Here is a 252718-nt window from a genome sequence, read left to right as displayed (position 1 = left end):
CCCTAACCCTAACCCTAACCCTAACCCTAACCCTAACCCTAACCCTAACCCTAACCCTAACCCTAACCCTAACCCTAACCCTAACCCTAACCCTAACCCTAACCCTAACCCTAACCCTAACCCTAACCCTAACCCTAACCTCCTAACCCTAACCCTAACCCTAACCCTAACCCTAACCCTAACCCTAACCCTAACCCTAACCCTAACCCTAACCCTAACCCTAACCCTAACCCTAACCCTAACCCTAACCCTAACCCTAACCCTAACCCTAACCCTAACCCTAACCCTAACCCTAACCCTAACCCTAACCCTAACCCTAACCCTAACCCTAACCCTAACCCTAACCCTAACCCTAACCCTAACCCTAACCCTAACCCTAACCCTAACCCTAACCCTAACCCTAACCCTAACCCTAACCCTAACCCTAACCCTAACCCTAACCCTAACCCTAACCCTAACCCTAACCCTAACCCTAACCCTAACCCTAACCCTAACCCTAACCCTAACCCTAACCCTAACCCTAACCCTAACCCTAACCCTAACCCTAACCCTAACCCTAACCCTAACCCTAACCCTAACCCTAACCCTAACCCTAACCCTAACCCTAACCCTAACCCTAACCCTAACCCTAACCCTAACCCTAACCCTAACCCTAACCCTAACCCTAACCCTAACCCTAACCCTAACCCTAACCCTAACCCTAACCCTAACCCTAACCCTAACCCTAACCCTAACCCTAACCCTAACCCTAACCCTAACCCTAACCCTAACCCTAACCCTAACCCTAACCCTAACCCTAACCCTAACCCTAACCCTAACCCTAACCCTAACCCTAACCCTAACCCTAACCCTAACCCTAACCCTAACCCTAACCCTAACCCTAACCCTAACCCTAACCCTAACCCTAACCCTAACCCTAACCCTAACCCTAACCCTAACCCTAACCCTAACCCTAACCCTAACCCTAACCCTAACCCTAACCCTAACCCTAACCCTAACCCTAACCCTAACCCTAACCCTAACCCTAACCCTAACCCTAACCCTAACCCTAACCCTAACCCTAACCCTAACCCTAACCCTAACCCTAACCCTAACCCTAACCCTAACCCTAACCCTAACCCTAACCCTAACCCTAACCCTAACCCTAACCCTAACCCTAACCCTAACCCTAACCCTAACCCTAACCCTAACCCTAACCCTAACCCTAACCCTAACCCTAACCCTAACCCTAACCCTAACCCTAACCCTAACCCTAACCCTAACCCTAACCCTAACCCTAACCCTAACCCTAACCCTAACCCTAACCCTAACCCTAACCCTAACCCTAACCCTAACCCTAACCCTAACCCTAACCCTAACCCTAACCCTAACCCTAACCCTAACCCTAACCCTAACCCTAACCCTAACCCTAACCCTAACCCTAACCCTAACCCTAACCCTAACCCTAACCCTAACCCTAACCCTAACCCTAACCCTAACCCTAACCCTAACCCTAACCCTAACCCTAACCCTAACCCTAACCCTAACCCTAACCCTAACCCTAACCCTAACCCTAACCCTAACCCTAACCCTAACCCTAACCCTAACCCTAACCCTAACCCTAACCCTAACCCTAACCCTAACCCTAACCCTAACCCTAACCCTAACCCTAACCCTAACCCTAACCCTAACCCTAACCCTAACCCTAACCCTAACCCTAACCCTAACCCTAACCCTAACCCTAACCCTAACCCTAACCCTAACCCTAACCCTAACCCTAACCCTAACCCTAACCCTAACCCTAACCCTAACCCTAACCCTAACCCTAACCCTAACCCTAACCCTAACCCTAACCCTAACCCTAACCCTAACCCTAACCCTAACCCTAACCCTAACCCTAACCCTAACCCTAACCCTAACCCTAACCCTAACCCTAACCCTAACCCTAACCCTAACCCTAACCCTAACCCTAACCCTAACCCTAACCCTAACCCTAACCCTAACCCTAACCCTAACCCTAACCCTAACCCTAACCCTAACCCTAACCCTAACCCTAACCCTAACCCTAACCCTAACCCTAACCCTAACCCTAACCCTAACCCTAACCCTAACCCTAACCCTAACCCTAACCCTAACCCTAACCCTAACCCTAACCCTAACCCTAACCCTAACCCTAACCCTAACCCTAACCCTAACCCTAACCCTAACCCTAACCCTAACCCTAACCCTAACCCTAACCCTAACCCTAACCCTAACCCTAACCCTAACCCTAACCCTAACCCTAACCCTAACCCTAACCCTAACCCTAACCCTAACCCTAACCCTAACCCTAACCCTAACCCTAACCCTAACCCTAACCCTAACCCTAACCCTAACCCTAACCCTAACCCTAACCCTAACCCTAACCCTAACCCTAACCCTAACCCTAACCCTAACCCTAACCCTAACCCTAACCCTAACCCTAACCCTAACCCTAACCCTAACCCTAACCCTAACCCTAACCCTAACCCTAACCCTAACCCTAACCCTAACCCTAACCCTAACCCTAACCCTAACCCTAACCCTAACCCTAACCCTAACCCTAACCCTAACCCTAACCCTAACCCTAACCCTAACCCTAACCCTAACCCTAACCCTAACCCTAACCCTAACCCTAACCCTAACCCTAACCCTAACCCTAACCCTAACCCTAACCCTAACCCTAACCCTAACCCTAACCCTAACCCTAACCCTAACCCTAACCCTAACCCTAACCCTAACCCTAACCCTAACCCTAACCCTAACCCTAACCCTAACCCTAACCCTAACCCTAACCCTAACCCTAACCCTAACCCTAACCCTAACCCTAACCCTAACCCTAACCCTAACCCTAACCCTAACCCTAACCCTAACCCTAACCCTAACCCTAACCCTAACCCTAACCCTAACCCTAACCCTAACCCTAACCCTAACCCTAACCCTAACCCTAACCCTAACCCTAACCCTAACCCTAACCCTAACCCTAACCCTAACCCTAACCCTAACCCTAACCCTAACCCTAACCCTAACCCTAACCCTAACCCTAACCCTAACCCTAACCCTAACCCTAACCCTAACCCTAACCCTAACCCTAACCCTAACCCTAACCCTAACCCTAACCCTAACCCTAACCCTAACCCTAACCCTAACCCTAACCCTAACCCTAACCCTAACCCTAACCCTAACCCTAACCCTAACCCTAACCCTAACCCTAACCCTAACCCTAACCCTAACCCTAACCCTAACCCTAACCCTAACCCTAACCCTAACCCTAACCCTAACCCTAACCCTAACCCTAACCCTAACCCTAACCCTAACCCTAACCCTAACCCTAACCCTAACCCTAACCCTAACCCTAACCCTAACCCTAACCCTAACCCTAACCCTAACCCTAACCCTAACCCTAACCCTAACCCTAACCCTAACCCTAACCCTAACCCTAACCCTAACCCTAACCCTAACCCTAACCCTAACCCTAACCCTAACCCTAACCCTAACCCTAACCCTAACCCTAACCCTAACCCTAACCCTAACCCTAACCCTAACCCTAACCCTAACCCTAACCCTAACCCTAACCCTAACCCTAACCCTAACCCTAACCCTAACCCTAACCCTAACCCTAACCCTAACCCTAACCCTAACCCTAACCCTAACCCTAACCCTAACCCTAACCCTAACCCTAACCCTAACCCTAACCCTAACCCTAACCCTAACCCTAACCCTAACCCTAACCCTAACCCTAACCCTAACCCTAACCCTAACCCTAACCCTAACCCTAACCCTAACCCTAACCCTAACCCTAACCCTAACCCTAACCCTAACCCTAACCCTAACCCTAACCCTAACCCTAACCCTAACCCTAACCCTAACCCTAACCCTAACCCTAACCCTAACCCTAACCCTAACCCTAACCCTAACCCTAACCCTAACCCTAACCCTAACCCTAACCCTAACCCTAACCCTAACCCTAACCCTAACCCTAACCCTAACCCTAACCCTAACCCTAACCCTAACCCTAACCCTAACCCTAACCCTAACCCTAACCCTAACCCTAACCCTAACCCTAACCCTAACCCTAACCCTAACCCTAACCCTAACCCTAACCCTAACCCTAACCCTAACCCTAACCCTAACCCTAACCCTAACCCTAACCCTAACCCTAACCCTAACCCTAACCCTAACCCTAACCCTAACCCTAACCCTAACCCTAACCCTAACCCTAACCCTAACCCTAACCCTAACCCTAACCCTAACCCTAACCCTAACCCTAACCCTAACCCTAACCCTAACCCTAACCCTAACCCTAACCCTAACCCTAACCCTAACCCTAACCCTAACCCTAACCCTAACCCTAACCCTAACCCTAACCCTAACCCTAACCCTAACCCTAACCCTAACCCTAACCCTAACCCTAACCCTAACCCTAACCCTAACCCTAACCCTAACCCTAACCCTAACCCTAACCCTAACCCTAACCCTAACCCTAACCCTAACCCTAACCCTAACCCTAACCCTAACCCTAACCCTAACCCTAACCCTAACCCTAACCCTAACCCTAACCCTAACCCTAACCCTAACCCTAACCCTAACCCTAACCCTAACCCTAACCCTAACCCTAACCCTAACCCTAACCCTAACCCTAACCCTAACCCTAACCCTAACCCTAACCCTAACCCTAACCCTAACCCTAACCCTAACCCTAACCCTAACCCTAACCCTAACCCTAACCCTAACCCTAACCCTAACCCTAACCCTAACCCTAACCCTAACCCTAACCCTAACCCTAACCCTAACCCTAACCCTAACCCTAACCCTAACCCTAACCCTAACCCTAACCCTAACCCTAACCCTAACCCTAACCCTAACCCTAACCCTAACCCTAACCCTAACCCTAACCCTAACCCTAACCCTAACCCTAACCCTAACCCTAACCCTAACCCTAACCCTAACCCTAACCCTAACCCTAACCCTAACCCTAACCCTAACCCTAACCCTAACCCTAACCCTAACCCTAACCCTAACCCTAACCCTAACCCTAACCCTAACCCTAACCCTAACCCTAACCCTAACCCTAACCCTAACCCTAACCCTAACCCTAACCCTAACCCTAACCCTAACCCTAACCCTAACCCTAACCCTAACCCTAACCCTAACCCTAACCCTAACCCTAACCCTAACCCTAACCCTAACCCTAACCCTAACCCTAACCCTAACCCTAACCCTAACCCTAACCCTAACCCTAACCCTAACCCTAACCCTAACCCTAACCCTAACCCTAACCCTAACCCTAACCCTAACCCTAACCCTAACCCTAACCCTAACCCTAACCCTAACCCTAACCCTAACCCTAACCCTAACCCTAACCCTAACCCTAACCCTAACCCTAACCCTAACCCTAACCCTAACCCTAACCCTAACCCTAACCCTAACCCTAACCCTAACCCTAACCCTAACCCTAACCCTAACCCTAACCCTAACCCTAACCCTAACCCTAACCCTAACCCTAACCCTAACCCTAACCCTAACCCTAACCCTAACCCTAACCCTAACCCTAACCCTAACCCTAACCCTAACCCTAACCCTAACCCTAACCCTAACCCTAACCCTAACCCTAACCCTAACCCTAACCCTAACCCTAACCCTAACCCTAACCCTAACCCTAACCCTAACCCTAACCCTAACCCTAACCCTAACCCTAACCCTAACCCTAACCCTAACCCTAACCCTAACCCTAACCCTAACCCTAACCCTAACCCTAACCCTAACCCTAACCCTAACCCTAACCCTAACCCTAACCCTAACCCTAACCCTAACCCTAACCCTAACCCTAACCCTAACCCTAACCCTAACCCTAACCCTAACCCTAACCCTAACCCTAACCCTAACCCTAACCCTAACCCTAACCCTAACCCTAACCCTAACCCTAACCCTAACCCTAACCCTAACCCTAACCCTAACCCTAACCCTAACCCTAACCCTAACCCTAACCCTAACCCTAACCCTAACCCTAACCCTAACCCTAACCCTAACCCTAACCCTAACCCTAACCCTAACCCTAACCCTAACCCTAACCCTAACCCTAACCCTAACCCTAACCCTAACCCTAACCCTAACCCTAACCCTAACCCTAACCCTAACCCTAACCCTAACCCTAACCCTAACCCTAACCCTAACCCTAACCCTAACCCTAACCCTAACCCTAACCCTAACCCTAACCCTAACCCTAACCCTAACCCTAACCCTAACCCTAACCCTAACCCTAACCCTAACCCTAACCCTAACCCTAACCCTAACCCTAACCCTAACCCTAACCCTAACCCTAACCCTAACCCTAACCCTAACCCTAACCCTAACCCTAACCCTAACCCTAACCCTAACCCTAACCCTAACCCTAACCCTAACCCTAACCCTAACCCTAACCCTAACCCTAACCCTAACCCTAACCCTAACCCTAACCCTAACCCTAACCCTAACCCTAACCCTAACCCTAACCCTAACCCTAACCCTAACCCTAACCCTAACCCTAACCCTAACCCTAACCCTAACCCTAACCCTAACCCTAACCCTAACCCTAACCCTAACCCTAACCCTAACCCTAACCCTAACCCTAACCCTAACCCTAACCCTAACCCTAACCCTAACCCTAACCCTAACCCTAACCCTAACCCTAACCCTAACCCTAACCCTAACCCTAACCCTAACCCTAACCCTAACCCTAACCCTAACCCTAACCCTAACCCTAACCCTAACCCTAACCCTAACCCTAACCCTAACCCTAACCCTAACCCTAACCCTAACCCTAACCCTAACCCTAACCCTAACCCTAACCCTAACCCTAACCCTAACCCTAACCCTAACCCTAACCCTAACCCTAACCCTAACCCTAACCCTAACCCTAACCCTAACCCTAACCCTAACCCTAACCCTAACCCTAACCCTAACCCTAACCCTAACCCTAACCCTAACCCTAACCCTAACCCTAACCCTAACCCTAACCCTAACCCTAACCCTAACCCTAACCCTAACCCTAACCCTAACCCTAACCCTAACCCTAACCCTAACCCTAACCCTAACCCTAACCCTAACCCTAACCCTAACCCTAACCCTAACCCTAACCCTAACCCTAACCCTAACCCTAACCCTAACCCTAACCCTAACCCTAACCCTAACCCTAACCCTAACCCTAACCCTAACCCTAACCCTAACCCTAACCCTAACCCTAACCCTAACCCTAACCCTAACCCTAACCCTAACCCTAACCCTAACCCTAACCCTAACCCTAACCCTAACCCTAACCCTAACCCTAACCCTAACCCTAACCCTAACCCTAACCCTAACCCTAACCCTAACCCTAACCCTAACCCTAACCCTAACCCTAACCCTAACCCTAACCCTAACCCTAACCCTAACCCTAACCCTAACCCTAACCCTAACCCTAACCCTAACCCTAACCCTAACCCTAACCCTAACCCTAACCCTAACCCTAACCCTAACCCTAACCCTAACCCTAACCCTAACCCTAACCCTAACCCTAACCCTAACCCTAACCCTAACCCTAACCCTAACCCTAACCCTAACCCTAACCCTAACCCTAACCCTAACCCTAACCCTAACCCTAACCCTAACCCTAACCCTAACCCTAACCCTAACCCTAACCCTAACCCTAACCCTAACCCTAACCCTAACCCTAACCCTAACCCTAACCCTAACCCTAACCCTAACCCTAACCCTAACCCTAACCCTAACCCTAACCCTAACCCTAACCCTAACCCTAACCCTAACCCTAACCCTAACCCTAACCCTAACCCTAACCCTAACCCTAACCCTAACCCTAACCCTAACCCTAACCCTAACCCTAACCCTAACCCTAACCCTAACCCTAACCCTAACCCTAACCCTAACCCTAACCCTAACCCTAACCCTAACCCTAACCCTAACCCTAACCCTAACCCTAACCCTAACCCTAACCCTAACCCTAACCCTAACCCTAACCCTAACCCTAACCCTAACCCTAACCCTAACCCTAACCCTAACCCTAACCCTAACCCTAACCCTAACCCTAACCCTAACCCTAACCCTAACCCTAACCCTAACCCTAACCCTAACCCTAACCCTAACCCTAACCCTAACCCTAACCCTAACCCTAACCCTAACCCTAACCCTAACCCTAACCCTAACCCTAACCCTAACCCTAACCCTAACCCTAACCCTAACCCTAACCCTAACCCTAACCCTAACCCTAACCCTAACCCTAACCCTAACCCTAACCCTAACCCTAACCCTAACCCTAACCCTAACCCTAACCCTAACCCTAACCCTAACCCTAACCCTAACCCTAACCCTAACCCTAACCCTAACCCTAACCCTAACCCTAACCCTAACCCTAACCCTAACCCTAACCCTAACCCTAACCCTAACCCTAACCCTAACCCTAACCCTAACCCTAACCCTAACCCTAACCCTAACCCTAACCCTAACCCTAACCCTAACCCTAACCCTAACCCTAACCCTAACCCTAACCCTAACCCTAACCCTAACCCTAACCCTAACCCTAACCCTAACCCTAACCCTAACCCTAACCCTAACCCTAACCCTAACCCTAACCCTAACCCTAACCCTAACCCTAACCCTAACCCTAACCCTAACCCTAACCCTAACCCTAACCCTAACCCTAACCCTAACCCTAACCCTAACCCTAACCCTAACCCTAACCCTAACCCTAACCCTAACCCTAACCCTAACCCTAACCCTAACCCTAACCCTAACCCTAACCCTAACCCTAACCCTAACCCTAACCCTAACCCTAACCCTAACCCTAACCCTAACCCTAACCCTAACCCTAACCCTAACCCTAACCCTAACCCTAACCCTAACCCTAACCCTAACCCTAACCCTAACCCTAACCCTAACCCTAACCCTAACCCTAACCCTAACCCTAACCCTAACCCTAACCCTAACCCTAACCCTAACCCTAACCCTAACCCTAACCCTAACCCTAACCCTAACCCTAACCCTAACCCTAACCCTAACCCTAACCCTAACCCTAACCCTAACCCTAACCCTAACCCTAACCCTAACCCTAACCCTAACCCTAACCCTAACCCTAACCCTAACCCTAACCCTAACCCTAACCCTAACCCTAACCCTAACCCTAACCCTAACCCTAACCCTAACCCTAACCCTAACCCTAACCCTAACCCTAACCCTAACCCTAACCCTAACCCTAACCCTAACCCTAACCCTAACCCTAACCCTAACCCTAACCCTAACCCTAACCCTAACCCTAACCCTAACCCTAACCCTAACCCTAACCCTAACCCTAACCCTAACCCTAACCCTAACCCTAACCCTAACCCTAACCCTAACCCTAACCCTAACCCTAACCCTAACCCTAACCCTAACCCTAACCCTAACCCTAACCCTAACCCTAACCCTAACCCTAACCCTAACCCTAACCCTAACCCTAACCCTAACCCTAACCCTAACCCTAACCCTAACCCTAACCCTAACCCTAACCCTAACCCTAACCCTAACCCTAACCCTAACCCTAACCCTAACCCTAACCCTAACCCTAACCCTAACCCTAACCCTAACCCTAACCCTAACCCTAACCCTAACCCTAACCCTAACCCTAACCCTAACCCTAACCCTAACCCTAACCCTAACCCTAACCCTAACCCTAACCCTAACCCTAACCCTAACCCTAACCCTAACCCTAACCCTAACCCTAACCCTAACCCTAACCCTAACCCTAACCCTAACCCTAACCCTAACCCTAACCCTAACCCTAACCCTAACCCTAACCCTAACCCCCACCCCCTAACCCTCACCCCCCCCTAACCCTCACCCTCACCCTAACCCTCACCCCCCCCTAACCCTCACCCTCACCCTAACCCTCACCCCCCCCCCAAACCTCACCCTCACCCTCACCCTCACCCTCGATTTTTTGCTGATTTTTTGAAATAATTATTAAAAACCAAATCTGGAATTTAAACTTTTTTCGGCCGATTTTACAGAGAGCTAAAACTTATCGTAGCTGCAAATCAGTTTTATAGTTGCCGAGTAAAGTGTGATGTCACAATGCAAATCACTATAGTGATACTGAAAATTGACTTACGATGGATTTCATTGAAAAAATGAGCCCTGATAATATATATGGATTCTTGAAGTTAAAACATTGCAAACAAGTTTTTTTATTAGTGGCATTATTTTTATACCGCGTACAGTTCAGTGAAAAGAATTCTACCCGTTAGCCCGCCCTCTGTTGTCACGGAACAGCAAACTGAAAATAAGCCGCGGGTACCAGCGCGCTGGTGCACGATTAAAAACTAAATAATTATTCAGAGCGTATGTGCGTCTGGAACAGCGGTGGTGTATGTCAGTTGGATCATGGACGAGAAAGTCCATTTGTGACGAGTGACAATGTGTATCGCCAACCAAACTGATTTGTCGTTTTTTAAGTACAAAAAACGGACAGAATGTGAGTAGCAGTGATCTACCTTAGGTAGTGAAAAGAAGGATGATTTTAAACATTGTTTGTGGATAGTTCTTCGACACGTCTCACCTCATGATTGATTAACCGTGTAAGTTGTTGCACGGCTTGTCTGGCATTTTGGTAAGTGAGTTTCATTTTGAATGTTGTTGTCCATCCAATCAATACCATGGAGAAAGAACCTCCATGTCAATACCACCTAAACATCATACTCATCCACCAGTATTATAGCTATAAAAGCACCATCATGTAATACCACTGAATAACATGAATGTTGTTTCTATTGAATTGAGTGGTATGTACTATGTAGGTAGTCGAGATACCCCAAAGATATTGCCAACTGTACAGAACTAGCAAAATATAATGTGTAGTCATTATTATGACGATGTTAGCAACCCTCACTCAAATGTTTTCAAACCACAACTTGATTCGCTTAGTTATGGGTCAACTCGGTCCCAGTCAACTCGGTCCCAGTCAACTCGGTCCCAGTCAACTCTGTCCCAGTCAACTCGGTCCCAGTCAACTCGGTCCCAGTCAACTCGGTCCCAGTCAACTCGGTCCCAGTCAACTCGGTCCCAGTCAACTCGGTCCCAGTCAACTCGGTCCCAGTCAACTCGGTCCCAGTCAACTCCGTCCCAAGTTAACTCGGTCCCAGGTCAACTCGGTCCCAAGTCAACTCGATCCCAAGTCGACTCAGTCCGTATGGTTGACGGAAAGTTCTTTGAATTGGAAAAAAAGATAACTAATGACCTTTGACTTTTTGGGATGAGTGTGCAGATCTTCAGGGTATAAAAAAAATAAACGATCCTTGAGCGTCCCATTTGTTTCTAGATTCAACTTGTGTTTGTTTTACTTTTAAATATTACCATAATTGTGTTGGGCGATTAAGTTATGAAGTGTAACAATTATGAGTTCAAATGTTTCTTTGCTTTCAACCAGATTGTTTTTTTGTCTGGCCATGCTGGCTGTCACTCAACAATTACCATTAAAATTGACAAACATTAACAATTGAATCCGCTTTGATTACAGATGTTTATATTATCAACAAATTTTATCAGAAAACACCTAAATAATATAATATAAAGTACAATTTCTGAGAATTAAAAAAAAATAATTGACAAAATCAAAACACTTGGCCGACCAATTAAATAAAGGGTTGTTCTAAAACCCCCTCGACCCACGACCCCTCGACGTCCGCCCCGTGTTCGAAGAATGTCCCAATTCCGAATTCATAAAATGTCGCTTTACGACCGAGTAAGAATTAAGTCCCCGATTTAGAATTCACAGTGTGTGATCCGCGACGCAACTTTCTTCCACGACTAGACTTGATTTCAAGTCTGAGACTGCGGTTATATTTATCTGCATCAGCCACACAGAATTGGGAGTATTTACTCTCCGCTTCCGCACGTCACGTGCACACCGATTGGGGACCCCAAACACGTCCGTGTGGCCATTTGGTCGGTTGGGTCTACAACCTTGAGCTCCGCTTAGAGTAACTAGTAGTACCTTAGAGAAAGGACGGTAGTACCATAGTAGTACACAGGACGGGAGGTATTTTTTTTTCTTCCAAGGACGAACGTGGGCAATTCACATAAAATGGGCGTGTTTTTGCCCGAAAAACACTCTCGCGCATGCACGAGCTTTACAGCCATTCCGTGGTATTTGCGCTTCATAGTAAAAAAATTAAAATGCTTATTGTTGAAGTTTTTACATTTATTTTGAAACAAGAACACCTCGTGCTTCTTCTTTTAAAAAGACTTTATAAAAATATTCTTTATTGTTTTTGCGACGGCCTTGGGAGTAATGGGTCAAAAAGTGTACCCAAAAGTCTGAAAAATCCTTAAAAATCAGGTTTTGAAAAAAAAATCATGAAACAATAGGTGTTCGAATTTAATCATTATGTATAAACAACAAAGAGTCATTAGTAAGGACAGCCAAAATTGAATATGCCTTTTTGAACTATTAACTTTTGAAAAATGGGAGTTAATTTTTACCCTCGTTTTACTGTCACGCGAGTCACAAAAAAAATGATTATAGTATTTTTTATATTAAATACCCTCAAATTTTTTTTTCTTCTCTCTCATAATAGTGGTCTTTTCAAAAGGTCTTTCAAGAGTTAATTAGTTTTCAGCCCAGATAATTCGGCTTTTAAGGGGCACGGCAGTTTTGCCTTGACTTTTTGTAAAAATTTAGGGCACCAAGGCAATTTTCAAAAATTTGGAAGGGCATCGCGGCAATCATAAAAAGTTGCGATGGGCAAGACGGCAGTTCGAGAAAAAAAACCTGAGTTGCCTGTAAAAAATAGTTCTTCAAATTTTTGTATTTTCTAACTGTTACCCAATGAAAAAGAAAGCATTCATCTAACCATGGAGGAATAAAAACTCAACCAAATAAAGAACAACTACTTACAATACACAATAAATAATTTTTGTTCATACGTAATCCTACTACTGGTCATGCACGTTGTGTAGTTTTTCGTAGAGACTCTAAAATTTCCACGTAACTGCTCCATTTTGACACGATGTTGACAGAATAAATGCATGCGGTGCGCTACGACTATGCTATACATGATGGTACATCACATGTACCATGCATGGGAAAAACCACTATCCCAGCATGCACAGCACGTCAAGTCTTTGTCTCAAGGCGCTTAGCGTTGCTTTGCTGTTTAGTGATGACCGCAAGGGTCCTTGGGCCACTGGTGGTGGTATGTCAATGTGGAATGAAAATAGTTGTGGTAAATAAATGGGGACCACACAACCTGCTTTTCTTCTACTATCGCTTCACACAATCATGTACAGGTTGTGATGAACCAGTCTACCCCCTATTTCTTCCTCCATGGTCTAACCATGGAGATATACCATCCATGGTCTATTTTTAAACTGGGCACATTTGGTAATTATTGTCGAAGACCAGTATTTTCACTTGATTTGGTAATTAATGTCGAGGACCAGTATTTTCACTTGATGTATCCCAACATGCATTTAAGATAACAAACCTGTGGAAAAAAATATTATTTTTGTTGCATAATTTTGTGTGCTCCAGATGCATAAGTGCTGTTTGTAATGCAGTGTACTATTAAATTTCATCAAAAAACATTAGGGACCACAACCCTAACCCTATTTCCACAACTATTATTACGTCGAAGTACGCATGTACATGGGAAAATGTATAGTTAACTACGCCCATTTATGTAAATTGTCCACGTTCGTCCTAGGAAAAAAACATACGCGGATGGGAGCGATCGGCAGGAAATTGGTCTGCCTGATCATCACGTAACGAGTTGGCCGTAATCGTAATCGGGCGGTACACGCAGGTTTCCAGTTGGGATAATAATCTTGGATCGGTCAGGAGATACACGTGGAAATACCGTGGTTTTTTATTTGTACATCACAATTGCCACAGGCCCGATCTCAGCAGGCAATCACGCGAAGTTTGCTTCGTGTATACTACGTGTGTATGGTCTGTCTCGTACGCTGTGTTGTTGTGATGTGCGAGGCATGGTAGTCGACCGTGCATACAAAATTGTGTGCGTGATTGGCTGAGGTTGTGAACTGTGGCAATTTCGGTGTACAGAAAGAAAAATGACACAAAAGTCGACGGGGTCGTGGGGGCCGAGGGGGTTTTAAAACAACCCTTAAATAAAATAATTTAAATAAAATAAAAAGGTTGGTTGAAAACAAAAAGTAAGTAAACGTACACAAACATTATCAAGTAACTTACACGAAACAGTACAAACAAAATATTTTGGTCAAAGGACCGAGTTGACTTGGGACCGAGTTGACTTGGCTTGGGACCGAGTTGACTTGGGATCGAGTTGACTTGGGACCGAGTTTACTTGGGACCGAGTTTACTTGGGTTCGAGTTGACTGGGACCAAGTTTACTTGGGTTTGAGTTGACTGGGACCAAGTTGGCTTGTGACTGAGTTGACCGGTACCCCTTGATTTCCGTTTACCGCAAGACTGTGCAAGCTCCACTGGTGACAGAAGCTCTGCAGTTTACTCACGGTCTCTATTTTCGTTAGGCTTAATCATGCTGAGAATAAAGTTACTTGTCGTAGGTTGTGCTCAAACAAATATTTATTAAATGATGATTTTGTTTTGTATGTCACGTGCATTGTTGTATCATATGCCAACAATCAAATGAGCCAAAGAAACAACATCCGAATTTCCAACCTTGAAAATTCAAAACGAAATTATCATCTGCTAGACTGAGTTTCACTCTCCTTCAGTCACACATTTACATAGATTACTTGATGTGGTTGCTATTTGGGATTCTATGGCATGCCAAGATCGTGATTTTTTAATTATTTTTTTATTTGATAAGAAGTTGGAGAGGGAGGTCCTTGTCATTTGTTCTTTTCAAATTGTTTGTTAATTTTTTTTCAAGATGGCCACCATGTCTTAAATGCAGTGCATGGGATTGGTAACTACTCAAAATAATTATTGCCATAAAACCTTTGGACTTACATGTACGTGTAATGAGTAATGGGGAGCTGTTGATACATGTAGATGAAAGAAGTGAAAAACAGCTCCCTCTGAAGTGACGTATCCTGGTGTCATGGGTTTTTAGTAGGATAACGGGAAAAAATTTAAACGTCTATCCAACCTTTTTACAATGACACTTGCTCTTCATCGTGCAGGCCTGGAATTACAATTTTTTTAGGGCAAGGGCTCGGGCCTTTATCACACGGCAATTCCACCCTGCAGGCTTTAAACGGCCGTGTAAGAAGCAAGAACTTGTCGCTACCTTTTTATTCCCTTATTTAAGAACAGGTCACTACTCTTTTAAATGCCCTTTTGTTAAAAAACACTTAAAAAAAGAATACAATTATAGACACTTTGACATTTGAAAATTCCAGCCTGTTTGAAATGTTTTTTTTTTTAAACTTTATGAAAAATCTGTTTAATGCATGTGGGTTGTGTGTACACATGTACATGTGTTTAGATATAGATTTTGTGCTGCTACTGATAGCTATGAATTGCGTTCCACGTAATAAAATTGGCGTACATAAGGTCGCGCGCTCGGCGCATGACACCCAGAAGCCAGCTGGTTATAAACAGCTCCAGCTGGTCATTATCAACCTTTTAAACACCCCCACATGATGCGCTCTCGTCTCCACCAATAAAATAGTGAAACTTTCTGGGGTATTTATGAATGAAATATTAATCAGTGTTAATCTGCGCCTTGAACACCCAGCAGGGTGGATACGTGCGCATTACAAGTCTTATTATTATTATTTTATTATTAGTGTGGGTCTTCATACATTTTTGTCATACGCGTGCCCTCTATACTTGTATTTCTTGTTGTAGTGCGGTTCTTCCATGTTAGAGAAGATTGGAGTCGTACTTTACATGTGTACATGGTCACATGACCAGAGTTTGCCCTTAATTTGTTTAATGACTAGCTAGCACAACCAGTTAAAATCTTGTCATTTCACTAAATCTGCCAATTTTTTCAGTGTTCCATATTTCATATAAAATATAGTGAACACAGAAAGCCAGCTGCAGCTGGACCACTTTGAGAGAATTCTGACTGGTCCTCGGGTAGTTTTAAAACAACCCAGTATTTTGCCAACGGACAACCCTTCTGACATCATTTAAACTGCATACAACTTTTTCTAAATTCTCTTTTTTTATTAGCTACCATGTTTGATGAGCACATGTGTAGAGTGGATCAACCATAGACCTAAATAGAATTGTGCCTTTAAAGGCAGTGGACACTGTTGGTAATTACTCAAAATAATTATTATCACAAAACCTTACACGGTACCGAGTAATGGTGAGAGGTTGATAGTAAAAAACATTGTTGGACACGGCTTCCTCTGAAGTGAAGTAGTTTTCGAGAAAGACGTAATTTTCCACGAATTTGATTTCGAGACCTCAGATTTAGGACTTGAGGTCTCGAAATCAAGCATCTTAATGCACACAACTCCGTGTGACAAGGGTGTTTTTTCTTTCATTGTTATCTCGCAACTTTGTCGACCAATTGAGTTCAAATTTTCACAGGTTTGATACTTTATGCATACATGTTGAGAATACAGCAAGTGGGAAGACTGGTCTTTGACAATTACCAATAGTGTCCAGTGTCTTTAAGCTACACAAAGTCCAAGGAATAAAGAGCAAGTGATTTGTTGGGGAAAATAGTACATTTGTGTGTACGTTGATGTGAGTTCAGACACAGAACTTGGAATGTATGAAATACATACGTACATACATGTAGTGCCATATCCTGCAAAATATAAAAAATTAATTGTTCTGTTCTCTTTTTCTACTTAAAGGTACACACCAAGAAGACACAATGCATCTCAACAGGCGTAGTAAGTCTAAATTACAAGAGACTAGGTTTTCAAACCTGAAAACAGTGGAAGTTGGACGTGGTCGAAATGGTTATGGCTTCACGATGACTGGACAACATCCATGTGTTCTAAGTTGTATCTTACCGGGTAGCCCTTCCGATGCCTGTGGATTGAAAGCTGGAGATTGTGTCATGGCTATAAATGGAGAGAATGTCACACGCATAGGTCATGAACAGATTATTAAATTGATTGGATCTACTTTGGGAGTACTGAGGCTTACAGTTGCTGAAATACAGGAATCAGAATCTTCAGATGAAGAGGACTTTGTACCAGTTCCAAGAGTCCGATATATGAAATCAAAAAGTGTGACACCTTCTAGTAAAAGTAAAACTGATTTGAGCCGAGAAGATCAGCAGACCATAATGTACAAGCAACATCAATTGCAGTCAAATGTAGGTGCCAATGTTGCCAGTAAGTTTGCACCAGGACACCTTAGTCCATACAATCAATCAGGTCGTGCTGCAGTTATGCTTAAGAACAGTGCAAGCAACCACGATTACACATACTGGAATGGGAAAGAGTTTGAACAAATCAGGGGTGCTCAAAAACCCAGGAACGTGAAACGTAATTCAGAAAACAAACACTACAGACGTAGACCATACTCAGCACAAAGCCATTCTAGCTTTCATCCTGAAAAGGAAGAAGATGAAGGTGAACTTCCTGACCCCGGGTTACGACCTCTGACTCCAGTGGAAGTGTCCAATATTATGTATCCTTCACTTCGTTCCCAACCAAGGTCTGGAGCTCAACAAAGGAGATTGTCAGCTACAAGTGGAGAACAAGGAGTGTTGATGCATGCTGTAGTTGGATATCTTGGATCTATTGATATTCCGGCATCTGCAAATTTACCAATGGCAAGTCTTCAAGCTATAAGAGGTTGTGTAAGACGTCTACACCTTGAGCAACGTATTCATTCCTTAATGCTGATGGAAATAAGAAACAAAGGTGTTTCTCTCATCAATGCCAATCACAAAGTTGCAGTTGTTTACCCAGCTGAAAGAATTACATTCTCAGGTATTTGTCCTGATGACAAGCGGTGCTTTGGAATTGTTACCTCACAAAATCCAGAAGACAACTTGGAATCTGCTGATAGTGATGATGAACCAATTGGAAGTTCCTGCCATGTTTTCATTGTGGATCCTTCCTTGTGTTCACATAATGTTCATCTTGAAATGGCTGCCAGGTTTGATGTCCAGTGTATTCATGATCCATCAACCAATACATGTCAACAGTTCCCAACATCATCTCGACCCTTGCTGACTTATATCGCCCAATTACACAGAGAGCATGGGGATAGCTTGCATTTTGCTGACTTCTATGGTCAGTCTCCATATCCAGTTGGTCCGCGAAGATCAAACAGCAACAGTAGTAATAGTGACAGTGGGTTTGGAAATGGTAAAGAAAACGAAACCAATGGTCATGGAGAGAGAGTAATGATAGTTGATGTTGCTGGACATATTCGTAATCAGAGAACAGCAGGCCAGGGTTTACATGATGGTTCACCAAATAGACATGTGGTACAAGCTGAAATAAACACATCCCAGTCATCCTACTCAATCTCTTCAACATCATCACCAGAACACTCTCCACAAAATGGCTTCAAAACAAGTTCATCAGCAGGGCGCCTTACACCCCGGGCCAGACCTGATCCTATCTTGAAGGATCTAAATGGACGTCTTACCCCTCTCTCTAGACCATCTTCTGTTGTTTTGAACACTGCATCTGGGCGGTTGACACCTCGAGCCAGACCTGATCCTATTGGTTTTCATAGCACGCAAGGTTTGGTAGGGTCAAATCAAGAGCAACAACAAACAATGTTTAAAGAAAGATCTCAAAGTGTTGATATCATGATACAACCTCAGTATCGACCTCCAAACACCAACAACACCATCCCAAGTCTTCGTTCTCATGTACGAGGCAATGACCAGGTTCAAGTACAAAGAAGGCATCCTACTTCAACCAGTGTTAAGGGGAGACCACCAACTGGAAGACATTCAATGTATGCTAAGATGGATACTGGTCGTACAAATAGTGAAGCAGAGGTACAAGTACGGAAGAAAATACCTGTCCTTCAAAGAGATGGAGCACCAGTCAAGGTACAAAAAAACCTATCAAATATTGGATGATGTGAGTGCATTGTCGCAGAATATAAAAAGGTCATATCTTTACTGACCATTTCATGAGGCACAGCTACAGCTACACAGTACATGTACACGTTAGTGAATGGTATGAATAATTATAATGTGACAATGCTTGATGAAATGCTTTAAATATTTGTTCTTAACAAAAGTAATCGCACACATAGATCATTGTCATTTAATATTGTTCACAATAAACACACACAAAAATGAGCCTACTGAACCACCCCAGCCCAAACTCCAGGGGTTTCCCTTAACTTCTTTTTTGTCCTATCCCCCGCCAAGGGAGTCAACCAAATTTTGGCAAGCTAGTGAAGGAACCTTTGTTTTGACTCGCCTGCCGCTGTTTTCATTTGCATTTGGTGACCGGGCACTCTGAACAATCTAAATACCTTCTAAACAAATATGGACGAGTTCATGTAGTTATGTGGACACCAACATTTTCAACATGACACAATCCTTGCCTTGTTTGAGTACTTTGGTTACACGATATAACATAAAATGGTTTAGTCTCATTGTTCAACCAATCAAATAATAAAGATGAGAAGTTGTAATGTTCTCTTGTTTGCATTTATATTTTGGCAGCCTCTACAGAACCTGTATTTGGCAAGGCGAAATAGTGATTGTTCGGAATACAGTTCTTCTGATGTTATAAAGACTTCAATGCACAAAGCACTTCAAGCTAAGCGGGTACTACTGATGCAAGGAAGAGGCAGAGATGTAAGTACATGTAGCTATAGTATAAAGAAAAGGTCAAGGTCAGGCTGTGTCAAATCATAGCAACTGAAACATTGAAGGGCTGTAGAACCATAAAAGATCGACCAAACATTTTGACAACAGTGAGCAAGTTGTGAGTGAGGCACTATAGTCAACCATTAGTTGATTTTGCGTGGTACCCAGGATGTATTGAATGCATCAGTAACCAGGCAAAATCAACCAATCACTTGAATTTGCTCAGTGTAGTCAGGAGCTCATCACTGTTGGTCGACAAACTGAGCAAGAAGTTTGGAAACAAGACTTTTCGGGGATGTGTGGTGTTGCAATTGGATGTTTTAGTACAAATTCAACACTATGTAATTCGTTTTTAAGGTATCGGACTGTTCAGTGGTAAACGAACTAAGCGCTGTACTGTGGTGTGCCACAAGGTACCAACGCATCACTCCCTCGTACCGCCGGACTTGTTTGGAATAAAGTTTGGTGGAAACGCATCACTCCCTCTTACCGCCAGACTTGTTTGGAATAAAGTTTGGTGGAAACGAAGCTAAAATCACTGGCCTTGTGCCTGCCGTCCAGCATGAATTTTGATCCATGCTGCTTAGGTGCATATTTTGTTTTACAACCCATAATTTAATGGCTTTCGTGCCTATTCTATTTCACATTTTGGCCTTGGTGCTCTTGCTACTGGCTAAGTTTTCAATTTGGGGGTCTTAATTATCAGTAGCAGCAGTGAAATGGTGATGTTCCAAGCAGGCAAATGTTGCATTACTGTTCGTCATGTACTATCAATTTGGTCTAGAAAACTTGTTTTCCCAATTTTGTCAGTGTGTTCTTGGCCCTCACATACATTTAGTAAGACATGTATTTGATAAGACTGCTTTTCCATTGAACAACGGTCAATAAACAACAAATCCTTTCAGACCAGAGAGTGAACTGTTCTTCACACAATTTGATTGCAATGGTTTTTTTTTAACGTCATGGCCTTCAACAAAGTTTTGTGTTTTTGCAAACATATGACAAAGATGTAGGACATGTGAAAAGATACATCCCTACTGTCCTTCATACAAAACTCATTTTGTACTATTTCACACAAACTTTGACAATTTATTTATTTATTTTTATCATGTAAACAGAGATGTTCCTGCCAACTGTGTTTAATGCCTTAAACATGTCTACAGATTTACACTAAACTTACACAGTTTGAAGATAATGATAGTAGAAAGCTTCCCTGAAAATATTAGTTGCTGAGGTGCTGTAGTTTTTGAGAAATTAGTGAAACAATGTCAAGAAAAATAATTTTTGTCTCAGTGATCATCAGAAAAAAATTATTTTAGCATGTAAAAACGTATTTTCATGACATTGTTTTACTCATTTCTCAAAAACTACAGCACTTCAGCAACTAATATTTTAAGGGAAGCTTTCTACTATCATTATCTTCAAATGGTGTAAGTTTAATGTAAATCTGTGAACATTGTGTTGTTTGTTACAAGTACCCAAATCCTTTAAAAATGAGTTACAAGTCATGACTTCACTGGCTCTTGATACCTTCCAAACCCTTGGTTGTTACAGTGTACTTGTATTCTCTTCATCACATACACTGCTTATCCATGAAAGAAGAGTATTAACAAAGACATGGATTTACTTAGTTGTGGGCCTACTTCTTGACAAAGTAAACATCTTCACAATAGAGTTGAATAGGACAACTGATCTGGCCCCTTTATCAGAAGAGGTATTGATTGTGCCTTTTCTATGAATGGTGACCCATAAATTATTAATGGTCAAGATACAACTGAATATAACTGATAGATAAACCCATAATTGCACCTGTAGCAAGACTCCATTTGTTGAAGGGACAGTTGATGGTTGTTTAAAATAATATATCTAGATACACTTGACGAAAACTGAATGGACTAAGTAAAACTTGTACAAAATACAAAAATTGCACACTTGTTTACATTTAAACATGATGAACACGCAAAACAAAGGTCATTATTGGGTTGAATAATATACATGATTGCATGTAAGGTTGTGATGGAAACCCGGGTACCCCTCTGAAATAAGTTTGTATGGTCATTTATGTTTGGAGTTGCACCGTACATGGTCCCTATGCTTCCTTTCATTCATTCATGAACTCCATGTGCACAGCAGTATAGACCATTTGTTTACGTGTGACATGTGACATTGCCACTTTTTACCATGTACCAGGCAACAAACTGCACTGGTCATGGCAAAGTATACATTTTCAGGGCTTGGGATATCCACAAGATTGAAGGGCTTGTAGCTTACAATTTGTACTGGACCAAAATCAAGATGAGCTGAACAAACACCAAGAGACAAATCTATTTCATTTGTCATTGTGAGTACATGTACTTTGATACTCAACATAATTTAAAGATGTCTATCAGACCCTATTAGTGTTATCCACACGACAGCATTTTAACTGGGGTCCCTTGATTAATTTTAGCGGGGTTGTAAAATGTAGCAATGTTTCACAATATTCCAACTCTTTGGAATCAATTATCCATTCATTTGAGGACTATCACCAACTTTGATATCTTTAAAACTCATCTCAAAACATTTTATTTTTATAAGACATTAGGGCTATCTTTGAGTTATTGCATATTTTTATTGCCATTTCTGTGGGATGATTTTGTTGATTGTCTCGTATTGGCGAATTATTCGAATATCCGGTTAATGGCGAATAGGTTTTTCTATCCGTAACCGCGAATGCCTTTTTTTTCTTAACCGCATAGGGCGCGAATACCTATTTACAAACCGGATAATTCTGTAATTACAACCGAGTAACCGGATATTCTTTAATATCCGAATATCCGCGGACGTCGGGCGACAACTGATATGAATGTTTTGTCTGAATCCTTATGAAACTTCTATTAAGACAGCATAAAACAGCATATTAAGTATTTAACTATGCTCACCTCCGTGAATATTTAAAACAATGACATTTCTGACGTAATTTGTTCAAAGATTACAAAAGTTTTCCTTCACGTAGAGTCAATCACGATCAAAACAAAAAGCAAATCGCCATCTTTAAATTAGATCTGGTCATTTTTATGAATGAACCGAGTGACACTGTCTAAAACTAATATTAATCCGCCCATAAGATCTCATTCACAAACGAACAGCGCCCTTTAGCGGCAAAAAAACTATTCGAATATCCGGTTAATTTCAGATAGTTGGCCAGCGGTATCCGAATAACAAAATTTCACTATTCGCCCAGCACTAGTATTGGTGTATCTCATTGTTTGTTTTTTATCGTTCTTATTGTGTTCTGTAATTTTGCTGTATTTTGCTTATCTCTTGTATGTAAAAAATACTGTACAGCGTTTTGAGATTTTTTTTTATGTAAGACGCTATATCAAAAATAAATTATTATTATAATTGATATTATTATTATTATTATTAGCTGTTCCAACCTACCGTCGGAACAGGTGTTGTTTTCGTCGAGACTTTTATTATTTTTATTATTATTATTATTATTCTTTGTTTCCGCCTAAAACCCCATAGCGTCTGTACAGCGATTTTGTTCAGGCCCCGTCTCCTAAAGTATGAGGATAAAATACTTAAATCATATCAAATTGAAGCTTAGAACATAAGCTTTACTCTAACAAAAAAAGTTTTAAGATTCTTAATTAATTAACCATGTGGTCTTCATTTGAATTTTTAATTTGTAAACTTGATGCAGTCACTTTCATGTTATTGTGAAATATTCTCTTTGGTAATACAACACAGTATGTACCTCTATGAGTTGTTGACTTCTTGAGAGGAGTCTATACTATTTTGTTTCCTACCCGCGTTCTGGACACATTACTCTGTACACGCACAACGTACGGAGGTGTAGGATTTTCGTTAGAACGTACGTTAAATTTGTCCTTGTTTTTCTAACCGCGTTCTGGACCAATTACTCTGTGCATGGGCTTTCGTTAAAACGATTGTGCGTAATTAGATAGGGGTTTTTGACAACATCGGCGTTGTCGTAAAAAAAAAACGAAAGGCATCTAATACTACATTTCAACCCTACTTACATGTAATAGTTATAAGCGTTAGCAGTTCATATTTAGTGACAATGGTCGCAAAATCATGAAACGAGTGGTCATCAGTCGCGACTACACATCTGAGAATTGCGAGTTCGAATCTCCGTCCAATTATTATTTTTTTTTATCCCCCAAAACTAAACACATATTTCTTTTTGTAATATTTAAGTTTGATTCTTTTCTTTTTCTCAATTGTTAGCCATAACCTGTGTGCATGCATGACATGATGATGTTTAAAAACACAGTAAGCCATAAATGGTGATCATAACCGCAGAGTTTGGTGGTTAAGAGTTCTGTGAAATCAACTTGTACTATATCAAACATCAAACCACCGACCAAAAAAATGTTAAAATTCGTAATTAATTAACCACATGACCCATATTTGCATATTTAATTGGGAAATCTTTGTAGCACCATATCTCAAGAAGTACACGGCCGTTTAACAGACTGTTTGTAGATAGACTCCTTGGGGATTGGAGATTAGATTAATTTTGAAAAACCGTGACCTCAAGTTGACCTCTACTTCCGGGTCAACCGAAAGTGGGACCATATCTCAAGTACTGTACAACTGATTTTCAAACTTTTTTAAGTTTTAGACCCCTAAGGCGTTAAAAATAAACGTTGAAAAACCGTGACCTCAAGTTGACCTATACTTCTGGGTCAACCGGAAGTGGGACCATATCTCAAGAAGTACACGGCCGCTTTTTAGACTGTTGGTAGTTATAGACTCCTTGGGGATTGGAGATAAATTGCAAAAAACCGTGACCTCAACTTGACCTCTACTTCCGGGTCAACCCAAAGTGGGACAATATTGATTTTCAAACTTTTTTCAGTTAGAGACTCCTTTGGCATTGGAGATTAGCATTATTTTACCATTACCCCATGTCGACCTCTACTTCCGGGTCAACCGGAAGTGGCACCATAACTCAAGACACTATTCAACATGTTCAAACTTGTTTTCAGTTATAGACTCCTTGGTCATTTTAGCACATAATCCAAGCAAAAGAACTTGGAACAGCTTTGTGTTTGTTCACAAACACCTAATGCATGTAATGTCTAGTTATTATTATTGTTACCATTATTATTATTATTTTACAAGAGAACTTGGAAAGTCAGACAGCAGAACACAATAACATTGTTGTCCTTTCACATCAGGTACATTTCGTAACTTTACAACCATGTTACAATAGAGCATTGGGGCTTGCTAAATTGCTCTTGTGTAGAGCCTTTTTAGTTAATTATCTTTTTAAAAAGATATTTCACATTGCGGAAGAGTTATAAAAGTAATCCATCCACCCCCCCCCCCACCCCCAGTTTAAAAACTTTTGAGATGTGCCCCCTTTCATCATATCAAAAGTTGTCAAAAATTAGACAGTGCAATTTCTATGAAGTAGTTTTAGTTTAGTTTATTATTACACTTTACACGGTAAAAAAATATACAAATAGCCTAGATATAAAGATCAAAGAAACAAAATAGATTAAAATAAAATACCAAGCCAGTGAGTGACAAGGAGGAGGTTACCAGCACCCCTACAAAGTTGTTCTGCAACAAAGAATGTCCACTTACATACATCATGGAGGAAGGAGGAAGAAATTCTTCCTCCATGCATACATGTACCTACCCCTCAGATTAAAACCACCAAACCCTCATTTTAAAAACCACCAATCTCTCAGATAAACACAAATCATGCCTGCAGGAAGTCTAGGCTCAGTGGCTCTTTTGTAAACATGTGATGTCACAGGTTATAGAAAGTATCGTCCATAAAAAGTACAAAATACTACTGTTGTGGTACTTTAAAGCTTTGTACACTGTTTGCACAAACACTTTGCACCAGGCATTCATGACAGGATGTAGTCACTTCTCATGGATGACCCTGATTTGTTGCACAATAATTGTTGATATTATTTCTTGTTTACAACCATACATACAAAGTCACAGATGTATTACAGTACAAAACTTGAATTTGAATCCTATGTATGTACCCTACACATTACGTTTTGTGCCCTGTGCATGTGCATGCCTGACCTTGAAGACCATGGATGTACACAATTCATACTAGGTACTGTACCAGTAGGCCTGACATTAAACAAACAATTTATTGTAATGGCTGTTGTGATGAATTCTTCAACCGTAAAGTGGGCTGAAAAGGGAAATTTACCTTTCTCTTCAAGTTTTGCCCAAGTGTATTGCGCATGTAAGCAAGGTGAAAGAAAAAATATTAAAAAAACAAATAAATCGTCCGTGCATTTAAACAAACTCTTTTGATGTACATAGAAAGTGTTGCCTACATAAAAGAGGCATACATACATGTACACCCATACATTACATGTTTCAGGTACATGTAGCTAGATAATGCTTGCATTGTCCTTTTCTTTGTGTTGACCTTTTCTGCTGTATCAGGAAGTGAAACACATGTAAGTTCCTGTCTGCGCAGTTGTTACTTGCTATTCAGTTGACTTTTCCTGTTGGTGGGTTAGTACTGGCAAAGGGAAGCTCTTGCAATACACAAGTACTGCTTATTCTCAATCCTTCTTGTATTATTTCTCAACATTTTGTTATCTTGCAAATGGCCCGTTCTTGTGGGTTTCTACACATACCCCATTAATATTTCTTATGGTGGAGCATCAAATTGTTGAGCTGAGGTAAAAAGTAAAACAGTGCCCATGAGTGCTTTTCAGAGATTTGCTAGAGCTAGGGCTTCACAGTCAAACAGTGGAACAAGGCTTCTCGCGGTCCGAGTAAGTATATTATGCATACACTGAGTATGATGGTTGGTGGAAGGTTGTCACTCATTGAGTACAACTACCTAAAGTGTCATTTTATGCTAACTTTAAACCATGTCATGTAATACTGTATTATGGCAGTCTTCCAGTTGTTGAAAAAGTTACACTGGTACATGGCACTTTACAGTTACACTAATGTCAACATGTACATCTATTCGTCAAGTAAGTGTTCACTTTTAAAAGACAAGACAGTTAACCTGTGATGTTGTACAATACATTGTATCTTGAAAACCTAATACTACATTGTATGTGATCAATAAAAAAATGTAATTTGTATTATAATTGTTGGCTTATATACATTCATGAAATGCTGATGTTGGGAAAAGCAAAACTGTATCGACAACACATTTTTAATAATTAACAATGTACGTATGTATTGTTCTCTGTTACTCTGTTAATTATTTGTTTGTTTGTTTGTTTGTTTGTTTGTTTGTTTGTTTGTTTGTTTGTTTGTTTTTTTGTTTGTTTGTTTGTTTGTTTGTTTGTTTGTTTGTTTGTTTGTTTGTTTGTTTTTTTGTTTGTTTGTTTGCTGTTTGTTTGTTTGTTTGTTTGTTTGTTTGTTTGTTTGTTTGTTTGTTTTTAGGTTTTTAGGTTTTTTCCTGTATGAAGCACTGTATACTCCGTGCTTTCCTAAATCTTACACAATGTACATGTTAGAAATCAATTCAACTCTCTATTAGGCATATTACATGGATGAGATTCAAATTTACATACTTCATGGGAAGGGTCTATTGTTCAGGTGGAAAACAAGGAAGTTGTCTTAATTATAGTTTGCAATCATACATGTACATTATGCTCATCATAAACTTCTCTAAACATTTCATTGACTCATTATTGTATTGTATTTTTGTCTCAACAGTCACTGGCGGCTTCAGATGGAGGTAAGTTGTTCTCTTTTTTTGCCTCATGCGCATTGTGCGGCGCATTGAAACTTGTGGATTAGTGATTTTCTGTCCATTTTCTACGACAGTAACCTTTTTGCACTTGGTAAACAATTTGTGTTCTTTGTTTGTTTGATGTGAAGCAAGCATCAGACAAACATTGGAAGAAAATGGGAACTTTTTCAGTTCAACCAAACCTGTGCAATTCAAACTGCTTTGGGACTGAAAGGTACAGCAATTAAAAGATTACATGAGTAATATTATGTGAATACAATGTGAGGTCCTTGATTTATGACTTACATTTTCATCATTGTTTTAACTATGATTTCCACAATAAAAGGGTACATTTAAGTGTGTTTTAATTCTTGTATTTATTATTTAATAAATTAATTGTGGCTTCTTTATATAGCGCACATGTTTGTCACCCACTGACGCTCCTGCGCTGTAACATACAGTATTTCCTGCAAGATGTGGGACTACGTTTGAATTATGAGACCTAATTGTGATGTTTTACAAGGTGCTGTCGTGCAATTTGCTGCCGATCAGACCAGGAACATGGGAGCGAACCCCTTCTCTTATCGATAAGTGCACTGGGTTCTTTTACATGCGTTACATAACACATGGGACCAACGGCTTAACGTCCCATCCGAAGGACGAAGCAATTGTTAAGTTTCTTGCTTAAGGAGACAAGTGTCAAGGCTGGAGACTCAAACCCACACTCTTCCACAATAAAATCTTTTAGAACGTTAAGTAGTGTTTATGCACAAACATAAAGCACATTTTACAGCTTGCATCCAACTATTTATTTGTACCCAGTCATAATGAAACATTTCTTTGTATTCTGTCAACAGAACTGGATTCACCAGAAGCAGATGTATCAGTCAAGAGCGATGGAAATCGGTCCAATCCAAACCTACTTCAGATTAATGATGGACAAGAAGTTGGTAGAGTTTCAAGTTGGGCTGTCGGCTTTGAGCGTCTGTTACAGGATGAGCTTGGTCTGGACTGCTTCACGGTAAATTATGCACAGGATATGATATTATATTATATAACACCTTAAGCAAATTGTCTCTAGGTTAGTCAAGATTGCTTCACATGGTGCTATTTTACTGTTGCACAACTTAAAAATATATTAGCACCACAAAAATCATTAGTAATCAAAGAATTGTCATTTTGCTCCATTGCAATCAATGCAGTTGTGGCTATGTGGCTGAACTGTATTGCTACTTTATTGCTCTGTCATGTTCATTAGCCTGTTGGACTATGTGCAACTGTGCTACATTTCCCCCCACCATAAGGCCACATGCGTTGTATACTTTTACCAGGTTATAGATAATCTAGGATACATGCACTTTGTATTTATTGTAGTGACAAAAAAACTGATTTTATCATAAACAAAATATAACATTTTCATGAACATAGACATTGTGAGAATAGTGAGTGGTTAGAGGTTGCTTGCATACAATTTGTGTGATTTAAATCACAAATCTTATTTGTAAATTTGTCTTTTTGTTCACACCCTAAAGCCTTCAATTAAAATTTGACCAAAAACATATGATTTGTATCTCAAGATTGTGCCTTATAAACCTGTTGTCAAAGGACATGGCATTATCTACTTCAAAGTTGGTGTGTTCATTGCTCCGGGATCCCCAAGTAGCCCATATTCATGCCATTGTATCAGACCACCTTGGTCAAATGTCAGGGTCATTGTGGCTACAAAAAAAAATGTTGTCCAAGTCATAACTAAGGAACGACTTTGAATAACAACTCCAAACTTGGTGTGTGGATTTGCCTTGGAATCCCCATATAGCCTATTGTTTTGGACCACCCATGTCATATGTCAAGAAACAGACTGGCTTGCAGTGAATTTTTGTGTACCAAACACAACTTTTCTTGTTATTTAACAGTCAGTTGCATCTCTGCTGAATTGATGTGTATTTGGGAAAATGATATGTTCAAATGATTATAACTGTTTGTTCTTCTCTTACACATTCCCTTTACATTTTATAACAGAAATTTCTCAAGAGGGAATTCAGTGAAGAAAACATAATGTTTTGGATTGCTTGTGAGACAATGAGTAAGATGACAAGTACATCAGAGGTAAGTCACTTGTCTTTGTCCCTCAAAAGAAACATTTACTTCAACTGTACAAAGGAAAAGAAAATCCCCACCAATGATGATAGTTTGTCAAGTTTTCAACAATAGTTGTTGATCCTTTTGTTTGTATTTGCATGCAGTTAAAGCGTATGGCTGATCACATCTACAGTAAACACCTGGCTGATGAAGCCTCCATGCCAGTCAATTTAGACAGCAGCTGTCGATTGAAAGTAGTCCAAGCCCTCAAGAGTCCAACACCAGAGATGTTTAAAGTTCAGCAGCAACAGGTTAGTTATCATAAATACAATGTGAGTAATATTTATTGAATAACATGCGCCTTTTTCTGGACACTTGGTACATGGTGATTCATCAGAAAGAACAGCCTTGTGTTGTACCAGCTTTTCAAGGCTTGCTAATAGTTTATACCAAATTGGCAGTTCTCACAAGTATTTATTTTTTGACCAGAAAATGCTTTTTCTTTTATCCAAAACAGATCTTCAAACTGATGAAATATGACAGTTATTCTCGCTTCCTGAAGAGCAAAGTTTATCAAGACTGTCTCTTGGCTGAAATGGCAGGAAACCCTCTCCCCATATCTATTAGCCGCGAACGGAGTGATGGAACTTCTACTGGAAGTGTTAGCAGTGTTGATGACACCTCTGAAGATAGTAAGAAAGGGGCACAACAAGGTCAAAAGGGAAATAAGAAAAAGGTGAGACAATCTATGGGTGCTGAGGAATGCTTTCCATCTTAAGTGACTTCCATCTCCCCCTCATGCTATTTTGCTCACTTTCTGACATACATGTCTCTCACTTTCTGACATGAAATGATTTATGCTCCATTGATAATCATATCTTTCACTTTTGGACATAGACTGATTGTCTCTCACTTTCTGACATGAAATGATTTATGCTCCATTGATAATCATATCTTTCACTTTCTGACATAGACTGATGTGTGCTTCATTAAAAATCATGTCTCTCACTTTCTGATATGAAATGATTTATGCTCTATTGAAAATCATATCTCTCACTTTCTGACATAGACTAATGTGTGCTCCGTTGAAACTCTCAGTTGTATGTACTAAATCAAATGTAAGTGCTTGGCAAACTGGTGGTTGTTCATAATCATAGTGATTGTTTTGCTTTCAGTTTGTTCTTGTGAAACATGTACTTCTTGTCGTGGTAATGTAATTTGTAGCATATTTCTTGGGTACATGTGCATGGGTGACTGCAGTGTTTCTCTTATGTATAGTGACCTTTGCATACATGCATGTAGTAAGAACATCTACAGCATTTCATTGGCACATGGCGCTCATCTTTAAACAAAATCATTTTAGTCTGTTTCACATGTTACATTTCATAAAGGGGTAGTTTATGATCCAAAGAAAATACAGAAAAAGTAGGTGAAATATTGCACTTAAAAATGATACAAACAATTATTGGGAATATACATCTTTCTTTGTCAACATTAACTGTCAGCATTTTCCATATGGTGTGTAAAGGTATCTTGGTATATCTAACATTATAACAATCTGAATTCTTTACTTATTCATTGTTGTGTAAAGGAATAAATATATATGCATGAGTGACTGCATACAACCCTTGCATATTGCGCAACACTGCTGTTATGCTTACGTTACATCCATGATTTTACGCACCAACATTTGCTTCTGTCAATTGATCTGCCTGCCTCTTTTTAACTCGGCGAGGGCACTGTTTGTTAGTGTGACAACATAATGCAAGGGGTCGTTTGTTTTACTCATGTATAGTTACACAGTTATCTTTGGATCTTTGCATTTTATAGTACCTGTACGTTTCAGCATTTCATTGGCATAACTATTTTATTTCACATAAACACTAAAATGGCAAAACTTTTTGTTTTAAATGTTGCCCTATTAGGTTAGTTTTCTATAAAAAGGAACTACAGTAAATGTAGGGCAAATGTTGCACTTAATATTGTACCAAAAATACATAGTTGGTACCATAAATCTTTCTTTTTCAGCATTAACTGTGAGCCTTTACCATGGTGTTGTGATAAGAAATAACGATATCTAACATGTCTAACAAGCTGACATTTTTACTAAAATTCATTCTTGTGTAATGGTAAATAGATAAAGAAAATACCCAGACATTAACAAAATGTAACTTTTAGTCTAATACATTTAAGTGGTGTGTACATAAGATGAGCGGTGATTTCTTTTTGTGGCTTGTTAGCAGGGGAAAATTAAAGTATAAATATTGTTTTGTCATGAAACTTAATCAAACCTTAACACAATGTTTCTTTTTCCTTGATACATTCTGGCATAAAGATTTTGTGAAATTATTTGTTTAAAACTGAGCAAATTAGTACTAACTCTTGAGATTTGTTTGAGTACCACCCACCTGTTGAAACAAAATTAAATGAAATTACCTGTCTGGTTATGGTCTGGTCTTAAGCTGTTATTTGTCTGCAGCTGCTATCAACCTCTCATACCTAAAACTCTGACATGGTTTCTTTCTGGTTATGGTCTGGTCTGGTCTTAAGTTTACATTGGTCTGCAGCTGCTATTGACCTCTTTAACTGACCTCTGACCTGGTTTCTTTCTGGTTATGGTCTGATCTTAAGCTGACATTGATCTGCAGCTGCTAGTGACCTCTTGTACTGAATTTAGACACAGCTTCTGTCTGGCTATGGTGTGGTCAATTTGAAAGGAGACTTGTAAAAACGTATGTGCGACACCTACATTTGTAAATTGCACACTTAGTATAATACACTGGTAAAATTGATGGTAGGTGAATCAGGTGGCAGACAGTAATGCCATGATTTTCAAGCATGTACACCATGCATTGTTACTAATACTTCAACATTCTTCATGAGGTCATTTTAGTCATGATTCTTAAATATATAAGAAATAAAGGTCAATCTTTAAGCAGGAATATTTAAAGTACATGAAATGTACATTGAACATGTGTTGTTGTCTGTTGTTTTCAGCGTTTGGGTCTGCGAAAATCCTCTTCAAAATTTTACGTTTGATGATCATCCTGCCCAGATCAACACAATTAAACATTATTTTGTTTGCTGGATTTGCTTAACACTTGTTTGGTAGAAGGGAGCCTATAGTATGTTCACAGTTCACATATAATAACTATACTTGTCCTTGCCTGGTTCTGTACTTAAATTTGTCCACTTCTCGATTGAAGTGACAAGGTATATTTTGGTCTTGTGATTTTTCTCATTAATAATTGGAGTAATAAAAAGCTTTTATATAGTGCCAAAATCCGCCTAAAAAGACATTCAAAATACATGTAGTTTGTATGGTTGAAACATTGTAGAGCCAGAAGCATGTCAATGAAAGGCACTATTAATTGTAAAAATGTCCAGCTACCTGTACAAATCTAGATTTTATCAGTTCATCCTACAATTTAAAGTAGTTTTTTCCTTTTAAAATTTGTTGTGAATTATATTGTTCATGTAGTGTCCTACCATATTGGTGTTTATTTTGCTTTAAATAATTTAAAGGACATGTAGGTACAATACATATGAGCATGCACATAATATACAGTTGTAGATAAAGTAAAATTTAAAAAATAAATTGGGAAGTGATTATTATAAATTACCTTTCGTACCAAATGAGGTGATATTGAATAATGTCAAAATGTGCAAAATTAATATCATGATAAATAGTTGTGAATTTCTTGAATTTGTAATTATGCTTTATGTAATTAATCTCTAATTGTTGGTTTAACATTGTCCTTTCACATGGAATGTTGTTTCTACATTGAGTGTGCCTGATAATTAATATTTGTAAATCTGAACTCGTCTACTCTTTTACCTTAGTTGTGTGTGTTCATTTTACCACAAATCGTTTATGAATAAAGTATATGTTTGTATACACTTCCTGTCTTTTTTCAGTATTTTATGGTATGTATTTTAGGTTTTTGTTTTTTCAAGATTCATTAACTAAATTCACTGAATTCGTCTCGTTAAATGTTTGTTTTTGTTTTTATTATCTTAAATTTATAACTTACTCATGCTTGTTCATGCACCTTGTACAATTTTCAAATACCAGTATCCCTAACCCCTGTAGTATCCTTTGTCTACACCCTCATCTATCCACCATGACTGAATTAAATTTGAACATGTAGACCAACTTCTATAGAAACCACAGCCTCTCTACAATACAACTCTCTCTTTTTACTTTCTTTTCTGTATGTTTTCATTCTAGTCTCTTTATTCAGTCAGTTTAGTTTTGTCTTCCTTGTTTATGTGTGATGGATCTCAGGGTACCAGATAAGCAGCCAAATAAATAGTATCAAAGTGTAAAACAGTACATGTTGAATATATGACAAAAATCACCTTTAAGCTTCCGTTCAGCAACTCCAGGAATATCAATGCAAAATAAAATGACCTTGAACTTTGTACTGAGTCCATTAAGCACAGTATGTACACTTGTATGTCCAGATATTGCTCTTTAATTCTATTGGTTGTTTGTAAAGGAAACTATTAGGTTCCGTATTCTTGAAACTGAAACCTCTGGAAAATAGTTTAGTTGATACATTGGAGTAATGACTCCAAGTATTGAGGGGTGGTACTGCCAACAGATCGTTATCATGGGGATTTCCTGTCATTTAAGGAAGTTGTGCATTGTAATTCTTGTCATCTAGCTAAAATCATTATGGTTTCATCACTTTTTGGAGAGTTTACCTTGTCAACTTTAAAACACAGGAAATGCTCCAGGTAATCATTGGTTAGCTGTGGAAGGTTGTGAGCCATGTCGGTACATGTAGAATAGTTCAAGGAGTTGTGGTGACCAGTTAAACAGGAAATGCTCCAGATAACCGCTGGCCATATGAACATATGAAGATGTATTAAGTTTATAAATAGGGATTACTCCAGATACACATTGGTTCATGACTTGCACGCAAGTATAACACATTTTCAGTTATGTAGGAAATGCTCCAGACTGCGATTGGCTAAATAACAATTGGTATCTAATAAAGTTAAGAGGTACTCTATGGGGCTTTTAGTTTATTTTGACAAACTTATTTTGGTCTGGCTGTGTAATAGTTTTATTACTATCTATTAGTTAGTACATTTGCTTTATAGAGAAAGTTTTGATTTTGTATTAGATTCTTTAACACAAATACCCCAAGTTCATTATGTCTGATGAAAAATTTGTTTTTTTAAACCAATACTTCTCAGTATTTGTATTCTTCCGTATGATGCCTTGTAAACCAATTCAATTTTTAGAAACCCCAATATCAGTTCATTGCTGCAGTAAGCAGCATGCACACATTGACGGCGCCAACTATACTAGCTATGGCAACCATGATCAACAACTATACCAAATGGTTTCCAATAGCATGACACCGGGAAAGAGGTTAACACAAACTAAAGATTGACATACTACATGTTGCGATTTTAACAATCAAAGAGAGTGGCAAACACAACCTACAACTTTAACAACTCAAGAAAGAGGAAAACACAAACCGAAGCTTGCATCAAAAGTGATGACATTGTGAGCAAGTCATCCAACTACATCCTACAATGTTAGCCCTTCAAGAGAGAGGCAAACACAAACTGAAGCTTGATCAGAAGTTATCACATTGTGAGCAAGTCATCCAACTACATCCAACAACTTTAACAACTTAAGAAAGAGGAAAACACAAACTGAAGCTTGCATCAAAAGTGATGACATTGTGAGCAAGTCATCCAACTACATCCAACAACGTTAACAACTCAAGAGAGAGGAAAACACAAACTGAAGCTTGCATCAAAAGTGATGACATTGTGAGCAAGTCCATCAACTACATCCTACAATGTTGGCCTTTCAAGAGAGAGGCAACCACAAACTGCAGCTTGATCAGAAGTTATCACATTGTGAGCAAGTCATCCAACTACATCCAACAACTTTAACAACTCAAGAAAGAGGAAAACACAAACTGAAGCTTGATCAGAAGTGATCACATTGTGAGCAAGTCATCCAACTACATCCAACAACTTTAACAACTCAAGAAAGAGGAAAACACAAACTATAGCTTGATCAGAAGTTATCACATTGTGAGCAAGTCATCCAACTACATCCTACAACTTTAACATTTCAAGAAAGAGGAAAACACAAACTATAGCTTGATCAGAAGTTATCACATTGTGAGCAAGTCATCCAACTACATCCTACAACTTTAATAACTCAAGAAAGAGGAAAACACAAACTGAAGCTTGATCTGAAGTTATCACATTGTGAGCAAGTCATCCAACTACATCCAATAACTTTAACAACTCAAGAAAGAGGAAAACACAAACTGAAGCTTGCATCAAAAGTGATGACATTGTGAGCAAGTCATCCAACTACATCCAACAACTTTAACAACTCAAGAAAGAGGAAAACACAAACTGAAGCTTGCATCAGAAGTGATGACATTGTGAGCAAGTCATCCAACTACGTCCTACAACGTTAACAACTCAAGAAAGAGGAAAACACAAACTGAAGCTTGCATCAGAAGTGATGACATTGTGAGCAAGTCATCCAACTACATCAAACAACTTTAACAACTCAAGAAAGAGGAAAACACAAACTGAAGCTTGCATCAGAAGTGATGACATTGTGAGCAAGTCATCCAACTACATCCAACAACGTTAACCACTCAAGAAAGAGGAAAACACAAACTGAAGCTTGCATCAGAAGTGATCACATTGTGAGCAAGTCATCCAACTACATCCAACAACTCAAGAAAGAGGAAAACACAAACTGAAGCTTGATCAGAAGTTATCACATTGTGAGCAAGTCATCCAACTACATCCTACAACTTTAACAACTCAAGAAAGAGGAAAACACAAACTGAAGCTTGATCAGAAGTTATCACATTGTGAGCAAGTCATCCAACTACATCCAACAACTTTAACAACTCAAGAAAGAGGAAAACACAAACTGAAGCTTGATCAGAAGTTATCACATTGTGAGCAAGTCATCAAACTACATCCAACAACTTTAACAACTCAAGAAAGAGGAAAACACAAACTGAAGCTTGCATCAGAAGTCATCCCTTTGTGGAAGAGTCCACCAACTACATCCTACAACATTTAAACTCAAGAAAGAGGAAAAACTCATCTGAATCTTGCAACAGCAGCAATTATTACTTGGCCCAGATGAAGGTTAAACAATGTTTATTTACAACTATCACAAGTGATGATGAGTTGTTTTAACAGCAAGGCAGTTCAGGGAAGCAGACATGAAACTTATCTGGCCATTGAAAAGCTATTCACAAGAGAACATTAGCCAATAATGGTATTGCTCATTTTAACTTTTCTTGTGCATTAACGTGGTTTGTAAATGTATCACAAGCTTTTTCATTGTATATTTTACAGTATCAACTATGGAAGACAACAAAGTCATACAGCTTAGAAGTAAATGAAGAAAGCCCTGACAAGAAGCGTAAATCATTGCTACCGTGGATAAATCGAGGTAAAAACCAAAGCAGCTGAATGTGCTTACCCAAGTTGTAATATGCCTGTGATTATTTTCACAGAACTCGGCTAAGTACTGAGTATACAGTGCTTTAAACACACATCGGTGTATATGGGGAAAAACCAAAATGAATACTCATTATCCCCGATGCAAATTTAACATCTATTAAATCGTTGCGGTATCCGCAGCTAAACATAGGATTCGAACTGCCTCTATCTACCGAGCAATCTAGGTGGTCTAGTTGGTATGACACTGCTCTAGAATTGCAAGGGTCATGGGTTTGAATCCCACCTGAGTAATATGCCTGCTATTATTTTCACAGAACTCGGGTAAGTACTGAGTAAACAGTGCTAAACGCACATCGGTGTATATGGGTAAAAACCAAAATGAATATTCTTTATCCCCGATGCAACTTTAACATCTATAAAATTTATATTACACAGATCCATTTAATGATTTTAGGTTCATGATTGCATATTTCAGTTGATTTAAAAGATGACTTTTTCAATTAACATCAAGTCAAACAAAAACGTTCTACTTACTTGTTGGTGAGTTTTTTGTTTGTTAACTTTGAGGTTTGGGGTGTGTAACAGAATTGCATGAAAGCATCGCTCCTACTTAAAATATATACATGTATGTTATTTATTGCAGCTAAGGTGACAAAGAAAGTAAGCAGAGATATGGATACAGCAGCTAAAGAATCAGGTATTAAGTCATGACTGGGGGAGCTGTGTTATTTATTTGAATTTGTATCTATTCTGAAATCTGGGTAGGTTTTGAAAGTGCCAGGCTTGTGTTCGGAGACTATATCTTAAAACTCCAACAAAACTTTTATCATGTTCATTATAAAAGAAGTTTTGTTTTGTTTTTTTAATAAATTTTGTTTTGTTTTAACTCATTTCCAAGACACAAAGGGTAAAACATCAGTAGGCGATGAAGATCTGACAACGGCCACAAACATGAATGCAAAGGTAAAGTTACATTCCTTCATGTTGTTTTCCTGAGTGCACATTTTACTTTGAATTGATTTATAAAGGCCCTGCATTACTGTTGAATAAGAAAGGATAATGAGTTCACATATACATGAGGACATGACACTTTTAGGGGTCTACAATTGCTGGTCCCAATTGCTTCTACTTGTCGCATTTTAATATTACTATGTTAATTAGTTTTGCTCATTTTAGAAGTATGCATTGAAATATTTTAATGCATTGTAACCTTCAGAATATTACAAGCTATCATATAATGGATGTAACTGTACGTTATGGTGACTCTTCAAGTTTTTTTTTTCATAGTTTGAATCTTTGAACCTGCGTTTGTTGTTGCTAGGCTATACCTATTGAGGGGACGTGTCGTCTTGTTTTCCCAAACAATGATGTGGTAGTGCTACCAGCGAGGGCAGGCTTTACTGTGCGTGATATATTGTCACCTCATCTTCAAGTAAGACATCTGAGCTTCCAGTCAGTTGAGGCATTCCTTACTGATTCCAAAGAGGTAAGTGATTAGTGCTATTTCAACCAAGTGGGTGATCTGTGTTTACCAATTCAGTCTTGTAAGTAGGTTCAAAAAGATTAATCAAGTGATAAATACGAATATGATTTAATGTAATGATTGAGATTGTTGCTTTTGGTTGAAAACTAATTAAGTGTTTATTTCTTCTATCCTGTTTGATTGTTTGATGGGGTGGTTTTTGTTTGTTTATTTCCAAATATTACAATATACATGTATAACCTTAATACATTGTGTATTATTATTTATATCAAGCTTCCAGAGGCAAAAATATATCAGCGTATTGAATGCTTTCGTAAAAAGTACCCGGATTACAGCAATATTGTGTCAGTAAAAGTTTCCGGATGGTACAATATTGCTTCAATATTGCTCCATCCGGGCATTTTAACAAGTTTCGCTGGTTCCCATATAGTCAACAGCGCGCTCACTGTTGTTAACCAGTGAACGGAGCTGCAGATAATATTGAACAACAGTGGCTGCTTCTACTAGCGGCGCAAGATTCGGTTTCCGATTAGGATTTTGAAAAAGTTTCAAAGAAGTAGAAAACACCTCGAAGACTACAAAACAAGCAGTACATGTCCTGAGAGCTTACCTGTCGGAAAAAAAATCTTCAAACGAATTTTTAAAGAGTAGATAAGCTTACGCTTGCGCATGTTTTGTCAACATTTTATGTGGAAGTCAGAAAGACAGATGGCGAATCAGTTGAGCCAAAATAGTGTTGCTTAGATCAAGTCCTCAGCCTGATATAAATAATATTCATAAATACCTCGGACAGTTTCGCTATTCCTATTGGTGGAGAGCGCGTCACATGGGTGTGTATAAACCTGTTTATGACCAGTTAAAAGTGTTGAAACATGGGCGTGACACATGAGCTTGCACCTGTGCTCATTCATATTGGTCGAGAGCAACGGCCGGGCAGTTGTGCCACATCACGCGCGACGCGCACAGCATTCCCTTAAAAGAAGTTGTTTATCCGAGGGCGGCGGAGGGCCTTATCATTTCAGAGCTGGAGGGGTGTTGTGTTGAAAGAAATCATTGATCAATTATAATTTTTTCATTTATTTTACTTTTTGACCAAAAGTGTTTATCTTTTTGACCAAAAAGGTATTTATGAATGGGAATCAAAGTGTGTTGAATCGGTTTTCAACTAGTGGTTTACACCCGCCGATGCCTGGTTCTTGATAATTTACCTCGACTTCGTGTCGGTAAAATTATCAAGAACCAGGCCTTGTTGGGATTAAACCACTAGTTGAAAACCTCTTCACCATTCCCTTAATAATAATATTGGATGGTTTTTTTTCGGGGGATACAAGAATATATTGCACTCGCTATGACAATATTGCACTCGTCTACGACTCGTGCAATATTGTCATAGCTCGTGCAATATATTCTTGTACCCCCCTCAAAGCCATCCAATATTGTATAATTATATAGAATGTAATAATTGACAAAGGTATCACTTTTAGAAGATGGTAAACTTAAATGGAATAATGAACATTTTAGTGTACTTGGTATGTTAACAGTTTTATGAATTTCCATCATTTTTAACAGTCTTATCCCAAAGGAAGGAAAAAGGTATAATGATATTGTTGTGTTTGTCTTTTTCTTTTCTGGATTGATGCTTGGTGGCATGCTTATCAAAGGCATATTTGGCTTATATATTACAATTTCACACAGTAAAAATAAATTCAATGGCAAGTTTTCAATGCTGATAACTTGTAAAGAATTACTTGAGATCGAACTTGCTACATGATTGGATTTATCCAGGGTTCAAAGTTGCTGCTCTTTGCATATTTTTCTTGTATCCTTTTTGTTTTGTTTACACATTTAGTTGCATGCTTCAATATTTTCTGTTGTCTTTTGTTCCTTAGCTTGCTTTTAAGTTTGAATGTGCTCGCTTTTATTCTATGAAATGAACCCAAATGAAGTGTTGGTACATTGTTGGGTGAAATCATGCAATGGAAAAAATTATGGCAGTGAAGACCTACATATTGGGTTTGGCATGAATTAAAAAAAAATGAGTCAATTTAGTTTAGAGGTTACTTCACAATGAACCAATTCACATACAAACTCAATTTGTTTGTGAAAGTTTGAAGAACAAAAAAATTAATAGGAAAAATGCCTTTGGACAATTTGCTTGTGTATAGTATTTTAAACTTTTAAATGTAAAATGATTTGTTAATGTTATTACGATTTGATGAGTGGCAGTCACTGTTGTAGAAAACAACCTGTATCCTCTGTAAAAAATAGAACAGCACTAGCCAGTCAAGTTGTAACAATTTGAAATTGTAGAGCTATAATTATTTTAATCAGGTTTTTATTTTGAGACAGTGGTAGTCTCATGAATATAAAGCATGTTTTCAGATGGCATTGCATGTAAGCCATGCTGACAATGAGAACCCACTGATGGACTTGGCCTCATTGTCATTACAAATAATCTGTACCTTCCTAATAGTAGCGCAACACAATATGTTCATGTACCAATTAATGTTTCTACTGCTATTGTAATTTATTATACCATTGATGTTTTAACCAGTCAGTGTGACAGGAATGTATGCCTAAACTTTTACAGTTCACTTAAAAGGGAATTTAGTTACCTTAATCATCTCCACCACTGTACTTTATAGAATATCTGCTTATGAGTTTACAATTAACCACATTTCCATACATGATATATCAGGTAAATTATAAAGGTGTCATTTTATTGCAGTCAAACTTTATGTTTGTTATGTTGACAGATTGTTGACTTCAAGCAAGACATGAGTGACATGGCAGGAGCTGAAATCATTGTTGAGCAACGAGTGGTTTTCAAGTAAGTTTGTATACATTGAGTTATTCCAATTTTGATTTCTATTTTTGATGTGTATTTTAAGTCACCTTTTAAAGGAGCAGATGTAAACACGCTTTCCATGATCAAAAGTCGAACACTATACCCAGTCTCCAAAGTTACAGAACCACAAACCACAGTGTGGGGCACATCCCCTGTGTGTCAATGTAGTGTTTTCTGGTATTTGATAAAAATGTATGACAAATTGTAAGGGATTTATGCTAAGACGCATTCCGACCAACAAACTTTTCTATATTCTATATCACTGCACCAAGAATTAGATCTCAACTTGCTGAGAACTTCAGACAATCTCATTACTTTACTTAAATCCTACCTGTATTCAAGATCTTTCCATATGGTGCTAGGAGCAATGAATGTCAAATTGGTGCATTTTCATATCATGTTTAACGAATAATTGATTGACTAAGGTAGCAATTTAGGAAAATCTTAAAACACGTTCATAAATACCTCGGACAGTTTCGCTTTTCCTATTGGTGGAGAGCGCGTCACGTGGGTGTGTATAAACCTTTGTTTATGACCAGTAAAAAGTGTTGAAACATGGGCGTGACATGCGAGCTTGCATCTGTTCTTATAAGACAGTTTCTTCATTCCTTCCTATTGGTCAAGAGCAACGGCTGAAACAAATGTGCCACATCACGCGATACGCACGACGTGCACAGCATTCCCTTATAAGGAGTTGTTTACCCGAGGCGGAGGGCTTTACCATTTCATAGCTGGAGGGGTAGTGTGTTTAAAGAAATCATTGAACAATTATAATTTTTGTATTTATTTAACTTTTTGACTAAAAAGTGTTGATGTTTTTGACCGAAAAGGTATTTATTAATGGGAATCAAAGTGTGTTGAATCGGTTTTCAACTAGTGTTTTAAACCCGCCGATGCCTGGTTCTTGATAATTTACCTCGACTTCGTCTCAATAAAGTTATCAAGAACCAGGCCTCGTTGGGATTATACCACTAGTTGAAAACCTCTTCACCACACATTGTTTCCCTTATTTTAATCTAGGATGGATTTTCTTTTGTCCAAAAGGATTTGGGTACTTTTTGTAACACAAAACACAATGTCCACAGATTTACATTAAACTTACACTGTTTGAAGATAATGGTAGTAGAAAGCTTACCTTAAAATAATTATTACTTGCAAAACTATGTAAGTTTAATGGGTTAAATGTGTCCTACAAAAAGTACCGAGACCCTTTAAACAAAAAGACAATTAGGAAAGAAATTTAATCTTTGATAAAACACTGCTACAGTATACCGAGGTGCAGACAACTTACTTGATACATGTAGGTTGAAGTACTGAACTTATAAATTTACTTTATAAGCTAGCTATTACATGGAGATAGTAGAGTATGATAAAGCTAGTAATGTGGTCTTACACTTTGTGCCTAAATGATTAATTTCTGCTCTGTTTTACCAATCTAAAACTGCCTGTTTTTGCTTATGGATTAATTTTCACTAACAGGATTGAGCTGCCAAGTCACAGAGTAATTGGAGTGAAATCTAAACCATGTAAGAAGCTGATTGAGGTTTTACGGCCAGTTACCTACAAGTACAACCTTCAACTAGATACTCTAGTTGTACATCTGGTAACTACTTTCTCTTCAATGATTCATTGTTTGATATTATATAGGCCTAATGTAACATACACATGGTATCTACATCACACAATATTAAATCAGTTGATTATAATTTAAGATAAGTCAGGAAGATGTTTAAGTCACTTAATTTTCAAACATTATTACAGGATTGTAAGCGGCTCAGTAATGTTTGGGTCCAATTCACACTCATTGGTTACTTTAACATTATATGAATAATAATACATTCTAGAATGATACAAACAGTTTTTAATAAGCCAATAATAATATAAATTGAAACCAATAACTAACTTTCTAATGGGTGTTTTTTTTTTCAGAGTAACTCCCCAGTACCTTTTGACTTGGATATAACAGTGGCATCTTTGGATGGTCAGAGGATATTGATTGAGACTCTGGAACAGTACGGTGGTGAGTAAAGATCCAAATAATGGTCAATGTTCAAACACAAACTATACACAGAAAACAGCAACTTGAAATAACAAGTTAATATTATTCAACCACGATTTCAATAATAGAGAAATATTCAATCATTTAGAGATTCATCTTGTATTTTTATATCTCTCTTTTTTTAATTCCTATTTGCTATTAGTATACATTTGTTATTTGCTTATCTGCTTGTTGTAGGTTTTTATGTGTGTTTTCTCTTTGTATTATATTATGTAGCTGATTTTAATATATGTGTACACCACTTTGAGGCGTTGCATTAGGCCCTTTATAAATGTTATTTTATTCTAATTATTAATTGTTGCCAGACTATTGTCATTAGGAAAATGACCTTTCTGGCGAAATACTTACTTCATCAGATATTTATTTTATAATTAGCCATGAGGTAGTTGCTTCACTTCATTAGAACAGAGTATTCTAAAGTTTTATATTTTATTTGCAGCTGGACATTACAACGCCCAGGCCAGAGTGGACCCAAGTACAACAGATATTACTGCTCCTCCACTTCACAAATCAGCATCTGTAGAGAGCTTCATTCCAAACAGTCAAGCAAGAACATCACAAACTGTTCATCTGCAACGACGCTTATCAGAGGTGAGTTTATTTTCTAGAATTAGGCTTATGTGTTTCGTTGGTTGGTGATTGTTTTGCTTGGGTGTTTGTGGCCCATCACATACAAAGTTAACTCAAGGCATCTTTAAATCTTTGTAGGAATCTTACAAATTTCCATAATACATATATACATATTTTTTTTCCAGAATGGTGCAAATTTGAAAGAAGTTGGTTCCGCATGTGGAGTAGGAAATCAAGCAGTAACCTTGAGACCAAGTATTTCAGATACCTCTGTGTCCAGACGTTCCCAGAACAGGCAATACAGAATTACAAACCATGATGCTGAAGGTAAGGCAGACTGAAGACTCACAACACCATAAACTGGCTCTTTTCAGAGCCAACACTCACCCAAAGAGATTTACACGTGGCTGCACCCGCAAGTTTATCATTTTTTGTTTCTAGTTTCTTCTTATTTCTCCTCACCATGCAAAGCTTAACAAGTGTTCTGTTGATTTTTTCACATTGTGACTTTGTGCCCAGTACATACAATAACACAAGTAAGATTTGAAAAATATTATATGATTATTTGTTTGATATAATCAAAGTGCTTTATTGACTCTTGTAAATATTGTCATTGTTGACATTTGTTATTGAGATGTAGGTCAAACATTTTAAACATAAACTTTCATAATGGTCAATAATAATTATTCTTTGCACCAGTATCTTTGGTTGTACCTTTAACTTGTTTTTGTATTGTTTCTTAACAGAATTGTACACTATGCTGTCCAAGGCACAACGTCGTAGGATGGATGACCAACGTGGTCTTACTATTCGGAACTTGGAACTTCCAGACTTCTTGAAGAAACCAAACATAGAAACACAAAATCTTAGATCCAAGAGTTCCCTTGGTGTTCCTTATCAGTTCAGTACACCAGAATTCCTACACAGTTATGAGTCTTTACACTCTGCAGATAAAAAGCTAAGCTTTCAAGACAAAGCTGTGAGGTGTAAATCCACACCACCAACAACCAATCCCAATGACACTGGGTTTAGGGAAGGAATCATCCCAACACATTCACAAGCTGAGGAAGTATTTGGCTGTAGAGGGCGCTACAGTGACATTACACCACAGACTTTTAATGAGTCAATGACAGCAATGGCTAGTGATGCATATGGCTACGATGAAAGTGATATAGACATGATGGGCAGTAATTATGGTTTTAACCATTCATCATTATTATACAATGGTAATATGCAAAGAAACCAGAATGCTAAGCTAAGTCCACGTGCCTATCCAACTGATCCGTTTGTTAACCAATTGGATGTTGATAGTGCTAAAGCAAGAGGGTACTCTCATGAACTCTACGATGCTAATGTGAATGAAGACCTATGTGATGAACAAGTGTTTGATTTGGATCAAACATTAACCAAGTCAGTAGCAGAACATGACTCAATCCTTCCGCCTCCTCCAGATGAGTTAGACCGAACTCTACAGCTTGAAGAAGCCAATTATTCCCCTCCGCCATCTTTGACAAAGGATGAACTAAATCCAAAGAGTGATTTCAGTGACTTGATGTTTTCCTTACCAGATAGAACTGGTACCCTTCAAGGGAGCACACTTCCAGGCCATTATACAGACATGTCTCCTCAACCATTAACAGACATTGATTCTGTTGACTTTAGTAACAACCCACCATCCCCTGGACCTCCTTCACCTTCCACTCATGATCTTGTCATGACTCCAAATATTGAAGAAAACATCAATGAGCTTTCTGAAGGGCCTTTTGGTAACATGTCGTTCAAATTCCAAAAAGAGTCTTCAGTATTTGAAAGACCAGATGTTATTGAGTCATTGCACAAACCAGAGAACTTCAGCCCCTACGTACAACCGTTCATAAAACAAAATACCTCTACAAATAGCTCTTTGCCATTCAGTACCTTACAACATACATACGATAAGGTATTAAAGCATGGTACTTCAGAAACCAGTGTGTTAGGTTATGACTTTGCTCAACCAAATTTAATTCAGCAAGGTACCCCACAGTATACCTCTGAACATCCTTCTTCAAACTCTGCCATTTCACATGTAAGTCATGATGTTGATCAAGGCATCTCTCATCAACCAGTCCATCAGACCCCTGCTCTGCAGAGCAAGGAAACAATTTCCCAAGAAGACAACCCAAGCAGAATGGTTTCAAACCTTCATTGGAAGGATGGCAGTGGTGTACAACAACAGAAAATTGATCGTGAAAAGTGGGAGAAAGTTGTCAAGGATGGGCGCACAATGCGTGCAACCTTTGTATAAAATGTCTGCAGCCTTTGCAGGAATTATAGAAAATATGTATATTTTGCACAGCCCTTTATAATGCAACAAGTGCAGTTTAGATTATATTTTTGTACATAAAACTTTACTTTTTTTCTTTTACAGCTATCATTATTTATATTATAATGTATACATACACATGTGTGTTAGCTCTGTATACTCGGTACTTACCCGAGCTCTGTGAGAAAAAATCACAGGCACATTACTTGCTAGGTATTCAAACAATGCTAAAGCAGTTTCTTACCAACTAGACATACACATTGGTGTACATTGGTAAAACCTAAGCTTACCATGTATTCATGTAAAAAAAACATGCACTGAATTAAAAGTTGGTGCTGATGGTTTTATTAAAGCACAGTAGCACTTCATTTTTTTTAAACAGCCTTGATATTAAAAGGATTTAAAGGGTAGTTTTTAATCCATTTTATTTATTACAAGGGGAAAACAAAAATGTCACTTCATTGTTGACTTAGAATCATATTTATTTTGAAACGTCATTGTGACAAGTTTCTTGGAAAAGATTAAAACTACCAAAGTTCGATCACTAATTTGAGTCCAGTATTAGTGATCTGACTCTCTTTCTTTCAGTCTCAGCTGTCACCAATTACTATAACATACGTGTATTACAAATGTATGAACTTTTCATCTTTAAACACATGAGGGACCAAACTTGTCACCAAGATTCAGGGATATTACCCATCGATTCACTTTGCTTTATTTATAGATTGTAGTACATTTACTGAGATGATATAAACCATTGGGTTTAGTTACACACACAAACACACGCTCTACTTTCATGACTGATTGTAAAGCTAAAATGATACATCATTGCATTTATTCAATGTAACCCTGTATTTATTTATAGCACTGACTTCTGTGTAAAGAGAAAGATTTAATTCCATTTTATTCTTGCTATTTTTATGTGACTCCTTTTATCTCCAGCCACTTCGATTATGATGATTTATTCCATTACTTGAAGTTATTTTTGTATACAAAAAAATGGTTTCAAGACGTACCTTGAAAACACTTCAATAATCCAAGACTTTTAGCAGGATATGAAAATTTGTATTCATGAAATTTCCTCCACAATTCCATGTTTTCAAATTTCTTTGAATTCCCCCTTGTAAATTTGAACAGCTGGCAGTATTTGAAATCTGTAAAGTATGCTTCTTCTAACTAATTGGGTGGTGTTGGTTGACTAATCTCTAATGTAAAATAGGATGCAAAGTCGTATAGACAGTATAATGTATTCAGTAAACCATGTCAAGAACTTGAAAGTTTCTTATCATGGTGTGGAAAAGCAAATCGTATTCATTCAGAGTAATTCATTATCTAAATAATCAAGATTTATCTTAATGTTGGAACAAACAAATGTCAGACGAATACTACACGCTTCAGTGCAACACTTTGCAGACATGGCTGGTAGAACAGTTAAGATTGTGGCTTATTATATACAAAGACTATTACTTCTATTTATTTCTTCAGTTCTAAGTTTGACTTGCAAGTGAAATTCAACTTGTACAGGCATGATAGTCATGTATTCAATATTGCAGTGAAACAATAAAGAAAACAAATGTTTGTATTCTCATTCATTTTAAAGAAATAATAAATCAACATATGCAGTGTGATTAAAAGGTAGGCCTGAGGAATATCGATTGTAAAAAAAAATGTTTTACCAAAAATAAGTTTACTGCTAACCGTTATTGTACTAGTTTACTGAGGGATTTTTTTAAAAACAGATTTGGTATTATGAGGATTTGAAAATTTACATACATTGTGTAACTGTATAACGGGTGTACATTTGCTTGATACAAACATTTATCTACTTGTATGAGTTTCTATCCATTACATTCATAAGTTTTGTTTTTCTTATTGTATGATTCAAATATAAAAAATAGTGTGTATATTTTTAGGTGAGCTTAAGACAAAGTCAAACATGAAAATGGATATTGGCTTGTGCAAGGTTGTGGAGCATGTACATGCTAACTTCCAGTTTATATGGCATATTTATGTGATCAAACTTACCCATGTTTGGCTGTATGATTGCGGCATTAGGTTTTAAAACTAAGTTTATTCCCACCTTTCTGACAATCTCCCCAAAATGAGATAAGAAAAGTTATATGTGTATGTAGTTGCTTGGCTTAAGATTATTAAGAATGAGAGCTGTAGATTTTGTGTAAATAGCAAAAAGAACAATATTTAAACATAATCAGTCTAATATAACCAGCCAATGTATTTAATTGTTTTTAACCTTTAATATAGATCATGTACATAAACAGCTAGTTACCATATTGTATAGATGGCTTGGTGTATGCTAGCTTGGGCTTCAATGTTTCTGAGGTACATACAAATTATATTATTATTTCAATTGTGGGAGAAAACAAATGAGGTTAAGATCATTGTAATCCAGGTAGTCCATAGTTTCTTATTTTGGTATGATGTAGTTTGATAAAAAAAATATTAAGTTAAGTTTGTGTTAATCTCACTGAGGAACAAGTTATTTTTATAAGTTGCTAACCTCTCACCACTTGTACTAAATTATTTTACAGAATCATTGCTTCCAGTAACCTCACCGAGACATTTATAGTTAAAATAACTTGTATAAGCAAAGTACAAACAGATGACAGTCGGTTTATATCAAGATACTCAAGTCATATAATGTAGTTTAATAAATAATAATTTATTTAGACAACATGACAAAAACAAAATATAGCCAGGTTTAATTTCAATATTTAAACTACAAAAATAATCATTTATACCCAAAATTTAAACATTGGGAAACATAAACATTATAGGTTTTTCCCCAGTCATTTTCGGCAAATAAACAGCCAGTGTAACTACAAATTTAAAGAAAGTCACATCAGGCATGAGATTTCTCTTAATGTGTAAGCAATTGGTCTTTCAAGTGCTGTGCTCACAAAAGATAACCATTCAACCAGTTCTGCATGGCTTTATTGCAAGTTTAATTGCATGCCACAAAGTGAAATTGAAAGACAGTTTAAATTGTATAAAAGTGAAATAGACTGCTTGTGTTTGCCAAAAATTACGAGAAATCTTATCTTAAAAACTTATTTCCATACTCACTGATGGCACGATTGAACTTTTCTCATTGGTAAACAGACTAATTTCCCAAATTAGGTTCAAAAACCTTATTTTTTTTAATGTAAATACATTGGAAAGTATTTCATAGCATCCAAGTTTTGTCTCACTGAAATTTGTCACATTGGTGCAAACATAACATTCATTCCAGTATTTCAACATTATAATCAAAACAAACCAGTTTGAAAATGATAAGTTTTGTGTGTTCTGGGAATGTATATAAATCCATTTGTATACGTCTTACCAAAGGTCTTGAAATAAAAGTTAACAAAAATGAGATCGATCAAGTTTAATTTTGTTATACGGTCAATAACCTACAGGAAGTGTTTTGTCAGCTTTTGTAATTGTAAGGCATGTACATGTAGTCAAATTTATATGTGCTTCGAGGCATTTCATGGTGGAGTATTTATGTGACAAAGCTGCCAACTCCTATTTCTGCAGAAGGTTCTCTGAAAATTAACCAATCTTTCCATATTCTTATGAATAAATGTGACAATCTCTTTGATTACAAGATGCAAAGTTTAGCAGTCCTACTGTGGATTTTTTTTACACTCTTTGCGGCGAGTAGAAAATACTTCTGATTTAGCAAAGACTCTTATCAGTGATTTCCAACAATTTCTCACAAAAATATTTGAACCTGAGAAATGCCTAAAGCTTTTCTCAGTCATCAAGAAGCAAAGAAAAAATATGCAACAAGGGTTTTTTCTTATTATTATTTTCTTGAAACTTAATGACCAATTGAGCCACAATTTTCACAGGTTTGTTTCTGTACATGTATACATATTTTGAGATGATATGCTAAGTGGGTAAAACTGGTCTTTGCCAATTACTAAACGTGCTTTTAATAAAACTGAGGAGGGGTTGGTTAGCATATTTTCACCCCTTCTCAAACCAATAATTTAGAAAGTAGCAGGAAAGGGTTTCATGTCCCTCCCACCAAGCAACAGACCACACATTCCTTCCCTGGATCCCTAGGGATGAATATCGCTCCAAGTGAGACAAAGCATTACTTATCTATTACCGTATTCATTCAATTGTTCCATTGTCTTCTCTAAATCTTGTGTTTTTCTTGCAAGCATCTTAGCTACCAGCCTTTGATGAACCATACCACACATCCCTTCCCTGGATCCCTAGGGATGAATATCGCTCCAAGTTACACAAAAGCATTACTTATCTATTACTGTAATCATTCAATTGTTGCATTGTCTTCTCTAAATCTTGTGTTTTTCTTGCAAGCATCTTAGCTACCAGCCTTTGATGAACCAGAGCCTCCGTCTTGTCATTCAGCTAAAATAGAAATATTAATCAATCAGCAATATACCAGTTCTTGTACAGTTAATCTCCATGATCACAGTGGGGTGCAACAGAAGAAACTGAATCATTAAGATTGCGTATCAACTTCACTCCAGTGGGTTATGCTTAATGTAAAAGCACCTTTTAAGTGGTACACTTTTCACACATGCACACACCCTGCGTGTGTGCACAGGGCAGCGAGTGTGCAACACACACACATACCCTGCATGTGTGCACAGGGCAGCGAGTGTACAGCACATACCCTACACACCCTGCATGTGTGCACAGGGCGGCGAGTGTACAACACATGCACACACTCTGCATGTGTGCACAGGGCAGCGAGTGTACAACACATGCACGTACCCTGCATGTGTGCACAGGGTAGCGAGTGTGCAACACACGCACATACCCTGCATGTGTGCACAGGGTAGCGAGTGTACAGCACATACCCTACACACTCTGCATGTGTGAACAGGGCAGCGAGTGTACAACACATGCACGTACCCTGCATGTGTGAACAGGGCGGCGAGTGTACACATGCAAATACCCTGCATGTGTGCACAGGGCAGCGAGTGTACAACACATGCACGTACCCTGCATGTGTGAACAGGGCGGCGAGTGTACACATGCAAATACCCTGCATGTGTGCACAGGGCAGCGAGTGTACAACACATGCACGTACCCTGCATGTGTGCACAGGGCGGCGAGTGTACACATGCAAATACCCTGCATGTGTGCACAGGGCAGCGAGTGTACAAGACATGCACATACCCTGCATGTGTGCACAGGGCAGCGAGTGTACAACACATGCACATACCCTGCATGTGTGCACAGGGCAGCGAGTGTACAACACATGCACATACCCTGCATGTGTGCACAGGGCAGCGAGTGTACAACACATGCACATACCCTGCATGTGTGCACAGGGCAGCGAGTGTACAACACATGCACATACCCTGCATGTGTGCACAGGGCAGCGAGTGTACAACACATGCACATACCCTGCATGTGTGCACAGGGCAGCGAGTGTACAACACATGCACATACCCTGCATGTGTGCACAGGGCGGCGAGTGAACACATGCACATACCCTGCATATGTGCACAGGGCCAGACTGTTTGAATGTTGTTGGCCATTTTAAGTTACGATTGGACAATGCATGAAGGGACTAAGATAATGAATAATGTCTTTGTGAGAAAGGTTTTAAAATTCAACCAAGTTATCAATGGTTGCATCACAGAAGTTTGTAACTTACCAAGTCTGCCAAGGTACTAATCAAATCTGGTAGTGGCTGCGATGCTTGAACAGCAATGCTTCTAAACCCTTCACCATCATTGTGAATAGTGCTTTGTTGATCATCTTCAACATACTCGTTTGAAACTCTTGATTCCTGGGGACCATTGCTTTCTGCCAGTATAAATAAAATCAACAATACATTATAAACAAACTTACCATAATTGATACATCCTTATAAATCTAATAAAAAACTGTAGCATTTGTTGCTACTGTTGCCTCTGAAGGACTAACCATTTTGTGTCTCATCAACCCTAGACTAGAACCCTAGTCCCTTTGCATTTATTTACGTACGTTTTGATAGACCTCATACTTCAGCAAATGTTACATCATTTGTATAATACACCACAGTGATGCAGAATGTCATCATGACAGATCAGTTAACCGTTGCCAAAATCCACCTGTTGCCTAAGATTGACTGATATAGCAAATTACCCCCTAAGTCACTTGTACTTTTACCATAGTACATGCATCACAAATACATCACATTAAGCTTTATGTTAATGGATTCTGAACAGAGTCTTGCCACACCTTTGTGTTGAGACTGAAATCAACAGTGCTTATAGAGACCCTAAATGGACACAGTGTTAAATGTAAGATCTTATAATTATTGTCTTACGATTCCCAGATGGACCATCTCCTCTTCTCTCATCCTGGCAAAGTGATGTTATCTTCTCACATAGTAAAATATTCTGGTCCAATTGATGATCAAAAGCTGTCCGGAAGGAATCTGCCATTAGTCGTGTAGCATCTAAGTTTTGCCGGAGTTGATCCATCTACAAGAAGTAAAAACTAACATTAACTGCATGCAAAACAACTGCTCAACTCTTACATTCATTGGGTGTTTAGTTTGACGTATTTGTTCTTGTACTTGTTGCGCCTGTGTGGGTTTTTATTGCCTTTAGATTATTCGTCAGGCTTTTGTGCTGCCTGGAAATAAATAAATAAATAAGCATACTACAAGTGCACCTCAAGGGCAGAACATAAGGGGTAAAGCCCCAAATGTTGAGAAATGAGAATCATCTCATTTGCCTGCCCATAGACATGATAGACAATGTTGCAGACTGTAGGGAAAAGCTCTGTCATTGTTTCTGTCAACCAGTACTTATTGTGCAATTGTACCATGTGTGTACTCTGTGTGTACTGAGATTGTCTGGACAAGTCTATTTTATTTGAGGGTGGTTAATATTTTCAAAAATTGTAAATACACTAAATGTTTACAAAGGAAAAATTCTTATCACCATTCTTCAGAGACAGTGATAATATAACATACAACAGCACTAGAATCAATTATTGCTGGAGTTAACACCAGAGAATCTCACCTCATACTTAAGGATGTAATTTTCTTTCTTGAGCCCAGCAGCTACTCTAGCACATCCGCAAGGATCAGGTCTTGTACCTCGACACAAACATGCACCAAGCACAGCTAGTTCCTATAAAATTAATATAATATACAGTACACATATGAGACAAGTAATAGGTCTGCCTACTTAAAGGAATGTGTTGCCTTGGATCGGTCGTGTTGGTCTATAAAAAGCGTTTGTAACCGTTTGTTATAAAATGCATATGGTTAGAAAGCTTTTTTAAAAGTAGAATACAATGATCCACACAAATTTGCTTCGAAATTGCGTGGTTTTCCTTTTACTTTGCGAACTAACACGGTCGGCCATTTATGGGAGTCAAAAATTTGACTCCCATAATTGGCCGACCATGTTAGTCGACGAGGTAAAAGGAAAACCGTACAATTTCGAGGCATGTTTGTGTGGATCATTGTATTCTACTTTTAAAACATCTGTCTACCCATATGCATTTTATAACAAACGGTTACAAATGCTTTTCAAAGACCAACTCGACCGACCCAAAAGGCAACGTGTTCCTTTAACTGCCCATCAGCATTTATTTTGATATGGGATGGACACGTGCATGTCTGTTTGTGTGACCTTATTAGAGCTAAGTGCATCACACCAAGCACAAAATACACAACACAGCAATCCATAATCCATATGCCCCAGCTTGTTGAGTAGCAAAAATGGCCAATGAGGTCAATTGTGCGACCTGCAAGTATTAGCAGATTACAACAACAATGGACATAAACAACAGAACCATGACATTGTTTCACAGGAATTGTCCCAAACCACAATTCATGCCAACATCTTTTTACTAGAAGAGGATAACTCAAACAAGAAGTTTGGGTTTTCTAATTTCCACTGATTGACAACGAGTATACTCGAGTAACTGACCTGTGCCGTGCAATGAGTTTCAGTATCAAATAGATTACATGACTTGTTGCGATTGTATCCTAACCGCTCCTTGACATCCATCATGGCGAGTAGCTCATCTCGTTCACGCTTTAGACCTGGAATGACAAACTGATTTTAGAAAACTCATATTGAAAAATGACACATCTTATATTTAAGGAGATTCTGTGAGGATTTCCTTACCTAAATTGTCTAGCTGTGCCATCCGAAGTTGTTCTTCATATTCTTGTAGATTTGTTTCAAGAGTTCTATTTTCCAAACAAACTCTAAAAAAAGAAAAGAAAAAAAGAAGAAAAAAAAGGCCAACAGTTTGTTTATTAAATACTTATATCGAATCGCTAATTCATAATAAAACAATTATTATTTTTCCTTTTGAAGGCTTATATCAAAATGCAATAACTTAGACAACCAAAAAAGAACTAAATGTGCAAGACGACTGTTAAAGCAAGCACTTGAGAATGTCCTTCTTCCTTGGATGGCATTGGATGGTGATAACCATGTACAAACTAAAAAAAAGAACTTTGTCATGAAAAAATGAAGACAAAACAATGCATCACATTATGATAGTGTGCTCATCTGAACTTTAATTCTTTTATACATGTATACAATTGTAACATGTTTTTGTATATGGCCATAGACTACAGACCCTACCTGTCATATCGTTCTGCCCATGTCTGCTGAGTCATCATTGAACAATCTCTTGTGGCACTTAGATCAAACTGAAGACCATTAACCTCCTGTACAACAGCCAATTGAACAAAAACTCCATTTCAAAATTTCAATATAAATTTTAAATTGTGTCTTTCATTTCAGATTACCAATTTGTTGTGTACTGTATGTTTTGTTGTCATTCAAACAATGCATTCATTATATTTAATTAGACCCAAATGATGTTACCTTCTCCAGTGATGTCTTCATACATTTAGCTTCTTGGATTGACTTGGAATGTTCTTTGTTAATCATGACAGCCTGCAACAAAATCAAACTTAAATCTTGAATTATCAAGAAGCAATTCCATAGAATACTTAGAGGTTAAACTTAAGAGGTGATATAAAGCAGGTCAATAAATGTTGCAGATGTGGATAGGTTTACAAAGAGCAAAGTTTTGATACATTATTATTGGTATTATTTATTTATTTGCTCATTTTCGTTTTGTTTTCATGCAAGCAAGAACAGGAGAAAGATGGATAAATAATTCATGATTTGTTGTTCACATGCTGAATTATGAATGCACTGCAAGTAAATAAATGTAATGATTAATAAACAATAAATTGATGCAATGTACATGTACTTACATGTGCAAACTATGTGCAGCAACACCATTCATGACATGGTCACAAGTGCAGGGTCATGGCAAAGGGAATGAAATGTACACATATTTTTAGTAAGTAACATTTTGTGTCAGTTATTGTAGGAAATGATTGCAGTGCTAGAGAACATACAGTGTACAAGGGCAGATACATGTATGCAGAGTTTACAGATTGTTGTAAAACGTAACAGCTGTTTTTCACTGTTTCTTTATTGATTTGTTGCAGATCACCAAATTCATCCATGATGCAGAATACAATGGTCATATACACTACACTATGCACACACATGCATAGATTCTCAAAAACAAAATACAGATGGACTGTATGTGCCCTAATAATTGGAATGCAAATCTTATGGTCCATGCTAAACAGTACTCAACATGCCCCCTACATTATAATGTAGATGCACAATTAATACACTTTGTTTTCTTTGTATATTTTCCCCCAAACATGCAAAACAATTGTATCACAATAAGGCGTGTTAGTACATTCCAGTGTAACTTGAGTCACAATGTGTAGTGTCCATTCACAGTCAAGACTTCAAGCCAAGGACATCAAAATTGTAATTAATTCAAAAACAAGATTTATTCACCTGACTTTTAAGTATTTGAATGGCTCGATATTTACTGTTTAACTGCCTCTTAGTTGCTTCAAGATCACTCTGTAGCTCTATCACTTCCTGTTCATAAAAGGAAAAGAAAGATCTTAGTTGACAATAAACTAAAATTAAGACAAAAGAGAAGACATTCATGTATATCTCAAGAGCCAATGCCGTTTTAGTAGTTAGTATTTCCAGTTAAATTTAGTTTACAATTGAATTGCAAGGACCACTTTTCACCTTTTGTGATACAAACTTGATTTAAATTTGTTCATTCTTTTTTCTTAGTTAAACTATGTTTATCATTTTTTGTTTATACTTTTAATTTTTTGAAAACTTGTATTCGAAATGCAATGTGGTCGTTGAAGAACACACAGGCTAAACTAGTGACTAATTAAACACTACAGTAGCTGGTTCTTTTTTACTGAAGATAGTAGTTTTTCATTACATCATACATTTACCTGTGATGCCAATTCTAACCCAAAGATTACTTGTTCATCAGAGCTACAGGGGTCAACCTTGTTGTCACCAGAACCTTAATTAAATATAGAGATAATGTGTTGGTTCAGAAATTACAATTTCCTTAAAATATTTGTAGGATATACTTGTTAATATTCTTACATATTAAATATTGAAATTTGAAGTGTTAATAAGAGCAAACAGTCAGAACCTTTTGTAACAAATTTTCATTTCAAAACTTACTTCAAATTCAAATACACAGTGACCTGTCAGGTTTAAATTGAACAGATTATAATTGTTTGCACCATTCCTAAATACTTACCACTGACCTTCCTTTGATTCATAAGAGCTTTTCTTACTACAGATCTAAGTCTTGGCATCAAATCAGAGCCCTCAACTCTCTCTGATTCAGAATCATGATCTCCAAAATAACTCTTTGGTTGCAGTCCAGATTCACAACAACAACAAAGTCTGCTTTCTGTATCACTGTCATTTGGTTCTACATTACATCTTAAACATTTGGGGTTGTTGTTTCTTACAAACACTTCATCTTCATCAAACAATTTGGTTCTGCTTCCGTGATGACAAGTACTAATACTATGCTCCCTGCAATGTCTGTGTGAACTATTGCTGGTACTTGTCGGCTTAACAACAACAGCTCCTGGCAGCAGTCCTAACCCAAAACCAAGGTCTCCTTTCGTCATCTTTTGACAGCTTTCACCATCTGAGTCCGACTTATCAAAGGCACTGTAACTTATCCTTCTCATTGTTTCCATGTCTTAATCTGCTCACTCTGTCTAATAGTAACAATGGCAACATCTAAATGTTTATAGAGAGTGATTTACAACGACCAATTTACCACGTACGGCTATGGAACTGTCAAAACCGTGCAACACCTTCAAAAAGTGCCAGCTGTTGATCTGCCTCCGCATAAAAGGGAAACCAACAAAATACGTCGGAACTGATTTAATACATTAATTACAGACATTTAGCAGAAGTTTGTTCTAAAGCTAAATATTAACGTGAAGAACTGAAACAACGTTGAATCTACCAGAAAGTTGCAGATTTGTTTTTAGTTTAAAGTTTAATAAAGTTCGCGGATTAATAATGGGATCTGTCTTTTTCGAAACATTTAATATCAACCACTTAAAAGCTCAATAATAAACAATATAAATAACTTTTCAAGTTTTAAATATATAAAAATGAAATTTTGTCTTTTTTAATGACTTAAAAAGTCACCAAAATATTAATAACTTATTATTAAAAATATAATAATTTTACATTGCTCAAAATAGCTGGGTGCCGATGTTGGTTCCCAGACGTCACGTCCACAATTTCGAGAAAGCATGTTAAGCTAGCTTTGCATGCTGCTATGGCGTGTCAAACGTTGCATTATTCGATAATGTACAATATATGTGCGATGTTTCTCATATATATGCGATAATTGTCACATATGTGCGATATTCATTTGATGTATGCAATAAATGTAATATATATGCAATAAATGTAATATATATGCAATAAATATAATATATATGCAATAAATTGTAATATATGTGCGATAAATTGTAATATATGTGCGATAAATTGTAATATATGTGCGATAAATTGTAATATATGTGCGATAAATTGTAATATATGTGCGATAAATTGTAATATATGTGCGATAAATTGTAATATATGTGCGATAAATTGTAATATATGTGCGATAAATTGTAATATATGTGCGATAAATTGTAATATTTGTGCGATAAATTGTAATATATGTGCAATAATTTGCAATATATGTGCGATAATTTGCAATAGATATGTGATATTTTTTAATATCTGTTTGATAATTTTGTAGTATATTATATGCGATCATTTGTATGCGATGTTTTGTGACGGTATACATATGCGATAATTTAATATACATGGGCGATGTTCATTCTTATATATGTGCGAAAACGGAATTGTGGGTTATAGTATGGCTTCCTGTCCACTTGATCCCCGTATCCGTAATGTTTTAGATCGGGCCAGACAATACTCTGGACGGTATAGTATGGTTCCTATGGTTCAATGAGATTGGCGTAGGGTTTATAGTGATGGTCAGGGTACGAGACTCGAGCAGCGTATTTCCGAAACAGCCAGCCAGCCGCGTATTCGGATAATAGAACACATACAGTACAGGGAGGTGACAAAATGTTGCATTTTGCTCAAATCTGAAGGTGAAGATCTGTTTTACTCGAACGAATTCTGCAATATTAGCATAATTTAGAATTTTTAATTGATAATATGTCAATTTCATAGCTTCACATGATTAAAAAATAATTTTTAAAAAGTGAAAAACATTAACAAAACGTCAAAAAATGACCCGCAAACGAAAAGGCAAACATTTTTATTTTGTATTTTTTGCATTTTTTAATATGTCAAAAAAACATCACTGTGAAATACAAAACCATAACTTGAAAAGAATTTATACCCTTCGTTAAAACAAAACATTTAATTTGTAATCCAGAACTTTCAAGACTAATATAGTGGGCGTATCAAATTTTGGAGCTGGGTAAATTTGGTTCACTATCTAGTGGTTAATTAACCACAGTTATTCTGACGCCATTGTCAATGTACATTCCGCCCAATTACATAGACGGTGCACTTAAACACAATTTGAAAAGAATTTGAACCCTTCGTTAAGACAAAAAGTTGCTTTCTTGTTCCAGAACCTTGAAGGAAGATAGACTGGACGTATCAAATTTTGAGCTGGCTAAATTGGTCAACTATTATTGATTCTGCAATAAAAAGAAAATGTTTAAAGAAAATGTTTAAAGAAATTGTTTGTCTTATCGAAGGGTGTCACCACTTTTTGCTCGCGGCTGACATAACTATAAATGTGGTGACTAAGATTCAAAAAATTTGAAAAATGATTTTGCAAACAAGACACAGTTGAATTTTTATAGCACAAGAACTTTTAAATTTTATTGACAACAATTAAAAATAATCAATCATGAGTGTTTCAGATATAGCTCGGTAATTTACTAACTTTAACTGTTCTACGATTTAAAGTCACCTGGAAATAGAAGTGTTTTTCTTTCAAACATAAGAGTATATGCTTACGAACAATAAAACAATTTATTTAGTAATTGATAAGACAAACATTTTCTTTTTATTGCAGAATCAATAATAGTTGACCAATTTAGCCAGCTCAAAATTTGATACGTCCAGTCTATCTTCCTTCAAGATTCTGGAACAAGAAAGCAACTTTTTGTCTTAACGAAGGGTTCAAATTCTTTTCAAATTGTGTTTAAGTGCACCGTCTATGTAATTGGGCGGAATGTACATTGACAATGGCGTCAGAATAACTGTGGTTAATTAACCACTAGATAGTGAACCAAATTTACCCAGCTCCAAAATTTGATACGCCCACTATATTAGTCTTGAAAGTTCTGGATTACAAATTAAATGTTTTGTTTTAACGAAGGGTATAAATTCTTTTCAAGTTATGGTTTTGTATTTCACAGTGATGTTTTTTTGACATATTAAAAAATGCAAAAAATACAAAATAAAAATGTTTGCCTTTTCGTTTGCGGGTCATTTTTTGACGTTTTGTTAATGTTTTTCACTTTTTAAAAATTATTTTTTTAATCATGTGAAGCTATGAAATTGACATATTATCAATTAAAAATTCTAAATTATGCTAATATTGCAGAATTCGTTCGAGTAAAACAGATCTTCACCTTCAGATTTGAGCAAAATGCAACATTTTGTCACCTCCCTGTACTGTATGTGTTCTATTATCCGAATACGCGGCTGGCTGGCTATTTCGGAAATACGCTGCTCGAGTCTCGTACCCTGACCATCACTATAAACCCTACGACAATCTCATTGAACCATAGGAACCATACTATACCGTCCAGAGTATAGTCTGGCCCGATCTAAAACATTACGGATACGGGGATCAAGTGGACAGGAAGCGTACTATATCCCACAATTCCGTTTTCGCACATATAAGAACGAACATCGCACATGTATATTAAATTATCGCATATGTATACCGTCACAAAACATCGCATACAAATGATCGCATATAATATACTACAAAATTATCAAACATATATTAAAACTTATCGCATCTCTATTGCAAATTATCGCACATATATTGCAAATTATTGCACATATATTACAATTTATCGCACATATATTACAATTTATCGCACATATATTACAATTTATCGCACACATATTACAATTTATCGCACATATATTACAATTTATCGCACATATATTACAATTTATCGCACATATATTACAATTTATTGCATATATATTACATTTATTGCATATGTATTACATTTGTTGCATATATATTACATTTATTGCATATATATTACATTTATTGCATACATCAAATGAATATCGCACATATGTGACAATTATCGCATATATATGAGAAACATCGCACATATATTGTACATTATCGAATAATGCAACGTTTGACACGCCATATGCTGCTGGTTTGTAACGTTAAGTTCAGAGTTGGTTAAGGTTTGCACACCAGGCTGAAGTGAGCACCGTGTTTGGGCCCAACACTAAATCGGGCCCAGCACCGAAATTCTCCTCAGCACCGAATTTAAAAAAATCCGCAAACGACCGTCAATACACGTCGACACCATCAGGGATGCTTTATCAGCATACCTAACTTTAACGAAATTTGTGTCACCTTTAAATTATGAAATTTCAAGATTTTCTTTCAGGGATATGTTTGTTACATCCCTGAACATATCTCCTGGGCGGAAAAATAATCTCAGATTACTAATTAGCTCAGCCCAACTAATTAAAGATTGTCTCAAATTAGCATGTGTATAAATAATGTACTAAGTGCGGCAGACATACCTAACTTTGACGAAATTTGTGTCACTTTTAATTTATGATATTTTAATTTTTTCTTTCATAGATATGTTTGTTACATCCCTGACCACATCTCCTAGGCGGAAAAACAATCTCAGATTACTAATTGGCTCAGCCCAACTAATTAAACATTGTCTCAAATTAGCGCTTACGTATATAGCAACATAGTGTATACAAAGTGCGTGTATAGACATACCAAACTTTAACGAAATTTGTGTCACCTTTAATTTATGAAATTTTAATATTTTCTTTCAGGGATATGTTTGTTACATCCCTGATCATATCTCCTGGGCGGAAAAATAATCTCAGATTACTAATTAGCTCAGCCCAACTAATTAAACATTGTCTCAAATTAGCATGTGTATAAATAATGTACTAAGTGCGGCAGACATACCTAACTTTGACGAAATTTGTGTCACTTTTAATTTATGATATTTTAATTTTTTCTTTCATAGATATGTTTGTTACATCCCTGACCACATCTCCTAGGCGGAAAAACAATCTCAGATTACTAATTAGCTCAGCCCAACTAATTAAACATTGTCTCAAATTAGCGCTTACGTATATAGCAACATAGTGTATACAAAGTGCGTGTATAGACATACCAAACTTTAACGAAATTTGTGTCACCTTTAAATTATGAAATTTCAAGATTTTCTTTCAGGGATATGTTTGTTACATCCCTGATCATATCTCCTGGGCGGAAAAATAATCTCAGATTACTAATTAGCTCAGCCCAACTAATTAAACATTGTCTCAAATTAGCATGTGTATAAATAATGTACTAAGTGCGGCAGACATACCTAACTTTGACGAAATTTGTGTCACTTTTAATTTATGATATTTTAATTTTTTCTTTCATAGATATGTTTGTTACATCCCTGACCACATCTCCTAGGCGGAAAAACAATCTCAGATTACTAATTAGCTCAGCCCAACTAATTAAACATTGTCTCAAATTAGCGCTTACGTATATAGCAACATAGTGTATACAAAGTGCGTGTATAGACATACCAAACTTTAACGAAATTTGTGTCACCTTTAATTTATGAAATTTTAATATTTTCTTTCATTGATATGTTTGTTACATCCCTGACCACATCTCCTAGGCGGAAAAACAATCTCAGATTACTAATTAGCTCAGCCCAACTAATTAAACATTGTCTCAAATTAGCGCTTACGTATATAGCAACATAGTGTATACAAAGTGCGTGTATAGACATACCAAACTTTAACGAAATTTGTGTCACCTTTAATTTATGAAATTTTAATTTTTGATTTCATAAATATGTTTTTTACATCTCTGACAACATCTCCTAGGCGGAAAAATAATCTCAGATCACTAATTAGCTCAGCCCAACTAATTAAAGATTGTCTCCAATTAGCGCTTGATATATAATAGCCACATAGTTCAACAAAGTGCCGGTAACATACCTAACTTTAAGGAAATTTGTGTCACCTTTACTTTATGAAATTTTAATATTTTCTTTCATAGATATGTTTGTTACATCCCTGACCACATCTCCTAGGCGGAAAAATAATTTCAGATCACTAATTAGCTCAGCCCAACTAATTAAACATTGTCTCAAATTAGCGCTTGATATATAATAGCCACATAGTGTATACAAAGTGTGTGTATAGACATACCTAACTTTAACGAAATTTTTGTCACCTTTAATTTATGAAATTTTAATATTTTCTTTCATAGATATGTTTGTTACATCCCTGACCACATCTCCTAGGCGGAAAAATAATCTCAGATCACTAATTAGCTCAGCCCAACTAATTAAAGATTGTTTCAAATTAGCGCTTGTATATAGCCTATAATGTACAAAGTGCGGATACATACCTAACTTTGACGAAATTTGTGTCACTTTTAATTTATGAAATTTAAATATTTTCTTTCATTGATATATTTGTTACATCCCTGACCACATCTCCTGGGCGGAAAAATAATCTCAGATCACTAATTAGCTCAGACCAACTAATTAAACATTGTCTCCAATTAGCGCTTACGTATAAAGCCACATAGTGTATACAAAGTGCGTGTATAGACATACCTAACTTTAACGACATTTGTGTCACTTTTAATTTATGAAATTTTAATATTTTCTTTCATAGATATGTTTCTTACATCCCTGACCACATCTCCTAGGCGGAAAAACAATCTCAGATTACTAATTAGCTCAGCCCAACTAATTAAACATTGTCTCAAATTAGCGCTTACGTATATAGCAACATAGTGTATACAAAGTGCGTGTATAGACATACCAAACTTTAACGAAATTTGTGTCACCTTTAATTTATGAAATTTTAATTTTTGATTTCATAAATATGTTTTTTACATCTCTGACAACATCTCCTAGGCGGAAAAATAATCTCAGATCACTAATTAGCTCAGCCCAACTAATTAAAGATTGTCTCCAATTAGCGCTTGATATATAATAGCCACATAGTTCAACAAAGTGCCGGTAACATACCTAACTTTAAGGAAATTTGTGTCACCTTTACTTTATGAAATTTTAATATTTTCTTTCATAGATATGTTTGTTACATCCCTGACCACATCTCCTAGGCGGAAAAATAATTTCAGATCACTAATTAGCTCAGCCCAACTAATTAAACATTGTCTCAAATTAGCGCTTGATATATAATAGCCACATAGTGTATACAAAGTGTGTGTATAGACATACCTAACTTTAACGAAATTTTTGTCACCTTTAATTTATGAAATTTTAATATTTTCTTTCATAGATATGTTTGTTACATCCCTGACCACATCTCCTAGGCGGAAAAATAATCTCAGATCACTAATTAGCTCAGCCCAACTAATTAAAGATTGTTTCAAATTAGCGCTTGTATATAGCCTATAATGTACAAAGTGCGGATACATACCTAACTTTGACGAAATTTGTGTCACTTTTAATTTATGAAATTTAAATATTTTCTTTCATTGATATATTTGTTACATCCCTGACCACATCTCCTGGGCGGAAAAATAATCTCAGATCACTAATTAGCTCAGACCAACTAATTAAACATTGTCTCCAATTAGCGCTTACGTATAAAGCCACATAGTGTATACAAAGTGCGTGTATAGACATACCTAACTTTAACGACATTTGTGTCACTTTTAATTTATGAAATTTTAATATTTTCTTTCATAGATATGTTTCTTACATCCCTGACCACATCTCCTAGGCGGAAAAACAATCTCAGATTACTAATTAGCTCAGCCCAACTAATTAAACATTGTCTCAAATTAGCGCTTACGTATATAGCAACATAGTGTATACAAAGTGCGTGTATAGACATACCAAACTTTAACGAAATTTGTGTCACCTTTAATTTATGAAATTTTAATTTTTGATTTCATAAATATGTTTGTTACATCTCTGACAACATCTCCTAGGCGGAAAAATAATCTCAGATCACTAATTAGCTCAGCCCAACTAATTAAAGATTGTCTCAAATTAGCGCGTGATAGCCTAAATAGGTACAAAGTGCGGGTAACATACCTAACTTTGACGAAATTTGTGTCACCTTTAAATTATGAAATTTTAATATTTTCTTTAATAGATATGTTTGTTACATCCCTGACCACATCTCCTAGGCGGAAAAATAATATCAGATCACTAATTAGCTCAGCCCAACTAATTAAAGATTGTCTCAAATTAGCGCTTACGTATAAAGCCACATAGTGTATACAAAGTGCGTGTATAGACATACCTAACTTTAACGAAATTTGTGTCACCTTTAATTTATGAAATTTTAATATTTTCTTTCATAGATATGTTTCTTACATCCCTGACCACATCTCCTAGGCGGAAAAACAATCTCAGATTACTAATTAGCTCAGCCCAACTAATTAAACATTGTCTCAAATTAGCGCTTACGTATATAGCAACATAGTGTATACAAAGTGCGTGTATAGACATACCAAACTTTAACGAAATTTGTGTCACCTTTAATTTATGAAATTTTAATTTTTGATTTCATAAATATGTTTGTTACATCTCTGACAACATCTCCTAGGCGGAAAAATAATCTCAGATCACTAATTAGCTCAGCCCAACTAATTAAAGATTGTCTCAAATTAGCGCGTGATAGCCTAAATAGGTACAAAGTGCGGGTAACATACCTAACTTTGACGAAATTTGTGTCACCTTTAAATTATGAAATTTTAATATTTTCTTTAATAGATATGTTTGTTACATCCCTGACCACATCTCCTAGGCGGAAAAATAATATCAGATCACTAATTAGCTCAGCCCAACTAATTAAAGATTGTCTCAAATTAGCGCTTACGTATAAAGCCACATAGTGTATACAAAGTGCGTGTATAGACATACCTAACTTTAACGAAATTTGTGTCACCTTTAATTTATGAAATTTTAATATTTTCTTTCATAGATATGTTTGTTACATTCCTGACCATATCTCCTAGGCGTAAAAATAATCTCAGATTACTAATTAGCTCAGCCCAACTAATTAAACATTGTCTCAAATTAGCATGTGTATAAATAATGTACTAAGTGCGGCAGACATACCTAACTTTGACGAAATTTGTGTCACTTTTAATTTATGATATTTTAATTTTTTCTTTCATAGATATGTTTGTTACATCCCTGACCACATCTCCTAGGCGGAAAAATAATCTCAGATTACTAATTAGCTCAGCCCAACTAATTAAACATTGTCTGAAATTAGCGTGTGTATAGACTATATATGTAAAAAGTGCGGGTAACATAACTAACTTTGACGAAATTTGTGTCACCTTTAATTTTCGAAATTTTAATTTTTTCTTTCATAAATGTGTTTGTTAAATCTCTGACAACATCTCCTAGGCGGAAAAATAATCTCAGATCACTAATTAGCTCAGCCCAACTAATTAAAGATTGTCTCAAATTAGCGCGTGATAGCCTAAATAGGTACAAAGTGCGGGTAACATACCTAACTTTGACGAAATTTGTGTCACCTTTAAATTATGAAATTTTAATATTTTCTTTAATAGATATGTTTGTTACATCCCTGACCACATCTCCTAGGCGGAAAAATAATATCAGATCACTAATTAGCTCAGCCCAACTAATTAAAGATTGTCTCAAATTAGCGCTTACGTATAAAGCCACATAGTGTATACAAAGTGCGTGTATAGACATACCTAACTTTAACGAAATTTGTGTCACCTTTAATTTATGAAATTTTAATATTTTCTTTCATAGATATGTTTGTTACATTCCTGACCATATCTCCTAGGCGTAAAAATAATCTCAGATTACTAATTAGCTCAGCCCAACTAATTAAACATTGTCTCAAATTAGCATGTGTATAAATAATGTACTAAGTGCGGCAGACATACCTAACTTTGACGAAATTTGTGTCACTTTTAATTTATGATATTTTAATTTTTTCTTTCATAGATATGTTTGTTACATCCCTGACCACATCTCCTAGGCGGAAAAATAATCTCAGATTACTAATTAGCTCAGCCCAACTAATTAAACATTGTCTGAAATTAGCGTGTGTATAGACTATATATGTAAAAAGTGCGGGTAACATAACTAACTTTGACGAAATTTGTGTCACCTTTAATTTTCGAAATTTTAATTTTTTCTTTCATAAATGTGTTTGTTAAATCTCTGACAACATCTCCTAGGCGGAAAAATAATCTCAGATTACTAATTAGCTCAGCCAAACTAATTAAAGATTGTCTCCAATTAGCTCTTTTTTTACGTACAAATAATGTACTAATTGCGGCAAACATACCTAACTTTGACGAAATTTGTGTCACCTTTAATTTATGAAATTTTAATATCGTGCGTCTGACACCTCAAGTTCCACATAGGACGGTGCCAGACCGATAGTGGGCTCCAAACTGGGACTAAAACTCGATCTAATATCGTGTCTCCGTGTCGCTATGTGGAACGTACTGACACTCTCCAACGCTGTATACACGGAAGCCATGTCTCATTAACTGACACGCTACCGAATAAGCATCGCTGGTCTTACCGAAGCTCGTATCCCAGGAACTGGAGAACGCCGTATCGATCAGTATACAATGTACCATTCGGGCAATTCAGGCCGCACGGAGGGAGTTGCCTTGCTCCTTAATAACAAGGTCAGTTAATCCCTAACGCAATGGACACCAGTCTCAAACCGGATCCTTCATGCCCGGCTCCATCAACCAACTGGACCACTCATTCAATCTACTCCACCCCATGACCAACAACTTGTCATTGGCGATCTGAATGCTGTAAGCGGAAAAGTACGTGCAGGTTACTAGCGTGTTGTGGGAAACTTCGGTTCCGGACAGCCAATTAATGATACCTCGGCACGCCTCCTCAACACGTGTTCCCTCGCCAACCTGTCAATTGTCGGCTCCTTCTTCAGACGGAAAGAAATTCACAATCTGACGTGGCTATCCAATGACGGTTGCACCAGGAAGGAGACTGACCATAACAAGATATTCCTCTCTCTTCAGCTCCTACAGGGTCTACAGAGGGGCAGAGGCTCCAGCTAACACACACCACCGATAATTTGTTGGCGTGATCAAAATCCAGGTCTACCGCAAACCACAAAACCAACCGCCAGACGGTTCTATGTATTAGCTCACTAACACGCAACTTTCTGCTGCTTCAGAATCCATCGGCAGCAGCAGACCACAGCGACGTCCCTGGCTGACTCCAAGTACTCTGGACGTACTTGACCTGATGAAGCTCGCAGACCTAAGGGTGCTATTAAAGCTAAGGCCAAGAGCGACCTTGAGGAGTTTTATAACGACCTCGCCGACAATGCCGAAGAAGGACTGCAAAAACAAACCCCCGTCCTACCTTCCAGGCCATCAAGTGCATGCGCGTCCCCCCACAACAGGGACAAAGCACCTCCCCAATTACAAAAACTGATGGCAGTCCCTGCAAGTCGGTCGAGGAGACTCTTGCCCGCTGGCGTGAGCACTACAGCACCTGAAGTACGTTGAGCTATCAGGAAGTTAAATAATGGGCGTGCTGCAGGACCTGACGGCATTTTTCCTGAGCTGCTCAAATGTGCAGAAACCCCAATCAGTGCTGCCCTCCACAAGCTCTTTCAAAACATAAAATAGTCCTCTGGTAGGGTTCCTACTGAATGGAGGGATGGCATTATCATCTCCCTGTACAAAAGAAAGGGGTATCGAAACCAGTGCAGCAGCTACAGACTTATAACTCTACTGTCTGTCCCTGAAAAGGTGTTCAGCCATGTTCTGCTCTCCTGCTTAGAACCCATACTCGCCCGTCACCGACGACCCAACCAGTCTGGTCTACAAAAGGCCGGCCTACTCTGTATGCCGTGCTTGCTCTCCGACTTCTTCCAGAACTCCACCGTGAATTTGAGAGGCCTCTCTACGTTGCCTACGTTGACATCAAGGCAGCTTTCGACTCCTTGGATCGCGATGCTCTTTGGAAGGCCCTGAAAGCAACCGATGTCCCACCAATACTGCTTTCGTTGATTCAGGACCTGCACATGGGCTGTGCATCCACTGTACGTATTGGAAGTGACGTTTCCAACCCCTTCTCTACCACCCCGGGTGTCAGTCAGGGCTGCATCCTTGCCCCAACTTTATTCTGCTGCGCCAACGACTGGATCCTAAACCGCTGTGAGTCAGACTTCGGAATAATGGTCGGGGACACATCCTTCACAGATCTGGACTATTCTGACGACGCTGCTCTGTTCATAGGAGAGCCTGCCCAGTGGCCTGTCTCACTCCAAAGATTTGAGGAAGAAGCTGGGATGATGGGGATGCACACGTCATGGGCCAAAACCAAGATCCAGAACTGCACCAGCCTCGGCCCACATCCCGCCTAAGTCACCGTTGATGGTAACTCTGTCCAAATCACACAGAAGTTCAAGTATCTCGGCTGTGACATCCATTCCTCAGGCTACTCCTCCCGACATTCTCTGACGCCTGGGGCTTGCCTCATCCACCATGGACACTCCGAGCTGATAACACACGAAGGCTTTAGCCTCAGGTATCAACGACGCATTCTCGGTGTCCGGTGGTCTGATTTAATCTCTACCGCAACAATCTCGGAGACCACCGGCATCGAGCACCTCCGTGTGACTATCTCCCGGAAACGTCATTCCCTCTTTGGCCATGTCAGACGGCTCCTAGAGGAAGCAGACTTTGAGTTCCGCGCCGGCCAGCTGTGGCAATCAGCAGCAGAGCGCAGTGGTTGGGTGGCTCTACGTTCCCCCTGATGGATCAAGAGGAGGATGATGATGATGATGATGATGATGATGATGATGATGATGATGTTGATGATGATGATGATGATGATGATGATGATGATGTTGATGAAGATGTTGATGATGATGATGACGATGACGATGATGATGATGATGATGATGATGATGATGATGATGATGACTGCATTGAGTATTTCCCGTACCATCAATGAATTAATTGGCAGCATCCCACAACAACCTACCGTTTCAATATCACCAACTGCGCTGGCCAACCATTATGTCACTTCTGAAATTTTTTGAAGATTGTTCAGCGATCTACCAAAAGATGCATCCTTACAGTCAGGTGTCTTTCCTGAGAGTCTGGGGGTGCAATAGTAACACCAATCTTGAAAAAGCCTTCAATGGACAAAGAAGATCTCAAGAATTATGGCCCAGTTTCTAACATCCGCTACCTGTCCAAAGTCATTGAAACGGTAGTCTGCTCCCGAATCACCCAATACCTGGACGACCACAAGCTACTCGACCCATTGCAGTCAGCATACAGAGTTGGTCACAGCACCGAGACAGCTCTGTTCGGGGTACACAACGACATCCTTCGCATAATAGTCAGCAGCAGAGCCGTTTTCTTGGTAATGATCGACCTCTCTGCTGCTTTCGATACCCTTGACCACGATATCCTACTGCAACGCTTTCGTAATCAATTCGGGATCGCTGGAACTCCTCTTCAGTGGTTCTCGTCCTACTTTACAAGAAGAACACATTGGGTCCATGCTGCAAGTGCATCGGCATGGAGTCAACTACCACATGTACGCTGATGACATTCAAAGCTACCTAGATTTTGATCCTTCCATCCCGTGTGATGCTGAGTGCTGCTTGTTCAGGCTATCTAACTGTATCCAGGATGTCCAAACCTGGATGCTTGCAAACAAACTCATGCTGAATGAAAACAAAACAGAGTTTTTCATAGCATCAGCACCATATCAATACAAACGTCTTGAGCTACTAAGACTCACCAAAGGTAACACAACCATCAATCCTGTCTCATCCGTTTGGAACCTGGGAGTAACTTTTGACAACTCCATGTCAATGAGTGAACATATCACTGGAGTGAAGCAACATGATCTCAACCGCTTACAAAGACTCCAAAACAAGGCCGCTCGACTGATCCATAAGAAGCCAAAATATTCCCATGCCAGACCTCTGCTCACGGATCTACATTGGCTTCAAGTCGACCAGCGGATCAATTTTAAGACGGCACTGAACATGTTCAAAACTGTATCCAATACTTTCCCGTCCTACATTTCAGACACATTAGATCTCAGCAAACTAAAATCTGGTGGTACCTCGATCCTCAAAGAAGTTTTGAAACCGTGCATTCTCCATCGCTGGTCCCCGCAACTGGAACTCACTCCCAACAAATATCCAGAACGCTTCTATTGTAGAACAGTTTAAACGACTTTTAAAAACACATTTTGTTTAATCGTTCCATCTAATGTGTTTTTGATTCTGTCACTTTTTGTATTTTTGCTTGCTATTCTTTTTTCTCTTGTGGGTTTTTGGGTGCATTATCCCTAGCGCTTTGTATCCTTTGGAAAATGCGCTCTACAAAAACGGTTGTATTATTAATCAAAGATGGCGCAGGTTAGGGAATTAATGGGTGCGATCGGATAGCTTCCCTGGGTCTACCCCGCGGTGCTCGCTCGGGTGAGCCCCCGACAAGAGCTAAACGAACGATCACTCACCGCTCTCGTAGTGACGTCATGCACCTGGGGCCAGTCCCCAAGTGACCCACTCCACAAGCAGGGCACTGGGGGCTGACCACCTGAACCCCCTGGAATGACGTCAAAGCTATTCGAACGCACCGGGGCAGACCGGGGTCGACTCAGGGAAGCTAAACGAACGCACCCAATAGTGGGTGCGTTCGATAAGCTTCCATGGGTCGACCCCGTAGTGCTCACTCGGGTGGGCCCCTTGGGATGATAATACCTAACCGAACGATCACACTCGCCCTCTCGTGGTGACGGCATGCACCTCAGGTCACCCCAAGTGACCCACTCCACAAGCACTTGGGCTGACCCGGGAACGTATCGGAGCAGACCGGGTCGACCCAGAGAAGCTAAACGAACGCACCCAGTATAGATAGATATAACTTTTGTAAAGAAAATCGTATGACCTTAACTTCCGGGCCGTATTAACCCTGGGTCAAAGTTTGCCTTCTGGTTTTTTTCTCGAGCTTATCTTCAGAATAACTAACGATTGAGATTGATTTTAACAACGAAACTCAACAGGTAGTTGAACCTTAGTATCAAGACACCACAAACCTCATTTCGTTATAATGACGTCATCGGGAATCAAATTAAATTAATTTGTAAAAATCATGTGGCGCGAACTTTTGGGGGAAATCCAAACAGCGCTCTCTTTGGTCCAACGAAGGAGGGCGCTGCTGGGAATAACAGAAAATCGCAATAGTTGAGTCATAAGTTTAATCTTAGCTTCTTGTTCAAACCGGAGGTTAAACTTTAATTCATAAATACCTCAGACAGTTTCGCTAGTCATATTGGTGGAATCGCGTCACGTGGGGGTGTTTAAACCGTTGATAATGACCAGTGTTTATAACCGGAGACTCCGCGCTAGTCTTGATGCAAGACGTTTCTGGTTACGGGCGATGCAGGCGCTGTCGATGAGTTGGCCGCGCTGTGTGTGAAAGGAAAACCAGCGAATATGCACCCCCAAGACTATACAAACATGCGCACGAACGGAACTGGAAAACACACGCGTACGGACATCGTACATGTGCATGTAACATGTACTACTGAACGGTACACCATGGAGGTGGAAACATACAGAGCTCAAGCACTCGGAAACGATAAGTTTTACAGAGTTTCATACATTATTACGCTTTTTAACCAAAAAAGTATTTATGAATGGGAATCAAAGTGTGTTGAATCGGTTTTCAACTAGTGGTTTAAACCCGCCGAGGTCTGGTTCTTGATAAAATTATCAAGAACCACGCGCTTATTAGAGACAATCTTTAATAAGATGGGCTGAGCTACCTAGTGGTCATGGAATGTTTTTCCGCTCAGGCGATGTGTTTAGGGATGTATCAAACATATGTATGAAAGAAAATTTTAGAATTTCGAAAATTAAACGTGACACAAACTTCGTCAAAGTAGGTATGTTACCCGCACGTTGTAATACATTATGTGGCTATACACATGGTAATTTGAGACAATCTTACATTAGTTGGGCTGAGCTAACTAGTGATCTGAGATTATTTTTCCGCCTAGGAGATGTGGTCAGGGATGTAACAAACATATCAATGAAAGAAAATATTAAAATTTCATAAATTAAAGGTGACACAAATTTCGTCAAAGTTAGGTATGTTACCCGCACTTTGTATACACTATGTGGCTATTATATATCAAGCGCTAATTTGAGACAATGTTTAATTAGTTGGGCTGAGCTAATTATTGATCTGAGATTATTTTTCCGCCTAGGAGATGTGGTCAGGGATGTAACAAACATATCTATAAAAGAAAATATTAAAATTTCATAAATTAAAGGTGACACAAATTTCGTTAGAGTTGGGTATGTCTATACACGCACTTTGTATACACTATGTTGCTATATACGTAAGCGCTAATTTGAGACAATGTTTAATGAGTTGGGCTGAGCTAATTAGTAATCTGAGATTAGTTTTCCGCCTAGGAGATGTGGTCAGGGATGTAACAAACATATCTATAAAAGAAAATATTACAATTTCATAAATTAAAGGTGACACAAATTTCGTTAAAGTTAGGTATGTTACCCGCACTTTGTATACACTATGTGGCTATTATATATCAAGCGCTAATTTGAGACAATGTTTAATTAGTTGGGCTGAGCTAATTAGTGATCTGAGATTATTTTTCCGCCTAGGAGATGTTGTCAGAGATCTAATAAACATATTTATGAAAGAAAAAATTAAAATTTCATAAATTAAAGGTGACACAAATTTCGTCAAAGTTAGTTATGTTACCCGCACTTTGTACATTATAGGCTATACACGCGCTAATTTGAGACAATGTTTAATTAGTTGGGCTGAGCTAATTAGTGATCTGAGATTATTTTTCCGCCCAGGAGATAGGGTCAGGGATCTAACAAACATATCTATGAAAGAAAATATTAAAATTTCGAAAATTAAAGGTGACACAAATTTCGTTAAAGTTAGGTATGTCTATACACGCACTTTGTATACACTATGTGGCTATTATACATCAAGCGCTAATTTGCGACGATCTTTAATTAGTTGGGCTGAGCTAATTAGTGATCTGAGATTATTTTTCCGCCCAGGAGATGTGGTCAGGGATGTAACAAATATATCAATGAAAGAAAATCTTGAAATTTCATAAATTAAAGGTGACACAAATTTCGTCAAAGTTAGGTATGTTTGCCGCAATTAGTAAATTATTTGTACGTAAGAGCTAATTTGAGACAATCTTTAATTAGTTGGGCTGAGCTACTTATTGATCTGAGATTCTTTTTCCGCCTAGGAGATGTGGTCAGGGATGTAAGAAACATATCTATAAAAGAAAAAATTAAAATTTCATAAATTAAAGGTGACACAAATTTCGTCAAAGTTAGGTATGTATCCGCAATTTGTACCTATTTAGGCTATCAAGCGCTAATTTGAGACAATGTTTAATTAGTTGGGCTGAGCTAATTAGTAATCTGAGATTATTTTTCCGCCTAGGAGATGTGGTCAGGGATCTAACAAACATATCAATGAAAAAAAATATTGAAATTTCATAAATTAAAGGTGACACAAATTTCGTCAAAGTTAGGTATGTTTGCCGCAATTAGTACATTATTTGTACGTAAGAGCTAATTTGAGACAATGTTTAATTAGTTGGGCTGAGCTAATTATTGATCTGAGATTCTTTTTCCGCCTAGTAGATGTGGTCAGTGATGTAACAAACATATCTATGAAAGAAAATATTAAAATTTCATAAATTAAAGGTGACACAAATTTCGTTAAAGTTAGGTATGTCTATACACGCACCTTGTATACACTATATGGCTATATACAAACACTAATTTGATACAATCTTTAATTAGTTGGGCTGAGCTAATTAGTAATATGAGATTATTTTTCCGCCTAGGAGATATGGTCAGGGATGTTACAAACATATCAATGAAAGAAAATATTAAAATTTCATAAATTAAAGGTGACACAAATTTCGTTAAAGTTAGGTATGTCTATACACGCACCTTGTATACACTATATGGCTTTATACAAACACTAATTTGATACAATCTTTAATTAGTTGGGCTGAGCTAATTAGTAATATGAGATTATTTTTCCGCCTAGAAGATATGGTCAGGGATGTAGCAAACATATCAATGAAAGAAAATATTAAAATTTCATGAATTAAAGGTGACACAAATTTCGTTAAAATTAGGTATTTCTATACACGCACTTTGTGTACACTATATAGGCTATATACAAACACTAATTTGATACAATCTTTAATTAGTTGGGCTGAGCTAATTAGTGATCTGAGATTTTTTTTCCGCCTAGGAGATGTTGTCAGGGATGCATCAAACATGTTTATGTAAGAAAAAACTAAAATTTCATAAATTAAAAGTGACACAAATTTCGTCAAAGTTAGGCATGTCTATACACACACTTTGTATACACTATGTGGCTATTATATATCAAGCGCTAATTTGAGACAATGTTTAATTAGTTGGGCTGAGCTAATTAGTAATCTGAGATTATTTTTCCGCCTAGGAGATGTGGTCAGTGATCTAACAAACATATCAATGAATAAAAATATTGAAATTTCATAAATTAAAGGTGACACAAATTTCGTCAAAGTTAGGTATGTTTGCCGCAATTAGTACATTATTTGTACGTAAAAAAAGAGCTAATTGGAGACAATCTTTAATTAGTTGGGCTGAGCTAATTATTGATCTGAGATTCTTTTTCCGCCTAGGAGTTGTGGTCAGTGATGTGACAAACATATCTATGAAAGAAAATATTACAATTTCATAAATTAAAGGTGACACAAATTTCGTCAAATTTAGGTATGTCTATACACGCACTTTGTATACACTATGTTGCTATATACGTAAGCGCTAATTGGAGACAATCTTTAATTAGTTGGGCTGAGCTAATTAGTAATCTGAGATTATTTTTCCGCCTAGGAGATGTTGTCAGGGATGTAACAAACATATCTATGAAAGAAAATATTAAAATTTCATAAATTAAAAGTGACACAAATGTCGTTAAAGTTAGGTATGTTTGCCGCAATTAGTACATTATTTATACGTAAGAGCTAATTTGAGACAATGTTTAATTAGTTGGGCTGAGCGTATTATTGATCTGAGATTATTTTTCCGCCCAGGAGATGTGGTCAGGGATGTAAGAAACATATCTATGAAAGAAAATATTAAAATTTCGAAAATTAAAGGTGACACAAATTTCGTCAAAGTTAGGTATGTATCCGCAATTTGTACATTATAGGCTATACACGCGCTAATTTGAGACAATCTTTAATTAGTTGGGCTGAGGTAATTAGTGTTCTGAGATTATTTTTCCGCCCAGGAGATGTGGTCAGGGATGTAAAAAACATATCAATGAAAGAAAATATTAAAATTTCATAAATTAAAAGTGACACAAATTTCGTCAAATTTAGTTATGTTACCCGCACTTTTTACATATATAGTCTATACACACGCTAATTTGAGACAATGTTTAATTAGTTGGGCTGAGCTAATTAGTAATCTGAGATTATTTTTCCGCCTATGAGATGTGGTCAGGGATGTAACAAACATATCTATGAAAGAAAATATTAAAATTTCATAAATTAAAGGTGACACAAATTTCGTTAAAGTTGGGTATGTCTATACACGCACTTTGTATACACTATGTTGCTACATACGTAAGCGCTAATTTGAGACAATGTTTAATTAGTTGGGCTGAGCTAATTAGTGATCTGAGATTATTTTTCCGCCTATGAGATGTGGTCAGGGATGTAACAAACATATTTCTGAAAGAAAATATTAAAGTTTCATAAATTAAAAGTGACACAAATTTCGTCAAAGTTAGGTATGTTTGCCGCAATTAGTACATTATTTATACGTAAGAGCTAATTTGAGACAATGTTTAATTAGTTGGGCTGAGCGTATTATTGATCTGAGATTATTTTTCCGCCCAGGAGATGTGGTCAGGGATGTAAGAAACATATCTTTGAAAGAAAATATTACAATTTCATAAATTAAAGGTGACACAAATTTCGTCGAAGTTAGGTATGTCTATACACGCACTTTGTATACACATGTGGCTATACAAGCGCTAATTGGAGACAATCTTTAATTAGTTGGGCTGAGCTAATTAGTGATCTGAGATTATTTTTCCGCCTAGGAGATGTTGTCAGAGATGTAACAAACATATTTATGAAAGAAAAAATTAAAATTTCATAAATTAAAGGTGACACAAATTTCGTCAAAGTTAGTTATGTTACCTGCACTTTTTACATATATAGTCTACACACACCCTAACTTGTGACAATGTTTAATTAGTTGGGCTGAGCTAATTAGTAATCTGTGATTATTTTTCCGCCTAGGAGATGTGGTCAGGGATGTAAGAAACATATCAATGAAAGAAAATATTAAAATTTCATGAATTAAAAGTGACACAAATTTCGTCAAATTTAGTTATGTTACCCGCACTTTTTACATATAGTCTATACACACTCTAGTTTGAGACAATGTTTAATTAGTTGGGCTGAGCTAATTAGTAATCTGTGATTATTTTTCCGCCTAGGAGATATGGTCAGGGATGTAAGAAACACATCTATGAAAGAAAATATTAAAATTTCATAAATTAAAAGTGACACAAATGTCGTTAAAGTTAGTATGTCTATACACGCACTTTGTATACACTATGTGGCTTTATACGTAAGCACTAACTTGTGACAATCTTTAATTAGTTGGGCTGAGCTTATTAGTAATCTGAGTTTATTTTTCCGCCTAGGAGATGTGGTCAGGGATGTAACAAACATATCAATGAAAGAAAATATTAAAATTTCATAAATTAAAAGTGACACAAATTTCGTCAAATTTAGTTATGTTACCCGCACTTTTTACATATATAGTCTATACACACGCTAATTTGAGACAATGTTTAATTAGTTGGGCTGAGCTAATTAGTGATCTGAGATTATTTTTCCGCCTATGAGATGTGGTCAGGGATGTAAAAAACATATCTATGAAAGAAAATATTAAAATTTCATAAATTAAAGGTGACACAAATTTCGTTAAAGTTGGGTATGTCTATACACGCACTTTGTATACACTATGTTGCTACATACGTAAGCGCTAATTTGAGACAATGTTTAATTAGTTGGGCTGAGCTAATTAGTAATCTGAGATTATTTTTCCGCCTAGGAGATGTGGTCAGGGATGTAACAAACATGTCCCTGAAAGAAAATCTTGAAATTTCATAATTTAAAGGTGACACAAATTTCGGTAAAGTTAGGTATGCTGATAAAGCATCCCTGGTGGTGTCGACGTGTATTGACGGTCGTTTGCGGATTTTTTTAAATTCGGTGCTGAGGAGAATTTCGGTGCTGGGCCCGATTTAGTGTTGGGCCCAAACACGGTGCTCACTTCAGCCTGGTGGTTTGCACTGCTGACCCACATTTTGTTCTCAAACATTGTCAAAACATGTCAATGTCGCACAATGCAAGTGCTTTTTTACAAAGTGTTTTGAAAAATGGAATCGGACGTTACGTGTGTCAGTTGCAGAGGCTCACTCTTCAGTTCAGCAAGGCGGGAGGGAGTGCAAAAGGAGTTAGGTAAGTCAAAGTGTACCGTTTTGACTTTGTGTTTTGGACATGTTCTGTGTAGTTAGTAATGGACTGGGCATTTTTCATGCAAAACTCAGCACCCGTACCCCCTTGCACAAGTTAACCAGTTTAACAGTTGCAATCTTGGCACCACAAACTTATATTAAAACATTTATAAAACTTGGCATATGCACATTAATTAATACGAATTCGGGATAACTTTCCGTATGGCGCCACCACTTTTTCACTCATTTTTACAAAAAGGGATATCTCATTGAGGTAAATTGAGATATTATTTCATATCGAATGAAAAAGTGGTGGCGCCATACGGAAACTTTTCCCGAATTCGGTACATTTTCGGTTTTTGTTGTGTTGATAACTCGGAAAACTTATGTTATTATATAATTATTAATATTATAATGAATAGGGTAGATGGCCTTAGCTTTCGATCCAATCCGGACCTTCTTCAGAGGCATAAAACAAGTACAAACAAATACATATCCATTTATAGAAAAAGAGAGGGGGAAAGGGATTAAGGAAAGGATCCAGAAAGAAGCGGGGAAAAAACAGCCAATCAAAGTTTCTATTTCAGAGATAATATAGGTGGCTATGAACCAATAGGAGTGAAGTGGCGAGGACAAAGGATGTTTAGAATGAAAGGATGGGTTACTGGACCATAGAAGTGGTAAATGTATTGTTCGACAACAATGCAGGGAGACATGAAAGGGTAGGATTAGAGAGCAAGTTGCATCATGATGCAACTAACAATGGTCAATTAATAAGAATAGCAAGATCAAAGGTATGATGATTTTAAAAATAGGTATGAGGGACCTGTGGAAAAAAAGGGGGGGGGGGTTACTTACATCAGATAGTTACAGTGATGAATTTATAAAAACAACTTTAAACAAGATTAATTTATACTTTATGTACAGAATATATACAACATATAAGTTCTAAGGCGGAAGTGAAGTGGAGGGTAATGAGAAGTTATTTAACACCAGTGTTTATGTTAAGTCCAAAGGGTTTGACTGTCTTGAGTTGGTGAATCCAGTGTGATTCTCTACTCTTGCGGTGTGTGTCATCACCATTGCAAGCTTCAATCACCAGAAGTTCAACGTCAATGACACTATGATTGGGGCTGTTGAAGTGGATAGATACTGGGTACGTTTCTTAGTCTTTATGGAAGAGACATGATTCGCAAAGCGAAGACTAAGTTTGGTCTTAGTCTCTCCTACATGTTGTAGCCCACATCTCTTACATGATATGACATAGACTACATTAGACGTGCTACATTCAGAGTCGGTCTTGATGTTGTATGAAGAGCCAGTTGTATGACTCTTCACCTTAAGTGAGGGCTTAATGTGCAGACACGTTTTGCATTTGGAACGGGTACATTTGTGACAGCCCAGTATATCTGTCGGGGGTTGTGTTTGGACTGCTGGGGGAAGTTTGGCCCTGACTAGTATGTCACCAAGGTTCTTAGGGCGGCGGAATGCAACCATGGGAACCTTAGGGGTTGCTGAGTGTAACCTGCTGGAGGAGTGAAGTATAGGCATGTTATTATTGAGAATTGAGGGAAGTTTGGGTAGTTTGGGGTGGAAGGTAGTGACCAAAGCAACTCTATTGGTCGGAGCTTTTTTAGCTCCCGTGTTAGTCAACAGAGTATGACGAGGTACGTTGAGAGTCCTGTTGGTAGCAAGTTGGACTCTACGTTCGCTGTGTCCCCTAGATACAAGGTGTTTCCTTAGCTCTGATGAGCGCCTCTTGAACAGGGTATCTGTGGAACAGATACGTCTGATACGTAAGGCCTGACTGTAAGCAAATGCCTTCTTACAGTGACTAGGGTGACAGCTATTGGAGAGAAGGTACTGGTGGGTGTCGGTTGGTTTACTGTAAACATCTGTGACAAGGCCATTAGGAGACTTGGTTATTGTTAATTATTAATATTATTATATAATCTGCAGTGCACTGCCACCACTTTTTTCGATCATTTTTACAAAAAAGTGATTTTTTTTGCTTGTTTGTTTGTTTTGTTATATTTTAAGAGTCCCTGCCTGTAAGAATGTACCAAATTAGGGGGGGGTGTGATTCATGGGTTCGCAGATCTTCTTCCAAAAAATTAGAGTGATACACCATCATACCAAACGAATAAATCCAAAATTTTAGTTTGCTGACGCTTTCGGTTTTGGAGTTACCAGTTATCAAAGTTTGGGCCAAAAAGCCCTCAAGAAACGAATAGTACATTCCCTGTAAACACAAAAACGTGCGCCAAGGTCATCCCAGAAAAAGTAAAACATTTTTTGAAACCTCCAGTTGGGCTTATAACAAAAGTATAAAAAAAAAATTGGGATCTCGTTGGCGCATCATGTTACGCGCACCTGAACCTTTGACGAACAGTGCCCTCGTGCCACTTTCAACGCCTCATAACTCAGCGCGCCTATAAGATCCCATAAATTGAACAAGTTCAAATGAAAGAGCTTGCATCCCTAAAACAAATTTAAGTGCAAAGTGAGTGGGATCTCGTTGGCGCAGAGAGATAATAGAGGTCAAAGTTCAAATTTTACCAATATATTGCGTTTTCGCACCTCCATAACTTCGCGCGCCAACAACAAAAAATTGTTTTTATGGCAACTGGGTATTGGAACAGTTTTCATCTAATGACAAATGAAAAAAGAATCTTGGGATCTCTGCAACTTGCATGTCAAAAGATTTTTTGAAAATTTTCTAAAGTATTGTCATTCCACACATTTTGGCCTAAATTGGCACATTATTCACTTTTTTCATCACTGTAAGTATCTGTGCCAACAAGATCCCATCAATGTTTTCTTTTTTGGTTAAGTTGAGTGTTCCTAAACAGATATCAATTGAAAAATAATTGGGATCATGTTGGCCCCGCCAATATAACAAAGGTCAAAGGTCATATGAAACTACACTACTGCCTATTTCGGGCGATTTTGCGTCGTCTAGAAATCCACGCGCCAATATGATCCCATTAAGCTGTCTGCGTTTTATGATTATATAGATTCTCAGCAACACATAAAAAGCAAAAACCAAATGGGATTTGAGTGGCGCTAACAAATATTACAGATCAAAAGTTCACAATACATGCCTATACTTATGCATTGCTGTGGCAACCGAAAGTGAGAAATATCCCCCAATTTGAAAATGTTGGCAAACCATGAAGGGGATAGGTCTCCAAAACGAATTTTGGTCAAGAGATAGACTGGACTTGTTTTTACAAATGGTGTTAGTTTAATGTTGGTTGGTAACTGTTGCCAAGGTCAAAGGTTACAAAGAATATGGGTGTTTTTTATATTTTCTGTCAAGAGCCAACTTCAGAGCCTTTTCAAGATTTTATTTAATGAACAAGGGCTCTTTCCTTTATGTTGGGGAAAACCACTTATAATATCTAGGCACATGTGATTGTCCCAAATTAATTATAGAGCCCTTGTTCATTTGATAAAATGATGACATGGCTTTGAAGTTGGCTCTCCACAGAAAATATTGGTGTTTTGTAATACATTTTCTGTCAAGAACCAACTTCGAAGCCCTGTCAACATTTTATCAAAAAAGGATGGGCTCTATTATTAATTTGGGACAACCATATGTGCCTAGATATTATAAGTGGCTGTCCCAAACTGAAATGATAGAGCCCTTGTTCTTTAAATAAAATCTTGAAAAGGCTCTGAAGTTGGCTCTTGACGGATATATAAAAAACACCCATATTCTTTGTAACCTTTGACCTTGGCAACAGTTACCAACCAACATTAAACTAACACCATTTGTAAAAACAAGTCCAGTCTATATCTTGACCAAAATTCATTTTGGAGACCTATCCCCTTCATGGTTTGCCAACATTTTGAAATTGGGGGATATTTCTCACTTTCGGTTGCCACAGCAATGCATAAGTACAATGTGTATAGGCATGTATTGTGAACTTTTGATCTGTAATATTTGTTAGCGCCACTCAAATCCCATTTGGTTTTTGTTTTTTATGTGTTGCTGAGAATCTATATAATCATAAAATACAGACAACTTAATGGGATCATATTGGCGCGTGGATTTCTAGACAACGCAAAATCGCCCGAAATAGGCAGTAGTGTAGTTTCATATGACCTTTGACCTTTGTTATATTGGTGGGCCAACATGATCCCAATTATTTTTCAATTGAAATCTGTTAAGGAACACTCAACTTAACCAAATACAAGAAAACATTGATGGGATCTTATTGGCATAGATGCTTACAGTGATGAAAAAAGTGAATAATGTGCCAATTTAGGCCAAAATGTGTGGAATGACAATACTTTAGAAAATTTTCAAAAAATCTTTTGACATGCAAGTTGCAGAGATCCCAAGATTCTTTTTTCATTTGTCACTAGATGAAAACTGTTCCAATACCCAGTTGCCATAAAAACAATTTTTTGTTGTTGGCGCGCGAAGTTATGGAGGTGCGAAAACGCAATATATTGGTAAAATTTGAACTTTGACCTCTATTATCTCTCTGTGCCAACGAGATCCCACGCACTTTGCACTTAAATTTGTTTTAGGGATGCAAGCTCTTTCATTTGAACTTGTTTAATTCATGGGATCTTATAGGCGCGCTGAGTTATGAGGCGTTGAAAATGGCACAAGGGCACTGTTCGTCAAAGGTTCAGGTGCGCGTAACATGATGCGCCAACGAGATCCCAATTTTTTTTTTTTACTTTTGTTATGAGCCCAACTGGAGGTTTCAAAAAATGTTTTACTTTTGTTGGGATGACCTTGGCGCACATTTTTGTGTTTACAGGGAATGTACTATTCGTTTCTCGAGGGCTTTTTGGCCCAAACTTTGATAACTGGTAACTCCAAAACCGAAAGCGTCAGCAAACTAAAATTTTGGATTTATTCGTTTGGTATGATGATGTATCACTCTAATTTTTTAGAAGAAGATCTGAGAACCCATGAATCACCACTTGGTACACTCTTACAGGCAGGGGCTCTTAAATCTAAATATCACTATCAATCAGGTTATGTTTGTTTGTTTGTTTATTTTCAAATATTACATTTTTTCTGAAAACATCTATTTTTGAGTTAATTTATGTAATACTAATGCAGGCGTCAACTTGAAGCGTGGACCGACTCTCCTCACGTCATCACCTTTCTTCACCTGAGCCAATTATGTATAGGGTCAGGATTTCACCACCACTTCACTCTATCAGCAAATGTGTTAGTCCAAGCTTCACCCTTTGAATTATTTCCATAGGTGAAGCTACCACCACGCAACACACATTATTATACACATACACAGTCGCGATCGCTAGCCTGAACATCTGACGTCTTTCCTTGCTGATAAGGTATAGACAGGGGACCAGTCTAGTTCGCCTCGTTGCTAACTTTCGCTAATGTTGGCGGCGCACAGCTCGTTCAACTCGAAATGAGATAGGTAGCAAACGTGCGCAAACTTGGCAACATTTGCGCAAGTGGAACGCACCACAGGATGCAGTTTGCAAGGTGGTGCGGCGCGCGATGTTAGAATGTGTGTATTTGTGTGGGCAAACTTCAGTCGAAACATTGGGCGCACGCAAATTCCAAGTTGGCCTGCGCATATTTCAAAACAGGCCATCTTCAAAGATTGCATCACAATTATAGTTGTTTGAAACGCCACGACTTTGACATACTTTCGGCGCGACTGATGTCGTGGATTCGATGTCACATCACCAAACACAAATAAGGCTCGTCAACGCTTCACCCTTTTCATAAACTTTATAGGTAACACTTCACCCATTTTTTAAAAAAGAACGTTACGGCTTCACTATAACAACAAATTATTGACCTCAGGCGTCGGCATCGAAATGGCGTAAATATTTTGCGACCTCTGAGGAGGGTCGGTCCACGCTTCAAATTGACGCCTGCATAAGTTGAATTAGTTTTTAGTTAGAATAGATGCATTTAACTTATTTCATAACAAATGAAAAAAGTGCAGTTGTAGCAGGAAACAGAAACTTTTCAGAATCTAGTTGTGATAACGCAACCCTCCTCCCGACGGCCGCAAGGCCGGAGGGTTATGAGATTCTCTCGAGTGGCAAACGGCAATCTGGTCCATCATGTACAATTTCAACAGCTACATGTAGTTAATCCTCAATTACTGACTAATCTAATGATCAATGAACACTCGAAACACCATTGAGAAAATATTTGGGAAGAAAAAGGACAAAAACTTACCAGATCCCGGAGCGAGTTCCCAGGTTATATTTTGAACCTGTCGCATCACTTTGCAAACGCTTTATTTTTTAGTCACCAAGCGCTGAACCGCAGGTACCAGCCTGTTGGATTGACAAACTGCCAAGCCGCAGCCAAGTTGGACTAAATCATTCTTTGAAAGGGGGGTGTTACAAGGCAGTGCTGCAGTGCGTTCACACCATATGAGTGAGCGCCGGGTTTTGTAATGTAAAGGGACAGCAACTATTCCGAATCCAATATTTTTAATAGTTTTAAGTTTGTATTACAAAATAAAATACAAATAACAGGATGGAGAACATATTTTCGTAGTAAACCCCCAAAATACTAGAAATGATGAAAAATACAACTGAAATACATTAATGTGGTTTAATTCAACTTTTTAAGCAGCAAAAGCGACATTAATTACAGACAATGCACACACTGAAGTTGAACATCGCCCATGCGCAGCGCCAGCAATGGCTCGCTCATTGTTGACCACTGACCAGGCCGTCTGGCAAAAATTCCCCGTTGCCCGCATTCAGCAAATCTATCTCCGTTGAATCCCCTTTAAAATTGAACCGTCCTCTAGTCTTACTCTTAGCCATGCATCGTCAACCAAACACTTTTAATGCCCAACTGCCCATTAAAAACATCAACAAATTTACGCAAACTAATAGTTCAACAGTGTTTTGAAAACTGACCACCCAGCAAGTTTACAGGAAAAAAATTATCTGACGTATTTCCTCAGAAGCAGTTATGAAGACTTATTAGCAAACAATGGTTATGACAGCGTTAACAAAGCAACTACATGTATCATTATTAACAAGATTCAAACCAGTCCTTATTGTGTAAGTACGTCACTTTATTTAACCACTTGACCCTTCCAGCGAGTGATTGCTTTGTGCCAAGGTTTTTAGTAAAAATAGGTCGATGCCGAGTTCATAAATGGTGCCGACATTCATGGGTGCCCAGTTTGCAGGTGGCAAGTCTGTGGGTGCCAAGATTGCAGGGTGCCAAACTTGCAAGGTGCTGAGTTTGCAGTGTGCCGAGTTTACATTGTGCCGAGTTCGCGAGGGGCCAAGTTTGCAAGGTGCCGAGTTAGCAAGGAGCAAGGTGCCGAGTTCGCAGGGTGCTGAAGTTGCTGGGTGCCAAATTTGTGGGTGCTGAGTTTGCAGAGGGACGAGTTTGCAATGTGCTCAGTTTGTGAGGTGTCAAAGCGACTTGTATTCAAGTACTTTTACTAGTGTAGTGTACATGTAGTTATACATGTTGGTAGTAAGTAGAGTAGAGGACGATTCATTCATAAAAATGTAGTTGTCCATGTCACAAAATAGTTAGGTCTATATAACTATAAATGTGATTTGAGTAGATCCGCAATGTTTACCACCAGTCATGCTAGTGTTATGCCCGGTTTATACTTCCTCAGTCCTGTAAATGCATTGTGAATGTTCTGTGTCTTGGGGATGTTTTAGATGTGTACGGTGTAGTACAAAGGAAACTGAAGTTTTTGCTGGCTATGACCATGTAATGTTAATCTAGATCAACAACCATTTTAAACACTTACAGCCTTACAGAGGTCCAAAATGTTAGACTCCTTAAAGGCAGTGGACACTATTGGTAACTACGCAAAATTTGTATCAGCATAAAACCTCACTTGGTAACGAGTAATGGGTAGAGGTTGGTAGTATAAAACGTTGTGAGAAAAGGCTCCCTCTTTAGTGGCGTAGTTTACGAGAAAGAAGTAATTTTCCACGAATTTGATTTCAAGATCTCATATTTAGAATGTGAGGTCTCAAAATCAAGCATCTGACAGCACACAACTTCGTGTGACAAGGGTGTTTTTTTCTTTCAAAGTTATCTCGCAACTCCGATGACCAATCAAGCTCAAATTTTCACACGTTTGTTATTTTATGCATATGTTGAGATACACCAAGTGAGAAGACTGGTCTTTGACAATTACCAATAGTGTCCAGTGTCTTTAAAAAATCTAGAAGTAACTACTTCTAGAATGACATGATTGATGCTTCCACAGGTAGGCCTAACCAAGACAAATACATGTAATACGCCTAGTAATTAGTGCCAGTACATTGGACCCCGATTTCCTCTGATTTTCAAAACAACTTTCATTTCATGGCTTTGCTTATGGAACCAGGTATTTTACTCATGTGCTTGCGTACTTCATAGTGAGGCAGTCTTCACTTACTCATAATTTGGCATTTGTCCTGTAAGCAACAAACGTGAGAGATTGGGGCTACATGTAAGCCCAGAATTCAGCAGTAGACAGAGCCATGAAGTTGGCTACATGTATACAGTAATTGATAACCTGGCTCTTGTTTCCATTCACAGAGACTTCATTGAGCAAGACGTCATTGACTTCGCAGAAAAACATCCACAGATTGTTATGTATGTCACACCACACAGGAAATACACTCATCCCAAAGTGGTTGCAGAGTTCTGTAAGTGTTATGTGATGGTATTTTATACATGTTAAACACAAACATTCTGTCTAAAAGAAAATTTGTATTTATTTCTCAACATCCTTAGTCCTTACATGAATTAAGAACAAACAATTAAATTGAAGTCACCCCGTCGTACACAAAGTATTCATCAGAAATTCATGTTGTCCGAATTGGTCCAAAATATAAGTTTATAAATCATCATGATCTGATAATGTATACAGAGAACAAACTTTTCTTGAGTGAATACATACATTTGACAGCAATAGCTTCTCTTACCCTTGAAATTACTAGTAGGCTTATAATATAATACTCAAATGTACAAAATTAGCAGCTGATATTAAAATATTGAAATACATTCTGCTCCCTTTCTTTTCATTTCAGTGAATGGAACCAAACGCAGTATAAACCTCGCTAACTTATCAAGAGATGAAGTCCTTGGGGAGGTTAATCTATTAAGGACGCAATCAGGACTGGATATTGTACGTATCCGCAAACAATGGCATACAGATAGCCCTAGTATACAAGGACATTGGCATCCATTCTATAATAAACCAACCGAACTAAACGTGGACAACTTCCCGACTGCCAGCCCAACATTTAGCAAACCAGAAAGACGACGATTACCTAACATGACTGAAGAACTCATTCAGGAACTCAAGGAACTTAAGGAACTCAAGCAAACTGGAAAATGATATTGCAGTTACCAACTGATTTAAAAACATTGTTCTTGTTTTGGATGAAGTCTCTATTGCATTTCAATGTACAAAATAATCTGCAAAACTCTGTTAACGGCATCAAGGCACTAACATAAATAAACAGGATAATGTAATGTGGCTGGCATGTAATTGCTGGCATGCAAAAAGCAAATAACACTTACACAAGGGTCATACATGTATCTTTCACATTGTGGTGTATGAAGCCTACCAAGTACTCTAAATAAGCCTACCAAGTACGAATAAATCAAAAATTTTAGCTTGCTGACGCTTTCAGTTTTGGAGTTACCAGTTACCAAAGTTTGGGCCAAAAGACCCTCGAGAAACGAATAGTACATTCCCTGTAAACACAAAAATGTGCGCCAAGCTCGTCCCAACAAAAGTAAAACATTTTTTGAAACCTCCAGCTGGGCTTATAACAAAAGTATTAAAAAAAATTAGGATCTTGTTGGCGCGTCATGTTACGTGCACCCGAACCTTTGACGAACAGTGCCCTCGTGCCATTTTCAACGCCTCATAATTCAACGCGCCTATAAGATCCCATGAATTAAACAAGTTCACATGAAAGAGCTTACATCCCTCAAACAAATTTAAGTGCAAAGTATGGGGATCTCGTTGGCGCAGTGAGACAATAGAGGTCAAAGTTCAAATGTTACCAATATATTGCGTTTTCGCACCTCCGTAACCTCGAGCGACAACATGATTTTTTTTTTAATGACAACCGGGTGTTGGAACAGTTTTCATCTAATGACAAATGAAAAAAAATCTTGGGATCTCTGCAACTTGCATGTCAAAAGATTTTTTGAAAGTTTTCTAAAGTATTGCCATTCCACACATTTTGGCCTAAATTGGCCCAACATTCGCTTTTCTCATCACTGTAAGTATCTGTGCCAACAAGATCCCATCAATGTTTTCTTGTATTTGGTTAAGTTAAGTGTTCCTTAACAGATTTCAATTGAAAAATAATTGGGATCTGTTTGCCCACCAATATAACAAAGGTCAAAGGTCATATGAAACTACACTACTGTCTATTTTGGGCGATTTTGCGTCGTCTAGAAATCCACGCGCCAATATGATCCCATTAAATTGTATGCGTTTTATGATTATATAGATACTCAGAAACACATAGAAAGCAAAAAACGTGAGTGGCGCTAACAAATATTACAGATCAAAAGTTCACAAGACATGCCTATACTTACGCATTGCTGTGGCAACAGAAAGTGAGAAGTATCCCCCAATTTCAAAATGTTGGCAAACCATTAAGGGGATGGGTCTCCAAAACAAATTTGGTCCAGATATAGATTGGACTTGCTTTTACAAATGATGTTAGTTTAATGTAACTGTTGTCAAGGTCAAAGGTGCGCGTAACATGACGCGCCAACGAGATCCCAATTTTTTTTTTATTTTTTTTTTTATAAGCCCAACTGGAGGTTTAAAAAAAAAATCCTTTTGTTGGGATGACCTTGGCGCACATTATTGTATAGGGAATGTACTATTCCTTTCACGAAGGCTTTTAGTTCACACTTTGATAACTGATAACTCCCAAACCGAAAGCGCCAGCAAACTAATATTTTGGATTTATTCGTTTGGTATGATAATGTATCACTCTAATTTTTTAGAAGATCTGAGAACCCATGAATCACCACTTGGTACATTCTTACAGGCAGGGACTCTTAAACAAACTCAAATGTTCTGAGTTTTGTTGACTGTGGTATTCCCAAGGTTTTACATCATGGCGGATCCTCAATTTTTTAAGTAAATGTAATATAATGTATCAATGTGCTTTGACAGATTCATGGTTCTGAAGTTTGAATGAAAATATTTTCAGAACAAAGTTATTGCAGGCCATTGCCTCAATGCCCCCTGATCATTGCCTTAGTGCCCTTGAAATACTCCAGTAGAAGCTGATACTTCATGGAGGCAATGAAGGCCATTGCCTCAATGCCCCCTGATCATTGCCTTAGTGCCCTTGAAATGCTCCAGTAGAAGCTGATACTTCATGGAGGCAAAGAAGGCCATTGCCTCAATGCCCCCTGATCATTGCCTTAGTGCCCTTGAAATGCTCCAGTAGAAGCTGATACTTCATGGAGGCAAAGAAGGCCATTGCCTCAATGCCCCCTGATCATTGCCTTAGTTCCCTTGAAATGCTCCAGTAGAAGCTGATACTTCATGGAGGCAACGAAGGCCATTGCCTCAATGCCCCCTGATCATTGCCTTAGTTCCCTTGAAATGCTCCGGTAGAAGCAGATACTTCATGGAGGCAACGAAGGCCATTGCCTCAATGCCCCCTGATCATTGCCTTAGTGCCCTTGAAATGCTCCAGTAGAAGCTGATACTTCATGGAGGCAAAGAAGGCCATTGCCTCAATGCCCCCTGATCATTGCCTTGGTGCCCTTGAAATGCTCCAGTAGAAGCTGATACTTCATGGAGGCAATGAAGGCCATTGCTTCACTGCCCCTGATCATTGCCTTAGTGCCCTTGAAATGCTCCAGTAGAAGCTGATACTTCATGGAGGCAACGAAGGCCATTGCCTCAATGCCCCCTGATCATTGCCTTAGTGCCCTTGAAATGCTCCAGTAGAAGCTGATACTTCATGGAGGCAAAGAAGGCCATTGCCTCAATGCCCCCTGATCATTGCCTTAGTTCCCTTGAAATGCTCCAGTAGAAGCTGATACTTCATGGAGGCAACGAAGGCCATTGCCTCAATGCCCCCTGATCATTGCCTTAGTTCCCTTGAAATGCTCCAGTAGAAGCTGATACTTCATGGAGGCAACGAAGGCCATTGCCTCAATGCCCCCTGATCATTGCCTTAGTTCCCTTGAAATGCTCCAGTAGAAGCTGATACTTCATGGAGGCAAAGAAGGCCATTGCTTCACTGCCCCTGATCATTGCCTTGGTGCCCTTGAAATGCTCCAGTAGAAGCTGATACTTCATGGAGGCAATGAAGGCCATTGCTTCACTGCCCCTGATCATTGCCTTAGTGCCCTTGAAATGCTCCAGTAGAAGCTGATACTTCATGGAGGCAAAGAAGGCCATTGCCTCAATGCCCCCTGATCATTGCCTTAGTTCCCTTGAAATGCTCCAGTAGAAGCTGATACTTCATGGAGGCAACGAAGGCCATTGCCTCAATGCCCCCTGATCATTGCCTTAGTGCCCTTGAAATGCTCCAGTAGGAGTTGATACTTCATGGAGGCAACGAAGGCCATTGCCTCAATGCCCCCTGATCATTGCCTTAGTGCCCTTGAAATGCTCCAGAAGAAGCTGATACTTCATGGAGGCAAAGAAGGCCATTGCTTCACTGCCCCTGATCATTGCCTTGGTGCTCTTGAAATGCTCCAGTAGAAGCTGATACTTCATGGAGGCAATGAAGGCCATTGCTTCACTGCCCCTGATCATTGCCTTAGTGCCCTTGAAATGCTCCAGTAGAAGCTGATACTTCATGGAGGCAACGAAGGCCATTGCCTCAATGCCCCCTGATCATTGCCTTAGTGCCCTTAAAATACTCTAGTAGAAGTTGATACTTAATGGAGGCAAAGAAGGCCATTGCCTCAATGCCCCCTGACCATTGCCTTGGTGCCCTTAAAATACTCCAGTAGGAGTTTACAATTTCCTTACACAGTGCCCTTTACCAAGGAGAAAATGCCTTGGTGCCCTTGCCTTTTAAAAAACGAAGCATACAGGCCCGTTATTTCTCTGAAAACTGAGATTACAAAGATTCTTATAAATAAAGAACTTCAATCTTTTGGGACATGATAGAACAAACAAGCTTTGGGGCAGGATTTGGTTTTACAAATTTTATTGGGTGTATTGATTAGGAAATCTTTCAGCTTGTATTTTTACCCTTTGACAATGCATGATACATTTGTTTTTTAATGTTATTTGCCACCTTAACCCATGGAGCTGGTCGCATTTAGAGCCTTTCCTAATTTGTACATACAAAACAGATGGAAGTTTGGATAGACAACTGAATAAAGGACTAAAATAACCAGATAAAGTGTCTGTTTTGTAAAACTTTAATATGACAAATAATGTTGATGGCAGACCACCCACAAATAAAAATCCTGACCAGTGTTCCAACTAAGTCAGTGAACATCTACATCGTAAAAAGTTTGGTGTGTTTCTTGATTACCTTATGTATTGTTAAATTACTTATAATAGTTTTTCTTGAGAGAGCACATCATCTTCAAGTACGCGCTAATCATCCAATCAGATTGGAAGAATGGAGTGGTGATAAAAACCTATATTGCACGGCTAATATCACTACCATGCGTCTTGTGTGTTCTATGTCACGCGCCAAGTTTGCTTGAAGATAAATACGTTATCACACGCGCGCTCGTGGAAATATGGAAAATATAGCACGTCTGCGTCCCATATCCAACTCGGCCTTCGGCCTCGTTGGATATGGGACGCAGAAGCGCTATATTTGTCCGTATTCCACTCGCGCTTGTGTGATAACTTATACTGTTAAACATCAGGATCTGTGAGCCAACATACACATTAAAATAACATGAAATAATAAACTTGTGATCAGAATCACAAAAAAATATTGGGGCGTAATATATTTCCTGTTTTCAAACATACAGTTTTAACTTGCGCGATAAGAAATAATTATTTGTGTATTTTCTCAAAAAATGTAGCCTTTATAGGCACATTATTTCAAGGGGTTTTCAAGCATGACAGTCATATATGTAGATGCAATCAAATTGACTAATGAGTGTAGCATATCCTTGAAGTAGATATCTGTTACTGTGCGTTATACCATCATCAATGTGATACTTTGCCGTTATTATTCGGTCATAAGTAAATCCATTATTCCAAACAATGTGACATGCTGTTTGGAATAGTGGATTTACTTACGACTGAATAATGCATAAACAATCGCCCTGAGAGAACATGTTTTAAGGGTAGATTACATGTATATTACTGGCAGACATGAAAAATGTACTTCTAAGTGTCTATAAAATAACCTGACTGAAAGTACATAATTCCCTGTGAAAACATTTCGCTAGGTGTTATTTAAATTTGTTTAATGCAATTTTTGAAGCAATCCAACCATCATTTGAATGTGCAAGTTTTATAACAAGGTCTGTTTTAGCATTACCATTTGATTTTTTTTCTCGTCATGAATGTACATATTAAAACGGTCAAGGGAGTGATATTTCATTTTAAATCCTACACCATCAGACCACAAATCCACATTTTCTTGAAAAACACCAATTACCAATGATTTAACGGATATTATTAAATTTAATGAATTGTCTGCACTTTTTAAAACCTTGCAATGCAAGGTTTTAAAAAGTTGTGTCTTTGCAAACAAATAATCATGTACATATTCAAATTAAGATTTAAAGAGATAAATTTGGTGTTAAACATTCCTTGTGGTTTTATTTTACTAACTTTTTCCTCTTTGGGTTTAAAGCCAGTGGACACTATTGGTAATTGTCAAAGACCAGTCTTCTCACTTGGTGTATCTCAACATATGGATAAAATAACAAACCTGTGAAAATTTGAGCTCATTTGGTCGTCGGAGTTGCGAGATAACTATGAAAGAAAAAAACACCCTTGTCACACGAAGTTGTGTGCTTTCAGATGCTTGATTTCGAGACCTCAAATTCTAAACTTGAGGTCTCGAAATCAAATTCGTGGAAAATTACTTCTTCCTCAAAAACTACGTCACTTAAGAGGGAGCCATTTCTCACAATGTTTTGTATTATCAACCTCTCCCCATTACTCATTACCAGGTAAGGTTTTATGCTGTTAATTATTTTGAGTAATTACCAATAGTGTCCACTGCCTTTAAGGTTAATAATGATTATTACATGAAAACGGATAAATTAAATCAGGTTTGATTCCAGTTTTGTAATAGCATAGACTTTCAAATCGCAAATTAAGAACTTAAAATACCCAAACTTTGATAGTAAATGTCTTTCCAGAACTATTTCCTACAGTTGGATAAGGAAGCATACATATAACTTCCTAGTTACCATCACTTAACACCCTGTCCACTTTTTCGCTTGTGTCTGGGCTTTTCTATTTTTGTCTGACCATTCCTTATTGTCTCTGTACTCTCATTACTTGGAACTTTAAGTTTCTTTCTTGGGTTCACCTCATCAACTGTCATGTCTTTCCTTTTCAACTGGTTTCCAACAATCAGTTTGTGGTTCCGATAATGAGAAAAGGGGAGATCTTCCCCGATGTCGTTGCAATCTGTTGTTGATGATAGCGTTTTACTCACAAGGTCCTCTAACTGCTTTTGGACGTATTCTGAATCTGGTCCTGACAACAAGTTCTAATGTTGAAGATAAAAATACAGAAATAAATTAAACAAGTTAACACAATTTATGAAAGCTACAAAAAAAAACATAAGGATGTACAGTGCATAAGAATGCATGATGAATGTACATGATACACTTAATACTTGTCTGATCGATGCAAATTACTAGCCAATTAACCTAAAGAACTTGTATATTTTTATGGCAAGCGATATATCGCCTAGTATTGTAATATATTGCAATAGTTATACTGTTGAATTAGGCCTTGCACTTAAAGTAACCAACCAGGACAGTGAACTGTGCCTTTTACTTGCCCCCGTGAAGTTTTATTATCCCAAAGTTCAATATTTATAAAAGTTTATCTTTCTAGCAGTTGCGATCATAACCAAATTATTGTTGAAATGAAATTACATGCACTCACTCTTTAGTAAAATAAAATTGTTAAAACGTATCATTAACGTTTGGAAAGGAAGATAAATTACAATTATAAACAAGTAGTGTGGATAGTGTTTAATTGACAGGGGTGCTTACAAGCCCACAGCAGTTTTCTTGTACTGGACATTATACACTGCGTAGTGTTAAGGGCTAGTCCTTTGCATCACTGCACTATGGTCATACAATGTACAAATTTGCAACAGAAGTAAAATGTTAAAGGCACTGTACAATATTGGTAATTACTTAAAATAATTATTAACATAATACCTTACTTGGTAACAAGTAATGGAGAGCTGTTGATTCAGATAGTATAAAACATTGTGGGAAACAGCTCCCTATGAAGTAACATAGTTTTTGAGAAAGAAGTAATTTCTCACTAATGCATTCTAATTTGATTTTGATACCTCAGAATTTTATTTTGAGGTCTCGAAATCAAGCATCTGAAAACACACAACTTGTGCAACAAGGGCATTTGTCTTCCATCATTCTCTCGCAACTTTGTCAACCAATTGAGCTCAAATTTTCACAGGTTTGTTATTTTATGCATGTTGAAATACATCAAGTGAGAAGACTGGTTTTTGACAATTACCAATAGTGTCCAGTGTCTCTATGTGGGAGGGAGGTCTTCAGAAGCAGTGCTCTCTGGAAGACCTGATTGAAGTTGAAAACTTGTCCATATTAGTCAATAAAATATTATGAGTCAAGTCAACTTACCACTGTCTTCCTTTTTACTCTCTTAGTATCGATCGGGGGGTTAAAGGTCATAGAAGCAGGGTTAAACTGCTTACATGTCTTCTGTGCTGACCTAAAATGAATTCAAACAATTACGTTTAGTACTACATACTATGTATGAAAGCCTCGCCAAAAGAACCCTATAATAATCACATGAGTAAATGTTTTCTTTTACTAAATTGCTAAAAAGGCAAAGTATACCCTTGGTTCTTGGAACAGTTGGATTGTTTTAATCCTTTATGATTGTAGATTTATACAATCAAACTAACCTGTACAAATATTAAATTTCAAATCGTGGTAGCGTTTTTAAGAAAATTTTCCAACGATATTTTAAAAGAAAAATGACTTACATTTTAAAGTCACCTGGAAGTGGTATTTAGTCAAAATAAAGCTTTTGTCATTAAATATGTGTTTTGATGAGTGGAATATGAATAAACAATAAACCAAGGTTTAAAAAAATTAGTTTCCAAGTTATTTACAAATTTGAAAATAAGCCCGACCCGAGAGGGCGCTGTTCGTGACGCCAATCGAGGCGCAATGAACCGCATGCAGTGCCAACACAAGATAGTGAGGCTTGGCGCAAGCTAAAACATGCCCTCAAAGTTGAAACACTACCTGATTTTTTTTCACGCTAGGCAAATGCTCCTTAAGGTTCTTTACATCTTTCAGGTACCTTCTTCAACTTCCCCCACTAGCTGGAAAAATTATTGGGATAGCTCATGTTTTTGAAAAGAACTTTTCTATTAATGTCAAAATGTGTAGTGTATTCCGGATTCTCGAAGCACGACGGCTCAAAGTGTTTGCTGCACAGCGCTGGAAAAGATTTGCAAACTGACCCCATCTTTAGTTGTTTTGCTGCATCCAGCAGCAATACACCTGGTCGACATTGCCGGAAAAATGCAAGAAAAAACCTTTTTTGAAATGTACGAACTCACAACTAGGACTTGAATGTACTTGCACGTACGTGTGTTCGATGTTTGATCGAGGCAAAGTCTGCCTCGATTGACTTCACTAAAAGGGGTAGGCAGAGTCACTCCCCACACAACTGTATTTATTGTTTTGAACATATAAATCGTTAAAAACATTACTCAAAAAATTATTTTATTGTTCAGAAACATATACTGTAATGTTTGAAGAAAAACAAATCTATTTCCAGGTGACTTTAAGTGGTGAATGTACATTATGTATCTTGTTTGCATATTCTACCTACATATGTTTGATACTTTTTTTCTGAAATTTAGATAAAAATATAGTTTCACAGTGAACCTACAAGTTATGGTTTATGCAATCAGAATATCCTGTGGTTTCTTTTTGTGGAAGATCTACAAATCTGTGGCTTAAAGGCAGTGGACAGTATTGGTAGTTACTCAAAATATTTATTGGCATAAAACCTTTCTTGGTGACGAGTAATGGGGAGAGTTTGATGGAATAAAACATTGTGAGAAACGGCTCACTCTGAAGTGGCATAGTTTTCGAGAAAGAATTAATTTTCCACGAATTTGATTTCGAGACCTCAGATTTAGAACTTGAGGTCTCGAAATCAACCATCTAAACGCACACAACTTCTTGTGACAAGGGTTATTTTTCTTTCATTATTATCTTGTAACTTCAGTGACCGATTGGGCTCAAATTTTCACAGGTTTTATGCATATGTTGAGATACACCAACTGTGAAGGCTAGTCTTTGACAATTACCAATAGTGTCCACTGCCTTTAAGAGAATCAAAAATGACTTACATTCTTGAAAGGTCTAGTGGTAGTGATCCTACCCCAGTCAGTGGATTCCCTCGTGCTATGTGATCAGCATACTTTTTAACCGTTGGATGGTAATGGCTCTAGAAGATAACAATGTGAACCAATATCAATATCAATGAACTTGCAGGTAAATCCAGCACTAGAACCTTGCAGGTAAACACAAACACAAGAACTATACACACATGTACAAGATAACCCAATATAAGAACCTTGCAGTAATGGCTCTAGAAACATACAAGAGGTTTATGAAGATAACAATGTGAACCAATATCAATATAAATGAACTTGCAGGTAAACCCAGCACTAGAACCTTGCAGGTAAACACAAACACAACAACCTTGCTGTTAAAACTAAACACAAGAACCTCACAGGTAATTCAAAACACAAGAACCTCACAGGAAACTCAAAACACAAGAACCTCACAGGTAATTCAAAACACAAGAACCTCACAAGTAACTCAAAACACAAGAACCTCACAGGTAATTCAAAACACAAGAACCTCACAGCACAGGTAACACGAAACACAAGAGCCTCACAGGTAACTCAAAACACAAGAACCTCACATTCACAGGTAACACGAAACACAAGAGCCTCACAGGTAACTCAAAACACAAGAACCTCACAAGTAACTAAAAACACAAGAACCTCACAAGTAACTAAAAACACAAGAACCTCACAAGTAACTCAAAACACAAGAACCTCACAAGTAACTAAAAACACAAGAACCTCACAAGTAACTCAAAACACAAGAACCTCACAAGTAACTCAAAACACAAGAACCTCACAAGTAACTCAAAACACAAGAACCTCACAGGTAATTCAAAACACAAGAACCTCACAAGTAACTCAAATCACAAGAACCTCACAGGAAACTCAAAACACATAAACCTTACAGGTAAACCTAAACACATTTGCAATGCATACATGATTTTTTTTTTTTTTTTTTTTTTTTTAAAGTGAAGCTCAGTTGATTTCATTTGACACTACATCAATTGATTACAATTTTCTCATTAGCAACATTATTACATTTCACCCAAAACATCACATGAATGAAATACCTTGAGAAGATGAAGTTCCCATAGTGCTGTGTTCTGTGCATTGCAGTGCTCTGGTTCAGGTAACTCAGTAAGATAAACTCCACTTCCTAAACTTTCATTGTCAAGAAGTTGGTCACTTTTGGGGTACCACTAAGTAAATCACAATCAAAGAACAAGAATTTTAATTAAATAGACAAAGAAAATAAGGAACTATTTTAACTGTAAATATTTATCTAAATTCAAATCACCTAATTGTAATGCTCTGTATAAATGCAGCTATGAGACTGTGTAGCGTAATTAATTATCAGCTTGAAGCAAGTGTGTTTTCATAGAAGATACACACATTATGTAACTTTAAGTATAAGAATGCGCGTCAAGCCGAGTGTAGGTTCAAGTCACAGTCATGATTGTGTCCTTTAAAGCAAGACATTTATGGCTGCATCCTTCAGATGGGACATAAAGCTGTTGGTCCCGTGTGTTGTGTAATGCACATAAAAGAACCCAGTGCATTTAACGAATAATGAAATGAGAAGTGGTCCGTCCTGGCGTTCCTGGTTTGATTGGCTGCATATTGCATTGCAGCACATTGTAACCCATAACATGGTGCTTATGTAAAGGGAAAAGGTCTCATACATCAAAAGTGTTGCTCTGCATACCTTGCAGGAAAAATACTAAAGAGCTGTGGTCTAAATGCAATGTAAAAGCCCAGTGTTTGATGTACAAGTTACTCCTACCTTCATGATATTCCTTATGGCACAACAATATCCCAATGTACCATTAGGCAGCATCTGTAGTGATAGTGTAGTAACACGCTTTAGGAAAGCTAAAACACGATGGAATGTCACTTGCTTATGTCGTTTAGTAATCATAGCTTCTAGACAGTCAAGAATCAGCTTAGCATCACCACAGCTTTCACCTACAATTCAACCAAGTCAGAAAACCAGTAATGTTTCATGTTAAAGAACACATGTTGGAAATGTAGAGGGTTTAATATTTTGATGAAATGCCACATGCTTATGTCGTTTTGTAATCGTTGCTTCTAGACAGTCAAGAATCAGCTTAGCATCACCACAGCTTTCACCTACAATTCAACCAAGTCAGAAAACCAGTAAACTCTCATGTTAAAGAACACATGTTGGAAGAGTAGAGGTTTTAATGTTACGATGGAATGTCACTTGCTTATATCGCTTAGTAATCATAGCTTCTAGACAGTCAAGAATCAGCTTAGCATCACCACAGCTTTCACCTACAATTCAACCAAGTCAGAAAACCAGTAATGTTTCATGTTAAAGAACACATGTTGGAAATGTAGAGGGTTTAATATTTTGATGAAATGCCACATGCTTATGTCGTTTTGTAATCGTTGCTTCTAGACAGTCAAGAATCAGCTTAGCATCACCACAGCTTTCACCTACAATTCAACCAAGTCAGAAAACCAGTAAACTCTCATGTTAAAGAACACATGTTGGAAGAGTAGAGGTTTTAATGTTACGATGGAATGTCACTTGCTTATATCGCTTAGTAATCATAGCTTCTAGACAGTCAAGAATCAGCTTAGCATCACCACAGCTTTCACCTGTAATTCAACCAAGTCAGAAAACCAGTAAACTCTCATGTTAAAGAACACATGTTGGAAGAGTAGAGGTTTTAATGTTACGATGGAATGTCACTTGCTTATATCGCTTAGTAATCATAGCTTCTAGACAGTCAAGAATCAGCTTAGCATCACCACAGCTTTCACCTACAATTCAACCAAGTCAGAAAACCAGTAATGTTTCATGTTAAAGAACACATGTTGGAAATGTAGAGGGTTTAATATTTTGATGAAATGCCACATGCTTATGTCGTTTTGTAATCGTTGCTTCTAGACAGTCAAGAATCAGCTTAGCATCACCACAGCTTTCACCTACAACTCAACCAAGTCAGAAAACCAGTAAACTCTCATGTTAAAGAACACATGTTGGAAGAGTAGAGGTTTTAATGTTACGATGGAATGTCACTTGCTTATATCGCTTAGTAATCATAGCTTCTAGACAGTCAAGAATCAGCTTAGCATCACCACAGCTTTCACCTGTAATTCAACCAAGTCAGAAAACCAGTATACTCTCAAGTTAAAGAACACATCTTGGAAGAGTAGAGGGTTTAATGTTATAGTTTAGAAGCTAGTACCACTGGATTTGAAATGGTCAAATGAAAGGGAGTTCAATTTAAAAGTAGGTTTGTTTACCTGCATGTACTTGAGTCATGGTTACGTAGAGTAGTGAGTAGAATTTAGTTGGATCAATATTCAGTACATCTCCTTGACCAGATAGAATCTGAAATGCAGTCAAGACGCAGTGAAGACTCTCTCTATACTTTAGATCCTTTACATTCAAACAAAGAACAAACAAAGAAATTGTTATCCCTTGAAATGCTTTTAAGAAAAATTTGTTTGTATAATCAAACAAAGTAAATGCAACTTGATAGCTCTATGATTGCACTTACCCCAGTATCGATCAACGTGTACAGAACCTTTACTAAATCATCAAAGAAGTCAATGTTGATGAGATGAGCAAACTTGGCTAAGCCTTCCAGGACCGATGACAACAGAATAGAATTACTGGCCTTCTTCAGAATACGAAAATATGTAGCAAACACAGATTGGATGATTTCTGTATGCTGAGAATGACAACAAAAAAAGATAATGATAACAACACTTAAGTTCATTCCCCTGTTTAAAGAGTCAAGGTAAACATCATTTTAACCTTGACAATTTGTTTGAATATTATTATGTCAGTGCCACATACAGTCCACGCACAACTTAAATTTCATAAAATTCAAATAAAATTCTGTGTTCCCCTGTTGTTAATAAGTGATTCTTATGCCATCAGTTTATACTGTACATGAGACATGGAGTTCCTGCAAATAACATTGAGGAAAGTCATAGACTTTACAAATAAAAAACTAGTGTATCACTTTCACATTGCCAATAGGGCAGGGGTCGATTTCATGGGGAGCTAAGATTGGTCTTAAACGCAAAACAATCATAGTTGCTTAGTAAAGTGTGATGTCACAATGCTAATCACTATGGTAATACTGACAATTTGTCTTACAATGCATTTTATTGCTTTGTCACAAAGAGTTAAGACTAGTATTATCTTGAGTTATGATGTTAAGACTAGCCTTAAGTTTGTGATAACTTCTAGGACTAATCCTTAGTTAGGACTATCTTAGAGAAATCAACCTAACCGACTATACTCCTCTTGAGGGGTGTACTCATTGGAAGATAGATAGATAACCCCTGGCAATATCAACTGGGTAGGCTTCAAATAGAACTACTGTATGTCACTCATATTATTCAAATAGGATATTAGCCACAGACCAGTGCATTTACACCCCTTCAACACTCAATTCAAGATATACTTTTACTAATTATTCAAATAGGATATTAGCCACAGACCAGTGTATTTACACCCCTTCAACACTCAATTCAAGATATACTTTTACTAATTATTCAAATAGGATATTAGCCACAGACCAGTGTATTTACACCCCTTCAACACTCAATTCAAGATATACTTTTACTAATTATTCAAATAGGATATTAGCCACAGACCAGTGTATTTACACCCCTTCAACACTCAATTCAAGATATACTTTTACTAATTATTCAAATAGGATATTAGCCACAGACCAGTGTATTTACACCCCTTCAACACTCAATTCAAGATATACTTTTACTAATTATTCAAATAGGATATTAGCCACAGACCAGTGTATTTACACCCCTTCAACACTCAATTCAAGATATACTTTTACTAATTATTCAAATAGGATATTAGCCACAGACCAGTGTATTTACACCCCTTCAACACTCAATTCAAGATATACTTTTACTAATTATTCAAATAGGATATTAGCCACAGACCAGTGTATTTACACCCCTTCAACACTCAATTCAAGATATACTTTTACTAATTATTCAAATAGGATATTAGCCACAGACCAGTGTATTTACACCCCTTCAACACTCAATTCAAGATATACTTTTACTAATTATTCAAATAGGATATTAGCCACAGACCAGTGTATTTACACCCCTTCAACACTCAATTCAAGATATACTTTTACTAATTATTAATACTTAACACAATGATTTATTTTGCTAAAATCCTGCATGTATGTCTGAATCTCTAATGTTTTATATCTTACCAGCTTCCTTCGTTTGTTTTTATTCTCAGTGGCTTCTGTAGCTTGTAGTTCTTTCTCTACCTCTGCTAGACGTTTTTGATGCTGAAAGGACAAAGTTGTATGTTTTCTAGTTCATTTTCATTTCAATACATTTATTTCAATGTTGCGTTAAAATGACATTTGTGTACCGTAATTTTCGGATTATAAACCGCGGTTTATATGTTGATTTTGACATTTTTTTGAACTCCTGCGGTTTATTCTCCGGGCGGCTTGTAAGCCGACGTATAAATATTTAAGAGAAAAAACGGCATTTTTTAAAAGAAAGATCGTTCGTAAACTATTTTAATAATAATGTTTTTTTTCTTCAACGAGAACAAAAACCTGCCTGTGTGATGACAAAATCCTGTTGAAAATCCCACCACAATTGTATTCCGATCCGTGTTTCCTTTGTAAAACGTTTATCAACCGCCCTCAGCTCCCCCTCGCAGCGCAACTCGGGGTAGACTAGACTGGTGCCCGTCTATTTATCCTAGCGATCTCTACATGCTGACGTCAGACATTCAAGCTATACTCGTGTCTCAGCGAAATAGACTCGTCCCCTGTCTATTTATCCCACGATCTTTATATACTGACGTCAGACATCCAGGCTACACTCGTCGTGTCAGCCGGCCAGCGGTTTCTTCAGGTCAACCACGCACACCTCAACAGCAGAATGGTGAATGGACGCACGCAAAGAACTATGCCGCGCCGGGGGTCAAATAGACTGTGCAAGTCTCGCGCGAGCCGGAGCGAGAAAACACGACAACTGAATAACTTAATTTTTTTATGAATCAAATCTTCGCTTAAATTTTTTTCTTAATGCCGAATCTGAACAACAAAAATACCAAATAGAGCTTGTTTAAATTAGTTTTAGCTTTATAAACAAATACACAATATCGGTTAAAGTCTATGTATAGACAAAAGTAAAACTCTGGGACAAGGATGTTTGTTTGATCTTAAATGTTTTGAAACCCCTTTTGTAAATCTACGCCCAAATGTGAAACTACGGAAAGCTGGTTTATACGCGGACGCACGATGGTCGCAAGGGCGTTAGATAAACGCGTGACGCATTTTAAAGAGGAAGCCGACGCCTACGCGACCAATGAAAAGGCTTTCAACCCCGCGCAACCAAAACAAGCGTCTGCGTAAGTTTCGTGATCGGAGATGGGCACAATTCTTAATTTTTTACAAATAACCTGACCTGAGGTCAAGTTTAAATATCGGTTTTTCTTCGTTATTATGTTGACTTTATTTTTACTTTTACATATGTTGTTAATTAGTATTATATTTTTAACAACATATGTCATTTTTATGGTCATAAACTATATTAAACTAAAGTAATGGACGAAACAAAATCTCCCCAACGTAAAACTCCATAAGGTTGGGACCACAATGGTCCCGGAAGTTCAAATCTGCGCGAGACTTGCACAGTCTATTGGGAATTTTATTTCCAGGCGGCGCAAATATGATGGCGTAGCGCAACCCGTCGGCGAACATCGCTCAATACGGTGCCCCCCAACATCGGTTGTGCAATTTCGAGATTGAGCAGCGCAATTAACAGATTGCTAGCTTTACGAACTCGCATGTGCATAATGTGCACGCTGCAGGATACATTACTACACACACGCTACATCCGTCCGCCCGTCCGTCGTTGCAATATCTGTTGTGGATCCTCGTTGTGGGACTACAATAAAAGGGAGGGAGAAACAACCACTTTTCTTATTGAAAGACCCATTTCAACCTTATTTCCCGTCTACTCCGATGTTTAATAAAAGTGAATCCCCTGTCCTTATGATTACGCAAACAATAAGGTAGCGTATTTTGTTTCAACCGCTATACAATAAAAGTGAGGGAACAACTTTAGCCGTCCCCATTATTATTTCGTTTATATTTTATAAAGGAATTTTTTTAGGAGCTGTTTACATGTTTAAAAAATGTTCCTTTAAACATTGTAAACAGAAACAACAGTCATAGACAACTCTCGTTTGTGTTGTGGTACATGTAGCCCTGAAAAGGACTGTTTGGTTTTGGTTTGTCTGTTTTCTATTTAAACAAAACGGAAGGCAAAGGATTCCTTGGATATAAATCTTCGCACTGTTTCTTTATCACTGCTTCTGCAGACGAATCCTATGTTGAAACGATAGTCAACGCACTGTCTGAAGTTAATTGTTATTGCAACACGATCTCACTTACCTACAAATAAAGTAGGATTTAACTTTGTCAATTTTTAAAACTGTTATTGGGTTTTTTCAGTATCGCAATAATAAACGTATTTTCAGTTGTAACTTTCATCAATAATTATCCAACACAAACAATAATGTGGTCCCGCAAAGGGGGTGCTGCCAGCTTACAAAAAGAATACTATCCTATAATAGATCATTTCAATTACGATCAATAGTGTAAACTTCAATACATTTCTACTCTAATTACGACGCAACTCCCACATTGCGGCAACTATACAAGACTGACTGATGTGCCGCCCGCCTGTCACTGCACATCGCCACAAAGAGGACCGCAAACAAGCACGGCCCCTTTGTGTGTACGCATGCGGTGATTGGCCGTTTGATGATTGGCCGTTGTTGATTGGCCGGTGATAGTTCCATTCATAAAATCTTGGCTCGACTTCGGACGGATCGAGTAGAGCGGCTGCCCATTGTACAACAAATAGCTTGAACGTCTGACCCACGCTTCGAGGCTCGGGGCCCAGTCTAATCAAACGTGGACAACTTTTGTCTACAGAGGGCGATGCGATGCAGGGCAAAGTTCAACTATTTCTCGGTGTGCGTTGTCGACCGATCTTTGATTCACGGACAGTTTGTTCCTAAAGAAGTTCACAAAACATGGTCAACACAACCGATCATCAAATCGCAAATTCTTGAAAAGGGTTGTTGATGGAAACAAAGTATAACTCAGGACTGATAGTGTGAGATAAAAAAATCACCCGTAACGCGCGGCAGGTTTGCGTACTTCACTTCCGTGTTTTGAGGTTAGTTTTTTCATGTTTTTTATTTTTATTTTGGTCGCGGTTTATACGCCGCGCGGCATATACGCCGACACCTAAATATTTTTTTGTATATTTTGAGGAAGTGCGGTTTATACGCCGCGCGGTTTATAATCCGAAAATTACGGTACATCATTAAAGTTAATATACATGGTAATGAATAAATAATGGCAAACCACAGATGAAGTAAAGACCAGGCATGCAACTGCCCGTTAAAAAAAAAAGAGGAAAATTTTCAAAGGCACAACGCAAGTGCGGAGTGAGGCAGCCGAAACGCCACGGGACATGATACCCACAATGGTACCCTAGAATATTTTGAGGTTTATTATGCTCTTAGGTGCATTTTTAGCATGTACAAGGCTTATTTTACATGATTGAAGCTGTACACTGTTCATGCCAGGCATATATTAGGCTAAAAAAAAAAATCCGAAAAAAAACCCTTTTTTTGCCAAATGAATATGATGTGAAGAAAGAGATATTTAATCCAAAGACAGATGAAAACAACAATTAGATTGAAAACATTTACTACACTCACTCTCTTCTGAGATCTTGACATCTTCTTTAGTTTCTCTTTCTTCTCAATAAGTTTCTTCTTTCTGTCTCCTTCCTCAGGTAGAGCAACGTCTTTTATCTTCAAGGAGAGGAATACATTCAGAACCTGTAATAAAAATAAAAGAAATACAAATAAACTTGAAGTTGCCGTTCATACTATCAGTTATAATACAGACTTGAAAAATTTCTCATGAAATTGGGGTTTGTTTTTAGAAAATATGTTCTATTTACATCTTTAAGATGAAGAAAGATTTTGTCAAATGCATTCATTAACCCTGAAATTTGCCTGATCAGTCGCACACACAAGCTTGTAACAGAATTATTTACTGCCTCGTAAAATAAACATGCCTTAACAAACTGTGTATGTTTGGAAAGACCACATAGTTCCACTTAAAGGTGATTTATATTTGACCATGTTTTTCCAGCTGATATTTGTGATGGGCAAAGAAAGACACTCTGAACTAACTTTATATTCATCTACAGCCTGTGCATGGTAGGTACAATGTAAGCATTTATATAGTATTTGTGTCACTGTGTGCTCTATGTCAAATCTGTAGTTAGGCTGATATGGGTTATGAAGGCATACCTTAGGCTGCACATTGTAGCTATGACTGCGAACAAGTTTACTAATAAAGCGAACAGCGTCTATAACTGCCTCACCAAAGAAATCAATCTTGAAGAGTTGTCTGATGTTCAGACAGCATGTGTTGGAGACCTGTACAGTTTTTGATACAATTATAGTTACATTAAAGTAGAAATATTGAAGAAAAACAATCAGGGTTCAATTTCATAGAATTAATAAAAGAACATTTCTCAACAAATGTTTTGCTCTTGACCCAAAACACCTGATGTAATCATTAGTCATCATCACGTTAAATGTTGGTTGCGCCACTGTGAGAGTTAGTCTATCAATATGTCAATCAATCAATCAATCAATCAATCAGAAAACGTTTATACATGTATGATGCCAAAATTAACCAAAACTGTTTATCACTGTGTAATGCGCATTTTAGTGCATGGTTACTTGCTTACCAATTCCTAAAATGACAGACCATAAACAGACAGTATCAGCAGCGTCAGATGTCAGGCCAAGGGGTCAATAGAGTATTATGCAAAGCATATCACAAACAGTCAATATGATCATGTGGTATTTTTGCCAGTTATCTTTTTCTGGCAAGCAAAGAATATTTAACACCAAGCCAATTCTTCTGTCCAAGAAGCCATATGAAATTGTACCCAAAATCAATAAATTAGTTAGGTCTTCATAGACGAGTTATTTAAAGGTCAAAGCCCTATCATAAGATTAGAGCACTTGGTAGAGGTTAACTCTACAAACTTTACAGAGCATGATGATAATATGATGATTTACTTATATTCTAAGCATGTAGTTTTGAAAAGGTAATTCCACAAACTCACTTCTTCATTTTCATCCACCATGAGAGAAACAACAACATTAATGATGTTGGTACGATAGTTGAAATGATGCAAGCTTGTCATCAGTGAGCACAGACATCTTGCAGCTACCTCAGCGATGCTCTTTTTCGCATTGTCCGGGAGTTCAAAGATTGTTTTACCTGCCTCCTGTTCTCGACGCAATTGTTTTTTACTCTTTTTGCGTCCTGCATTTGATACAAGAGTTTTGTTTATTAATCAGGTAATCACATCACTGTAACCAATATGTCTTATTCTTAAACTGCACCTTCCAGTACTTCATGTTTACTTACCTCTACAAGCTTTTTCCAAGAATGTCAAGTATTCCTTATACTGCTTCAGTAATCCTTCTTCAAAATCTCTTTTCTTCTTCACATCCTTGCTCAGCTGAGGTAGCAAAATTTAAAACAATATATTATCAGTGGAATTATAGGAGTAAATCAACCAGACTTGCAGACAGATAAGTTGGGAGTATTTTTGCCAAAATGTTGGTAGGTTTGGCGTTCTAAACCACGAGGTCGTGTGCTATAAATGCTCATCTTTCCATGAACACATTGAACAACAGATTTCCACAAACACTTAAAGAACATGTAGATTGCCAACTTGGCTTGCAACCCCCTTTGCTCTGCCTATGATACCTACCTCAACTGATTTGGCTTTATCTCCCCACTCTCGTATACGGTATCCAGGAGCAATGTCTTTGAAGACCTCAATTCCACAAACCCTTAAAGAAGAACATGTAGATTGCCAACTTGGCTTGCAATACCCTTTGCTCTCTGCCTATGATACCTACCTCAACTGATTTGGCTTTATCTCCCCACTCTCGTATACGGTATCCAGGAGCAATGTCTTTGAAGACCTCAATTCCACAAACCCTTAAAGAAGAACATGTAGATTGCCAACTTGGCTTGCAACCCCCTTTGCTCTCTGCCTATGACACCTACCTCAACTGATTTGGCTTGGTCTCCCCATTCTCGTATACGGTATCCAGGAGCAATGTCTTTAAAGACCTCAATTCCATAAACCCTTAAAGAAGAACATGTAGATTGCCAACTTGGCTTGCAATACCCTTTGCTCTCTGCCTATGATACCTACCTCAACTGATTTGGCTTGGTCTCCCCATTCTCGTATATGGTATCCAGGAGCAATGTCTTTGAAGACCTCAATTCCACAAACCCTTAAAGAAGAACATGTAGATTGCCAACTTGGCTTGCAACACCCTTTGCTCTCTGCCTATGATACCTACCTCAACTGATTTGGCTTGGTCTCCCCATTCTCGTATACGGTATCCAGGAGCAATGTCTTTAAAGACCTCAATTCCATAAACCCTTAAAGAAGAACATGTAGATTGCCAACTTGGCTTGCAACACCCTTTGCTCTCCGCCTATGATACCTACCTCAACTGATTTGGCCTTGTCTCCCCATTCTCGTATACGGTATCCAGGAGCAATGTCTTTAAAGACCTCAACCAGTGACACCATAGTCAGTTTCTGAACTGTTACAGCAACATCTCTTTCCTTTTCAAACAGCATCATACGAAGGTCCCTTAATTTACCAATCTGTAAGGAAAGTGTTTACTGTCAAAAAAACTTCTTATTCAGGTAAAGTTTCCCACATCCCAGCATAAAATTCATTACTTATTAAACACTGATACTCACATGTCTTTCTAGATCAGTAACCCAACATAAAATTTATTACTTAAACACTGATACTCACATGTCTTTCTAGATCAGTAACCCAACATACATTGTACAATTCATTACTCATTAAACACTGATACTCACATGTCTTTCTAGATCAGTAACCCAACATAAAATTCATTACTTAAACACTGATACTCACATGTCTTTCTAGATCAGTAACCCAACATATCATTCATTACTTAAACACTGATACTCACATGTCTTTCTGGATCAGTAACCCAACATAAAATTCATTACTAATTAAACACTGATACGTACTCACATGTCTTTCTGGATCAGTCATTACTCATTAAACACTGATACTCACATGTCTTTCTAGATCTTGAGGGTGTTTTGGCGACCCCAACCAAAAACTGTTTCGGTTGTTGGTTGTTGGTTCTGCTATTCAGACTGAACGATAACCGAGTTGTGAGCTCGGTTACCATATTGGTTATGATGTCAGAAACAGTTTTTGGTTGGGGTCGCCAAAACGCACTCCAGTAAATACATTTCATTACTCATTAAACACTGATACTCACATGTCTTTCTGGATCAGTAACCCAACTAAAATTCATTACTTAAACACTGATACTCACATGTCTTTCTGGATCAGTAACCCAACTAAAATTCATTACTAATTAAACACTGATACTCACGTGTCTTTCTGGATCAGTTAGTACTGCATGTGATAAACCAGCTATCCTCTGTTTTCTCAGTGTTAATTTCCTCTGTCTCAGGGCAAATAACTCCACAGTGCTAAGAGCTGGAAGAGGGACCTTCTCATCCACGACCTCTATTGGATACAAATCAAGGAATTTAAATGTAGGTTTTATTCTGAACTCGTAATTCATAACTTTTTTCTAAAATCAAAATAATATTTTGCCCATTAGAAATATCTGTAGAAAAAATAGTCTTTGAGAAATTGATAAGCGGCCACCTTTGTTTCCCATTGAATTACGCTCAATGGGAGGCAAACCTGAGTGTTCCCAATTTCAAGCATACCTGGTCACCATGGTCAAATTACGACCAAAGTTTTGCGGTTCGCAGTGAAAGCACAGAGAACAAATCCCGCTGCATTTTATGAGAATCTTCGAGTTTCATTATGACAATGATATTCTCAAAAAACAAACAATTCTGCCATTTCCATAAATTTCCCAGTAAGGAATTCCCAGAAGCTAAGTGATTAAACTACAGTATACCATCAATCGCCATGCTACATATAACCAAGTATAGAGCAACAAGAAGCAAATATAGAATAATGACAGAATGAGTTGAACACAGATACATGTAGAATAATGACAGAATGAGTTGAATACAGATACAGTACATGTAGAATAATGAGGTGAATACACCAATAAGAAGCAATGGTGAATACACCAATGTTACCTTTCTTAGCTTCTTCCTGATCCAACTCATTCTCCACACTTTTATCTTCTTTCTTTTCTTCACGAGCCTCCTCCCATCTGAACTCAAAACCCTTAGCATGCTTAATAGGAAGAAGCTGCTTCATCTTTTTCTGGGCATTGGTTGTTGCTTTAGGAACTGATCTTGGCTCCATTTCATAGGGAGCCAATTTATTATCATGGTCACCCCTCTTTCTCTTGCTGCTTTTGGGTTGTGTTGGAAGTTCGCTACAGGTAGTTGCAAAGGGAAAAAATTTAACCATGTTAACACAAAGAAATTTACAATGACTATACATGAACATGTAAAAACAAGAAATATCAATTAACCTGAAGACTACATGTACATGCACTTGTCACTGTGAAAACACCTGCAATTCAAAAACCAAATACAAACCTCAAAACAATCGTTAAAGAATGCTTACTCAACTTCTAATTTAAATGCTTGTTTCTTTAATTGTTGGTGCTTTTAGAAATTGCTAAAAAACAAAATTAAGAATTCATTCCAATGTTAAAAATATCTGATCTAAATGATCATATATGTACCAAACCTTGAATTACACGAAGGTCACGGAGGGCGTGGCATCTGTTGCCCTGGTCTTGGCCTTGATACCCCTTCAAAATTTCACATACATAGACTAAATGGTTTTGTAATGGAAGTGCCCTTTGCAAAATGAAAATGACTTTGCTCTCTCCAAGATAAACTCCCAGGGTTACATTTAGGCTTTGTACAGAAGTATGTACATGTAGTTGCTCACCTGTCATCAACACTGCAAAGAAACGATTCTCCAAAACCCATGGATTGGATATATTCCAAATCCTCTCCAGCAAAATCTTCTGTAACATCTTCTTCTACCTCTTCCTCTCCTTCATGTTCTACATTGTCAAGTTTTCTTTCCTTTCCTTTCTCATCTCCCTGCTCTTGTTGTTTCCTTGCATCATTAGCGACTCTCTTATCTTTGATAACTCCAGCTTTAACACCAGCAGCATAACTGGCTCTATTCCAGAAGCCTTTTGGGGGTTTGCTGCTACCTGAAATACTCTTAGAACTCTTTCCCAGTGCGCGAGCACGACGTGGTGTTAGTGACTTACTGGAACGGATATTGGACTTTTTGCTGCTGCTCACCTTTGCCTTTTTCACAGCTTTTCCACGTGTCTAAGATCAAGAAAATTATGTCATAAACAGCATTAAATTGGTATAGCATTTTTCTTCATAACAAGACCACAAAAAAAACAATCAATGAAAAACATTATGGACTAAGCTTTTAACTTGACTACGTGTAGATATTTCACCATCTGTTACGGTGTGTTTGTATAAGTTTAAATGGGGGTTTTGAGTCTATTTTACTTTTAAGTGCAGTCATCTGGCTTCTTTCTCATGTTTGTTTTCCTGGCGCTTATTTATTTTGTCTTCTTTCTTACTCTTCTTAGTCTCTTTATTAATTCTCCTGTCAACCTTTCTGAACAGCAAAAAATACGACTAAGGAGTCAGTCATGATGTTGTTTTTTTCATTGTGATCTTATAAACCATACATTCAGAGTACATGCCTGACACACACAAATGCCTGATATTGCATCTTTGACATATCTAGTCATAAAAGGCAGTGGAAAAATGTCTGTATCCTGCAACCACTCTTTTTCATTAATAATGAAATAAATAAGTACTATTTCTACAAACGATATTCCTTTTGAAGTTTTGGTAAAAGTTAGTGAAAAGGTGGTGGCAGGATAAGGAAATCTTTCCCCCAAAAGAAATCTCTGGGCCAAGCGCGGACCATGGACATGGCTGCATGCATGATGTGGGTATTGGGGATGGGTTTTTCGTATTTCTAGAAACAACAACTGATAAGGCTTTCCCGACTCTAAAAACGAATAGCGGGAAGGAAGCCCAAAATATTATTAGATTAGACCCCTATAAAAAAAATTAAAAATTAAAAGGCTCATGGGGGAGCCTTATAGAATATAGTTTTTAGAAGTAATTTTTTTCACATTTCCAAATTTTGTTTACATTCATTTCAGTTTCACAAAATACATTGAGGCATAGGCCTAGGCCTAACGAAAGTTGATTGGATTTTTAATCGGCAAAGCCTTTTTTACAGGGAAGGTACAACTTCGGTAATCGTCAAAGACCAGTCTTCTCACTTGGTGTATCCCAACATAAAGCATAAAATAACAAGCCTGCGAAAATTTGAGATAAATTGGACATCGAAGTTGTGAGAAATGATGAGAGAAAAAACACCGTTCTTGGATGAATTTGTGTGCTTTCAGACAGGAATAAAAGACTTCTGGCTAGAAGTCTTTTGTTATTTTAGTGAGAAATTAACTTTCTCAAAATCTATGCTTCTTCAGAGGGAGCCGTTTCTCACAATGTTTTTTACTATCAACAGCTCTCCAATGCTCGTTACCAAGTCAGATTTTAACTTATTAAGTTAATATTTGTTTTGAGTAATTACCAAACGTGTACCTTCCCTTTATAAAGAGAGAAGACAATGAAGAGATTTCAGTTTTAATTTAGACATGGGAGAAAAACAAAAAAAAAACAGTGTGTTTCCCCCCCCCCCCCACCACCAATTTGTGCACTTCCAAATAAATAGGTTTTTCTTAACATAAACATATTTATTTTGTTCTTAATATTTATATTTTCCAAAGTTTATCTTACTGTTTTTAAATATTTGTTAAAGATTCTATTCCTATTTTAAGATTGGATTGATAGGCTTTCGAGTCACAGTGGTTAGGTTCAGTTTTATTAATCCTGGCCATCTTAGAATGGGCTTTTCCTGAGTTTTTATAATTGTCTTGCTTGATTGCCAGTGCTCTGTCTCGGTCTCATTCAATCATTGGTTTATAATTGTTCTAGGTGTCATAAGTTTACATTCATTGTTTGTTATACTGTTATATTTCTTTAGTACGGTAATATTGTATCTTGTACTGTTTGTTGAAATCTTGGCCGAATATATAATAATAATAATAATAATAATAATAATAATAATAATAACAGTAACAGTAACAGTAACAGTAACAGTAACAGTAACAGTAACAGTAACAGTAACAGTAACAGTAACAGTAACAGTAACAGTAACAGTAACAGTAACAGTAACAGTAACAGTAACAGTAACAGTAACAGTAACAGTAACAGTAACAGTAACAGTAACAGTAACAGTAACAGTAACAGTAACAGTAACAGTAACAGTAACAGTAACAGTAATAGTAATAGTAATAGTAATAATAATAATAATAATAATAATAATAATAATAATAATTTCGGTTAGTTAGTTTTTCAAATTATTTAAAAAGCACTATGCCGGTCTGACTATGTATGGATGGGCAGATGACTAGTTTCTAGAACTTAGAAGTAGGCACATGAGATGGATGTTTAATTTTAAACCAGATCCTAACTAATTTATTTCTTTTAAATTATTTCTTTTTTCAGAAATGCAATGCACTGTGGGAAGGAATATGGGGCGGTCTCTATGCAGTTTCTACGACTCGCGCCTGCAACGCCTATACATTTGTGTGGGTTCAACAGCGCCCTCTCTTGATATTTTGCTATTCGCGATAAACCTTATGTCTTTTAATTTTTGTATGAAAAAGTGGTGGCAGGATATGGACATTTTTCAGAAAACCCACGCAGTATGGACTACAAATAGACTACTGTGTAGTAGTTCGTAGTACCATGGAGCAATTCAAAGCCTTTTTGTAATTTTAGTTTTACATTTAACTTAAAACATGTTTAACTTCATGAATTGAACGTGGCCTAATTTTTCACAGTTAGTACTACCATGGAGCAATTAAAGGAACACGTTGCCTTGGATCGGACGAGTTGGTCAAAACAAAAGCGTTTGTGACGGTTTTTTATAAATGCATATGGTTGGAAAATGTTTTAAAAGTAGAATACAATGATCCACACAAGTTTGCCTCGAAATTGCGTGGTTTTCCTTCTACTGTGCGAACTAACATGGTCAGCCATTTATGGGAGTCAAATTTTTGACCCCCATAAATGGCCGACGTGTTAGTCGACGAGGTAAAAGGAAAACCACGCAATTTCGAGGCATGTTTGTGTGGATCATTGTATTCTACTTTTACAACATCTTTCTACCCATATGCATTTTATAACAAACGCTTTTCAAAGACCAACTCGACCGATCCAAGGCAACGTGTTCCTTTAACTTCATGAATTGAACGTGGCCTAATTTTTCAGTTAGTACTAGGGCCTACTACTACCATGCCATGGAGCAATTGCTCCATAAGGTTTATCGCGAATAGCAAAATATCAAGAGAGGGCGCTGTTGAACCCACACAAAGGTATAGGCGTTGCGTGCGGGAATCGTAGAAACTGCATAGAAACTGCCCCAATTCCTTCCCACAATGCATTGTGTTTCTGAATCCCGATAAACCTGTTATTGGTAGTACTATTAACTGTGAAAAATTAGGCCACGTTCAATTCATGAAGTTAATTGCTCAATGGTAGTACTAACTGTGAAAAATTAGGCCACGTTCAATTCATGAAGTTAAACATGTGGTAGTACTAACTGTGAAAATTAGGCCACGTTCAGTTCATGAAGTTAAACATGTTTTAAGTTAAATGTAAAACTAAAATTCCAAAAAGGCTTTGCTAAAAATTATGATCATATATATCGGTCCGGGAATCGAACCCGGGTCCCGGGTGGAGAATGGCAGGGACATAAACCACTGAGCCAACCTGACTACCTAACACTCAAGAGCATGTCATCTATATCATTTTAACGTCAAGTGATTTACTTACCTTCGCCATAATTATTTAGCACGGTACCAACAAACTCGAGAGGACCCGTTTTAAACACATGGAATCAAGGGTTCGTGGATTTTTAACCACATGGAGTTATACCAACTAACGAGACATCGTCGGGTTCCCCACAATTTGCTTCCCGATAGTTAGTTTCTGTCTATAGAGGGTAGCGGGTACACGACCAAGAGACAGCGGACACAAAGTTAAAGAGCGCCCTCTTTGGGACGCGAACGATAGATTCGTCGCGCATGCTGCGTGCGTGGTTTTTTTTTAAGGGTATGGACATAGATTGTTTTATTATTTTTTTTTACATAAGGAATAAATTATTACAAAAAAAAAATCCCGAGCAGCTTTCCTGTCACTCAGAAATATTGGAATGGTCCGCAAGCATATCAATGATCATTTTGCAGAACTTTTATCCCATGAATACATCACTTCAAAGCTTGATATGGGTAATTCTGCATTGTACAAATAAACAAATCACAACTGAATCGACTCCAACGTCTACAAAACAATGTAGCCAGAGTAGTTACATTATCCAAAAAGAGTGTAAGCATTAGCTCTCTTCTGAAACAACTGCACTGGCTCCCAATTGAACAGAGGATCAAATACAAAATCTGCTTGCTAGTGTTTAAAGCGATGAATGGTCAATCCTCGTCTTATATATGTGATCTTGTGCAGCCATATTATGTTCCAACACGAGAAAATCTACGCTCTGCAGACAAATTTCTCCTTGAAGAACACAGGGCACGCAACTCTTGGGGAGAGCGTTCGTTTCTAGTCGCAGCAGCAAAGATATGGAGTGGTTTTCCACATTACGTCCGGGCAGCTGTTACAACTGATACATTCAAATCAGCACTCAAAACACATCTGTTCAACATCCACAAATAATCATTGCCTTTTGACGAGCATAATGACTACAACTTTTTATAAGATATCGCGAGGAGTGCACCTGGAGCTAAGCTGACTAGGGCACTGCATATTTTTTGAGCAAGCGCCATGAGCGCCTGCATTGGCGGATACCGGCGCTATACAAGACTTCGATTATTATTATTATATTATGGTATTAGAAACCTCTCAAATCAATGTGTCTTGCAGTACACAAGAGGTGATGTAAAATTGTAGATAATAATTAGGCCTGGGACCAACCATGCAATCAGGATAAGAGCTCCCCCGACGTTGGTATTCTGTGATGCGGCAGGTGAGAGATTCTTAAGTTGATCCCCTCACGGGACGAGTCGATCTTCCTCTGTGGATCCCGCACCCATAAGCGAAACAGAAGTGCCTGTTTTTCGGTCTCCCAACGGCTGTAGTCTGCTGTTAGAAACAAATTCTACACACACAGGCCTATGGTTAAATCATCACAAACCCGTCAATTTATTTGGAGCATTAGGGGAGGTCTTGAGCAAACTTATAAAACATGCCAACTATATCGACAATTATTGTTTACCACAAACCTGCTGATGATTTTGAATAATTGTAGGCCTGTACCGGGGTACTCGAAAGTAGGGCCTCCCACGTGGCATCCTCCATGCAGGAGTAGCGCAAACGTTTTGTACATTATTATGAGCGAGAAAGATTATGATAATGGAAGTTTTAGGATCCACTTTCGTAGATTTGCTCGTTATTCAGAAATGTATCAGTCCAACACTTAGGCGGGCGCCTTCAAGGAAGGAATTCCCCATGCTTCACTAAACTGTTCTTTTAAAAGTTTTTAAAAATAATGGTGAAGCGCGGCAAGCGGATTAGTGGCCTTACAGATATTATGTGAGGAGGACTTTGCTCATCAAGAGGTGTGAGAGATTGTTGCGGTTGGCCCAGTGTTTTGTGTTTTATTGTTTGCATGTTTGTTTGTTTGTTTGTTTGCTGGCCGATATGTTGAAATAGATGTTTGTGTGTTGAGGTGTTTGTTTGTTTAAGGGACATGTTGTTTTTTTTTTTTTTTTTTTTTTGCAAGTTGTTTGATTGTTTAGTGTTGTTTGGCTTCAACCGTTTTGACTCAAGCTCAATGATACCGTTCCTTGCTCTACGATGTTGGTGACCGAGCGAGCTTAGCACGGCCAGAGTACCCCGACTATTCATCAAGCGGCGAACAAAAGTCACTCACTCTACTCCAGTGCTGAACAAAGTTGTACGAGCACTGCGGCTTGTCTAGTCTGTGCGCATGAGGTCGCACACCGCCCTCTACTGTTGACTAGCTTGGAATTTTGTGCTATAGTCTCCGCCGCCTACCGCAGTCCAATTAAACTTAACACGTCCTGTTTGCCAGACTACATCATGTAAGGGCTACACACACGCGCACACACACCATCGTGCACGATACGCAGCGCGAAAACGGGATGCGGACGGCGGAGCGCACACTCTGCATCACCCGGTACCATCCCCGATATCCAAGCTGCGCAGCAGCTAGCTGGACGACGTACGCGGAAGAAGGAAGGAGGAAGGAGCGAGTGGATGTTTTCCCACTATTTAAAAGAATGACACAACATGCCACAATTAGACGTGAAACTTCAACAAACGCTGCCATGTTAGACCATCGTTTATTTGGATTCTTTTTCTCGAAGTCCAAGTTTAGGCTTCTTGAGTGTCATCTTTTAGTTATCGTTGCCATAATAATTGTGTTGTTTTTACCAATATTGTGTTCATCGGATTGTGACAGAGGATGCCACCACGGAGTTTGCCAATCAGATTCATGTGTTTGTGATACTGGGTGGGCGGGCACCTTGTGTGAACACTGCGCTGGCCGAACTAGGTAAGGAAATGTACTTTTGGATACGGATACTTTCAATAGAATTAGGACAATAGCATGCTTAAAGTAAACAGCCAATAACGGATGATCTCATTTAAATATAGATATTACAGTTTTCTAACGGCTGCAGTCCATCCAGGAAACATAAAAAATGTTTAACGAGTCTCTTACGACTTGCCTCACATAAAACAGGGTAAAAATGGGTTTTCTCCAGAACGCTCCAAGTCAAATTTCTGAAAAACGTGGGGTCAAACAAACCAGCGCGACAAAGGAGTTGTGACGTCAGTGGCGGCTATTGGTGTGGAAATGCCAAAGCTGGAGAACTGTGTTCAAAACCAATAGGGGAAATTCGTCACTGGCGTCCAGGGTCATTATAATAGATAAGCCGTTTTTGACTCGTGGCTGAAAAAGCCGCGCGGCCGGGTGCATTTTTGACTCGAGATATTTATTACTAAATGCAAATTTTAAGAGTAAAATGGTTATTAACCGGTATCTGCGATGTCTATTTGGCCATAAAAAGGTAATAGGCCTAGCCCTAGTTGACATATTGAGATCATCCTTTATTTTATTGGCTCTTTAACTGTAACTTCAAATATTATGCTCAAAAACGGCTAAATTTGATGATTTTTTTTAAGGACTGTTCTTCTTCATTCCTGGAAGACCGTTGAAGTCATATCTTAGTCTATTTTGTAGCCCAAACAGCCCAATTCGGCCGGTGTGTCCCTCTAAGTCTACACCTTCGATATTATTTGAAATTTTTGGATACTCACGTGACATGTTCTTTGATTGACACAATTCATGTCTGTGGGATATGGAGATGAGGCATTTAACACAATGCACAGAAGCAGCAAGATCTTAATTGTGATTCTACTGATAGTACTTGGTAGGCAAGAGGAGGACTGTGTGCTAATAATATGCTACCTGGTTCAAGTTGGTAATTTATGCATCTAGATTAGCAATAGTAAGCAGGGGGTCGAAATTGCCACTTAGCTGGGACTACCAGATTTACAGCCAGGCTGCTCATTTATCCAGTTTGATAGCCCGGCGGGCAAGTGGAAGAAATTTCTAAAATTCAACATCACACCAGTGCATCACAAACATTGAACTGTGCTGATGGTTGTAAAATGAATTTGGGCTACTAAAAACTCATTAGGGCTACCAAAAACTCATTAGGGCTACTAAAAATTAGTTACTAGCCCTACTGACTACCATGAAACACACTTAATTTCGACCACTGTTAATAGACTTGAATAATGAATCAACTGAAAATGTAAATAGTTCTTTTCTCCTTTTTACAAATTGATTTTATTTTGAATAAGTGCTTAATTAATGCATTCTGTGTGGGAATGCCACAAACACAGTCCCTAGCTCATGATGCGAGTTTGCTGGTGGAGCAAGAAACGAAACCAAACTTTATCGCTATTGTACAATGTAATCATAATACATACAAATCCCTGAGTGTAAAAACAATTGTGAGGTATATGTTGGACATAACACTAACCCCCCTCACTATTGCATGTTCAGTATACAATTGTTGCACGCTGTGACGGGGTCCATGGCGTTTTGTACACCCGAAGGGGAGGGTGCCATTTCCCCTCGAGGGTGTACAAAACCCATGGACCCCAGTCACAGCGTGCAACAATCGTTTTGTTATACCTTTGTATAATTGTTATTCCTCTTCTCGAAGTTCTGTTGTCATCTTCAAACATTATTACGACAGACTATTCATTGTTTAATAAGCAGACGAACGAGAAATAATTCCCTCGAACCCGCAGTTGTTTCGTACACAGCGCTGGAAATCGACCAGCGCCGGGAACGATCAAGGTGATGTACACCGGTGTACGTCACTTTTCATGTTACCCGGCGGCCCGTCGAGCCAGATGTAACATGCGTTTTTGATGCGCATCACATGATTGGTTCTCGACCAATCAAACTTCACAGTTTGTTACCGAGGTATAACAATGTAGGTTTGTAAATGGTCTGTGTAGTACCCAAACGAAAGAGTTTTCTCTTAGTGTGTCCACAATACATACGTATGCATCTCAAAAAGGCTAACGAAAACACAATATACATTCCTTCATACCAGCGCTATTATTAAAGCCTTTTATTAATTGTTGTGCCAGTAGCAATAACCCTAATTTCTTATAATTCCTTTTTCCACAAGTGATGTTAAGTGTAACACATACAGTACAGAGCTGCTAGACTTGTTTTTGTGGGCATTCTCAGGGGTCGAAATTGCCACTAGCCCGCTAGCCCGGGACTACCAGATTTTCAGCCGGGCTACTGATTTTTCCAGTTTGATAGCCCAACGGGCTAGTGGAAAAATAATGCAAAAATCATCATCACAAACAATAAAGAACTATGTTATTGGTGTATTGTAAAGTTTGAGCCGTGACGCGAGACATAATGTGTCTTTCGGGCTACCAAAATCTAATCAGGGCTACTAAAAATTATTGGTCACTAGCCCTGCTGACTACCATGGAAATACACTTAATTTCGACCACTGATTCTCCTTAAAGGCAGTGGACACTATTGGTAATTACTCAAAATAATTATTTTATTTAAGCATAAAACCTTACTTGGTAATGAGTAATGGGGAGCTGTTGATAGTATAACACTTTGGGAGAAATGGCTCCCTCTGAAGTAACAAAGTTTTCAAGAAAGAAGTTATTTTCCAAGAATTTGATTTCGAGACCTCAGATTTAGAATTTGAGGTCTCAAAATCAAGCATCTGAAGCACACAACTTCGTGTTACACTCAAAGCCGGGTGTTTTTTCTTGCATTATTATCTTGCAACTTCAATGACCAATTGAGCTCAAATTTTCACAGGATTGTTATTTTATACAATGCATTATGCATATATGTGGAGATACACCAAGTGAGAAGACTGGTCTTTGACAATTACCAAGTGTCCAGTATCTTTACCGGGAAGGTACATGATAGGTAATTACTCAAAACAAAATTAACTTGAAAACTGACTTGGTAACGAGCATTGGAGAGCTGTTGGAAGTATGAAACATTGTGAGAATCGGCTCCCTCTGAGAAAGAGGTAATTTCTCACTATTTATTAATAATCAGGCCTGATACTTCACGGAGGCAACGGAGGCGATTGCCTCCGTTGCCCCTTGCCATTGCCTTGGTGCCCTTGAATGCTCCAGTAGAAATTTACAATTTCATCATAGGGTGCCCTTTGCCACAGAGAAAATGCCTTGGTGCCCTTGCCCTTTCAAAAACGAAGCATACAGGCCTGAATAATAATAATAATAATTTATTGATCTTAAATGTATATTGCGCTCTCTCAAGGACCAGCCTGTTCGAGGGCTCATGACAGTAAAAATTGCAAAAGATTAAGAAAATGACATACATTAAGTAATAGTTAAAAGAAAAGTACACCCGTAAAAATATAAGCAAAGGAGATATAAACTTGTCCTATCTGAAAGCACACAAATTCGTCCAACAAGGGTGTTTTTTCTTACATCACTTTCTCGCAACTTCGATGACTAATTGAGTCCACATTTTCACAGGCTTGTTATTTACATAATATTATGCTAAATGTTGGGATACACCAAGAGAGAACACTGGTCTTTGACACTTACCAAATGTTTTCAATGCTTATTAATCATTACTTTGAATAAAATAAAATAGAAAATTTGTAAAAAGGAGGTGAAGCAGGTCGGCCTTTATTTGCAGCTGTTTTATTTTATTTTATTAGAATACAAAAATTTACATTAAATGACAATGACATGGAAAATGGGCTGAAGTGCAAATTCAAGAAATCAGGGGATTGTACCTGAAATTAACATGTAAATGGTGGTGTGCACATAGCATATCATGAACAGTCAACACAATACGTGTGCATTTTAAATCAATTAATTAATTAATTAGTTCAAAACTGTACAGTTCAGTGCATATCAGCCATTCCATTGTGACTCGCGTGACAATCTCACTGGTTTTTCAACTTTTGAAAGATCTATACTCCAAAATATAACACTTGGCTCTCATTTAACTCAATTTATATAAACTTAGTGAAGAGCCCTATAATATAAAAAAAAAAGTTTTAAAAAATTGTGTAGGTATAATGTTTTTATAGGAGTTCCAAAAATGTGACTCGCGTGACTGCCAAAAAATGAAAGGTGTTGCATCCCTGTATGCCGTTGCCCATTCGTGAGAACTCAGAGGAACTTTTTAGTTCCGGATCACTTTTTTTTAAGTACAAGAGAAGCACTATATTATACAATAAAAAGTATAAAATAAAAAGTAAAAAAAAAATGAAAATTTGTTAAATGCAATGTGACTCGCGTGACAGAAATTTGTGACTCGCGTGACAAGTGAGAAAATATACAATAACTAAACAGGATACTGCATAACAAGAACAATTTAATTCATTCAGAACACTCAGAACTTGAAATTGAATCTTTTCATCAAAGGAAGAAACTACCTGAAGCAACATTAAAGGAAAAATAATCTGAACAAGCTTTGACTTTAACATGGTAAAGTTGGGGTGGTTCTGAAAAGAATTGGTGGTTTAACAACATGTCTGGTCGAAACGTTGAGTTGTTAAACCACCGGTTCTTTTCAGAACAACTCAAAACCATAGAGAGAACCCTTACTAGAAATTATTATGGGCAATTCCAAGCAAACATGGACATGACACCAAAAATCAAGTTTTTGTCACAATTTTCTTTCCCCTTAGAAGTTATAGCTAACATACGAAACCAATTTATTTTTAGTTGTTGACAAGGAATGAACCCAATTTTGCCAAATAAGAACTCAGCTTGGGCTCCACGTAGGCGTGGCTAAATTGAGTGGAAACGTGTAATGCGACTAACCGTAATGCGACTAACCATGGTTTTGCCACGTAAACCTAAAAGTTCAAGTTGCTGACTATTTATAAGTATCCTGTTGGATACTAATGTATAAGAGATGTGTGTTAAATGTAGTAAAACCTTTGCAAGTTTTTTAGTTTGAGGAAACTTTTGAATTGAGACAAGTGTATTTTTTATCATGTCCTTTTTGTGTAATGCGACTAACCGCTTTTTACAAAGCTATAACATCCAGAGTACAACGCCCACAACATTTTTAATATCATCACTTAAAAGCCTTGGGTGTCAAGTACAAATCAGTCTATAAACTTAGTGGAAATAATATCTCACATAGAACTACTAGCACCAAGATCAAGAAATGACACTAAAAAGTGTAATGCGACTAACCATGGAATCGCCCTTATATATTTGTTGTGATAGGGGAAAGGACTTTTTTCTCACTGCGCTTCGCAGAGTAAGTTGATAAGAAACCGCAAATTTTGGTGTCAAGTTCTAATAGCATTAGACTGTGCTAGGCTGAGTACATGTACATGTAAATCTGATAAGTAATTTCTTTATTGATGCCCCCCTCCAAATCTAACTTAAGAATACTGTCTTAAAATACCAAGTTTCATCAAATATTTTTGTTTGTTCTTGTTTTAAGTTTATCATTCCTTGTATTATTAAAATAATGCAGGTAAATTATGCAGATGTGAGCACATTGTACAGTGCAGTATGCAGTGTACATGTAGTTCAACATGATCTGCTGACAGTGTGCCAAGTTATAATTGTACACTGTAATAATTCTTTGTTCTAACAAAAATTTATAAATTCAGGGGCATAGTAATATGTTCCAGTGGGCTGGGGTGGCTTTTGTAACATTCCATAGACATCATCCCACAAGATACTTTGCTAGATTTTGCTAACCACGTGCATTAAGTGCATTTGCCGTGACTCGCGTGACAAACTCGAGGGTTTTTTTTTTTTTTAAGTAGAAGGCCTAGGTAAAAAAAACTAATTAATTCTTGAAAGACCCTTTGAAAAGACCACTATTATGAGAGAGAAGAAAAAAAATGTTGAGGGTATTTAATATAAAAAATACTATAATCATTTTTTTTGTGACTCGCGTGACAGTAAAACGACGAGGGTAAAAATTAACTCCCATTTTTCAAAAGTTAATAGTTCAAAAAGGCATATTCAATTTTGGCTGTCCTTACTAATTATAATGACTCTTTGTTGTTTATACATAATGATTAAATCCGAACACCTATTGTTTCATGATTTTTTTTTCAAAACCTGAATTTTAAGGATTTTTCAGACTTTTGGGTACACTTTTTACCCATTACTCCCAAGGCTGTCGCAAAACAATAAAGAATATTTTTATAAAGTCTTTTTAAAAGAAGAAGCACTAGGTGTTCTTGTTTCAAAATAAATGTAAAAACTTCAACAATAAGCATTTTAATTTTTTTACTATGAAGCGCAAATACCACGGAATGGCTGATATGTCAGTATTGTTCGTTGTATCCTATAAAGGGGCATACAGAAATAATCATGCACACACACTAGTATAGTATACCAAGCTTGATTGCAGACTTGTCGTTGCATTCAGTCTTGTTGTTGACCACAAACAACTGTACAGTGTAGTATTTATTAATACCATGTTCATTCATCATTCACAATACACATGATTTCTTGCAAAGTACAATGTATTTTGTGTGCAAGCTTTAAAAAAAAAATTGCTCAAAGTCACAGGAACTGTTGCGGTGTGCAATTTCTTCTTTTGTGGAGATCAATAAAGTTTTCTTATAAATGTCTTAAATTTCTTGTTATGACCGTGCACTGATACAAGTACTAGACATGTACATACGTGTGCACTATCATGAGTGTTGTTGGTGGTTTTATTTTACTTTGAGCCTGTGTTTCCTTTCATGTAGGCCTACATTTACATGGTGTTCATGCTCATATGATGCCAATGCTTAAATCACAATGACTTACGTACATTGCTTTATTTTGATACCTTGTATAATGTTAATTCATATTGCATGCATTGTGTATGCTGTGCAATGATTGCAATGAATATTTGACTGTTTGTTTTGTTATTGTGCCAGCCTGTACACCATCCTTGTTTGTCAAGAGCAGTCATTGTACAAACACTACAATGAACTCTGTACTTCATGCTAGATGCTAACCATAGTGACATAATGTGCTCTATTGAAAATTGTAGCATTGTCATGATTGTACATCCAATGTGCAAAGAATGTTTCCTCCGCTTCGTGTAGGCCTACCCACTGCATGCATACTGTCCTGGAAGTATACAGGTCGGCCTACAAAAAGTAATACTGTTTATAAATGGCTGAAACAGTTTTTTAACATTGAAAACAGTGTTTTATACAAATTCAACTCAACAATACAATGTAGTGTACAATTTTACAAATCTAAATACACACATGGCTACACATACAATATATTTAAAGATCACTTTTGCCATGCACTATTTTTTCTTGTTGTGAGCATCGAGGCTACATATCATGGAGTTTCTAGCATCATTGTGTTGGGCAATACTGTGTAACTAATATTCTAACGGCCATGCTGGCTGTTGGACCACTGACTGGACTACTGACTAAACAGTAGTCTTGGTGCAAGACGTTTCTCGTTTTCCTTTCACGCACAGTGTGGCCAACTCACCAACAGCACCTGCACTGACTCACCTGACTTAGTCCACTCTCCGCCCCGGTTCTTGCCCTAGTTATTTAAAGAAAATCTGCGACTCTTAATTTAGATCTTTGGTTTGTTGGTCCAAGTACTGCAATTCCTCTAGCTTTACTAGTATTTTTTAAGTGAACCATTTTTCGTATAAGTCAGGTGAGTTGGTGCGGACGCAGGCGGTGAGTTGGCCGCGCTGTGCGTGAAAGGAAAACGAGAAATGTCTTGCACCAAGAGTAGACTAACTGAAAAAATGCAATGTCAAGAGACAAGTTCTAATCCTGTAATTTATTGTGTAGAGCAGAGGTAAATCGCATCAATGTTTTCTTAATTTCTACCAGTAACATTAAAATCATTCAATTTGTGATCATCGGCTATTGAGGACATGGACTGAATTTAGACCTTGATAACAAAACATTAAATTTACCCAACACACAATTACTTTTGTAGCACTGTGTACTCAGTACATTCCCTGGCTTTTCTTTGGAAAAAATCGGAGGCATATTACTCGCTTTTATTTATTTCACAGAGCTCAAGAAAGTTAGTACTGAGTATACAGTGTTTAACACCACACAGCGATGGCAGGTAAAACCAAAACTAATTCTTCATCCATGATGCAAATTTCCATAAAACATTTATTGTTGTAATGCATACATTGTGAATGGAACCTGATTATATATATTTTCAGAGCTCTACGTATACATTTTACACATTCCCAGACTTGTTTTTAAAACGATCATCATCATAATTAAAGTACATGTAGCCGTATATTATGTAGTCATATGCTAAATACCCATGTGTTACACCATGGTTACACCATGTAACACCAGCTGCTAATTGCTTGCCTATTGGTTCTACATTGTCTACAAACATTACAACCAAGTTCACCTGATACATTGACCTTGGTAAATGTAAAAGCCTTCTTGAAATGTGTGGTTGTACTTTAATAGGTGGCTTTCTTGTTAATCTGGTATTAAACATCACTTGTTAGAAAATGATTGTCTAATTATTTATGAATAAGGCTCCAACATGTCTTAACAAAGGGGGCTCTAACCTTGGTAGAAATTGTAACCATGGTAACTGACATGCAATTAGTGTAGGTAGCCCTTGTACACAGTGTGGTAAAGGAGGTGTATGAGTCTACCCTCTACATGTATGGTTTGTGACTAGTCACCAGTCTTCCTCCATGTGTATGAGTCTACGATCTACCCTCCATGGCTGATGACTAGTCACTATACACGGAGATTGGAAATGTGTGATTCTGACTCAGTCATGTCAGTTCAATCCCTTGGTAGAATTGTCCTTTTCTCTCAATAGTATGGTGATCATTATGTTTTATTGGTCACTGATTAAAAGTTTGTACACCTGTGGGGTCAATGTACCTTTTTATACCATTTGAGCCTTTAGACTGTTAGCATGGTTCATACTGTATTTACTTAATCTGAACATAACCTAAACCTGAAGTACATAGTCTTTGAAGGATCATGATCCCAACAATCAAATGGTTCAATGAAGTTCCTTCATGTACTTTATGTTTTGATTTTCTAATCACATCTTGTTGTGCAAATCATGTTCATCATAGTATGTAAGTTAATTGTTGGTCTTCATAATAAATGAAGACGTACAGTTCAAGTATAGTCACATGTGGAAGTATTCATATTAACATCTGTAAAGGAAAAGCAAGTCTCTAGTACAGGTTCTTGTGTAACATACTATTCGCATACACCACTTTCTTCTGTACAGTGTTATCATGATTTTATTGCCAGAAGTGATGTTTTATAACATATAATGTTCTGAGACAACACTGGCATGACTGATGCCTGTCTAATCTTGTCCAATAATCTAAGACTCAATATCCCAGTAATACCCTTTTCATGACTCACTCTACATTTAATACATTGCCTGCAGATACAGTATTGGAAAATCGCAGTATACCATGTACATGTATACTGCACTGAACAGTTATCCTGTGTGTGCCCACATGTACATTACAGGGTGGTATGCCAATGTATGGGTAGTGAAAAGGTGATTCTGCTACATAAGACAGTACACTTGAAGCTTATGTGAGTGTGAACATCATATCATAGATACATTCATGGGAATCAAAGGATAAGTGTTATACACTAATAACCTTACTTCAAGGGCCAATGATTTCATATTTTAAACTTGTTTATGCACAAAAATAAAAATAAGTGAATATAAAATCTTTAAATATTGTGTAGTCTACAAATTATTCCACTCATTGATATTTTTCAACTTAATTTTATACATGTAAATAGTAAATATTAGAAATTTGTTACCTGCCTTGTGTATGAAAACATGTAAATCTGCAGCATGCAGCGCAGCCATTTTAAGATGCAGTCAAATGGTCAAACAAAGCTTGGTAATAATCTATTTCTAACATGTCTAATGTGGGAGGCATGTATTGTAAAATACATACACTAAAGAGATGAAAGCTAATAAAATGTTCCGATTTTATTCAATGTTTACTAAAGGATTTCCTCGTTTTTGTTCTGATGTTGGGGCGAATTATTTATAGCTACCATTATGCTTTTCATATCCTGTAAAGCCAGTTAAATTCAAACCGTGTTGTTACATGTATCTCTGCAATTTAGCATTGCATTTGCAAATAAGACAGTTTTCATAATTGGTATTGTTCTTTTGTGTTTTCTTTTAGGTTGGATTCACCAGTAGGCTCAATATATGACTCTAAAGGACAATATGAAACCGACACAACGTGTGTATGGCTGGTAGACAGTGGCAAGTAAGTATTTATAATCACGCTTCCATTTATCACATGTTGTACATTGACTAATATAGTGTAACACTCTATCATGTACATGTATGGTGCAGTAATTGATTTGGGAAAGGCCTATGTTGTTAAAATACAGCATCACCCTGGCTGTATGGTGTAGTAATTGATTTGGGAAAAGCCTACGATGTTAAAACACAGTATCAGCCAGGCTGTTGTTATAGATTGAGAAACTGACATCCTACTACAATTGCTTGCCAAAGGAATTGAAAATACATGCACTCAAGTCAGTCATAGTCTAATATGAAAATTGCCAATGAATCTGTGCATGATTCACTGCCCTGTGAAGATGACCTATAATACAACAAAATTAGATCCCGTATACTGTTGTAATGTCACCAACGTTGCAGGTTTTGATGATGTGAGCAATACTTCCTTCAGCGATACATCACAGGGGGGCTTGTTGCTCAAAATATTTTTAGGACCAGAATTGTTTTTACCAAACCAGAATAAAAATGAGACAATACTTCCTGACACAGTTAAACATTGTTTCTCATTTTGTCTTTTTGGGTGTACACTAGTATATTTCACAAGACTACAGGGCTTGTTGTTTAAAATGTTTTCTGGACCAGAATTGTTTTTACCAAACCAGAATAAAAATGTGATAAGACTTCTTGACACAGTTTAACATGCATTTTAGTTCTCATTTATCTTTACAGGTATACACTAGTATACAATTATTGACTGCTTCGAGTGCTATGGTTAAAACTACGAATCCCGAGGTGATCCCTGGACCGTTCCATTTACCCTTCACGAATCCCTAGGTGATCCACGGACCGTTCCCCCGGACCGATCCGAAGATCACCTCGGGATTCATAGTTGTTACCAGAGCACAAGTAAAAGCAATCGATATTTGTTTTATAACACCCCAACAGACTTTTATTCATCCTCGCACGAAACTAACATTACTGGCCTCTCGCCTGTGGTTCAGTGTAAACTTTAACCCTGATTCATTATGCGACATGCTGATCTAAATAATGGTTTCTTCTCTTCATGACAGGCCTGGTACTGATATTAGTTTTTATCTAGAACTCTTTGCCACAGAATGCAGCTGGGACTATTTGTATATCTTTGATGGAGACTCTATTTATGCACCACTTGTTGCAGCTTTTAGGTAGGTTCCAAAAATTTGGCTTACTAAAAAAAAAAAAAAAACTACAAATTTTGATGTTGTACATGTATGTCATGGCCAGGTATGGTAGTGTAAATTGTTCGGTGTAACTTGTTTCTTGTACTGATAAGTGTATAATTATATAATATTGGATGGCTTTGAGGGGGATACAAGAATATATTGCACGAGCTATGACAATATTGCACGAGTTGAAGACGAGTGCAATATTGTCATAGCGAGTGCAATATATTCTTGTATCCCCCGAAAAAAGCAATCCAATATTATGATTATTATTATTTTTATATCAGGCTGAGGACTTGATCAAAGCAACACTATTTTGGCTCACCTGATTTCAGATTTTCAATTCAATTTTATTATGTTTTTTTTTCTATTTCAATGCTATTGAAAATCTTGAATGCGCCATACTGTGGGCCATTTCACTGTGCGTTTAATATACAACTCTATGCTGTGCATTATGCAGTAAAAGTGCGCATTTTAGGCGACGCGGCGTTAATACACGTAAATCTAACTTACCCAACATGGTGAGCGTTGCATCAGTCGCCGCGTGTGATGCGCGTGCATGTGTTAAAATGCCCGGATGGAGCAATATTGAAGCAATATTGCTCCATCTGGGAACTTTTACTGACACAGCGTTCAATACGCTGATATATTTTTGCCTCTGGAAGCCTGATATAAATAATAATTATTAATATTGTTAGTTTTCATCTCCCAACTAGAAGTGCACTGAAAGGCTCAGAGACGCTTTGAGCTGATATTTAACTCTCTTGGGTATAACATTGAAAGAATTGAAAGACCAATAAATAATCAACTTAAACACTTAAATGTATTACTTATTAAAATACCAATGTACTGTGTACACTTTTACTCTGACACCAATGGTGTGAAATACATTAATTACTCATCTACCCTTACTGTCATGTGTTTGAGGTGTGAAGAAATCGGATTAAAGTAACACTATTGTTTCCTTTAATGTTGGAATGTGAGCGCAGTGTATAACTCTAATCTAAGGTTATTTATTTCCTATGATTGTTGACACAGTGGACCTGTTCGTTATCCAAACATCAACATCATACATGAAGTCACAACCACATCAGGCTATGCATACTTGTATTTCTACAGTGATGCAGCATTTAAATTTGAGGGATTTAATGTCACTTACAGGTGAGTACAATATTTTTATTTATTTACTTTTAACTTTCAGTGGTCTATAACAAATAAGTGGTTGCCTGAACATCATTATTTTTATTGCACAACTTTATAAAAGAAAAAAAACCAAAACAATTTAAAATGTTTAGGCCTAAACAAAAGTTGAAATAAAACCGAAACACATGAAGAAAGCTTGACCGATGTCTCTGTGGTTTGAGTCTATTTTATGATCCAGCCAATCCCTTTAGAGGCACTGGACACTATTGGTAATTACTCAAAATAATTATTAGCTTAAAACCTTACTTGGTGACGAGTAATGGAGAGAGGTTGATGGTATAAAACATTGTTAGGAACAGCTCCCTCTGAAGTGACCTAGTTATGGAGAAAGGAGTAATTTTCCACAAATTGATTTCGAGACCTCAGATTCAGAATTTGAGGTCTCAAAATCAACCATCTTAAAAGCACACAATTTCGTGTGACAAGGGTGTTATTTCTTTCGTTATTATCTTGCAACTTTGACGACTAATTGAGCTAAAATTTTCACAGGTTTGTTATTTTATGCATATGTTGAAAAACACCAAGTGAGAAGACTGGTCTTAGACAAATACCAATAGTGTCCAGTGTCTTTAATACCAGCAAACAATACACACTGATCTTGAATTGGTTGCCAGTCACCCCAGGGAGGCTTGACGCTGATAATAATTTTCCCCATAGCACTAAAGGCCTCCATTCTATGCACATAGGCAATTGCTTTGACAAAAAAAATGAATTTTATTCAATATTGAGAGCATTCTATTATTGGATTTGCACAATCTGCAGATTGCACAAATATTACAAGACTTTTCCCAATCTTCAGAGCTCAAACTACCCAATTGTAAAATGCACTTAAAAACACACACACAAGCATGGATGCACAACATAATAACATGCAGTCCACTTTGGACATGAGTTGAGATTTTAGCTGGAACATTCTCTTTTCTGACACAATCCTACAATCATATTAATCAGCAAGATCTTCTACATAGCTCATGCGAGTTTGAAGTATTCGTAAATACCTCAGACAGTTTTGCTATTCCTATTTGTGGAGAGCGCGTCACGTGGGGTGTTTAACCGGTTGATAAAACCAGCTGGAGCTGTTGTTTTGAAATACATATGCGCTAGTCTTGGTACACGATGTTTCTTGTTACGGGCGATGCGGGCGCTGTTGGTGAGTTGGCCGGGCTGTGTGAGAAAGGAAAACAAAAAACGTCTTGCACCAAGACTAACAACGCGCACAAATATCCAAAAACTGTCTCAGTCATAAAAATGCTACACTCATGCGTACAGAGCTCAAGAACCTTGAAAAAGGGATCGGGCCTTTATCACACGGCAACGACCCTGCCGGTCTTAAACGGCCATTTAAGAACTCGTCGCTACCCTTTTATTCCCTTATTATCAAATACAACTCTTACAAGAACCACCCATTTGTTACACAGCTGCTTAACTATTTATTCTGCAGGGGAAATTAACAGGTAACAAAACATTCTGCAAGGTTTCACTGAAATAAAAGTCTTATATTATGTATTTTATTTACTCAACACATGAAACGTAATTTACAATATTTGTGTGAATTGTTTTTGTTTCATAGAGTGGACTCATGTCCCAACGGCTGTTCCAACCACGGTGTGTGTAATCCAACATATAATAATTGCACTTGTGACCCCCTCTGGACTGGGAATAGTTGTGACATATTAGCATGTCCTTCTAACTGTAGTGACCACGGAGAATGTAGCCCTACTGAGAAGGAGTGTGTGTGTGACTCTGGGTATCAGGGTAAGTAACATAGGTGGGTCCTCATAAGAAGCCCCCATCTATGGGTCCGTCTACCAATGAAACTTAAAACACAAACTGAGAAGCAGTCCTTCACCCTGAGCATACCACAAAACCTACCTCTTAAATCAAACTTGTCAATAGTTTATTGAGTTAATTGATGTATTGTGAAAAGCTTGAATGCATGAAGCACCAATCCAACATGTAGGTGTTTCTGTTAATTAATTCTGGTTACGATACTTTATGAAGGCAACACAGAGGCGACTGCCTGTACGCCCCTTGGGCGCAGGTTGGCTGTGCCTTGAAATGTTTCATTTCTACCTTCATGATTAATTCATACCTTTTGTGTGAGTTATGTTCATAATATGTACTGTATGTAGTAATCTGTACATGTACGATGAGTGTAGTTTGATATTGTATGGTGTGTCATTTCCTGTGTGTTTAGGATGGGATTGTGGTCAAATAGACAGTGATGGTTACTGGCAGATTCTAGACAGTGATGGTTATGGAAGAGCTTCTGCTGCTGTTATTCAACAAGATGAAATACTTTGGATACTTGATGGTTATGACTTTAATGCCAACCGTAACTTCTCCATTATTAGGTAATGCTAACTTCATGCACCAGTCACAAACCCTGACAGAGAATAGACCCCTTGCATAACGCCAAACGCTACCGTGACCCGCACGTTTTCACGCACAAAGAACAGCTCTAGTCCAATAATTTGCCTCCTCTGACCCCAGTGAGGGCGCTTTTTGACCTCAGTGCAGGCATTTTTTGAGTGTGTGACGTCACATGCAAGGGGTCTATTTGGTCATAATAAGTGTACTATTGGGCCCTAATTTCATAATGTTGTTCATCACATTAACCATCAAAATTACCATGTGATGTCATCATGAATGTATATTGTTTTTGACTGGTTCCCTGCTGATGCTTCGTTGCAGAAACATTTACTAAATAGCATCATCAACTTTGCCCAGTTCATTGGCTATACTATAGTGATTCACGTCTGTTGATACACATGTGCTCCACGTAAGATAGAAAATTTCATTATTGTTAGAAAAAAATAAATAAATAAAAAACAATGAAAAACAAGTAATTATTTCTTTAGACAGTTTGACAGAAAATCATTGTAATGCTAGTGCATTGATTGATCTACAAATAACCTTTTGATTGAATATGCCTCAGACACAACCTTGATGATGGTTCATCACTAGAACTAGAAACGGAAGGAGATCTACCAGTGACTCGATTTGGCCATTCTGCAGTCTTATATCAGGTAGGGTAGTCAGCATGGTGTAGTTCATACATGTTTGTCATTATTACTGCCTTATGCGTTAAGTGCCATATGCTTACAATATAATAAGTGAACACTCAATCCCGAGTGGAATACAGAAAAATATAGTGCTTTTGCATACCATATTCAACGAGGTCGAAGGCCGAGTTAGATATGGGACGCAGTTGCGCTATATTTTTTCGTATTCCACGAGACTGCCGCGCATGTGATAACGATTTTATCTTCCAGTCTCATTTGCAACGCCCAAAGTTTAAAATTTCAATAGCGTTTCAGATTTCTGGAGACTTCTCAGTCATGAAAAGAACTGTCCTGCTTTTTAACTACTACCTGGGGCGAAAGGTAGAAAATTGGCTAGGACTGCTACTTCTTTAGCTTATAAATAGGATTGTTGTTAACTGCACTGTGTGAGTTGTTAATTGGTCTCAACGTTTGGACTAGCTTGCTCTAGTCAACGTCAGGAGTATAATTGAAGTGTAGTATAATAAAGATAAGTTGATCTTGTGTTTTTCCCCATTCTATCAGGATGCATTTTACATCTATGGTGGTTCTTTAAGCAGCAAGACCGTCACAAATGAACTGGTCATCTTCAACGTTACATCATCAACATGGTTTCGTCCTAATACAACAGATAGTGGAGTTCCTCCTATTGGTGTGGAAGGACATTCAGCACATGTGTACAACCAAACAATGTTAGTTTTATTTGGCTACAGTCCACAGTATGGCTACACTAACATGGTACAGGAATACAATTTGGGTGAGTAAAGTATAACATGTATAGTAGATTGCATCAAAATCGGATGATGTAAGTTATCACCCAAGCGTGAGTGGCTCGGCCTAGTTGGATATGGGACGCAGAAGCGCTATATTTTTTCGTATTCTACGAGCGCGCGTGTTGTAACAAATTTTATCTTCCAGTCTCATGTGCAACGCGCAAAGTTTAAAATTTCAGGACGTTATTTCGTGGCAAACAGCATGCACGCACACAAAGTTTAGAATGTATTTTTTCCACTGTCAGTATACGGAGCAGGACGCATTGACACTCACAAAACGCACTGTGCAATAAAAACAGAGGAAGTAGTATGTATGTTTTTATCCCCCCTCCAGTTTGAGCATCTGGTTGGTGGATTAGCGCATACTGGAAGATAATCATAGTTGTGTCTATAGGTAAATGGCTAAAAAGTAACCCAACAAATGTTCCAGTAATATACAGTTCTAATTATTTAACACCCTTGTTTGATATTTAATAATTTGTAAAAATTCTACTGAGGTTTTGTGTTTCCTTCTACACCGTTTGATATCATAAGTAACACCTACCTTAAGTCTATCAAAACATTTATTTCCTGGTAACTCTGCCTGGTCAGCGGTGGTGTAAAACAGCTACATGTATTGTCTTACACTGTCTTTACTTTATACTCCACAGTGAACCAGACTTGGGTAATAGCTGAAACTACAGGAGTTCAAGTAATTGGAACCTATGGTCATTCTAGTGTATTAGACCCTGGCAAGAATGTGATTTATGTCCATGCTGGATTTAGTGTCGCAATGAAGTCTTCCTCAGAGTTCATGACAGATAGTCTCTACCAGTATGATCTTGTGAAGAAAGAATGGTAAGATGATGTTACCAACAATTGTTTGCACGATGTGATTTGGGGTCCATGTGTTTTGTAAACCCGAGGAGAAAATGGCACCCTTGGCTTCGCCTCGGGTGCCATTTCCCCCATCGGGTGCACAAAACCCATAGACCCCAAATCACGCCTCGGGTGCCATTTCCCCCATCGGGTGCACAAAACCCATAGACCCCAAATCACGCCTCAGGTACCATTTCCCCCATCGGGTGCACAAAACCCATAGACCCCAAATCACGCCTCAGGTACCATTTCCCCCATCGGGTGCACAAAACCCATGGACCCCAAATCACGCCTCAGGTGCCATTTCCCCCATCGGGTGCACAAAACCCATGGACCCCAAATCACGCCTCAGGTACCATTTCCCCCATCGGGTGCACAAAACCCATGGACCCCAAATCACGCCTCAGGTGCCATTTCCCCCCTCGGGTGCACAAAACCCATGGACCCCAAATCACGCCTCAGGTACCATTTCCCCCATCGGGTGCACAAAACCCATGGACCCCAAATCACGCCTCAGGTGCCATTTCCCCCCTCGGGTGCACAAAACCCATAGACCCCAAATCACGCCTCGGGTGCCATTTCCCCCATCGGGTGCACAAAACCCATAGACCCCAAATCACGCCTCAGGTACCATTTCCCCCATCGGGTGCACAAAACCCATAGACCCCAAATCACGCCTCAGGTACCATTTCCCCCATCGGGTGCACAAAACCCATGGACCCCAAATCACGCCTCAGGTGCCATTTCCCCCATCGGGTGCACAAAACCCATGGACCCCAAATCACGCCTCAGGTACCATTTCCCCCATCGGGTGCACAAAACCCATGGACCCCAAATCACGCCTCAGGTGCCATTTCCCCCATCGGGTGCACAAAACCCATGGACCCCAAATCACGCCTCAGGTACCATTTCCCCCATCGGGTGCACAAAACCCATGGACCCCAAATCACGCCTCAGGTGCCATTTCCCCCCTCGGGTGCACAAAACCCATAGACCCCAAATCACGCCTCAGGTGCCATTTCCCCCATCGGGTGCACAAAACCCATGGACCCCAAATCACGCCTCAGGTGCCATTTCCCCCATCGGGTGCACAAAACCCATAGACCCCAAATCACGCCTCAGGTACCATTTCCCCCATCGGGTGCACAAAACCCATAGACCCCAAATCACGCCTCAGGTGCCATTTCCCCCATCGGGTGCACAAAACCCATAGACCCCAAATCACGCCTCAGGTACCATTTCCCCCATCGGGTGCACAAAACCCATAGACCCCAAATCACGCCTCAGGTGCCATTTCCCCCCTCGAGTGTACAAAACCCATAGACCCCAAATCACGCCTCAGGTACCATTTCCCCCATCGGGTGCACAAAACCCATGGACCCCAAATCACGCCTCAGGTGCCATTTCCCCCCTCGAGTGTACAAAACCCATGGACCCCAAATCACGCCTCAGGTGCCATTTCCCCCATCGGGTGCACAAAACCCATAGACCCCAAATCACGCCTCAGGTACCATTTCCCCCATCGGGTGCACAAAACCCATAGACCCCAAATCACGCCTCAGGTGCCATTTCCCCCATCGGGTGCACAAAACCCATAGACCCCAAATCACGCCTCAGGTACCATTTCCCCCATCGGGTGCACAAAACCCATAGACCCCAAATCACGCCTCAGGTGCCATTTCCCCCCTCGAGTGTACAAAACCCATAGACCCCAAATCACGCCTCAGGTACCATTTCCCCCATCGGGTGCACAAAACCCATGGACCCCAAATCACGCCTCAGGTGCCATTTCCCCCCTCGAGTGTACAAAACCCATGGACCCCAAATCACGCCTCAGGTGCTATTTCCCCCCTCGAGTGTACAAACCCATGGACCCCAAATCACAGCGTGCAACAATTGTATAGTAGAAATGTAGTGTCAAGGTTCAATTGTTTGAGGTCATCATGCCAGGAGCTGTGATTTAAATTCTTGAAAGGCTAATTGTATCTTTACTTTTTTTTTATAACCATAGGAGAGTTCTACCATCTAGCAACCAGCCAAGGTTTCTTCATACATCAGTCCTTCTTAATGACATCTTGTATGTGTTTGGGGGTAACACTCACACAGACTCAGTAGAGTTTACTGGTGCTAAGTGCTTCTCTAGTGACTTCCTTGCTTATGATACAAGTGAGTCTGTTTTGTTACTTATGTTTCTAGCTACAACCGATAATTTGCCTTGGCATGCTGGATTCTTGGGACCACTCAGACTTACATGTACATCCAACTGAGCCGAACACCATTTTAAATGGAATTAAAGCGTAAGCCTTACGTATGAGAAGAAATCTAGAACATGTGGTATAGAAATACAATACAAATGCAATATCTAAGAACATTGATGGGTAAGTAAACAAATCAAACCTTTTACTCAATTAATAATAATACAATAATATCAAAGTTTTATATAACTCACATATCTACCAAACAAGGTACTCAAGGCGCTAAATTAGAAACTTTCAGAAAGAATTATTTAGCACCTTATAATGGTTTACAAGATGCTATGGCGCATACAGCAGCCACAGCCAGGAACACTGGGGCGAACCCCTTCTCTTTTCGATAAGTGCACTGGGTTCTTTTCACAACACATGGGACAAACGGCTTTACGTCCCATCTGAAGGATGAAGCAATGGTGCTCAAGGACACAAGTGTCTTGGCTGGGGATTCGAACCCACACTCTGCTTTCATGGCTCTGCTTACTGTAAGCACAGAATCGGTGCTTATGGTAGCAGGGAATTATGTGCTCACGGCAAGCATATTTCACGGGTTAGTGGCAAATTTTGGCTTTGGGACATGCGTACTCTGTGTTACCATGGTTACCAGGCATTCTATGCAAACAGGGCTAGCGTAGAAATTCTGTGCTTGCACAAGTAAGCAGGGAATCATAACCGTAAGCACAGAATTCGGCGGTAAGCAGAGCCATGAAATTGGGCCCTCTTAAGAAACCCCAGAGTTTGAATTCGGTGCTTTGAATTCGGTGGCTACGACACTTCCATGATTTTCAGCAATAACTCTAAAACGTGACCACCTTTTGAAATGAAATTTTCCAAAGTAAGTTTATTGTATACATCTACATATATGTTTGAATAAAACAATCCTACGATTCCAAAAACCAAAAGTATACATTGTACTTTGCCTTAAAGTAAAGAATGCTGTTGTTTTGTACTTCTTGTTCCATGTTTCTAATCATATTTCCTTATCTTTGTTTCAGAGTGTAAAACGTGGAGTGATATTTCAGACAACGGATACCTGTCCCAAAATATAGCAAGATATGGCCATGCAGCTGTAGAATATAAAGGTCAAATCTACATTTATAGTGGATTCACTGGTGTTATGCAAGAAAGCATCTTATTGTACACCCCAGGTACGTGTACATACATATGTTAGTCTGTTTACTACATGTAGGTCTCAAAGGTTCTGTTTACCTAAAAGTTAATGATAAACAACCTTTCCTGGTAAGAAATACAGCAGTTTGGATAGTATTATACATTTTGAGAAACATTTTACTTTGAAGAACTACGGTTATTGGGGAAAAAAAAAATCAAATTTTGTCCCACAAAATTTGAATATAAAAGTGTTCTCAAATATTGTGGGTTTCTATAGAGATTATTTTTTACTTGCGACCATCTTTTGAAATGAAATTTTCACAGGTTAATTTTATTGTGTACATCTTCATTTATAAAGGATTAAATAAATTATGTTTGCTATCTTATTGGATTCAAATAAACTATTTGCAATTTTGTGTTAAATTTTACATCACACTTCAAGTCCCATTTTGTCTGTTATGTTCTTCTTCTACAGCTAATTGCTCTGTGTTGCTGAATACCACACTTTGTCTGGATGGTAAACCAGGACTGAATTGTGAATGGGATTATGGACGCAATATGTGTATTTCATATGGTGAAGTCAACATGTATGATATAGCACATAGCAATTCATCAGACCAATGTCCAGCTGAAAGAAGTGAGTCACTCATGAACATCTAATTTATCATTATTGTTATGCCCCGCCGGCAAAGCCAGCTGACGAAGGGGCATACACTGTATAGTGTTTGCCTTGTCTTTCCGTGTGTGTGCGTGTGTGTGTGCATGTCTACGCATTCAAACCGAGGACTTGGAGATGGTTATAACAAAAGGGATTCCGGAAAAAGTCACACCGAGGACGTCCTCGATTAAATTTCGTGTACAAAACCAATGGGGACGTCTGAAAAATAAACTATGTCCAAACAATGGGAGAACAAAGAGAAGTCCTCGGTTTACACCATAAACACAGCTTGCACTAGTTGAATGGGCTGCTAGTGTTCCTTGCTTGCACTACATGAAGGATGTTGAAGGTGACAATGTTATTGGGGGCTACTCAATTGTTTGAAGTCTGATCTCATGTGAAATGTGCCAGTTAATAACAATATTGTAATATTTGCGTTTGTTTTAGAATCCATATGTCTGGTGGAAGATGTATGTGTTTGAAGTCAGGGCCCAATTTCATGGCTATGCTTACCGTAAGCACAGAATCGGCGGTTACGGAAGCAGGGAATTCTGTGCTTATACGGCAAGCGTATTTCACGAGTTAGCGGTGAATTTTGGCCTCTGCGTGTGCGTACTCCTCGTTACAAGGCATTCTACGCTTCTGAGGCTAGCACAGAAACTTGGCGCTTGCCGGCAAGCAGGGAATTGTGATCGTAAGCGCAGAATTCGGCGGTAAGCAGAGCCATGAAATTGGGCCCTGATCTAATGTGAAATGTGCCAGTTAATAACAATATTATTCTAACAAACACAAATATTATAATATTTGTGTTTGTTTTAGAAATCTTCTGCCTGGTGGAAGATGTATGTGTTTGAAGTCTGATCTTATGTGAAATGTGCCAGTTAACAACAATATTATAATATTTGTATATATTTTAGAATCCTTCTGTCTGGTGGAAGATGTATGTTATGACTGCTTACAATTACCAGGATGTGGTTGGTGCAACGATGAATGTAAACCACTTGAAGAATGTTCAGATCGGGTAGGTCTGCAAGGATTATTTGTTTGAGCAAGTCATCTACTCTGAATTTTGTCTTATTGGATTGAGAGGTCTTTTGGAAGAATTTAGAACAACAAATGGCAACACACAAACGCAAACAATGTCTTGACATTAAGAAGATTTAAAAGGAACGCTTGTCTAAGTTATCAAGAGTATTCTTTACGCACTGCTTACCAAGCATACAGACCAGGGCCCAATTTCATGAAGCTGATTAATGGTGAGCAAATTATTTTGCTAACTGTAGCAGAAAAATTCCTTAAGCGTAAAACTATTTCCGAGCCGTTGCTAGCTTAAGCACCTAAATGAACTGTGTGCGCAACATTTTTTATCATTTGCTTAAGCAAAAAAAGAAGAAAGTGCTGACAAAATGGCGGGGGAAATAAATGCAGAGTGGCAATGAAAAACAAATCATCACCTTTTCTCTCTGTCTGTTATCTTTTTGTTTACTCTCAAGATAGTGTGTAACCTTTCATAAGGGTACTTTGAACCATTCAAAATAATATTTCATAAGGGGTAATTTGAACCCCTTATGAAAGTTTACACACTATCTTGAGAGTAAACAAAAAGAAGATACATTGTACAACATTTCTAAATAATTTTGGACAAAAGTTTACTTCGCTGCACCTACCACTAACACACAAATAAAATACACACATCTGTGCCACCACACTAACAACTGACTGCAATGATGTATTATTGTTGCACTCTGCACTCTGCTTTAAACAGGGAGGGTGCTAAGGCTGAAAATTGGGGCTTTAAGGATCCGTTTTGCTTGCTTATGCAAAGCCATGAAATCAAAAACTTGCTAGGCGCGCCCGTTAAGCACAAAATTGGCTGTTAAGTAGCTCCATGAATGTGGGTCCTGAAGGTATGCTTATCTGATTTATCTAGAGCATTATTCATGCTCTGCTGACCAAGCAGTGAGATAAGGCCTAATTTTACAGCTTCATCCCATGGAATTTGAGGCTTATTACCCATAATATTCCCTGCAGTAGGGGGTGCCATAAACCCAGATTTCCATAAACCTTATCGCAAATACTCTGTATGCGCTCATTATGCGTGGAATGAGATAAATGCTGGTCTAGGTAGCGATCAAGTTTGATTGCTAGCTAGCTAGACCAGAATGCACCTCATTCAACAGTTAGCGATTGCGCAATAGGTATTTGCGAAGAGGTCTATGGTAAGAAGTGCAAAGAAATGTTGCCATGGCAATATGGTTAAACTAAACAGGAGCTCCAAGGTAAAATTCAAGTTTGTGATTCTATATTTTTTCAATATATCCTTAAGAAGGTGAAAAATTAGAAGTCTCTAACCTCAGGTTAACATAGTGTTTGATTTGATACTCTTTACAGATTGAAATTCCATAACATGATAACATTGGATATCAGTCAACAAATGGGTCTGTACATATTCTTGGTTTTTAACACAAACCAATTTACACTGGGTTGGTGTGAAGTTAGAGACTGAACTCTGTCTATTGGAAAATGAATGCATCACACAACTGAACTCTACCTTAGAACTTCTCTTGAATAATTACATTTATATAGCGCTTTATACTAAAAATAAGTTACTAGGTTCCATATGGTCTTACTAGGTTCCATATTACATGGACACTCTTCATGAATTTTATTCTGTTTTTGTTTGTTACTAGAATGACATCTTTTGCCCCAGTGTGGACTGTACACGATTTTTCAGTTGTGATTTGTGTAACCTGCAAGCATCTTGTCAGTGGTTTTCTTATGGCAAATGTGAATCGGCTCAAGGTAATTCATTAATTCACTAATGTCAGGGTTGTGGCTATGTTATAAAGGACCACGCATGCCTTGGGCATGGCCCAGACAGGTTTTAAATGACATTTCAAGAATGAATCAACATCTCTTTTTGGTTTTGTATTCATAAACAACTTCCTGTTAAAAACATCCAAAAACAATTTAAAAGATTAGAACAAATCTGAGAGTTAAGCCTCAGCTCACATCGACTCTGCGTTGAATTTCTATCCATGTTGAGCACTAAGTACAAGTAGCTCCTAGCACAAATTTCAAACTGCATAAGTTTCAATCAATGCAAGTTTCAAACTTGCACGCATAAGCTATAATCGATGCAAATTTCAAAATTGCACAAGCTGAGTATGCAACCTAATAATGTTTAAATTGGGCTGTGAACTTTGAGCGCACCGCACAATCATCAGGTAGTGCTCTCTTTTAACTAAATTTTCCCGAGCCATGTTAAAATACCCCTCATCTTATATTGTTAAAACATGGCCATGTGATCTCCTTTCAACTAATCAGGATAGACAAACTATTCCAGGTATTTATGAATATTCTTGTATAAAGCCAATGCATATGTTAAAGGCACTGGACACTAAAATATTGGTAATCACTCTAAGCATACAAACTTACTTGTTAATGATCAATGGAGAGCTGTTGATAGTATAAAACATTGTGAGAAACAGCTCCCTATGTTTTCACTGAAATATTTGAATTTGATTTCTAGACCTCAGAATTTAATTTTGAGGTCTCAAAATTAAGCATCTGAAAGCACACAACTTCGTGTGACAAGGTTTTTTCTTCTTCATTATTATCACGCAATTTCGACGACCAATTGAGCTCAAATTTTCACAGGTTTGTTAGTTTATGCATAGGTTGAGATACACGAAATGAGAAGACTGGTCTTTGACAATTACCAATAGTGTCCAGTGTCTTCAAGGTTAATTGTAGTAGAGTTTGTTCATTAGGTTATACAGTAACAAATGTATTAACTTCTTTACAGGGGGTGAATCTACATGTGAAATAACATGTGATTCTCGAACATCATGTAATCAATGCTTAGATGAAGATGGATGTATGTGGTGTACAAATCAAAATCGATGTGTGGATTCCAAATCTTATATTACATCATTCCCTTATGGACTGTGCTGGGAATGGCAAACTAGTAAACGGAACTGCCCAGGTAAATATACAACTTGTATGTTTTGCAAATTTATGTCTATCAAATAGGGCAATTTTGGTCTGAGAAGTACATTTATTATTCGTAAAACACTGAAACTCTAAGAGATGTGCCACAAGAAGAGTTCCAGATTAATTGTAATCGTACATGTAGTCCTTGTCATTTTCATTTGAGCAAAGTTAGGATCGATTCCACTGGTCAGGATAGATGTGGTCATACAATACTTGCAGTGTAGTGCAATTTAGATTCATAGCTGTGTACATCTAGTAACTAATTCATCATGAATTACACTCTTGTTAATGAACGCAATGCTACATTTGATTTGATTTCAGCCTCTAACTGTTCCCTTTTGAAAACCTGTGATGCATGTCATGCTGATCCACACTGTGGGTGGTGTGATTCTGGGGAAAGCAATGGACTTGGTAAATGTATAGAAGGCAGTCTTACAGGACCTCTCAAGTTGGATAAAGATGGTAATACATTTATAGATGCAGGGCTATGTCCTAGTGATAGCTGGTTCTTCTTTGAATGTCCATGTAAGTACACAATTTATCACTCCTTTTCTATCAAGAAAAACTGGATTCCTTTCATGTCTATTATGATAAATTATAGGACTCTTTGAATGTGTGACTTTGGTAAGCTAGGCATACTAGGTTAATCTTAATGGTTTAAATCAATCTGGGCATACACAGAGAGTTACCTTGGAACCTAGTCTGCTGCCACCTTGGGTCATACTTTGGTATGCTAGGTGGCTGCTGACATACCAGGTTAATCTTAATTATTTAAATCAATCTGGGCATACACAAAGAGTTACCTTGGAACCTAGTCTGCTGCCACCTTGGGTCATACTTTGGTACGCTAGGTGGCTGCTGACATACTAGGTTAATCTTAATGGTTTAAATCAATCTGGGCATACACAGAGAGTTGCCTTGGAACCTAGTCTGCTGCCACCTTGTGTCATACTGTTTTTTTGCGAGTTTGTTTAGAACTTGTTTGCTGTGCTGCAGCTTATTTTCATAATAAATATAGAAAACAAACTGATCATGATAGAAACAGGAATTTCTTATTACAAGTACTGCAACATGTAGTGCACTAATAACCATTGAATGTACATATAGTTCCATAATGATGTGTGTATTATTAAATTCTGTAGTGTGGATAATTAATTCGAGTACCAGAGTCATTTATACAATAGATTGATTCATACCAATGATTGAAATAGCTTAGAGTGCATGTGTTTTAGATTCACTTGTTGCTGTATCCCTGTTATTATTTGAGGTGTGTACATTAATGTTGGGCATGCTGTTTTATATAATTGAGTATTGGATTGCTCCCATTCACTGCACATTACATTGAAGGGGAAATGTGTGTAGTATAATTCATAGGAGTAGCAGAAACTGATTGGCTTGCCTTGAAAGTCATGGTTAATATCCACATGTATTGAGGACATCATTGTATTCTGCATTAGTATCCATATGTAATGAGTTTATTCATTGTATTCCGCACAGTTGAAGTATTTGCACTGTTGTTAACCCCGTAATCCCCCCTTCTCCACACATTGATTTTGTTTTATATTGTAATCCCGGTCTTCCCCCAAAATCAAAGCTTTTCTAAATGTTGTATTAAGAAACAGTTTCAAGCCTTACTGAATTGCAGAAAATGTACTTTTAAGTAAACTTGAAAACCAAATTCTGTTTGTTTTTTACATTCAGTTTGGTGCATTCGGAAATACAATTCATGTACATGTGTATCTTGATTTGTCAAGTTGCCTTGTTTAAATCCATTGAATAAGATACGTCAATCATGCATTTGGTTCTGCTACCATTGTACGTACGTATGTATGCATTCATAACAAATCTGGCTCACTCATTGTAGAAGGTAACTTTTGTTTTACAGTATTGTTATTACTCCATGTAGGAATTCCATTGCTGGAGTTATGTCGTACCTCTTGGGTCCATCTGATGTGTACTTTAAGCCTTCCACAAACAAATGCAAATGAACTTAAATTTTTTACTGAAATATTTTTTGAGAGTACTGTATTTACAAAGCAGTAAATACTGTGAGTATTGAGAACTCAGAATCTGTGATATTGATATTTGTGTAATCAAATCTTGAAATAGGGGTTCATAATTATTGTTAATGTTATAACAAGCTTTTATTTTGGGTGTTTTAAGTTTGCCAATTTTTGTTGACTCCCCATACCCATTGTTTGTTTGGTTTTATTTGCTTTTTTCCCCAGCATGCCAGTGTAATGGACACAGTCAGTGTGTGAATGAAACAAGCTCCATTTGTGTAAACTGCCAGAACAATACAACAGGTATATACTACATGCTGCTTAAGATCTTCATTTATTGCATGGATGGTATACCATGTCATTGGAAGTGAATCATGTTCTTTGTTTTAAAACGATTATTAACTATTTTTTGGCATACTACTTCAGGTTCTGATATATCAGACCATTTGTAAATGTTTAGATACTTTATTGGCACAGTTTAGTTTAGCAAGTGTCCCTAGCTATTATAGCAAGGTTGTAAAATTATACAAAATTTACCCCATGTGAAAAGACATTTTTTGTAGTGTCAATGGCTCCTTGTAAAATCTTGTCCAACATTACCACATTCTGTTGGAGGTCCTTTGGATATTTCCAAACGTTCAGTCTTGAAAACCATTTGATTTTCCCCAAAAACTTATGATATTTTTTTCAACAAATTCCAGCAAGTAGGCGTACAGTAGCAATTGATTGATCAAGTTTCATGATCGAGAATGCATAGCTCATGACAAATTTTAACAGGCAAAGATAGTTGTAATGGTGCTGGAGCCATGGATATAAAGTGGATTGGCCCTATTATATATGGGGCTAACCTTTTCCTGGCTTTTTGGACCTGGGTTTGCCCCACTGATCTCTATTGTAATGACAGTATAATAGAGATCAGTGGTTTGCCCCACTGATCTCTATTGTAATGACAGTATAATAGAGATCAGTGGTTTGCCCCCTTGGAGAAACCATGCAAGGGCTTATTCCACTGGTAGTGATTTATCAGTCACTGGTTACCAGTGGTATTTGCTTTGTTATACCACACAATGGTTGTTAGTTTCCTGCCATGTGAAAGCTTGTGAAATCAGTCATGCATGATGGTAACAAATGTTGATCACTGTCATATGGTGTAATGGATAGTCTAATGTCAATAAAATCCACAAGGGAAACTGACTGGGTAAATTTTGAAATGATTTTGGGGGTTGAAAATAAAATTGACTTGAGTGGGATTTGAACCAATGACCTCCCGATTAACGTGCCGGCGCTCTACCAAATGAGCTATCTATCCCTATATTGGCGGTTTCCCTATTTTGTCAATATCTTTGTTCGGGGTGCCAGTCAGAAGCCATACCACCGTTAACTGCCGTGTAGCCAGGGATCACACCCAAATTAGGATAAACCTGGGAAGTGGCAGCCAGGGGATCACCTTAAGGGGATGCAACTTTTTGTTTCAGATATCAATATAAACCACACGGGAAACTGAGAGTCTAATGATTGATTTTTTGTTTTTCTATATTTCAGGTCCTCAGTGTCAGACTTGTGCTGAGGGATTTTTTGGTGATCCTTTAAATGGAGGATCTTGTTCGCCATGTCAATGTAATAATCATGCAACTAACTGTGACGATATCTCAGGAAAGTGTTATTGTGACACTAAAGGAATAATTGGCATGTACTGTGACAGGTAAGTTGTAATTTATCATAATAATAGTAGTGGCTTCTTATAAAGTGCACAAGAGTTTCTAACAATAAGCAAAAGTGAAGTCTTGCTAAATTCTATCTGCAGTGTTTCAGTTTTAAAAAAAAGTTGAGGAAATGAGTCAACACTATGGCAACTTTTTCATAATTCTTTTACAACATGAATATTTTTTGTCTTTTTATTTTTGTAGATGTGATGTTTCACAGCGTTACTATGGCAACCCTCTTAATGGTGGAACATGTTACTGTAAGTGATACAACATGCAACTTATGTAGAGTGTAATTAACATACACCTTTCTCAATTGACATAAGACTATCCTTGAATTTGTAAACCGCGTAGAGCTTTAAAAACCCTTGTGTTACTGTTGCATCCTGTTTATAATAATAATAATAGCGCATTTCACAATAACCGTATCAATGCTCTTTACATTAGTGCCCTGGTCATGGGGCCAATAACAACGAATTAAAAAATCTCAAACTCTTCAAGTTTGAATCTGACTTTGGATGCGTTCAGACACGGTAAGTTGGTTTAACTCATGGTTTAACCCGATCGAGTTCAACTCAGTGTGTCTGAACGGATCTAAAGTTAGTCCGAATCGAGTTCAACCCACAAAAGATAAACCGTCCAGGGAGGGGGTTTATCTTTAGACCGCTTCGGGTTTAACTTTTAACACTGTGTGTGGACAGAATAAAAAATACCACATCCGGTCTAACTCACAACAGACGACCCATTGACCTCCGTAATTTATATGTAAACACACGGTGACCAATGAACAGGCCAATAAACAGGATGTTAGAGTAACAGGGTCGTGTTTGCTTTGACCTCTTAAAACCAAAGATAAACCGTATCGGGTTTAACTCAGTGCTGTCTGAACGCTAAGGGGTTTTATTTTTACGATCACCCCCTGCTGCTCGTAGAAGTTAAACCGGTTCGGGTTTAACTTAGTACGCTGTCTGAACATACCCTTATGGATTTACAGATTTTCAACTCGACTTTGACTATGTCTAAAATTGTGACGAACTGCCAATGTCACTGGTTTTCAAAGACTAATTTAGCTGTGCCTGTTTTCTTTCCTTTTCTTTGGTTTACCACGCCTTTGAACATCCTGCAGGGGGATATTTGCGCATTATGCGATTATTGTTATTGTAGTTATACCTACTCGAAGGTGGGAAGTAGCTTCACATAGTTTGGTGAACTCTCTGGTGGTTGCCTATACCAGTGGTTGTGAACTCTCTGGTGGTTGCCTATACCAGTGGTTGTGAACTCTCTGGTGGTTGCCTATACCAGTGGTTGGTAAACTCTCTGGTGGTTGCCTATACCAGTGGTTGGTGAACTCTCTGGTGGTTGCCTATACCAGTGGTTGGTAAACTCTCTGGTGGTTGCCTATACCAGTGGTTGGTGAACTCTCTGGTGGTTGCATATACCAGTGGTTGGTGAACTCTTTGGTGGTTGCCTATACCAGTGGTTGGTGAACTCTCTGGTGGTTGCATATACCAGTGGTTGGTGAACTCTCTGGTGGTTGCCTATACCAGTGGTTGGTGAACTCTCTGGTGGTTGCCTATACCAGTGGTTGGTGAACTCTCTGGTGGTTGCATATACCAGTGGTTGGTGAACTCTCTGGTGGTTGCATATACCAGTGGTTGGTGAACTCTCTGGTGGTTGCATATACCAGTGGTTGGTGAACTCTCTGGTGGTTGCCTATACCAGTGGTTGGTGAACTCTCTGGTGGTTGCCTATACCAGTGGTTGGTGAACTCTCTGGTGGTTGCCTATACCAGTGGTTGGTGAACTCTCTGGTGGTTGCCTATACCAGTGGTTGGTGAACTCTCTGGTGGTTGCATATATCAGTGGTTGGTGAACTCTCTGGTGGTTGCCTATACCAGTGGTTGGTAAACTCTTTGGTGGTTGCCTATACCAGTGGTTGGTGAACTCTCTGGTGGTTGCCTATACCTGTGGTTGGTAAACTCTTTGGTGGTTGCCTATACCAGTGGTTGGTGAACTCTCTGGTGGTTGCCTATACCAGTGGTTGGTGAACTCTCTGGTGGTTGCATATACCAGTGGTTGGTAAACTCTTTGGTGGTTGCCTATACCAGTGGTTGGTGAACTTTATGGTGGTTGCCTATACCCGTGGTTGGTGAACTCTCTGGTGGTTGCATATACCAGTGGTTGGTGAACTCTCTGGTGGTTGCCTATACCAGTGGTTGGTGAACTCTCTGGTGGTTGCCTATACCAGTGGTTGGTGAACTCTCTGGTGGTTGCCTATACCAGTGGTTGGTGAACTCTCTGGTGGTTGCATATACCAGTGGTTGGTGAACTCTCTGGTGGTTGCCTATACCAGTGGTTGGTAAACTCTTTGGTGGTTGCCTATACCAGTGGTTGGTGAACTCTCTGGTGGTTGCCTATACCTGTGGTTGGTAAACTCTTTGGTGGTTGCCTATACCAGTGGTTGGTGAACTCTCTGGTGGTTGCCTATACCAGTGGTTGGTGAACTCTCTGGTGGTTGCATATACCAGTGGTTGGTAAACTCTTTGGTGGTTGCCTATACCAGTGGTTGGTGAACTTTATGGTGGTTGCCTATACCCGTGGTTGGTGAACTCTCTGGTGGTTGCATATACCAGTGGTTGGTGAACTCTCTGGTGGTTGCCTATACCAGTGGTTGGTAAACTCTCTGGTGGTTGCCTATACCAGTGGTTGGTGAACTCTCTGGTGGTTGCCTATACCTGTGGTTGGTAAACTCTTTGGTGGTTGCCTATACCAGTGGTTGGTGAACTCTCTGGTGGTTGCCTATACCAGTGGTTGGTGAACTCTCTGGTGGTTGCATATACCAGTGGTTGGTAAACTCTTTGGTGGTTGCCTATACCAGTTGTTGGTGAACTTTCTGGTGGTTGCCTATACCAGTGGTTGGTGAACTCTCTGGTGGTTGCCTATACCAGTGGTTTATTATTGGTAATACAATAGTATGACATGATCATTTCAACTTTTCAAAATTCTATTATCTTTTTGTTGATCTCTTTACAGATGATTTGTCAATGAATTTTAAATACACATTCAATCTGTCGTCAAATGATGAACTGTTTCTTACAATGATTAATCTAATGACATCACCTGAAGTCAGTAATCGAGACATAGAGTTCACTCTGCAAGTCAACAAAGAGATTAATTTGAATGTAACCTTCAGAACAAGTAAGTCACCCTTTCTAGATTATATACCAGTGCTCTAGAACAAGTAAGTCATCCTTTCTAGATTATATACCAATGCACTTTAGGAATGTACAGTGTTGATTGATTGACTGATTAATTTACTAATTAATTAATTGATTGATTGATGCATTGATTGTTAAATTGATTGATTGATTGATTACTTAGAAGGGGTACCGTTCATTTCGGCACCTGGAAACTCTGCACCTTGCAAACTCTACACTACAATCTCAACACCTTGCAAACTCGGCACATGCACAAATACAAACTCGGCACCCAGTTGAAAATGTTCGAAGTTCACCTTGTGTGGTAGGCCTCAGTCATGGTTTTTGATGTAAAAGTTCAGTCCCACATGCCCATGAAAAGCTTGATCCTGTAAATTTGTTGGTAATAGCATTACAAATATTAATAGAATGAAATTACTTTCGTAACCAAAATTGCCAGAAAATAGAAGTGGTGAATAGTTAACACTGAAAGGAGTATGCAGGCTTGTGCACAAAACTGTCCACCATCACGGCCGGCGTCTTCGGCAAATTACGCTCTGTTTAAAAGCAAAAATCCATTAAAAACCTTTAATCCAAACACTTATAAACATTTTCCCAAAGCCCAATACATACACAATTTACATCACAAAATGGCGCGGCATTTTCACCGACATGGACGCAATTCAGCCTAGGCACGCTAGGCCTAAACAACGTTTTAAAAACTTGTTGCCTGAACACAGTGCGGACGGTAAATTTTCTGGGGGAAAACAAATCTTCGACCCCAATTTTCTCAAAAGTTTGGCAGAGGTTTATTCTTACCAGCTACCATAACTAGTAATTTTGCCAGTAACAGCGTTCAAAGCTACCAACTGTAAATAATTTTGTGTGTGTGTAAGTACACGTACGCTTCTTTATTTTTAACCACTTGACTCTTAGAGTGATATCGCTTAGTGCCGAGTTCGTAGTAAAAAAAGGCCGGTGCCAAGTTTGTATGGTGGCGACATTCTTGGTTCCCCGTTGGTGCCAAGTTTTATCAAGGTGTCGAGTTTGCAGGTGCTGAGTTCGCGAGGTGTCGAAGTGTCCGGTGTTCCTTAGAAGAGTCTGTATTTGATTTGGAGGGGGTAGATTTGTCGCCACGCTTGTCGGTGCTGGGCGGCCCTGCCATTTTTGGCTAGCCGTTGAACCAAAATACATTGTGCTGCCCAGGACAGATTTCAAAATATTGTCCACTGTGCATTGATCTGAGACACAGCTTATGATAAGGAATATCAAATGTCACAGAGAAAGAACAGGGTCAAAAGGCCATTCAACTTATTGTATCGTTCCCATAACACAAGACAGTTTGGAAACCTGGCCCCACTTCAGCAATGATGGTCCAATAATTAAACATGAATAATGTTGGTGTTCTGCTCGCCCTTGGTTAAATTTAATTTTTATTTATTTATTGCCCACCACTTAATGGGCTGGCTACAAGAACTGGCCATTGCAACAGGTAATGTAAATGTGATGCTCTGGCTACAAGAACTGGCCATTGCAACAGGTAATGTAAATGTGATGCTCTGGCTACAAGAACTGGCCATTGCAACAGGTAATGTAAATGTGATTTGAGAAAGAAAAAAAAAATAACAAACAAGGGTTTGAGACCTTACTCCTCATATATTAAGAGCAAGATCTTACTACAATTTAAGCATTAAACCTGGGTTATTTTTCATACAAAATAAATGAAATACCGTATAAAAAAAACAAAATTTCCCCCCCCCCCCTCCATTATGGCATTAACAGAAAGTTCTTTTGATTCAATGTTATTTTTGTAATGTGGACTATTTATGTTGTATTGATTTTATTTCTTGTGACTTTGTGTTAAACAGACGACAGACCTGGTCAGGAGATAGCAGTCACGTATGAAGCAGGTACTTCTTACTTCAGCACAACTTTCTCTAACTCGGACTACAACTTTGATGATGAATCTAACACAACATTCTTTGTGTACATCTCCAACTTCACCACACCTTTGGCGTTTGAGGTAACAAAAAGAAGGCTTTTCATGTTCATAGTCAAAGTGTTACAAGTTTGCCTTATAGAAGACAAACAACTTAAACCAAACCAAGTAGCCAATTGATGGTATAAGTTTGCGCTCTACAGCAGACTTTACTCAAGAAGTACATGTGTAGCCAATGGGATGGTTTTTGAAATGGATTTAAAAGCATTTTTTAAAATTTGAAACTGAATTTTGTTGTCAATTTGTGATTGAAAGGGGGGGGGGATAGGTTGTTAGTCAAGAGAGCTTAATATTTTTCAAAGTTAAATTTTCCATAGCATTTCAGACATGAATGATTCTCAGATCAACCTGATAGATGCAACTGTACAAGGGAAACTACAGCAATCAAAATCATTTAGTTTTTTTTTTTTCATTAAATCATTACCGCAGACAAATAAGGATTGTTACCCTGGACGAGCATGATACTAATTGATGATATTTACTGTTTCTTTGCATATGTTTTGTTTTCTCTTTAGTGATTTTTGAACAGTTACCTTATGTTGTTTTTTAATTAACATTGATTTATTTGTGTGGCTAAGTATCACTACATTGATTTTCATGTCTATTGGGTAACTGATTGTGACCAGAATGTTCTTATTTATATTCATCATGTTGTGTTTGAAGATCAATTTCATGCATATTCATTATTTAGAGCTTCCGCTTGTCATGAATATTCATCATTCATTGTTTAGGTGTACCTTCTGATGATCATGTGACAGATCTTCAACCAAGATGTAGAACAAGAAGTCTTGGACTATTTTCAATTAATCTAACAAGTGATTTTATTTACAAGTTATATTATGATTTTTGTTGTTTTGTTTAGGGTATGATACATGATTGGTTTATGGAAGAATACACTCCTTCCTATATCTAAGTGTTAATTAAACACATCTTACTTACAAGTTGTGTTAAGTTCACCAATTACATGAAGTACATCATAACATTCATTAATAAACACTGATAACCCTTGTTTATGTTTGTATGGGATATTGTGCATACTCAGGGGTGCGTTTTGGCGATCGTAACCAATAACTATTTCGGTCAATGGCCAGTGCTTAAAGGAACACGTTGCCTTGGATCGGTCGAGTTGGTCTTTAAAAAGCGTTTATAACCGTTTTTTATAAAATGCATATGGGTAGGAAGATGTTGCAAAAGTAGAATATAATGATCCACACAAACATGCCTCGAAATTGCGTGGTTTTCCTTTTACCTCGTCGACTAACACGTCGGCCATTTACGGGGGTCAAAGATTTGACTCCCATAAATGGCCGACCGTGTTAGTTCGCACAGTAGAAGGAAAACCACACAATTTCGAGGCAAACTTGTGTGGATCATTGTATTCTACTTTTAAAACATCTTCCCAACCATATGCATTATATAAAGAACGGTTACAAACGCTTTTGTTTTGACCAGCTCGTCCGATCCAAGGCAACGTGTTCCTTTAAAGGGAAGGTACACATTTGGTAAAAGACCAGTGTTCTCACTTGGTGTATCCCATCATAGCCACAAAATAACAAGCCTGCGGAAATTTGGGCTCAATTGGTCATCGAAGTTGCGAGAAAATGATGAAAGAAAAAACACCCTTGTTGGACGAATTTATGTGCTTTCAGATAAGAATAAAAGACTTCTAGCTAGAAGTCTTTTATTATTTTAGTGAGAAATTACCATTTTCTAAAAAACTACGTTTCTTCAGAGGGAGTCGTTTCCCACAATGTTTTATACTATCAATGGCTCTCCAATGCTCGTTGCCAAGTCAGTTTTTAAGTTAATATTTGTTTTGAGTAATTAGCAAACGTGTACCTTCCCTTTAACCAAAGGGCAACTCCACCGTTATTGGTTATTGAGTAATAACCAAACGTGTACCTTCCCTTTAACCAAAGGGCAACTCAACAGTTACATGTATTGGTTACGACTGCCAAAACGCACCAAAGCTATGTACAGTTCCTGTACAGTTCCAGCTTTATTTTGTTTTATTGTTGCAAATCAAAATCTAAACCCAATAGCTGGATTCAAGTTAGTTTCAGACAGAGTTCTTTTTCAGTACTTTATGAATATTGCTCTAAACGTAAACTTTCCACCTGAATATTCTTTTGTTGAAACTCAATCAGTGATGTATCATGAACATTAGGTGGTTATTAATTTCATCTGATTCAACAATGCAGAGAGATGTGTAGATGCAGTAATCTCCAGTTAATACAAACTAACCACTCTTGTGTTTACATTTCAGTTTTGAAGCCCTGTTCACACTGAGGAACTTTTTCCTAATTCCCTAGAAATAAACCCATGAATTTCCGGAGGAGGTCAATCCTGCAGCTTACCAAGGGTTTTATTGTCTAAACATTTCTTCCTTGCAGGTTGAGCTGTTTCCTTAGAAGAAGCTACTATCTTGCGGTTCTACTGTGAAAGACTAATATTTATTTTTCTCTAGAATTTCTTAGGAACCTTGTCTGCATGTAGTTTCACAAAGCCTTCATTGATCTAGATCATTTTGTCATCACATGTTATTCTTTGACCATTTTACCATATTTACTATCTAGTACATTTTCTTCAGCAGTCTCAATGTAAGGCACAAATATAAAGGAAATATTGATGCTTGTACAAGAACGTTAATTCCAGTCATTTAATAGATGTGGAATTTTGCCTCGAAATAATGATTATTAACTTGGTTCTACCTTTACACCGACATGTTTGTCTGTTCGCACTTTCCCAAGTTCTTAAAAAAAAAAGCCAAAGGCATATTGCATCTATTAAATCATTGTGGTACCCTCAGCTAAAATATAGGAATTGGACTGCCTCATGTGGTCTATTTGGTAAGACACTGCTTTAGAATTGCAAAGGTCATGAGTCTGAATCCCACCCGACTAATATGCCTGTGATTTTGAATTCGGGGGAAAGTACATGTACTGAGTATACAATGCTAACACACATCGGTGAATGGGTAAAACCCAAATTAATATCCAGTCATTCACTCAAAGTCATCTGGATATTATAATTATAATAAAAGGAGGTACATGTATGTTATTATAACAACACAATTCTGCAATTGACAACTAGGATTGAAACCTATGAAGTCCCTTCTCTTACTAATAAAGAATCAACATCTTATTAAAAGGATTTATCTTTGATGATTAAAAACCAGGTGTTCTTCGTCGAGTCGGATGATTTAAGGCTATTACTTCAAATTCTGTTAGCCTTTATCATCATCCTTGTTATAATGCTGACTGTGATGGGTTTAGTGTGGCGATTCTATCAGCTTTACACTGACCAAGTTACTACACAGGTATTGTTTCCCTATCCATTATTAAGGACAATTGCTTTCTGGTTTATGACATCAAGATATAATCTAAAAGTCACTCTTGAATGATGTTAATCTATTAAGCCTGAGAATATATAACAGAATGAAATGTGTCCATTAAATGGAATACAAATGGCACCTACCTCAGGCATTATCCTATACCAAATTTTGGTATAGGATAATGCCTGAGGTAGGTGCCATTTGTATTCCAGGAATGGAGCGTACACCAAGGGGATTATCTGTTGTTAACCTCCACCAGTGACATCATGCTATAATGTACCAGGGCTTCAGTAATCAGGTAGCCATCGAGCCATTCCTTCAAAATAATGGAGTGATGGAACAATAGCATGACGTCACAGGTGGAGGTTTACTACTGATGAAGATGAACATTTTTATGAGATCATCCAAGTTAAGCCAGTCAAAAGTACTGTTCTTGAAATGCACTTGGTTGCTAACAGTCCAGTGTGACTCCAGTGTCTCTTAATATAAATTCTTAACTTATAGAAATTGTGAAGTGAGATGCAATTCAAAAACAAAGTAAGTGTACACAGATAGGCAGTCAATGTTGAACCCAGCATTTTGAATTAGAGTTTCTGTTGCTGTATAAAGGTAAGTGAAGACAGTGCCTTATTCTTGGTATCGAGGCAGCTAATCATTTTGTTATTTATTCTTTAGAAACTACTTCATCGTTTTATGCACACTATTAATCTTCATTTCGTACTAATAATGACAATCCACTTTCATGTCTACCATGCTTGCTGCTATTAGTCGCTAGCAATGACTGCTTAGTACAGGTATACATCAGCGAGCGGAATGGTCCTAACATACTGGTCACAGTCAGCTTTATTTAACCCAGTAGACTAAGTCAAGTTTAATCTAATAATAACCCACACCATTTATATCCCTACAGGTAGCTCTATAAGTCACATGAGTGATGGACAATTAACTTTTGCAGTGTGCATTATCAAATTGTAAAACTAGATCTTGGAGTTTGCTAATCTTAAACCTTTTCTTTACCCATAATGCCTTTTGTTTGTCAACCATCTTGCACCCATACCAACCCATTATGCGACCACATTGCAGGTTTCAGTTCGACAGCGATTTCTTCTTCTGAATCTGCTAGAGTTTCTTGTGGTCTTCTTCAGCTGTTTTCTATCATTTCTTCTCTTTTTCGTGGTTGGTTGGAAAGTGAAACAACGTTATGATAGCTTCCGTCGGCAACAGGTAACTGAAAGAGAGAAGAATTCATCAATGATAGGATCATCTGTCCCCTTATAGGTCCAGGATCACTCTCCTTGTAATAAGGGGCTTGATTATTATGGGTTATTTCTGTTTGTTTTAGTGCACTTGTGGCGACTGTACTACTGCTTGCACCTGTATCTGTTAGTGTGGATTATTAACATGCCAGAATTCATAACCTTGCGCACATTTCATAGAGTTGACTCCGGAATCAACCATCATTGAGTTGAAGAGATAGATACCATAACCAAAGACTAAAACCATGAACCATTTTGGAGACTCTTAATAAGTGTGTTGAAGGAATGAGTATGGCATGTTAATCAGTCTAATTCGTGCATGTTGTGTTGTAGCATGGAAGTCTAACGTTGGTCTTTTGTTTCTTTCTCCCATTTTCTCCCTGTGTGTTCTTTTGTGGACTGTTTTCTCTTTCTTCCATGTTTTTATGTGATTGTTTTTCTTCCATTCTTCTGCATTTTCTTCAAACCTTCCCTTTACGTCACATTTATTGTTAACTCCACTTTGTCTTGTTGACCTTGTTAAAAATGTGTTCTATTAATCCATCATCTCTATTTGTTCCCCATTCTTCATTCTATCTAATTCTTCAATCTTTGTATCTAATATTTGCTTTCATTCTTAATACTTTTCCCTTCATCTTCTCTTAATCCTACCTCACCAATTTCTTTAATTCATTTTTTCTGTCATTTACCTGTCCTGTCTTATCATGCATCATTTATGTAAAACTTCCTAATTCTACCCACATCTCACTTCCTAATTACATCTCAACCCAAATCTTCATACACATATCATTCCAATCATGTTTGACCTGCATTATCCAATCTTCTTAATTTCACTTCTCTCTTTTAACATCTGTCCATTTCTTGGTTTCTACAACTCATCTGTTCCTGTTCCAATCATGTTTGACTTGCATCATCCCATCTTCTTAATTTCACTTCTCTCTTTTAACATCTGCCCATCTCTTGGCTTTCTACAACTCGTCTGTTCCATTTCCAATCATGTTTGACTTGCATCATCCCATCTTCTTAATTTCTCATCTCTCATTTAACATCTGCCCATCTCTTGGTTTTCTACAACTCGTCTGTTTCTCTTTGTTTCTTCTTGCATCTTGCCTGGGTATTAGATAACATTCTATCAGCCTTCCTTTGATCTTGTGACTGTGCTTGTTACTTTCTTTGTATGCTTTTGTGTGATCATTGTGCTATTTGCGACCTTTCTGAAACTGAAAGACTTGTGGGATCGTTTTCACCTTAGACAGGTAAGTAATCTATGATATCACACATCACTTTACATTTAAATGTCACTCAGAGCTACTGCACTATAATAAAGCTAAATCCATCATTGCAAAGTTATCCCAGTGCATAAATAACGCTGTCTGGTGAATAGATAAGCATAGAAAAGTAAGTGCTGAAGAGCTCTCTAGTTTGAACACACGCATATAGTCATGTCCATCAACTGTTGCTGATCAACATTGAAAAAGGGGTTTCTTTTTGCTATGCAATTTTGCCACTAATACCATTCTGGTTCATGAAGACATTTATAAACTTTATAAACTTTATAAACTTACAAACCTGTGGGTTATCAAGACACAGTGTTATTGCTAAATGTACTCATATATCCCTGATTGCGAAGGTAAGTATAGTGTAAGGCAATTGCTATTTGTTATTGCACTCTGGTTTGGGTTTGGGTCTTACTTCACGGTGCCAAGTTGATCATACTCAGTTCCATAATAGTGTAAGGCAATTGCTATTTGTTATTGCACTCTGGTTTGGGTTTGGGTCTAACTATACGGTGCCAAGTTGATCATACTCAGTTCCATAATAGTGTAAGGCAATTGCTTTTTGTTATTGCCCTCTGGTTTGGGTTTGGGTCTAACTGTACGGTGCCAAGTTGATCATACTCAGTTCCATAATAGTGTAAGGCAATTGCTATTTGTTATTGCCCTCTGGTTTGGGTTTGGGTCTTTCTATAAGGTGCTAAGTTGATCATATCTTCAGATCAATCCCAATCGACTATCAATAAATCATCTTTTCTGTTGGATTATATAACCAATACAATTACGTGATGGCAAGAATTGATCAATATCAGTAAGAATCATGTTTAGAACCATTTATATAGTACGCTCTGATCAAACTTGAATTGCTTCATAGTTTTATGTTTTGTTTCGTTACCAAAGTTCCATGTTGCATTGATTCATATTCAATTTGAGCATGTACTTATTTGATATAATGTCAATAATGCATGATGTCTTTGTGGTTCATCGTGCTCAGTCATGTCTGTGTAGATTGTACATCCATTTATCCACTACTCATTCAGCAGATAATCTGCTAAAATAAACGAATATGCAAGAATTTATTACACATTGAAATAAGTGTGAAGCAATGTCATTAGTTACTGCATAGCAGTGGACCAGGCAACACATTACCACATACATTCACCCTTATCAGCCTGATTGGTAGGAAAACATAGGCATTGTCCCTGCTGAGCACACTTGCTTTTAACACTTGTTGCTTTATTGCAACAATAATGTTTTACAACAAAATAACTGCTTTCTAAACATAGACACATCCAACAAAATTGATACCATTGGAAAGAGAAAGCTGCCAACATTGTCATCTTGCAATAAGGAAGATGTACAACAATCAAAGGGATATTTAGAAACATTCAGCATAATCAGGGAGATTGTCAAATTTAAACATGGAAAGATTGGTCTATTTTCAGTGAACTTTCTGCAGAATCAGGGAGTGTTGGCAGCTCCTGAAACACTACATAAATCTCTTCTTTGCCATTGTTATGGTTTCATATTGCTAGCTACAAGAATATGCAGTCTCCTGACGATGACTAGAGCAAGCTAGTCAAAACGTTGAGACCAATTTTAAGAACTGACTCCGCGGTAGTACAGTTAATCACAATCCTATAAGCTAAAGTAGTAGTCCCAGACTATTTTCTTTACCATCTGCCCGGGTAATAGTTAAAAAGCAGAACAGTTCTTTTCAGAACTGAGAAGTCTCCCGAACACCCGATAAATCTACTCCGCGGTAGAAGAACAAAGAAAGACAGTTCTCTAAGAACAAACTCTACCTGGCAAGTAGATTCACACATGGTGTTACCGCAAACCAAATATATATTGATACCTCACCATGCAATATACTTCAAATCCTATTATGCAGAAAGACATGAGTTTTCCACTACAGTCTGTAGGAAAGTTTTCCACAGTCGGGCAGATAATTATGGGTGAAGACATTTCATTGTTTATCATTTAATTGACCTCTGTTTGTATCCATTAGAATCGAGCTGTTGAGTTAGCTGTGATGGCCCGAAGACCTTTTGCTCCGATTAATCTTGTGATTGAGAACACTGTCCCACCAGATATAGTAGCTGGAACTAACAAAGTAAGCTTTAGGACACTACCATTTTATCACAGATTGTCCAATTATTCAGAGCTCAAAAATAGTTTCACTAGGATTTTGTGTGGTGTTTGAATAACTTCAATTACTGTATTCAAAGCTCTGGACCGTCTGGTAATTACTCAGAATAACTAACATAAAAATTTACTAGGTAAATTAGTGTAGTTTTTGGGGAAAGAGGTAATTTCTCACTTAAACAATTGAATCTGTAAAAAACTTCAAAGCACACAAAAGTTTATTTTTCTTAATATAATTATTTTCACAGATTTGTTGTTTTTTGCAATAGAAGAAAAATGTAACCAATCAATTTTGTTTTAAAGATGAATATAAAAAGTAGTTAGTTTTAGTTGCCTGATATTTTTGACCCTAGCAGAGTCTCAAAAACTAACACCAAAGACGTTAAGCCGAGAAAGACTCTGCTTAGGTCAAAATGTTAGGCCACTAACTTATTTGCACCTAAACAAAGGTCCTTCTGGTTGGTAAGCAGTTTGCAACAACTAATTATATTTTCTCATAATATTAATTTTTACATAACGTTTGCCCCTAAATAGAGAAGTTTCTAATTATACTTTTTATGACCTTTTTTATTTCTAGAAACAAACCTTTGCATTCTCCTTTGAAGTGTGTTCTGACAACAAGGCCCAAGTTGCTACTTTATTTATGCAAATGCCAATGCCAGATGGAGATAAGATTCCTGTTGGTCAATCAAGATTCTCTTTAGCATCAGCTCTAATCCAAGTCAAACCAAAGAAAGGAGAAAGACGTAATAGTAATCCAAAACACCAGACAAGAGAAACAGCTAGAGGTATAGAAACCAACCTTAATACATCTCAGACTGGAGTTCAATCACAAAGTACACCTGACACTGACAGGAGACCTGAACTTTATGTTATTCAAAACAACTCATCTGGTTATGACAATGCAGCAATGGTATAGCAAGGTATGTGGTATAGCATTGGTAGACCTAAATTACAAAACATATACATATCTGTGTATTTCAATTTACGTTATATTTAAATTCTACTATTTGCCAAAATATTAGTAAATAACACAGTTCTTTTCATTTCATAACCTTTAATTGAACTGTGTATTTTTCTCAGATATTTGGTACCAGGGAAACCTGAGAAACTTAAGACACTTATTAGGGTCTCACAAGCAGCCAGAATGATGAGAGTATTCTTGATAAAGGGAGTTGGGTTGGCCCAAAGATTCTGTTATGAAACTTAAGACACTTATTAGGGTCTCACTAGCAGCCAGAATGATGAGAGTATTCTTGATAAAGGGAGTTGGGTTGGCCCAAAGATTATGTTATGAAACTTAAGACACTTATTAGGGTCTCACAAGCAGCCAGAATGATGAGAGTATTCTTGATAAAGGGAGTTGATTCTGTTATGAAGTGTATGAGAACATCACCATTGGTGTCGTCACTTGGAGCTCAATAGATGTAGATAGTTTGCAGAGGTTAAGGGGTACTGGTTCTCTTTTGTTTTTTAATTCTACCATCACAGGTAGTTCAATATGTATATATATTGGAGATGGGGCTATCTTATGTTCTTTAAGTCTACCAATCGCTTTCAGATAAATTGTTTGAAGGGTTCTGTATTAATTTAGGTACATATGCATATAATATGTACATGTAGTAAAAGAGATAAGTATATATTTTTCAATAAGGATCATTTGTAGATTTTTAAATTGTGTAATGATATGGTTTTTTTTTGTAGCAATGCAAATGCGTATTCACCATTGTTTGAATAAGAAAGTCACACACTTTTGGTTACTGGTCATCACTGGATCATTATTTTTTACTTTCAATCTTCTCAAACATTACTCAAATTGCCGATTGTTGTCAAAGTATGGCAGATGATTTTATAAACAAATATACATTAATTTAATATATAAAATCTCAAGTGTTGGGTGAATAAAAGAAACCAACAATGGTAGTTAAAGTATGCTGTTCATTTTGCTTCACCGGAATGGAGGGTTTTCCCCAAGCAGCTAATGGAACAATTAACAATTTTGTTTCTAATTCTCTTTTCTGCTGCAAACAAGTGACCTTGTTGTTATGGGATGTAAAGGTCAAACTCTCATGTAGATAGTATGAAGTATTGGTTTATTTTATGCTTTGTAAAGCATTCATGTATTAGCCCCAACAGATGATGCAGTTTGCCTATAGTGTGTGAAGCCTAAATATGTCCATTCCCGTTCTCTTATGTAACTCCAAACCTCATTGCTTGGACTTGGTTAAGATTGAATCCATTCCCGTTCTCTTATGTCACTCCAAACCTCATTGCTTGGACTTGGTTAAGATTGAAACCATTCCCGTTCTCTTATGTAACTCCAAACCTCATTGCTTGGACTTGGTTAAGATTGAATCCATTCCCGTTCTCTTATGTAACTCCAAACCTCATTGCTTGGACTTGGTTAAGATTGAATCCATTCCCGTTCTCTTATGTCACTCCAAACCTCATTGCTTGGACTTGGTTAAGATTGAATCCATTCCCGTTCTCTTATGTCACTCCAAACCTCTTTGCTTGGACTTGGTTAAGATTGAAATGCTTTACTCTGTGATTAAGTAAGTGTTATAAAATGGGCCTACCATTGCAAATACTTCACTTGGGCAATTGAATATAGGAGGAGTTTGGAGTGTATGTGTGAATGTGAGGACTAGTAACAACTACAGCAAACCTTAATAAGAAACCTTGTAAACTTAACTAAAACACACCAAACGGATTCAGTCTTTGTGATGTATGTACTTAGCAATTATGATCCATTAATCAGTACTATGAGACACATTGATAGCATACAATCTTGTCTTTTAATGTTAGCATCAAATAATACGCAGTAATCTGGTGACATTTAAACTGAACTCAAGAAGAAGGAAAAAAACATTTAAATTTACACCAACAATGTTAAGATGCACCTTGACATAGTTTATAGGTGTTCCTCAATGTGATGGCATTTGTGTAACTTTTGGTAAAAATGCTTAATAAATAAGGTTTAAAACTTGATTAGATTGAAATCATTACCTGCTACAAAAATACAGGTTGTTTTTATAAATTTTAAAGAAATATAGAGTGGTTATTAAATGAGCCAAAATTCTATAGATGGTAAATGAATATGAATGTAAATTTTATGAAATTAATGTTGGTTTCTGGAGAGTGAATAACACCAAACAGAACCAGTGGAATACATTACCATTCTTTATAATAAAAGTTGCAATGAGGTGTAAATACTAATTAAGAACTATTTAAGTTTATGGGAATTTAATATATTAAATAAGAAGATTTTTGAAATGTACATTAATGCAAATAATCCAAGTAAATAGTCACATTGTACATTTCACTGAATTATTTTTTTCTGTATTTATCCATTTTGATAAGTGACAACTACTTAATAATGTAATGAATGTTTGATATGCCCGTCAAGTTCTAGTTTCATAGCGACTTAAACATGGACATAGCTTCATATTCAGAAGGAAATAATATTGACTTCTAGTATTTCAGTTTGACTGTTTACATGTTCAATTTAAGATCATAGGTCAGAATCCATGTACCGTTGTCCACTGTTAGCATCTTTATAATACTCCTTGATGAATCCATGTTGTGATATCTAGGAACAATGAAGACATATTTCAGCTTATATACATCATAAGGTAAGACGTTAATAAATTGGACAGCACAGTTCATAAAACTGTTCTTCCGCAGATGTGAAATTCCACAAAGCAGTGTGAAATCATACGTAAATACAACCATCAAGCAAAAGTGTTTAGTAGTAAATCTTAATACACTAGCCAAGGTTAGTATGCAATCCTTTTTGATTTATTATTACTTCTTAAATAATTAGTGACTCAAATTGCTTACACATGGTGGTTACAACTTAATTTCAAACTACTTGGAAGTTGCTGTGTACCAATGGGTTTGCTTGTTTTCTTTCTTTGTTTTATCCAGCAAATAATATAAATCCTATATGTATATCTTTTTGATTTTTAATTTGTACGAGGGTCAACGGATTATTTTGTATAAATTGTGCAATTTATAATGAAAACAACGTAATATAATGAACCTTCTAAGTTTCTCACAGAGTCTTTATGTTTCATATTTTGCATGTTATAACACTTGGAACATTACTTACCCCTGGCGGCCTAACACTTTCGTATTGTACTACAGCGACGTCCTGGATATCAGGGTCCATTTCTGAGGCGGAAAAGTTTCATAGCTTCATTACTCAAATCTTACCTGCAAGAAGCCACGAATTTCACAGACTCACATTCCATGGCAGCATATATTTTTCTGCGGTGGGTTTTCAAATTTGCCCTAAAATGCAACAAGCCCTTGTGATATTTTCAAATTTGCCTAAAATGCAACAAGGCTATATATAGCCTTGTGTACTTTCATATTTGCCTAAAATGCAACAAGCCGAGTGTTTTTTTTCTCCAAATGTTGCACTAAAATGCAACAAGGCTATAGCCTTGTGTACTTTTCAAATTTGCCTAAAATGCAACAAGGCTATAGCCTTGTGATATTTTCGAATTTGTACTAAAATGCAACAAGGCAATAGGCCTTATGTACTTTTCAAATTTGCCTAAAATGTAACAAGGCTATAGCCTTGTGATATTTTCAAATTTGCCTAAAATGCAACAAGGCTATATATATAGCCTTGTGTACTTTCCAAATGTTGTCCTAAAATGCAACAAGGCCTTGTGATATTTTCAAATTTGCACTAAAATGCAACAAGGCTACAGTCTTGTGTACTTTTCAAATTTGCACTAAAATGCAACAAGGCTATAGCCTTGTGTACTTTCATATTTGCACTAAAATGCACAAGGCTTGTGATATTTTCAAATTTGCCTAAAATGCAACAAGGCTACAGTCTTGTGTACTTTTCAAATTTGCACTAAAATGCAACAAGGCTTGTGATATTTTCAAATTTGCCTAAAATGCAACAAGGCTATAGTCTTGTGTACTTTTCAAATTTGCACTAAAATGCAACAAGGCATTGTGATATTTTCAAATTTGCCTAAAATGCAACAAGGCTATAGTCTTGTGTACTTTTCAAATTTGCCTAAAATGCAACAAGCCGAGTGTTTTTTTTTCTCCAAATGTTGCACTAAAATGCAACAAGGCTATAGCCTTGTGTACCTTGCAACAAACGCAACAAGTCTAAAGCCATGGTTACTTTTCAAATGTTGCCCTAAAATGCAGCAACCTTGTGAAATTATCAAAGTTTGCCCTTAAATGCAACAAGGCTATAGCCTTTTTTCCTAAAATGCAACAAGGCCATGTGTACCTTGCAAATTTTGCCCTTAAATGCAACAAGGCTATATTTTTCAAATGTTGCCCTAAAATGCAACAAGGCCTTGTATACTTATTCGTCAGCTCAGAACTATAAGGTCAGTTTGTATGGATTTCAAAATATTGACTCTCATATTTTTGACCTTCTGGGAAATGAAGGCTATTGATTAAGGGTGGTTTCCAAATACGTGGCAAAAGAATCATTCAATTTCAAAAGAAAACAAATTTACTTTGGGATTTAGATAAATTTTGTGTAACATTTTAAAGGATTTTATGATTACTTTAAGAATGGAATGTAGTTAATGACATTATAGTGCTGAGTCGACCAATTATCACTTGCGCTTTCATGCATACCACCTGTAACTTTGGAGCTTCCACAGCATTTTATGTTCAAACCAGACTTCATGGAGTTTAATTAGATTCCTTAAACTTTCTTTTCCACAGCAATAACTGACATTTACATAAATAATTAGTCTGAATACTTGTAAACGTTACTTGCATTATCGGAGAAAGAAAATAAATACTTATTTCAAAGTCTTTGGAGCCTATATAAGGTAATAATGTTTAACAGTGATCCGTTTAGAGCCGACTGTTTCTCAGGTATGAAATAACACTAATGTTGATGACCTTAAACAGATTTGAAAATGAAATGAAATGCATTAATTGAAAAATGTATCTGTCTGAACTAACTTCCATCGCACAAATTTTCTTTTCCTCGTTTTTGTGTCATACAGAACTGAAAAGAGTATTACCTACATTGTAGTTTAGTTTTAAAGGCAGTGGACACTATTGGTAATTGTCAAAGACTAGCCTTCACAGTTGGTGTATCTCAACATATGCATAAAATAACGAACCTGTGAAAATTTGAGCTCAACCGGTCATCGAAGTTGTGAGATAATAATGAAAGAAAAATAACCCTTCTCACATGAAGCTGTGTGCGTTTAGATGGTTGATTTCGAGACCTCAAGTTCTAAACTTGAGGTCTCGAAATAAAATTCGTGGAAAATTACTTCTTTGTTGAAAACTACGGCTCTTCAGAGGGAGCCGTTTCTCACAATGTTTTATACTATCAACCTCTCCCCATTACTTGTAATCAAGAAAGGTTTTATGCTAATAATTATTTTCAGAAATTACCAATAGTGTCCACTGCCTTTAAGTCTTATCTTGAACAAAATTCTGGTTGCAAATATATTACGTTTGTGAAAAACCTGTCATTTAGTGACAATCTACTAACAATGGCCCAAATTTCATGAAGCTGATTATGCAATAGAAACAGCTCAGCACAGAACAATTTTGCTTATCACAATATGGTTAATGTCTTAACTACCATTCCTCATGTACAGTCTTTGCCTGGTTTCCTGCTACCATAATTGGTTGCCTATGCAGCATGAAATTGAGCCCTGTTTATAAAACTGGTTCTAATTAAACAACTACTGGTTCTAATTAAACAACTACTACTAAATAATTGGATCTGAAACCCAAACCACAAAACATTTTGTAACACAAGGAACCGATAAAAAGACCAAGGTTCAGTTTAGAAAACTGTCTCAAGGTCCAGCCTTGAGTTTACAACATTTTACATACAAAGTGAAATTTAACTAAATGGCTGTATTGTCATCAACAAAATAAAAAGGATATATATATATACATTGTACTATCAGTACATCTTCCAAGTATTCACAACTTGATCTATTTTTATACAAACACAGTCTTTGCAAATACAATATACACATTTTTGGGTCCACACTAAAATTGAATTCAATTTTCTACAGTGGCTTAATGATGAAGTCGTGTTGTATAAATCTTGTACATTGTTGTTGTGTAGGATCAGCATCTACCTCTGTGGATTATCACCCAAAGAATCTGAGTCCGAGTTCTGAAGAAGAAAACAGGAAAAAATAAGACAATTATGGCATTTTCTCCTCTCTACTTGGTTGTTATTTTTGATATGCAACAAGCAAAATCATGCAACAACATTATTTAAGATGAGTTACTACATGATTTTGGGTTGAACAAAGAAAATTTACTAGAGTGGGACTTAAACTAACGCCCTCCAGATTAACATGCCAGCGCTCTACAAGCTGAGCTATCTAGCCCTTTGTTGCAGTCGTGCAACTCTTCCGCGGATCCGTAGATTTCCGCGTTTCATGAAATGGAAATCCGCCGCTACAAATGAAATCACAGAGACACAAGTTTTCCTCGTACAGCATACCTTCTACTCTATTTTATGCACAGTCTGGCTCCGTAGTGTTTTATGTGCAGTTTATATATAGGGTGAGCGGGAACCAGACACTGTAAGTGCCCAATACGCGGCCAGGACACAATTGTTATCGTGTACACTATTTTCTGCATAGTCTGGCTCCGTAGTGTTTTTGTTGCTTTATGTATCAGGGGATGCTAGGGGAACCTAACAAAAAGGGCCCAATACAAACTAGTTTCAGTATTTTCTGCATTTTATGGCAAGTTGCATGCCTGATGTTGGTGTTCTCCCTATTTTATCAATATCTTTGGTCCATGGTGCCAGGTATGTCAATCATGTCAATACTTGTATCTCGGCCAATACCATGTCTTCCCAGGATTTATGAAGAACTTATAAACATGTTGTTTATGGTTTAATTGGTAAGCTATGTTTTTCATTGACAATACTTTCAATTTTAACTGAAAGAAAAAGTAGTCTGTCAGAAGGGTGTCAAAATAGTAGGCATCTGTCCGTCAACCCCGACAATGGACTGTGTGTGGGGTGGGGGGGGGGTGTCATCTCTGTTGCAGCGGCGGCTGTGGCTGAGCAGTCTAATTCTTGCATGACAGACTCTGCCACAGTTAATGCAAGCAAAGGGAGAGGAGGGGGTTGACACGGGTAGGGGCTGCTACACTACACGCAATTTCCTTCACTGTCAACAAACACTCAGTATTAAGACACTTCTCTAAAACTATGATACTTACATCTGATTCTCCTTCCGAGTCATGTCCTCCAAACCCAGAAGGAGCAACTCCTTCTGCTGTTCCTCTCCAAGTGATGTCTTGTTCCTCTACTATACCACTCTCTCCTGCCACTACTCCATCTGCATCTAAATCACTAATAGCTCCACTGTCAATACTAAGACTGTGAAGGGATGGGATTCCATCATCAATAGTATCTCCGTCTGCATTAGGTGGAGAAAACAAACCAAGAGCTTCTTCCTCCAACATGTCTTCAAAGCACGACTCTATAAATTCCTCCTCCAGAATTTCTTCCATTATCTAAACACAAATGTTTGAAACAACAACTTTTTAATGACAACATCAGCATTACTAAAGTAATAAATTATTGCATCAATTCAGTGTGGTGTCCCACAGAAGATACCTATTGCAGGGATTAAGATACACAAGTTCCCAGGTGGTGTTTGGGGGGGGGGGGGGCAGGTCACAGTGAGGCACAGATGGGAGGAGGAATGAAGTGATTGGTGTGGTTGATCTCTTTTTAGAACCTTCAGGTCAAGCTCCAAGGGTCAAGTGTCAACATCAAGGGGTTAGTTTAGTTTGGCCATTGGCTTTCACACACAATGTGCAGTGCTTATTACATCTTTCTTTACTTTGTTTTTAAGACATAATACTTTCCTCTAAAAAAGTCCCCCAAAATAACAACTTTGAGAGAAAAGTTTCTCCCACCTGGCTGTACTATAGAGTTAACTTCTTTGAAGTATTGGTACGGTTGTAAAAAGATTGTAGCTTCAAGGTTTTTTCAATTCAATTCAATTGTTTATTGTCACACATATAAATACATATACAGTGAAATTCACTTCGGCTTGCGAGCCTAAAAATATTAACAATTACAAAAATTACAAAAAATACAGAAAACCCTAAAACCACATAGGCATACAATAACGAACAAATAAACAGTATGCGCACAATAATCAGAGAGACAATAACAGTAACAAAATTGCAATCCCCCCATAAGGTTTTAAGGTTATATAGCCTCCCTTTTGGTATAATCACCAGACATAATTTACTTAGTATGATATGTGTCATGTATCTTGAAGAGACATGATGTCAAGCTGTAAGACATAACACTTAACCTTTGACCTTGAACCTACCTGTTGATTGACCTCATCCTCTTCTTTAGGATCACCCATCCACATATACTCTTCAAATGGGTTAATATCATCTTCATTTCTTGTTGCCGGGATGAGGATGTCTTTTTGTGTTGAGTTGCTATCAGGATTTCCTTCCTCCATCTTTTGTAATTACATCAAGACACAACATTAAGAATCTGAAAAAAGAAGGGAAGACAGAATATATGTCATGAATAATACAGACACATTAATTGCCACTATGTCAAACCTTCTTTGGAATTAAAACCTCCAAATATAGCACACAATTCAAATTGGTGTGGGCAAAATTGATTTTAAATGATTTTGAATTTACAATTATATTTAAAGATTGTGCTATTAAGCTCTCTCTGCACTTGCACAGAAAAGTACGACTCCAGTGTGTTAACTTTCCACACAATGAAATCATCAAGATTATTGTAAATTTGATTACTATTAATTCATCAAAAACTAGACAGCGAAGCTGCCATGGCGAGCTGCCGATCGCCAGATAGAACCAATGACTGACAGAAAAACCAATCATTTGATCAACTGATGGTCACAGGGGTGGAGACATTGACAAGTATGAAGTTAAGACCATTCAATATTTGATTGAAGTTTTAAATCTGTACATCATTGCAATAAAGAGTGATGACCATTTAAAGGGACACGTTGCCTTTTCCAGAAGAATAGTTTCAATTCAGTGCATCAGTGCAATAAGAAGTTATGACCATTTAAGGTTTTCATTGTTTCAGCTCATTCAACTGGAACCATTGATGCGGTCTTTGCATTTTATCCTTTCATATGTATCTATACGACAGAACCAATGTACTAAGTTTCAAGTCAGTACATCGTTGCAATAAGAAGTTATGACCATTTAACTTTTCATTGTTTCAGCTCATTCAACTGGAACCATTGATGCACTCTTTGAATTTTATCTTTTCATATGTATCTATACGACAGAAGCAATGTATTAAGTTTCAAGTCAGTACATCGTTGCAATCAGGAGTTATGACCATTTAAGGTTTTCATTGTTTAAGCTCATTCAACTGGAACCATTGATGCACTCCTTGAATTTTATCTTTTCATATGTATCTATACGACAGAAGCAATGTTTGACACAAGTTTCAAGTCTGTACATCGTTGCAATCAGGAGTTATGATCATTTTATGTTTTTCATTGTTTCAGCTCATTCAACTGGAACCAGTGACAGAGAGATTGATTTTTGTTTAAACAAATTATTTTAAAACTTTAAGCTTTAAGTTTGAGTTTTTTTTTTTAAAATCCAGTTGTCAATGTTTGACTTTGAGCCTTAAAAAAAAACTTTAACATTTTTGGTATTCCAAAAACTTTAACATTTTTGGTATTCCAAAAACTTTAACATTCTTTTTATTCCAAAAACTTTTAAACATTTTCTTATTCCAAAAACTTCGACATTATTGGAAAACATAGCTAAAAACTACAAAAAATGACTGACAAGTATATATAACAATCTCACTTGGGCTTGTACATACCAAAAACAACTCAACTCAAACACTGAAACTTAAACCAAAAACTTTAACATTTCCACTGAGTGCGGACGGCCGGACGGACAGACGGACGGACAAAATCGGTATTACATAGGCTTGCATACTGCTAAAGCAGCTCGCCAATAAAACCACATTTAATAAATCCATGAGAAAAGGCAATGACTAAATTTTGTTTGCTCTAGACCTCTTGATCAGCGAGTGAGATGTACATGTATGCAACTTGTATACCAAACATGTACCAATAGCTTTGTAAATGGGTCTGTCCACACTAATGGGACCATTTGATGTGACTTTTTTTTATAAATGGGTGACAAAAATAAACAAGAAGAGTTTTGTCAAGCTTGTTTCCCATGCACATTCCAAATCACTTCAAGGTTTTTGTTTGCAAAGAGCAAGACACATTTATCTGTATTTTAGCAATAACTGGGGATCATCTTCAAAATGATTATGTTTGTAACAGGGGAATGTTGGACAGACATTTCGTACATGAATGGTGAGAAAGGCATAATAATATAAACAGATTGCCAAAAATGTTGTCCCCTACAATGCTGTCCCTGCAAAGAATGTTTCCAGGCAAAACCAAGACATCTGCGTGAGTACTCAAGAAACTACAGAGAATTATCTTGAAGATATTAGGTTTGTAACATGGACAGACATTTGTCACAATATGTCTGTCCATGTTAAAAACAAACATTCATACAAGCTGAAAAACCTCAAGGTACTCTTGGTTTTTACAGATAACCATAAAAATAGGGGCAATGGGTCTAACTTAATTAACCTTTGAGTAAATCAATTAATTAATTATTTGTGTCGTCCATTTCTAGTCAATTCCAATACAAAATGTCTGTCCTCGTTACAAACAATCTGTCTTAAAGAAAACTGCGTAACTTCTTAAATAATAAGACATTTGTTATACTGTTTGGTAAGCACACTCACTATCAGCAGAGAATTGTACAAAACAAAATACAGGGGAAAATGTTGTATTTTGTGTACCCTTCCAGTCACAGTCCAAAAAGTTATCTTTTGGAACCAAAAAGACCCATTAGTGTGGACAGACCCAAATAGCAATACCTCACATCTCTGTGATATTTTTTCACAGGACTCGGGAAAGTGGTGAGTATACAGTGCTAACACACATCGGTGTATGAGTAAAAACCAAAATGAATAATTTGAATCTTAAATTCTTAATAACATAAATTTCAACTAATAATAATATTTAAAAAAAATTATGTGAAGCTGCTAAAAAATAATAAAAATAAAAACGTTGAAAGACTAGTACAAAAAGGAAAAGCTCAAGAAATAAAACAGAGTCAGAAATGCCACAACAAGCTCACACCATGGATGGAGCAATTTCAATTCAATTCACTTTTTTTCCCAAAACCAAACAAAAAAACAAAACAATGCGGTAATGTTCAAATTTTCTGAAGCAGCACTTTACAGGAAGAAGAAGAACTTAGAAGAAGAATAAGAAGTGAGTTATTGTATAGTATAGTACAATATTTACAAGCAAAGGCAAAATATGAATTACGGAAAACCAAAACCAAAATCAAAACAGAGCACAAGGTGGTGGAGTTGGAGGGGGCCCATAAAAAGCAAAACTTGTCGAGTATAGCCCCATAAATCGGTCCAATCCACTCCATATCCTTGGCCCCAGCACCACTGATATCAAAACCTTTCGGAATCCTTGAAAAACCATCTGCAACGTTCTGCATCACGAAACTTACCGATCTAATGCTTCAGAAGTTGCAGATAGCACTACACTTGGAATCATTCAAATAGGTATCACAGATTTTGAGTAAATATCAAGTGAATTTTGCGTGTGAATTTTCTCAACTAACGTTCTTTTACCGCCAATGCCGATATGCCGATTTTCCCCCGACCGTGCGCAGATTTTTTTCCCAGGACAAACGTGTGGAACCATCTGCACACGTTCGTCCTGGGAAGAAAAGATACCCAATCCGCGCTTCGTGTACAAACATACGGACACGCGTCTGGGAACTATTCTTCGTAGTTCCCAGACGCGTGTCCATATGTTTGTACACAAAGCACGGATTGGGGAACCATTCTTTGTAGTTCCCAGACGCGTGTCCATATGTTTGTACACGAAGCGTGGATTGGGTATCTTTTCTTTCTAGGACAGATAATTCCACACATTTGTCCTGGGAAAAAAATCTGCGCACGGTCGGGGGACAATCGGCATCGGGGCATTAGTGGTAAAAGAGCGTTAGTTGAGAAAATTCACACACAAAATTCACTTGAATTTCACTCAAAATCTGTGATACCTATTTGTACGGTTCCAACCCCAAGTGTAGTGCTATCTGCAACTTCTGAAGCATTAGATCGGTAAGTTTCATGATGCAGAACGTTGCAGATGGTTTTTCAAGGATTCCGAAAGGTTTTGATATCAGTGGGGCCAAGGATACGGAGTGGATTGGACCGATTTATGGGGCTAGTCGAGTATGGACCCCCCCCCCCCCCCAATACACTCAGAAAGAAAGTCACACTCATATATTATATTTATAACTTAAGAATGTCAAATGAGTTGACGAACACAAAAACAGTAAACAGTCGGATAGAGAATTAGTTTTGGTGGTGAAATGTATCAATTTGTCGCTTTTAACTGTGAAAGGTTTGTAAAAAATAACAGATTGAATAACGTAATATTTCACTGATTACGTTTTAAGTTATTTCAAATCAATACAAATATGAAGAAATGATACAAAAACTTACCACAAAGAATCAGGAATCAGTGTACGATTGCTCATCTGTACGAAAATAAACAATCCAGTACAATGTCTGATACCTAAGATCCTGTCCCACAAAACCATGTGATAATGATGAAGACATTCTTGGCACCAGACTAATAAGAATAAACCCAGAAACAATGGGCTAAAGTTGTAGAAGGGGCGGAACTAGGGAGTTTTAGCTTGCAAACTTGCATTTAGATTTCGCATATTAAACGTGGAAGAAACTATTTTCCCTTCTTCTTTGAGGGATACACTTCCAGAGTGCATGAAGTCATATCAGCTATCGACAACCCCCCCGCCCCGCCCATGCCTGTCCCCCTTGCCTGCCTGCCTAACAGCGCGCGCAACATAACAAACCTACAACCCATCCTTTTAAAGTAACACGTCATAGTTTAACTTCCAGCTGTCATGTACGTCAGTTCAGACAGGTTTAGAGTATAGAAGAAGAGATTATTTCTTTCCATTGTGCAATCATCATGATCTGGAGTTTCTGCAGTAAACATAAACTGTCGGCAGTGTCACACGTCCTTCTTTAGTCTTCGGAGGGAGCTGTCACCCGCCGTCAGATAGAAGACGGTCTACTCTAACATTAACAATCAATCAACTTATAAAGAAATTCAGGAAGTAAAAGATATTTTCACTGAACATTTTAGCAATGCCAAAGCGTCTGTCACCCAATACACTTCATGGTATCTGTCTTGGTTTTATTGCTAAGAATATTGACCACTGGACTGGTCATTATGAGGAATACCATTTGGGTCAAGCCAATTATCTGCATGTCCTTGGACCCTTCAATGAGCTGAGTGAGTGCAACATCATAAAAATAATATTTTTGTAAATAATTTTATAAAGTTAATTTCATCAGTATATTTCAAACCTTTTTGAAAACAATCTGTGATATTGAATTGCATGTGTGTTTGTAAAGTCATGCAAGTAGGCCTTTATTTCTCGATAATATGCCTTGCCTTTTCTGCATTCTGGAGACCCCTTCCATCCACCACCAGTCCACCACACCACTACATTAAAAGTTTTATTCAATAATTCATGTGATTGTGAATTAACAATTTTAATTTTCTGTTTTTCACTATTTCATTTATTTCATTTCATTTGATTCCGTTTCCTTTTAGATTCCCAGCTTGCTCAAGATGTTATGAATGTTCTTATTAAGGAACAGCGACTCAGTAGGTCGTGTCTTCATTTATTGCTGTTTGGTCGTGCGCTTCAACATCTAGATCTGAGTAGTTGCAATCGTATTGTAAACGATGAAGTTGCAGGAATTATTGCATCATCTTGTAAGGTAAATTAAAGGTTTGCCTTTAACAGTTTAACTTTTTCTGTGACTGGCCAGCAGGACCAGTTAGACAGTTTGAGTTAAGTTTATGTTTACGTTGGTTTACTCAGCATGATCCACAAGTTTGGAAGAGTCAGGACTTAATGTAAAGAGCATTGATACGGTTATTGTTGAATGCGCTATATAAGAATTTGTTATTATTATTAAGTTTGGACGTAACCCTAAGGGTGGTTAATTGGTAGCTTTGTTATATCACTGGTCCATCAGCTTTTTCATTGGTCCAAGGTTGTCCGTCAACATTGTCATTTTAGCATGGGACTTGTAATTTGAACTGATATGAAGCAGTTTTATACACAGGATGGGACTTCAGCAATAAAATAGCCAGCAGGAAGAGTCAGGACTTAAAAGCAATAAACTAGCTCGATGATAGACTAGTTAAACAGAATGTTGACTGGTCATTTAGTGTAATAACTGGCACTTGGCCAGCGGGACAACACAGTCACTGAAAAGGGGTCAATATTTCTATCAAGTGGGAATTAATGTTTTTACATTCAACTAGTTGACAGATAAACTGAATTCAATGATACAGTGCATAATGTGTAGTTTATTCTGTATTTTAATTGTATTTTTGTATTGTTTTACAGGTCCTTCATAAACTGGATTTGACCAACTGCAAGAGAGTTACATCTGCAGGTTTTTATGCAATAGCTACCAGTCTTCCATATCTATCTACCCTATATGTGACCAAGACAAACTTGCGGAGTTCTGCTGCACATATTATATTCAAGAATTGTACCGAACTGCAAGATGTGTCCATGAAACACTGTCAAATAAGTGATCAAGATCTCATGGTGCTATGTCAAGAAGTAGCTTCCAGTAAGCGTGGAACTAAATTAAAACGCTTAGATGTTTCTTACACCCTTGTCACAGAGATGGGAGTGCGTGCTATTCTCAAAAACATACCTCAACTCCAAGTGGTAGAGTACCCAAGTCTCATTAATTGTTTATTTGATGAGGATATAGAGAATATAGAATCCCTCATCAATTCTCCAGAATGCTACAAATACAAACTACGATCATTACAATGTCAGGATTTTATATCAGTATCCAATGAAATGTTACGAGCGATCCCTACAATATGTCCTCAAGTGACCCAACTTGACCTCAGATTTGCTGGTGGCTTTGATAACTCAGGTTTATGCCACCTTGCTAAAATGCACAATTTGAAAGATTTACAGTTGTGTTGTGAGGAAAGTGAAGATATTACATTTGAAGATGGTGTGATGCCAGTCCTTATCGAGATTGGTCCTGATTTGAAAGTCCTATCTCTTCAAGATATCAGTGGTTTAGACCCAGTTGTTATTTGCCAGCTTTGTCCAAACTTACAGAAGTTATTCCTTCTGATGATGAAGAATGGTAAAGTGTTTAATACATTGGGTGACATTAATAATAATCATCCAGCAATGACAGAACTAGTCGAGTTAGATTTCTGGTGTCGGAATGGAGATAACTCACTGTCTGAAGAAGCCCTCTGCTTTATTTTATCAAGAAGTATTAATGTGGAGTCTATAGGACTAATACGAGTTGACAGTTTTACTACCAATGTTTTACAAACTATTCTTAGACACAATAAGTTTACATGTCTGAAACGTCTGTCATTACATGAATGTCACTGCATGACGGAAGATGGTCTGTCAGATCTGCTTCTAAGCAGTTATAACCAACTACAGTTTGTAAAACTCATTAATTGTTTACAAATTACTCGAAGAAATTATGAGGGATGGGAAAGAGTTGCTAAAAGGGATCATTTGAATATTAAAATAGATTGGAAGTAGGAAGATGGATTGACAAAACAATTTCATGGTGGAGGAGACTGGTCCAACGAATTGCAAATATTCATTTCTGCAAGCCTTGAAGGGGCACAGCTTATTTTCTCTGGTATAAAGGGCTTTTCTATAGGATTGGGTGATGTAAGATTGTATTGGAACCTTGTAATTGCTGTGGTTGCTGTGGGTTATTTCAAAGCCTGTTTGTACACCATTTTAATTTTTAATTTAATCTTTAGTTTTAATCAGAAAGTTTTAGACTCATCTTTTTTGTTTTGAAACCAAATTGTAATACCAATGCGAAGTGGTGAAGTTCATTATTTATTTAGAAATTGAGTAAAAACCTGAAGTTTTCAATATTGATCAACCTGCAAAGATTTCATCAAATCAGGTGATCCCATTTTTAAAGTAGGTGATCCCATTTTCAACTGGTCTGACCCATTCTCAAAGCAGGTGATCCCATTTTCAAAGCAGATGATGATTCAATTTAAGTGAAATAATGAATATTAAAAATGTCACTTTTTCTGTCAACATCCAAGTGTTCTAATTGAAAAAAAGTAATATTGGTTTTGCAGGTCTTCAGGTGCAATCTTCCAAACTTCAACAATATTTTGTGACAAATTATTCTTAACAGGTTTGCTTACCAAAAACAACAATTATTTGTAAACTGTGTAATTTATTTTCAGTTTTTATCCAGTAATTGGAAATTTATATTTTGATATATCATTAAGTCAGTACTACATTTAGGTGTGTTTTTAGAGCCTAAAAATGATAAATAGTTGCCAAACATCTTGCAAACACCCAACAGGTGAAATTTTTGTGGATCTATGCTTTATATATAAAAAATAAAATTGGCCTGAAATCAAAAAGAAAATGCAAAATATTTTAATTTTTGATTCCATTATTTTGTGTGGATAGTGTTTTGAATAATATAACAAAACTTTAGAGCTTGCAAAATTTATTCCAGGAAATACACCACCCCGACCCCCTACGATCGAGCAAAATAAATAATGTCTTTGCCATTTATCTCAAATAGCGCCCTCAATTGACGTGTATTTATTAACAAGGTCGAAGGTTAATGTCATACATTCCACGTGAAACAATCATTGATCGCTACCCGACGGTGGTTCCTTACAGAATATTTGCAGAAATCTCGTAAAAATGCCGCTTGAATTTGAGATAGCTCCCGGTCGTATGATTGGAGGGGATCATCCATGCTTCGTTATTGCAGAGATTGGTCAAAACCATCAGGGAGACATCAAAATAGCAAAGCAAATGATTAAAATAGTAAAGGTAAACCAATTTGATTTTGATATTATATTAATTTATAATTGAGTTGACTTTCGGTGAAATTTGTTATTTAAATAGACTAACAAGGAGTTTGTCACACCTTAAACCAATCAGGCTCCCTGTGCGGAACTCCTGTGTCACTCAGTGCGTAAACGCATGGGTACAGGGTTCCAGATGGTTCCAGATGGTTCCAGCATGGTTCAAGGGAGTGCGGATAATCTTTTAATCATGTTAATAAGTGACTTCCCGGTCTCCCCACTCAGCCAGTGCAGTCCTCAGCCAGTCACTCACTCACTCATCCACAAAGTAAATTTAGGCTGAGTGAGTCATGCATGCATTACACAGGCACTCATCCAGTCAGCTAAAACTTCTCCTATCTAGACTTGAGAGACTTTATAATATAGTACTTTTTATTGGTAGCCTTTTATAAATAACCTACTCACTAGCGAAATTGAACTCTTTTTAATTGAAAAGCTGTTTTTCAATTAATTGTTGAAACTGAAATAAAGGAAAACAAAACAGTCGTAGGCCTAGTACTTATGAGTTAAATCTGTTAACTTGTTGAGTTAACTTTCAAACCTTATACCTGGCTACCACAAAGAAGAAAGCATCTTTGTTTCTGCTGTTTATTACATGTTTTAAGTTTAATACTAATACTTGGATGACTAACTAATGTACCTATAATATAAACACAAACTTTACAGTACAGAGCTGCAAATAAAAGTGAAACTTTCATATAAAACTTTGCATTTAGGATTGGGATCACAAGGAATAGCAATGTAAAGTATCAGAACATGGGTATTTGGAATACAGCAACAACACATAAAACAAACAAGTAAGAAAGAGGTTTTCAAAGGGCATTTAACCTAGGGTTTCTGACATATCAAAAGGAAAATTTCCTAAATAGTGATATCATTTGTGGTTTGTGTTTTTTTATTTTATCGTAGGAAGCAGGAGCCGACTGTGCAAAATTTCAGAAATCAGAATTACAATACAAGTTCAATAAAGCGGCTTTAGCTCGCCCTTACAAGTCCAAGAACTCCTTTGGAAAGACTTATGGAGAACATAAACGCTTCTTGGAGTTCAGTCATGATCAGTATCAAGAGCTGAAGGATTATGCAAAGGAAGTTGGCATCTACTTTACAGCATCGGGCATGGATGAGGTTTGTTAGAATAAAACAAATATTCACATCTTGTTATATCCTTGTAAACAATATTTGTGTTTAATTAGTAATAATAATAATAATAATAATAATAATAATAATAATAATATAATAACAAAATATAAACAAATATTAACAACATTAATAAGACTCCTTTTCTCAAGGATGCAAAGTGCTCAGAGAAATTACCAAGAAAAAACCAATAACAATGGGATGGAATCAGAAATCAAACCAAGTGGAAAACCACTGTCGGGCCCAGCCTGCAGCATTCAGGTAGAATGTCTATGTCAAGTTCATTGCCCAAAACACTGTCCTTAATAACTAATAAACTTTTAAATTACAAAGTCTAAACAAAATGCACTGGTCATGTTTACTTGTAAATGTGCCTGTTGTTTAATCAGGAAGGTAAAACTGGCTTGATTTTTCTTTTGTTTCAGGCGGCGATGGAGTTTTTGCATAAATTGGACGTTCCTTTCTTCAAAGTTGGCTCAGGTGATACCAACAATCTTCCATTTCTTACAAAATCTGCCAAGAAAGGTCGACCGATGGTGGTATCTTCTGGGATGCAATCCATGGATACAATGAAGAAGGTAAAACATGGACACACACTCAGAAAATAAACAAACAAACAAACAAACCTTATTACCAGTGGAGTCTGATACATATATACTAATGGTATTTATGTCCATGTAGGTTGGTCATATTGTCCTTTTATTTGGAGGACACCCTTTAAGCAGACATTACTGACCAACATAATGGAATCTCCTGGTCATATGACACTTATGTAAACCTTTTACAAACCTTTTATGATTGTAAAGTAGTCAACTAGTTCACATTATCTAGACCATCATCCAGACAATTGATTGCTGTGTGCTTTAATTTTATACTGTAAATTTAACCCTAGTTATCATACATTGTAACAGATGTCTATGGTTTTGAGCAACACCGGCAAAAACATCTGCTGTCAAATCAATATTCAAAGTAATTTTAACCTTTGGAACAAGAATGTTTCAGTGTGAATATTGTTTACTCTTCTTATCTCTTTGTATATTCCTACCATAAATGCATATACATGTATTATGTCAAGGCCTTAATTTTGCCAATGCCTAACACATTTTCGAAGGAAAGTTTCAGAAAAAAAGAAAACAAAATATGAAAACAAGTTGGTGTCCACTTCGAGTTAAGTATAATAAAAAATAGTTTTTAAAGGCAGTGGACACTATTGGTAACTGTCAAAGACTAGCATTCACAGTTTATGTATCTCAACATGTGCATAAAATAACCAACCTGTGAAAATTTGAGCTCAACCGGTCATCGAACTTCGAGATAATGAAAGAAAAAACACCCTTGTCACACGAAGTTGTGTGCGTTTAGATGGGTGATTTCGAGACCTCAAGTTCTAAACCCGAGGTCTCGAAATCAAATTCGTGGAAAATTACTTCTTTCTCGAAAACTATGGCACTTCAGAGGGAGCCGTTTCTCACAATGTTTTATACCATCAACCTCTCCCCGTTACTCTTCACCAAGAAAGGTTTTATGCTAATAAATATTTTGAGTAATTACCAATAGTGTCCACTGCCTTTAAGATTCCATTAAATGATGGCAAACTTCTATTATTATTTCTAGGTTTACCAAACCCTGAAAGTTGAGAATGTGAATTTCTGCATGCTACAATGCACCAGCGCCTATCCATTGGAGCCAGAAGATGTGCATCTTAGAATTCTTGAGGTAAAATTAAGATTTAATTCAACATCATTTCAAATTGGTCAGTGTAGTATTGGGCTGTCAATTTTCAACATAAATTTAGATTGGGTATTTAGAGTTAAGTGGTCTTCGTTGTCCAGAGGTTAAGAAGGTATAGTAACCTTGAAATATTATTGACAAAAACCCAGGGATATTTTGGGCATATTATCATATTTATTCTAATGTTGTACGTTTTGTTTTTATTTTGCAGGAATACAAGAAGGAGTTTCCAGACATTCCGATTGGTTATTCAGGTCATGAGAGTGGACAAACAATCACCCTAGGTGCCGTTGCTTTGGGAGCTAAAGTAATAGAGAGGCATATAACACTAGACAAAACCTGGAAGGGCAGTGACCACGAAGCGTCTTTAGGTGGGTTCAGTTTCAAATAGAAGAAATTGGGTGTATCTGAGAAATGGATTTTCGTTTGATCAATGTGTGTTTTACCATGTTGCTTTCATCTTAACTCTTTATTTTACAGAACCACATGAACTGAAGGAGCTTATCACAAAAATCAGGTTTCTTGAAAGAGCCTTGGGGTCAAGGGTTAAAGAGATGCGACAATGTGAGCTTGCTTGTCATAACAAGGTAAGAACCAACACAAAAAGAATCCATAATAAACCAAACAAATATAACAGAAACCAGCCATTGGAGAAACAGGTTTTAGAAAACTTAATTACACATCAAACTTTTCCCTGCGTTTATGTTAATAAATCAAAGTTCACATTTTGTATTGTAGGATTCCATTTGCATACTGTTGAATTAATTTTTTCTGTATAGCTTGGTAAGAGTGTAGTTGCTGCAAAGGACATCCCAGAAGGGACCATTCTTACTGAAGATATGCTGACTGTGAAAGTTGCAGAACCTAAGGGCTATGCTCCGGAAAACATCTATGACTTGATTGGTCAGAAAACATTAAAAGCTTTTGAATATGATGATTCAGTTCAGGAGGAAGATGTTACTAAAGCTTAGTGACAATAATACAACGCCATAATCTCTTCAATAATGGAGGTATTATTCAAACGAATGAAATCTTTCAATTTTTTAAGTAGAGTGAGAATGATATAAATATTGTTATACTTATCTAGTAAGGAATGATATATAAAATGCATATTTTGTTTGCAGTAGTGTTTGATTCTTTAGTGTGAATGCTTAGTGCATTATCTCGAATAGACCAGGTGTATATTTATTGGGTCACTTTTCCTTAAGTGCCTTGAGATAATTTATTTGGCAACTCATTATTACAGAGACTTCAGTGACAGTCATTCCTACTTTCAAAATGGCTTTCATTGTTTTAGTTTGGTGTTAATCCGTCAAGGGGTGTGCATTGGTGTACTTGGCACACACAATAAATGTACAGTAAATGTATTATGTGATTGACGTGTGCTTTGAATTGGACATTATTTTCTTATTGTCATTCAACTACTAAGTAGATTTCTACTTAAACACAAGTATTTCAAATGAGTTAATCAACCATTATTTTGCTGCAATTCAAATTCACAGAAATGTGCACTATTTAAAACTGAATTTACTAATTATTATTGATGAGAAAACAGAATAAGCCGTTGCAAACTTTTTACAAACCAAAAGGACCTATTCTGTATAAATGCAAAGTAATAGTTAATGGCCCGACATTTCAACCCTTGTTGAGTCTTTCTCGAAGGGGTTGAGGGAAGGGCTGGTTTTACTACAAGAAGTTGGAAACAAAGGACACCAAGGGTGGGAAGAGGGAGAAAAGTAATTAATTAGTGAATGAAGCATACTAAGAAGGGAGGATATGTATACCCCTATGTGGTAAAAGGCCACAGACAAATACATTGGTCATTTCCTTCTTGGATGTTTAGACCATGGGTTTGAATTGTCTGAAGGCACACAGAGAGACTGTTTCCGATAAAGACTCTGCTAGGGTCGATATGTACTTTAGGCAATTATAATTTATGTTAAAAATATTTTAGTAGCATGTGCCACTAATAGCTTAAACATCTGTCGAAGTTGTGTTTTTTTAGTTTGCATAATAGAAACCCCACCAGATAAATAAACATGTTTTTTCCAGGATTTTAGTTATGTACAAAATATATTATTTGCAATTATTAACGAAAACAAACAAAGATGAAAGCTTTCTGATTCTAATGAACAATTGTTTCATCTGAAATATTGTCAAATCAGAGGAAATAGAATTCAAGTTGAATGAAGCTTGTTATGAGCGTACACACAATCTCTAACAATACCAAAACGCGGTTTTTATCTTCATTTAAAACGTGTTCAATTCGATGTCATTTCCACAGATTGATCAATGTGTTTAAAGAAAGAAACAATATATTAATAAGTTATGCTGTCCCTTTACTTTCTATATTCAAACACAATGGTCTCATCATTAACTCAAAAGTAAAGTTACTTCTAAAATAACCAAGATTGTAGATGAGAAGGGAAATTGGAATAATCATTAAATCTATTCTGAAATTATACTTGATGTCGTAATTGCCTCATTTTGTTGGTACAGTCTCGTATTGGAAAAGTTAAGAAACATGGGTGGGTTTGTTGGATTGTCCTTTCCGCATAAATCTGTATAATTAGAACTCTAGTAATGTGAGGCAGCGATTGAAAGACAAATCAAGTATAAGAAAGATAAAATCGCGTTGCAGCCCTCACTTTTGAAGGAGGCACTATGGATGATGTAACAATAATGTATAGGACTTATTGCCATCTTGAAGATGCAAGGTATTGATTCATAAATCACTCATGGTTATTAAAGGAACACGTTGCCTTGGATCGGACGAGTTGGTCTATAAAAAGCGTTTTGTAACCGTTTGTTATAAAATGCATATGGTTCGAAAGATGTAAAAGTAGAATACAATGATCTACACAAATATGCCTCGAAATTGCGTGGTTTTCTTTTTACCTCGTCCAATAACACGGTCGGCCATTTATGGGAGTCAAAGTTTTGACTCCCATAAATAGCCGACCGTGATAGTTCGCGACGTAAAAGGAAAACCGTACAGTTTTGAGTGATGCTTGTGTGGATCATTATATTCTACTTTTAAAACATCTTTCTAACCATATCCATTTCATAACAAACGGTTTCAAACGCTTTTTATAGACCAACTCGCCCGATCCAAGGCAACGTGTTCCTTTAATATCAGCTGCTAGTAAAATACTGCTAATTTGATCAAATCATTATACAATACAAGACTGTGATTGGAGCGTAACGCAAAGTGTCACCAGAAACTTTCCTGCATTAAGATCAAGTTATTAAACACATTCGAGTGTTTTTTAAAAGAATATCACTTAAAATCGCCTTTTGTTGCGCTATAGGAACATACAAAGTGAATTGGCAGAACCTATAGTAGTCCAAAATTAAGAGAAAACTTGTCAACAAACAGTCCTCGCAAACGGGGAAAATATCACAAATCACTTCCTTGGGGACATTTGATGCCCTTGTTTAAATTTAGATTCCCTTACAAATTATTTCGAGAAGACCCACTTTCTGATGACATTAATTTTGATTATTTCTTTTTTTAAGTTCGCCTAGTAATAAAGAATTGTACACCACTGTTTATATAATTATAAAGTGAGTGTATCTAAACCTTTAGCAGTTTACGCCCTCTAGCGGTGTTATAACAGAGGGCATGCTGCTATTAAAGGTGTGGATGCTCGGACGGCATTTTCTTGATGAAAATACGTGACAATTTCTTTTAAATGTTTTCTCTACAAGTACACACTATATTCAGCTGAAATTTCCACAGGTGAATTTAATATTATTTTCATAATTGAAAATTAATAATTGGCCAATAAATTAGCATGAAGTTGACAAAAACAGTCTAAGACTTTACCTTTAATTCCTGAACTTTGAAGGTCTATATGTTTCGTACACTCAGACATGTTACAAAGGTAAAGGAATATAAAATATACCTTACATTACAACACACTTTATGCACTAACTTTGTTTTAATTCGTTCATTATTATGAATCTTAAAGTATAGTCCTAGCCGCCTAAAACATAGCCTTTAGTCAAGGCGCACGCGGCACACCGGATGGCACGCACAACCAGCCTTGACTAAAGGCTACCTAAAACATAACGTTCAACAATGGGAGTTGTTGTAATTTAAAGCTTGTAACTTAAAACAAAATGTTGTGGTGGGTGACTATTTTAAAAAGTCTTGAAGCTTTATTGTGTGCATGTGATCTAAATTGAGGGGCACATGGGAGCTAGGGTCCCCACAGCTCCACCATTTTAATAATAATAATAATAATATGAAACATTTATATAGCGCTCTACGGAGAACAGAGCGCTTTACATGAGACTATGACAACAAAACAAAAGAAAAACAAACAAACTAGGATGGGTGGGGAAAAAGAAATGTCTTGAGGAGGCTTTTGAATACAGGCAACGAGATCGCCTCTCTCAGACCCGCGGGGAGCTCATTCCATTTTATAGCTCCATGGCCCCACCCACGTCTACGCCACTCCAACATTAAATACTTGTTCGACAGTCTGAACTCCATGCGCATTCTTTTACATTATTCGTTTATGTGAATCTTAAAGCCATTTGACACTTTCGGTAATCAGTATTGTCCAAAGGCCCACACTTCGTGTATCACAACTGAAAAATAACAAACCTGTGAAAATTTAAAGCTCAATCGGTCATCGGAGTCAGGAGAAAATAACGGGGAAAAACCGACCCTTGTTTCCGCACGTTTCGCCGTGTCATGACATGTGTTTAAAAATAAATCCGTAATTCTCGACAACGAGAATTGATAATTGTTTTAATGTTTTCTCGAAAAATAATGCATTTCATGAAATAATATTTCAAGAGAAGTCTTTCACCATTACCTTCTGTAAACCCTGTAAGTTATTTGTAAGTTCTGTGAACTTTTTTCTGTACCGAAAGTGTATAATAGCTTTAAAGCTAATGCATGCGTTTAATTTAACTTTGAAGAACAGACAAATTTGAGGCTCTCTGTTTGTATGTACATGCAGTTTACAACACGTTGTCAGTCCATACATCCAAGAGAAAAAAACCAACACGCAATTATGTGCATCAAAAAGCCTAAATGAACAATTAATTAGTCGCTGCTGTTTAATTAGAATGTGTGAAAAGGAGTACGTGTGTGGATCAAGCTGTTAATCATAAAACCGCACAGGTCGACGAAGTGCGGTGGTGCATGGGGAAACTGGATCATACAGGAGCAACTATACTCATAGAACAGTTGGTATGACACACTGATCTAGAATTGCAAAGGTCGTGGGTTCGAATCCCACCCGAGTAATTATGCCTGTGATTTGTTAACTTAGTGTACATAACAGGTGTATATGAGTAAAAATAAAGTTTATATATGAAACAATAGTTATATTCCCAAAATCCAACCATTGTAGCCGAACTGAGGCCACCGTTTCCGTAACTATAGCACAACCTTAAAAATGAGGACACGTCTAATAACCAGGCTGCCAATTAAACCATACACAGTGTGTATAAAGGCAACCCCCAATAACGAGGTCCACTTCTATAATTGCCACTGTCGAGTATGGTCCAAAGAGGTTATAATGGTACCAAGAGTACATGAAGTCATAGAAATATCAGTAAAACCAACTAAAACATGGGATACTAAAACAAACAAACAAACAAACCAAAGTGTTGTAAAATCTTCCATTATCTGCCGATCTAGCCTTGGCTATGTTCCAATTTCCAATCCAAGTAGATCCTTTATCCTTTCTATTCTCCATTGTTCACTCATCAGCCTTCAATTTCTCATTATTGATTTTGTTTGTGCTGTAATTTTTGCCAGACAAGGTACTCGACCATGAAGTTGAACAGTATTGGTCTTTTCATTGAAAGGGGGGGGGGGGGGGGGGGGTAGAGATCAACATTAGAAATGAAGGATTATATTGGATGGAGCTAAGGAGGGGCAGGAATATACAATTAATATCGACGAGGAATATTAAGATAAGTCCAGTCCAAGGGTTTGTGTTTTGTTTATTTGGAAACAAACTCCAGGAAAACAAACAAACTCCAGATATTGAAAAAGTTGCTAATTCCCGACTCTCTGAAATTCGTGTTTCTCCATCCGCAAAAAAAAATATATAATAGAATACAAATAGCGTAGGCCATGTAGGCCTACCCTTGTCATTGTATGTGTACATCTTGAAAGAAGAAGGAAAATGATAAAAATAAAAAAATAAATCCACTATAATTATTGTAAAACGGAAACTGGTGATTACATGTGATTTCTAAAAAAATAAGCTTAGGCCTAATTTGTTTGAGTGGAGCTTGCCACAAATCTGTTGACAACACAGCGACTTCAACACAAACCCATCCGGACCTACTCCTGGCGGAATCCCCTCAAGGAAATAACATCCAAAATAGGTTGATATATGATTATTTTCCACGCTATATGTTCCTAAAGATACAACACGACTATCACCCACTCGAACCTCAACAACCCTTCTGTAAATCCTACATTGCAAACCCTTAAATGTTCTAAACTAATTACACAGTTATTGAAAAGCTTTGAAGGTAAAGTTCGATTTTTTTATCGGAAAACAAATGGCGCTCGACATATATTTTAGGTTAATATGAAGGCGTTCTTTTCTCCTAGATCACCTTCTGACGAGGTCAAGTCCCCAACATCTCACTCAAATAAGTAATTAGGACAACCTGTCACACTCTAGTAATTAATTTAGGAGCTTGTTTGCAACCAAGTACAGTATATCTTAACTACGACAACACTAGTGTCATATTAAAGGAGACTTGGCACCACCCAAACAATTATGAGCCCAGAGCTTTGCTTACTTCAAAATACACATAATCTCAGATAATATTACGTCAGAAAATTCGTTTTTCGTTATCATACGATACCAGTAATCTATGGTAATAACAACCTCGCTCCCAGCCCTATTGCCATCGAGTATTGTTTGTATGATACTGTTGTTTACGTGGGAAACAAGGTGGGTCTAACGAGGTGACAGTAAGTTTTGTTTACGGTACATCAACAGACATTCATTAAACCACCATCCCGTAGACAATTCTACAGACATTAGTTTCTTTGTGAAAAATAAACCAAATCAACAAAGTTGGAATGAAACGTGAGGTGTGTGATTAATTCAACATGTTGAACATTGAGTTCATATCAGAACATCTCAGACTACATTTACAATGTGTGATATTAAGAGTTGGCCAGGAGAGTTTAGATATATAGATTGCAATGATTTAACCACACGGCCTACGGTGTAATGGAAAGGCCATCGGCATGTCGGAATCCCTGGGGTTATTCCTGTAGGTAGTGTCAGCAATAAACCCGACCACACGGGCACGACTCCCTTTACCCACGATTCACACTATCTGTTTCTTATTGTACGGACAATAACCTCACCCTCCGTAGCGCATTATATTCATATCAGAGATATGTGTTAGCCTTAAACCTGACATGTCGTCGTTTCTATCAGATAGTACCGTGTCATGAAAATACATAGCGACCAATGCATTACTAAATAATGTCTATTTCCTTAATGATCCTAACCATCTCAAACATTCATGGGAGAAATAATTACTCTGCTAAAGGAAGGTTCACATAAGAACATCGGTTCAATGGTTTATGATTTATAAAATGTTATCATTCAAATCGTTCCACTCTCTACGACATTATAATCATCAACATTCTTTGCTCGGGAAAGACATGTTTAACTTGTAACATCGACAAATTCCTACCATTGCCAAGAATAAAGGAGTTAAGATATTCATTTTCAAAGCCACCCCCTCTAGTAAATACAAATCACTAATTTGTTCACACCTTGACTAATTGCTCCTTCTACTAAAAGGGGGTGTGGCTTGTAGCCCTATATCATTCAATAATGTTCTCCAATCATGGATCTGCAAATCAAGATCAAATACAAAAGCCGCCAACATACGTCCAGCTGATGACTTGACACCAGGGTACTACGTGCACTGCGTGTAGTTTATGACACTTATGGACATCTATTTAATTATTAATTTCTAGTGTTATTCTTGCCTTTATGGAGAGACATATTACCCGGGGTCGATGGCTTATCAGAGATAGAGCTCGTCTATACACTGGCCAGTATCATAGACTTTATACTGAAAGCGCATTAAATCCCAAGGAGCTTCCAAAAGTCTCTTGAAGAATTCAACTCTGCAGGCAAGAGGCATTTCGGTGTACACGGAGAGGATGGGAGGAGGAGAATTATTCTAAGGAGTTCAGTTGTGATTTCAAAGAAAAGACATAATCAATAAATAATCATCGTCAGAAATGCCCGACGGTACAATCGTACCATATAAAATACTCAACTGCAATACTTTGATGTAATTTATTCACCAAAGAAAATCTGAACTAATTGTTTATACACCCTTGTTTACATAAGTTTAATGATGATTGTCGTGTAAATTTTTTTTTTTAAAGAAATGAGTTAGTTTCACAATAATTATCTGACGAAAGAAAAACCATAAATTAAGTTCCCTTTTTACTGTTCAACCGTTAAGAAGATGCAACAAGTATAATTTGAAATGCTGTTTATGGATAATTACCTTCATCATCATTAAATTGTCTGAGTCTTCAGCATTGGTACTTTATTCACAAAAGAAAACATCCCCATTGACTAAAGAGGTGCAGTGCGTTTCATCTTACACATTGTTTCATTTATTTGATATTTTGTTGCGGTTCTGATTCAAGCAAACAGAAGAATTAGAGCTGAGCAGAGACGATGATTAAGTCCATGCTAATTAAGAACCCAGAAGAGTTTAAACCCAAAATTATAATAAAGTTATCTGGTTTTATACAGCTTAAAGTTGCTGATGACCACTAATTATTCAAATTGACAAAGTCAAGTCTAATCACTCTGGGCAGTTCATAATTCCACATGAAATTCAAATTAGTATTCCTATTAGGATTCATATCCCTTTAATAAAGTAAACAGGTTGATGCCTGCTTATTTTAGAAAGCCCTGATGGGACAGGATATCCGCTACTTCATTGTTTGTTTGCTTTACATATTCCTCTGGGCTTCTATTTAAAAATAATAAATGGTCGATAATGTGCGCGAAGACATTAAGGGTGTTTGAACTCAAAATCTCTTGATTCAATATGTTTAACGGAAGGTGAAGTGGTTCACATAGTTTAGCACTCCTGGATAACCGTATTATAAGATTGTAGAAATAATCAAATTTGAAGAAGTTCCTACTGCGTGATAATGTCTTTAATAAAAACAAACTTCTTATTTATTGTAGCCTATATTTGGGTTTCTCATTTACTGTTCAGAGCAATAAGACAAAATATAATCACTAATCTTAACACAGGCTATCTTTCCTAAAATGTGTGATAAAACTCTAAAGTGTGATGTGGGGGGGGGGGGTAGCTTGTGTTGGAATTTTAATGAAACATAAAGCAACCACGTCCGCCATTTTTTCTGAAAAGAAAATTGATTCTTTAAGGAAATCTTTGTTCTTTTCGACCAAAGAAAGTGCGTTTTCCGATCGGTCTTGACCTTGTGTGGCAGCGAAGACACCGGTAAGACATCTTGGCTACCCATGACTCAAGAGATAAAATCAATCTCATAAGCCAGAGGGGGCCAAGCCCCTGAAAACGAGGTTATTTCAGTAGCTCAGTTTAAATCAATGATGATTATGTTCAAGCCTGGTGGTCTAAACATGAAAACCAAATCAAGCTGCAACTAGATTACACCGGGGCCTGGACTGTAGTATTCAATGCATTCTCTTCTATTATCACATCCACTCCAGGAGTCCTTATGTATATATTTTGACTGTAAGCAATAATAGGATTGGCAGTAACGGAGCGATTTTTGTCTCCAATCTGCATTCCAATCTTAACGGTAGAGATAGCTTGCTGGTCAGATGTTACTGTCGTAGCCAGGTGTCAACGCAATTTCCAACAGTGTCAAACAGTAAATACGTTATGTCGCGTACAACAATTAAAATATAGATTATTAATGAAACAAACGTTTATTGCAGTGAGATAATGTAAAAACGTCAACTAAAACTAGAAAATAAATAAACATTCTCCCAATCAATCAAGCTGAAATAATAGTCCAAATCATCTTAGAAATCAACAATTGAACAATGACAGTATTATCTGAATAATCAAAGTACACAATCAACTACAAGTTTGAATTCCTACTCAAGTCAATCAGTAGCTTCCTGTAATTGTAATTTATTATGTTATCACGAGAGGTAACGTGATAGTGTCAATGCCATTGAGTTACCACCTGATACACAAAAGCCCTTTGTGAAATATAGCTATTAGTTTGATTTGACGACGACAGTTCATTTCCAGTCTCACTAGCAATGCCAATCAATGGCACCACATTAATTCAAGAGACTCTCTAAAAATCCCCTACTTTGGGGTCATCCTGACCGACTATAGTGCTGTACAAATCAGACTCGCTTGGTTGGCGACAAACTCCAAGTCCTTCAGAGGAGCTCAGGCGGCAAATGAGATTGCGCTGTGGTGAAATAACACGCAAATTAAGCAGTCTGTATGCAAGCCATCGTTCCTCATCCCAGCCTAGAAAGCCGCTCCGTTGGCCGGCCGGCACACTCGCAAGAGATCGGTTTGAATCTATCATCAACGGTCGTCCTAACTGCGGCCATTACAGCAAGAAGTAGAGAAACTCAAAATACCAACATTTCTGAATTATAGATTTGATGAGTTATATATGGAGAGTTTTGAGAGAAGATAAAGATCTGTGTCGTGCGGGATCTGAAAGTTTATCTTATAGGTTATTAAGATAAGAGGACTGTCATGGATGTTCATTTCACCATCAGCTAATTGCAAGGAAGATAATGATCAACGATAAAACGCTTGTAAATCATTATCAAAACATTACTAAATAATGTTTCCATGTCCAGCATTATCTTTGGTATAAATACTTAGAAAAAAAGGATTTGTTAATGACTTTTCAAATACAAAAATAGCACATGGTTGACGTCTCGGGGTGAATTCTTATCTCTATCGAATTAGGCTACATTATGAAAAGGAAATCCGATTAACCGATAAACGAAAATCCAGACACGCCACATGCCCTTTTTTATCATGATCACTTTGGCACATGGAAAAGCCATCATCTAAGTTATGCATGATTCAAACAACTTAGCCAACTACCATATATGAAAGTCAACATGAAATCCACATGAGTGACCGTCGACCAGAGAAAGTAGGAATATTTAAAGACAAACTTTCGCCGAACACAACCGCGATTGTTTAAAGCAAGAAAAGAAGTAGGTCTCCCAATAAACATTATTTCAAATAATTGGCCTTTAGTTGGGCCTGGCTTTTTAAGCTAGGATCAGGTTCCACCAAGGCAAACAACACAAAATGCTCAAAGACAGAGAGTGCACTAGTCTGACCTTGCTTTAGCTAGGATCAGGAACCAAGAAGGCAAACAACACACATGCTCAAAGACAGAGTGTGCCCTATTCTGACCTTGCTTTAGCTAGATCAGGAACCAAGAAGGCAAACAACACACATGCTCAAAGACAGAGTGTGCCCTAGTCTGACCTTGTTTTAGCTAGGATCAGGAACCAAGAAGGCAAACAACACACATGCTCAAAGACAGAGTGTGCCCTATTCTGACCTTGCTTTAGCTAGATCAGGAACCAAGAAGGCAAACAACACACATGCTCAAAGACAGAGTGTGCCCTATTCTGACCTTGCTTTAGCTAGATCAGGAACCAAGAAGGCAAACAACACACATGCTCAAAGACAGAGTGTGCCCTAGTCTGACCTTGCTTTAGCTAGGATCAGGTTCCACCAAGGCAAACAACACACATGCTCAAAGACAGAGTGTGCCCTAGTCTGACCTTGCTTTAGCTAGATCAGGAACCAAGAAGGCAAACAACAAACATGCTCAAAGACAGAGTGTGCCCTAGTCTGACCTTGTTTTAGCTAGATCAGGAACCAAGAAGGCAAACAACAAACATGCTCAAAGACAGAGTGTGCCCTAGTCTGACCTTGCTTTAGCTAGGATCAGGAACCAAGAAGGCAAACAACACACATGGTTAAGGGCTGATAGTGTTACTGTTGGACCTTGCTTAGCTAAGACCAGGAATCGAGAAGGCAAGGCGAACACTACACACTTGATAAAATGCAGAGAGTGCCCTAGTTGGACCTTGCTTAGCTAAGGTCAAGAACCAAGAAGGCGAACAACACACATGCATAAGGGCTGATAGTGTTACTGTTAAATCTTGCTTAGCTAAGATCAGGAACATAGAAGGCAAGGCGAACAACACACTTGAAAAAATGCCGAGAGTGCCCTAGTTGGACCTTGCTAAGCTAAGGTCAAGAACCAAGAAGGCGACAACACACATGCTTAAGGGCTGATAGTGTTACTGTTAAATCTTGCTTAGGTCAAGAACCAAGAATGCGAACAACACACACGCTTAAGGGCTGATAGTGTTACTGTTGGACCTTGCTAAGCTAAGGCCAAGAACCAAGAAGGCAAGGCGAACAACTACTTGATAAACAGCAGAGAGTGCCCTAGTTGGACCTTAGTTGGAACTTAGATCAGGAACCAAGAAGGCGAACAGACCACACTTAGATCAGGAACCAAGAAGGCGAACAGGCCACACTTAGATCAGGAACCAAGAAGGCGAACAGGCCACACTTAGATCAGGAACCAAGAAGGCGAACAACACATATGGGAAGCCGATAGTGCTACTGTTGGACCTTGCTTATAGCTAAGGTCAAGAACCAAGAAGGCGAACAAGACACACTTAGATCAGGAACCAAGAAGGCGAACAAGCCACACTTAGATCAGGAACCAAGAAGGCGAACAAGCCACACTTAGTTCAGGAACCAAGAAGGCGAACAACACATATGCGAAGCCGATAGTGCTACTGTTGGACCTTGCTTATAGCTAAGGTCAAGAACCAAGAAGACGAACAAGCCACACTTAGATCAGGAACCAAGAAGGCGAACAAGCCACACTTAGATCAGGAACCAAGAAGGCGAACAACACATATGCGAAGCCGATAGTGCTACTGTTGGACCTTGCTTAGCTAAGGTCAAGAACCAAGAAGGCGAACAAGCCACATGCTCAAAGGCAGAGTGTGCCTGATGTGGATCTGGATATATTATACTCCGATAAAAACGGATACCCGCATCGCATCAGAGTTTTATGACCTGACCAATGACCTAGTGGAAATGTCTAAATAAAGTGAGCTTTAATCGCTGTCTTGAAGGCTTTATAATCGTTTAAATATAATATATTGTGGGGGAGTACATTCCAGTGTGGCTTTAAGTTGCATGAGTGAGAGTGGACAAGCTAAGACAAGGAACCAAGAAGGCAAACAACACAAATGATCAAAGGCAAAGTGTGCCCTGTTGGGCTTTGCTAAGCTACAGTTTGACCAGAAGTGGATATTCCTGTATGGGCGTGGTATTCCTAAATAAGGATGATTGGCAGTTATTATGCATTCAGAGTATTCCAGTATTGGGATGGATACTTTGAAGGGGGTAGGTCGGATGCTGTGTAGAATATTGTAGTGTGAGTGGGTGGTGTATTGTTGATTCAGCATCCTCTGGTGTACCTCAATTATGGATGTCAGTGAACCAAGTCGATGGGCTACGATACACATGCTTACTTTGATTCAATTTAGGACTATATTACATTTGGTTTCTTATTCATGGAGTAAAAGACTTCTTTCTTGAAACATGTTGCATTTGACATTTATCTCCTGCTTCTGGGTGAGAGAATATTGGGTAAGTACAATGTATGTCTTAAAAGACACGAAGCTATAGCGGCTGTTACGAGTCGTATACTTTGAGGTTGACTTCGATATAAGGTGACATGTTAATAATAGACAATGCGGCCTTAAAGACACTTGCGCTGTTGGTAATTGCCAAAGACCAGTCTTCTCACTAGGTGTATCTCAACATATGCATAAAATAACAAACCTGTTAAAATTTGAGCTCAACCGGTCATCGAAGTTTGGCCGTAGAAGTTGCGAGATAATAATGGAAGAAAAACAGACAGAAAATCTAATTCTAAGGTCTCGTAATCAAATTCAAATTATTTTAATGGAAAATTACTACGTTACTTCAGAGGGAGGCGTTTTTCACAATGTTTTATACTACCAACAGCTCCCCATAACTCGACTTACCAGGTAAGGTTTTATGTTGATATTGAGTAGGCCTAATTTTAGTGTCCATTGCCTTTAAGGTGTTATTTCAAGTTATTCCTTCATTTTAAAAGGTTGCGTCTATTTCCTTTCTTTATAATAAAAAAGAGGTCCATTTTATCAAGGTAAAAGCTTCTTACAGAAACATCTCTTTATTCTCCTATGAAAGCAACATTTCATTTTTCCTTTACAGAGTTGTTTTTTGCCGTTCTTCTTGTGACGTCACATGACACCTACACCATTTTGTTGAGGGAGTTAATTCATTTATGGCTGCTTGGCCATTAGCAGGCACCAATGGGATTAGTGTGGGGTTTGACGCTTCGCCTAGAGACCTTGCCAGCCTCTTGGTTTAACCATCGGACTCCGGCCTCTAATCCTAGTAACTCAATCTATATACTCTCTACTAAAATCAGACTATAACATCTAAACGTTCCCTATAGGGAGATCAGTGGACTAAGTATATGACTCGAAGGAATTGATGTAAGGTCATTTTAAACACTATCTGTAAATTGTATTCGGTTTAGATAGTTTCATAGTAGAAGTCTTCAAATTAAGAATAATGAATGATTTCAGATAAGGTGTAGTGAATAGGTTTAGTGAGTCAAATAACGATTACACATTGTGGCATTTAATATCGCTTTGCCTTCAGTATACTCAGCAGGTGGCTTACACTACACCTCTTGTATTAATCAAGTTGGGAGCAATTAGATTTAAAGTCACACCTACTCATGTGCCTAGTCAATTTGATTTTGTATTACAGTAAAGTAAAACATCTCATTTTAATAGCATGATCACATATGAAAGATAGACGTCCTCCTCCACTTTATTCATAATAATTTATGATATTGTATCATCTCTGAAAATAGCTGGAGTCACAAGAGTGACATAAGTGCTTGTAACCCTCAAAGGGAAATGCGCTTTATGGGCCACGCAGGAACCTCATATCATTTCCATATAAATATGATCCTGAATTATTCACATTGACTTCGGGTTGACTTATTCAAATTGAGAACTAAATGGTATTTGGGTGTAAATAAAAGTGACGTATAATATTTACACTTGACGTACCATGGCACGTAAAATGTAAATATACGTCACACTTTACGTACCATGGCACGTAAAGTGTAAATACACGTCAGTGACCATTCTTTACACGTAAATATCATTTAGTTCTCAATTTGAATAAGTCATGTACAACAGCTGGTACAAATATTGATAGAGAGAGAAACATACGGTCCCAGATATACAAATCAAAGGTTAATTGGTGTGTATTTATTAGTGGAGTTAATTAAGAAAACGTATACGTAATACGTGGCCTAGAATAATATCACTGAAAACTATTAAAACTCATAGACAAATTCAAACCTTGGCATTGACCTTTAAGTAACTACGCCCTCTAAAAAATATATGTTTAGATTGATTTATTAAGAACCTTGTTATTCAAATAACTTTATTTTATAAATTGATTGCACCTGTGTGGCATTGATGATGATAACTTGAAACACAAAAACATTATGACTTTCACCGTGGTAACGTTACATACGACAGAGTAAAAAGAAGAAGAGACGAACACAATTAAAGGCAGTGGACACTATTGGTAATTACTCAAAATAATTATTAGCACAAAACCTTACTTGGTGACGAGTAATGGGGAGAGGTTGATAAAATAAAACATTGTTTCCTCTGACGTTATGTATAGTTTTCGAGAGAAGTAATTCTTCACGAATTTGATTTCAGGACCTCAGATTTAGAATTTGAGGTCTCGAAATCAACCATCCAAAAGCACACAACTTCGTGTGACGAGGGTGTTTTTTCTTGCATTAGTATCTCGTAACTTCGACGACCAATTGAGTGCAAATTTTCATAGGTTTGATATTTTATGCATGTTGAGATACACCAAGTGGGAAGACTGGTCTTTGACAATTACCAATAGTGTCCACTATCTTTAAAGAGTAAACAGTAGTCCTAGATGAAAGCCTTCGTGAAATAATGGTTTGAGCAGATTCCTTGCTAAACAACCCCTCATCATCACCCTTTTCAAACATTCTCGTATGGTATAGGTCCTATCTCGCTTATTCTGAATGAATGTGATGTTGTTTGGGTTTGGATGGTTAGGTATTAGTCTGCGGTAATACCATTTTGTGTATCGAAAGAGATGTTGGTTTACCTTCCTTTCTTTAAGAAGATTTTTGTTGTTTCTTGTTTGACACTGAATGACACAGATGAGTCCTCAAACAGGTGAAATAATGCCCAATGTCGATCGGAGAGCTATATTGTATACCCAGTGCAGACATACGTCTTATATCAGTTAAAATGGTTTACAGTGATTTATGAAACATAAATCGCAAATTTAAAGACGAAAACCTTGACGCACAAATGGAAAAATGTTTTGAGCAATCTTATAACAAACAGCAATTTAATAACCACATCGCAAGCCACGTCCTTGTGGACTAAAGTCCTTGTAAATGCATTAAAAATTACAATGCATTTTTGTGAAGTAAAAGCAAATTTCAGTGTTAGGGTCGAGTATACAGTGCTGTGTTATTTTAACCTGACATCGTTTTATAGGCTCCAATATACAAAGCTCTATTATTTCACCTGACACTGTTTTAAACTATGACGTCATTAAAATGCTTAGAAGAATGAAACGCATCCATAATACCATATTTTAAATTTAGTCTATTATGAAACATTTAAAAAAATCGCGTTGCAAATTCTGACAAAATTGTAGTTTTCAGTACAGCGGCGATAATCTACGCAGAACAAACAGTCCAAAAATCATAAATATTTGTAAGAAGTCCAGGATAAGTTATAAAATAATGACAACATGGATTTCAACCCAAATTGAGAAACCTTGATGAAATCTCTTGAGCTAATAGAAATAATCCACTGACTGGAGGTTCATTAAGTAGAGTAAATGGACCAAGTTTCCGGTTGTATTTATACCATGATACACCTCAATTTACAGACAGTTATAATGTCTATTGTCACAGTTGCTTCCATTGTTTATTTCAAAGAATCTACTCACAATACGTAGATATCAATAGCAAACCTAAATCAGGAATTAATTAGTTTTTAATTAGCTACGATGCGACAGACTGTATAAGCTTCGATAAATGTCTGAGGTAATTGAGTAAGTACGTATCGTGAATGACAGCTGTTACCACATGCATCATGACTCGATGATTAAGTATCGTCTACAATCACAACCTCTTGCAGACAACAAATAGTGGTCACACTTACAGTAATTAACGCAACCCACTTAAACACAATTGTAATGTTTTTAACTAGCCTTCAATAGAAACGAGCAAAGACGACTTACTGTTTGTTAAGACAGGTACAACAGTAAATGGATAGAGTGTTCTTCATTGACAAACAAAACTTGATACTTGATTTAAAACGAAAACGAATATTGTTGTTTGTTCCTAAGATTCCTCTAAATGATCTCAAGAACAATTACCTATATTAAGTAATAAACGCTTATTGCTCAATTAAAAAAAACCGAATAGAATTCCGGTTCAATATTGGAACTAATGAATACAGATGTCAATATATTGTCGATACATACAATAAACCTCATAACTGTGTATTGCTTATTCGATTTTCAAGACATTCCAGAACACATAAACTACATTACTTAGTGTAATTGAGCATACTTCAATGTCAATTAGCACTAATTATGCAAATGAAGTAAGTAGATTAGACCCATCATCGTCGTAATATAAAAACGACATCAGCTGTTATTATTGCTAGTTGCTGGCTTGACTTTATTGAGTCTGTAAGTTATTTCCAACACGTGGTGAATAACGAGGAGTGAATTCTAACACATTAGCAATACTAATCAGATATGTGTCCTAAGTTGAACCCCAATGTAGGAATGAACTAGATAACTTAGAGGTTATCATGGCACCATTAAGGCGTCATTACTGCCTCTTTATATGGGCACTGGGACACCACCACAACTGGGTAACTAATTAAAATTCCCAATAGTCTTATACAAAAATCACATCATATTAAATCAAGTATAATAGCTGACAACAAATGACCCCAGGATGGCATCAACTGTCTAAGATGTTTTCAAGTGAGAGTAGTCTTCTGAACCGATTGAAGAATTCCTCCTATAACAACAAGCCTACATAATGTCCTTCAGATGCTCCTTACAATGGTTTAGATGGTAAACATAATCAACTACACCCATTTACCCTTTCTCATTCCATCAATGCATTTAAGGAACTTAACAAAAGGTTATATAAGCCAGGAGAGAATTCATGGTTAATCAAGACTTGTAGTGGTCCCTCTAGTCTGTTAGTGATTGGTAATCTGAAGCATAGCTTTACATCTCCTCATCATTGGATGGGAGGGGTACGGGAGGCAGTCTTCCATTAAAACATAAATAACATCAAAGGATGTGTTTTTACCACTCTGGTCCTAACAATAGAGTCAATGCATCATAATGACGTCTTTCTGCTATAATGACCCAAAAGCTACGTCATGAAGCGGCAATAAATTTGCATGTTGTGTGCAGAACGTCTGTATTTGACTGGCATCTCACAACCTTTCAAGGTCGTGAATACCAGCTAAGAACATAAGCATGAAGAGAGCAAGGTGTTCAACTCTACTGTCTGTAAATCCCTTTATTTAAGGCAGGAAAACAACTTGTCGTTAGGGTGCACTTCTTTACAGTCACTATAGTAGAAAAGGAAGACTAGATTATAATACATCATCACTGAGGCGCACTAGGATTATCTGCTCCTCTACGGCTTCATTTCAACTAGTACTCTTCTCTTCTCAGAGTGGTCTTTTCATCTTTTCTTTGTAGAATCGAATGGTTTGGTAAGACACCAACAGGTTGGGTGAAATTCATCAATTACTCTATCGATATATACCAACATACCAAAACGGGATGACGATCAGAAATAACTGACCGTGAATCTACAGTAGAATATAAATAATAATTATTATTGGTAAACCTTTCATTCAGAATAGGGCGTTCCTATCAAAATAATTAAAATAATGTTGTTAGGCCTTCAGTGATCAGCTGAAATAACATTGAAATTGTCTAAACATTGAGGTATGTGGAACATTGCATCTACTTATTACAAATGTTTTATTTTGTTTGTGCTTTCATATTATATAGTTACAGACATAAGTATTATTGTACCACTAAAAAGTTCTGAATTATCTGTACATGAATAATACCGAAGCATCTGCAGTTTCTGTAAAGAGTAAACTTATGTTCATACATCGTTTGCAATAGAATAAAGTAGTCACATCAACTGGGAAGTGTCCTCAGATTAAATGACCACCGATCAACGACTGCACTTTACGTTTAAACTCTAATACACTGTTCGTTTTTTGGGGTGCATATTCCTAGCTGATAAATCTGAATATAAAGAATTGAATGTTGACGATAAAGAAACCACTTTAAGACCTAATAATGTTGGTATATTGTATCAAACATTATAGTTGTATACATAAATCTATATGAAATCCCACTAGGACAGCCTTAGTTGTATTTACATTGTGTCTTCCCCACAGGAAAACACTCGATATGCAATAATACCACATTAATACAGCATGACTGAACTATGGGTCACTAATGGCTTGTCTTTTTCTTATTAAAAATACGTCAATATGATATTAATACATTGATCAATTTGCCCAGTGCGGTCACGGTCAAACTAATTATTAATAAAATCAACGCTCGATGGGTGTCCATCAACACTGCTGCAGTTTTCTAGACATTATGAAATACCGAGCTTGGAAGCGATGCTACTTGCACAGGGTTATGTTAATTACATGAACTTATGAGAAAATAGAATTAGCTGTTGCAAAAAGCATCCAACCATAATGACACATGCCATAAATGCAAACAAGTAGTTAAAGGCCTGACGTTTCGTTCAGAGCAGAGTCATTCATGAAGGCTCAAATCATGAACTAATGTAACATCCATGTTGAATACCAATACATCGTCGTATCGATTGATAATGTTGACTATATTACACAACAGTATAAGTATCAACTTCACAGTTATCCCTTTCCGTTCACAACAAAGATTTGCAACGCAATGTACAAAGGTTTCTCATTCTTCTCATGTAGGATTAGGTCGTCTTCAATGAGTCCATACAGTCAGTCGTGGTAAAACGTTAAGGAATCATAGTACGTGGCAATGCCTGCGAGGCATATCAGATATTCACGCGTTAAAAGAACAAGCTGACTATATTAAATATTACATTCCAGATCACTTACAGTAGTGGTCACTGACACGGACAAAACTTCAGTCATTACCTTGGCCTATCATTAGACAATAACAAAAGATAAATGAAGTATTGCATCCGGCGGAATGGACATCAGCGCTTAAATCACTGTCAAGTTTCAACATGCTTTCTCACCAAAATTGACTTTGATCAACAAACAGAATAACTACTTCAATAGTTACCCGCATCGCGAGTAGTACATAAAGACGACATTGAAATAAATTACTTCCAATACAAAGTATAGATGAAGTCATTCTATTCAACTAATAATATAATTCGATTATTAAAGCTAATGAGATAATCTGTGTCTTCAAAATCAACACTAATGTGAATTCAATAATTTAAATATTTGACTTCAATGTGACCTTCATTAGTATAGACATGAGTAGAGACAGGTATGCCATGTATTTAATCATTCACTCTGATCAATAGATGATTGGCTGTTCGGTTCCCCCACTCTATAAATCCTGAGTGTCAAACTATGGTTAATCTTAAGCTAGGATTATGAATGAGTGTACGATAGCGTGGCCAGACTCTGGGCATCATCTTGACAATAGATGTACCATCACCAATCGATGCTCGTTTTGTGTAATGGGTTAAGCACTTTACCCAATACACACACACACCAGTAGCCAGTAACTCTGCGATATACCACAAACAAACTATAGGTAAGTTGCTCATAAATTCCACTTAAATTACATTTCGTTGACAGCTATCACGTAGTTTTCTGTATTCATCAGTTTGTATTTGGGCATTTCATGAGTGCTTTCAGTGCTATCAAAAATCCGTAGAGAACTAAAAACTGGAATCGATTTGAGCATGCAGTAATTACTGCACATGTTGTATAAGCAACTGACAATGGGTAACGCGAACCCACTATGGTGCACGAATTCATGGTAGCTCACTACACAATGCAAACCGATATTAGATTCAGGCATTATGCTAATTAGTATTCTTGTTTCACAAAAACGGATACACTTTACATGCGCACATGCCAATATTACCAAATTCATACAATTTGCACTAAAGTCAAAATATAACTTAAGTCAACAGCTGGTTGACTTCGAAATGATTACACGAAAACCATGACGAAAACCGACTACTTTTTGCTCTCATCTGAATTGATGAAACACAGATATCCTGCTTTTTAAAAAACCTTTTCTTTAGCCATATAGAAGAGTTTGCGGTAACACCATGTAATAACAATTGTTATTACATGGTGTTACCGCAAGCTCTTCTTATCTTATTTCCACCATGCAAAGTTTCAAATCCTACTTATTTAGCCATATCACCAAATTATTAATATTAATATCATTGGCTCTTTCTAATGTTTAACAGACTAGTAAATTTAATCAAGTGGCTGAATAAATACACAGTACTATTATTACTATTCAAGCGTTTAGCAAATTCAACACCAGACTGAATTTGCAAATATCAACCATGATATTTTAATATGATAGAGCGAGGTTAATGATTTAGGTATCTCAACCTATATAATAAAATTCAGATGTCTTAACAAAAATGGCCATTGTTACTGGTTTCATTAGTAATTTTGACGATATTATTTTCAGATGGCTTGTTTGACATTTGTGTTTCTTTGTATTGTAGAGTTCTTTATGTAAATTGTTTAAACCAGTTCTAGTTTAAGCATATTAATATTATTGTATATGTCAGTGTAGTTTGTTGTACAACCTCAAACATCCAAATGTCACTTCAGGCTGCCCAGTTGTACACGTATAGCAATCAATCACCCAAAACATACTAGACAAGACGCCTACATAAAATCAATTCAATTTAGCTTCAACAACAGAACTCTATATGCATACACTTTCAGATTGAATCTTTCAAATCATTCAAATCCGATTATTGTGTTCTTTAATCATGATGATCAGCTTAAACATTCCCCGATCTAATGGTTACCGATGTCGTAACGCACAAACTATACGGAGCGGTTTAACTGATAATATAAATTCATACGACTTTCCCCCAAAACGAACTGGATCATGTTCATACCATTATACCCACGCCCAATCTTACAAACCAAACAAAACGTGATGTCAGTATTTTAAAGTGCTGTGAATTTAAGTCAGACGCGGGTGTCTGAATCGGGCCAGGCCTTCGTGTTGATTAAAATGTAAAAGCATTCAACTGACAAATTAAACCAGTGATAAATTATGATACAATTGCAGCTGTGGTGTGTACTGGTGTACAAACCATTGCCTAATTGGAAACTGATTAGTGGAACGGACTGTATAAGTATTTCACAGGCTACTACTCTAGTACTACTTACTTTGAACCCATGTTGTTAATGTCTACCATTGCATCCATCCAATTAATATGCATATATCATTATTTATACATGGAAATGAGTGTATATGTAAACAAACTTCCCAATCGCAGCATCCACGTATAGTAAGCACCTTCTTATAGCAATGTATGCAATGCTGATATTAATGAACTAATCTAGGATTCGAATACATATGTATGAACCAAAGCTATGGTGTTTTCAATCATGTCGTGTACTGAGTTTACCTACTTGATCAACATTAACGTGTGTGCTGAACTCTACAGGTTTACATATGTCCTGAAGAATCGATCTCTTTCTCAGTAATTCGATCTGACTTATTGATGGATAAGCAACTCACACCCTTTCAATTCAAACCTTTATTGTTTGTTTTCTTTCAAAACATTCAGGTATTTGAATGGGGAGACGTAAAGGAAGAAAGAACACATCACTAAAATGTTACTGCTGGATTCTTTCTTCGCAAAGGAATCATTCAAAATGTTGATTCAATGTTACGCAAAGTATTGGTTAATACGGCAAGTATAACGGACAAAAGATGCATTAGAGCAGAAACCGTGAACTGTTCATGTTGGCGTTGAAGCAGTTTGATAACCATTACCAATTGACACGTTTAGGCTGGATGACTTCTACGATATCATGATGGCTTGATCAAGATTCTCGTATGTGCCTTCACATCAACCACGTTAATCTAACTGATACAAAATGCGACACTCTGGTCACGTGAGTGTCACGAACTGTCAGACGTGATTCTCATGATTTGAACTTAACCCGAACACGCCATAGTTGAACTCTGACCCTAATATAACATTTTACGACGTATTGTTGAATTCACCATTTACCATGACTGCAAGGTATATTAGTGATCATTCGTTTTACACGTTCAAAGCACCGTTGCACGTACAGACCTTGCCATTGTCCAATCACAAGCCCGATACTAGTGGCTCCACCCTACTCAGACCGTTGTCTTTGTTAAACGCTATAAATATTCATGTTTTTTTTCCTTTAGAAGAGGCAGTGGAGCTGCAGGCATGTGTAGACCCCATACAGGAAAATCACGTATTGTCTGCTCCCTGTAAAGTACGCAGCTAGCGGACAATCACTCACTAAACAGTGTATAGTGTTAGCATTCATTATGAGAAAAGATGTGCATCACAGTTCTTATATACGTGAATGCACATAGCTAAGCACTGGAGTTGTCCACTGGTATTCGAGGGAAAGGGGGGGGGGGAGGGAGAAGTACCTTTTTTTATTGATTAAGAACCCGCCTAAACTATATTTTGGCAAATAAATGTGTGTTTGTGTTTGTATAAGAAGGGGCTTGGTGGCGCATTTTTGGTGTCACTTTGGCCGAATAACCTCTAAATATTATTTCGAATTAGTAAAGCTGATAGCCCAGCGTCCTTTTTTAGCGGTATTCGTGTAAACATAAACAAAATGTTAAATTTCACTCGGACATTGGATTGAACCCTAAAACCGAATATTAAATTAATATCAAAAAATTATATAAAAGTAAACCACCTGAATATCATTACAGATGAACGTAATCGCATTTGAATGTGAACAGCAGTCCTGAATATCATTACAGATGAACGTAATCTTATTTGAATGTGAACAGCAGTCCTGAATATCATTACAGATGAACGTAATCTTATTTGAATGTGAACAGCAGTCCTGAATATCATTACAGATGAACGTTATCTTATTTGAATGTGAACAGCAGTCCTGAATATCATTACAGATGAACGTAATCTTATTTGAATGTGAACAGCAGTCCTGAATATCATTACAGATGAACGTAATCTTATTTGAATGTGAACAGCAGTCCTGAATATCATTACAGATGAACGTAATCTTATTTGAATGTGAACAGCAGTCCTGAATATCATCAGAGATGAACGTAATCTTATTTGAATGTGACTTAGACCCGTTTTTAACCTTCACCCAGAAAATTCTCGATTGTACCTTTGAGTACACGTTCATTGTTGATTCAAAGTGCGAAACCAAAGTTTTGTTCCGAGCATACAAGCTTTGGCTTTAATGCGCCATGGCTCCATACAGTTTTCAGTCTTGTAAAATCCTATTGTTTGTGTTTGTCTGTTGTGTTTGTATGGAAAGAAATGTTGATTGATTTGATATTAAAGGGGGTGCACCTGTCGAAAGTAAAGGTTGTGTTGCATGGTTTTGACACACGCTGCTTGTTTGCATAATAGACTAAAGAGCTACAAGTTAACAACTATAAACTTAACGAGGTTTACACAAATTCCTGCATTTGCGTACCTCTCCGCGCTGTTCAAAGTATATAAATAGTATAAAAACGTACACTAACTTGTCTGAGTTTATCCACTCAAAATGGACAACCACCGAGTGCAGGTTTCTCGTGAAGAACGACATTTTATCCTTGCCGGGTACAATATTCATGGCCCTCATTGGGCCCGTGTTGTAGGCTATGTTCAGGAGCAAGCGGTGCAAGGGGGACCGCTAGCAGATTTGTATCGGCAACGAAACAACGCCCAGCTAAGGAGGAGGGTGAGGGAGGCAATTGGAAGAGATGTTTTAAGGTAGGGCAATTTTAAGCTACATGGGCGAGTAAACTACAAATAAATTAACAACATAAACGAAAATGTGAAACAAACCGATCAAACAAGTCCATCAACTGAACTATTAACAAAAAACTGGACCCAACTTCATAAAGCTGTTCAGCAGAAAATACCGCTTGACGAACTTCTTTGCTTAGCAAAATTCAGGGGGCACTTTTCACAGCAATGTAAATTTAATATAATTTCGGCAGGAAACCTGTGTATGTTAAGCATTACTTTTCTGTGCTTAGCAAATTTGGGTGCTTAGGGGCTCCATACGATTGGGCATATGGCCCTTCTCAATAAAGAAATGTTTTGCAGAGGTCTAATCTAAATTTCAGTACATCCGCAATCGTTAATACAGACTAAACAGTGTCAAACAAACTTATTAAGTTAACAAAAAGTACCGGAGTGGGCAATGTTTTACTTTTGGGCGTGTGTGTTTTGTTTTGCTAGATTGCCATACAAATTTTTGCTTTTCTTTGCGTTTTGTTTTAATAGACTGCAGGACCAAAGATTCCGAGAAATGCGGTATGCGGCAAGGGGAAACCCTGCACAGAGAAGGGCGCGGGTTCAAAATGAAGATGCCCATCAACAAGCAGCCCCTCTAGCAGCACCGCAGCCCCCACCAGTACCGCAGCCCCCACTAGCACCGCAGCCCCCACCAGCACCGCAGCCCCCACCAGCACCGCAGCAGCCACCAGCACCGCAGCAGCCACCAGCACCGCAGCCCCCACTAGCACCGCAGCTCCCACCAGCACCGCAGCCCCCACCAGCACCGCAGCAGCCACCAGCACCGCAGCAGCCACCAGCACCGCAGCTCCCACCAGCACCGCAGCTCCCACCAGCACCGCAGCTCCCACCAGCACCGCAGCCCCCACCAGCACCGCAGCAGCCACCAGCACCGCAGCAGCCACCAGCACCGCAGCCCCCACTAGCACCGCAGCTCCCACCAGCACCGCAGCCCCCACCAGCACCGCAGCCCCCACCAGCACCGCAGCCCCCACCAGCACCGCAGCAGCCACCAGCACCGCAGCTCCCACCAGCACCGCAGCCCCAACCAGCAGCTCCGCAGCTGCACCCACCAGTTCGGGACCCTCTTCGGCCGGAGCGCCAACCACCAGTAGCGGGTCGAGACATCCCCCTCCCTATTGGTCAAGTCGGAAGGCAGCCATTGCACCTCATTGTACGGGAAAGTCACGCTGCCTTCCACAGCTACGTGACACAAATTCTGCCAGGAGTAACAACAGATTTCCGGCAGGCTATGCATGAGTTCAGGGGTTACATGCAGATGCTACAAGGAGAGGCGCCCCCAGTCCGAGCCAATGACCAAGATGAATAGGCTGTGTCCCCCCCCCCCATATACACATTGTTGTTCTTTTTTTCATTGTATTTTTAAAACTTTTCTTAATTTTTGTGCTCTTGGTTATTATTAATATTTTTCTTGCGATTTGTAAAGGTGCCACAACAAGCAAGTATTTAAAAAAAACCTTTGTGTGAATAAAAGTTAATAACAAATAAACACTCTGTAAACTAAATTAGTTATGATGTGATCAACGCTGTGTTTATTTACTATGCGTTTATGCCATTTAATAGCTTCATGACATGGAATCTTTTTCTGTAATAAAACAAAAACAAAATAAGAAAAAACAACAACGCCACCACCACCTCTTCCACCAAGTAGTTGTTACTTTATGTAGCCTACGTCAAAACACAAGTTTTCTACAGAATTGCGATGCTGTGTGCGACAACTTGATGCATTGCGATGAATTTACTATCGGGTTTGATTTCACTTCCAAATTATTTGGTGATAGTTGGGTTAAATCCTTTAAAAGCCTTAGCTCAACATGATTAATTGCTGTCAATGGACCAAATTCCATAGAGCTGCTTAAATAAAGTAAAAGGGTGTGAGTGCTTTGTTTGAAGATAAGATGGTAGAAAAGTTCCCTTATAAAAATGCTTGCAGAGGAGCTGTAGTTTTTGAGAGATTAGGAAAAAAAGTCCAACAAATAATTTGGTCTTGAAAACTATTTTAGCATGGACAACTTATTTTCGTGACATTGTCTTTTACTCATTTCTCGAAACTACAGCCCAAGTAAAGGTATGCTTTCTGCTTCAGTATCTTCAAACGGTGTAAGTTTAATGTAAATCTGTCGACATGGAAAATGTTTTTTTTGCAAAAAGTAACCAAATCCTTTAAGCACCAAAAAAGCTAAGCACAACAACATTATGATAACCATTACCATGTCACTTGCCCAATTTCCCATGCCACTGGTGCCCTGCTCATCATTGCTTAACATGGATTTTTAAGAAGTATTTTCTGCTTATTTCATAAGCAGAAAATACAGGTTCAATTTTCCATGCTTAGCAGTTTATTAGCAGGGCACCAGTGGCATGGGAATTTGGCTGGTAACATGGTTAGGCTATGTATCTTCACTTCACGTGACCTATTTTATACATAAAATGGCAAAACTGTGAAAGTCTAAGCTCAATCGGTCATCAAACTTTATACAAGAATAACGTAAACTTAAAATATGTTTGTCAGTGTTTTATAACATGAATGTTGTTCGCACGTATTTTGTTACCCAATGGAATTTCACCCCCTAAAATCCCACTTTGACCATCATTATACAACGTAAGTAAAGTGCAATGCAAATCTTATTCGATGTTGAGCAAACCTTTAAATGAAATCAATGAACATTTTCTGTTAATCTTAAATGTCGTTGGGCTAGGCATGCGCAAAGTTCAGCAACAATCGGCATCAGCCATCTTGGGTGTCTGTACACTCCCTTCACTGCTCGGTAGGTCTTGAAAAAACCCATGACATGCTCCACGTAAATCCGGCATTTAGAATGCTCCTGGTTGTACACATCCATGGAAACACGTTCATCAGCATCTGCCACATGTTGGATCTGATCCCTTCTGTATCGTGTCATAACCGGGTTCCTATTCGCATAGCCGTTATCCCCAAGAAGAACAGCTCCATCCGGAAAGTTTAAATCCTTGTCAGGACCAATGGAGGGCATCAGGTGGTACTGGCCAGCATCGTTCTGATGTCCAAGGAACCCACTCTGGACGTAGCGAATATTTCGTCTGTTGTCGATGATAACCTAAAAAATGAAATAGAATCAGAATATGTAAAATTATCACTAAAACCAATAAATAAATCAACCAATAAATGCCGATGGACGACGACGTTGGGATATGAGAAACTTTTGTTCCATAGAGTTATACATAACTCTAGGCTTTGTTTTTAGAAGGCAAAAAACAGTGGCGTTTACAAGATGGGGGAACATGCCCCCCCCCCCCCCCTTCCCGGCACAGCCGAAACCAGGATGTATGCCCCGGTCCCTGCCATACGAAAGCTTGCATTGTTTGAGATCAGAAATTACCAGTTTACGTTACATTTTAAAACCTACACGTAATAAATAAATGTTTTTAATTTTTGGGGACCCGATACAAATATTGTGCCCGTAAAAAATGATTCACCACAATAACTTATTTCTCCCCCTTAAATTTTACCCAATACACATTGGTGCATAAAAAGGATTATATATTTTTTGAGCACCCCTAAGTACAAGAATGTGCTTGAAATTTGACAGAGTGATTACAAATAAATTACTGAAACAAAACTTACCTGTGTGCTCATGCAATGATATCTTGAATACCCGCTGTAAAAGTCGTGCTGATTTTCTGCTTGAGGTCTCAAAATTTCATGAAGGGTGCCGTCGATGGCCCCCACTGCCCGGGGAAATGTAGGCCATTGCCCTCTCATGGCGTTCCATTCGTCACGACTTGGCCAAGAAATAAATGATTTAAAATAGTACCAAAGTAAAGTTGTGATTGAATAAATATCCCGCGTCACAGCTGCCTCGTCCATATTAAAAAGTGCAGACAGAACATCGTATGTAGGATACTGGCGAAGCCATATCAGGGCCATCAGAATTCTGTTGATGGGTTGGTGTGTGTGTCTTCTGCCTCTTCCCTGGTTGGTAATTAAAGGTTCCAAATCTCTGGAAATCGCCAGCAAAGACTCAGGTGTTTCTCCAGTCATTCTATAAAGTCTGGGCGGATCTCTCACCAGATCGCCGAAAAGATCTCTCGGGTTTGGTTGACCACCTCCTACCAAGTCGGGGAACAGAAGAGTGGGAAGCCTTGGGATCGGTGGGGGCAAGTCAACTATGCTTGACAGCAAGAACCCATGATACAAAGCAGCAAACGAATTCCAAAGAGAGGCAACCTCCTCACCTAACATGCCGTCAAATGGTGGAACAGGTATCATCAACAAAAAGTGATACGATAGAGAAATAAATGCCATAAAAGCTGCGAGCACGTCAGGCCTATCCATGATGAAAGACGAAAGTGTGTCTGAGATGAATGTACACCTCGAACAAAACATTTATAACCCCTATCGAACGTAATCAATTTAATAATTAATTACTGAAAAACAAAGTAAAAAAATATAATATGTTTTAACTATTATGTATTGTATTTTTTTCAACCAAGATAAGTTGGTTGTCAATTTGTAGCTTTTAAGTCTATCATGCAAATAAGCAGGGTGTGTCAAAACCATGCAACACAACCTATAGTACAGTCTTATGCGACTTTTCCCGAGCTAAATTCAACAGGTGCAAGTCCCTTTGGTTGTGCACTTAATGTAATGTACTCATAGAAAAAGGACCACAGAAGGAGTTCGAACTTCCCGGGCAGTAACAATTGAGATCGATGGGCCTATGTGCGCGAGGTACGTCGCCGCATTTTACCCTGGTAAACTACAGCTCATTTGAGGCATGGTACAATCGAGCATTTTCTGGATACATGCATTCCTCGAAAGAAAACGGCAAAGAAAGGGTATATGTATAGTGTTCACATTCAAATAAGATTGTGTTGATCTGTAATGATATTCAGGTCTGCTGTTCACATTCAAATAAGATTACGTTCATCTGTAATGATATTCAGGACTGCTGTTCACATTCAAATAAGATAACGTTCATCTGTAATGATATTCAGGACTGCTGTTCACATTCAAATAAGATTACGTTCATCTGTAATGATATTCAGGACTGCTGTTCACATTCAAATAAGATTACGTTCATCTGTAATGATATTCAGGTCTGCTGTTCACATTCAAATAAGATAACGTTCATCTGTAATGATATTCAGGACTGCTGTTCACATTCAAATAAGATTACGTTCATCTGTTATGATATTCAGGACTGCTGTTCACATTCAAATACGATTACGTTCATCTGTAATGATATTCAGGTCTGCTGTTCACATTCAAATAAGATTACGTTCATCTGTAATGATATTCAGGACTGCTGTTCACATTCAAATAAGATAACGTTCATCTGTAATGATATTCAGGTGGTTTACTTTTATATAATTTTTTGATATTAATTTAATATTCGGTTTTAGGGTTCAATCCAATGTCCGAGTGAAATTTAACATTTTGTTTATGTTTACACGAATACCGCTAAAAAAGGACGCTGGGCTATCAGCTTTACTAATTCGAAATAATATTTAGAGGTTATTCGGCCAAAGTGACACCAAAAATGCGCCACCAAGCCCCTTCTTATACAAACACAAACACACGTTTATTTGCCAAAATATAGTTTAGGCGGGTTCTTAATCAATAAAAAAAATGTATTTCTCCCGCCCCCCCCTTTTTCCTCGAATACCAGTGGACAACTCCAGTGCTTAGCTATGTGCATTCACGTATATAAGAACTGTGATGCACATCTTTTCTCATAATGAATGCTAACACTATACACTGTTTAGTGAGCGATTGTCCGCTACCTGCGTACTTTACAGGGAGCAGACAATACGTGATTTTCCTGTATGGGGTCTACACATGCCTGCAGCTCCACTGCCTCTTCTAAAGAAAAAAACATGAATATTTATAGCGTTTAACAAAGACAACGGTCTGAGTAGGGTGGAGCCACTAGTATCGGGCTTGTGATTGGACAATGGCAAGATCTGTACGTGCAACGGTGCTTTGAACGTGTAAAACGAATGATCACTATTCGTACTAACGCCTTGAGGTAGAGGCTACGTCGGCTCAACACAAAGGAGCACCTTAAAATAAGAGTTAGCTTGAAATCACACTGTGACAATACTGACTTCATTTACTCAAAGTGCTTTCTACCTTCAAAAAGGAGACATGCCATCTTAGAAAGCAATTTCAAAAGGTTCGATACCGTCTGCTTTATCTAAACCGGACAGGATTAAAGGACGAAATCCCACAAGAACTACTTGTGAATAGCTAGAGGTAGTTCACCCTGGATAAACGAAAAGCCCACTCACACTCGAGTCATTCGATATAGTCCTCATGCAAAAGGATCATATTCAATGTTTTCTTTAGGCTAATCAATTTTTTGCATAAAAAGCTACAACATTTGTGTACAAGACGAACGGCATTGGCTTGGCATATCATTAATGTAACATATTTACATGTCGATTACCTTATTGTCAGCATTATATGTAATTATTGATGATACACCCAACATACATGTAAATACACTGAAACATTTAACGATTATGGATGATGTACTTTTTACGATACTTGCTACATTGGTCTAATAAAAGAAGCTTGGACGCACGAATGTTATTTGGACAGCTTCTATTTATGACAACGATCGTGACTTAATAAAGACTTGATTTAGCAAGCAAGACAATAGAAACACATCCCTTGTTGTGACTATAGGCTGGTCTGCGAGTGGTTGCATTACGCGTTGACGCAATACACAAGTCACCGCCTACTCCTTCGTTCACGCTACAGCAATGCTCTATCCACGATGTGTTAAGACCGCCCATGCTGTATGACACTGCCAATATTTGGTGCAGAGTTGTCACGGAGTGCGAACAAGTTTGATGTTGGCTGGACTGAGATTATCTAACCGGATTAGGAGCATCCTCAGCAGCATTTTCAAAATATGGATTTACTGGCTACTGGTAGAGATTGGTAACTAACTGTGATACCAGCATGAATTACCAACAGAAACAAGCACTAAACAATTTACACGTTTTGGAATGAGCCAAATTTATAGGAATGCAGTCTGAGTTGGACTTGAATGAAACGACCATCGCTAGGTACATACGCGCTAGGCACATCGCAAGGTACATGGTACGGTAGCTTGATGTTACAGCCTTGAGTAAGACTACGTCAAGTCCAATGTCGTTGTAACAATCGCTATGGATGTAACAAGAGGAAACGTAGGTTACGTTACGTTATATTCAGCATCGAGTGCAGCATGGGAGAGTACACAACCAGTGAATAATACTCAAGAAAACGGAGGCTCAACTATGGGTGTAGTCAACCTGACTATTATAGGCATAATACTTTGCCTATGTATGTTACTGATTGTATTTGGTAATACATTAGTCATTGTAGCAGTCTACAAAGATCGTTCTTTGCGAAGAAGCATTACTAATTATTTCATCGTATCTTTGGCATTTGCTGATTTACTTATTGGCAGTACTGTTGTTCCAATTTCCATCTTTGATACTTTAAATGGTGGAATTTGGATCTTTGGAGGTGTAATTTGCGACCTATGGCACGCATTGGACATACTGAGTTGTACAGCTTCAATATTGAACTTATGCGTTATCTCATTAGACCGGTTTTGGGCTGTGACACACCCATTAAGTTATCCGCGAAGAATGACCAAAAAGGTTGCTTTAATTTTTATTGTTTTAGTCTGGTGCTGTTCAGCTTTTATATCGTTCCCTTGTATTGCATGGTGGCATGCTGTTGAGGGACCAATGGCAGATAATACTTGTACATTTCCTTCGGATGCCTTCTATCTTGTACTATCTTCATGCGTGTCTTTCTACATACCATCCATCATAATGCTGTTTATGTACTTTCGGATCTACCGAGCGGCTGCAGCACAGATGCGCCACATAAGATCAGGTACCAAGTTGGTTTCAACAGGAAAAAACAATTGCAATAACGAATCAAATGGTACAGTATCACTACGGATCCATCGTGGAGGAGGAGCATCAGTAAATGGAACAGGTAACAAAAGATATTCAGTAGCAACTGATTCCAGAACACAAGCCAATCAAATACTTGGAAGGAGGTTATTATCAAGAATGAATCGAGAACATAAAGCAGCTAAAACTCTCGGGATTGTAGTGGGTGTCTTCATTGTTTGTTGGTTGCCATTTTTTGTGGTAAACGTTGTTGGACCGTTCTGTCCAATATGTATATCTGCACCACATATCGTAATGCCCCTTTTGACATGGTTAGGGTATGTTAACAGCGCCCTTAATCCAGCCATTTATGCCTTCACAAATAAAAGTTTCAAAAGAGCATACAAGAAGATTCTTTGCCGTTGTGGATCTCGCCAAAAAGGACACTTCTTAAGTCGAGATGGAACTACATTTATGAGCATTGATTCAACGTACAACATGGCTGATATGGGCCCAACAACGCCACCGTAACAATTTCATAAGAAAACTCAATTGAACTAACTCAAAGCCAACAAGAAACACATGTTTTGCAACTTTTTGTAAGCAAATTTACTTTATCTGTAGTCGATTATTTGAAATCACTGACCAAAAGTAAAAAGAGTCTTCACGTTTTGTTCCACATTCTTCATATTATTTTGATTGTTTGTTCGTAATTTCGTCAACGTTAAAAACAAAATGTTTTAATCTTTAATGCTTGATAGCTCATTTATGTGACGGTAAACATGGTCTAAAAAAAGGGAATTTGGAATCAGATTGGTTATAGTATTATCCCTCTATTCCTATTGTTGATCAGATTTGTCGCGTTTTTTGTGTGTGTTTGAATTATTTGTTTGTTATAACAAGTTAAAAACCTGTGATATTTGATATTTTACAAAAATGACACATTTGGAAAGATCAGGGTAAACTTTAACTTTTCTAACAGTTTCCAAAAATGAGAAACAAACCAAAGAAACAAATCTTTATCATATGTACGCATCGGTGTATATGGGTAGAAACCAAAATGAATATTCCTGATCCCCGATGCAAATTTAACATATTATATTAAATAGTTAATCTGTTCTCATAACTTGACTAATCGTCCAACCTTATCCCGATTTTGACTTGTTTCGGTTTCGGTTTAAACTAATCCTGAAAAGAACTTAATTACTTCCGATAAAAATAGGTTACCTTTTGAACCATGCAACTATTTTAAGATTGATTAGAAGATTGTTTTAAATTAAGACATGATATTACTTCAGTATTGAAAGCTTGCAACATTGCAGAATAAATGTTGGATACGATTATGTTTAACTGTGTATTAAGACATAATATTACTTATGTAATGAAAGCTTGCAACATTTCAGAATAAATGTTGGATACGAGAATGTTTGAATGTGCAAAAGGGTCACAAAGTACACCATTGTTCACACAGCCTTGGTTTAAATAATACATAATATTCAAATGGTTTACAAAAAAGGATGATTGTGCCCTGAAAAGTTGCGTTGCAAGCTTTCAGAAAATTAATGAGTAAGTTTGCTAATTAGAACAGAATATTTTTAATAGTTTTGTTCCTCAAGGAATTCTTCAATTCTTTCGATGACACAAAACACTAATTATGCATACATAATTATTCAAGACCAATTCCCCTAATGTTAAGTTGGTTATACGCCTCTCTTAATACTTATGCATGACGTCATAACTCTTACCCAAAATGAGGCTATGTGCGCATGTTCCCCATCACTTGCAGTGGCTGCGCCAATCGCCTCGTTTTGGATTAGCATTGTGACGTACATGTACCTCATGCATAAATATTAAGAAAAGGCGTATTCATTGTACTTCCGTAAGGATTCAATTGAATGTACTCCATTTCAATTGGTTTAGTATTATTCCAAGTTTTAGTGGGAGTCCCATACACAGCAGAGTACCACGGGTACATTGTTCAAAGAAACACTTCAATTTCAAAGATGAAATCCAGATTAGAAGCGTTTGTATGTCTTGGGAGATTAATGTCAATGATAGATTAGTATAACAATGGAAATGGAAACATGAGATGAGGGTATACAATGAGAAAACTTGGTATATAAAGTGGTAGATTGTAGTAATAGGATGTAATGTGACTATAATGTACCATAGAGAAAGGTCCTTGCTCTAATGAATGTACATTGTATATGAGATGATGTTTGTAACCAACTCATCATGATGATACGTCCTCAGTTTGAGCAGGAGTTTGGGCAAACATAACAAATGTGTACTGTAATTTTCCATTAAAGGCAGTGGACACTATTGGTAATTACTCAAAATAATTATTCGCATAAAACCTTTCTTGGTGACAAGTAATGGGGAGAGGTTGGTGGTATAAAACATTGTGAGAAACCGCTTCCAGTTTTGGAGAAAGAAGTAATTTTCCACGAATTTGATTTCGAGACCTCAAGTTTAGAACTTGAGATCTCGAAATCAACCATCTAAACGCACACAACTTCGTGTGACAAGGGTGTTTTCTTCTTTCGTTATTATCTCGCAACTTTGATGACCGATTGAGCTCAAATTTTCACCGGTTTGTTATTTTATGCATATGTTGAGATACACCAACTGTAAAGGCTAGTCTTTGACAATGACCGATAGTGTCCACTGCCTTTAAAAACTACATTATCACCAACCTCGACTAAACATGTAAAATTTTCTATGTAAAACGGAAAACGAATACGTTTTCGTGCGATTTTGCGCGAGATTGCAATTATCCAAATTAAATTAAAAGTCTGGTATTTGAAACAATTTCATAGCCAGACGGAGATATTTCACAGGACATTGGTACTGATTTCAAAATTCCAGATAACAAATTTGTCCGATTATTTGGACCATTACTGATGATGGCGTATCATGTCTTGTTAATGTTAATGTTTTTATGGGTCAATGAGTAAATGTGAGACATAGTTTGAGAGAATATGTGTGAGTGGGAGAAGAGTTTAAGACGGAGAGAAAACAGACATGAGAAGGATCGGATGAATCTATGAAATAAATCAAAGGGAAGTATACGGTCACTTTAAAATATGAGTTAGTTACTGAGGATGATAAACTACTCGAGTGTTTGATGAATTGATAATGAGTTTGGGGAATGTATGAAACCGACGGATCTCTTACGTTCCAAGGTTATTATTGATCTGAATGTTTTCAATCATTAAGAAGATTGATTAAACTCAAGTCCCTATAAATATGGATTGAGTCTGACCTACTTTCTGGTAATCGATACATTAGGTCACTCAGGAGTTAATATTTCACAGGTCAATTCTATCTTGAATGTTACCGGCTAAAATAGTTCCGAGTTGTTGTGAATAACAAAGGATAATAAAGAGTAAATAGGAAAGAAAAACTGCGAGGTATTTATAGATGAAAGGTTTGTAAAACAATAAGGCGTAGAATGAAGGAAAGAGAACTGTGAGTAAACAAGAGAGATTGATAGTTGATATCGATGATTATAATGGACAGAGATAAAGAATGAGGAAAGAAAAATAAAATACTGGAGCAAGGATGTAATGGAGAAGTGTGTAATCTTAGATATGATGACTGATGTGGATTGCTTGGTGTATAGATGAAGAGGTAGACTGAGTGGAAAGCAATAGAAAAGCATTGAGACAGTACAAGATGGAACACATAATATTCTAATCGTTAACTTTTAGGACACCCTCTAAAAATATTGTTGGCTAAATTAAGTTATCACCTTTATGGTTATTTCACTAATGGAAGAGAAGTCCTGCGAGGACACGAATGTTTCTAAAGCTTTTTCAAAACACCCAAACAATAATTCCTGCGGCTTTTTTTCAAGGACGTAAATCAATAAAATGACGTCAGCAACTGGGAATTCTCATATCTCAATGAAAATACAATACACTTTCGTCCAATAATTCAACAATTATAATTTTAGCCTTCGGAAATAAAAGAATAGAGTTTCAATACTCTATAAAAAATGGGTGTATATTTTATTTTTATTTTTTATTTTTGTATATTCTTTTTATTTTTATTTTTTATTTTTTAAAGAAACAATTATGGTCTGGGAAAGGTTCAGGTCACATTTTAACGAAAACACAGACTAACAACAAACATCTTAGTAAAACATTATAGTAAACAATTTGGTATCCCACAATACACTGGAGCCCTGGATTTGTGAAGTTGCAGTAAAATTATTGTATTACTTGTAAATGTTAACATAATTCATTGTACCATTAATAATGTTTTCTATCCACCAATTTTAAAATAGACATTTTAAAAATGTGTTGTTTTAGAAAGGTTGGTGGTGACAATTGAGGTCAAATATTATTTCTGTATAATGATTATTGTAAGTTGTTTATTATTCCCTTTCGTGCCAGCTAAACGAGGCAACCAAAACTGTACTACTAATGCTCTTCAATGCGTATTATTTTTTATGATGTTTAAATATATTGCAAAATAAATTCGGCATGTATGTATTGATTAATAAGTATATGTTTTGCCATTGTATGATTGTGTTAACTAAAACTCTTTTGAATTTGTAAAGGTATAAGCAAATGCATAAGGGCTATTTAATAAAACAAGTCGTATTGTGTGGCATCTAGAAGTTGGACGAGTCGTAAAATAGAAGACATTCGTCTATCTTAAATTCATGATGGCTTTGATTTGCGAAGTCATATTGATGCTTAGTTAAATATTGTAATATTGGTGTCACAATTTAATTATTTTGTAAATGTATCAAACTTAAACTATTTTAAAGTCATAATGCATAATTGATATTGCTGTAAATAGTAAGAAAGTATATTGTACAACGAAACACAGATATACATGCGCGACTTTATGCCAAGCAAAAAATAAAAACAATTTAACAAACTTCCACTAAATCCCTGAAAATATGTCAACCATTATTCATAATTTTCTCTGATACGAGACCATTAGTTTGACGACATGTTCCAAGCTTGGTATTATACTGTCTCCTAAATCACCTGGATTTATCGTATATCTAGAAGTAGGTCCTTCTTTATCAAACTTAATCCGTCTCTCTGAATGCTTTGATACTTGGAATCAGTCTGCACTGATCACTTGTCAGTAGACTTTACCTGAAAGCAACTGGATTTATTTGAATTGAACTGCGCCCCGTCCTAATAGAAGTGTGTTGCCCTTCTATTTGCTTGGCATGGTGCTTGGTTGTATGATATGTGAATTGACAGGAATGTGATTCGTGCCACTATATTCTATAGATTATACCTGTCTAACACCTCGGTGTGCTTTATACATCAAATAAATCACATAGAAGTAGATGAAGTCGTGACACTTGGGCTCGATCTAAATCGAATCGTTCACAGAAAATCTCAACCCTTTTAAACAAATTGTTCAAGAGAATGAAGGATAGTCCTACACCATGTTCCCTTTTTAAAAACGTATAGATTACGAAGAGTGAGTCGTAAGAAATTATTATATTGTCAAGGCGCAAACCCTAGACGGTATACTGTCAAGGCGCAAACCCTAGACGGTATACTGTCAAGGCGCAAACCCTAGACGGTATATTGTCAAGGCGCAAACCCTAGACGGTATACTGTCAAGGCGCAAACCCTAGACGGTATATTGTCAAGGCGCAAACCCTAGACGGTATATTGTCAAGGCGCAAACCCTAGACGGTATATTGTCAAGGCGCAAACCCTAGACAGTATCCACCACTTGGGAAAAAACCCAAACGTGAATACATTTGAACCAATCAGCGCTCTTTGCTACCAATACGTAATTTGACGTCGTTGGTTTTATTGTATGACTATAAGAATCCTAATTGTTAAGACTACAGTAACCCTACGCTCAATCTGTGGATGGATCAAATACACTTAATAGAGCTATTTTAGAGTTTGTTTTTCTGTAATAACATAGGCCTTTAATAAGAAAAAAAAAAAAAAAAAAAAGGAAAAACAACAACAATAACAACAATAAGTATTACCGGTAGTATTTTGAAACTAAAATCTGTATTTTTGCTTTTAGTCGCGGTGAGGGTCATGTAAATTCTCAAATATTATGACGACTAATGCATGTATAGGATTTGAGGCATTGCATGGTGGGGTATCAATGTATATTTGGTTTGCGGTAACACCATGTGTGTATCTACTTGCCAGGTAGAGTTGTTCTTAGTCTTGCTTTATTCTACTGCCGTGGAGTAGATAAGTCTCCTGACGATGACTAGAGCAAGCTAGTCGAAACGTTGAGACCAATTCAGAACTGACTCCGCGGAAGTACAGTTATTACGATCCTATAAGCTAAAGTAGTAGTCCAGTCTAATTTCTATACCATCCGCCCTGGTAATAGTTATAAAAGCAGGACAGTTCTTTTCAGAACTGAGAAGTCTCCCGAACCTCCGATTATCTACTCAGCGGCAGTAGAATAAAGCAAGACAGTTCCCTAAGAACAACTCTACCTGGCAAGTAGATACACACATGGTGTTACCGCAAACCAAATATAGACTAATGCATGCACACAAATAATTATTTTTGGTCGTTTGGTTCCAAAGCTAAATGTCAAAGTTAACTTTATTGTTTTGCAAGTTTGTTTGGCTTTGCCGTGCATCGCAAAACGCCATTTGTTCAGGTAAACATCAACCCTAGAACGTGAATATTTATACAGGGGCCAATTTCATAGAGCTGCTTAAGCAAAAAATTTGCTTAAGCACGAAAATAGCTCGCTTATTTTACACAGGTTACTGACAAAAATTTCATGCCATATACATTACTTTTGACTGGTATTTAGCTGTTGTTTGCTTAGCATAACAATTCAGTTGAGTCTTGGCCGTTAGTCTGATTTTACTGAGCAAGGAATTTTTGGCTTAAGCAAAATTTTTTGCTTAAGCAGCTCTATGAAATTGGGCCCTGGTCATATAAATCGTAATCCGTGATCTCAGAAAAACACAGGATCAAAGGATTGTTCGATTAGGTCTAATTGGAAGCCATGCAATTTAGTTAATGGTTTGAATGTAATATTATTTAATTGAGCCGCGTGACAAGGGAAAATTAACTCGTTTGGACAGGAAGCGAAATGGAAAAGATAAGAATTTGCAAATTAAGCTCAATGTTAGTCACATCATTATTGGTTTGTCAATCACGTTTTCCCATTTGTTTTTAAACTTTATTTAACAATACATTTTGAATTATGATTTTTAAATTATGCAAATATTTGATCAGTAAAGTAAAACACGCTCAATAATTGTAACATCTGAGGCACAAACTGATTGACGTAAATGAAACGTAGTAGGCCTAATGCTAAAGATTTGAGTGGGTTTTTCATTATACGCTTCTTAACGTCTGTTTACGATGTGCACTTTATTGTGCCAATTAGTTCCTAGAACATGTAATAGCATTACAAGAACCGTTCAACTCTATCGAGCAGCATTAAATCTCTCGACATCCCAACTATGCCAAGACACACACCAATCTTATTGCCATCCCATTACGCTTATGTGGACACTCTTGAAAACTAATAAAATGCTTCAACTGATTTGAATTATATCGGTAAATCTTTCATGAAAAACACACAGAGTGTCTGGATTTAACACCTTTGGAAGTCCAGCATAGCATAATGAGAAGTAAATAACTCCTGAAGATAAAGTAGATGTATTGATGCATGTATCTGATTACACGCTGTGGTTTTCTATCGTCATAATAAGAGAATACGCTGTGTCTAATGACGTGGTCATGTTACTGTCTCTCCACGTCTTTTAATGTTACATTCGCAGGATTAAGTCTGGATCAATATTGCCATATAATCCCATATGGAGGTCGCTCAATGCACTTGTTTAAATCTTCTGTGACAGTTTTTGTCGTTAAGAAAATATTGTCTGCCTGTGAACAATCGAATTAGTCTCATCATTAGAAGTGGATCTGGTTTCTGTCTGATGGGAACGTATTAAACGAATCATTAGCGACTAATGCTTGTTATAATGAAGGTATACGTTTGGCATCACGTTACAATCCAACTTTTGGTCTAGAAGCCTCAACAGCTTTCGATAGTATAGAGTATTTTTGAAAACATTTCACTGTAAAAAGAATATGAGTAGCGTTACCGCCATTTATCAGACTGGTATTCGTTATTCTTCATGCGTGGTCATAATATTCGCGCCGAATTTTCAGCGACATCTTAAAAATGTGACCACCTTTCGGAATGAATGTCCAACAGGTTAGTTTAATCGTACATCTTCATGATTAAAACATTCAAACGGTTCCAAAAACGAAAGAAATCATTTTCCTTTGCGTACTGGAAAGATAAACCATTAAAAAAAAATCCTCAACACTTTAAGAAAATCAAGAGAATCCATACTCATAAAGTACAAAATGACCAGAAGTGAACAAATGTGTTAACAGAGAACCGAAACAGCTATTATCAGCGTCTTCTTACTTTCACCAGAACTCTATTTGGTTGTTTTTAATCTTAACAAAACTCAAAAACATCACAATAAATATATAATATGTTTATCTATAAGATATCGATAAGGGCCAGTCTAGGTACAAATGCTGCCACGAAGCTTCAGGACAAATAATCCGACTTTGACGACTAATATAATAACAATTAAGATTCCATCGGAACTAATTAGTGCCTTGGGGATATGTTTGTATACGTGATCATCTACCTACTTAAACTATGTTACCGTTTAATAATGACTTGCTAACATTGGCATGTGTGATTTGTGAATGATTTAACAAACACGTTTACAGCGAAGCTCTGACAAATCTGTCATCTTGGCATATGGCTGTATCGTTTTACTTATATATCCCAAGGAATTTCCAAAAGAATAATAATCTTCAACTCCCAAATGCTCCAGGGAGTTGTTTTATGTCAGTGTTGGGTTGTCTTCGAATTGAATAATTTAAACGATAGAACCCAAAACAGTTCACGGGGTGAACGCTTTTAGTATATTCTGTGAGGTTATGGTCGTATTTGGCTATTACATACTACACTTAAAAGCTAAAACACGAAGTTGAACATTTTAACAAATGTGGATGTAAACGTTCATAATGGTTCAAGGTCCAAGATCAGATAGCCTTATAGTTTTCGCTGGTCGTTTCTATATACATGTACGGGATTTGAGGCATTGCATGGTGAGGTATCATATTCGGTTTTCGATAAGATACTTTAATATTGGTGGTCTTAACAACTTCGGATCCATTGTGTGGTAATTTAATTAACAAACGTGGATGAAAACATAATGTTTTTATTTAAGCCTAGTCGCTGAGGTAGCCTACCATCAATTCATTAAAAGCAACCACATGACTTTCTTTGATTGGTTCATGAAATAAGGAGACCAAATGTCTACATTTTACAGCTCGAAGATTAAATATTTGATTTGTAGGGACATAATTTCTTACAAATTAAAGAAATTTCATCAAAAGTAACCAGTCTGACCTGAAACCAAAAGCTTTTTGGGCATTGCAAATCCATTAGTTTATTGCTAAATATTAAATAATACAGAGAGCTTTAATATTTGGAGCATGGGCAATCTTTTTAGTCTTTACGTAAAATAAAATATGTTGATAATTAAGTTTTTGCTTTAAGTTTTTCAGAATTAGTTATGCCTGACGTCTATAACGCGTTAAACATTTCATTTCCTACTACGAACAAAACAATACCCGGTTGATTGGTTTTTGTGCGGTGAACTTCAATAAGCGTCGGCGGCAAGTCATGAGGATTTCACAATTTGGCATCAAAATGAAATAATACCTGCCAAGGTCGAATCGTTAGTGGGGAGTCTGTCATTCAGGTAAACTGCTAAAAGAGTGCACCTTAGACTCTAGTACATTGAGATGCCACGTTTTGTAATGTTCGTTATGACAAGTTCCTGTGTAAACACACATACCACAAACGATGAAAGGTTTGATAGGTGGAGACAGTTCATAAGACTACCTCCATGAAAAGACCGTTCATTATTAATTATGATAATCTTCTACCTCAAGATTTTAGCATATATTTTATTAAGAAATGTGGCTAGGTTTTAGTTTTTATCATACAAAATTGCCAGATATGTGTTCATGAAAATAATTCGATACATTTAAAAAAAAAAAATCATTTTAAAAATGAATTGAATTGTTTGATTAAAGAACTCAAAACAAAGCATCATACTTCGTGACCATCTTAGTAGTATCATGGAGGGTAGTTCTACCTCCATGGTATTAGTAATACAGTTTGAAAGCTGTTGTATTTTCTTCTAGCCGAGGTCATGAGATGCAGGCACGTGTACAAGATGTGATAAACCAGCCGGTCTAAGACAAGTCATTTTACGCCTCAGTGTCTTGTGGGTGAGTGTTAAGACGTGTATAACAAACTGAGTGAACGAGCTCCGTCAGTGGTATATGGTTTATGATATATGGATATTCGTATTTGAAGTCTATTTTTCTATCATCTTATAATCCCTAATGAATATCTAGTCACGAATGATCTTCACTCACTTTCTTGGATTCTTGGATGGGTAGTGTTGATGGTGATCATGACAAGTAAAAATACCGGCTACATACAGACTAAGGGATGTCTTAATGCGTCAAAACATTAACATTCGGAATAGTAGTCTTCCATTCAGAATAAAGTAAGAGTTTGTTTTCTGCATCGTCTAACGTTTTGATAAAATGAAAACTCAGAGGTTTTCATGTCTCAAATATTATTGCATCAAACAAACTAAAAGGGAATTTAAATTCCATATACTTCACTGAAATCACTCCTTGCATATGGAAAACTGTATCACATTCAGTTCACAAATCGACTATTTGCTTTGTAATTAATTTTGTCATGAAACCTTTTGTGGCTGGTACAAACTTTGTGTTTTCAAACGACATAAAGTTTTTGTCTTCATTGTCTACATAATTGTTTTCCAAACAAGCTTTTCGAGGGTAGACAAATATAACATTTTATTGATTGTTCGGAGACAAAATATCAATCTTTGAGTTGGCACCCGGTTTTTAATAATAAGTCTGTGTTGTAAACTCGTATTACCAGCGAATTCCATACACACACATATATATATATACACACATATATCAGCCAACTAATTAAAAAAGGTGAGCTTTGTTTGTAACATAAATAAATGCATAATAGATTTCCCATATTTATAGGAAATTCTAGGTTAACAAAGATGGTCATGTTATCATAAGAATACGTGACACCAAAATGGTAACGCAAATGTCAGACAGATTGTTACTAGGCATATTATAGGCCCACCAATGGATTTATATCACGCTTGATTTATGACCTGATTTAGATAATAGATAAGTGTCAAGCTTTAATAACAATAAGAGTTGACAATGGATGTTAAGTCGCCATAAGAGGTATGGTCTTAGTAATGGCATTTATTTATGTTTCAATAAAACAATATAAAGACAGGGCCCAATTTCATAGCTCTGCTTAAAGCATAACTTATTTCCCTACAGCTTGCTGCTAAGCAGAAAATAAGCAGGATTTGGCTTTAGCATTTTGTGCTTAGCTTGTGTCTGTGCTAAGCAGCTATATTAAATAGGTCTGGTTCATGAGGGTTGATTATCAATTGTAAAACATAAGCCCATTTGTAATAGGAGCATAAATTAAATCCACAACCAAACACAATTTACATTTCAATAACAATCACTGTATATCCTTCAATCCCACATTGTCCTAGTTCTGTGAACCTAGAATTATTGCAAAATAAAAATAAAGAAAAAAAGAGAAAAAAGAAGCAAAAGAAAAGAAAATCTAGCTCAAGGTAAAACATCTGGCAGTTAACCTTTAGAAATAACTGTAAAATTAATCAAACTTAATAAATACGGTCACAGCATGAACTAATCTATAATCTATGATTCGCAGCAAGCCTCTAGTTACTGATGGTGATGACATGTTTAAACTTACAATCAGTCTGATATACAGTTTAGGAGTTATGGAAGGAGATGTTTTTACACCTTGTATCCTTGAATTAAAGACTAACTCTAGACAATCTCCAGCTAAGGATGATAGGTCTACCTCACATCAATGATTATCTCGAGTATTACAGGATACATCCATCTCAAGAAGCAACAGTAAGACACTCTATACGTAACATGTTTCTGTTACTTCCTGCATCACTATCCTCTTTAATGTCATTCATATACTTGGAGAAGTGACAGTAATGGCTGTGGGTTGCGAGTTGATTGTCAACCATTTGATGGGTTGGGAATACAGTGAGTTTAATCACAGAGGAGCAAGCAAGCAGGGTCCCCGGGTGTGATTATAGAGCTACCATCCAGTTAAAAGTATCACACGGCTCATGCTACATTACCTTTAGCAGACTGGAATACACACAACAAAATAAATTGGAAAATATAGAATGGGCTTTATAGACCATTGAGACTCAATATTCAAACAAATAGACTGACTTGCCTTTGATCGGTCGAGTTGGTCGTTGAAAGCGTTGGAAGTCCTTTAGAAATGCATAAGATTTGAAAGACATTTTGAAAGTAGAACACGACGATCGACACAAACATGCCTCGAAATTGCACAGATTTCCTTAAACGTCGCGAAGAAACATGGTCGGCCATTTTGTGGAGTCAAAATTTTGACTCAATAAAATGGCCGACCGTGTTAGCTCGTGACGTAAACGGACAACCGTGCAATTTCGAGACACTTGTGTGGATCGTTATAATATACTTTTAAAATATCTTTATATAACCATCATCATTTCATAACAATAGGTTTCAAACGCTTTTCAAAGACCAATTCGTCCGATCCAAGGCAACGTGTTCCTTTAATACGGGCCTGTGTGGTTTAAGTAAATGTCTTGGTTTGAAAACTAAGACACGATTGAAGAAATGCCCACTTTTAATCTTATCAGGAATGACTTAACGACAAGAGGCACGCACCAACATCTTTATCGAGACAGTCACCTTTGAGGTGTGTCATGCACTTCTCATCTAGTTACATTTGACAACACTTTCATTTTGTTGACCCAAGTTACCGTGACGTCATTTGTGCCAATCAGCGAAGGAGGTTTAAACAAATAGTTACTAACAAAAAGTGACAATAAGATTTGATTGATTCTTTTTTCTACATCGTGTATTGCTTTGTACTAGTGCAGCTTTCATGACATATTACAATAACACAATTTTGAGTGTCCGTGTACTGACAAGAAAGAGTCGAAACCAGGCTCAACTTTGCGTTCCTTTGACAATCAAATGATAGACAATTAGTTAAGAAAACACGGACCTAGATACAGATAGTTTTCACAGATTCTTTGCTATAACAACACCAACCTGGAGCTATATTTCATACTCATTGTTGCTTCTGATAGAGACATATATTTCCCCAGAGTACGCAACAAACAATCTAGTACAGGGCGATAAGAATCACCGAGTAACAAAACACGATGCCCAAGGAGTCGATGTTAGGCCAACTTTACTCTTACATCTACCTTGATGTCAGTAGTCCAGAAATATGATCTAAAAGTAATGGACAGCCATTTATGAAAATAACTCTCACTAAATGAAGACAAAATGTGAGTAGAATGACAGATTTAGTAAGTACTTAAAAGGGTTCTTGATGATGAGTGATGAAGACTGGTGAAGACTGCTGGTAAGGTGTTTTGACCAGTACCTGTCTCAAAGTGTTTGGACCATTACCTGTCTCCACGCTCAACCCCATCATCTAATATTGACCTAGCATGTCCATCTATCTTACTTCTCAATCTCAGTGTTATTATAACTGATAAGCTTCAAACTACACTCGAAAAACTCCTGGGGCCTAGCCGGGCTCATTTCTGGGTCATTGAGACCAGAAATGAGTCAGAATTACCAATTGTTGGGTCATACACTACCGTAGAATACCAGCAAATATTTTAATTGTTTGTTTACCAGTTTCAAGGTCAGCTTGACCTAAGAATGGGTCAGGTGCACTAAGCCACAGAATCCGGGTTAATTCTGACCCAAAAGATTTAGGGAGTTGGCGGATCAAACTAAGAAAGGTTTTACTAACTTAAAGATTTCTTCATCATTTGTGACCGTTAGGCCAGACACAGGGAGATTCACAACACTTAAAACACTTTCATGTACAGTGAACATGGAGAGGTTTAGGGCAGAGTGTCAGTACTTTTTTCTCTCTGATATTGTATAAAAGATTTAATAAATGAAAACCATGGCGCTCAAGCTATGTTAACGACACAGACTCAAGGAATTTAGGTGACGCAAAAACCCAACTTAGTTTAATAAACTGAGAATCTCGATTTATTCTGACATCTATCCAGTGAGCAGACTATCCTCTCTCGACAAGAAGCAACGTTAACATAATATCCAACTTGAGAGGGTATCTGAAACAGCCTTTTCTTTTCCAACCTACTTATTAAAGACAAGCGGAACTTGCAACACGTCAAAAAGCTCAATCGATTTAAGGAAACGAATTACTTGCAATGCTTCACATTGTAAAGTTATATTTGATGGTTTCGGTTTGAAGTACTCAAAGCCAAAGCAGTCCACATCGATCTTTAAAATACACGTCGAGTGCTGCAATCGATTCTTAAATGTAATTTTAAGGAACAATATTTTAATGACATTTTGTTTTAGGTTTAAAGCGTTGTTTGCGTCAAACTATGTTTGACAATGTCAACATGCCTGGCTTGTTTGCTTGTTGTTATACCGGGCAATGCCTGGAAGTACCTCGCCTACACTATTTTTCAGTACCGAGACAAAATCACCCAGTTAAAAGTGTAGGTGAAGTGAAGGATCCTTTCGCTCTGAGATAAAGGTTATTCTAGGTTATTCGATACTTGCAGTGGGGAAGGATTCGATCCCTTAGCCTTACAAAATCTGATTTGCAAATGGGAAAATCAACTGAAAACGATCCGCGTAAATAAATCCTTGAGGGAGTATGTAAGAGGAAATAAGCGGAGCCTAAAGTCTAGTGTATGTATGACGATATGGGTACACGATATCACGATATGAGTACATGATATCATACATACAGGACGATGACTTAGCACCATTCAACACGAACAACATATTCTGCAGGCTAAAACTCTTATCTTATAAGAGAAATCTTAAAATGAGTTTAGCAAACGGTAGTGAAAATCGCTTCTTCACGATGATAGTAAAGATAAACTGCACCCATGTTAAGGTCACGTGGACGTATTGCGGCTTTGGGATCCCACGGGTTATGACTTTCGTTGCAGACAAACATTTTTCCAGTTTTCACCAAAAGTAAACTTTTAAATTTTGACCAATCACGGTTTTTCTTCATTGCAATCAATTATTGAAAGATTGAGGCGAGCAATGTTGTTCGGATAATGCAACTATTCTAAAACATGGAAACAAATCAAAGTAATTCAATAACAATCTTGAAATAACTGATGAGACCCAAGATACCAAACAAATTGTTTGCGGGCAAACTCATGCAGAACGCGCATGATGTTTGTTTTTCATGTGATGACTTGCAGAGATAGTGTCGTGTTTAGCTTTCTGCAGATCGATACGATGTATCCTTTGGGATCGATTGGTACCCGCTGGGCGGTACAGACTATTATAAGAACCAAGGTAGCAATGTCTGGCCACGGTCTCTACATTAATGAGCCTGTGCTGATTGAATCCCATGGGGGATTTCCACCCTCGTTCCCATCACAAACGATTTACTGTCTCCACTACATACTACAATTGAGGAAGACTTAAATATGGGATCGATACGTTACCGGAAGAGATGAGGGCCCGTCTTAATTCCTAACGTGTCCTGCGGCTTATCTGTGTGTTCAACAGCTTCAAAATTGGGGTACAATCTATCTTGCAGTTTTACAATATTGCCATACAGCATGTTTATTAACATGTCTTTAGGTATCCAGGCATTAATCATCATCAAAAGGGAACATTCTTTATCACCGCCAGTACACCCTTCAAAGTTTGTGGACGAAGAACCAGTTTCCTTGAGGGACAATGGTATGTGGACAAACTTGAATTACAAAGCAAAAACTACAAAAAATACCTGAAGCTCACAGCTGCATCACTCTACAAGAGGGTCAATCGCAACGGGGTTGACTGGGAATTAAAGTTACCTGCAGGACACTACATGGCCTCTGTGTTTCATGGACTAATTGAACAAATCTCTAATCGGGGCCGGGCATGCACATCCAGTATTGTATACACATATGGAATGATGGATGCAATGGGGTGCCCCCTCCCTCCCCTCACACACGCACAATTCCAAGGATCCGGTTTATGGGATCCCGTATATAGTGTTGTTATTTATTAGGTATTCCCTGTTCTATAAAGAGTTCTCTCGTGGGGCTTGTGGGGTCCAGGTAGATGAACACAGATTTCCTTTGTGGGGCTTGTGGGGTCCAGGTAGATGAACACAGATTTCCTTTGTGGGGCTTGTGGGGTCCAGGTAGATGAACACAGATTTCCTTTATGGGGCTTGTGGAGTCCAGGTTGATGAACACATAGTTCCTTTGTGAGCTTCATGTTTCATTGTGTAAAAGACCATTTTCTTGCTTTCTGTAGCAGACCAATTTGCTAAGATGCAAGCGTATTTCACAGGTTAGCAGAAAAAAAAGTGGGCGGCCATATTGCGCGTTTACCATGGATTTGCACTGTGACGTTATTTATTTTCGTGCGGTAAGCACTGGAAGGTTAGCATGCCTTTTCGTGTGCTTGCGGTTAGCAGTGCTATGAAATAAAAAATAACACAGTAAGCACAATATGGCCGCTAAGCAGTGCTATGAAATATGGCCCAGTTGCAAGGGGAGGGCGGGCCGTGTAACCTTTTTAAAAATGAGTTGTACATTTACTATAGTTTGATCAAAGAGTAAACATTTGAGCTTTGGTCCGAGTTAGTCTGGAAACTGCCGAATTGGCAGAGACATGCACACTTTAATGCTGGGACCAACACATTGACTTAAAGCATACACACATTTAATTTAAGATACAATCTTAGCGACATGAAGGGGCCTTTCAGGCTATTGATCAAACAAAACAAAATATACTTTATTAAATCATTGGTTGTTAATCGAATAAATACGTGCAGCCTTCATTAACTACTGCAGTGAAGACAGATTCAATACCCATCACAAAACACACAAAATGATTTTATTCTTGAATAAGAAACAGGCCCACAGTCATTATCTAGCACATTGCTCTATCTTAAATGAATTTAAGATCTTGTGTTTACTACGTTACAAATCGTCTTTTCCGTTGTTGTTTCCGTCTTTGGCGAAGACTTCGACCGGACGAAAACAATATTGTTTGCAGTCACTGTTTAATCTGTACCATGAGGATTTGTGGTTTAGGTTTCATTCAAATTCATAATTATCCGAGTCAGTTAAAACGAGAAGCACCCAATAAGGTAATGAGTTACTATGACAACGTTGCTTTACTGATTGACGAGAATGTTATATATACATTTAATAAGGGGAACAATAATAGTCTATTGGGGATTTACAGTCCTTAAAGAGAATATGAACTCCCCGTTGGCCAATCAGTGGTTTATAACAGAGGGAGTAACAAGGCCCCCTAGCAACCCATCAGTGTGATGACACAAGATGTTGACGCAACCTACTTCTGAAAGAGAGAAACCGCCATTGTCCTTTATTTTGGAATTGGCGGAATTTAACCGTGAGAAGTAACGCAAATAAAGACCTCAAACAAGAGCATCACAGAACCATATGCAAAATAATATAATAATTACTTCTTGGTAACCATAAACAGTTTCTATCCAAATAATGAAAACAAAACCACAATAATGTGTTACAAGATCTGATGATTTCATGACAAGTCAACATATTTAACAACTATAGACTATATCAGCCGAGTTTCCTTCAAACTCCACATTTGCTTTTAGTTAACATAACACTTATGTAATTGAATTGTATTTGCTGACGTACCTTTTGTTTCCCTCAGTAAGCTATGGAACATGACTTAATACAATTACTTAACTCAATGTTTTAGCGAGACACAAGTTACCTTAGGGGTTATGTTTTAATTCTTTAGCTAGATACTTTACCGCCAGTATGTGAGTGACCTGAGTCGGCAAGCTTGTTTCCATCAACACAAACAACGGTTTATCAAATTACCTCTAGGTTTCAATTCATAAGTGGCTAAAAAAGGCCACTGAACTTCATGCATCATTTTAATTAATCCATTTTGCATGGCCAATCATTACGCTCTATGATTTATATAATAACATCAACTTTAAGTCAATTATAATTACCACACTGTCTGCAGAAATGTTTGTTGCAATTTCAATGAAATTGATATTGAATAGACTCACGTGCTTTTCAAATTGAGTTATAAACAATTCATTTGTTGGAAAAAAAAGGGAAGGAAAATAGCTCCCTACATAGATCTGAACAAATTAATAACAATACATAATGTACTATAATGATCACTACCGAATCTATCAAACTAATTGTAGAAAATCATTGTGAATGTAAACCTGGTGCTGTATGATGTTGTTTTAAGGTAAACCCGTACACGAACCTGCACTGGTGTATTCATTCAGACGTAGCCCCCAAACCTTTTTATTCATGATAGAGCTGCCTTCTTCAACTAGGATTCGCCCATACCTTAATATTTATACTGCCTTCTTCAGCATAGCCCCAATATATACTTTGACATGTGTGAATATTTTACTGCAAATCGCATGTTATTTATTATGGGTTGTATAGCAGCTTCGCACATTCAACCCTTTCTAATCTAGGTCTAAGGTGTTTTCTATTCTCAGGCAGATAGTCAACGTTAGTTTCTTGATTGCAAGGGGAAGACTCTGAAAGCATTTTCCTTCTCAAAATATAAAGTGTCAGGAACAATAACGCAACCTGAACGTTGTATACACATCTTATACTGAAACTAATAAATTAAACACGATAAAATTAAGGTTGCTAACACACACGTGCATCCATCCCGCGGTGCAATTGTTTCCTTTTTATGCTACGTCGTTTATTTACCCTCAGCCTCAGGTCACTTCATCAATTCATTATCATTATTTCGCACTAGCAGATCCAATACTCAGCGTGTTATTGTTTTCTCATATGCACCACTCTCTATGACGTCATTGATTACGTATATCACCATGGTTGCAAGCTGCTCCCTGTAATCAATATGTTTTGCCCAAGTTTGCGCTCAATATTTGTTTGCACATTAAATCTAATTTTAGAAATCATATTTAATTTTTGATGATAAAGACCTCAAGGTGGTTCACACGACAAATTTCTTTGATCCAATACTGGAATAATAAAAACACGTCCTCAACCTGAAAAAGTAATAAGATAAATTGATTTGTGTACTTGGCTCGGAAATAACGACTGGCTTCTTGCAAGTGAGCGAGTGTTTGCTACTGAAACCCTATCCTTACAACAGTCTGCTGTGTGTCTGACATAAAATACAACAAACAAAAATACAAAATAGGAATTTATTTATCTTAAAGAAATTCACGTCAGTGTAAACCTAAACAAAAAACATCTCCTAAAACCACGTAGTTTTCTGACGGCCACTCATAAAAGCCCGGAATGGTTTGTTTAACTTGAATGTTAAAAAAGAAAACGTTAGAGAAGATTTTGGATTCAGAAACATTCACTAAATGATTTACGCTTTTTCAAAATAATTCAAAGAGTTCTCAGTTAATAATAAAGAATCTTAACACCGTCTTGAAAGGTTTGGTTCGTACATGTTTGTAAGATAAGATCTTTTAACAGGAAGAAAGAGGGTTCTTGGTATTTGATGGAATCAAATCGTTTCAGTACCAGGGATTGAACTGGAACCTCAATGTGTTTCAGTATATGGAATATCAAAGGTTCTTGAAAATATTGGGGCTATAATTGCAAGTTTCTTTTGGTCCCAGAATGCCGAGAGTTCTTGAAATATTAAGGGTTCTTAGACCCTGGCAAACACCAAGGGTTCTTTGTACTGTGATTTCCTGGCCAAGAATGCCGAAGGTTCTTTGGTGCTGTGGGACCATGGAAAACACCAAGGGTTCTTCGATATGGGTTATCAAGGGTCATATTTAGTTCAGTGTTATATCAAGGGGTAGTAATTAGAATAAGAGTTCATCACCAGACGAGACAGGTGCCAATCAAATTGATTTTCCTGGTAATCAGCAGAGCTATGCAATAATAAACAAGTTTTGTTAATTATTGATGTGATCAAGTTTACAAAGGAGAACACACGAGTATGGATGGCAACAATTTAATCCAAGAAGTAAGACAATAATCAAGAAGCAAAAACAAATCAAGGACTTACAACAAAGTCAAGAACTAACAACAAAAAACTTGTTTTAGATTCAGTTCAATTTCTACCTCCATGGTTCAACTAATTCGAAATTCAAACTGGACCCTTTCAGGAATACGAAAGGGAGTTACCTATAAGATAATCTTAGGGTATTCTTAATCAAAACAGTTCTTAAAGTGGCAATAAACCCAAGAGTACAATATTCGTGACTAATCGCAATTTGGGCCAAAGTGAAGTTTGATTGAATTAATCTAGTGATGGTTCACGGCATTTACCGGTCATTGAACCCTATATTCACGAGTATCTTGATCGTGACATCATGCCTAACACGTTGAATTAACTACCGTTACAATCATCCCTCCTATGTACAATTGAATCAAGACAAAAACAACTTTGAAAACTAATGTTCGCTAAGAAAGACTGATCCGGATAATAAGATGGGTTTGAAGTTTGTAATTTAGCACGCAATGTTGAGTGAGACATCACGTAGCTATTATACATTAGTAAGTTATTGATTGTAAGTCAGATCGGATAGCATGATCAGCGTACCACTACTCGCCTGAGTTTGACTCCTATTCGACGGCGTGTGGTACAGCTTGGGGTCACCTAGACTGTCCGTGCTAACTCTCGATTACTTGTCACTTGTCACATCACATGCAATCTTGGAAACTTCCGTTTCTGCGCTTTGTAATCTTCCTGGGTGATATAAAAACATCTAAGACGAGAAGAAGAAGCACCGAGGCTCCTCACTGCGGCAGATACGAGTCTCTGTTCTTTGAATTGGGACTGTTTTTCTATGGTGAAGTGCTTGATGTCAATGTGTAAGACGTATATTATTCACCAAAATAAGGCACCAAGTCAAGCAATTGGATTTACTGAGAATGAATGTTAAGTGAAAAACAATTAACTAATTGCAAATGCTTGAAGGCGAAGTCCATTTGTTCAAAGACACGTTGTAAATGTTTCCTCCACATCAAATTAGAGAGGTTTCGCGAATGTACGGATACACATACAGATACCGATACGTCGACACTTTTAGTGTTCACGTGACGCGTATCCGTTTCGCAAATGTACGGATACAGATACAGATACCGATACGTCGACACTTTTAGTGTTCACGTGACGCGTATCCATTTCGCAAATGTACGGGTACACATACAGATACCGATACGTCGACACTTTGTGTGTTCACGTGACGCGTATCCGCGACTGATGTGTTTTGCACACACGTAAGCAACGGATACGGGAGTGTACACGTCGGAGAAAAACGGATACTGTTTTGCAGACTTTTAGTTTTATATTTGTCCGAGATCAAAAACATTTCCAACGGAATTGCTTTCACTGGTATCATGCTTGATATACATAGAAAATTGTACGACATTTGCAAGCAAAACGATGAGAAAATGCAGTGTATAAAACATGGGGTCTCTATAGGTCATGTTTGTCAGAAAAACACTCATGATGAATGCGAGCGCACTCAAATGAAATATATTTTGCGAAACAAAATCCAACACGCGGCTGACGTGAACGGATACGGTATCATATCCGTATCTGTATCTGTATCCGCACGCTTGCGAAACCTCTCTAATGTCAGCCGCTACGTAAATGCTTCATTTACATCACATTGCTTGCCCATACGTAAAGGGCAAGCATTGTGATGTAAAGGACTAAGCATACGTAAATGCTTAATCATTTACATCGCATTGCATGGCCCTACGAAGTGCTTCTTATACATTCCTCCTTATACGTAAATAAACATAAATTCACATCACATTGCCTGCTCAAGTAAATGCTTCTTTTACATCACATTGCCCTGCCCCTAACGTAAATGCTTTCCTCATATCACACTGTCAGCCCCTGTAAATGCTTTCCTCACATCACATTGCCCTGCCCCTACGTAAATGCTTTCCTCATATCACACTGTCAGCCCCTGTAAATGCTTCACTTACATCACTGCCCCATACGTAAATGCTTTCCTCACATTTTGTTCACCATTAGTTAATCAGGTAAGGGGATACGTGGTAAAGGTAACGCACAATTGATCGGCAAGATCCTGTGGGGGTACTAGACGCCCCAACTCCAACTAACATCACTACATGTACTACCGGTCTACATCACTCACTCAAGTAATTTCATCAAGGTAGGAATCATGTTACCATCTGAGTTGAATCCAGGACTTCATGGTCGGACAAACTTTCTTAGGAACCACCTTCCTGAAAGGCGGTCAGGGTGATTTGACCACCACCGGCTGTAAACCATAGCTTTCACCCATAAAAAGTACAACAACAAAGGTAGCCAAAGAATAATAATTATTAATAAATAAATTAACACAAAAAAAAACCCAAAAAATGATGAATGTGCTGAACAGAACATAGAGTGATGGACATGCCCAATGGAATGATGGTGTGCTCAACAGAACATAGAATAATGAACACGCCCAATGGAATGATGGCGTGCTCAACAGAACATAGAAGGATGGACATGCCCAATGGAATGATGGTGTGCTCAACAGAACACAGAATAATTAACACGCCCAATGGAATGATGGTGTGCTCAACAGAACATAGAATGATGGACATGCTCAATAGAATGATGGCGTGCTGAACAGAACATAGAATAATGAACATGCTCAATAGAACATAGAATAGTGATGTGCTCAAAAGACCATAGAATGATGGACATGCACAATGGCATGGTGGACATGCTCAACAGAACATAGAATGATGGACCAGCTCAATAGAACATAGAATGATGGACATGCTCATTAGAACATAGAATGATGGACATGCTCAATAGAACATAGAATGATGGACATACTCAATAGAACATAGAATGATGGACATGCTCAATAGAACATAGAATGATGGACCAGCTCAATAGAACATAGACTGATGGACATGCTCAATAGAACATAGAATGATGGACCAGCTCAACAGAACATAGAATGATGGACATGCTCAATAGAACATCGAATGATGGACATGCTCAATAGAACATAGAATGATGGACCAGCTCAATAGAACATAGAATGATGGACATCCTCAATAGAACATAGAATGATGGACATGCTCAATAGAACATAGAATGATGGACATGCTCAATAGAACATAGAATGATGGACATGCTCAATAGAACATAGAATGATGGACATGCCCAATGGAATGATGGTGTGCTCAACAGAACAAAGAATGATGGACATGCTCAATAGAACATAGAATAGTGATGTGCTCAAAAGACCATAGAATGATGGACATGCACAATGGAATGGTGGACATGCTCAACAGAACATAGAATGATGGACCAGCTCAACAGAACATAGAATGATGGACATGCTCAATAGAACATAGAATGATGGACCAGCTCAATAGAACATAGAATGATGGACATGCTCAATAGAACATAGAATGATGGACATGCTCAATAGAACATAGAATGATGGACATGTTCAATGGAATTTCGAATGTGCTTAATAGAACATAGAATGCTAGATATGCTCAACAGCATGATGAATGTGCTCAACAGAACATAAAATGATGATGTGCTCAATAGGACATAGAATAATGATGTGCTCAACAGAACATAGAATGATGGTGTGCTCAACAGAACATAGAATGATGATGTGCTCAACAGAACATACAATGATGATGTGCTATACAGAACATAAAATGATGATGTGCTCAATAGGACATAGAATAATGACGTGCTTAACAGAACATAGAATGATGATGTGCTCAACAGAACATAGAATGATGATGTGCTCAACAGAACATAGAATGATGCTGTGCTCAACAGAACACAGAATGATGATGTGCTCAACAGAACATACAATGATGATGTGCTCAACAGAACATAAAATGATGATGTGCTCAATAGGACATAGAATAATGACGTGCTTAACAGAACATAGAATGATGATGTGCTCAACAGAACATAGAATGATGATGTGCTCAACAGAACATAAAATGATGATGTGCTCAACAGAACACAGAATGATGATGTGCTCAACAGAACATAAAATGATGATGTGCTCAACAGAACACAGAATAATGATGTGCTCAATAGGACATAGAATGATGATGTGCTCAACAGAACATAGAATGATGGTGTGCTCAACAGAACATAAAATGATGCTGTACTCAACAGAACATAGAATGATGATGTGCTCAACAGAACATAGAATGATGATGTGCTCAACAGAACATAGAATGATGCTGTACTCAACAGAACACAGAATAATGATGTGCTCAACAGAACATAGAATGATGATGTGCTCAACAGAACATAAAATGATGATGTGCTCAACAGAACATACAATGATGATGTGCTCAATAGGACATAGAATGATGATGTGCTCAACAGAACATAGAATGATGGTGTGCTCAACAGAACATAAAATGATGCTGTACTCAACAGAACATAGAATGATGATGTGCTCAACAGAACATAGAATGATGATGTGCTCAACAGAACATAGAATGATGCTGTACTCAACAGAACACAGAATAATGATGTGCTCAACAGAACACAGAATAATGATGTGCTCAACAGAACATAGAATGATGATGTGCTCAACAGAACATAAAATGATGCTGTACTCAACAGAACATACAATGATGATGTGCTCAACAGAACATACAATGATGATGTGCTCAATAGGATAAAGAATAATGACGTGCTCAACAGAACATAGAATGATGATGTGCTCAACAGAACATAGAATGATGATGTGCTCAACAGAACACAGAATGATGATGTGCTCAACAGAACATACAATGATGATGTGCTCAACAGAACATAAAATGATGATGTGCTCAATAGGACATAGAATAATGACGTGCTCAACAGAACATAGAATGATGGTGTGCTCAACAGAACATAGAATGATGATGTGCTCAACAGAACATAAAATGATGATGTGCTCAACAGAACATACAATGATGATGTGCTCAATAGGATAAAGAATAATGACGTGCTCAACAGAACATAGAATGATGATGTGCTCAACAGAACATAGAATGATGATGTGCTCAACAGAACATAGAATGATGATGTGCTCAACAGAACATACAATGATGATGTGCTCAACAGAACATAAAATGATGATGTGCTCAATAGGACATAGAATAATGACGTGCTCAACAGAACATAGAATGATGATGTGCTCAACAGAACATAGAATGATGATGTGCTCAACAGAACATAGAATGATGATGTGCTCAACAGAACATAGAATGATGATGTGCTCAACAGAACATACAATGATGATGTGCTCAACAGAACATAAAATGATGATGTGCTCAATAGGACATAGAATAATGACGTGCTCAACAGAACATAGAATGATGGTGTGCTCAACAGAACATAGAATGATGGTGTGCTCAACAGAACATAGAATGATGATGTGCTCAACAGAACATAAAATGATGATGTGCTCAACAGAACACAGAATGATGATGTGCTCAACAGAACATAAAATGATGATGTGCTCAACAGAACATAAAATGATGATGTGCTCAACAGAACATAGAATGATGATGTGCTCAATAGGACATACAATGATGATGTGCTCAACAGAACATAAAATGATGATGTGCTCAACAGAACATAAAATGATGATGTGCTCAATAGGATAAAGAATAATGACGTACTCAACAGAACATAGAATGATGATGTGCTCAACAGAACATAGAATGATGATGTGCTCAACAGAACATAAAATGATGATGTGCTCAACAGAACACAGAATGATGATGTGCTCAACAGAACATAGAATGATGATGTGCTCAACAGAACATAAAATGATGATGTGCTCCACAGAACATAAAATGATGATGTGCTCAACAGAACATAAAATGATGATGTGCTCAACAGAACATAGGACGAAAGGAGCACAAGAGCGACAGTGATTAATGTGCTTCACGGAACATAAAATGATGATGTGCTCAATAGGACATAGAATAATGACGTGCTCAACAGAACATAGAATGATGATGTGCTCAACAGAACATAGAATGATGTGCTCAACAGAACATAAAATGATGATGTGCCCAACAGAACATAAAATGATGATGTGCTCAACAGAACATAGGACGAAAGGAGCACAAGAGCGACAGTGATTAATGTGCTTCACGGAACATAAAATGATGAATGTGCTCAACATAACATAGAATGAAAAAACGTGATCAGTAGAATGAAGATGTGCTTAAACAGAACATAGAATGATGAATCTGATCAACAGAACATACAATGATGGACATGCTCAATAGGACATAGAATTATGAAAGCGTTCTACAGAATAAAGAATTACAAAAGTGATCTAACGGAGCACAGACAAATTAAGGCGCCCAAACTGAACTATGAATATATTCATCTTGAATCAACTTCCGCTAGGATCTTGTCATTGCATAGCATTGTAAAACATTTCGCTAAATCTACGATGGGGTTTAAAGAAAGTTTACACGAACCCAAATCGAGAACGACATGCATTTTCCCTTGATTGAACACTAGTTGTTCTTTGTCATAGTTATTTCAAATAAATACTGTGGTCAATATTCAAAGCCTATCAAGTAAGGATCTAGCTGATCAATAGTTGTGTTATCCACACAAAAAAACCGACTCAAAGACAGGACAACAAATCAAAGACCAAAACAAACAAGAAAAACACAATTTAATTTCAAAAATACAAAATCATGTATGAAAACAAAATAAGCTAAAATACAGTTGAACCTAGTCTCCATTCTTCATTTGTCAATCTATCCTTTTCAGATAGTAAGTATAAGGGAACCCGAACAAATCAATTCCATGAACATGTTTCGGAATAACTATAGAACGAAAGGTCGCTGAAATTAGACCGTCTGTAAACATGCAACAGCTTCGCCCACATACAACACCAAAATGTTAGAATAACAACAAAAGAAACCCTAACGAAAATAAGAAAACACCCTAGACCGAGCCTGATGAAATTGGAAACAAGGCTAGGGTATCGCACTTACACACAGACACGCTCCCACGGGAGACCACTTTGGAAATGTATTTTTAATGGCAAATATTGCAGAGTGCTTTCTGGTCGATTTACAAATTGAAGCAGTTCTCTAGACTAACACCTACGAGAAATGTTCCACATAGGTTCCAATGAGGGTCATCCAGGGCACTAGGCGTCTCTACTTTTGCCTGTTTCTTCATCCTTAATTGTTGTTTGGAGCAAAGCAAGTATAACAACTGCAACACATCACACGGCTGGTGTATTACACTACTGAAATTGCATCTGCCAAAATAAATGTTGGACTAAAAAATCTCAGACTTTCAACATAAAAAGCCCAAAGCCGTTTGTCTATAAAGAAGAAGACTCATTTTGATTATTGTTTAACTTGATTCGAGTCACCTTTATATTAATGACAGATCCACACGTTGTCGCCATACAAGAAGATTTTCAAGTTTAAAACCAAGATGGCAACATCTTTCAAATGAAGCAACAAATGATAACGTCTGACCCTAGGTGAGGAATTCATCTGAGCTCTTTTATGGCCATGTGATGAGCCTGACTAGCTGGTCGAGGTGACTGACCACATTAAGCTGTCCATGCTGGGTCTTCACCAATAGATGCACCACAATGGCAAGAAATACACCAAGGTAAACATTAATTCCTCATGATTAACTTCGGACAAAATGTAAGGACTCAAAGACGCTGTAAAGTGCTAACAATCTGAGGGTCAGTTTACAAAGCTGTCTTTCCTACAACTTCAAAATATAGTGTGTTTTCCATTGTATTTTGATTACGATTACCCAAGCTCCTTCCATTAAGGCTTATTTTGCATTCATCACATGTTGGTGTAATTATTTTTGCAGCAAACACATTACTTTTCCAAATTTGGCTGCTTTTAAACAAGGCACAGAGATTTGAATGATAGATATGGCATGATTTCTTATTAACCAATCATCAGTCTGCATTCAGTGGTCCAACTCTTGACCAATAGGAAGCTGCCCTAATAATAACCATGACGTCATTAACAAAAATAATTCTGCCCAAACGACATCATTTACGATGACTGTCAACATTATTAGGATCTTAATTGATGTAAATCAATGGGCGACCACCATTAATCACTTCCTTACATAAAGTTCGAGTTGACTTTTTGTTCTTAAGACGTCTATGAAGTATTACACCCCAGAGAAGTTAAAATGGCAACCCTGACGCCATCATCTGATGAGCTTTATGCACACGCACGCCAGTCGACAGTATTTATTGCCTTTATTCACTTTAAGAAACCTTTTCCGGATAAAGCCAGATATCTAAACCATACCGACAATACAACCTGCCATAATAATTGGTCCGCAGACTGAGTTTTCACTTACGCCAAGGATACATGTCTGTACTTACCTTTTTTGTTCAAAATAACTCTTTGATGAGTAAATGAGCATGTTTACAACGAGGTGGCTGATTCCATTGAATATCAGTTCTGTATAAGCATTATGCTTGATTGGACACTTAATGCATTATACTCAAGAATAACTATCGTTTTCTTATAAATCCTTGATAACAAGGAAACCCCGCGAATAGGTAAACTGCACTTCATGAGATCGAGATCTAGAAGGTTTCATATCCATTCTTTCTCACCCCGAATCGAATAAATACTAAACAAGATTATTTTCGCATTCAAGGCGACATTTTTTAATGAAATACCACGAAGTGCCTATATTTTGTATAGATTTGAAATGACTTTCCTTTTGACCTGTTTAGGCTTACTTGTCATAAATCACACAGATTCTATTACGAGTATTAAAAAGCTCATACATTCGTTCATCATAATTAATCTAAAGACTAATCTACATGCGCTCTCTGGCTATAATCGTATTTGATCTGTCTCAGACATAAAATGGCCGTAGGGTAACAACTAAAGAAGAAGCAGCAGTGTTTGAGCGATATGCGCATACATCGTTCGAATTAAGTCTTGAATCTTGATATGAACACAGTGTGCTCATAATAATTACAAGCAGCAGTTTTTACCGAACGTGTGTTTCATTGTTTTTCTATTTTTATTTCTCTATGAACACTATCTCTGTTTTAAATCTGCGATCTATGTGACTCCCAGGATGCACTTTTGGGTGAATTTTAATTTTGAACGGATATTTGATGTCAACAGCTTAGGAGAAACAAGCCCGGGGCTACGATGAGGGGACTGTAAGCGGCAAATGGCTAAGACTGGTTTGGCTGCATGGGCGGTGTAATATCTAGTCTTAGCCTATGCCCCCTAGGGTGCTCCGTCACATCGACTTGCTGCTATTGCAAGACGGTGGGGGGGGGGGGGGGGGTGTGTGTGTGTGTGTGTGTCGGTATACACTCTCTTGTCGTTCTCTATAATATGACAATTGATTAGAGTTTCACAAAAATATATCAGTTGAAAGTGGACCATCTTGCATTTCGAGTCATCAAGCTCTAGGTAGGGGCATAATTGACATTTGGAAGGTTCAAAGTGATTCAATTTCCTATCTAGGGCATCTGCTGATCTTTCAAGAATGATAATTATGTAAATGTACACACATAAAGATAAAATTACATCAAGATCCATACAGTATGGAAAACAACATGACCCCAAAACATTACACAATATCCGAGGGGAGCAAAAAGTTGTCAAAATCTCATATCTTAAAGTATAGATAACTGTATACGTTTGTGGAGCCCACTGTTTGTTTCAATCCTATCTGTAAACAAATATAAAACTAACCTGTGCAAATTTCATTTCAAAAGGTTGTAATACTGCCGATAATCTGGAGCAGTTACGCAGGAAGAATAATATACAAAAGGAATACACTCTCTGAGAAAGTTACAGTAAAAACGCTGCTCAGATTCAAATATTTGGGGATAAAAAGTGATATCTTTTTCAATAAGTGCAGTACTTCGAAGTGAACAGTTTATCAAAATGCGTTGTACTATACAAGCAAGTTTTTCATAGCCATTCATTTTCAGAGTCATAACAAGTTTGCAGACTCTTTCAGAGCATTCTTTTTCATAATTAACCCTTTCACTTGGTTAATAAAAATTATGGAATGATTGCAATCTTAGTCGCTCATTTCGCATGAAAATGCAAAATTACATCCAATGACTTTAAATAAAGTGCATCATCCGAAGGTATTAGAGGTAATTATGCAAATAATGAATAATTTGAACATCACCACAAGAGGGCGTTCTATCTCTTATAAACATACTCTATAAAAAATCAAGTTTGCAATCAACAAGCAAACCCACACGCTTGCAGTTATTGTTTGAAATGACACAACACTGCGCAAGTATGTCTGGACACAAACAAAGATCACTCAAACGGTTTAAACATCTACAAAACAACCAACGTATACATCATTGATAAAACATATTATGTCCTTTTAGAGTAAGATGTGTTTGAGTTTGACGATAACACAGTGGCGCAACTTTGACATGTTGACAGATACTTGAACTACCACTCGGGACTTCAATCTCTGGAGAAACAAACCTCTTATCGTTACTGACTGATATCCAAGGCAACAGAAAGGACAGATATCAAATCGTCTGTTATTTCATTTCAGTTTATTATATTTCAACAAAATGAGTTCCTCAGGCTTTAAATCAAACCACAACGTTCACAAACAAACAATACGAAGAATCGGGTTCGGTTCCTCACAACATTCTTGGAAATTAAACACCAAAACTTAATACTTTGTTGGCTTCTGACATATGGTTTGTCAATATTGAAAGTTAAGCTTGTATTGTTTGACAGAATTTTGACAATTTAATTTCCGCTACCCTGGAAAAATCGGGAACAAATTCTGCAAAACCTAGAAATAAAGAAGATGAAAAAACCACCTAAGTATGGCACACTAGATACGCGCGTGTTGAGATGGGAGGTGGACAGCACAAAACGCCTAATAGTGAAATCTTACAAGGCCAGCCCGTGTATTTATCAAAATGTCAGCTTTAGAAGGCCGTGTTTAGTTTCACTTTTCACCGCCCACTATGGTCAAAACCACCTTTATATAAAATTCCACAATATTGTTTTTATATGAATGCCAGGGTAATATTAGCTCACTTATGTTCTTGCAGCCAGTTCCTTAATCAATTAGACGTACCCTCATAACATGCCGTGCGTGACTTGGAAGATATTCTTACCCTTCTAAACAACAGAAATATTGCACAAAATGCCGGGAGCCATCTTGAACGGATATAGAGACTGGTTGTATGAGACGTTTTTATTACTTTATAGTTCTACAGGCTCGTTTGGGTGTTACTTTTAGTATGCTTTTTATTATTGTGACGTACCTTGTAGGATGGGCTTAGCTTCAGGCGGCATTATTAAACATGGTGCAACTCCACGTGAACACGTCAGGATACCACCCACAAGACGAAAAAACGACTCAGATATCTACAGACAAGAAATAGATGACTATGAATACAGATAACCAATGAAAACAACAAACGTTGAGTTCTAGTAAGCAGAGTTTGGGGATTGGAATGGAGTGTTTTCAACTACAGCTCGACCTTTCTATCTAGTCTGTATTCCCACCTAGGATTTAACCCCGTAGAGCTCTACGCGCTCCTTGTATTTGATTCGAGACGACCCTAGCTGACGGAGCGACAGTTGCATTTGATTCCCAAGCGCATTCCAGAGATTAAAGAACAATTTTTTCCTTATTAGGTTTCTTTTGAGGGAAGATGATCATTTAAAAGCCTGTTATGTCTATGAATACAAGGACCAACCAGTTCGTGAACTTGAAGCGCGGTCTCAAATTTTACAGAGGGCAAACCCTTGAACCATCAAGCGGTTCATAGGTTCAGCAGAGGCCTACCAATAATAAATCTCGATCTATTAAAGTGAAGTTTGACAAAATAAGAAGGTGCATCGCAAGGCGAGTAACAAACACTTGACATTTGCAAAATTAAGACTAAAACTACAAAGTAATGGAATTTCCCCATCTTGGCAGCTAGAATCTTTGAAATACATACATTTCCACGTAAATGGATTTGAGGCATTGCATGTGAGGTATCAATATTTGGTTTGCGGTAACACCATGATTGTGTGTATCCTCTTAGTCCTATCAAACGAACAGTCACATCGTTGAATAAGATTTCCAATGATTTTCAAAAACATAATTAGGTCAGATCATAAAAGTTCATTATATTTTGCAGATCCTTTTAATTGTGCTGTTAAAAAAAGGATGGAAAAAACTTAAATTCCAATGCTTTCATAACTCCGAATTCCCTATAGGTTCTATACACATGCATTCAGTCACATTTTACCAAATTTACCCCAAAGCAAAACCATTTCCATTTGATGGCAATTTTACAGCATTCCCGCATTCCAAACTCCTGGACATATCATGAGCTCTCATTTTAGTTTCTTACGTCTCAGAACACAATTCTCGCCGGACAAGAATTCTGCCGCGATCCATACCTTAGAACAGGGAAGATATCTGACTACAAGTCGAGAGTAAACTCGGAACGATGATCATTCTGAAATTACAAACGCCTATAGGTCAGTCTGGCCTGTGGGTAACAGGCGGCTAATTGCATGGTGCCGTTAGAAACTCAAACACTCTCTCTATTGGGTAGCTCTACTACAACTCGTGCAGGTTTGTTTTACCATATTGTTGCGGTTCGCTGCGGGTGCGATGAAACCACTTGGAAGTCCTTGCGAAATTAAGAATAAATGACATTAGAGGCTTGTGTATGCTTTGTGTCCGAAAGGTGTGGGTTTACTGATCATGTGCAGCAAGGTGTTAAACATGCAACCAACAAATTAAGTACAGTGTACATCCATACCCACCCCAACCTAAACGCAAGAATTATGAACCTGCATTGTGTCACGTAGGCCACACATGGGAGTAATTTCTAACCATGTAGAACATTAAGGATACTGATTGTCTCTACGTCATCACCATTGTCATTTTGAGTTTCTGCATGGTGACACTTTTCCATAGTCCGATGACAGTCAATTTTGTTTCATTAATGCTTGTTAAAGTACACACATGCACCTCGGCATGTTGAGAACGTGGTTATGATGAAAACCAGGAAAACATTGAAGTGACCGCTTAGTAAATGAGAATATAGTATATCGCCAATACAACAGCCTTGTGCCGTCATGTTGAATATACTCCTTGTATGATCAAACTTATAGGGTTCACATCTCTTGGATTGGAATTAAAATCCAATTATTCAACTTGACAATCCCCATACACGTGGATACCATCATCATTCCAGTACCAGTGTTATTTAAAGGCAATTCCTTACATTCATAGCGGCCCTGTTTATCTGATACTGGCTTCCAACAAAAAGTACGATTCACACAAAGGTTGTGAATTCACATATTTCCCTCTAGCTTTAGTTCAGTCATATCTAATCTTGTTAAAAGACAAAACGTGGTATTTTTAGCATATAGGGAATGTAGGTCTAAGATCGATCAAGCTATTGACAAAGATTGAAATCACTCTTACTTTACACACCTCACCTCAAAATATCAATCTCAAACAAGAACTGCCGATAATACAAACAATGTACCGTGGTTCGTCAATGTCTCAACGTCTTCTAGTCAATCAATACATTATTCGGGTTAAACAGACAGAAAGCACAACGACCTTATCCAGCAAAACAGAATGGAAATGAAACAACTGGGTAAATATTATCGTTATAGTTGAGACTAAGGTGTCATATTTCATTTCAGTGTCTTTGCTTTTCCATCCGATCCTGGGGGAGGAATAATTGCTTTTTGTGGCTCCTCTATTGCTTACTCACGTGGCAGCACCCATTTTGATTGCTAAGAACATCGGGTATACCTCAAAATAATTTTGCAGAACACTTTTAAAATAAACTTGTTTTCTTTAGACATGTTTTCAGTACAATGACAACACCCGTTCACATGGAAATCAAGATATAGTCGAACTTAAGTTATTGAAATAACTAACAATACGATATTTCAGTGTGTTATCTTAATGATGGTTAAACAAAATAAACTGTGAACGGACAAGTGTCTATGTATCCGAACTAGTTATGAAACGGGCTCCTGTCTTTATATTGTTCAAAATATGCCTATACGAATTACTTATGAAACGGGCTTCTGGCCTTATAAAGTCTTCGAAGAATGGTTAAAACATTTACAACCAGAAGATTCTCATTGGTAGATTGGGCAAATCCGTTGACAGTCAGTCACCGTTACGTAATCATCATCATATCAGGGATCACGTAGGGGATTAAGCCAGTATAAGCAGGTGACGTCACAAAATCCATGGAAGGGATCAATAAGCTGGTGACGTCACGATATTCATAAAGGGATTAGGCCGAATTAACACTAGGTGACGTCACATTATCCATGTAAGGGATCAAGCCAGTTAACAGGTGACGTCACAATATCCATGTAAGGGATCAAGCCAGTTAACAGGTGACGTCACAATATCCATGTAAGGGGTCAATAAGCTGGTGACGTCACGAAATCCATGTAAGGGGTCAAGCCAGTACGCAGGTGACGTCACAAAATCCATGTAAGGGATTAATAAGCTGGTGACGTCACGATATCCATGTAAGGGATCAAGCCAGTAAGCTGGTGACGTCACGATATCTACTGCTTACCATTTTCCAATGACTTAACAAAACTATTTGAAACGGGTTGTGATTGGATTGGTGGCACATGTTCTAAGAATTGCAACCGATTGCAACCGATCATTCAAACCGCAGTCAATGATATTGATTGGTTAAACAGTAGGAGGGGTAAGCCAAACGATTAAAACAAAGAGCACTGTTCAACCAAACCCTGTCAAAAGTTGATTCACACAACAACTGCCCATACATTTAATATGACTGAATTAAAAAACTGTGACACCCAGGCATTTAAATAGATTGTCATCAAACCACGGCTTGAAGTATGTTTAATCTGCCGCCATGCAACCTCAAGAAAACGTTAAATAGATTTTACACACGTTCCGCTTTAAGAGTATTACGAATACTGGAAGTTCAATATGTAGGTAAGTGAGCCAAGGGATCGACCAACATGAGATGGAGTTAACCGAGTTAAGATCTAGCGGCAGACAAAGGCTCGAGTGCGGAACTTCAAAGACATCTACACAAACACACCGAGAAAACAACCATTAATATTGAAGGCAGGAGCGTCATGAAAGATGTAATTAACAACATGGGAAAGCTTGTATCCAGTTTGTTAAATGATAGATGGGAAATCGGTCTCTCCTGCAGATTGAAAACCCCCCAAAACAAAACAGTCTTACCGAAATGCAGCTATACTCATAGATTTGCCTGGATAGAGAGTTGTGTAAAAGTTGATTTAAATAGTATAAACTATAGTTGTAGTCACACACAAAAAACGCGAAAGTTTTGGCAAATTAGTTACCACTTGTGTATCTACGTCGCAGTTAGCTTAAAGCTAGGATTAACTATAATACTAAAAGATACATGAAGTCGGAACTACATTAAAAGGTTGCAAGACGGTGCTATATACAATGTGTCTATGATATGAAAACCCCCAATAAAACGATATAATAATTATAAAGTACGCTCCTAATGTCACATGACCATTCAATGTGCCCAAAACAACTTGCCGTATTGCAGTAGGATAACATGATTTTGTGATCAAACCGATTGTAAAGCACAGCAAAGTAGTATACAGTATATACGATAAAGATATTGCATTGTTTTTGTCCATCTTGCTTAAGTTAACACTGATGCCTGGGGCTTTCATAATGTACTTCAAATACTAGAGGTGAACTGGCAGTAAATCAGGCATACATGAACAGTATGTCGGTTTTATTACTGAATGAATGGGCAATTTCTAGACAACTATGCCGCAAGGTAAAGTCATCTTTTTCATAGTCTAGTAGCCAACGTTTGCCGCCACAAAAGTTCAGATGCATTATATTTAGCTGGAAATTTGAGATCGGACTATGATACATTCGGCACAGGTGGTTAAACGGCGCGAAAGGCTTGAAGAACCTTTGCCTAATTCGGTGTTGATAGGAAACGTAAACGCCAGAGGGGAAATTTGAAAAGGTTTCAATAAACAAAATAATGACAACTCGACACATGTAATTAAGTTTTGAATATATTATTTCTTTTTGTATTTGCAGACAATAACTTGGTTATAACATATGTAAATGAGCCTTATGTAACAAATGACATTACATGTAAAGACTTTTTATCAATCAGGGCATGTGGAAAGATAAAGTTCTCTTTAACATAATTATGGAACATTAATACCTGAAATAACAGGCAATAACTTAAACATTATATATAAACTCGTAAACGTTTTATACAACACCGCTTGTGATGCAGCAGGGAATGGAGAAGGTGCTACGTTCAAAAAGAATAAAAACGTCATCCGAAAAATATAAAATATAACACCTATTTTTCCATGTATTCAGCGTTGCGTACAATTCCAAGAATCAATGGTACGAGGTTGAATCTCATCAACCTTTCAGATCGTCCCCAAACAAACACTACACCCACGCAATGGCACTTATTGAACAACCCACTGCTCGTTACAACAACCAAGAATATAAAAAGAGACATATTTAGGGTTGGAAATTATCTCATTAATATGAATGGAATGGTGTATGTTTCTTGCAACTTGCCGAAGGGAATAAACGGCAATCTAGGCAATCAGAAATACCACCCTACCACATTAGATACACACCTTATTTGTGCATCAATGTCTCTAGGAGTTAAACAACTCTGAATTTTATTAGAAAACGGAACCAATACGAATCCTAAAGGGCAGGCAAACTTATTAAAGTGTAACTTCATGCTCAACTCTTCAATTTAGAGAGGGACTGAAAAGGACTCGAATTTGTGTCTATAAATGACCACGCAAAGACAGACGGCCCTACAGACAGACACGGTGATAGACATCCCTGTTTAGTAGATCGACATTGTGGGCTTTCCTATTAGTTGTCTATTCCCATTCTCTTAAATCTTTCCAGTTGAAAACCACCCACAAGTCCATAAAGAAGAACCGACATACCCAAAGAAAGCCCGACAGACATACAGATAGATAAATAGATAGATCGATAGATAGATCGATAGATAGATCGATTGAAACTGTTTTATCCCTCACTGGGGACATCTCGTTCAAGCAGATTAGATCTCTATATTAAAACGGATATTTCCATAAAAATATAAGTTTATTCATTCCAAATTCAAAACATTTGTTTTCAGACATGACACTGTGTGATGTAGAGACTACCTTACACAGAAACATGTGGCGAGTCTCAACAGCACAAAGACAGATTAACTGCAGAATTAGAGGAACTCAACTAATCAGCTTAAAATATTTACCTTTCCTGTATTAATAGAGATCTACAGATACATATACTAGTTACTATCAACCCTCGTTATGAAGAGCACTGTTTTATAAATAGATTCTGCTTATTAAGAGTATGCCTAAATTCTGAGGTCCCAAATCTCATTTTCTGCTTTTAAGTTTCTTTGTTTTGCTATCCTCTTATAACAACATTCCTGTTATAAACAGGTAATTTGGCCAGTCACAGCGACCTTCTAGTAACAATGAGAGTGGCAATACAAAAACACTGATCATTTACCTTTAATCTTGCCAGTTTTCATGGCTTGGTCTTCTCAGAACAATGAGGGCGCTGTTGTTTGATGCAATGCATTAGTTTCACCTGAAATGTATGCAAATCTTTACAGATCTTGGGAAGTGTTGATTTGATAAATATAAGTAGACCAACTAATTGAGTGGTTAACATTTTACACAAAGTCATCAAGCTAGCGGGTAACACTCTGCTTTACAGTCATTTTGATTTAAGGTCGACAGGAAAAACATAACATTACTCAATGTCAAAAATTGTCTGAATTTCTGATGAACAAATTATTCCTTGTTGAACGTGTATTATAACTCCGACTGATGAATGTACAAACTACTACATCATTCAATGTGATGACTATGAAACATATCATCACATTGATGTCCCATACATGTATGATGGCAACTGGAGAAATCAAGGCTATAGCATGATATGATTAGCAAGCTCAGCAATCATTAATGGATAGTTTCATTATTTATTCATAAATACCTCGGACAGTTTCACTAGTCCTATTGGTGGAGAGCGCGTCCAAGGGTGTGTATAAACCTTTGTAAATGACCAGTAAAAAGTGTCGAAACATGGGCGTGACATGAGTCTGTGCTTATAAGACAGTTTCTTTATTCCTATTGGTCGAGAGCAACGGCTGGAACAGTTGTGCCACATCACGAGATACGCGCGACGCGC

At 37.7% G+C, this 252718-nt stretch overlaps 11 protein-coding genes and 1 long non-coding RNA gene across 21 annotated transcripts in view; 8 read left to right on the top strand and 4 right to left on the bottom strand.

Moving 5' to 3' along the window:
- Window positions 1-10349: 10349 nt before the first annotated feature.
- On the top strand, window positions 10350-49612 carry LOC139941001 (regulator of G-protein signaling 12-like). 4 transcript variants are annotated; one of them, XM_071937410.1, is made up of 19 exons: window positions 10350-10612; window positions 16771-18944; window positions 19572-19706; window positions 27399-27420; window positions 28272-28435; window positions 29434-29520; window positions 29658-29804; window positions 30011-30229; window positions 36865-36961; window positions 37616-37669; window positions 37871-37935; window positions 38294-38458; window positions 40025-40048; window positions 41212-41285; window positions 42783-42906; window positions 43233-43323; window positions 43802-43953; window positions 44118-44259; window positions 44679-49612. In XM_071937410.1, the coding sequence occupies exons 2-19, from the start codon at window positions 16791-16793 to the stop codon at window positions 46214-46216; spliced, it is 5454 nt and encodes a 1817-aa protein (XP_071793511.1). In that variant the 5' UTR covers window positions 10350-10612; window positions 16771-16790; the 3' UTR covers window positions 46217-49612. The 4 variants fall into 4 exon arrangements, with proteins under 4 accessions (XP_071793511.1, XP_071793512.1, XP_071793514.1 ...); XM_071937411.1 differs by having other exon boundaries at window positions 10350-10616; XM_071937412.1 differs by lacking the exon at window positions 10350-10612 and adding an exon at window positions 14478-14546.
- A 137-nt stretch (window positions 49613-49749) lies between these two features.
- Window positions 49750-57627, bottom strand: LOC139941002 (coiled-coil domain-containing protein 125-like). Its single transcript, XM_071937414.1, has 11 exons — window positions 56867-57627; window positions 56547-56620; window positions 56080-56166; window positions 55075-55146; window positions 54829-54914; window positions 54361-54443; window positions 54160-54275; window positions 53242-53352; window positions 52539-52695; window positions 51882-52033; window positions 49750-50620 (listed from the first exon to the last, which is right to left on the bottom strand). The coding sequence occupies exons 1-11, from the start codon at window positions 57318-57320 to the stop codon at window positions 50504-50506; spliced, it is 1509 nt and encodes a 502-aa protein (XP_071793515.1). The 5' UTR covers window positions 57321-57627; the 3' UTR covers window positions 49750-50503.
- A 3407-nt stretch (window positions 57628-61034) lies between these two features.
- Window positions 61035-87834, top strand: LOC139940483 (large ribosomal subunit protein mL43-like). Of its 2 annotated transcripts, XM_071936764.1 has the most exons (4): window positions 61035-61073; window positions 78327-78494; window positions 87030-87139; window positions 87524-87834. In XM_071936764.1, the coding sequence occupies exons 2-4, from the start codon at window positions 78364-78366 to the stop codon at window positions 87832-87834; spliced, it is 552 nt and encodes a 183-aa protein (XP_071792865.1). In that variant the 5' UTR covers window positions 61035-61073; window positions 78327-78363. The 2 variants fall into 2 exon arrangements, with proteins under 2 accessions (XP_071792865.1, XP_071792864.1); XM_071936763.1 differs by lacking the exon at window positions 61035-61073 and having other exon boundaries at window positions 78324-78494.
- On the top strand, window positions 70420-71103 carry LOC139940298 (uncharacterized). Its single transcript, XM_071936486.1, has one exon. It carries the CDS (start codon window positions 70420-70422, stop codon window positions 71101-71103), a length of 684 nt encoding a protein of 227 aa, XP_071792587.1.
- Window positions 87835-93837: 6003 nt separating the features above from the next.
- On the bottom strand, window positions 93838-115256 carry LOC139940482 (nucleolar complex protein 3 homolog). 2 transcript variants are annotated; one of them, XM_071936762.1, is made up of 18 exons: window positions 115123-115256; window positions 111119-111516; window positions 110347-110591; window positions 109617-109753; window positions 108742-108837; window positions 108525-108590; window positions 107572-107665; window positions 107264-107466; window positions 106434-106562; window positions 105831-105953; window positions 102277-102357; window positions 100570-100743; window positions 100313-100448; window positions 98820-99001; window positions 98107-98235; window positions 97031-97128; window positions 95277-95367; window positions 93838-94144 (listed from the first exon to the last, which is right to left on the bottom strand). In XM_071936762.1, exons 1-18 carry the CDS (start codon window positions 115129-115131, stop codon window positions 93842-93844), a joined length of 2694 nt encoding a protein of 897 aa, XP_071792863.1. In that variant the 5' UTR covers window positions 115132-115256; the 3' UTR covers window positions 93838-93841. The 2 variants fall into 2 exon arrangements, with proteins under 2 accessions (XP_071792863.1, XP_071792862.1); XM_071936761.1 differs by lacking the exon at window positions 108525-108590 and having other exon boundaries at window positions 108676-108837; window positions 115123-115255.
- A 2157-nt stretch (window positions 115257-117413) lies between these two features.
- LOC139940481 (attractin-like) lies at window positions 117414-161964 on the top strand. 5 transcript variants are annotated; one of them, XM_071936755.1, is made up of 25 exons: window positions 117414-117877; window positions 128057-128143; window positions 129192-129305; window positions 130362-130484; window positions 132097-132281; window positions 132724-132880; window positions 133465-133555; window positions 134096-134327; window positions 134994-135180; window positions 137213-137367; window positions 138446-138598; window positions 139036-139197; window positions 140136-140239; window positions 141909-142020; window positions 143027-143206; window positions 143536-143739; window positions 145443-145520; window positions 146760-146919; window positions 147125-147180; window positions 149953-150117; window positions 151985-152139; window positions 156533-156673; window positions 157827-157961; window positions 159991-160095; window positions 160705-161964. In XM_071936755.1, the coding sequence occupies exons 1-25, from the start codon at window positions 117465-117467 to the stop codon at window positions 161044-161046; spliced, it is 3996 nt and encodes a 1331-aa protein (XP_071792856.1). In that variant the 5' UTR covers window positions 117414-117464; the 3' UTR covers window positions 161047-161964. The 5 variants fall into 5 exon arrangements, with proteins under 5 accessions (XP_071792856.1, XP_071792858.1, XP_071792859.1 ...); XM_071936757.1 differs by lacking the exons at window positions 156533-156673; window positions 157827-157961 and adding an exon at window positions 155294-155434; XM_071936758.1 differs by lacking the exon at window positions 157827-157961 and having other exon boundaries at window positions 117415-117877.
- Window positions 161965-165783: 3819 nt separating this feature from the next.
- Window positions 165784-173777, bottom strand: LOC139940484 (polyadenylate-binding protein-interacting protein 2-like). The gene is made up of 4 exons (XM_071936765.1): window positions 173728-173777; window positions 169475-169650; window positions 168345-168641; window positions 165784-167277 (listed from the first exon to the last, which is right to left on the bottom strand). The coding sequence occupies exons 2-4, from the start codon at window positions 169613-169615 to the stop codon at window positions 167236-167238; spliced, it is 480 nt and encodes a 159-aa protein (XP_071792866.1). The 5' UTR covers window positions 169616-169650; window positions 173728-173777; the 3' UTR covers window positions 165784-167235.
- Window positions 173778-174133: 356 nt separating this feature from the next.
- On the top strand, window positions 174134-177723 carry LOC139940571 (uncharacterized). The gene is made up of 3 exons (XM_071936891.1): window positions 174134-174547; window positions 174872-175041; window positions 175680-177723. Exons 1-3 carry the CDS (start codon window positions 174400-174402, stop codon window positions 176868-176870), a joined length of 1509 nt encoding a protein of 502 aa, XP_071792992.1. The 5' UTR covers window positions 174134-174399; the 3' UTR covers window positions 176871-177723.
- A 211-nt stretch (window positions 177724-177934) lies between these two features.
- On the top strand, window positions 177935-183521 carry LOC139941046 (N-acetylneuraminate-9-phosphate synthase-like). Its single transcript, XM_071937459.1, has 7 exons — window positions 177935-178154; window positions 179099-179314; window positions 179752-179904; window positions 180941-181042; window positions 181269-181428; window positions 181538-181644; window positions 181837-183521. Exons 1-7 carry the CDS (start codon window positions 178023-178025, stop codon window positions 182026-182028), a joined length of 1062 nt encoding a protein of 353 aa, XP_071793560.1. The 5' UTR covers window positions 177935-178022; the 3' UTR covers window positions 182029-183521.
- Window positions 183522-202049: 18528 nt separating this feature from the next.
- Window positions 202050-204276, top strand: LOC139941230 (uncharacterized). Its single transcript, XR_011786573.1, has 2 exons — window positions 202050-202123; window positions 204150-204276. It is a non-coding gene; the product is annotated as an uncharacterized lncRNA (long non-coding RNA).
- Window positions 204277-212373: 8097 nt separating this feature from the next.
- LOC139941016 (dopamine receptor 2-like) lies at window positions 212374-219102 on the top strand. The gene has a single exon (XM_071937431.1). It carries the CDS (start codon window positions 213531-213533, stop codon window positions 214782-214784), a length of 1254 nt encoding a protein of 417 aa, XP_071793532.1. The 5' UTR covers window positions 212374-213530; the 3' UTR covers window positions 214785-219102.
- Window positions 219103-250558: 31456 nt separating this feature from the next.
- LOC139941009 (BLOC-1-related complex subunit 8-like) overlaps window positions 250559-252718 on the bottom strand; it is a 9209-nt gene continuing 7049 nt past the window's right edge. The window contains exon 6 of the mRNA XM_071937421.1: window positions 250559-252718. This exon is cut by the window's right edge and continues 1173 nt beyond it. The gene's annotated coding sequence lies outside the window, so the exon portion shown is untranslated.

This window comes from Asterias amurensis, chromosome 8, assembly GCF_032118995.1.
Source record: "Asterias amurensis chromosome 8, ASM3211899v1".
NCBI lineage: Eukaryota > Metazoa > Echinodermata > Asteroidea > Forcipulatida > Asteriidae > Asterias > Asterias amurensis.
This window is presented reverse-complemented; position numbering and strand designations above follow the sequence as displayed.

Excerpts from the sequence above, each read along its gene's own strand:
- LOC139940571 (XM_071936891.1), top strand. The coding sequence starts at position 174,400 with ATGCCAAAGCGTCTGTCACCCAATACACTTCATGGTATCTGTCTTGGT. Across the intron at positions 174,548-174,871 it reads TGGACCCTTCAATGAGCTGA|ATTCCCAGCTTGCTCAAGAT; the intron begins GTGAGTGCAACA and ends GTTTCCTTTTAG. Across the intron at positions 175,042-175,679 it reads TTATTGCATCATCTTGTAAG|GTCCTTCATAAACTGGATTT; the intron begins GTAAATTAAAGG and ends ATTGTTTTACAG.
- LOC139941001 (XM_071937410.1), top strand. The coding sequence starts at position 16,791 with ATGCATCTCAACAGGCGTAGTAAGTCTAAATTACAAGAGACTAGGTTT. Across the intron at positions 29,521-29,657 it reads AGATGACAAGTACATCAGAG|TTAAAGCGTATGGCTGATCA; the intron begins GTAAGTCACTTG and ends ATTTGCATGCAG. Across the intron at positions 43,324-43,801 it reads GACTCTGGAACAGTACGGTG|CTGGACATTACAACGCCCAG; the intron begins GTGAGTAAAGAT and ends TTTTATTTGCAG.
- LOC139940483 (XM_071936764.1), top strand. The coding sequence starts at position 78,364 with ATGTCAATGTCGCACAATGCAAGTGCTTTTTTACAAAGTGTTTTGAAA. Across the intron at positions 78,495-87,029 it reads GGGAGTGCAAAAGGAGTTAG|AGACTTCATTGAGCAAGACG; the intron begins GTAAGTCAAAGT and ends TTCCATTCACAG. Across the intron at positions 87,140-87,523 it reads CAAAGTGGTTGCAGAGTTCT|TGAATGGAACCAAACGCAGT; the intron begins GTAAGTGTTATG and ends TTTTCATTTCAG.
- LOC139941016 (XM_071937431.1), top strand. The coding sequence starts at position 213,531 with ATGGATGTAACAAGAGGAAACGTAGGTTACGTTACGTTATATTCAGCA.
- LOC139940298 (XM_071936486.1), top strand. The coding sequence starts at position 70,420 with ATGCTGCAAGTGCATCGGCATGGAGTCAACTACCACATGTACGCTGAT.
- LOC139941046 (XM_071937459.1), top strand. The coding sequence starts at position 178,023 with ATGCCGCTTGAATTTGAGATAGCTCCCGGTCGTATGATTGGAGGGGAT. Across the intron at positions 179,315-179,751 it reads CAGCATCGGGCATGGATGAG|GCGGCGATGGAGTTTTTGCA; the intron begins GTTTGTTAGAAT and ends CTTTTGTTTCAG. Across the intron at positions 181,429-181,537 it reads TGACCACGAAGCGTCTTTAG|AACCACATGAACTGAAGGAG; the intron begins GTGGGTTCAGTT and ends TTTATTTTACAG.
- LOC139940484 (XM_071936765.1), bottom strand. The coding sequence starts at position 169,615 with ATGGAGGAAGGAAATCCTGATAGCAACTCAACACAAAAAGACATCCTC. Across the intron at positions 168,642-169,474 it reads AGGATGAGGTCAATCAACAG|ATAATGGAAGAAATTCTGGA; the intron begins GTAGGTTCAAGG and ends ATTTGTGTTTAG. Across the intron at positions 167,278-168,344 it reads ACTCGGAAGGAGAATCAGAT|AACTCGGACTCAGATTCTTT; the intron begins GTAAGTATCATA and ends TTTCTTCTTCAG.
- LOC139940481 (XM_071936755.1), top strand. The coding sequence starts at position 117,465 with ATGCGGACGGCGGAGCGCACACTCTGCATCACCCGGTACCATCCCCGA. Across the intron at positions 132,881-133,464 it reads CGTAACTTCTCCATTATTAG|ACACAACCTTGATGATGGTT; the intron begins GTAATGCTAACT and ends AATATGCCTCAG. Across the intron at positions 145,521-146,759 it reads CTGCCAGAACAATACAACAG|GTCCTCAGTGTCAGACTTGT; the intron begins GTATATACTACA and ends TCTATATTTCAG.
- LOC139940482 (XM_071936762.1), bottom strand. Across the intron at positions 102,358-105,830 it reads TGTCAAGATCTCAGAAGAGA|CATCAAAAACGTCTAGCAGA; the intron begins GTGAGTGTAGTA and ends TTGTCCTTTCAG. Across the intron at positions 94,145-95,276 it reads GAGTAAAAAGGAAGACAGTG|AACTTGTTGTCAGGACCAGA; the intron begins GTAAGTTGACTT and ends CTTCAACATTAG.
- LOC139941002 (XM_071937414.1), bottom strand. The coding sequence starts at position 57,320 with ATGGAAACAATGAGAAGGATAAGTTACAGTGCCTTTGATAAGTCGGAC. Across the intron at positions 56,167-56,546 it reads GGTTAGAATTGGCATCACAG|GAAGTGATAGAGCTACAGAG; the intron begins GTAAATGTATGA and ends TTTTATGAACAG. Across the intron at positions 54,444-54,828 it reads TGGGCAGAACGATATGACAG|AGTTTGTTTGGAAAATAGAA; the intron begins GTAGGGTCTGTA and ends TTCTTTTTTTAG.